Here is a 288,358-nt window from a genome sequence, read left to right on the forward strand (position 1 = left end):
TCAACATCAACAAACACAGATTTAAAAAAAATGATTTAATCCGTCAAATTATTTATTTAGCTAAAAAGGAGAATTAAAACATGGCGGTAACAACCCGAAATATTAAATTGCACACTTCTGATGAGATATTTGGCAGAACTGTAAGAGATAAAAGTCATGGAAAACCCACTCACCTATTAGGCTTATCAACCTTTTCTTAAACATGGAATAAAAAGGATCCAAATTTAAAATGTGATGTTTACAGACTCTGGTTTTCCATCTTAAACTCTTGTGTTTTGGCTTATTTCTAAAGGCTTTCTCTGGTTAAGAGGTTAAGATGATTTGTTCCAATTTTTTTTAGGGTTCATAACTTTGAATCAAGGCATTATAGAGAGAGGCAATCTTGTTTTTCTGGGTTTTACACTCAGAAAAATTAAAAAATCACTTCTACTAACGTCAATGTGTTTATTCAGCCAATGACTAACCAATAACTGCGAACAAAAACAAACAGTTCCTGACTTCCTGTCTGGGGATTTATAAAGAAAATAGATTATTGATATCTGACATTTTAAAAACTGTTTTTTTTAAATCTTAAAATCTGAAAGTTCTAGCTTATTATTTTATTATTTGTAATGGCTTTTATGTTTCATATTTTTTGTACCAAAAAAATCAAAAAAAAATCTGACATTATTATTTTATTCAAGGCATTATTTTGAGAGAAGCAATCTTGTTTTCCTGGCTTTTGAATGAAGAAAAAGACTTTAAAAATACCTCTACCAACGTCAAAATGTTCATTCAGTCAGCAAAAGGAAATCTTTTGATCCGTCTTTGTAATCTGTTCCTTGAATGCAGCATGATCACACCATAGGATCACACACGTTATATTGAATCAATCTGCATAAAAGAGTCTGGCACGTCTCACCTCTGCCTGTTGACACTGTGGCAAATACTTGAGTGTCCGTCTCAGTCTGGTCTTGAGGGCTGGGAATAATGACAGTTGGTGGGCACGGATGTGAAAGTGGCCTTAATGCAAAGTTTGAAATGTGCATTTTTAGTCTTAAGATTTTGCAGTTTTTGCTCATATTAAATATATTTCTCTAGTAAACATGGTTTATACCAAAAAGTAGAAATATGAGCTTTTGGATTTGGGCAGCGAGCTTGATTTCTTTGATCTTTTTGTTGTAGAGATGAAAATGATCTGAACAAAGAGCTCCATAACATCTTAAAAGTGTAAAAAAAAAGGCCTGAATTCAAATAAGTCCCTTAATCTACTACAATTGGAGCCATTGTCTCTGAATCAACAGTATAAATGAGCGGTTCTCTCCGCACAAAGTTCAGAATAAGAGTGAAACCTGACAGTTATCAGCCGCTCCACCTGTGGGAGCTAAACAAGCTCTGCTTCACGAGTCCTGCTTTGATTTAACCCGTGCAGACTTTCCCTTCAGCTAAATGGTGTTTCTGGGATTTGCAAACCAATCCAGCTCAGCTTTTTTTCCGTCTCTCAGCACCTCTGAGTGTTCCAGAGCTGTTAAAAAAAGAGAAGAAGTCAGGATGCATGCAAGGACTCGAGGGATTGGGGGGTAAAATGGTGCAGAGCCGGGCAGCAGATGGCTCGTCTCCAAGCTTTCAGCATCCCGGCCGGCTCTGCCAAACAGGAACAGGTGCTGCAGAAAGTAGGAAGTGAGCTGAGGGCCCGAGCGGCAGCAGGAGACCCCTGACCAGCTGGCGAGGAGAAAATGGAAAGAGTTGGCAGCAGAAAAAAGAGAGAACCTGTATAATGTAGAGGGAAGAGGCCGGCCAGCAAGAGAGGCAGAGAGAGGCCTGAAACATCACTCTGAGTGAGAGGAGCTGGAAACAAATCCAGAGTTTCATTTCATCATATTTCAACAATTTCATGCTTTAGTCCCAAAACAAGGAAGCAAGGGCGATATTACCAACACAGTTCAGAGTGAGAGGAGTTATCTTCATGTCTACAGGGATAAAGAGGTCTGTGTTCATCCACCATTTCATTCTCAACAACTACAGCTCAAGTCGTCATGAATTTTAACAGATATTCATGTTCCCAAGAGGATTAATCAGAGGCTGATTCACACATGCGCAGAATTCCTGAAAACTTCCCCAAATTTTTGGTTGGGCTGCATCTCCACGTTCTCAACGCTGCCACAGCCAGACTCCAGACAGACCAGAGTGCCCTCTTCCTGATCTCTGGGGACTTTAACCATGTATTTTCTACGTAGCTTATTTGGTCTTCTACATACTTTTATCATTATTTTCATTGTATTTGTATTTATATCTTATTAATTAGGTTCTTCTATTAATATTATTTGATATTCTTACTTATTGTGTATAGGAGCAACTTTAAGGACTGAATTTCCCCCCAGGGTAAATAAAGTATTTCTGAGTTTCTGATGTGTGAACGCAAAGAGCTGACATTTTCACCCCAACTTCTCCCAGACTTTCTACCACAAGCCCCCCTAGGAAAATTCCCACAACAAGTCAGGGTGAGGAGCCAGGGTCAAGAAAATGTACTGCCAGTGAACTACTGGGGGTGGTGACAAAAAGCGACATGTATCAAGTTAATTAAACATCAGTGGTTGCAAAAGGAGAATCATTTACAAGACAAGAACAGTGAAGAAGTCTGCAAATAAACACGGGGGGTCCCATTCACCTTCATAAGCCTCTAAAAAACCTGAAATGAAAGAAAGGGGCGCTGTTGGCCTAGCGGTTTAAGAGCGTGCCCCATGTACAGAGGCCTTGTCGCAGTGGTTGCAGGTTTGACTCCCGGCCTCTACCATTTGCTGCACGTCTTCCCGCTCTCTCTACTCCCCACATTTCCTATCTCTCTCCAGCTTTCCTATCCAATAATGGTAAAAATGCCCCAAACCAAAACTTAAAAAAAGAAGAAGATATGATGGAGAAACTTTAGCAGACTCATTTGCACAGAGAGGGAGACAGCTCAGCTAATATGTGGGGTGGGAGGGACAGAGGAGCGGTTTTCAGTGTGATGTAAACCGTTGTTTGATGATGAAGCCTGATGTCCCTCTACAGTTCTGTGGACTACCAGTGAAAACGTTACGATTAGACTGGAGTCTCTGCTGCTCTCCTGTCAATCAAAGCATGTAGAGGTGAGTATAGTGGGGGAAGACCAAGCGGCAACCTCCGGCTGTGAGAATTGAAGCCAATGCGGACGTGTTAAAAACTGCAGTTCATGGAGTGTCTGCTTCTGGGTTGGCTCCAGAAGAACCGGAAACCACATACACACAAATTCAAAAAAGCTGATCTTTACAGCAGAAATAAACATGTCTACAGCCTGGTTTCAAAAAACAAGTGTAGTCTTGATAGCTAATTTCTTGATCGGGTGGTGAATTTTTTCATAACGCAGCAGCTTCAAAGATATTAAGATTATTTTCTATTATGAGAGGCACAGCTGACTTGATTGACAGGCGGGAACACTGTACATGTTGGCAAGGAGGCTCAAAGTCCGCCTCTTTACCTCCCACTAGCTTGACAGCAGTTGTGTTGAGTTCAGCATTTCCAATATGGCTCCCGCCGAGGATTGGCTTTAAAACAGCGCTTCAGAAACAGATGGGTGACGTCACGGATACAACGTCCATTATTTATAGAGTCTATGGGGAAGACATGCAGCACAGGGCCATGGCCGGGAGTTAAACCAGCAACAGTTACAATTACGTCTGTGGCCTTTGAACAAGCGGCGAATGCTCAAACCGATTGGCTGTGTTCTTATAAACTCTGATAAACCGCTCCTTGATCACATCCATGACTCACTGTCTCAGCATCTTCCCTTGCCATGGATGTTTGGATGTACTGTATATCTGAGGTTGCCAGATTTTAACCATATTCCCTGAACACAGAGCTGAATATCTGGAGGAATCAACAAAAGTTTGACTCCACAGTCTTAATGACGTTTGTTTAAGTGGCCAGTTTAAATTCATTTTGTAGCTCCACTGTGAGGTTAATTTCTTTCTGTTTGGATCAGTTTGAAGGCAGCTACTATTATTCTAATCCGACATCTTATGCACTTGTGATGAATGGATCGGCTTCAAAGTGAGTCCATCTGTATGTATGAATGTAAATATATGTCCACCACCAGCAGATTACACGTCTCCTTTTCACCGTGCACAGAGTTAGCAGAGCATCGAGCTGCAGGTTTTCTCCTCCCTGCTGTGCAGAGCGTATCGCAGCGTGTTGATTAGATGACGGGGCCCCTCGGCTCAGTGTGGGGGCCCCTCTCTCGGCGGGGGGTCCACTGATCTTGGAGCAGCTGCCGGGGCTCTGATCGAGTCTCTCCTGGTCCTCCGAGCTGGTTTTCCTGGGACAGACTTCAGAGTGAGAGCAGGATTAAAGCTTTGCCCCCCTCTGAGAGACGATCAGGTATTGATGGGCAGACATGAAGGATGTTTGACATCAGTGGTTATTGATTATCAGGTGAGGCAGTGACCTACAAACAACAACAACAACAACAAGGCCAGTTTCTTTTTAAAGTTTCTTTTTGTTCAGCATTTCGATGTAGGACAACGAGAGAGAGAAAGAGAGGAAACATGGGGAGAGAGAGAGGGATGATGAATCATGTCGAGACCAGGAATCAATCCTATGACCAGTATTAATCCCTCCATGTATCCATTCATGGTTTTTGCATACTGTTAACAAGGCTTTGTGACTGTCCTTACTCATATGCTACATGAAAGCATTATATTTTATACTTTTGAACCCAGAGACTTTGTTTTTCTCCCACAATGGCGACCGGTGAACTCTCTTTACATGAGTGGATGACATGGCCTTGGTAGCCTGTCTGACAGATGAGCGCTCTCTGTCCACATACAGGCAGGATGTGAACACAAAGCCCCTCTGGTTCAAGAACAGATCATCTTGGCCGCACATACTGGAGGGACAGCTGGTAGAACAGGTCGATGTCTTTAGGTACCTGGGTGCTGAGATCGACCACCAGCTGTCCTTCACACAACATGCAGAAGGCCCAACGCTGCATGTTTCTCCTGAGGAGGCTGAGGCTGGACATCTTAACAACAGTATACCTGTCACTCATTGAATCCGATTCAGAATCAGTCCTCGTATTTAACATTGGTAAGACTTTGTCACCGACAAAGGTGAGAAAAAAGTCACTGGAATCATCAAACATGCAGCTAGAGTCACCACCACCCAGATCTAGCTCTCAGGACTTTAAAGCTGTGTATCAGAAAGGAAAGCAGTCTGTATGACCCCCACTCCTCTTCACTACTTGTTTCAGCTGCTCCTCTCTTGGCCTAACAGAGAACTTATGAGAACTCTTTTATTCCCACTGCAGTGTGCACTTTAAACAAGGCCAGACTGGCACTACTTTTAAGTGTGCTTCAAACACTTGTGCTTGTATGAATTTATAGAAAAAAGGGCAAAAAAAATAAAAAATTGAAGGTGTTATTTTTCTTAAACCAAAGCTTTTTTTTTTTTTTTTAACCTTTATTTAACCAGGTAAAAACCCATTGAGATCAGGATCTCTTTCACGAGGGTGACCTAGCCAAGAGGTCAGCAGCACATGTCACAAAACGGTCACACGAAAATGACAGCACAAATTAAAACGTACAATTTATAAATACATAGTGTTTTACAGCATGAATAAGAGGAGTGGAAGCTGTAACAAAACAACAAACAATAATTTAAGGTTTAAAACACAGGCACTGTTCAGTGCTCTCACGCTGTCTGTCCCTCAGGATAGAACGGAAGGCTCCAAGAGTCATAAGTTCAGAGAGTTTCAATGTAGTCTGTAGAGCGTTCCATGCCATAGGGGCAGCAAAGCTGAAAGCTCTTTTTCCGAATTCAGTCCTTACCCGAGGAACAGATAAAACAAGAGTAGTGTTGGAACGCAGGGTATAGGCACTGATTTTTCTCTGCACTAAAGCGCACAAATATTGAGGAATCAAGCCTAAAAGAGCCTTATAGATTAGGGTCAGCCAGTGTTTATACCTACGTGCACTCAGAGAAGGCAAATTGGATTTCACATACAAATCACAATGGTGGGTGAGCTTGATCCGTAAAGCAACCGGACTGGTAGAAATTCTTGAGAATCTTTCTTGAAAAGTTGCCTTATAGATTAAGCTTTGGATTACCATAACCTGGATGACTGAGAACCTTCACATACAATTTATCTTAAAATTAAATTGACTAAAAAAATAACAAAAAATCTGAATCAGAAATACTTTATTTGTCCTGGGGAGCGAAATTTGGTCATTACAGAGCTCTTATAAACAGTATGTAAGAAAGTAAGAAAGGGCTAAAATAAGATATAAATACAAGCAAAATAAAATAAAATAAGGATTTAAAATAGAATGAAATAAAATAATAATAAAGTATATACAGAAAATGAAGTACATATTAAATAAAAGATATTACACCTTAAAAACTTCTTTTTTTTGTTCTCCCTCTACTTTTTTTTTCAGTGGCCCTGAACCTCCTTGGAGGCTGGGCAAGCAAAAAAAAATGTTTTAAAGTGTAATATTTATTTTTTATTTCTGAGATTAAAGTCGGTATTCTGACTTTAATCTAAGAATTCTGACTTTAATCTTAAAAGTCAGAATTCTGATTTAACCTCAGAATAAAAAAATATATAAATTAACCTAAATTCAATTATTTAACTTGCCCTCCTTCCAAAAAAAAAAAGTTTTCAGTGGCCCTAATCCTTTTCCATACGTGTGTTATGTGAGTCTAACAAGTGTGAATGATGTTTTCAAAGTTTTCTTGATTCTTGACAAAACAAGACTATATGACAAACCTAATCACCTCCTTTGATAATGTCTTGAATCATCAGTTTTCTGTATGGAGTTTGGTGTGCCTGTTTATTTTCTACATGTACAGAAGTGACTACAAATAAGACCCTTTCTTAATAATCAAATTTTCTACTTTCAGATTCCTGAATTAATGAATTCATATATTTGATTGAGTCGTTAATATCTCACCATCATTTTATTTCATGCGTCTCGTCTCTAATTGGCCGTTCAGCAGACAGATCTATGTGTCAATTAGGCTTCTGCAAATGGAGCTCTAATTAGGTTGAATTAATTGCCAGGCTATGTGGACATCAATTAGCAGAGTGACAAATTAAAAGGAAGCAGAACTGATGTACTTAATGATCCAAAATGCTGTGTCATTAATAAAAAAAAAAGGTTGGAGGATGGTTTGAAGAATACAACACGAGGAGTGAGAAGAAAAAGAGGAAGTTCTGAGTGGAGTCTGTTTTTGTGATGAGAGGGAAAACAACACAATGCCTTCTAGTGGCTGACAGAGGTACTAAAGAGAAAACAGTGGTGGAAGAAGAGAAGGATTTCAGGCTTTGTGGAGGTAAAATCTTACACTTGATGTACAGCAGTGTTCTCAGGTCAAGTATTTAAACTATCACAGATATAGTGCACTATTTTTCATGCAAGTAGAGTAAAAATACAGGAGTATTCTCACATTCCTTCATAAATATACAAGTTTTTCCAAATATACTTGTTGTTATTTTGATCACAGATTTTATGTAGTGTCACTTTAAAGCATGCAAGTATTCCCCCTTTAGTTTAACACTGTAAGTACAGCAGTAATCCAGGTTTCATGACCTTAAAGTATGATTGGTACAAAAAGAGAGCAGTAGTTTTTTCATCTTCATTCGTTTCTGTATAAAAGTGCTGTAAAGTAAAGAACTGTTTTAAGCTTGCATCACAGTTCAAGTCCAGAAAGATCCCCCTTCATGCAGCTTGGGTATTGGAATAAAAGTACACCATTATTTTCAGCTTTCAGAGTAAAAGATCTGTCATGTACATAAACGAACACAGTAAAAGTATATATGTTTTCACACCCTCCTAATGAGGCTAGAGAAACCTGCAGGTTGGATGGAAAGCCTGTATTTCTGTCTGTAGTATTTAATCATTACTCTGTATTTCAGAAGCGGTAGGTTTGTGTACCCTGTGTTTGATTCCTCTCTGCAGGACGCGGTATTACCCGCTCTCTGTCTGCTGTTTTTTAGGACTCCTTCCTCCCTGCTGCTCCGGATCACAGCTCATAACAGGCCGTGAAGCTGATCCTCCACCTGGGGAAATATCCATCTGATAAATGAAAGCGCCCGTCAGACTCTTTAAAGCGGCCTGATTACAGACTGTCTGTTTGGGTTAATATGAAGTGGCTTGGCAAACACTGAAGGGAGTTCAGAACAATCAGACTGAGATGATTGAATTATGCTGATTAATAATTCATAACTGTTAAACCCTCAAACTTTGAACAAGTGAGGGAATGCTGCTGAAGAGCTGCGTCACCACCGGATTATGGATTCAGGAAACAGGTGTTTGATGACTTATTGACCTGTTTTGAATTGTTAGCTTATGTTAGTGTCATGTCATGTTAGCTGATGCCCATAGCAAGTAACTTAGTCAAGCTAACACAGATATTACTTCCTATGATTGCACTTGAGTGTAGCTGGTGTTTAATGTTATATACACCAGCATCAGGGGCGTATCCAGGCGGTAGCCATGGGTGGCCATGCCCCCCCCTTAAAACCTTAAACAATGATTGGATATTTGCTGCTACACTTCAATGTAACATATTTTCTTTTTGTTTGTCCTTTAAATATTGACTTTGAACAAGCACCTTTAGTCCTTAGAGATTCAAGCTGAGACGATTTAGGTTTCATATCAAACATTCAAAACCAAGGTCAACACTTAAGTTGGAGAAAGACAAAACCCTTTCACTCCAAACAGGAAGGCCCTGGCTTTCCCTTTCACTATTACCTCTTTTCGACTGAGGCAGTTTCAGGGCCGGTTAAGAGCCGGCGCTCAATTGAGAACAGGTTCTTCATGCTATCTAGCAAAGTTTACTTACACCTCGCAGTCAAAATTGACAAAAGTCAATGACATAGAAAGGGTTATTTAAATACTATTCATGTGTGAGTGAGCACACAGTGTCTTCATGCAACCCCTACAAAAGTCTGTACCCCAGCTTGGCCACCCTAGCCACAGAAATCTGGCTCCACTGCTGACTGGCATCACCCCCTGCTAGCTTATTAACATCACCTCCTGTGTATTAGCATCATCCCTTGTTAGCTTTTTCCCATCAGCAGTGGCAAAAAGGTTAGGCAGAGGTCCTAGCTAACATCTATGCCGGAACAACTTGTTAACTAAATATGACACGCCCCTCATTATGCATAACTCTTAGCCTTAAAGATGCAGTGTGTAGTATTTAGCAACATTTAGCAGAACAACGTTGATAGACTGTCATATTTCTACAATAGCACTGATGAACTAGTAACACACACTTTTGAATTAAGTGAGTGGCTGTGCAAAAGCTAAGTTAGAACTGTGATTACCTCTAATAGTAGAGCTTTAGCTTAGCTTAGACCCATGTAAAACTGGCAGAATGTTTTGTCCACATACCGCCAGTCTTAGATTTTTGGTAGGTTAGCTAGAGTAACTTGTATCTTCTCCAGGCATATGTTAACTAATAACCTGTGATTGAATTTTATATAACAAATAGCTTATTATTGCAAGTGTTTCCTCCTTGAGCTGTAATGATTGTGAATTACCCCGCTAATTCAATGTTATTGGGCCTTTGGTATGTTTGTGATTTGTTAGCTCATGCTAAACTAAAAGTTCTGATAACTGACGTTAAAACAAAAGCTGAATAAGAATGATTTATTCTAAGCCTGTAACCAAAGATTATTCTCGTTCTTCATTGCTCAGATGGTTATTTTAAAAATGATATATGAATAGATGAAAAAAGGAGGCAAATTATCCAGCAAGTTTCTCCGGGCTCTGCAGACGCATCCAAATGTTGTTGTTTTTCAATTTGCCATAATTCGGGTTAAGCTTAACGTTGCTTTGCATCCAAGTCTGATCAGATAACAACCCTGTTTGTTGCTGAAGTGCTTGTGAACTCTATATTTCCTCATGACATGTTGATGATAACACACAGAAACTCAAACCTAATTGTTAAATGCTAGCTTGTGGAGCTGATGATGATAATTATTGCTTTGCAGCTTGTAGAAATGTAATCACATGCTGCTTGATGTTCATTTACATAGAGGAGAGTTTTCTCTTTGTGACTCTCTGCAGATACTTCCAAGAAAAGTACACTACAAAGACAGCAGACACAGGATCCATCCTTCAACAGAGGCTGCTACACTGCACGCTTCTGACACACAAAAACACAGTGAATCATTATTATGTCAGCACATTATCTCCACATGACAATTTCCTGCTGAACAATACGTTTTCCTCCCATTCAGAAACAGCAGAATAGGACCTCAGCTGCCTTATTTTTGTCCAGATACAGCTTGTTCAATAGCAGCCCTGTTTCTTTGTGTTGCAGAATTGCTCGGTGATGTTCTCGGCTGGTCGCCAGAGCTGAGCAGAGACCACTCAGAGAAAAAAAACAAACTTGTGTTTATTTATTGTTGAAGTGAAAGAAGCTCTGACTGAGAGAACTGGGTCACCGCCTCAGCATGGAGACAATTAACTCAGAGAGGGAGGTGTTGTTTGGAGAGAGTCGACTGTAAGTTAGTGCATCTGCCATTACTCTGAATGGCATGACACATAATACAGGTAGCACTTTAAAGCTCACTTTAACACCACTCTGTCACCACAGATGCAGAAGTTTACTTCCTAAAAAGGCTTCTGTTTGAATGTGTTTTCATCCTGTCAGCCGCCCACTGATCCTCATTCATGTCAGCTCAAAACAAACATGTTTACTATTCATTTTCTCCTGTGCAAATTTGTCAAATTAAACTGCCGTTACAGCGCGCTCTGCTTACAAAGCTTTGACATAAATAATAATACTCAACTGCTGTGCTTAACTAAAGCTTGATCTACATGTACTTGGACTAAATCAAATGTCAGGTCAAAATGCACCTCAAATAAATGTTTCTCAAACATAATTTCTGTCTTTGTTGGTAGCTCCCTCCATGCTGTGTCAGCTTCATCAGGCAAAATGCACTGATGACACGAGTTACGGTATGTGCATGTCACTGCCGGGACTATATAGATCAGAAATAAATCAACAAATCAGCCCGTCGTCTCAATCAAGCTTTTTGAGTTGGTATCAGACCGATATATGATAACAAACATATTCAGAGAAAAGACAATGTACTGTAGAATATAACATAAAAGAGAAAATAAATCAACTGCAAACTAAGACTGTTTTCTCCTTAACTTCTATAGAATAGGACTGCTTTTAACTGGAGAGCAATGGAGTCGCTGGACATGGAAAAGAATGCAATCCAATGACCCAGGGTACTACATCAAATTCTTTGTCTTGAGCCTGGTTTGATGAATGTTTGCAGAAATGATTTGGATCATACAATATACAATATATGATACGATACAATATGATACAATACGATACAATATAATACGATATGATACGATACAATATGATACAATACGATATGATGTGATACTATGTGATACGATAAAATTCAATAGGATACAATACAATACGATACAATACGATACAATACCATACCATACAATACGATACGATACAATTCAATACGATACAATTCAATATGATACAATACGATACAATACAATTCAATTCGATACAATTCAATATGATACAATACGATACAATACAATTCAATTTGATACAATTCAATATGATACAATACGATATGATACAATATGATACGATGTGATACGATAAAATTCAATACGATACGATCCGATATAATACGATACAATACGATATGATACGATACGATACAATACAATACGATACAATATGATACAATTCAATACGATACAATTCAATACGATACAATTCAATACGATACAATTCAATACGATACGATACGATACAATACGATACGATATAATACGATATAATACGATACAATTCAATACGATACGATATAATACGATATAATACGATACAATTCAATACGATATGATACGATTGGATACGATACAATACGATATGATATAATACGATACGATATGATACAATTCAATACAATACAATAGGATACAATACAATATGATACAATACGATACGATACAATTCAATACGATACAATTCAATACGATACAATTCAATACGATACGATACATTACAATACAATATGATACAATTTGATACAATTTGATAAGATACAATACGATATAACATGATAAAATGAAATGAAACAATGTGCTCTAACACACAACGATATGATACATCTGGATAGGGTTTGGTCCAATATGATACGATACAACACTATGCAACCAATGAGAAGCTTTATGACACAATATTATTCAATGGTATAATATATGATATGATATGAAATGATACTATATGATAGGATATGAAACAATCATATATAATACTGTACCATACCATATGATACAATTAGGATACAATACCTGATACATGGCCCACACAATACTGACATATGACACTACAACGATTCTGCAAAAGACAATCATATAAATAAACAACATGATGTCTAATTAATTGAAGATTTCAAAATGCTTTTTAAAGGTATAGTGCAGGATCAATGCCATTAGTGCCAATGAGAGGAGTCATTGAGTGGTATGATGGTGAGCCAAAATGGAAGGTATATTTTGTAGAGGGCTGTCTTATTTTTTTTCATTGAAATATGGATATTTGGCACCAGTGGGATGATAACTGCATGAGTCAGGATGAGGACTGCCATATAGATATTATGTCTTACCTCTGTACTGTATAGTTTTACTATTCTTTGTTCGTGCACCTATAAATCTAATAACACACTGTTGTGTGCTCCTGTGACTGTGTTGACCTCTTGTCTGGCACATTTAAGTTCAAAATAACACTGATTTGATACAGCTGTGGATATTTTTAAGATCCCTGCACAGGCAGATATCAGGCCTATGTTTTTGTAGGTAGAGGAATGCTGTATGTTTATTCCCCCGCTCTGATGTCTGCTGCCAGCTCTCTGACTGCACTTGGCTGACATTTATGTCAACCTCTCATAAGCCCAAAGACACAACCCTTACAAATGTCAGAGTATCTTTTCATCAGCAGTGAAGGATATGTTCTTGGCTTCTGCTCCGTCTGTGTGGTGTGTCGCTGTTTGCCAACCGTCCATTTGGAAGACCAAATAAAAATGTCAGGGAGGCACTATAGTGATGGAGTGTCTGTGCTGATATTAGACCACCTTTAACTGTCATCCTGCTGCTGCTGCTGTTTGTACCACACACCTTCATATGAATGCTGGAACACGCTGTGTGAGGCCGGCAGGTGAATGAAGCTCTATAGTGAAATAATGAGAAGGTTAATGGCTGAAATTAAAGATTACCACACTCTCTTTTCCCCTCTCATATTAATTCATCTTTCAGGCTATGTGCTTTTCTATCCGCTCTTAATTATACTGCAGCGTATAACAGAAGATATTCAGTACAAATAATGAAAAACCGTCTAATCTCTCACCCTGCGGCTTATCATCGCTCACTGAGAGCTCGTCAATAAGGACAACCAGGGCTCTGCTTTCTCCTTTCCACCTTTCAGAATACTTTAGCAGGGGCTGCAGTTTTACTGAAAAGGACTTCTGCAATAAAAAAAGAGCAAAAATCACATTTTAAAAAGTTTAAAGTGCTCAACATGGGACAAAGACGTGATTGAAAGCTACAAAAAAGTTTCTTGATTTAAAGTTTATGAACTATGATTCTTTATTGAAATGACACCAGGAATACTTTGATGTGTTTATTATAATAAATGTAATCTATGAAGCTGCTAATGATGCTGTAGCCTAGCTAAAAGCTATATTTAAGCCGATAAATACTCAATAAAAAATCAATAAATATTTGCCACTAATTTTTTTAAAAGTTGTATATGTTATTTAGCTTGTGTTAAAGTTGTATAACTTTATAACCTTTTTTTGTGTAAATGTATTTAATTTTATGCTAATTTTATGGCCTTTTACAGTAAAAATGTTGGAAAGCAAACGCTTAAACAATAATATCCTAATGACGCTGATGTTGCTAGTAGCTTAGCATCAATTATGTTATGTTCAGTCAACTGTTTTGATTGGACGATAGCTCGACCCAAACAATTTTATGTTATCTTAATGCTCTGTTAACTGATCTTCAATAACTCAAAGTTAAGCTTGCTGGAGTTCTGCTTGCTTCATGAATAGCTCACTTTATTAAAGGCACTGTGAGGAGTTTTCACTATGTGTTGAGTTTGGTGACCCCTGTGGATGAAATCGGTAGTGTTTTTTTCCTGGATGAAGACTACATTTCCCATAAGCACCATTTACCCATTGTAGTAAAGATTCGCCCTCTTGCCAAAGCCATACATTTCCTTCTGAGCTGATAACTACTCAATAATAAAACAATAAATAAATATTTGTCACATATTCTTTAGTTTAATATGCTAGCTAGCTCATGTTAAAGTTTTATAACTTTATAACCTGTTTTTCTAGTTTTAATGTCTTGAATTTTATGCTAATTTTATGGCTTTTTACAGTAGAAAATGTTGGAAAACAACAGGCTTAATTAATGATATCCTGATGATGATATTGCTCCTAGCTTAGCATCAATTATGTTATGTTTAGCCAACTGACTCAATATTTTCATCACAATCTGACCTTCATTTTGGTTGGAAGATAGCTCGGCCAAACCGATTTTTGTTAGTTTCATGGATAGCTCACTTTAATTAAAGGCTCTGTGAGGAGTTTTCATGTTGTGTTGATTTTGGTGACCCCTGTGGATGAAATCGGTAGTGTTTTTTCCTGGATGAAGACTACATTTCCCATAAGCACCATTTACCCATTGTATTAAAGATGCGCCTCTTGCCAAAGCCATACGTTTTCTTCTGAGCTGTTATTCAGTGGCAGAATTCATGAAGTATTTGTAATAAAAAATGGTGTTCTGTTCCTTTAATACTTAATCTAACAAGAACAAAACAAAAGAACTGGCCTCTGGTTTTCTATCAGGTCCTTAAAGACATAATTGTGTTAAGATTAGCATTAAGTAATCAAAATAATGCTTGTACATAGTTGACTCCATTTCATGCTGCTGCTGCATTCAGTGATATTTGTGATTCTGAGTCTTCTGTTCCAGTCATATCACGCCTCCCTCATAAACCACCAAAATAAAAGCCCTGCAGCCGGAGGAGCAGCCTGCTGTAGGTTATTTGTTTTCCAAATATTCCTCGTTAAACATTTGCTGTGAGTGTAGACCCAGGCCTGGTCCAGGCTTCGCTCCGTTTTGCCAGTATTGACAGATGGCCGGTCCAGGCCTGGCCCGAGGTGGACTATAAGATAAAACGAACGTCCAGCTGATAGCAAATCTGTCCGAGTTTCAGCGTGTGTTTCTCCGACTGTACTTAATTTTAGAACATAATTGAAAAGAATCTAATCGATTTACAGAAAACTGACTTACAAAAAAGTGACATAATTGTTCATTTGTTTATGCTCATATGTCAATCTTTTGATCATTGTACTGGGTTATGTTCGCTTTAAAAAAGTAATTATGTTATTGTGAAACCTACATCCTAAGAACAGCTACTCAATGTCCTGCTACTGAAGTGGTGAAAAGTAACAGTATTATTCAAGAGTTAGCCTTAACTATAATATTAACATTTACATTACTTAACCGCCTCATACTTCTACTCCAGCAGATTTCTCAGCCAAATAATATCCCTTTTATTTCACTTTATACAATTACTTCATTACTTCCAAGTTTGTGACTAAACATAAAGAGTATAATAAAACATTAAGTTATGTTGTACAATGATGTATATTTATGGCCTTGGATAGAATTTTACTCATCTTTATGGATGAGATTTGCCAAATAAGCCATTTAAATGAACGAAAGTGATAAACACAATAAGGCAGGGTGTATATGAAGTCAAGAACCAAGAATCAAAATCAAGAAAGCTTTATTGCCAAGTGAGGTACATGACAACAAGACAGTAAGGACAATAAATATAGAAACCTAAAATCTACTGTAAAAATTCCAAATGAAAATACTATCTGTACAAAGAAAAGTATAGAAGTTATTTTAAAGACATAAATAAGTTATATAAGCCTAAGCTAGAGTGCATATTTTAGCAGATGAATATAATAATAATTTATGTTATGGATTAAATTACCATATTTTGCATGGTTATTGATGTATTGACCATGTATGTAGGAGTCTTTAGTGATTAATCAGTTAGATGACTGCATACACTTTTACTTTACCTTTCTTGTACTATCTATTTTGTTTTTTAATAGCTGCTCTTTTAAATTATTATAATTATTTTTTAACTATTTGTTTTTATTGATTGTGTTTTTAAGCTTGTATAGCACTTTGGTTGTTTTAGAATGTGCTTGACTTTAAGTTTTGGTAGGCCAACGTTTAATAAGTTTTATTGATAGCCTACTTTTCTTATATTTAAATAATTTAAAATACAGGACTTCAACTTGTGATGGACTTTCCAAAATAAATTCTGCATGAATATTTGGATGGAAACACACAAATTGTTGTCAAATAAACTGACAGATGATATGATTGAACAAAGCATTTAATCCAAATAATTAGAAAAATAAGCTGCAGGGGGTGAGGGTGGTGGGGGCATTGTGGGGACCTGAATTGACCTCTGTGTGTGTGTGTTGTTGTTTTTTTTAATCCTGGCTACAGCTCTGCAGACATAGAACCTGAAAAATAAATAAAAGAACTCATGAACACAAACAGAAGAAACGCAGTAGCTATACAGTAAATCTGAAGTCTGTGTCCTTTCAGGGCGAGCACAGCTTAAAAAACCGGGAGCAGCTTGGAATCGAAAGCCACCACAGAGAAGACTTCAAGAGTTTCACCGCTGAGCCGTGAAATGAAAAGTAGCAGCTGATGTAGCAGCAGACCTGGCCGGGGTGGGGGAGGGTTACAGCGGGCAGGCAGCGGAGGAAGGGAGGGAGGGAGGAGGGGGGACTACTTTCTGTCAACGCTGCAAGCTGACTACAAACTACAACTTTACTCTAGGCTTTTATGCAGACCAGCGGCCTGTATTTATGGATGTTGGCCTGAGGGATGTCTCCTCGGATGTTAGTGTTGCATTAATAAACACAGTGGAGTGTAGCTCAGGGCTGATGAGGCCGCCGACATGAATAAAAAGCTCCATCGAAAGAATAGTAATGTCCGTTTGTGAGTGCTGCCTCTGTCCATGGTGCTACTTTCTGTTCCCCACCGTCCAAAATACAGGCTATTACACAAACTTATGTCGTTAAAGTCACAATTACACCCTCGTTTTGTGTTATAACAGTGAAAATATGTGCTTAATACTGTGTTGAAGTTCATCGCTGTCGAGTTAACAATAAATTCAAACACTAACTGCCATCTCTGCTCTTCATCAACTCTCACATCACATACTCCAACGTGCAGTCCCCGCCCCCTCCTTCTGATTGGTCCGTTCTCCCGTCCTTCCGCGTTCGCAACTCCTGATTGGCCAGTACTTCCGCCCTTGTCGACTGAACCAGCAGCTTCGACCAATAGGCTGTCGGCATGTGTGAAAAGGGGCGGGAGGAGGAGGAGGAGGAGGCAGAGGGGGGGGTTAGACTGACAGAAATGGGGGAAAAGAGGCAGGATTTCTGAGAACAACCTGCCACATTTGGCCTCTTTGTGTTTGAAGAAGCAAAAAAAAACTACACTTGGACACATTTGGTTGGAAGCTTTTTTATATATCGAGATGTTTTATGTAGTTTGATCCCCCACCTTGTAAGTCTTCTTCAGTTTAGTTCTGGTTGTTGCTGTAGATGCTGCTGCTGCTGCTGCTGCTGCCATTTTTGTTCTCCTTGTTTAAGGAGGTATCCATCATGCTATCTCAAGACACAATCTCTAAGGTTCTTCTCACATTTAAAACTTAGTCAAAATTAATCTGAACTTGTGTAAGAAGTTTGTAACCCTAATGCAAAGTATAAATGGACAAAGTGTGGTTCATGATAGTCATAAGACATCACATATAAATTGCCAGTTTGAACTATTTTTTAGACATATATAATCTTAAACTAAGTCAAGACAATTAATTAAAACTGAGAAGTTTTATAAATTTTATCAATAGACGCCACAATGTGTTTGTTTGGTTTGGATTTGAGAATGACAAAGTTGTAATAAAACAAAATGAAGTGCAAGGAATACATTACATGATAATTCACATAGCTAATTATAACTATTCTGTGCTTCTGTAAATACTTTCTTCTTATTATTATTATATTTTATTTTATCTTGTTTTATTTGTATTCATATATTATTTTATTCCTTCTTTCTATTAATATTTTGACTTTCTTACATACAGTGTATAAGTGCATACTGTAATGACTGAATCCCCCCCAAGATAAATAAAGTATTCTTGATTCTGATTCTGATTCTGATTCTGAAGGAAAACGGTATAATCTTAGATTATAATGTCCCTGACCTCTGGAAACAACTCCACAGACCCTCTGGTCTTCATGTAAGATCTTAAATATGTATAGTTTGTCCAGGAATAAGTGGAGAGGAGTAACAATGGGCCTGTATCTGGACATAACAGCAACATTTGACTGCGAGGACCACGATTTCTAATGTATCAGCAAGTCAAAGTTTGACACTAAGAGAGAGATCAAATCAGATTTCACTTCAGAACGAGCCGAAGTCAGCCTGACATGGGTACGGTATATATGCCAGAATGATTTGGTTTGAAGGGCAGGATTTGAGGAAATGTGAAGAAAAGGTACTCAGGAAATAAGACAAAGATATATCACTACACAAAACTCAACTCAAGGGTGAAATGGTACAAAACAAACTCCAAGATAAGTTGTTTGACCCCTGAGGATTTAACTCTAGTGCAGGGTAAAGAAAGTGCACCTGTTGTTAGTCATACTTTTAAGCTGCATCAGTATCTTTGTTATCTCACTGAAATTGTTTATGATTATCGCTTGTGTTAACATCAAATAAATCCTTTTTATATCATACATGAAATAAAATGTATAAAGGTAAAGGGCCTCATAAGATAGGGACAACACATTTTAATAACATAAGTAGAGTAGTCAAATGATAGGTATGTCAGTATAACTAGTAGCATACAAATGTAACGGACACATTATGGAAAAATTATGTTTGTCATAAAAAAGTATTTAGACTCAAAATGTACTTTTAAATTCTCACAGAGGTCCTACATTTTCTAAGCCAAATGTGTCGACATGATTTTATCAGAATGGTGTAAAATGTTTTAACTTTATTTATCATGTTACATTTTTTGTTGATGATATGTTCTATTTTTATATTTCTGCAAAGAATTATCAATTAGTGAAAGTGGTGTAAAAAGTATGTAAATCCTGGTGATTTCAAGTGTAGTGTATCAGAAAAATATCATACACATGTTTAGTAAGAGTACCTGAAAAGTGCTCTTTATTACAGATCTTATATATTGCTAAAAGTTATTTTACATCACTAAAAGAAGCATCCTCAATACATGTATGTGTATGTTCTCATTACATTTCAACTAAATTATTTTCTTCAAATTGAATAACAGTGAATACTTTTGTTTCTAAATATTACTATGTTGTTTTTTTGTTTCAGAAATATGATAAAGTACTGTATTTGTTGGTTTGTTTTGCATTTTTGCTCTTGATACCCTAAATGAGAAGAAAAAGAAGACAGAAGTGTAGTTTTGATGACAACTGTGGTTCTATAATTCCTCCATTGTTGTGTATTTTAATTATGGAGTCATTTATACTGTTAGAATAATAGTTTTTGTCAGAAATAAGATGAGGCATATATGATTTATGTTTTGCATTTTTGCTCCTGATACTCTAAATGAAAGAAAAAGAAGATAAGTGTAGTTTTGATGATAACTGTGGTTCTATAATCCCTCCATCGTTGTGTATCTTTATGATATAGTCATTTATACTGTTAGAATAATACTTTTTGTCAGAAATAAGATTAAGTATATATGATTTTTGTTTTGCATCTTTTCTCCTGATACTCTGAATGAAAGGAAAATATGATGTTAACTATGGTTCTATAATTCTTCCATCGATGTGCATTTTAATTATGGAGTCATTTTTAATGTTACAATAATAGTTTTTGTCAGAAATAAGATGAGGTATATATGATTTTTGTTTGGCATCTTTGCTCCTGATACTTTAAATTGAAAGAAAAGAAGACAGAAGTGTAGTTTTCATGATGACTGTGGTTCTATAATTCATCCATCGTTGTGAATTTTGATTATGGAGTCAATTATACTGTTAGAATAATAGTTTTTGTCAGAGATACTCTTCACTGTGTTGAAGCAGTTGTGCTCCCCCCACCACCACCTTGCTCACAGCGCATGCGTGGTGTGTGTAACGGGGGGGGCTCAGCTCTCTCTGCTCCATCCGGGAACTTCAGAATTACCATTGACAGCCGAAGCGCAACTTTTCCCCAGGCAAAGTGAAATCAAGCCGCGGACTCGGACAACATATAGTCCCCATTTTTCAACTTAAATTTATCGAAAGAAAAGCGAACCCGCTTCCCCCTTGGACCTGTCGACGTTCGGCCGAAATCCGGGGAGGACTCGACCGGGGCTGGAGCTCTTTGTGCCGGGTTTGGAGCACTTTTGAAGACGGGCGGAAAGTGGGTGATGAGTCCTAGCCTGTAAAAAAAGAAGAAGCGAGAACTTGCTTTGCAGCCTGAGTAGTTCTTCTTTCAATTGTTATTGTCGCTTTAAAAAATCTTTAATTCACTTAAACTTCGTCTCGGCCGCGTCGAAAGTGGGAGAAAAGTGCTTTTCTGGTCGGAACATGGAACTACAAGGCCTGCAAGAGGCGTTGAAAGTAGAAATCCAATGTCATCAGGTAAATGAAACATCGTGTTATTCTACCCTTATTGGTGTTGTGAGAGAGTGAGAGCAGGAGGGGAGAGATGTGAAGGGATGAGAGGTGAACACTGCGAGAGAGAGGAGAGAACTATGCGACATGTCTGCTGCCTTACACAGCTCACACTAAGTCTTAATAAGTGCACTTTTTTCACACTTACTTTGCCTTATTGTGGTGGCTCTTTAAACCCAGCGAGCAACAAGAATAGTGAGTGATAATAATGCAGTGCTGTGTTGGTGGTGCTGCTGTGTGGCGATCAGGACGCGACCTGCATATTTATGAGGTTGCAAGAGAAGACTCTGTGGCTATCATCCCCTTGCTTTGTTCCTCCCTTACATACTAACTTTGTAATTCCCCTCAATTTCACTCTTCACTCCTCCATCCTTTTTTACAAACTAGTTGCACAAGATGAAGCAGCACCCACAGGCAAACCTCACGGATATCTCCTCTCAAGCTTCCTCGGAGGGGGAATTGGGGAGTGTGTGAAACTTTATCAGGATAAATCTCTCAGCACAAAGCCCCTCTTCTTCTTATTTGATATGTTAACTGCTTTAATTTGCTGTAAATTCCACATCACATGTATGGTGAAGTTGTGTAGTGATTCCTCCTGGAGAGCTGTACGACAGTCAAAGAAGAGGAAAAAAACAGCCCTAAGCGATTCTTTTTGACATTTCTATCCCCATTGTGGACGCTTCCCCCCCCGGTATGACACACCACAACAGCCCGGTGCATGTTAAGTGTTAAAGCCCTGTTGTTATTGTCTCCTATCGGGTCTCACTGCACTCAAAGTTGTGTAATGTTGAAAAATTTTAGCGTCCATTTTGAGTAGGTCGACATGTTTCTGGAGAGTAACGGTGGATGCTCATAAAGGAGCCGCTAAGCTAACTATCCGGCTCACTCTTCGGGGGGAAGTTGAAGTTCTGGAGGTTAAATGAGGATTTAATATCACAGAATAGTCGCTTTTTAATGTCTTTCACTCGGTTTAACATGTCGGGTTTGTTACTTTATAGTTAGTCTGGTGTAGTGATGTGCTGTTCGTGAACGAGCTGGCTCTTTGAACCGACTCTTTTGAGTGAGTGAGGTGGACACTTCATTTGTCCTTTTTGGGTTATCTCAACAAAACTGGAGACACAACTCAATCTTAAAACAAAAACAGATTCATGTGTTATAATCCAAAGTTGTCTGACTTTCATTGTAACTTGAGGAACCAAACTTTGAAAGACTTATGTAGTGTTGTAATTAAGACCACATTAACAGAGACCAAGACAAGACCGAGACATTTAGGCATCCAGGGCAAGACCAAGACCTTATATATCAATGAAAAATCCTCATGAGAGTAAACAAAATGAAAGACTTCTGACTTTGAAAACTATTGACAGAAACAAACAAGGTCTGGTTTTGTCTTTGTTGCTTTTCTTTTGACTCCTTAAGTTTCATTTTGTCTCTTATCACAGTAATGACAGGGACACAGAGTGCATCAGTGGTGGTCTCGACCGGTCTTGATATAAAATATGGAGTCCACCCAGTCTGAGACCAAGACAAGACCAAGATATTTAGGGATCCAGACCGAGACCAAGGCAGGGCAAGACCAAGACCATATATATCAATGAAAATTCATCACGAGAGTAAACAAAATGAAAGACTTCTGACTTTGAAAACTATTGACAGCAACAAACAAGGTCTGGTTTTGTCTTTGTTGCCTTTATTTTGATTCCTTAAGTTTCATTTTGTCTCTTATCACAGTAATGACAGGAACACAGAGTGCATCAGTGGTGGTCTGGACCGGTCTTGATACAAAATACAGAGTCTGTCCAGTCTGAGACCAAGACAAGACCGAGACATTTAGGGGATCCAGGGCAAGACCAAGACCATATATATCAAATATATCAATGAAAAATCATCATGAGAGTAAACAAAATGAAAGACTTCTGACTTTGAAAACTATTGACAGAAACAAACAAGGTCTGCTTTTGTCTTTGTTGCTTTTCTTTTGACTCCTTAAGTTTCCTTTTGTCTCTTATCCCAGTAATGACAGGGACACAGAGTGCATCAGTGGTGGTCTGGACCGGTCTTGATATAAAATATGGAGTCTGTCCAGTCTGAGACCCAGACAAGACCGAGACATTTAGGGATCCAGGGCAAGACCAAGACCATATATATCAATGAAAAATCATCATGAGAGTAAACAAAATGAAAGACTTCTGACTTTGAAAACTATTGACAGAAACAAACAAGGTCTGGTTTTGTCTTTGTTGCCTTTATTTTAATTCCTTAAGTTTCATTTTGTCTCTTATCACAGTAATGACAGGAACACAGAGTGCATCAGTGGTGGTCTGGACTGGCCTTGATATAAAATATGGAGTCCGCCCAGTCTGAGACCAAGACATTTAGAGATCCAGGGCAAGACCCAGACCTTATAAATCAATGAAAAATCCTCATGAGAGAAACAAAATAAAAGACTTCTGTTTCTTTTATTTAAGTTTGATTTGAAAACTATTGACAGCAAGAAACAAGGTCTGGTTTTGTCTTTGTTGCCTTTATTTTGATTCCTTAAGTTTCATTTTGTCTCTTATCACAGTAATGACAGGAACACAGAGTGCATCAGTGGTGGTCTGGACTGGCCTTGATATAAAATATGGAGTCCGCCCAGTCTGAGACCAAGACATTTAGAGATCCAGGGCAAGACCCAGACCTTATAAATCAATGAAAAATCCTCATGAGAGAAACAAAATAAAAGACTTCTGTTTCTTTTTTTTAAGTTTGATTTGAAAACTATTGACAGCAACAAACAAGGTCTGGTTTTGACTTTGTTGCCTTTCTTTTGACTCCTTAAGTTTCCTTTTGTCTCTTATCACAGTAATGACAGGGACACAGAGTGCATCAGTGGTGGTCTGGACCAGTCTTGATAGAAAATACGGAGTCTGCCCCGTCCGAGACTGAGACAAGACCGAGACCTGAAATAAGCGGCCTCGAGACCAAGACCGATCTCGAGTACTACAACACTACACTTATGACTATAGCACTGTTCAATTTCTAGAAAATAAGTACCTAACTTAAACAAATGAACATATACAACATTAAATAACATTGTTTTCTTCTATTTCAGTCACACAAAGAAGGCAAGGCAAGTTTATTTATAAAGCAGCATTCATACAAAGAGCAATTCAAAGTGCTTTACAGAGTTATAAACAAAAAAACAGAACATTTACAATCAACAATAACATGAACATTTTATATGCGGCCAGTTATGTTTGATCTACTCTCTCTCTCTGTATACTTCTGTAACTTAACATACATAGTAAATAGTGTTGGGTCTTATTATTTATTTAAATTAGGAGGGATTATTATGAATAATGAGCCCCTCTTCACTGCTCTAAAGTCCGTAACTTGCACAGTCTTACTGTCCCGCCAGACACAGAATCACAAATGATCTTGTCTTAACCAAAATGAACCTTTAATCATTCGATTCATCTCAGAACTTCCCAAGAATTAAGACAAGTTCACACATTGAATCTTTTCTGTGTCGAGTCGCAGCCAGAAGCTGAAAGTTAGATGTGTTTGCATTAAGTTGTAGATATGTAGTTGTCTTTAATATTAGAAGCATATTAATGTCTAATAACAAACAAATTAGTGACTATAGCTCAGGGGCCGCAAACCCATACAGCCCAAGTTGATCTGAAGTGAGCCGGTAAAAATCATAACATAATAACCTATAAATAAGGACAACTCTGGATTTTTTAAAACTTTGTTTTAGTGCAAAAAAGTACAAGTACATTCTGAAAATGTTCACATTTAATGAACCATCTGTCTACAAAAGCAGCTGTTGGATTATGCAAACAGCAAGTGATCTATTTTCTCACTTTGAGAAAAAAAGTCCCAGAAAATATGATTTTAAACTATGATTTTATGTGACCCCCCAGAGGACAAATATGAAATAGTAGTTACTTTTATTGAAAAAATGCAGTTAATGTCTTCTGCGGTTTTGGCCCGCGGGCCGCATGTTTGACCCCCCCTGCTATATAGCTGGTAATATTTGATATATTTATATTTAATGTATTGTATGATCATCATATTTGACTTTTAATCAAGTTTTTTTAAACCATCAATAGTGTATAACTCTCTTATTTTAAAATTATTTGTCTCAGTATAATAATAGTGAATATTTTAAGTGATGTATGTGCACACAAACCTATAATAGGTGAAAAAATGTTAAATTTGTCATAATAATCATATCAGAAAATGTTATTTCTGACATGAGCTGAAAGATCTGATCCCTAAAAGGAGCCCACATTCCCATCACTATGTCTGGTGGTGTTATTTCTTGTCGGTCACATGACCACAGCGCTGCGTTTGATTGGCCCGCTCTTACACTTTCACTTTTTTACTCTCTATAAGGCCAGCAAACAGTGTCCTACATTAACTTCTTCAAGCAAAGTAGTGAGCCTGTTCGTATTCTCAGCAGCAGCCGGTCTGATGGATGCTGAGAGCGAGGCAGCAGTGTGTTCAGCACCTCGGCCAGCTCCTCCTGCTCCTCTAGCTCCTCTGTCTGCTGCTGCTGCTGCTGCTGCTGCTGCACCGCCCCGCTGCTCGGTCCCAGCCCGGCAGCACACACACACACAACTTCCCCACATCAGTGAGGGGAGAATTCAAGTAGAAAGACGTAGATGTTTTATTCTGCTGCTGTTTCTATAATGTTTTATTCCACTGTTAGAGGCCTGTGTCCCCTCCTCCTTACTTGAATCGATCCATTCCCAGTTTGTAGCCACTTGATTTGTTGCAGTTAAACCCATTAAACTTCCTCTAAAGCCACATAAAAAAGACAAAAGCTCCATGCAGCTGTTGTTCCACTTTCTGCTTAGTGCTCTGGCGTGAATCCTGCATCTAAATCCTTGTTGTGTTGTAGTGTGTGTGTGTGTGTGTTTTCTTTCCTCTTCTTCTTCTCTTTTCAGTTTGGTAGTGGAAGCTTCCATTTTGAGAGAGAAAAGGGGGGTGGTTTCCTCCCCCCTCTAACATGGAGAGGAGAAAAGTCTGCAGAGTTTCGTGCAGGAGGAGGAGGAGGAGGAAGAGGAGGGGGGGATGGGCCCCATTCATGCCTAACATTACCATTTTGATTGCTTTGATGCTGTTTTTGGTTTGGAGGGGGGGGGAGGGGCGGCAGGGAAAAGAGAGACAGAAAGCCCAGTCAGCAGAGCACGGCGATGTTTTTAATCACAACCCACTACACTCGTTCTTTTTTCTTCTTCTTCTTCTTTAGCTGCAAAATGTGACCTTTACTTTTTCCCTGCGTGCACACGTGAACCGCTGCTTTTCTCTTAAACCAAACGAGGCTTAGATTAAACATCCGCCGCAGAGATTTAATGATGATCCTGGCTAAAAAAGTGAGCACACTTTGAGGCTGTGTCAACATTAGCCGTGGCGAGGAATCAACTCGCCTTGAACTTTAAGCAGCTCACAGAGCGAGGGAGGGAGCGAGCGTTCATGGGTTTGGAGGCAGGAATAATTAGACGGCTGCACAAGTTGTTTATTAGCAGGATTGAGAATTTGTCTGCTGACCGCAGGAAAGGTTGTTTCATGGTCACGGTTTGAGACAAGTGGATGCAAGTTTGAATTATTTTTGAGGGAGGAGATGTGGAGGCTTCTTTTTTTGTTTTAGGCGTCCATGTTTGGAATAAAGATGTGTTTTAATAAGATGCTGCAAAACAAAAACAAGGGATTATCTGAGAGCAAAATCAAGTTGGATTTCTGATCACTCACCTCTCTCCCTGCTAGCTGTGTCCCTGGAACATGAATACAATTATTGTAATCATTAAGTTAAGCTAAGTAGCTGCCTAACACAATATTGAAAGGTGAAGTTTGACTGTTAGACTGACTGATAATGGCATCGTGGAGCTGCTTTAGAAACACTCAGGAGATGAGGGATGGATACAAAACAAAAGTATCTTGCATTTCTGAATTTTCCTGCAGTTTTTCCCTCCTCATATTCAGCATTTAGACTATTTTTGCAGCGTAACAACTACTTAATTTCATCCATCTTTCTTCTTACTAGCTGTTATTTCTCTCCCTGTAACAAAAAAACTGCTTTATTGCTACCTTTAATTTTGTAGATTATCCTCTTTCTCCTGGTTTAATCAACAACTTTTACCCAGGAACATGAATAGATCTTAGTTATCAAAATTATGACATTATTTTTGACACTTTTTGTATGGTGTTTTTATTGTCTCCTGTTGGAAAAATGTCACCTAATTTTGAGTTTGTTGAGAAGATGCTAGCCCCTCTTGTTTGCCTCTTTATCCCGGTTTAATCAGCAACTTTTACCCTGGAACATGAATAGATTTTAGTTTTTGAAGTTTTGCTCCAATTTTTGAAGCTTATTCTTGGTGCAGCTAATCAGAACATCACACTGGATGTAAGGTTACTGTCTCCTGTTGGAAAAATGTCACCTCATTTTGAGTTGGTTGGTAAGACGCTAATAAAGGAGTAGTAGTAAGCTAACCGGCTAACACTGGATAGAAAGCTGGGGTATAGATGGTTAAAGTCACCATTAGTAGCCTCCTGGTGTTGCCTTCAATGGCTAAAACCACGCAGGGGATGTAAATTCACCAGAGGAATAACTAAATAGCAAAACTAAGTTGCCCTTCTGAATCCTCCAGCTGTATTCCTCTCCTCAGATTGAGTTTGAAGAGTTTCTCACCACTGTAACATCTGTATCATCCATCTCTGTCCCTGCTAGCTGGAGTTTTGGCCCTGGAACATGAATATAACTATTGTAATCATTAAGCTAAGCTAAGTGTCAGGCTTAAATATAAATGAGGGATGGATACAAAACGAAAGTATCTTACATTTCTGAATTTTCTTGCAGTTTTTCCCTCCTCAGATTCAGGATTTAGACTATTTTTGCACCCAAACAACTGCTTCCAATCCAATCCACTTTATTTAGAAAGCACATTTAAAAAAAATGTTTAAGTTTAGCTGCACAGTGAGGTAAAATAAGTTAAAACTCACAGAACATAAAAAGCTGTCAGAGAATAAAATAGAATCAAATAAAAGAATCACAAGAAAACAAACTACATTTAATTTTATAGATTAGCCTCAGTTATTCGCCCTGTTCTCCCTGTTTAAGCCCCCACTTTGACCCCGGAACATGAATAGATTTTGAGCGATTGTATTTCAAATTTTACCCCAATTGTTGACGCTTTTTCTTAGTACAGCTAACCAGAAAACACACTGGATGGGGAATAACTAAATTGCATTTAATTATGTTGCCTCTCTGAATCCTCCAGCTGTATTCCTCTCCTCAGATTGAGTTTGAAGAGTTTCTCAGCTCTGTAACATCTGTATCATCCAACTCTCTCCTTGTGTTTCAGCCTCAGATGAAGAATAGATTCATTGATTCACTGGTTAAGGGTCTAAAAATGCAAGAATATATATATGAATCAGGCGTGTTTCATTAGAAATGACGTTTTTCTGTAGGTTTCCCTCGTCTAATCCTGTAAAAAGTTGTTTTTTAATGAACCCGGTGACTGAATCGACTGTTAACATCCTGGTGTTGCCTTCAGTGGCTGAAATGATACAGAGGATGTAAATGCAGGCGAGGAATAACTAAAGAGCAAAGCGCTGTATTCCTCAGGTTGAGATTGAGGAGTTTCTCAGCACTGTAACATCTGTATCATCCACCTCTCTGCCTGTTTTTCAGCCTCAGATGAAGAATAGATTCATTGATTCTCTTTCACTCCGCTCCACTTGCTCTCCGTTGCATCATGGCGTCAGATTTTTACCAACTTGTCAGGTGGAGAGAAGTTGTTTTTCTTCTTTTTTTAAAAACCCGGTTCAGCTCCGTTTGCTCCGGCGATGTCATCCTTCTTCTTTTTCTTCTTCTTCATCCCTTTAAAGCAGATCACATCGATCCGAGTGTTTTCAGCTGAAACTCTTTGTGGAGTCAAGCGTTTAATTCTCATATTTTGTTCCTTCTCCGGTCGCACCGTTAAGTGGAAACAAAGGCCGCAGCTACTTGACTTGAAAGATTTCCAATGACAGAAGTAAAGGCAGCATCTGTAACCATGGAGACTCCTGCTTCTTACACATTCACAGCGTGTGAAGCTCATTAAGGTGCTTTTTAAAGTTGCACATAAGGACGTCTATATAGAGAGTGTGTTTTAATATACATAAAGTATACGTGTGTGTTTAAAGAGCAGTGAAGCAGAGAGAAAGTTCAAAGTGGAGGAGTAATGGAGAGGTTCTGAAGCGGCTTTTATTTCGTCTGAACTGAGATTCTTTATCTAATAAAGGCAGGCATCTGATTGGTCTGAGTGGACTGTGACGGGTCCTGTGATTGGACGATTTGAAGGAAAGGAGGAGTTAAGAGTCTGAAAATGCAAGAATGTAGATTTTAATCAGCTTTCTTTAATGAGAAATGATGTTTTCTGGATGTTTTTCTTGTTTTATCCCCATTTTTTTGTGATCAGTTTTTTACTGTTTGTTTTTCAGTATTACAAAACATAGCAGAAGTTATGATCCACCCTTATCATTAACTCCTCCCTGCAGGAATGAGTTCTTTAATGACCGTGGTGACTGAAATCCCTCTTAACCGTTGAAAACTTGTTTTTGTTTTTATTTTTTATGTTATATTTTAGGGCTTTTCTCCTTTTATTAATAGGACAGCTGAGGAGAGACAGGAAATGTGGGGAGTAGAGAGCGGGGGAAGACATGCAGTACATGGTCGACCTGCCAGGAGTCAAACTGGCGACCTCTGCAACAAGGACTATAGCCTCTATACATGGGGCGCTCAGACCGCTAGGCCACCAGCGCCCCAACCGTCAAAAAATTTAAGTGAAACTTTCCTTAAATGCATCAAACACACCTGAATGGTGCGTTCAGGTGCTCCTCTGATGTTTCAAAATGTGGGAAGTTATTCCTCTGAATGCATTGTGTCCTTAAGCATGCAAACATCTTCAGCTCTGCAGTGAATTAAATCAACAAAAGATAGATTCAACAGTTAAAAAAACAACAACTGTGCACAGTGTTTTTTATTTTATTTTAAGTTATATTTTTGGAGCTTTTACACCTTTCATTTATCGAGGAGAGGACAGTGGACAGTGTAGGGAACTGGGAGACAGTGAGGGGGAATGACATTCACACGCAACTTAACCATTAGGCCAAGTCCACGCCCGTGTGCAGTGTTTTTAACTTCATTTTGTTGTTTTCTCACTTTAACTGAACATTTTGGACTCAAAAAACGTCAAAAGTAGTATTTGTGTTGGAGTTTTTCATATTTATTTAAACTGAAACTGTGAATTAATGTTATTTTTTTAAACAGCTGTGATGGAAACCCAAACAGTGAATCATTTGACCTTTTTCTTTTTTAAAGTTATATTCTTGGGCTTTTTTTTGCCTTTTATTAATAGGACAGCTGAAGAGAGAAAAGGAAATGTGGGGAGTAGAGAGCGGGGGAAGACATGCAGTAAATGGTCGACCTGCCGGGAATCGAACTGGCGACCTCTGCGACGAGGACTATAGCCTCTATAAGCGCCCCAACCACCAAAACATTTGAGTTAAACTATCCTCAAACGTACCAAACACACCTGAATGGTGCGTTCAGGTGCTCCTCTGATGTTTCAAAAGCTGGGATGTTGTTCCTCTGAATGCATTGTGTCCCAAACTATGCAAACATCTGCAGCCGTGCATGCTTCAGATTCATTAAATCAACAAAAGATAGAGTCAACAAGTAAAAACAATAACTGTTTTTTATCTTATTTTAAGTTATACTTTTTGGGGCTTTTACACCTTTTATTAATCAAGGAGAGGACAGTGGATAGTGTAGGAAACTGGGAGACAGTGGGGGAATGAAATGCAAGAAGGGTTGCCTGCTTTTTTTGTTATTTTTCGCTTTAACTATCAATATTTTTTGGCTCAAAACAAATCAAAAGTATTATTTTTGGTTGTTTTTTAATATTTAATTAAACTGAAACAGTGAATTAATGTGTTGGTTTTTTAAACAGCTGTGTTGAAAACCTCCAACAGTCAATAATTTGGCCTTTTCTTCTTTTTTAAAAGTTTTTTAAAAGTAATATTTTGCCTTTATTTGACAGGACAGCTGAAGAGAGACAGGAAATGTGGGGAGTGGAGGGTGGGGGAGGACCTCATTTTCAATTATCCAAACACTACAAAAAGTCCTTATTTTGTTTACATACTGACTTAATGTGACCTCAATTGTGTGTTATAGTTGGCAGGACCTCGTTGTTCATAGTTTTTGTGAACATGTGACCCATATTTGATGTATTGTTCATTTAAAGCCAGCAGTAATCTCTATTGTGAGTCACCAACTGTCCTTAAACACAGTTCATTGACTTAAGTCTGTTTCTTTAGGAGGAAAAGAGTCCTAGCTCTCTTTTTTACAGCTTGTTGGATGTAACATAGAATAGACATAAAGGACAATAAGTTGCAGTTTTGTCTGTAGTATTTACTTAACGTCTTCCAGCTGCGTGTTTCTCCTGCATACGTTAATTATGTATACTTATATTTTATTCATAAAGTCATTTCTCTGTTTTGCGCCTCTTTGTGTTTCCACACTCGACTTATCTCCAGTTCACCTGATCTGAACTCAGAGGTGTTCAACTCAAGTATGTTCCTCAGATGGTTTCTTCCTTTGTGTTTAAGAGCTGCATGCTGCTTCATTCTTCTTCTCTGTTTTCCAGCTGTGAGTCTGCTTCTGTCTGTGCAGTGCATTGTGGGACGGAAGTCACATTTACATGCACTTAAGAAACCCGGTTAGCATGAGGAATAAGTGCACGTATGCAGGCTCCTGAACCTCAGTGTTTATGCTTCATTGTGAGGTTTAGTGATGCAACACGCTGCTGCTTGTTCGGCCGGGGAAACTGACTCATTCTGATTTTTGGAGGATGTTCAGTGTCAATTTTCTTCTCTGTTACTTTGAAAGCCAAGAAGCATCACTATGAGCAATGATCTCCAAGTGAAAGTCTGTCCTGCACACGCTTAGTTTTTAAAGTTGATTCAGAAACCTTTTTCCTCATGAACAAGGAACAGACGAGCTAAAGTTTCTCCTTTTAAATCCTGCTGAAACCGGTTTATTTTCATGGACGTAGCTACTTAAATGCATGTAAACAATCCAAAAAGTCTTTCTCCATCTGGAATTTTAAACTTTCTTTTTTTCTTGAATGCACCACACCTGAAAGCTGCATTCACCTGCTCTCAGATGGTCCTATTTCCAAAGTTGTGAAATAACTTCTCTGAATTCTGTCGGAGCATTCACAAGCTTTTAAAATTAATGTGGGAATCATACTAAAAATACAAGTCTAACTTTATTTATATAGCATATTTTAAAACAACCGCAGTTGTCCCAAGTGCTGTACAAGCTTAAATCCCAGTATCAATAAAAACAAATGTATATTATATAGAACAGATACGAAAAATACAATAGATAACACAAAAAAGCCACAATAAAAAAGGTAGACATAGAAGGGACAATTTTTTTCATTTTCTAAAACTAAACTTTGTCGCTCTACATGCACAGCAACTCCAGGTAACACCCTTTATATATGATATTACAGCTGACAAAAGCGGCAAAAATGTATGTAAACATGTGAATTCATACTTTTTAAAATTATATTTCATTTCTGAAATAATTCATAATTTTTTGATACTTTTTTATGATTTTTTAAATTTGGCAATAAGTCATGAAAATAATCGACAAGATACTAAAAAATCAGTGTATTTAAAAGATTTCGCAAGTTGGGTTACAAAGTTTTCCCTGCTGGACTCTGAATTTTTTGATTATTTTGATAGCACTTGAATGCCCCATAAGCGGTCATATTAGAGCTATAAAGTGTGCAACCCAAGCGGCAAACTCCGGTCTCAAATGATGAAGCCAATGCGGAAGTGCTATAAAATGCAATACATCGAAAATCCGCTTGAGGCTGGCTGCAGAAACACCGGAAACCACATAGATATGAATGGGAAAAAGACGATCTTTGCAGCATTAATACATATGTTTACAGCCTGTTTCAAAAAACGTCTTGGCCCTACAAAGCTAATCTCTCTAATGGCACACACTGTATGGGGATGAATTTTTTTCTAACGTGACGGTTAAGAAGATATTAAGATTACGAGTTTTGCCCAAATAAGGACATGACTGACGTGACTCCCGGTCGGGAACACACAGCCATTGGCTAAGAGGCTCACACTACGTCACACTCTGCCTAGTTGAGTTCTGCATTACCAATATGGCTGCTGCTGTCGATTTGCTTCAAAACAGCTCTCAGGAACAGATGGGTGACATCACAGATACTACGTCCATATTTTATACAGTCTATGGTGCAACCCCTTAATAGGACCTGAATACCCTTGTTTAATTTCCATGCACAATGCTACTTTAATGCATGCAAACGCTCAAAAAAGTCTTCCTACATGTTGAATTTTAAACTTTTATTTTTCTTCTTAAATGCACCACACCTGAATGCTGCTTACCTGTGCTCTCAGATGGTCCTATTTCCAAAGTTGAGAAATAATTTATCTGAATTCTATCTGAGCATTCAAAATTTTTCAGAATAAATGAGGGAATGATGAGATCTAATATAAATACGACAGTAAATAATTTTTTCAGTGTCTAACACTAAACTAAGTCACTCAACATGCACTGACACTACAGGTAACACCCTTCATACAATATTACTGCTAAAATTTGCCTAAAATTATTATTAAAATATGTAAATTCATACCTTTTTTTAATGATAATTTATTTCTGAAATAATTTATAATTTCTAAATATTTTTTCTATTTTTTTCTTGAAGTTAATAAGTCATAAAAATAACCAATAACATATTTAAAAATGTGTTTAAACAAAAGATTCTGCAAGTTGGGTTACAAAGTTTTCCCTGCTGGACGCTGAATGTTTGGATTATTTTGATAGCACTTGAATGCCCCATAAACGGCCATATTAGAGCTATAAAGTGTGTAAACAGTGCAGTTCAGCCCTTTAATAGGACCCGATTACCCTTGTATATTAGCATGCATTAAGTATAAAAAGGGAGCTGTAGAGTTTAAAGTTAGTAATATTTCTGTATCATCTGTACATGATGGATGAAATTGAATCTTAAAGCTGTTTTCGGTCTCTTTAACTCGTCTCTGCATCCTTGAAATGTTTCATAATCAGATTCTTTCTCTTTCATGAGCTCCTGGATAGTAATCGTTGTATAATCAGAGATCTCTGCTCTGAATTCATTGAGCTGCTTATAAAAGAGGAGGAGGAGGAGGAGTGTTTCATAAAGGTAGACGAAGCTGCAGTTTGACCTCTGATCTCTTTATTTACATCCACCAAGGTTTGAGGTTTTGGAAGTTGGGAGTTGAATTGTGTGGATCCTCTGTGGATCTGGGCGGATGTGAGATTTCTTGCAGGGAAAAGTGGATGTGCGTTGGATTTTTGCGATGAAGCGAAAGAGATGAAAATGTAAATAAGAAGTGTTGCAAGGTGTCAGTCATAAATCAGCGAGCGTTTTACCTCCACTTTGGTCGTGTTGTAACTCTCCTGTCTCAACCTTCCTTCGCTCTCAGAGACAGGAGGAGACAGACAGGCGGCGAGTTCAGACAGAGAGTTGTTTAAACCTAACGATCGACCCGTCTGCAGGGAAAACGCCGGTCCTTTACACCAATCTGCTCTCCAGTTAGTCCAGCATGAATCCCTAAACCTACCCCTGGATTATCAGCCCTGCAGGAGGCCGTAATGAGCCCGCCTGGGATTAGACAACATTTGCTTTCTGTTGGTGGGAAAGTTTGCAGCTTGACGGCGACTAAATCCTGTCCTCTGCACGCCTGGATCTGACTACTGCGGCTCCCTGACGAATTCACTGCGGCCTGCGGGAGGAGGACCGAGGACATGTCTCATTACGGAGCAGAGCTGGATTTCCAACGGTCTCTGGAGGTTATTTTTTGGGGGTTGTCAGAACAGTTTTGGGCTGAGAATTAAACATTTTCTTTTTCTGCTACCTATGTAGTAAAACTAAAGATGCCTCAGATCAGATTAAGGCTGAACCATATAGCATTTGACAATTGGGATGTGCACAAGCGCAGTAGTCACGTTGCAAGAAGTGCAATGTCAGTCATATGACCTGAAACAGCACATCCTCATTCTTCAGGATTCAATCAATCTTTATTTATATAGTGCCAAATAACAACAAATGTTATCTCAAGACACTTTTACAAACATTGCATGTTACTGTATGTTAAATTATGAACAGAGACCCAAACCAAGACAGGGTAAGACTCAGTCGATCTCACCTTGATCCACCATGAGCATTGCACCTTGCAGTATTTAGCTAGTAACAGCGGCGAGGAAAAGCGTCCCTTTAACAGGCAGAAACCTCGAGCAGGACCAGACTCATGTTAGACAGCTATCAGCCTCGACTGAGTTGGGGATGGAAAGAGGGATAGAGGAGTAAAAGAGAGAGAGAGCGATGGTAGTTATGAGACGAGTAGTAGTAGTAGTAGTAGTCTGTCTACAGCAGCGTATCAGAGGAACCCATGAGACAAGGGAGCTCAGGGACTCCACAAAGGTCTATGGTTTGTAACTTTCAATGGGACAGGAAGAGTTAAAGTGGGTTATAGGGGGGTCGGGGGGTGAGATAGGATCCTAGTGTGTAAAGGTGCATTTCGACCAAGAGTTCCGGGGTCTTTTAACCCCAAGAACTACTTTACCCGGAACTAAAAGGTTCCTGTGCCCCCATTGTTGTCTGCGTTTCGACCGCAGGCTGAAGTCTCGGGTGACGTATGGAGGAAAAAAAAATCTACTAAATAATATTTTGAAATCTAAATAAAAAACTAAACTAGTATGCATTCCCAGGAACTCCCTCTGTGTTTCAAGAACTGTGTAAACTCCACAAACACTGTTACGTTCAACCGAAAGTCCCAGGACCTTTGAAAAGTACTACCCCCAAAGCAGGGGCTTTTCAGGGGGGAGATTGTCTACCCCTGGACTATATTTAGACCCTGGTTCCTCTGGTCGAAACGCATGTAGTTCAGGGGTGAAGTCCCTAGTTCCAGGGTAAAGTTCCTGAGGTGGAAAAGCGCCTTAAGTGCGCCAGCTCCCCTGGCAGTCTAAGCCTATAGCAGCATAACTAAGGGCTGATCCAAGCCTGAGCCAGCTCTAACTATAAGCTTCATCAAAAAGGAAAGTTTTAAGCCTAATCTTAAAAGTAGAGAGGGTGTCTGCCTCCTGGATCCTGACTGGTAGATGCTTACAAAGAAGAGGGGCCTGATAACTGAAGGTTCTACCTCCCATACTACTTTTAGATTCCCCAGGATTAATCTAAGATGAACATCTGATATCACTTTAATGCAGCTTTCACCTGAACACAGAGAACTGAGCGCTGTGTGTGCAGAGACTGCATGACTGTAAAATGTAAACATGACACACTGCTGCCGTCACAGATCCCCCGGCTAATGTGCAATTAAGCGAGACAGATTTAAAGCCGGTGTATTCCCGCTCATCCCAGTGCTCTTTAATATTATGGACACATATTTTTGACGATCTCTGACAGGTGTATAAATAAAACCTTAAACCCCTCCGCCCGGGTAGCGTCGTATTCTTTTAGTTTGTGTACTGAATCAGAGCCGCAGAGTCTCGGCTTCATCTCCCGCATCCCTCGGAGGAGTTTTCTCTCTCTCACTAACACGGCCTTCAGGATGAACCCGAGCGCTCGCCCGTCTCTGACCAACAGGGTGCCCCAGTGCATGCTGGGATACGCCCCAGTCCAATCATCACCCTGCACACACGGAGAAGACCTTGTGTGGACAGTTTCTGCACCTCTCTGATTAGCCCGACTTGTTTCTGGAGTTGTTCAGATGTGTGTGTCTTTGAAGGTTTAGATCCTCACAGTGAAATCAGACAGACAGTGAGTGTGTGTGTGTGTGTGTGTGTGTTTGGATGTTTGGGGCCGTCTAAAGGGCGTCTCCTGCGCCTCCTGGAAGCAGCAGATTCCTAGTTCAGTCTCAGAGGACATAAATCTGTCCTCTTTTGTCCTGGTGCTCTTCAGGCTGCAGAGACTCATCCTCTTCTTTTGTGTTTGCTCGTTTTAATCACGGCGTTCGCTTTAATTAAGAGACACGTCGCTGGAAACCCTGTGATGACTCGTCCTGAGGGAGGACGGTGTCTCTGTCTGTCCAACAGCTCCTCTCTGTTACTAAACCTCTGACGTTTTTCTCTTTTGTACTGCAGAGTACTTTGTATCAGGAGTGGGGAAAAGTCTTTTTCGCTCCTGATGTGGTTAAAAATGTCAGACCTCGAGGTGTTTGAGGAGGTCATGAGTGTTTAAATCTGTGATATCTCTCCAGGTGACTTGTTATGGTTCCCAGGAGTTAGTTTTCTTTGGGGGAAGGATTGGAGTGAGGTCATTTCTAAAGCTTTGAAGAAATATTCGGATATTAAAGGTGACATATCATGTAAAAACGACTTTTTAATGGTTCTCTACCTGAAATATGTTTCCCTGGCATGTCTACAAACCCCCCTGAGAATGAAAAAAATCCATTCTGCCCCTGTTCTGATTTCTCCACCTTTCTGTAAATGTGTGCTGAAACGAGCCGTTTCAGTTTTCAGTGTTTTTATTACGTCACAACAATATCCGGTCTTTCACGGAGTCAGAGCTCGGAGCTTGTTCAGCCCATAGACTGTATAAAATAATACTGAACTCCTCCTCCGTTTTTCATTCCCTGCACACGTGTGTGCTAACAAGGAGCTTAGGAGGGAGGCATGCTAGTTGTAGGCTGTCTTAATAAACACAAAGGTCGGTTTTACTCCCCACGTCTGCAGATTTGAAGATCTAGTGGATGATTTTTATTTTCCATGGAAAAGTGCTAGCGCTTGTTAGCATAGCTACATAGCTACATGCTGTAGCTGTAGCTGTAGCTGTAGCTGTAGCTGTAGCTGTAGCTGTAGCTGTGTACCAAGACATACGTCTACATACTGACAAATAAAACAACAAGAAACACTAAATCTGTGACCAATCCTTCAGAAAGGTCCTGCTGCAGGCACCTCTCCGTCAGGATCAGATTCTGGATCAAATTCAGAGGGTTGAAGTAACGCGTAAGTTATGTATTGTTTGTTCAGGGTCGAGAGCTTTGTGCCACTGACTTATCATTGTGTTTTTTTGAGGTGGTCAGTTTTGCTGTATTCTGCAATATGAGTTTGAATTAAAACTAGTTCTTAGTTGAATGAATAGATGTTGATTGGACTCTATATAGTGGAAAAAACCCAAACCTGTCTGGTGTCAATCCTGCTTTCCATCCTGGACTAAACTGAAGTAAGAAAAGGTTCAACAAAGGCCGCCCCCTGGACAGTAGAAGCCACCACCAACTTTTAAAATACAAACAAATATATGCCAAGTAACAGCACCAAAACATCCACTTCTTTTGAGAAGTTGTAGTCAACTCTTCATGAGAAAAAAGAAGATTTTTAGTCGCTTTATGAAGATTTTATGAAACCAGCTACCTTTTTAGGGCCGAGTTAAGGCCTTAGAATCACTGAGAGTTCATTTAACCTGTGATGTTGAGTAAAACTGTTGGCTTCTTCATCTCTTTACATCCCTCCAGCTGTGTCTGTAGTTAGACATCCTCTGTGTGTGTATATGTGTGTGTGTGTGAGTGTGTAGTAAACAGGTTTCAGATCAGCTGCAGACTCTCAGCTCTGTTTCATCCTGCAGCCGCTGCTCCGTCTGACGGCTCCTTATTACCCAACAGCAAACAGTCATTTCCAGAGTCGCAGAAAAGTGCTGATGTAGCTGAGCTGGCAAGCGGAGCGCAGGGATGAATTAACCTGCGCTGACGGCCATGCTGCTGCTGCTGCTGAGAAACACTCTGTCATCTCTGCAACACTCTGCAACAGGGCAAACCTGCAGCTCCAAACTCACTTTCTGCACGAAACGTAAAAAAACAGAACGTAAACAACATGTTTTCCAAACGCTTACAGAACCAGAACATCTCCTCTCTTACACAATCAGTCCTTCCAGTTGTTTTGGACATCCTAGAAACCCAGTATCCTGTCCCCATGTGTTTTATTTTCCTTTTTTATTGAAGTTTATTATTCTTTCCCCTCAAACCGTCTCTGTTCTGCTTAATATTTAATCTGCAGCCTATTAAAACGTTCTCCTGCAGTTACTCAGTTTTATGGGTCACAGTTCGGGAAGCATGAGATGGAAAGTGAGTCACATTTTTTATGTATTATCCGATGATATAAGAGTGTTGGGGATTTTCTTCAAACATCCCCAAAAAGAAAGTAAGGTGGAGTCTTCAGTGAAGCTGCAACGATTAATCGATTAGTCAAATTTGATCATCTTTTAACTCTTTGAAACATTTTAAGGAGAAGAATCATCAGATTGTTTTCCTCCAGCTCGATTAAGCTGAATATTTCATGGTTTCTTTCCTCTATGATGATAAACTGATTATCTTTGACCAAAAAATACAATATTAGAACGTTATGTTAGGCTTTTAAAAAATCTGATTTATACGTTTTGCAATTTTCTGACATCACATAACCAAAAAAAATATGGATATCTGTGAAGATTATCTAAAATGTAATATCTCAGATTTATTATTTAGTCTGGAAATCATATATAATTACTTCACAATAACTAGACTAAAAAAGTAGGTCTTGAGTTTGCCTTTAAAAATATTTATGCTCTGGGCAGCCCTTAGATCCTCAGGCAGGGTGTACCACAGGTGTGGCCCCCCCCCCCCCCCACACACACATGCACGAGCGCCGCTGATTCTCGACCATATGATGGTGACTGATTCAAAACCGGTCCTCACCAAAACATTATCATAGTGAAAGTTAAAAACACAAACAAACATGGCTGCTGTTAGTACTCACAACTGTCATGCTAGCGTTATCCAGTTGTACCAGTGACATGATATCAGGAGAAAAGTTATAACACATATATAATACTGTAACAGCTCTACTGTTTGTTAAACCTGTTCAGTGTAGATGCTCTTAATTCCTACAGTGTTGACAGTCAGTGAAGGCATCAGGAGAGGTGTAGAGTGTGCGGGAGAGAGGAGAGACAAGAGGAGAAGTTCTTCATTCATTCAAACATTGATTGTTGTTTTGTTGGTTGGCGTGATCACGGCCGACAGTGACCGGTTATTAAAGATCAACGTGTTCACGAATCAGCTCGTCATCCCTACAGGGTCCGGACGGACGCTACAGTACATATACATTTCTGTAGGACTTAGTAAATGTCATTCATTCTTCTGCTTGTCAGAGCCCCCGTGGTGAGAGCTTTTTAGACTCTGATCCGGACTACAGTCCTGAGCAAAGCACCTCATCGGGTCAGAGGGGACAGGCCCGAGGTCGAGCGAGAGGGGCAGTCAGTAGAGTCAGGGGAAGCAGAGGCAGGAGACGGGGACGGGGAGTGAACGCCGGGGAAATGTACGCGCAGGAGGCGGGCAGAACAGCAGGACGGGATTTGAATGGTTTAAAATTTTGGGACCCAAAAAAGGCTGATTGGTTGGTGTTTTCCCAGGTTTACTCCGGCTGTAGATAGCAGCTTTTCTTCGCTCTTTTTTAAGAACACATTATGTATTGAATTCCATTATGGCATAAAGATCATTTTAACCAGTATAACAAAAAGTGTATCTAAATCTGATTACCAACCCCAGCTTTAATGAGCAGGAAATGAATGTAGCTTTTGGTTTCCAAAAGTATGTCTTCATGAATCTTTGAGTCACATTCTTGTTGCTGACGTCTCAGTCGCTTTAGAGATTTTGATTGGTATTGAGTATTTTGGGCCTCTGCGGTTATATGGATATATATTCATGTCTATAAATTCCACCCAAAAATTCTTCTTCAAATCTCTTTCCATCATAATAGTTTTTTTATTCTAAAGTTTAAGTCCCTAACACATCCGTATATCCCATCAGGCTTTGATGCCGTGTCAGTTCCCCCGCTCTAATGTGAGCATCAGATATTCGACAGTGATGAAGAAATCACAGTGATGAAGGTGTGTGTGTGTGTAATCAGTGTGTTCCTCAGGATGATGCTCCCTCAGGCTCGTGTTCACAGAGAGAGGAGAGAAAGTCATTACGTTTCATCACTTCTTCTTCTTCTCCTCTTTATTTGTTGTGTTTGGAGCGACTCCTCGGGGAAATCATAAATAATGAGGCAGAGTTTCACTTTTAGAGAGAAGAATGAAAGACGTAAGTCAGTGAAATCGATAAAGACGTGGAGAGAATGAGGCAAGTCGTCCTCACTTTACTGTAACTCCGTTCACACACAGGGAGCAGATCTGTGTTCTTTAGTTTGTCCCTCTCAGGCTCCTGTACTCTTACTCACTGTTCAAACAGGAGGCTCTTTTTTTGTACTATATGTTCTGTATTTTGTCCCACTTGGGCTCTTGTACTTTCTCTCAGCCCACTCAAATGAGAATAGATTCAGTCACATCCTGTGCAATATTCACCTCCAGTTTAACATGAGACCATGAACAGAGGCCTTAATGTTTATTAGCTCTGCTGAGATCCAGATTTTTATTATTTTTCCATCTTTTAGTTCCTGATTAAAAAACAACAACTTTCCAGTATATTTAAGAATCAGATCCAAAATATTGTATTTATCCCAGGAGGCAAATTTGGCCATTACAGAGCTCTTATAAACAGTATGTAAGAAAGTCAAAATATCAATAGAAGTACGTAGCTTTACCACTTTATTTACTTACTCTTCTGCCCCCCCCCCCCCTTCTTTTTTTTTTTTTCAATCTTTATTTTTCCATTTATTGAAAAACATAATTAATCGGTGTCACTCTTATGTCTTTGCACTCTGCCTCTGCCTCTGAATATTGGAGTGACTTCCACAACGCACTAGCTTGTTTTCAAGTAGTAATCAACTATTTCTGTGTGAGCTTGCTCTCCCTAATGTATTTAAATGATATTGCTCTTTTGTATTTGTTTTGTCTGTTTACCCCTTGTTAAAGGTGACATATCATGCAAAATGGACTTTTTAATGTTTCTCTACCTGAAATATGTTTCCCTGGCATGTCTACAAACCCCCCGAGAATGAAAAAAATCCATTCTGCCCCTGTTCTGATTTCACACACCTTTCTGTAAATGTGTGTGAAACGAGCCGTTTCAGACTTCAGTGTTTTTGTTACGAAACAACAATATCCGGTCTGTCACGGAGTCAGAGCTCGGAGCTTGTTCAGCCCATAGACTGTATAAACTAATACTGAATCCCCTCCTCCGTTTTTCATTACCTGCACAAATGTGTGCTAACAAGGAGCTTAGGAGGGAGGCATGCTAGTTGTAGGCTGTCTTAATAAACACAAAGGTCGGTTTTACTCCCCACGTCTGCAGATTTGAAGATCTAGTGGATGATTTTTATTTACCATGGATAAGTGCTAGCGCTAGTTAGCATAGCTACATAGCTACATGTCATAGCTGTAGCTGTGTACCAAGACACACGTCGACATACTGACAAATAAAACAACAAGAAACACTAAATCTGTGACCAATCCTTCAGAAAGGTCCTGCTACAGGCGCCTCTCCGTCAGGATCAGATTCTGGATCAGATTCAGAGGGTTGAAGTAACAGCAGCCGTGTATATTCAGCCAACATGTAAACATTAGATCAACGTGCTGGAGAGCAGAGGCACATCCACTCCTTCCGTTTTTCAGGCATGCCAAAATCTGATTTCAAAGTGTTTTTTGAGCATAAACTTTAAAGACATGTTTTGGGGACCTCTGAGACCAATATATATTGATGAAAAAAGCGTGATATGTCACCTTTAATGTCGGTATGGATGTGAGGTGTGTGTGAAGTGATCAATGTTATGGGCCGGGTGGGATCTTAAGGGTGTTTTTGTTATTGTGTTTTATAACATCATCCACAGAACTCTGTTCCAACTACTACATGTCACTAAACATACTGTGTGTTTGTCTGTGTATAAAATAACAATAAAGAAACTTTGGAATAAAATATTAATAGAAGAAGGATTAAAATAAGATATAAATATGAATAAAATAAAATAGAATGAAAATAAAATAATAATAAAGTATATACAGAATATTTTCATTATAAAAAAAGTGCTCTTGTGCATTCAGGAAAGCTAATTTATGTATCATTAACTTTGAATAGTGAAATTAAATCTTGATTTTATTTTGTAGTCAACTTTACCTATTCAACAGTTTTGTTTTTAAATTTAGGTTATTTTTAACTTTTCTTTTAAATTTTTTTCAAATCTTTTTTCCCCCTTGAATTATTTATTTAACCTTGATTTAACCAGGTGAGTTAATTGAGAACCAATTCTCATTTGCAATAACGACCCGGGCGAGAAGGCAACACAGGTGGCATGACAATATTGTACCTTTTACTACAGTTTACAACTTTTCTCACCAAATAATAATTTAATCATGATATTTCATCTTGTCTTTAAAAAAAATCCAGGTTTTATTTTACATATTGATTCATCTTTCCCCCAAATTGCATCTTTTTTCTTGCATATGAGAACTTCCTCCTAAAATTGCGACTGTTTTCATGAAAGAACATTTCCTTTAATGTGGTGATTTTATCCTTAAAGTTGTGAAAACATTATTTTTGTAGGAGCATTTAAAGAGTAATTACGGTAAAGATTGCTCTGTAAAATTATGAGTAATCTTGTGTGCACCACGGCTATTTCCTTAATTGCGTTGAAGAAGAAATGAACCGATTCTGATGAAGTAGCCACTATTATCCCCTTAATATAGTCATGTTGTGGTCAGTTCATTCTGTCACGGCTCGGAGGACTTAAATGCTGACTCAAAAACTGATTTAATAAACAAAACACAAGGGATAAAACAAAACTTACTTTAAGATTTAGTTTAAGTAAGTTTTGTTTATTAAATCAGTTCTTGAGTCTGAATCTTAGGTCCTCCTCGTTTTTCTGAGCTGTGACAGAATGAATGACCAAAACATGACAAACGTGTCTTATCTTATGTTTTCTAACATTTAATGTAAGGTATAATGCATAGTGAGTGTTTGGTTATGCAAATAAGATTCCCATCAGCATGATCAGGACCCTTGCTCACCCTGAATGGTACTATTTTGCTCATGGTTGTAGTTTCTTTGTAGAGATCAGCAACATGAAGATACTCCACTTTCCCCTACCAGAGATGGTTGGGGTCCAGTAGCCCCTCAGGTTGTTCTCACATCTGTGCCCGCTAACTGTCATTACTTCCCCACTCTCAAGACCAGCCTGATCAAGACACAATGGCGTAGACTTGTGTATGGACCGTGTGGACGTGTCCTCTGGCTGAAATGTCCCCACCAATATCAAGGTTTAAGGGGAAAAAAATGCGCTTCATGCAGCACACAAAAGGTAAAATCCTTTCCCACGGCCTCCCAAATACTTTTTGATTGGCTTAGCTCCCTGTAGGCTGTTTGGCTTGCAGGTTTCCCCAGTGTTGACGGTGCACTCGGAAAAGAAAAATGGACATTAGAAGCTATTTCAACAAACAAAGTGGAAGTCACCAGAGGAAAATAGTCCGCCCTTATAGGCAACTGATAATGAATGCAAAACATCCTTTCTGTTGCAGCCGGTGGAGGGGCTTTGTCCCCACCAATGTCAAAATCAAACCTACGCCCGTCACGGACACGAACGTTTTTGCCACAGTGTCAACAGGTAGAGGTGAAATGTCTTGGAATCCTTTCTGCAGATTAATTTGATATGACGTGTGATCAGGTTGTCCTTGAGTTGTTTTTGCTGTGTAGATTAAATCACTGTTGTTATGGGGTCTCAACCAATCAGAATGAACTAAACACAGCAGGGTCATAATGCTCTCTTTAGTTCACAGGAAGTCTAAGTTAGCATGTTGTCAGCAGGTGCAGCGTGACATCAGGTTAATGAGTGAAGCTGATCTCCTGTAAAACATGTGACCTCATTAGTAAAAACAACATTTTCTTCTTCTTCTGTGGTGTCTTTAGAAGGTGTCAGGTGGAAGCTGTGTCTTCCTCCCCTCAGGGAGCGACAGAGTCATGTACCGTAGTAGCTGCACAGCTCGGATTATCCTCCCCAGAAAAGCGTGAAAATTGCTGTAATAATTCAGAAATTGCCTTCCGTGCATCATGAGCTGAGCCTCTTCTTTTTTCTGAAGGTTTGTGTTTGTGTGAAGGAGACAAAGTGCCACAGTGGCTGCTGGGTAATCTGCATGTTTTTGTTTATGAGAGCTCTTTGTGGCGTCGGTGTTTTTCTGCAGAAGTCCGTATCATCGCTCAATTTCACGCAGACCTGAAGTTAATTGTCGCAGCTTCACGGACATCGGAGAACAGAGACAGTGCGGAGGAGCTGCACAAATACTGTCAGTGATATCGACAGGTTTGGTATTTACAAAGTTCAGACGGATCACGGTCCAAAGGAGGGACTCTGACAACTTACAAGGAGTACAGTTCAAAGATATTACAGAGAACATGAAGACTTCTAAATGAGGAGGAAGAAAAGAAGCACTATTTTAATCTGACCCAAGAGGCAAAATGTTGTTTCAGATTATATAACTGACTGTATGGGATGGATGACATGTCTCAACCTCCACTTGTACAAAAGTGAAGCCAAAATACCCAAGCTACTGGCCCTTAAATACTTCTCATTAGTAGTCTGTGCAGCAGAGATCAGCTGATGGAGCCGTGGTGTTGACGTCACGCCTCTTCTGATGACCAAATCCCACATTTAACTCAAGCTCCCTCAGGTGGGAACAGTCCACAGGAGAACAGATTCTAGTGTACACTCCATATGATATGTACGATGACCATCGGAGGTAATCGAGCTAACTAGGGAAGTTAACAATCAATCAAGTATTGATTCATTGATTGTTAAGAACCTACTGGAACACCATCCTGTCGTCTCATATTTCATTTAGCTACTATATGATCCGTAGCTATTCAATACCGTCATATATATATATACATTGTGTTGCTTTGGAAAATATGATTTAGGGAAAAAGATATATTATATATATAAAAGGTATATTTTTTGTCATAGGAAACATATGTATATATTTGTTGAAATAATAAATCAATAATTGATCATTGTAATTTCCAAAGATTGGTCATCGTGAATTTTTTTTGCATTTTTAGAGGTAACGGTCCAAACTATTTCCATTTGGAGAAACGGCTAACAAGTTGAAAGCACATGCAAAAGTCCAAAATAAATGCAACAAAGGAAAAGTGTTTGCAAATAATAAAAATGTGCTTCTAAAAATGTAAACTGCATCAACCCTGCAAAAAAATAGATTAAAAGTTCAAAACAAGTGCACACTAACTGAGGAAAGACATGCAAAAAGGAGCTGCAAATCCAGATGTCATACTAGAAAGGCTCCAGGCCTGCAGGGGGCGCTCAGGTGCAACACTTGTTAGTACACTTGTATTGGACTTTTCCATGCACTTTCAATTTTGTAGTGTTCATTGTATTTGCAGCATGTTTGCTGTCAGCAGAAACGTGTTCGCCATGTTTGCATGCATTTCTGACTAATTAATTTGATTAGAACAATACCATAGACTGTATAAATAATGGACGTAGTATCCCTGACGTCACCATCTGTTTCTGAAGCGCTGTTTTTGAAGCCAATTGTCGGCGGGAGCCATATTGGATATACTGAACTCAACCAAGCTTAGTGTGAGGTAAAGAGGCGGGGTTTGAGCCTCCTAGCCAACAGCTACAGTGTTCCTGCCTGTCAGTCAAGTCAGTCATGTCCTTAAATGGGCAAAATTCGTAATCTTAATATCTTCTGAACTGTCGCGTTAAAAAAAACGTTATATTAGCTACTCAGACCTAAACAGTTTTTTGTACCAGGCTGTAAACATGTTTATTACTGCTGCAAGATCGTGTTGTACGAATGGGTGTGTATGTGGTTTCCTGTGTTTCTGCAGAAAGCCTCAAGTGGACGCTTGATGAACTGCAGTTTATAAAACTTCCGCATTGGCTTCATATTTTGAGACCGGAGGTTGCCGCTTGGCCTTGACGTAAATTGCTGGAATTAGCTCAATAGCTACATTTCATCTGTAGTCCTGAGGCAGGTACTTAAAGGAAAAGACTTACAAACAAATTTACATATAAAATAGACACTTTTTGACATTACAAAAACAGATCCACTAACAGTGAACTCAGTAGAATGAAAAGTGAGCCCTGGACTTGCAGCCTGTTTCTCCTAATAGAGATCATTTGGGTTGTTGCAGAGTGATTGGTCTCATTGTGGAAAGTCAAACTGGATGATAGATGCTTTGAAAGTCCTGCACAAGTAGATCCTACTGGTGTTATATCTGAATTACCTAACAGAGGGTTGACCCGGTGTGTGTGTGTGTTCAGACTGTACAGTGTGTGGAGCTCGTACAGCTCAGTGTATCTGTGATGAGTGCGTCCAGTCTGTCTTCACTCTGCAGGACAAAAGCTTCTCGTTTATATCTCCCTCTTTCACTCCCTCTTAATGAACTTCCTCTCTTTTACTCACCCCCTCTGTATCGTAGCAACATGTTTTATCTCTGACGGGTCACCTGGGCCGAGGCCGCGTGTACAAGAATAACAGCACTTAGACCTTCAGAAAGACCTGCACATTTGTAGTTGATGGTTCAGAGAGGTTGTGAAGGTAAAATGTGAGGATGCACGTTTCTGTTTGTTGTCCTCCTCCTTCTCCTCCTCCTCGTCTCAGAGATGACACACGAGCAGATTCCCCGACATGAAGCTGGTCGTATTCGTGAGCTCATTCGTGCAGAACAGATTAGAGTTCAGCTCAGGTTTGAGTCATCACTTATCTGTCAATCAGAGAGAGACACAGAGCTCATTAATATTAAACACTGAAGAGGAAACATCATGTTGCTTTTTATTAGCTCAGATTTTCTCATTCATTTCCTCCTTAAGTAGAGCTTAAGAAACATATATTTATATGCTGCATGTTATTCAATCTATTTACTGCTGCCGTGCCTCATCTGTGATTTTACATTCAATGAAATATTCAAACCATGAAGTCAGAAATATTCCTCTTGTCGTCTGCACATGTTTCTGAAAAACTCAGGCTGACAGATCGGCCTCCAGAAATCTTAAAAAAGTTGTGACTAAATATTTTTGCTCTGATAAAGTTTCTAAAGACGTCTTAAGTGAAAGTTGGATTGAGTTGTGCACAAATAAATTAACATGTGGCTAGAGCTGGGCGATAATTCAATAACGATGATTATCATGGTATAATTTTTCTCAATATAAAGATAACAAATGTTCAATAAAATTAAATATATTTAAACCTATAATGATAAATGTACTTGTAGTTATATAGCGCTTTCGAGTCTTTCTGACCTTTCAAAGCTCTTTACATTCCTCGTCACATTCACCCATTCACTCACTGATGGTAGAGGCTGCTATGTTGTGAGGGACCATCAGTGTTAGCTAATTTCATTCGTTCACATTCACACACCTCTGAACAACAGGGGGAGCAATTTGGGGTTCAGTGTCTTGCTCAAGGACACTTCGGCATGCGACTGCCGGAGCTGGGATCGAACCGCTAACCTTCTGATTGATAGATGACCGACTCACTGAGCCACAGCTGTAATGACACCCTCTAACTGGAAATGGAGGTTGCGCTAATGTGCCTTCAATGCTAGTTGCCACCTAATGTTAGATGGAAGAAGAAGACGGCATTAAACAGCCAATCATGTCGCAGAGTGAGAGGTAGGCGGGGCTTAAAGACGTTTGGAGCAGAATGTAAACACAGCTGAAAGGAGTGACAGCGGAACAGAAGAAGACTCAAAACCTAGCAGCTCAAAGCAGAGTCGTTAGTCTGACACCGTGTCGACTCTGCAGTAACTTTTAAATTAATACACTTCATTAAATGTTCTTTCAGGATGTGGGTAAAGGAAGAGCACAGAGACAGCTGTGCATTTTGAACACGTTTAATGTCCAATGCGACCGTAGGACAACTGAACAGCGAATGACCGTGACCATGATGTGTTCACTGCACTGTGGGAAACAACATCACTCTGCCAGTAATCCTTAGTAACCTTAAAGAGGAGTGCACTACTAAAAAAAAAACCCTCTATAAACTGATGCACCGTACAAAATTTGATATATTTTTGTTGTAAATTTAAATCAGATTGTGCAAATTAAGTCAACCTGAGAAAAATAAGAATCAACAAACTAAAACTTCACAAAAATCTCATCTTACTCAAAAGACCTGCTTCCTGTTAGCACCGTCACAAATGATAGATTCAAGAAGCTTATCACAGAACCAAATCCAGATACAAGCAAATATCAAGCAAACAAACTGTCTTCAACTTTCACTCAGGACCAAAAATCTAACTTTAAATTTAAAAGGAATAATGATTCAATATTTATCGTGATAACATCATTTTCAATATCGCCCAGCTCTATATACAAGTGTCAACATACTCTTGTTGCCTCAGATATTTGTGTGAATTTAAAGTCCATGAAGTCTTCTTCTATATCGTGATAATTATTATGGATAATTATTATATCTACTGATATGAAAAAATGTTATTGTGATAACATCTTTTTCAATATCGCCCAGCTCTACATGTGACCCTTTAACCTTGGATCAAACAGTCGGACCCCACCTCCTCCAGACTCCATGAACTCACCCTGAACTCACCTTAAACTCACCTTGAACTCACCTTGAACTCACCTGTACTTTAGAGGACAGGTGTGAGCTTTCTCTCAGATTAGGATCGAGTCGTTGTTGAAGCGTTTCTCTCTCCTGTAAAGGGCGCAGCGTTCAGAGCGGGCAGACTATTGACTTTTTTCTTGATAAGGTTTTCCAGCTCCACTCTGTTGATAACCGAGCATGTGTGTTCGTGTGTGTGTGTGTGTGTGTGTGTGTGTGTGTGTGTGTGTGTGCGTGTGCGTGTGTGCGGGCTCCTCGGTCAGCAGCTTAGCGGCTGATCACACCGCTGTGCTCAGTCAGCAGCCGGACCGACCAGAAAGAGCCGCTTTATCATCAAACGCTGAGCCGCCGCTTCTCAACCTGATTTATCAAAGATTATTCTGACAGTTACCATGACAACCACACCTGAAACGTCTCCACGGGACATTTCAAAAAGGAGACGTCCTAAAAACTTCACCGGTGACCAAACTTTTCTGCCTTTTGTGTGTAAAAAGAAAAAAAAAACCCAACCTAATCTGACTGAAGTGGAAAAGTGGAGACGTCACAGAAAACAAGCTCTCTGTTTTTTTGGACAGTGAAGGATCTGTTTTTGTTGCTGGATGAAGGAAAAACATGCTGGATCACAGCTTTTTGAGGGAATTAAAAATAAATATGAGAGTTTTGCATAATTTAATCATTTTATTAAGTATTTGAGGTTGAGGAAAAAGCCATTTAATACAGTTTTAATGCTATTCGTCCTTTTTTTTTGTGCTTTTTTCAAATGTTGTAACTAACTCTTTGTTAAATCTCCAAATCACACTTACTATGTATCAAATTTCCAGTGAAGTGTTTTCTAATTTATTAAAAACTAAACAGAAAAAAGTCAGCACACTATGTGTCCTTATCAACTATTTAATCCAGGCATATCAAGTGCCTATAACATCAAGGGGCGCGTTTCAACCATGCAGCCACCTCAGGCTTTGAGAATTAAAGCCAATATGGAAGTGTTACAAACTGCAGTTCATCGAGCGTCCACTTGAGGCTGGCTGCAGAAACACCAGAGACCACATACGATCTTCACAGCAATAATAAACATGTTTACAGCATGGTTAAAAAAAAATGGATACTAGTGTTGCAGTCAAGACCACATTAACAGAGACCAAGACATGTCCAAGACCAGAGTGCACCGAGACCAAGACAAGACCGAGACATTTAGGGATCGAGACCGAGTCAAAACCAAGACCAAGGCAGGGCAAGACCGAGACAAGACCAAGACTAAGACCATATATTTAAATGAAAGATCATTATGAGAGTTAACAAAATGAAAGACTTCTGTTTATTTTATTTGAGTTTGCTTTAAATACAATTAACAGCAACAAACAAGGTTTGGTTTTGTCTTTGTTGCCATTCTTTTGACTCCTTAAGTTTTGTTTTAGTTTTTTCTCTTATCGCAGTAATGAAAGGGACACAGAGTGCATCAGTGGAACCGACTGGTCTTCATTTAAAATACAGAGTTTGCCCAGTCCGAGAGTGAGTAAAAATGCTTTCGGTTTCTAGACGAGACTGAGACGATCTGAAGTACTACAGCACTAACAGATACTATATCCTTTATTATATAGTCTATGATTTCAGCACAAAACCCTCCTCAGCGTTGCAGGTAATAGCCGGACCTGCCCTTTAATTTCAGGAAGTGATTCTCACATTTACAAAATAGAACACAACCCAAACAGACCATACAAGGACTTCAAATATAACCACAAGGAAACAGTGGAAGAATTTATGGTCCCAAAGGATAACCCGGACCCAAGACAGTTACAATTGCAACAAGTTTCATAGAAAAAGGTGTACTAACATTCAAAATACTATATTTCAAGGCGTTAGCAATCATGCATGACTAACCACGGGCGTAGAGGAAGCATACCTGTGCTCCCTATCACTCACTCTCAGAGCCCTAGAACAAGATAGACCCAGACCTGACATATAAGTCGCCTAAACCACAGCCCCATAGAGCAAAAAAGAGAAGCCCCCTCTTCATAGTAATAAAAACAACATGTAACTTTGAATTTCAGTCAGTCTTAGAGAGTTCTGTTGGTGAGGAGGTTAAACAGCCCTTATGTTGTCATGTCGGTCTCACTTCTCTGTCCCCCAAAGCCTGATGGACCCTGAACTTGAAGCGATCCTCTGCTAGTGGACTTTGTTGGATAAAGAGAGAGACATGTATGGACAGGTTTGGTGGGTCACACCCGTCTCACATGTGATTGAACCCCCCCCTCGCTCCCTGCTTTCAGACTGACAGGCTGACGGGCTGCAGCCTCCCGCTGCTCCTCTAACCCCCCTCACCTCCGTCTGTCAGAGTGAGGAAGAGGAGCGGCTCTGCTTCATCCTGACACTGTTACTCTGAATCTTCATCACGCTGAGAGTCTGCAGCTGCTCCTTCAAACACCAGTGAAGAATCTGATTCAAGGTGTTAGATGCACATCTCAGCTGTGGCTGCTGGTTATTCCCCGAGTTCATTTCCTGCAGTATTTTTCAAATGTACTGTCAGAAGTGATGTTCTTAAAGCCGCAGTGCCGACTCCAGGGTCCACACAGCTGTCTGTAGAACCAGGACCAGAGAGACTGTCTGATTTGACCTGCACTTTATGCAGGTCACACACATGTATCAGGGTCTACAAATACTTACAGGACAATAAAAGTCTAATCATGCAGGTCAGAACTTGAAACACATTCAACTCACTCTCAAAGGTCCAATAATAACGAGCTGAAAGGAGGCAAATCGCCATCTACAGTAATGGAGGCGGACATACTTTTGTCACTTCATCAATTTTCACTCTGTACTTGTAAACTGAGACAAGGACAGAAGTCAAATTAAACTGCCTGATAAATATATAACTGTAGCTCGACTTAATTTGCATGTAAACCAAGCAGCAACCTCCGGCGGTGAGAATTGAAGCCAATGCTGAAATGTTAAAATCTGCAGTTTCTCGAGTGTCCACTTGAGGCTGGCTGCAGAAACACCGGAAACCACATACACACCAATTCAAAGAGCCGATCTTTACAGCAGAAATAAACATGTTTATAGCCTGGTACAAAAAATGAGTGTAGTCTGGATAGCTCATTTCTTGATCGGTGAGTGAATTTTTTCATAACGCTGCAAATTTCAAAGATATTGAGATTATGAGTTTTCCATTATGAGAGGCACAGCTGACTTGATTGACAGGCGGGAACACTAGCTGTTGGGGAGGAGGCTCAAAGCCCGCCTCTTTACCTCACACTAAATTAGGTTGACTTGATGACTCCGTCTAACCCCTCCCCTCCTCCCTCAGAGCTCCTTCAAAACGACCCCCCCCCCGCTCACATGCATGAGCGCCGCTGACTTGCGACCATATGATGGTGACTGATTCAAAACCGGTCCTCACCAAAACATTATCATAGTGAAAGTTAAAAACACAAACAAACATGGCTGCTGTTAGTACTTACAACTGTCATTCTAGCATTATTTAGTTGTACTGGTGACACAATATCAGTAGAAAAGTTCTAACACATATATAATACTGTAACAACTCTGCTGTTTGTTAAACGTGTTCAGTGTGGATGCTCTTAATTCCTACAGTGTTGACAGTCAGTGAAGGCATCAGGAGAGGTGTAGGGTGTGCGAGCGGGAGAGAGGAGAGACAAGAGGAGAAGTTTTTCATTCATTCAAACATTGATTGTTGCTTTGTTGGTTGGCGTGATCACGGCCGACAGTGACCGGTTAGTAAAGCTCAACATGTTCACGAATCGGCTCGTCATCCCTACAGCGTCAGGAGGGACGCTACAGTACATCTACATTTTCTGTAGGACTTACTGAATGTCATTAATCAGAGCCCCGGTGGTGAGAGCTTTTTAGACTCTGATCCGGACTACAGTCCTGAGCAAAGCACCTCATCAGGTCAGAGGGGACAGGCCCGAGGTAGAGCGAGAGGGGCAGTTAGTAGACTCAGGGGAAGCAGAGGCCGGAGACGTGGACTCGGAGTACACGCCGGGAAATGAACGCGCAGGAGGCGGGCAGAACGACAGGACAGGATTTGAATGGTTTAAAATTTTGGCACCCAAAAAAACGTGATTGGTTAGTGTTTTCCCAGGTTTACTCCGGCTGTAGATAGCAGCTTTTCTTCGCTCTTTTTTAATAACACATTATGTAATGATTGCCATCAGGACATAAAGATCATTTTAACCAGTATAACTAAAAGTGTATCTAAATCTGATTACCAACCCCAGCTTTAACTTGGACGATGCAGCTCTAAAAAGGTCCACGTTTTTATGCTTCCGTCCATCAACCCTTTTATAATATCCATTTCTTCTAAGGCTCCTATGAAATAAATAGTCTCGGCTCGAGTCCAACGCTTGCTTCGGGCGGCCATCCTGGAATATGTGCCAGCCAGCGCGGAGTATGTGCGTCATCGCGACAGGACAAGGGAACGAGCATGCACAGAACGACCGGAATTAATTTAAAGCAGAATGAACGTATACACGATCGAGGAATTATTCAATTTGGATTTAAAATCAGAATAACAGGCCACTTACATCGGATTTAAGTTTACTTCGGAATCATCATTTTCATTTGGAATTAAGTGTTTACATGATCATTTTTTATCTTTTTAAAGAGGATTTAATTTTTATTCTGAATTAAAGAGGAATTAAAAGTCTCATGTAAATGTAGCCACTGATGTTTTTTTTTTTTTTAGGTCTGACCTTCTTCAAGGAATGTTCCATTCGTTCTCAGAATTGTGACATCAAAGACAGAATTTCATGAATTCTGGCACCTTGCTCCCTTTGTGACCCGTGCCCTTGTTTGTGGGTTAAATCTGAATACTTTCACAGACTGTACTTTTTATAGACTTTCTCAGTCTGCATATCTTGATTTGCATTCATGTGGATGTTTTTATTGATGTGTGCAGACGCAGAAAAGCAGGATTTTCCGTCTCTTTGTCTCCGAGCAGAGAAAGGAGAGGAATGTTTTTGTCTTTCCTCAGCAGCTGGTTCCTTCTCAGCCGGCTGTCCGGCCTCATTCACCGCGCGCTGATTAGCTTTTTGTTGCCTCTCCCTCTGTCTCCCGCCTGTGTGTGTATGTGTGTATATGTGTGTGTGTATGTGTGTATATGTGTGTGTGCATGCACTGAGTGTGTGGGTGAGGAAGTGGTCGGGCTTTTTTTAGGAACAAACAATAGACTCACTCAGCCAGCTAAACAGACAGCACCAGAAAGAGGTCAATTATGGAAAAGGACTAACAAAGAGCAAAAAAAAAAAAGTAGTGTGATTAGTCTTTGTTATGGAAACCATCTCATACTCTCAGGCTGCAGAGATTGGTCTCCTGCTGTCTGCATCAGGCTGATTGTACTTCAGACATCCATGGAAATGTAGAAACTCTCCTGCAGCTCATTTCCTCCTTCAGGAGCTGCATCAAAACACGAACAGTACTCCTCAAAACCTGCAGAAAAATCCTCTTTTTATGCTCTTGATTTGTGTGGGAGGAGCCAGGGGGTTCATTTGCATACTTCTTCTACGCCTGCATCCCACAATGCTCTGTGTTTTATGCATTATTGAGTCTCCTAGTGGCTTCCTTTAAAGGGGGGGAAGAGGCCTCGCCGTAAAAGGAAGTAGGACTCTGAATTGAACAAGAGTGACTTCAAAGACCCTTTGAAAAATTGATCAGGTGGGGTTGTAGCTAAAGTAGATCTCAGGCTGAGGCCTTTTTCTTCAGGTTAACATCACATATCACAAGAAAAACACTCATTTACGTGCCTTAGAAGAAAAAAAACACCTCCTCACACACACTGCTAACACACTTCTTTCTTTAAGTGTTCATCTTTCCTCCCGAGTCTTACAGAATCATTAAATAGAGTAAACTTTCCATGGTATTGGCATTTCAGCTCGGGTTAATCATCAGATCTTGATTGCATCTCATCCCAGTGTTGTTTCCTTTCCTTTTTCCTTTTTTTTTTCTTTCTTACAGTGCATTCATTAAAAATCAGACAAAGAGAAAAGAGAGAAAAGAGCAGCCAGCAGCACCGCGGAGGATTGAAGCCGTGTTATTAGATGAACCTGACAAAAAGCAAACAGATGCTGGAAAGTGGAAAAATATGATCTGAAAGCTGTTTTCAATCGGCGGCTGCGAGTGTGGAGAGAAATAATTGAGGGTGGGTTTTTGTACACGGTTTGATGACTAAAGGGGTCTCTGAGGGAGGGATTCAGGGGCCAGTGGGAGCTGGCGGTCTGGAGGCAGAGGACACCTTGGCTTAATGTTGTTTGAAAGAACTAAAAAGAGAGGCATGAATCATGTTTAATTTTTAATCTCTCCTTCTCCTTCAACCATCATAAATCAGTGTATATTTTATACATACCTCCAGCAGTATTGTTTCTTTAAGCCTATACTGATTCCACATCTGACACCACCAAATACTCTCCAAAGTCCTCTTCAGTGTATGCTGAGTCTAATGGCTCTACAAGTAGGGTTGGTTGATAATTCAATAACAATATTTATTCTGATATAATTTTTTTCTAATGTTCGATATGTACGCTAGTTGCCACCCAACATTAAACAGAAGAAGAAGACGGCATTGAACAGCCAATCATGTCCCAGGGTGAGAGGTAGGCGGGGCTTAAAGACGTTAGGAGCGGAATGTAAACACAGCTGAGACAAGCGACAGCGACACTGAAGAAAACTCAAAACCCACCAGCTCAAAGCAGAGTTGTTAGTCTGACACTGTGCTGACTCGGCGTTAACTATGAACGTAATACACTTAATTTAATCTACTTTCAGGATGTGGGTAAAGGAAGAGTATGGAGACAACTCTAAAACTTTAACTTTAAAAAAAATATTGATAGAAAACGTGTCAGAGCATCAGCAGTCGCTCTAAACCAGGAAATTATATCTCCATAAAACGAGTGCGATGACTTTTCTCCTCCGCACAGACCTCCGCCATTGTGTTGACAAAGTTGATTGCAGAAGTCCCGCCCCTTCTTGATTCTGATTGGTCGGTGATCAAGAAGTGACATTGATGAGTGCGGCGGGGTTCCAAAAGTTGAACTATTTTCAACTGAGAGCGCTCAGACATGGCGACAAAAATCAGCTGATGCTGAGAGCGTTTTTGCGCCGAGGGTGCTGAGCGCTGAAAATGCTGAATCACATTGAGTTTGAATAAAAACCGGCGATGCCAGCGCCAAAAAACGCCGGCAGTGGACACACCCCCTAAATGTTCACCATGACCGTAGTACAACGGAACACTGAATCACTGCACTGTGGGAAACAACATCACTTTGCCCCGTAACCCCTTAGTAATCTTAAAGAGAAGTGAACTAATCAAAACAATAGTCTACTAAACTGATACACAGAATACAATTTGATATTACTTTGTTGTAAATTTAAATCAAATTAGGCAAATAACCTCAACCTGCGAAAAATAAGAATCTACAAACTAAAACTTCACAAAAGTCTCATCTTACACAAAAGACCTGCTTCCTGTTAGCACCTTCAGAAATGAGGAATTCAAGAAGTTCATCAGAGAACTAAATCCATATACAAGCTAACAAACTGTCTGGTTCCTTCAACTTTCACTCAGGACCAAAGTCATAAAAGTGAATAGGGCTCCACAGCACTCTTCACAATGAAGTCTTCTTTTAATATAATATCTAAGGACCGGGTTGTATCCCCTCTTTTCGTCTTCAGGGAGCTGGTATGATAAATATTTAGTTCATGTCTTTTAAAGAGCAGCTTCACACCCTCTTCACACATTCAGACGTGTATTCAAACAGACACGTCGGCGTCTTCTTTGGTTCAATGAGTTCAAGGTTTTTCTCACAGGTTTTTGTAGATCTTACATGCAGTGAAATTTGTTTTTCTCTCCGGAAGAAATTATCTTACAAAACCATGAAGGACTGAATCTAGGATCAGTAGATTGTACAATGCTTTGAACACGGTGTGACATGATGTAGAGTTCAGTTATAGAAGAGAGAATCAAAGAAAAGTTATTTAGCTTGTAACGAAACATCACCCTCCAGCTAGAAACTGCAGTTCATTGAGTGTCCACTAGAGGCTGTGTCCAAAAGTGAGTCAGTCTCCATAGAGCCCCATGTTAACACGTCCAACTTAAGAAATGGACATATTTAAAGCCAAGGGGTAAATTTTTTATATAACTTACCAATTTAAATTATATTAAGGCTTTAAATATGCATAATGAGGGACGTGGCCTCTGTGAGTGACAGGCGGGGGCTGCTAGCTATCTGCTAGGTGTCACCTCAGCTAATTCAAATACTGAACTGAACCTTTGGGCCGTGTTGAACTATGCTCATCATACCTGGTGTGTTTGTTTGTGTGATCTGTGTATTGGACATTAATTTGTCTGTGGGCCAGAGTCAGGATTGTTGTCTTCTTCTTCTTTCCGTCCTCTGCTTTAATTTTTACTTCTGCATGTTTTTTGTAAGCTTATTATTCTAAAATGTTGCAGTACCCTGAGAAAACATTGGGGGCAGTGTCGAGCAACGTAGCCAACAGTTCAACCTGGATAACCAAAACACGATGTAGAAGTATAGTTCGGAATATGGCGGGACTTTTTGAGGAAAGCCGGTGTGAGTTGGTCACTGGAAATCGGAAGTCGGTTGGATGGCAGAGAAGGAGAAGTGGAGGCCTTTGATGCCCCTTTAAGACCTGGTTCTAGTTCCGGGCTGGTGCTTGCGCTGGTTCGTAGCTAGTTCAACTTGCGAACCAACTCGGCACCAGTTTGTTTTTCCACCTGCTCAAGCCCGTGGAAGAGCCGTGTCATGAAGTCACTTCTACGTGACCGCTTTTCCCAGCAGCGCTCGCGCGAGCTTCCCGTCACAATTACCATGATGACGGACAACGAAGCATGCTTTCTGGTGTTGCTCCTGGCTTTTCGTAATCACATGAGGTCACGAAGAGAACTTAATCAACTTTACCAAAATTTCTGTGCTACTTGTCGTGCTTAACATGGACGGGGACTTCATACGAGGAGGAAGTTTTGTGTTTTTGGTCACGGAAAACCCGGCCCCTCACCCCTGACATAAACGGTTCGCGGTTCTAGACCAACAAAGAGTTGGTGCTGCTCTGGGACCTGTTTGAATGGCCGGGGACCTGTTCTCTCGCAGTCGAAAGTTGAGTCCGTCCCTGAAACTGCTTCGGTGGAAAAGGGGTATCACCGTTTGTTTGAGCGCCCTCTAGTGGATGCACTGTTTAATGTCTACCCCAATGTAAAGGACGTGTGTGGAGGTTATTTTCATACACAAAGTAAGCATAGATAATACTTTACTCTGAGAGATGACGACAGATTGTAGTCATGAGAAGTCCGGTTCAAAAAAGGTCCTAGTCACATTCTGCTTTTTAACCAGAGAATTTGGAGAGTCCAATATATCCCACAAGCTCCGTTCACCTCTGTAGTCTGATAAATAAATAACTCTGCTCATCTTGTCTCCATCTAATTGGCTGTCGGTTATTTAGCTTTAATAACTTGGCACTTGCAAATCCTTCTTTCTTCCCCAGCTCCACCCTCTTCTCCTCTTATGAACTCAAAGCCTCATTTACACCGGCGAGAGACCAATGGGTGAAGTCTATTATTTACACAGTCTACTCCACCATCCTGACTCACAAGTGCATGTGACCTTTGACCTTATGTCCACTCCTAGCTTCAGTTGTTGTGTCTTCAGTCCCATCAGCTCGCTGTCCTCGTCCTTAGCAGCCGTTTGCCTGAGTGACCCCCCTCTCCCCGACAACCCTCAGGGCCTCTCTGCGTCTCTCCTCCTCCCCCTCTCCTTCTACTCCTCCTTTTCTCTGTGAAGGTCTCGGGGTCGAACATCACATTACATCACCCGGATGATAATAAAAAGCGCACTAAATGTCACGCTGCACTGACGATAAATAACCGAGGGACTTCAGACTGCAGGTGTTGGTGTTCATCGCTGTTGGTCAGGAGGAAGAGTTTCAAACCTGTAAATATGTTTAATGATAGAAAGAGTGAAGTTTTCTGAGTTACACACAACCTTTCAGATCCATAACGAACAGATCTGACTCTGAAGCATGAAATAAATTCTGAATATGGTAAAAAACAACAACAACATTGCCTCAAATATTCCAGTTTGAGTGACGAACTTCTACATCTTCTTCTCCTCCCTCGTGGTGAATGTATGTGTTCCTGTTTTCCGTCAGTGGAACAAGTCGATCTTCACTTTTTATCCCTCATGAGTTAGTCATATATTTTTCTTCAATAGATCGCGCATGTATATTTTAAAGTCGTAAAAAGCTAACTGAGCTCGTCCCCTGCAGAAAGGTCTCGTTAGCATTTTATGACTTCCATCTAATTAAACCTTAATGATCATTCAGTCGTTAAACAGCCATTAAACACCTGAGGGCAAACATTCACCTTAAACTCTACTTGTTCTGTGAGTTATGAGAACAAAGCAAAGGTAAACGCTCGACCGCAGGTGTTGTAGTCTGAGGTGGATGTGACTCACCTGTAACAGTAACAGACCTTCAGATGGAAGGGATGCTCCTGTGTGTGTGTGTGTGTCTCGGCCTGGGAGGAGTTGCCCTGATTTACTGAACATCTCTCTGTTGTCCCATGATGCAACACCTGAGGAAGAGGAGGAGGAAGAGGAGGAGGGGGGTGGGGATTGTAGAGAGGAAGAAGATGAATGTGGCACATGATGCAGCGCCCTCGCAGTTGTCATGATGTGTATTCAGAAAGTCTAAATGGAGAATATAACCAAGGAGAAGTCTTGTTTTGAGTGTTTTCTTTCCTACATCACCAGAAAACACAACCAAACACACAGCAGTGATTCATGCAATGCTATCATTAGAACAAACTCTCCTTTTCACCAATACTTCAGGGCTTGTTCACACTTGTTCAGTCGTGCTACTTCATGATTTAATTTCAACATGCATGTCACCTAACATCTCGAGCAGGAGTGTCAAACCAATTTCAGTTCAGGGGCCACATATAGCCGGATTTAATCCCAAGTGATCTGGACCTGTAAAATCCCAGTATAACCTATAGATAACAAAAACTATTTTTTCCCCCCTTTGTTTTAGTGCAAAAAAGTACATTCTGAAAATGTTCACATTTAATGAACTGTCTTTTTACAAAAACAGCTGTTGAATGTTTCACCATAATGCTTCTCAAAGTGGGGCCAAATATTATATTCTTTAAAGATGACATATCACACTTTTTTCATCAATATATATTGGTCTAAGAGGTCCCCAAAACATGTCTTTAAAGTTTATGCTCAAAAAAGCACTTTGAAATCCGATTTTGGTCTGCCTGAAAAACCCTCTTCTTCAGTCCTCCTCAGAACACTCTGTTTTCTCTCTGACCACGCCCCCTCAGGAAGTGGATGTGCCTCGGCTCTCCAGCACGTTGATCTAATGTTTACATGTTGGCTGAATATACACGGCTGCTCAGAGATCACGTTACTTGCCAGAGAGGCAGCGGGACCTTTTCTGAAGGATTGGTCACAGATTCTGTGTTTCTTGTTGTTTTATTTGTCAGTATGTCGACGTGTGTCTTGGTACACAGCTACAGCTACGACATGTAGCTATGTAGCTATGCTAACTAGCGCTAGCACTTATCCATGATAAATAAAAATCATCCACTAGATCTTCAAATCTGCCGACGTGGGGAGTAAAACTGACCTTTGTGTTTATTAAGACAGCCTACAACTAGCATGCCTCCCTCCTTAGCTCCTTGTTAGCACACATGTGTGCAGGTAATGAAAAACGGAGGAGGGATTCAGTATTATTTTATACAGTCTATGGGCTGAACAAGCTCCCAGCTCTGACTCCGTGACCGACCGGATATTGTTGTTACGTAACAAAAACACGGAAGTCTGAAACGGCTCGTTTCACACACATTTATAACAGGGGCAGAATGGATTTTTTTCATTCTCGGGGGGATTGTAGACATGCCAGGGAAACATATTTCAGGTAAAGAACCATTAAAAAGTCGATTTTGCATGATATGTCACCTTTAAGCCCTGAAACCTGCTGCGAACACACCAAACACACAGGTTTCCCATTCACCTGACAAAAGAACAGATAGATTATAATAGTGAAGAAGGTAAAGTTGACTATTATGGACCCCTCAGCCCTGTATCCAAAAGTCCAAAAAGTCTATGAAATTCCACCGGATTATGCAAACTGCAAAAATCATTTTTCCTCACTTAGAGAAAAAACAGTCCTGGAGTTTGATTGTAGGACGAATTTGAAATAGCAGATACTTTTATTGAAAAATTTCAGTTAATGTCTTCTCTGTAATTATTTCACTCTGCAAAGGGCCGGATCGGAACCTCTGGCGGACGGCTTTGTCCGTATGTTTGACACCCCTGATCTAGAGGATACCAGGCTAGCTTATTTGCACCACCAGTGGCTGAAATTAAATGTGGACAGAGGATGAATACGTTTCTCTTTGGCCTCTCCAATCCACTCATTAGATGTGTATTCGGGTTGCAAAGGGGTGGAACATTTCTGGAAAGTTTCCGGTAAATTTCCATGGGAAGTTAGGCTGGGGATTTTTGGAAATATTCCAAATAGGAAACTTTCCATGGGAATTATGGGAATTGAGGGTAATTCAATGGTAAGGTATCATATCCAAGGATACATATTTGTTTTGTTATAAGCAGACATCCATCCAAATTAATACAATTAAAACAGATTTATTTGTAAGTAGAACTTTATCAAGTGTTAAATATTGTATTGAACAATCAATTCTTTCATTGCAGAACAAAACGATGAATGCTAAGTTAAATATTACTCATCCCCCCCTGACCAAACCCATTCAAAAATTAACAAAAATGCAATCCCATTCAAAATGTTAGATGAAAAGAGCCCCTCTCCCTCCTAAATAAGTCCCATTCAACATGCAAATAAAAAAGCATCTTCTTGCATGAAATCTTGTTTTGTTTTAGTCAGGATTATGCTAAAATATATTTTCCCCAACTATATTTAAGTTCCCTTTTAAGAGCCAACCTTCAATGAAGTAAATTCCTGGTTTATTCCTGTTAATTCCCATGGAAAGTTTCCAACTTTGAAAATTCCCAGAATTTTACAACCCTAATTTGTATATATCTTTGAGCCCTAAAAATGGATCTTTGAAGATCTGGCAAACCAGCAGGATAGTTCATGGCTCGCTGTGGAGCAGTATTTGAGTTATCTTGTTGTTGAGAGGCTGTTTGCCACATCTCCTCAGGTGTAAACATCGACACCTGGCCTGATTTGATTTGGCATCAACAAATCAAACCTGCATCCTGTTGTGTTTTTCCCCCTCTAAGAGATACTTCAAACATTTACAGAGAAGTTTATCACTCAGATAAATATTTAAAGGTGCTGCAAAAGTTTCTACCCCCCTCACAAACTCCGGGAACAAATTGAACCCTAATGTGTGTTTCTTAAGATGTTCAAACGTCTTTAAGGAAACATGGACTCTGAAGTCTTTCCTCAAAAGTGCAGCCTCACCCTGAGCCCTCCTCCCGTCCTCTAAAGCAGTTTGTATTTGTTCCCTGGTCCAAACATCCAGCAGACGTTAGGACATTTTGGTGTTGTGGGGATGGAGCCCGTGTTAATCTGTGATGAGCTGTCAGGTCGACGCCTCCATGCGTCTAATCCTGCCGTCCCTCTCAGATCTGATCTCATCCGCAGATCTGCAGAACCGCTCCAGGCAGCGCTGCTTTAATGCTGATAATGCCTTCTAGTTTGTGTGGAATATAATCTGTGGAAATCCCTTTAATCAAAGCGGCAGTGACACAAACATTGGCCGGGTAAAGACTTAATACGGCTAAATGCTACAGAGAGAAACTCCCACTGCTTTTTCTGCTGCTGAATTTAACCTCTGACTGAACCAGCAGCAACGAAACACACTTCATTCCTGTCTTTAAACACAACGTCGGTAAATTCAGGTATCCAGGAGATCCTTCAAAGAGGAGTGTGGGCTTCAGATTTAAATGTAACTTTGTGCTTAACAGAATGATAATATTTACATATCAGAAAGAACGAATAAAGCTATCCGTACAGCACACATCCATAAAGAGTTTGGGGATAATTATTGTAGCTTGGAGCAAATTTGAATTCAGAATGAATCTACAAGAGTGAAAGTCAAAGCTTTAAAACTCAGTGTGTCTGTTATGTAATTGTTCAGTAAATGCTATAATATCTCGGAGCAGGATCTGGGTTGTGTTGACAGTTTTAATTTTCTGCAGTTATTTTTGAGGCTTTGTTGCATTTAATGAAAGAACAGCAGGAGAGAGAGACGGGAAATGTGGAGAGTAGAGAGTGGGGGATGATATGCAGCAAAGGCCGGGACTAAAGTCTCTGTACATGGGGAGCATGCCTAAACCTCTGAGGTAAACCAGCCCCTCATGTTAGCCAAGAAATCCTCCTTTCAAGGACTACAACTAACAACTACTTTGATTGTTGATTGTCGGTACATCCTGTATCTTGTTTGAGTATGTTATCATGGTTTACAGGATTGTATCTATTGTAATCTTGTCCAAACAAGAATATATATATTGTTCAAAAGAAAAGTTGTTTGAACTTGATATAAAAGCACACAAGATATTAAATGTACAACATGAAGATCAAACAGCTTTAGCTTTTGCTTGTCCTCAGAAGATCCGGCTCAAATATCTTGCGTGCCTATTGTTACTTTATGTGCAAACAGAGACGCACACGTTTAAGCAGTACTTTAAGTGTCAAGATTTGTTCCTGGCATTTGAAGTAGTATCTTGTCCGAACAAGATTTAATATATTGTGAAAAAGAAAAGTTGTTTAAACAAGATATAAAAGCCAAAACTTGTGCAGAGATTGCACAAGAGTTTCAGCAGAGATAGTAAGTATGGGGGATGTCTCACTCCTCGGCAATTCAACAATGGAAATCAGTCTGCGCATAGCATGAAAACAGGCAATGACATCACATCACAGATACATTTATCGTCAACTAATTTTGTTGTATATTTTTTTATTTATTTATATTTTTTGGGGCATTTTGGCCTTTATGGATAGGACAGCTGAAGAGAGACAGGAAATGTGGACAGTAGAGAGTGGGGGATGATATGCAGCAAAGGCCGGAAGTCGAACCAGCCACTGCTGTGATGAGGACTTAAGTCTCTGTACATGGGGAGCATGCTTAAACTTCTGAGGTGAACCTAGCAACATTCTCAACTTTTTTTTAGCAGAAATTGAGCCTAGGAATCTTCCTTCGTAGGACTACAACTAACTACAAATTTCATTCTCAATGAGTTGTTGATTATTGAAACATAGCCACGTATTTCTACTTTTTATTTACCTATCAGGGTTCTCACGCGTCCTGGAAAACCTGGAAAACCTGAAAAAATTGACCAGTTTTAGACTGCTAATCTTTCAATGCAGACCTCCACTGAGAGGAACATATTAGATGTTCCTTATTTTGAGAAAAAAAAAAAAAATCCTTATTTATTTTTGTGCATTGCCTTTACACTGTTTTGCAGTACCTGCACCCAAATTGACTTGAAGCACTTTGTTACTGATCTTGTTTCCTCTTGTCTAGATCTTTGCTTGTGTTGTTCTTGTTCTCGTATGTACGTCGCTGTGGATAAAAGCGTCTGCTAAATGACATTGTAACATTGTAACACTGTAACATTGTAACATTAGACTATTTAGTAACTAAATTTAGACTGTCATACCAGCTTGATCATCACTAAAAATGTCCTGGAAAATGATCTCTGGAAAAGAGTGGGAACCCTGCCTATGTCTCAGCAGAGATAGTAAATTTGCATGATGTCTCACTCCCCAGCAATTCAACTAAGGAGATCAGTGTAATGTCAGCGCACAGCATGAAAACAGGAAGTGACATCACTTACTAATTATCGATAGTTGAACGCATCAGCGACTCATTTTGTCATTCATTTCTGTTGACAACGTTGTGATCTGATGCACTGAAGTTTATTTTTGGCCTCTGAAAAAGATGTTAAGTGAAACTCAAGATCTACTGACTACCATCATCTCAGTTCCATCACATTAGGAGCTTTAGCTGTTACTTATACCATGGGTCCCCAAACTTTCAGGCTGCGACCCCTAAAATAAAGGTGCCAAAGACCCATGACCCCCACTGTCCCTGGATGTAATTAAAATGTTGCTTCATACTTCATTTAGCTGGTCTGCAGCAAATGAGCCTAGCTTCATGCGCATGTGGCTGTGTTTCCTGTGCTGTTATGATTTAACTTGATGCTTCTGACGTTATATTTACAACAATGGGTCAAATTTGCAATTTTAGAATACTAAAAAAAACAATAAAAAAAAAAAAAAAACATCTGGAAGACTTCTTGCGATCCCTCACTTTGGGAACCCCTGACTTATACGACCAAAATGTGAGGCTGATTACTTCCTATATTTGACCTTAGACTGCAGTTTTGTCATTTCAGATGATTTGTGTCGTCCCCTGTCTAACGTTATTGTAAAGAGGTATTTATAGTTCTATCTGAAATGGACCAAATCAGACCAAACAGAACATCTGATCCAGAAAACAGTGCTCGCTCTGTGCTGGATGTTTTAATCGCCGTCTCTGGCTGCTGTTTGCTCAGCTGTCTTGGAAATGGATCCCTTGAAGTAAACACAACAGCAGTTATTATTCCATCCACAGCACTTTCAGAAGCTTCAGCCTTTGACTTCAGTTTAAAGTTTATGTTTGACCTTTCTGCTCAAAACTGGAATAACATACAGTAGTCACTCAAGATGAACTCTTCTTAAATGGTTTTTAAGGCTGTCAAGAAATACTTACAGGTGCAGGGGTTGGATATTTAAGAGAAAATGTGTCCTTGATTTTACTCGGAGCATCCTGTAATGGGAAATTGAGCATCTTGTATCTGTATCATATCTGAAGGCTTAAAATATGTGTTTAGAAAAGTCTCTTTAAAACAGTTTATAATAAAAAATAACAACCTAGATACTCCAGGATTAAGATCCCTAACTTGTGATTGATGGCATAAACTAGAATTAAGATATAATTGAAAGTTAAAGGCATGTTGTTTAGGTCTCTGGTTGACTTAAACTACATAATCAATCCAGGTGAGTCTTGATAGTGATCATTTTTTGGCTGGTAGTTGGACTTAAAGTCAAGAGGAGGCTAAAACCCTCCAAACTTCTCCTCTGATGACATGAATATCCTGTTTTTATTGAAATCTGGACAGTACTTGCGAATATGTTCTGCTTTAGATGTTCTATTTTTTACCCAGCATCCTCCTCTTATATTTTAGTCAAGTCGTCGTCTTGTCTACAAACGGTACTGCTAAAAGGTTGAATCTCTCCCCTCACTGAATCGTCTCTTAAAGCTCAGATGGCTTCACGCTGTCGTCTCAGGCAGCCGAGGAGGTGAAGATATGGAGTCGCCTCCTCGGAGGAGCGTCGCTTCTTTGAAGTGGGAGTCTGTTTTCTCTCCTTCAGTCATGGAGGATCCTCTGGGGACACTCTGAGCCCTTTTCGCAGACCCCTCCCACCGTCAGACTCCCCGATCAGCTTCAAAGTTTGGGACATTTGTGTCTCCAAAGTCTCGCGGCTTTGAAGTGAGGAAGGTTCAGGCACAAAGGTGCGTTCATGGACCTGTAAAACACAGTCGCGCGGCTAATTCAGCTCTGATAACAGGTTTGTTATTACCGCTGGGTGCTGGAAGGTTCGGCAGCAGATGAACTGGCGATGACTCTGTGTCCTCCTGACGAAGAAAAACACTTGGATTAAAAGAAAAGTGACTCTCTGTTGACTCTGCAGGCTGAGAAAGCGTCCTTGCTTAGAGTAGAACTGTAAAGATATATACAGCTGAGAGTTTTCTATGTGCTGCTACAGCAGTCTTTGTATCTTTGTACCTCTTTCATGCTATAAAGATCTGCATGTAAAGTCAGAACTTCCATGAATGACATCTTGGAAATTGCGTGCATATCTTCCTCAGAAATAATCATAACACCTCCCAGCATCCACAGAATATCTCAGTTTTCATCCATGTCCCTTCATTCTGTTTAAAACCACATCATTTTTTTGCTACGTTAACACCTAGCACTCGTACTTCCTATACTTCCAGAGCATTTTAGAGCGTCTCAGACGGAGATAAAAATCTAGTAGAGGTGATGTGGGCTAAAATGTTTTACTGCTAGAGTAAAATATGTCTGTTAAACAAAAGGCACACGAAAGTCTGCCCCTAAATCTACCTCTAGTGTATTTGATATAGAGTTTGAGAACAAAACAGACCAAAAACACACAATTTGTACAAACACAAGATACAGTGGTGGAAAAAAGTTTTCGGACACCCTTAAAATTTTACACAATCTCAAATACTGTCATGGAATATTTGTGGAAAAATATTTTTTGTGTTTCAAGCATTAGACAGACACAAACAAATACACATTATATTTTTTTCACCCCGGAACTAGGTACTTAACCCCTGAACTATGTGCGTTTCGACCGGAGGAACCAGACTCTAAATTTAGTTCAGGGGTAGTTAATCTCCCCCCTGAAAAGCCCCTGCTTGGGGGGGTAGTACTTTGTAAAGGTCCAGGGACTTTCGGTTGACTGTAACGGTGTGTGGAGTTTACACAGTTGTTGAAACAGAGGTAGTTCCTAGGAATGCATACTTGTTTAGTTTTTTATTAAGATTTCAAAATATGATTTAATATATATTTTTTTCTACATACGGCATTGGTCTGATTTTCACAATCTACCCGGGACTTCAGCCAATGGCGGGCACAGGAACATTTTAGTTCCGGGTAAAGTGATTCTGGGAGCTAAAAGACCCTGGAACTCTTGGTCGAAATGCACCTTTTGTTAGACCAAACAAGTTGTTTTTGGTCTCTGTGGCCCCATAAACTACATAAAAATGGACCAGTCCATCATGATGTCACCAGTTGGTTCCTTCACTGCCTAAATGACGCCTTATGTGGTGCATTCAGTTGCCGCCATGTTGGATTTTGGAGCCAATGGTCACCATATTTAGTGTCGAAAAAATGCCCCTTTGTATTGATTTTTATCAGTCTGTTTATTTATTCTGCAAAGTCTGACATTTAACATGGGACTCTATGGGGATTACCTCACTTTAGGAGTCAGCCTCTAGTGGACACTTGAGGAACTGCAATTTTTGGCACTTCAGCACTGGATTCCCTTTACAACACCAGATGTTGCTGTACTGTGTGACTTCGTGTTCACACCTTTATTTAAAGTCAGTGTGAAAATGAACCACACTAAGATATAACACATAGATGGATGCTTTTCTTCCTCATACAGATCATGTGTAGAGACTTTAAAGTGACCTAAAAACCTTGGTCTCTTTTCTGAACCTCGTTGTTTCATGTCGGACGTACAACTTGTAAAACTGGCACATTTTCACACATTTTTCAAAGTGTTCAGACCTCTCAGTGTGTGTTATGTAACTGCATGGGGAGCACAGGAGGATAAAGTGAACCTGAAGCCTCATTGTTGCAGCTTTATGTGTCGTTCAGGACGAAGGAACATATTATTTTGAAACAACAATAAAAACTCTGGCTCCTTCTCTGGAATATCTCCCTCTAAAGACCTAGATTTGGCGTTGGAGGAGCTAGACGGGGTAAAGTCTGATTTCAACCTTCATTTCTGTGCAGCTATTTTCAGCCGTGTGGTGAGAACATGAGGCCCGGTTGTGTTTCAGATAATGAAAACGCACCATCCAGCGGTGAGCGGCTCCTTTCATCCTCCCTGCGTTAGCTCGTTATTGCTCGAGCGCTCCGTTAAGACATTAAGTCGAGAAGTGAGAGCGCCGAGAAAAGAGAGAGTGAGAGAGAGAGATGTGTCTGTGTGAGTCACTCACCTAAAAATATCAGCCATATTCCTCCCGTTCTTCTCTGCCGGGTCGCTCTGACCCGTGAGTCACAGCTTCACATGGAAAGGTGCAGAAGCAGCCAGCGTTCAGAGAAAACCTGGTGATCTGACCGCAGGAGAGGATGTTCATCAGGGGAGAGAGGAGAGCAGACTGAGGGCAGGCGACAGACTCGACAGGACAAGACAGGTGGAGGAGACTAAAAAAAGGACTGCAAAAGACTGGAAAAGGTTCAGAACAACAAACATGGAGCAGGAGAGTTACAGCAACTTCACAGGCCCCAAAACAAAATGGCTGCTCTCTGCTTGCCCTGTTTTAAGAGGGAATGAGAGCAGGAAGTTGTTGCTACTCAGTGTACATGCTGAGTTGCTAAGTTAGACTTCTACAGAGCCCTGGAAGTCCTCAATAAGTATATATCTTTAAATCTTCAACAGATTTTACTCTCATAGTTTCGTCATATACATTTTGATATCTTGCGCAAAAAAAAACAACCTCTATTGGCACATCACATTACTTATTATATCCTAAGAAGTATCTTGCAAGCAACATATAATAACTTAAAGGATCCAGATATGATTTTTATATCTTGCTCTTAATACTCACTATTTTATTTTTAACAGGATTATTACTTAACCCTTACATAAAGATCTTGCACATGGTTCAAACATTCTCAAATTTGAAAAAAAATATCTTAAGTCTTACTGTCACTTTCCATCACCTTATTATTTTAATCAAATATCTTGAACAAAGTTATGTTCTCAAGACTGATTTAAATCACTTCTCACAAAATACAGTCAATATCTTACCCAGCTGTGACAAATGTCAAGTATCTTGCGGGCAGAGGTCAATTTGTTTTTACATAAACTACTTTTTCAACTTATAGTAGTCTTGGGAAAACATGATTTAACTTACTTTAACAAGGCATAGTTATAAGATGTTGCACACAAGACAATTATGCCATTTCTAAGCAAGATACTTCTAAAAATATCTTGCGTGCATCTTTTTAAAAATCTTGTATGGAATAGAAAAGTAGTACAGACATGAGTTTGATGTGTGCAGTATTTTAAGAGTTGCATCTTGTTTTAGTATGTTATCATGCTTTGCAGGATTGGATTTACTGTAATCTTGTCCAAACAAGATTATTGTTCACAAGGAAAGTTGTTTAAACAAGATATAAAATACAAAGCTTGTGCACACAAGATATTAAATATACAACATGCAGAACAAACAGCTTTAGCTTCTGCTTATGTTCACACAAGATATATATCTTGTCCTCAGAAGATCCAGCTCAAATATCTTGCGTGGCTATTGTTACTTTATGTGCAAACAGAGACGCACACGTTTAAGCAGTATACTTTGAGCACCAAGATTTGTGCCTGGCATTTCAAGTAGTATCTTGTCTGAACAAGATTTAATATATTGTGAAAGAGAAAAGTTGTTTAAACAAGATATAAAAGCCCAAAGCTTGTGCACACAAGATATTAAATATGCAACATTCAGATCAAACAGCTTTAGCTTCAGCCTATGTTCACACAAGATATGTATCTTGTCCTCAGAAGAGCTATCGTCCTCTAGCTCATATATCTTGCACGATATAGTTATTTTATGTGCAAACAGAGACGCACATGTTTAAGCAGTATTCTTTAAGCGTCAAGATTTGTTCCTGGCATTTCAAGTAGTATCTTGTCTGAACAAGATTTAATATATTGTTCACAAGGAAAGTTGTTTAAACAAGATATAAAAGCCAAAGCTTGTGCACACAAGATATTAAATATGCAACATTCAGATCAAACAGCTTTAGCTTCTGCTTATGTTCACACAAGATATGTATCTTGTTCTCAGACGATCCGGCTCAAATATCTTGAGCGCCTATAGTTATTTTGTGTGAAAACAGAGACGCACACGTTTAAGTTGTATACTTTAAGCGTCAAGATTTGTTCCTGGCATTTCAAGTAGTATCTTGTCCGAACAAGATTTATTATTTTGTGAAAAAGAAAAGTTGTTTGAACTTGATATAAAAGCACACAAGATATTAAATGTGCAACATGCAGATCAAACAGCTTTAGCTTCTGCTTATGTTCACACAAGATATGTATCTTGTTCTCAGACGATCCGGCTCAAATATCTTGCGCGCCTATAGTTATTTTGTGTGAAAACAGAGACACACACGTTTAAGTAGTATACTTTGAGCACCAAAATTTGTTTCTGGCATTTAATTCACTGATACTAGTATCTTGCCCGAACAAGATACTCAATTATTAGCTCACATTATAGTTTACTGAACTAACATTTTAGAAAGCCATGTGAGATCATGTCTTTTCATGTGTTTATGGGACAAAACAAGCTTCCAAACACCGGCAGCTACACAAGATCTGTCTCTTAATAAGAACAAGGATGAAGAGGAGGAACGTGTGAGCAGGATTACAGATCGGAGCAGACATCTGATACAGTTGGTGACAGTTTGTCTTGTCAGTACTACAGACACATTTTGTTTGTTACCTAAAGACTGCTGAGGTTCAATCCCCTGCTCTGATAATTTATTCATACTTTTGGCCTCGGACCAAGAGAAAAACACGCCTGATAAATCTCAGAGAAGTGACATCCACATGAGTCATTTGTTTTGTTTATTTTCTCAGATTTTGGCCTGAATTGGCACCACGGCTCCGGCTTAAAGGGACAGGAGTGGTTTAAGAGTGTCTCAGTGTTGTTTCTTGATAGAGACATATAAGGTCTCGCTCTTTTATTCTGCAGTTTGAGCCCACATTGTTGTATTTTAGTGTGCTCTATTTGTCTCAGGTAGTGTTCAGGAGTCCATGATGTTAAATAAGATGCTTTTGGACACAGCACCTGGAGTCAGTGACACATTTCCTCACTGTGTCTCTGGTTTCTTATCGTTAGCGAGCAGCAGCATCTCTGTTTCCAGCCTCCCGACAGTGATTTGTTGTTCTCCTCGGCGCGTTCGGCCTCTTTTCTCTCTGCTGCAGCCAGAAGATGGCATGGTTCGTATGCAGTCTCCTCTCACACTCCACACTCCAGATCACGGCTGCCACGCTATTATTAGCCCTTCCAATGCTTTAAAAATGTGTGTGTAAATAAACTGCTGCTGCACAAGCTGGGCCTCGTTGTGGAATAAACAGCACAAAATGCAAACATGCAGCACGTAAAGCAACATGACAGTTTATTGCTGTGTAAGTGGCTGATGATCGTGATCCAAACTGAAAAGGGATTTCCTGGTTTAAGCTGAGATTTAGGCCTGCGAATGCGTCACCTTCCCTCTGCCAAGAAGATTTTTTTTGACACATTTCCTTGCCTGCAGGGCGCTGTCGACAAACACTCAGGTTTTTTATCGCTCCCCGGTCTTCAGGACGGCAGCGCCAGCCACAATTTTTGCAAAGGCAATGACACGCTGTGGCTGGATAAAGAGCTACATGTGAGGAATTAAAAGCAGGGAGGAGAGAGGCCTGAATGGAAATGTGTTTCATCGGGTCTTCAGAGGAGAGAATATGTTTGCTTAATCACGTCTCACTTCAAAAAAAAACCTGCAGCCAAGTTGCCTGGTAACTAAAGTGCAGCGGAAATCTTTGACTTGAGAATGATAATTTAACAGAAGCAGCCAGAGAAAGTCTTTGAATATCCAAATTCAAGGCCTTAAAATGTCCTTGAATGCCGTTCCCAGTAGGAGTCCAGGTTTCTGTTTTGATCCATTTACATATTAAAATCCGGCTTTAACACACACACGCCACACTCTTTGAACAGTTTGAAGATTAAGTGTAGAATATGTTAATTATTTTAATTCAAGTCCCCAAAAAGTGCTTTAATTAACTTACATGCACGACTTAGATTATGGAAACAGCTTCTGTGTCCTGTTTAATGTGATTTTTATGGATTTGCAGACACATTTACATGTTGAAATCCAACTTTAGTGAAATGCTAGACTTCCTATCCTATCAAACCAAATGTGTGGGAAGTTCAAGATCTCATATATTCAGTGTTTTTTAATTTTTGGATCAATAAACGTATCAATTTGTTGTTGTTTCAACTAGAGGCAGCGGCTGTAACACTCATCAAAGCCACCAGACTTCATTAAAAACAGCTATTTAAACTGTTAGGACAGAGGAGTTGTTGGTCTTCCTCTGTCTAGATCAGTTTCTATGTTTGTTATTATGCAGCAATAGTATGGTGTTGGTTCAATAATCATTATTTAAACAGGAAAGTCACATCCCAACTTAAATAAACCAACAGACTGATGCAGAGGTAGACTAACAAGGACATTTTGAGGCCCTACTTGTTGTTAAGGTCTTAGAAAGTGTTTCATGATGAGCTATATTTAAACTGTTAGGACAAAGGAGTTGCTGCTCTACCTCTGCCTTGATCTATGTTTGTTAATGTGCAGCAATAGTATGGTGTTGGTGCCATAATCAGAATTCAAACAGGAAAGTCACATCACAACACAAATCAACCAACTGACTGCTGCAGAGGAAGATTAACAACTTCTTGTTGTTTGACGTTTAAGTTCTGTTTTTTCCAAAATGCTGCATTCAAGGACATTTTGAAGCCCCACTTGTGGTTTATTAGGTCTTAGAAAGTGTTGCATGATGCTGAAGTTGGATATCAGAATATAAATGAGTCTGAAAACCTTTAAAAACTACATTCTTTAAACTTGAACAGGACACATAAGCTGAATCCACAGTTTAAATGCTGGATGTAAGTTATTTAAAGTGTTATTTTCAGGACTCTGAGTCTTCAGACTTCTTTTGGTCTTTATTTAAAATCTGATTTCAATATGTAAATGGATCAAAATAGAGAAACCTGGACTCCTCCAGGGAACAGCATTCAAGGACATTATAAACAAACATAACTGTTTATTCACGCTCTCCAAAACAACCAGACTCCATTTATAAAAATAGCAATTTTACATCCCTGTACTCAGGAGTCGTCCATCCACTGCTGGTTCCATTGCTCAGTTTGTCTTTGTGACTTTGGTGTTTTAAATATATAAGTCAGGTTTTTGCAACATACAAAAACACTAACAATGTAAGGCAGAGTAGATCAGCAACTCCAATATTCTGTGAGATAAATTTACTCTTTTTTTGAATGAGGACTGGTTGTTGTGCTAAAACCAGCTGTTACTGGTTAAAAATAATCTTTCTCTGTAGGGATTATTTCTCTAATGTTTTCAGACACTTAGACTATCAATCTGAGACTATTAGGGACAAAAACGGGAACTTAAGGCTGATTTATACTTCTGCATTGAATCAACGGCGTACCCTACGCCGGGGGTCCGCGTAGCTCCCGTACCTACGCCGAGGCCTACGCACGTAGCTGACTTGTACCTCCTCCAAAATGTAACTCCCCGTAGAGCCGACGCGGACCGCAAGCTCTGTGATTGGTCCGCTCGGCGGCTTTGTCTTTCCCGCATTTACAGCACTTCCGGGATCCCGGACATCGGCCGCACATCGGCCGTGTATTTCATCTCCTCCTCTCTATTCTTCATGTAATCATGTCTGTATGATAAACAGCAACATGTATCAGCTGTAGATTAACAGAACACGCTCTGAAACTCTGTGGAAAAGTAAACAGAGATCGTAGCAGGACCGGAAGCAGGCGGCCGGCTATCAGAGAGACCACACTGCCCTCAGGCGTTTCGGCGGAGAATTGCTGCGCGACACGGACACATCAACGCAAAAGTATGTGGTGCTCATGTCTGCGTCAGCCCCTGCTGCGTAGGGGAGACGCAGAAGTATAAATCAGCCTTTAGAGTGGACACACTTTGATCTAATAAGTGTAATGTTACAGCCATTACAGCTAGAGCTGGGCAATATTGAAAAAGATGTTATCACGATAACATTTTTCATATCAGATGATATTGATGATTTTTTTACAATAGATATCAAATCATTCTTTCATATCATTTTGAAGGCATAATTTTTTTTTCCTGAGTGAAAGTGGAAGAAACCAGACGGCTTGTTGGCTTTTTCTGGTATTTAGTAGTCCAGTAAATAGCCAAAATATCTTCTTTTTTCAAATTATTAGTATTATTATTTTATAAAATTATATTTTGGGGTATTTTTCCCTTTATTGATAGGAGAGCTGTAGAGAGACAGGGAGTGTTGGGAGTAGAGAGTGGGGGAGGACATGCAGGAAATGGTTGCGGCCAAGAATCGAACCGGCGACCTCTACTACGAGGACTGTAGCCTCTGTATGTGGGGCACATAGACCGCTAGGCCACCAGGGCCCCAGCCAAAATATCTTAACTAATAAAGTTTAGTGGCCTTTCTTTTCAGTTGTCTTCAGTGTTGCTGTCGCTCGTTTCTGTTGTTTACATTCCGCCCCAAACGTCTTTAAGCCTCGCCTACCTCTTACCCTGCAACACGATTGGCTGTTCCTTGCCGACTTCTTCGTCTGTTTAATGTTGGGTGGGAACTAGCGTTTAAGAAACACTCCCTTTCCAGTGGTTGCGGGGGTGTAATTAAAGATTTAAATATATCAACGTTTTACCATACATTTGTTATATTTATATTGAGAAAAATAATATCACGATAATTATCGTTATCGTTTTATCGCCCAGCCCTAATTACAGCCTGTTATGCCATCAAAACCCCAAAATATGTAAAAACAGGGCCAAGATGACATAATCTGATTCTCCCTTTTAAGGAAATACTTGATAGTAGTGGTTGATGTCAGAGCCAGAATATATAAAAGACTAGTTTCTACACTCAAGGCCTCAAAATGTCCTTCTCCTCCTTTGAGTTGTAGGTTTCTGTATTCATTGCCGCACCTGTTTACACGTACAGATCAAACTTTAACAATAAGAACCATGTAACCTCTCATTAGAACTTGAGGAGAATACAATAATGTCTTAGAATAAATGAGTTCCTACAAAGGAATGTAGTCCCAGTAGCTGTGAATAATAAAGTTATTTTCCATATAACTCATGTTAAATCACAGCACTGTAAGAGTTCTTTATTTGCATTTTCACATCCATTAACAAACAAAAGTCAGAGTTAATGCAATCCACAGGTCACAGCTAACCAACTGCAGCTCTGCATAAAATTAGCAAAGCAATTTAGTGCTTCTGCAGCTGAATACAATGTGTTGCTTATTATTTGTATGACTTAATAGACGGTAGACTTCCCTGCAAAATGTCACTGAATTAGACTTTGAGTGACGACTCTTTCTGTAGGAGTAAAACTGGAATACTTTCAGGTTTAACCTTAAGCAGCAAGAGATAAATGTAAAGATTTCATGAGGTTTGTATTTTGTTAAACAGCCAACCTTGAGATGAAGTCTAACATGTGGTTAAAAGTGCTCTTAAAGAACATCCGCTCAGCTCCAGAGTGAAAAATAGCTCCTGTGATTTATTCCTCTGTTTGTGTGAGTGACGTCTGTTCCTGGGAGACAAACTCTCCAGATAAAAGAACGATAAGTTGATCAAACCCTGCTTTAAAGATTCTGAGTCATTCGTTTGAGGTTTGGTTTTTTTAGTGGTGCTGTGGTTCGGGGTTAAATTTAGCCGTTGAAGGAGGTCCGTCCTTGTGCTGCCAGTCAGGCGCTAACAAAGAGCGCCGAGTAATAAATGGGACTTTAATTTGTTTTTCTCTCCGACAAGGTCGCCGTGAGTGATGGGTGAAAGGCGGCGGTGGTGGGATGGAGTGTTGGGAGTGAAGAGGGGGTTAGAAAACGTGAGGATGGGGCGCTTAAAAGCCTCAATTTACATGAATGTGTTTGTAGCTTTAACGGTGATGTACTTCAGTCATTTCTCCCGTTTATTTCTGACGGGACATGAATGCATCACATTGTAAAGGAAGGGGAGGATTGATGTGAAGGTGGAGGAGAGGAAGGAGCTGTAAGTGAGATGTTTGCTGTCTCCATGGCAACAGGCTGACAAGGATTATGGGTTGTGTAGTATTAGGAGAAATCTGACAATCCAAACCTCAGCAAAAAATAAAGAAGGATTTAGCAGAAATGAGTATTTCTGGAGAGATTTGTGCAGTTTGCTAAATACCGAGTTGTGTTTAAGCAACTCGCTCCACAGTGATAATACAAGTAACCTAAAATACTATGTGGCCTCACGCATCTCGACCCTTTAAGCAGACTTTTCAATGAATTAACTTGATCTGTTGACCTTGTTTTACCCTGTAGTTTCAATTAAGTAAAATCTTAACATTACAACATTTAGTTATACATAACACAAGTGGTTCCAGACTCGTCAGGGACCTGCACCCCTCCAATAACACACAAAATACTCTTTTTCTTTTATTTTTAGCATATTTATTAGAAAATAAACTGTGTATTTTTGCATTTCAAGGTGACTCTTGGAGTTTTTTTCCAAGTCACGGACATAAAAAACCTTAGACAAGGGGTCACTAGTGCACAAGTTTTGTTTAACAGTGCAACAAAATGTTGTAAAAAACATATTTTGGGGTATTTTCGCCATTAATAGATCGGACGGCTAAAGAGAGACAGGAAATGTGGGGAGCAGAGAGAAGGGAAGATATGCAGTAAATGGTCTGGACTGGGAGTCAAACCTGCAACCACTGTGACAAGGACTATAGCCTCCATATGTGGGGCACACGCTTGGACCACTAAACCAGGGGTTCCCAAACTTTTCAGCCCACGACCCCCAAAATATAGGTCCCAAAGACTCGTGACCCCCACTGTCCCTCAAAGTGATTTCATGTGGCTTCATTTGGCTAGTCTGCAGAAAATTAGCTCACGTATGAGCTACTATTTTTGTTGATACTTTTAACCATAATGGTTCAAATGTACTATTTTCAGATAACTTTAAAAAAAAAAAAAACAATCGGGAAGACATATCACGACCCCCCAATTTGTGCCTCGCGATCCCCCAGGGGGTCCCTACCAAGGGAGAAGTTCCCTCGGCTGGGGGTGAAGCTTTCAGCAGAGTGTCTGCCCCCTGGTGGCTGGCTGCAGTATATGTAAAAAAATCCAGTCAAACTTTGCTGTAATAAAAATACAATAAATAAAAACACGTCGTACGAATGTTTCTCACATCCGTATGCTGTGGTGATATGTAGTTAGTATTTGACTGTTTTGTGTTCAAGGCCTCTTTTTCCTGAAAAATTTATTTTTCGTTAGTTATTAGAGTTTAAAAAACGGGGTTTTACTTCCTGTTTCCTTTGATTCACAGCCGCCATAGAGGGAAACTTCAAAGGACACACAGCGTCTTGTGACGCTACGCTGTAGGGCGGAGCTTGTTACCGTGGCTTCACAGGCTCTGGCTGCACAATGGCGGCGCCCACGAGCGGGATTTTTTGGCTTCAGAACCGTACAACGGGAAGAGGCGGAGCAACGCTGTCCATTTTTATTTACAGTCTATGGTCCCTACCCACACTTTGGGAACCCCTGCACTAAACCAATGGCGCCCCAGAAAACAAAAGTGTATATCTGACCGCTATCTGTGTTTAATTTACATTTCACATAATGCATTTAAGACTGCTTTTCACTTGGTAGCCATTAAGATATTTTCAATCCACATTTTCACGCTTTAATTCTCTTTAGTCAAGTCTTCACAAGCTACAAGACATTTTTTAGCGAGTTTTAATGCACCTTTATTAAAACTGACATCCCAAATGTCCAAGCTAGAACCCTTCCAGCCCTTTTGAAAACTTCTCAAGCATGTTATCTGGAACTTTGAGACCTCAGATTGGTCCAAACCAAGCGGCAACCTCTGATGTTGAAAACTAAAGCTAAAAACTGCAGTTCCTAGAGTGTCCACTTGAGGCTGGCTCTAAAAGCCAAAGAAGCCCCATTGACACCCTCATTAAAGTGCCCATTATCGAATATTTTCATCATCTATCCTTTTTGATTATATTAAGGCTAAGTCTTAAGCATAAGTAGAGCTGTGGTTGAGTTGACTGGCAGGTGAGTTGGGGATGTTGTAGCTGTTTTCTTGGAGGCTAAAGGTCCGCCTGAACTCCACCTTTTTGCCTTCGCTAGGTTTACTAAAAGTTGTACTGACTGAGTCAACTTTTCCAATATGGCCGCCTCCATTGTTTGGCTCTATGTCCCTTCTTAAGAAACCAATGTTTTGGTTATAACTGATGCAATCTTCATGCCTTTGGTCCCTGTAGTATTTAGGCCTATCTGTTAGCATCTTTGATAGCACAACTGTTGCTTTTCTGAGACGATGGCGACGTGCGACTTGATTCAGCAAAGGTTCAGCCTGCAAGTCCAGAGGGGAACTTCTGCTTATCTACCTCAGAGCACGCTCCAGCTTTCTTCAATTACTGATAAGCACTCGTCTGTGTTGCAGCCCGAGTCGAGTGTGAGACCTCTCTGCAGCCTCCGTGTGACCGGCTGGTTGTGCTGTGTCTCCTCTGCCCTCTGACCTTACACTGTGTTTACATGTAGCCTGTCAGGTAACCAGCTGCTCTATTAGCACGCGTGCTGAAAGTTGAACGCTGGGTTCAAACGCACGGCGCAGCTGCAGGAAGAGAAGAAGAAGAAGAAGAAGAATGAGAAGAAGAGGAATCACTTTTTCCGTGCAGCTGAGTTTTATTTTACCGCCTGACATTTCAGCTACCTCTGTAAATGTATTCAAATTAATTTCCCATTATTGCGTGCTTATCGTGGGCCGCAGAGACGTAAACAAAGATGCGGACAAAAGCAATTAAAAATAAATGGGGTTTGGACAGAGGAGCCCGAGAGGAAGAGATAAAGGCGGAAACAGTGAGGAGCTGTTGCTGCTGCCGCTGAGCTTTTATTTTGTATTTCTCTCAAACTGTTGTGGACTTTTCGGTTCCCGTCCTGCGGCGTCATCACGCTAAACGGCCAAATTAACCCAATTATTTGAAGCGAGCTGAAGTGGCGCTGCTGCCTGCAGGCGCCTAGTTCTCTCTGTACGTCCATGTCGTCTCTACAGCTCCCAGCTATACGTGTATGTGTGTGTGTGTGTGTTTCCCGGTGTGTGTGTGTGTTGAGCAGACATTATTCATCGGTCAGCTGAATCCGTGCCTGCAGAGGAGGAGTGATTACTGCGCGGCTTTGCTTAATGAAAAATAATGACTCGCTCTGTGCTGAGTTTTTTCTTTTTGTGTGTCCGTGCTCTTTTTTTTTTTTAGCGTGACGTTTAACTCGACTGTACCTGAGCTCCGTGTCAGAGGGAGACTTCAGATGTGAAAAGAAGAAAAAAAAAACCTCGGCACAGTTTGTTCAGCCTTCACAACAATAGTTCTTAAATGAAGGCTGGTTTCCACAGCAACATGCCAAATATAACAAGGCTGCTGCTCACATAAAATAAAGACACACACACACACGCAGATGCAGACAGACTGCAGGCCTTAAATCAGCCTCTGTTGTGCTGTTCAGTCTTTAAACGTCAGATTCAAATAGACACTCACACCTGCAGGTCTTCAACAAACTGACTTTTCAGCATCCAAACATGATGAGGAGTTTTTGTTTTTGACATCCTGGTGATCTCTGCTGTTTGACTCCTCCCACCCTCTCCTGATGACGGTGAATCAGAGGGCAAAACTCAACATCAGAGGCTGCTGTGTGGAAGTTTAACTGATAGACAACTCTTTTGATGTTTAACTTGGATACAGATCTTGAGAGACAAACAGAACCAACAATTTAAAGCTTCTTTTACACAAGGTTTCCTGAACATTTCAGGAACACTGCCCCTGAAATAAAAAAGAGTTCCCCGTTCACAAGTGTCCTTCACAGTGTGGAGTCTCTCCCGTTGGTATGCAAGGTGGGAGACGAGGCTCAGGAGGCAGGACATGGCGTAAATTCTGTGAATGTCAGAGTGTCATGTTTACAACATGATGCCAGACAAAGCAACAGACACCTACGCTATGATGACAGCCTTTGCATTTATATCAAAGCTATATGCGTAAACAGGGATGTGTGGATTCTCCTCCTTCAACTTCTGATGTCTTTTATTCGCACCGGTCGCTTAATATAAACATCATCAGGCGTGGGTGTTTCCCTTCTCCAAAACCCGCCCTTTCCTACAGGCACATGTTCGGGTGATTTTCACCCTTTTTTTGTTTCTCTCTCCTGCTGCTGTTTGTTTGTCAAGAAAACTGTGCCTTCACCAGGGAAGTCTCAAATGTCCCAGGAATGGGTGGACCGAACACCAAGTTTCCAGTTTCATAATTTTTTGTTCTGAATTTGGTCCTGAATTCCAGATTTTCAGGAATTTTGGAACATTTTTTATTATTTATAGACATTTAACGAAAGAGTCCCAAGGATTGAGCCTTGGGGAACTCCATTTTAACACTCAAATGTGTTTACATTAAATTGTAAGTTATCACTTTAACGCCTTAATTTTGATAGGGTCCTGCCATGATACATTTTTTTCATTTTGTTAGACATGGCACAGTTCAAAATAAAAGAGCACTACTCTAATTTGTCATGTATTGTCATGTATTGTCATATTTTGATAAGTACTTTTTATGGGGTATATTATATCGGGTAAAAAACACCCTGCGTTAGTGATGGTGTTACTAATTTTAGCAATAGTGTTCTAGGGTTAAGCAACAGAGGTGAATACCTTTACTTTTTTTTAATCTCTCTTATTAGTCATGCTTCAAGTTTATATGGTCCTACATTTCCCATAATGCAACTTAAAAGTATGTACTCTTCAGACAACCTCTCATCCTAGTTAACTGCAGTGAGACTTGAACCCAAATACATATACAGATCCCCAGTAGGATCTTGGGTTTGAACTCTTCCACTCGACTGACATGTTTTCGTTGTGACAAGATATTCAAACTACCCAAGTGCTAAATTTACATGAAATCTTCTGTAGCCATTCATGTTACCCAGAAGATGAATCTTAGTAGTTTAATTTTCCTCTATAGCACCACAATCCAGTCAAAATGTCTGCTTCTTTGCTTCTTTCCTAAACTTAGAACAACAAACACGTAAAGGGCCAGGTTGCCAAAATTTAACTGAATCATTCACAGTCCCAGGAGGATGATACCTATTGAATTCCTTACTCCCTGGCTCCACACTTAGTCCACACTTAAACTTAGAAAGTGTATATGTTTAACTAATTTTCCCACTATTCAAACACATTCATGTTCCCCAGAGGATGAACCCTTTCCTTTGACTGTATTAAAGATGCTCAAACTTCGTTATCCAAAAGAGTTGTAAACCCTTTGGACAAGATATCACAAATTCTGACAAACCTAAATGTCATACTTTTGATGCTGATATCCCTAGAGGATAAACCGTGCCCTTCTGTCAAGATAACCTCATTTGCCGTTGCCTAGTGTGAACTCATTCTGTATTTATTAGCGGCGTATTTTCAAGATTTCTATGAAACGAAACACCATTTTACCTGAAAGCACAAAGCAACAAATATATTCATAAACACTGAAATAGCTTCAGATCTAAAGAAGTAATTTCAAATAAATAATGCTCTGACTAGACTCAGTGATTTGTGATGGTGTAGTAACAGTATTTAGGGTGGTTTATTTCCTGGTCAGCAGGGTTTCCGTCCTCAGTATGTCGTATGATTCTCCCCGTCAGCACTGTAATGGATTCAGCGTCCACACTCCAACGACTTCCTCCCCACACGTGCAGAAGCAGAGACAAAAGACAATTTCATTTACCTGCGTCTAATGAAAAGGCAATTTGTCGTGTGATAGGATGGAGATGGAGTGAGTTGATGACGTGCAGACACACACCTGCTTGCTCTACTCGTCCTGCCTGCGGCTTCAGAGCTGAAATGAATGACGCTGAGAAAACTGAGAGACCACCCAGCGTCTGCAGCTCCACAGACTCAATCATCCTCTGCATGCTGACCTGTCAGAGAACTGATATCAACACGCTCACTCAATATTAGCCTCCAAAGATCAGGGTTTGATGCAAGATGGTGAAAACTAGGAGCTGAACCGGGCCTCAATATTTCTCTCCTTTTTCCTAGGAACCATTTTTGCGACTCAAAATTTAAATGAAGGTGGATTACAGCATTTATTTGACCTCTTTGAAACATAAAATTTAAGCACAAACTGGTGTTTGAACAGGCAAATTTTATAGATTTTTTCATTTTCTGGAGAGCCATAAAAAACAAGAAAGTAGCTTGTTTTTCTGTCCAATGAGGTCATCTGAATTAGCCAAATTAACATTTAAAGGCAACGCATTTCTTGAAGATAAATGCTGGAAATGTTGATGTTTTTATGACGGAAGTCTGCAGACCTGGTTTTTGAGTCAATATTGACGTAAAGGTTCAACTGTGTGTCAGTTCTGCCCTAAAATGTCTAATTTGGCTTTTCATTACTGGTCCCATGAGGATCAACCTATGTCATTTAGAACCCCATTAGCTCTCCCTGGGAGCCGTAATCAGGATCAACTACAAACCATTGCAGTTATCCCAAATTAGTAAGAAGCTGATTATATTAAGTGTATTTCTTCAAAAATACTAGTTTTGTTGTCTTTAATGCGAAAGAATGTAGACTTTAATTTGACGTCTTAGATAGATAGATAAGTAGATAGATCTTTATTTGTCCCTAATAAGGAAATTTGTAGTCATGGTCTGTACAAGAATAAATAAACAATAAATACCCACCCAGCCTCCCAACAATGCTGCACATCATCCCACATATACACACCGGACACATATATATACACACATGACACATTACTGGGGCATTTTGTTCAGAAGTGCTATGGCAGACGGGACAAAGCTCCTGCCAAACCGGGCTCGTCCGCAGCACAGGGATCTATATCTGAGTTACTGTTGATCTGTTTGTCAAATCTACAACAAAGTTCTTGACTTGGTTTTTAGTTTTCAAAAAGCTCAAAAGAGTTGCTGACTGTCGTCTTAGTGACTTAGAAAAGTACCTCTGGGTGTCATCTGCGTAAATGTTGAGTTTGACTTTATTTGTTTGGTTAAATGTTTCTAAGTGAAGCATGAAGACATTAAATGAAAGAGTCCCAAGGTTTGAGCCTTGGGGGACTCCATCTAACATTTAAATGTGTTTACATTTAGGTACTAGTAATCACTTTAATGCCTTCATTTTCTAACTTTTACAAGAGCTTCAGTGTTTTTCGCTGCATCGTTTTAAGAATGAGTTATTAGATTTTGTTCTATACTTTAATAACATAGCTAACACTATATAATAATAATAATAATAATAATAATAATAATAATAATAATAATAATAATAAATTGTATTTATAAAGCACTTTTCTGAATACTCAATCATATGAAATACAGATTAATAAAAACATGAATGAAAAGCATTAAATACACTTTAAAGCAATCATACATTAAAAGCATAAATAGATGGGTTTTAGTGAGTGTTTGGAAAGTGGACAGGTTGGGGCAGTTTTGAATGTTTAGTGGTAAGGCGTTCCAGAGGTTTGGTGCTTGGTGTCAGGCGGTATGGAGAGGAGGTTGGCGTTGGAGGATCGGAGGTTACGGGAGGGGTAACACACACTCTATAAAGGTGTCCCATTGAAACCGTACATAAAATCGAACAGGCTGCTGTTTGAGAACCCTGCTTGGTTAAAAACCAACACTGCTGCTAAGAAAAATGTTTCTCCCCACCAAAAATTGTCAGAGCAGCTGCTAAATCGAGCTTCCAGGAGCTTCGTTTAATTAACATGTAGAAACAGTATCCACAGGCGTCCTGAATGATGCTCCAACAGTCATTTTCGCTGTAACTAAGTGGCTGTTTCTCCTGCTGGAGCTGTGAATATGTGAGAGCCACACCTCTAATTGAACACAAGCATGTCAGAGCATGTTTCAAGCCTCATGCTGCCGTCAGCTGCTGACACACGGGGGACCGGGCCTTCTTTTTATCCAGACCTCCTCACACCTCCTCCTGCTCTTACACTCATCAGACAGGTCCCTTCAATCTCCTGTGATTTCTACAACTGAGAGTCAAAGTCCAGATGTCAGGTTGTAGTGTCTCCTTGTAAACATACAACTATACAGCACCTGGAAGATTAATTTGTTTGGTGCCAATACAAACATACTTTGATCAGAAACTTCAGGTACAAGTAAAATATTCTTAAAACTTCCTGCAGTCTTAAATCCAGTTTGAGGTTTCAGGAGGAAGATCCTCAAATCTCCCTTCTTTTATTGCATCAAGGGACCACGAGTCCACTTGATCAACATTTTTATCTATGACACAATATTCAAAAACAAATTTAATAACTTTCTTGTAATCTTTTGCATACATTCAGAGTCCCCAGAGGGTGTTTTTTTATTTTTTATTTTGCTAACCTTTCCTGCAACACCACCACAACTACCAAACCCTTACTCAGTTAATTCATAGAAATCAAAACTTTAATAAATCAAAAAATTGAAGAATTACTTAAAAACAAATTTGACCAGGCATATTCATAGTTCCCAGAGGATTAACTCTTTACACTATAAACTAAGGATGTCCTCGTTTGATTGACAAAGATTAAACGTCATCAACCTTTTCTATTCAACATACATACTACTCTGTCAAAATAACTGTAGAGGTTAAGTAAGTAAACTGTAGCTCGGGTTGATAACAGATGGCTGTTGTCTGTCTAACATGAGTCTCAGATCAGATTTTGGCATGCCTGAAAAACCCTCTTCTTCAGTCCTCCTCAGAACAGGCTGTTTTCTCTCTGACCACGCCCCCTCAGGAAGTGGATGTGCCTCGGCTGTCCAGCACGTTGATCTAATGTTTACATGTTGGCTGAATATACACGGCTGCTCAGAGATCACGTTACTTCAACCCTCTGAATCTGATCCAGAATCTGATCCTGACGGAGAGGCGCCTGTAGCAGGATCTTTCTGAAGGATTGGTCACAGATTTAGTGTTTCTTGTTGTTTTATTTATCAGTATGTCGACGTGTGTCTTGGTACACAGCTACAGCTACAGCTATGAACATGTAGCTATGTGGCTATGCTAATTAGTGCTAGCACTTATCCATGACAAATAAAAATCATCCACTAGATCTTCAAATCTGCAGACGTGGGGAGTAAAACTGACCTTTGTGTTTATTAAGACAGCCTAGAACTAGCATGCCTCCCTCCTAAGCTCCTTGTTAGCACACGTGTGCAGGGAATGAAAAACGGAGGGGGGATTCAGTATCATTTTATACAGTCTATGGGCTGAACAAGCTCCGAGCTCTGACTCCGTGACAGACCGGATATTGTTGTTACGTAACAAAAACACTGGATTGGTTGGTGTTTCCTAGGTTTACTCTGGCTGTAGAGCGGCTTTTTTCACTCTTTTTAGGAACACATTATGTATTGATTGCCATCGGGACAGAAAGATCATTTTACCCAGTATAACAAAAAGTGTATCTAAATCTGACTACCAACCTCAGCTTTAATCCCACATTATGGAAAAACTGAAAGTCAAGGAATTATTGACTTTTGAGCTCCTGAGGGGACACACTTTGTCATTTTGGAACTGATACAAATGATAATCAAGGTGACCTTGTTGCAGTCACTTCAGTGGAATTCATAGTTTTGAATTGTGATGGATTTTGAATACATTTCCTCAGACCTTCGACTGTGACCTTCAAACATCTTGGCTCAAACCACCAAAGACACTTATTCCAGACGTTTTCCAGTCAAACTTTGGGGGCTCGGTCTGCATTGGACACCGCAGTTTTGGTGAGGAAGGAGACTGAGGCAGCTGGGCAGGTGGCCGACGTTTCCCACGAGGCTCCACACTCGCAGCTTTGAGAGATGAAGCCCGTCAGAGTTAGCCAAACAGCGCTAATGCTCTCCCCAGAAATCCTCCCCGTCCAAATGCTAACAAGGAAAGCAGAAGCCGGCTGTGTTTGTGTGCATTTTGAACAGATGCTCTGGCTGTAAATACGGGGGGGAAATGCCATTTGTTTTCATTTTGTTGCATTCAGGGGAAGGGGGAGGATTATGTGGTGAGAGAAAACAGTCATTGAGATGCAGCGAGCAGCAAATTCAGTCTGTGCATCCTCTGACTGAGCTGATCTTTATCCTTTGCACTGAAAAACAAACATTGGGAGTGAAGGACAGGTACAAACATACGCCTGCTTTTAATCCAGAGACAGGTTTAATGATGTCAAACGAACGACCTTCGCTGTCTTTTAAAGCATTTCTGCAACTCTCAGATTATTTGAATATATTTTATCCTGAATATTTGTTCCAAAAAAAATCGTATTTAGGTCGTAGTCTGACAAAACAGCAGCATCCACTGTGTTCTTATTTGTCTTTCTTTTGAAATCCTAACAGAAACTTGAAGGAGATATTTTTGGATGTAGTCTGTTTTATTTTGGGCACTACTCGTGGAAGTTGTTGTTTACAGAGGGACTCTTCTGTTGGTGTGCGGTCTGTAAACTACACAGGCGAATTAATCAAACAACAAACAGCAGACATGAAGCTCTGTGGCTCGCCGTCTCTTGAAGTAGAGCTCTGAATAATTCCTCTTTCTCCTCCTCTTTGTGCCGTTAATTCTTTAGAGGTCATCGTCTTTATCTCTGACGACTGAAGTAACCTCACACTGAATCTGTCTGCACACACACACTGGGTGATCTCTGCAGACACACACGGAGCAGAAACAGAGTCAAACACACTTATTGTGAACCCGTTTTTGTCTCTTTCGGTGCATTCATCTCCCTGACGTCACACCACCACTCAGCTCCAGAGTTTGAATTTCCCCTGTGCGTGAAAACAATGCATAGAGAATGAATCAGTCTGTGTTTATCCGTCTGACCGTCCTGACCCTCCACGATCCTCCAGACTGCAGCTCCTCAGCGGGTTTCTGTGTCCCGCTCTGCTCCCCTGAAAAGGATCCGCATGCATTCTCTGGATTTCAGATGACAAACAAGTTGCAGATCTCCTCAGAGCGGCCCGGCTGTGACATCACGGCGGCGTCTGAACCCCCTGGAGGACTCGCTGCTGTTTGTTAGTGTTTGTTAAAGAGCAGGAGGGGCGAGGACGAGGAGTCACTGCAGCGTGAAGTCGATCAGACAGAAGAGAGTGGAGACTAAAAAAAGAAGCTGCTACTGATGAAACCAAATCCAGCATCAGCTCAGAAATCTTAATGTTTATGGAACGGTTTTTCAAATCACCTGCAGTCTGAAACCAGGACCACATGCTTCAGTGTGATCTGATCCAGAATATTTATCATATATGGATGTTTTCCTGCCAGAATCTTGCCTGTATCTCTCTTGTTTACATCCATAAAAACATTTGACTGACATTACCGTGGAGCAGAGAACATGCCAAACAAACGTAGGGCTGTGACTCAGAATTACTTTCACTATCAACCCTGTCATGGGAACTGCATAAGAGTTGATCAGTGCCATCATCAATTCTGCTCATTGACCCATTCTTTATTGATTCCCTCATCACTTCCATGTTTCATTCTTATGCTAACATGCTAACATATGATAAAACGAACATACCTTCACTGCTCTGCTGAGACAGGAAAGCACTCATTGACTGGTGTTATGGTTTTAAGTGTGACCCTGTTAACTGGTCTTGAAATCCATCGTATCGCTCTGTTTTTCAAGCTGAAGAGAGACAGGAAATGTGGGGAGTGGAGAGTAGGGGAGGACATGCAGGACCAGTGATTGCTGCAATGAGGACTATACCCTCTGTACATGGGGCGCACTTAGCTGCAAGGCCAACGACGCACCATCTTATTTGACTCCAACGAATACTCACTTTGAAGCAACTGGAACTGAATAATAATTCGATTTTTCACAACTTGAATTTCAGTCAGACACCTCACATTATTCTCAACTAAAAGTTTATTAATGCAGCAGTAACAGTGTTTGTGTTTGGCCGTCACTCCTCCACAGATGAGCTTATATGCAGGAATTGAGGAGTAATGAGATCGGACTGACGGCCAAATTCCACCAGATCCGTGTCCGGTCTGTCTCTGATCCGTCATGGCACCGGAGCCTAAAGGTTTCTATTCTAGTCAATGTGTTAACTTCCACTGGATCCGCTCTGTTGTGTTCCAGCTGCGTCTCTGATCCAGCAGGTTGCAGCCCTCTGGATCAGATACGCAAACTTCTATTTTTGATGGATGCACCTGGAGCGGGACAGGAAGTCAGGCACCAAAAAAAACCCCAAAACATTTGATGAATTTTCAGAATAAAACACGGTGTTATCGCTAGATCGTGTTTTAACTTAACTTTGAGCGGAGCCAGGCTTTGAGTCATCAGGTCAGAGGTTTTCAGAGGACCATAAAGACAGCAGGGCTAAAGAGAGGAGTCGGATCATCGTTGATTCAGTACTTCTCGCGGGAAAACCTCGGTCACATGACTCCAGCTGTCAGGCGATCTGGCTCGGTGCTGCGTTCTGAAAAAGCAACGGGACACAGATCTGGGGGAAGTCCCGTGTAACCCCCATTGGAACCTACAGGTGGATGCTGGGTTGAAGTTTGTACTCAGCACAGGAGCAGGGCAGAGGCAGAGACAGGATGTCTTGCAGCTCTTATAAACCGCCAAATGAGAGGATGTTGAAATCAGCTGATTGAGAGGATGACGTGTCAGAATGAATCAAGTTGCCTGCCTGACTAGCTTGCAGTCTTTGCTTGATTATCAATCAATTATCAAAGAAGTTTTCATATTATTTCCTTTCAATCGTTGCTTTAGTCCTGCTCTCACCTCACGATCATGCTTCTTTCACTGCTTGTAAAGGTTTGAACGCTCAGATATGTGTATTACAAACTGAATATGAGTCCACAGAAGTTCATCTCTGCATCAACAACGCCGCACCTTGAACATTGAACCTCATCAAATTTTCTTTCTCTGTTGCAGAATCAGACATTGTGCAAAGGCCTCGAACTTCAGAATGGACAGGTGAGAAGCCGTGAGGTAAATGATGAAATCACAATGTTCATGTTCGGTCTGAATGGTTCAGATTCCCTCCTTACTCTGTGAGACAAAGAAGTGGAGTTGTTTGTTATAACAGGATTATTGTGCGTGCACCGATCGACCCATGGTGACCAGCATCAGCTGATTTCATCCTGTTCATGTGATCTGTGACCGGTCCTCTCAGATATGGCAGACCCCATGCTGATATCAGATTTCCACACTCCAGTCACATGTTTCATGCCATGTTCACACTGACAAACACTAACACGACACACACACACACACACACACACACACACACACACACACACACACACACACACACACACACACACACACACACACACACACACACACACACACACACACACACACAAGCTCACACATCGGGAGTGTGAGCGTAAGGTGCCAGCTAGGAGAAAAAACATTGACCTAGTAGAAGAGTGAGTGTTTTATTGTTGTTACATGTGGGATCAGTTCTGATCATAAAGCTGAGATTCAAACGGAGGATTTATTTTATTGCTTGTGCCGTCAGTTATCTTTAGTTTTAAAGAAAGAAAATCAGATTCAGCAGGTTTGACCTTGGCAAAATTCTGCAATTGGAATCAGCCGAAAAAAACCTCATCTATCATATATTTTTCATTTGAACTCTTGATTTGAAAAGTTGCTCCAAGCTTTAGAAAAATAAAGGGCAGTTCAAGTTTTTGCCTCCCAGACATGGTGGAGTAAAGGACGCATGAATGGATTATACTGGAGCAAAGTTATTTAGTTTTATTTACATCTTTTGTGTTGTTTTCCACATCTTTGAAGGTGTTTCATTCTCTCTTTAAACCCTCTTTATAGCCTCTTTTTTTGTGTTCTTCTGTGTTTTATGTCTATACAGTACTTAAATATATAGACTGAGCTATAGATGGCACTATATAAGATTTTATTGATACCAATCTCATCATCAATTCTATTCATTGACCCATTCTTTATCACTTCCTATGGATTTTCCACAGCCTGCAGGTTTTGATCTAATGCTAACATGTGACAAAACTCACATACCCTCACTGCTCTGCTGAGACAGCAAAGCACTCATTGACCGGTGTTTCAGTGTAAAGTGTGACCTTGTTAACTGGCAACTTTCATCCGAATGCATCTTTAGTTATTTCAATTCAACAGTTATTGAGACTCTCTCTCATGAATGCCTTTAGGAAAGCTGAGACTCGCAAAGCACTTGTTGACCGGTGTTATGGTTTAAAATGTGACCTTGTTAACTAGCTACTTAAACCCAAATGCATCTTTAGTTATTTAGATTCAACAGTTATTGAGACTCTCTGTCATGAATGCCTTTAGGAAAGCTGAGACAGCAAAGCACTTGTTGACCGGTGTTATGGTTTAAAATGTGACCTTGTTAACTAGCTACTTAAACCCAAATGCATCTTTAGTTATTTAGATTCAACAGTTATTGAGACTCTGTCATGAATGCCTTTAGGAAAGCTAAGACAGGAATCACTCATTGACCGGTGTTTTGGTATAAAATGTTACCCTGCTAACTGGTGACTTTCAACCAAATGCATATTTGGTTATTTAGAGTCAACAGTTATTGATACTCTCTCTCAGGAATGCCGATAGGAAAGCACTTGTTGACAGGTGTTATGGTTTTAAGAGTGACCCTGTAGTCTGGCGACTTTCACCTGATTGCATCTTTGGTTATTGAGACTCTCTCTCATGAATGCCTTTAGGAAAGCTGAGACAGCAAAGCACTCGTTGACCGGTGTTTCAGTGTAAAGTGTGACCTTGTTAACTGGCGACTTTCATCCGAATGCTTCTTTAGTTATTTAGATTCAACAGTTCTAGAGACTCTCTCTCATGAATGCCTTTGAGAAAGCTGAAACAGGAAGCATTCATTGACCGGTGTTATGGTTTAAAATATGACTTTATTAACTGATTCTCTCATGAATGCCTTTAGGAAAGCTGAGACAGGAAGCACTCATTTACCGGTGTTATGGTTTGAAATATGACTTTATTAATTGAATCTCTCATGAATGCCTTTAGGAAAACTGAGACAGTAAAGCACTCATTGACCGGTGTTTCAGTGTAAAGTGTGACCTTGTTAACTGGCGACTTTCATCCCAATGCATCTTTAGTTATTTAGATTCAACAGTTATTTAGACTCTCTCTCATGAAAACCTTTAGGGAAGCTGAGACAGGAAAGCACGCATTGACGAGTGTTTCAGTGTAAAATGTGACCTTGACTTTCACCGAATGCGTCTTTATTTGCTGTCGTTTAAAACTCTCTTTAAGTTTTCACTTAAGAGTAATTTAAAGACTTTATTTTGTCATCACACTGAAAAAACAAACACACATTAATTCATGAAGACTCTGTTTCTACCAGCAGCTGTTATAAATTGACGACCACCGATGCATTCAGCTGAATGCCGCCAGATAACAGGGTCACTCTACACTGGCGGCGCAGAGCGTCGAACACATGGCGTTCCTGATACTTAATGCTGGGCTGCGTGGAGGAATGTTTCAGTATGTCGCTGGTGTTTCCTGCGTTGCTTGAAATCACACGTCTGCACTGTTGACGTCATTTTGAATGAATGTGAGCCCCACGTTGAACCGCTGCTGAGTCCTGTCGGCCATGATTACTGCCTCCACTTTGTTGATGTTGGACTGCCTCTTGTGACGTCAAGACATGCAGAACTAAGACATTGGTGAGCATACAGGTAAATGATGTAGATTGCCTGAAGTAGCTGGAACCGGTTCTAATCCCTATACCTTTCTACTTTTTGCTCCATTTCCGACTTTGATTATCTTCTTTAAACTCTCAAACACACATTTTGTAACTTTGAACAAGGCAAAGAAACTATTGTGCAATAAATCTTATGATGTAATCCACAAAATGAAACATTTTTCAACACTTAAGATGATAAAATTGACTCATCTTGGTGATATTTAGCCACAGAAGTTTCAGAAGTTCATGCGTATTCTGCATGTGACAAATCTGTAGATCAAGAAGGAGAAAAACTGCCTCTCCTCCTCCTCCTCTTCCTTTCTCCTCTGTTTGGAGATTTACTAAAACTAAGCATTGCAGTTTCCACAGTGTCTCCTCAGTTCATCTCTGTCCTCTCTGTAAGTGACAGTGAGCGTTTGTGGCTGCAGGGAAACTCTGCAGAATGTAAATGACTCCCTCGGCTGCTTCAGAGACAAAGAGAGGCGCGTAAAGAGCAGAAAGATGGAGATTCATTACCCGTCAGTTTAATTTCAGAGCTGCGATTCATTACATGCTGGAGTCGATTTGGCCTCTCGGTGCTGCAGCTCGTCTGTCTGCAGGCCGGAGCACAGACAGAGAGAGAGAGAGGGAGGGAGGGAGGGAGGGAGAGAGAGAGAGCATGCACAGAGCTCTGCAGGAGGAAAAAAAAAAGCTCATTAAAATGAAGTTTGCTCTCTGTGATGGAGGATAATTGTTGCAGAGCATCAGTGTGTGTAATTGAGGCTGAATTTGTTCTACAGGTTTACCTTGTAAACAGGCAGATTTGCATTTTTCCTCCTGAGCTGGGAGGGAACAGGAGGATGGATTTATGTGCTATCAGGATATGTTGAGCTTTAAGTTTTCAGAGACATGAAGCTGCCTCTGTTGGCTCGATCACTACGGTAACTGATGCTGCACACCTGACTTTCTCTGGATGAAGAACGTACGGTGTCATGTCTGATTTAGCTGTGAGGTGCTGTTCTTTCACTTATACAACTACATCTGCAACTTCATCAACAGAAGTGTTTCCCTGCAGAGTGTGTGTGTGTGTGTGTGTGACTATCAGAACAAGTTGAGAGGGGAGGAGAACAGAGATCACATTCTCCATGAATTAAAACATCAAGTAAGATTTCAAGAATTAAGTCCAAATATTTACGAGAATAAAGTCATAATGTTAAAAGAATAGAGTTGTTATTTTATGAGTATAAAGCTGCAAGAAAAAGTCGCTATATATATATATATATATATAAGTTATTTTTGGAGCATTTTTGTCTTTAATGGACAGGACAGCTGAAGAGGGACATGAAATGTAGGGAGTAGAGAGTCGGGGAGGACATGCAGTAAATGATCAAGGCTGGAATCGATCCTGCGACCTCTGCGACGAGGGCTATAGCCTCTGTATATGGGATGCGCGCTTAGACAGCTAGGCCAACGGTGCCCCAAAAGTCGCACATTTACAAGAAAAAGTCACAAGTTTACACAAATAAAATCGTAAATTTACAAAATTAAAATAATACATTTTGAGAATAATACATTGAGAGTTGTCATGATAGGCAAACCTGAGGAAACAAATGACTAAACCTCTTTTTCCCTCACTATTAAGTCAGAGTAAAGTCATCTCAGGGTCCAAACCGTCCTGCAACCGATCGGCACCTAAGTATGTAAGTTGGCTGTGCATGGAGGGCAAAACTTACAACGTTATTTAAATAACGTTGTTATTTTAATGAGAAAGAAGCCATAATAACAGGCTATGGTAAATATCCTCTCAAACAACATATGAAGAAATCAGAAGAGCACATCTGCCCCCTGCACTAACATGAAGTACCTGGATCACCTTGTGAAGTTGAACTCAACAGCTGAAGACACAGCGGTTGCAATAGCTGACTATCAGCCCGCTCTCCATCGCAATTCTTTCATTCAGAATCTTGATACTTCAGAAAATGTGCCGCTGATGTGCTAAAATATTAGGTATTCAGTTGTTTATGAGACTTGTATTAAAGTATAGCTTCAAAATAACTCAGTTTTATGCATTTATCATTCAAATTTAATATCTGTGATTCTTTCAAACAAGCCTTGATCGTAATTCCCTGCTCTGCATCTCTCTATCATCTTTGATGGATGGCAATAAAAGGAATCTTCAATCTTGAAGATGCCCCATGTTCCTCATTATAGTTCTGGTGGCTGGCTGCTCTTCTGAGCGTATCCTAAAGTCATGACTTTGTACTCATAAAATGATGACCCTTTCTTCTTGTAAATGTCTGATTTTATTCTCTTATATTTCCAACTTTATTCTTGAAATCCCACTTCTTTCTTTCCTATAGGTCGTGCCTAATACTCTGTCATAGTTTTGGACCTTTGCTTATATTTTCTGCATAGAGTCTGACAGTCCAGCCTGTTTCTCCTAATGGAAATCTAATGGACCACTGCAGCACAATTGTCCCTGCAGGCCACCATACCAGGGACTAATGGATGATGTTTCAAGGCCTCAGGTGTGGGCAGCAGTTTGTTAGGACAAGTGATGAAAGAATTCCTGTGCAGTCTTCTTTTTCTGTGCACTTGTCATCCTTTATTGTCCAAGAAGAAGATATGTAAGACATGGAGTTGAAAGATGTCGTCAGTACTTCATTGTTAGCTGCATGTTTCAGTTTTGCAGCCTTCAAAAACACTTCCAGCACCTACATTTTGTCCCTTGCTTTCAGATTCTGTATTCATATTACATATTACAGCAGTAGTTTTTAAATCTAATGTTGTTTCATACTCTTCATGTTTGTACGTTAAGATAACAGAGCCTGACACAGAAAGCCTGAGTTAAAAAGACAAAGTTTAAACAACCTTTGTGAAACACTCTGTCTCTACTTCAAAGTTTTTGTTGAGCCAGTGAACTCAAATAAAGACAACTTATGTTGAATTTGCTTCTTACTACCAGCCTCAGGTTTTCTAAGTGTCTGCTCACTTTAAACACTGCATGTCGGCCATGTTTTGGAGGCTCTGTGTGCTTTTATTCCTGCTGCTGCTAACAGAGGAGCTAATTAAAACTGCTCCTTCAGACTCCAACGTTTGATTCCGACTAAAGAGATTCCTGCAGAACAGAAACTCCCTAAAGGGGAAAAATCGTCTTTAAGACAACAGATAAACAAACCTCCGCGTTTCTCTTTGTGTTTTTGTGGCTGAAGCTTCAGTGAGTCTCTGCCAAAGTTCCTCCTCAGGCCTGTTAATGAAGAGAGCGCAGAGGAACAGCTCGTGTGTTTCCTCCCTGAGGTGTAATTAAAGAGAGACGAGCAGGAGATCAATCCTGAACATCAGAACGTGACACACTGGATCATCCTCAGGAGAGTCTGAATGTTTAACAGAGAGGCGGCGTGACAGGAGGCAGACTTCACCTTAAACACAACTCTGACCCTCGTTCAGACCCAAACCACATATCCCAGCATGCACCAGGACACAAAGGACTCCTCATCACGCAGACAGAGTATCACATTAAGGATAATTAAGAGACTGATTGTTCCTTAAGGAGGGATTTAATGTGTTTTCTTTGGAGATTAAAGAAATCAGATACTTCATTTGAAGCAGAAAGGGATCTTTAGGAGTCAAAGTCTGAGGTTGTCCTGATGCATCGACCTGATGCAAACAATAGGGCAAAAGTCAAAGAAAAGAGGACCATGATCCCGGTTCACTGTCTTTTAGAAGAAGATGGAAGCTGACAGCAAAACAACTGACAACTTTCTGATCATCTTAATGTTAATTTTCCAGCAAAAGTTGTAGAAAACAATGTTTTTAGCCTTTTAAAGATAAAGATTTCCTACATTTCTCTGTCAAACAGCCTGAAACTCAAAGACATTCAGTGTAAGTAGATATCTAAGTAACAAATCCTGCATTTCAAGACACATAGCTGAACTGTGATGGGTTTCTACCCTTATATTCTGACACTTTATAGAGCAAAAATTCACTAATGAATTAAGGAATCTATAGGTAGATTACTCAATGCATCGCCTGATACTAAAATTTTCATCTTATTAGTTTTCAAAAAGTTTAACTTGTTGATTTTAAAAAAACAAACAAGTTTTATATTTACATTTTAGGAGCATACATTTAACTTCTGTTTTCACTTCTGCAACCACAGAATACAAGGATATTTGTTGTTCTCACAGGATACATCTTTGGAGGTTATTTGTCTATTTTTGTAGGATGTAGTTCCACATGTTTGGATTACAGTCATTTTAGTAAAGGTTAGCTTTAAAAGTCAATGTAGCTATATTTTTTAGCTCTTAAAAACATATCCTTGTTGATTTAAGTGGGAAGGGATGCTATGATAAGACGGGCTGTGCTGATTGGCTGCTTGAATATTGCCTGAGGAGGGAGGGTGCAGACACATTCAGAGGTGGAAAACCCCCAAAACAAATTTGGCAAGCGCACCAGAAGAACCTGCACCAGTACACTACACATATGATCCAGAATCTGACCCCAAACAGGAACAGGCAACTGTTGAAGTTTTAAAGCTGTGGTTACAACAGCACATTTCTGAGTGGTATGTTAGAAATGTAGTGTTATTCCTACTTTTATATATGTAACTTCATGTGGTCAGCCCTGGTTGTAGAAGCTGTGTGAGGTGAAATCAAACAAAAATATTAGCAGCAGGGGCCAATGGCGTAGGAGGAAGCTTGCTGCATGCATGCTTAGGCAAATCCCTCCTGTTGTGACATCACCACAGGAGCAAATTCAAATCGCCTTGTAGAAAGTATGTTTTCTGTTGTAGGTGGGTCACAGGAACATTGTAGAGGCTTTGTTACTTCCACATTCTCAGAGCTAACTAGGCTGGAGGATGACTAAAGTATGTATGTGTAGGCTAGGAAACAGGTTGTTGATTAAAAGTCCCATTTATACATCTAAATCAACAACATAGCTTTACACTCTTTTAGAGACTGACTGTAACCATTCATTAAAAACCCAAAGCTTCCCACTGACATTTTCAAAACACTTTACAAATAAGAAGTTTCATGTTTATTTTCTAAAAACAGACGCTCACCGAAAGAGGAAGAACGAGGACAATGTTGTACTTGTTTGGGATTATTTTAGTGGTGGATGGATCCAGCCAAAAATAAAAGTGTGTGTTCATAGTTTTATAAAAAACTACTTTTTACATGTAGACAATTTCCTCCTGGGACTTGTTAGAATTTCTGGAAGCTTTCAGCATTTCAAGACTCTCTTGAAAGTCAGACTTTGAGCAAACAAAGCACCTTAATGAAGTTGTAATTTTTACTTCCTGCCTCATGGTAATGACCTTTTTATCACTCTGTCTCCATGCTTCATGTCCTCTCTGTCTCTCTAGTGTTTCATATGAAGGACACACACTCCATGATTCCAGAGATCCAGCATGTCTCTGACTAAATCACCACCTGCTGTGAGCAAATTAAATATTGACTCCTCGTATTGACTTGTAGATCTAATTTGAAGTGATTGCGGACGAGAAATAATGGTGCAGAAAAAAGAGTGAAGGGGGGGCGGCGGCTTTGATGGTGAGCAGTCGGTTGTTAACGGGTGGCGTAATTGGCTGTAAGGAGCGAATCATCCAGTGGAAGAAGGAACTAGTTTGTGCAGAAGTCAGGGTCAGTTTGTGGATTGAATCAAAGAAGAGGAAGCGGTTTGAACGGGTTTGTATTGTAAGAATTGATGCTGCACATCCAGCTGAGATGATAGCAGCAGTCAGTGGGACGGCTGCAGATGGAGGAAATAAATGACGTCGGATGGTTTGACGGTTGGTGTTGATGGAGGCCCCCGCTCTGCAGACTGAGTATCTTCCTCCTTCGAGCCCCGCCGCGGCGCAGGAAAAACTCATCTCAGACGCAGCGCTGCAGAAACGGAGCGTCTTTCATTCAGATCCACTCTGTCAATATTTGCCCGCTGGCCTCAAACCAAATACTCTGATATTGAAAGTCGTCACACTCGGCGAGGCACAAAGAAGAAGAAGGAGGGAGGAGAGGGCTGCAGAGAGAAATGAAGCTCCACTCCTCCTTCATAAAGTATGAAAGGAAAACACAACAGGAGGAGCACCTAAAGGGTAATTAATTTACTGTGTCACCTGGACAGAATTCTGACATATTTTTACATTTCATTGATTTACACTAGTAGATATCCTCAGACTGCAACAGTGACACACATTGTGGATGCAATGTGATCCTTGGGGGGGTAAAGCCTGTCCTTTGAAAGTTAATCTGACGGGCTCAGATTGTTATGAAAATGTCCGACAACATATCGAATGAATCCCTACAACGATAGAAACAGCTTTAACATCGCTCTCTTCAATGCCACCAAGCTCCATTGACTGAAAGTGTTGATTTACCTTAAAGAAGATGGTAGCTGCTTGTTTACCGTGCAGAATCACACAAACAACTTAAGCGTGATTGTGTGATTTGGTGTTTAAACAGCCCGTCATCACCTCTCTTCAAAGCCACCATTACTAATAACAGATAGTTTACCTCACAGGGAGTTGCTTTGAAAGTGTAGAGTGGGATATCTTTATTATCTTAAATGAAGTCCCCAAAACTTACTTATGTACTTTTAGGCAACACTTAAATTATGAACACAGCCCCTGTGCCCTGTTCAATGTGATTGTGAAGCTTTCCAGTCACAGCTACATGTTGAAATCCAACTGCAGCATCATGCAACACTTTCAAAGGCTTCAGATTACCATGAGTCCTACCCCATGAGGGAATTGGAGGCCTTGAAATGACCTTGAATTCAGTATTTTCAAAATATTCGGTTTGTTTTTTCAGATCAGTAAATTTATCCATCTGCTTATTATGCAGGTTTAGCCATTACATCACTTTCTACAAGGCTGTGGCAGTAGGGTTGCAAATGGTGGAAAATTTCCTGTAAATATCTGGGAAGTTTCCGTGGGAAGTTAAGCTGAGGAATTTTGGAAATATTCCAAATAGGATTACAATTCTATGGGAATTAATGGGAGTTAACTGGGAATTGAGGGTAATTTAATGGAAAGGTATCATATCCAAGCATAAATATTTGTTTGTTATAAGCAGACATCCATCCAAAATAATACAATTAAAACAGATTTATTTGTAAGTAGAACTTTATCAAGTGTTAAATATTTAATTGAACAATCAATTCTTTCACTGAAGAATAAAAACACGAGTGTTGAGTTAAATATTACTCATCCACTCGACCCAACCCATTCAAAAATTTACAAAAATGCAATCCCAACAAAGTCCCATTCAAAATGTTAAATAAAAAAGAACTGCTCTCCCTCTAAAAAAGTCCAATTAAACATGAAAATAAGAAAGCATCTTCCCTCAAGCTTCTCAAGCCTAGCCTCTGTGTTTCTGCTAAACCCTTTCAGGCAATGGTCTCTTAAGTTCCCTATTCATTTTGAAATCTTTTTATTGGAATTTTTCCCCTTTTTTGCATACATTAATTCACACATCACAACATGTATCAACCAACAAAAAAAAAAAAGACATTAAAAAACAGCAAAAACAACTTAACAAGGCAATCCATGCCTAACACACGTAGAAAAAAAATCCAACCTTCAATTTAGTAAATTCTTGATTTATTCCCGTTAATTCCCATGAAAAGTTTCCAACTTTGAAAATTCCCAGAATTTTGCAACCCTATGTGAGACTCATACAAAACTGTGATTTAACCTACAAAAACAAAAACAAATTTTCCTTGTTTTCACCGGTGTCTGGTTGTCATAAGGTATTCCTACCACATGGTGGCAGTAGAGCGTCTTAAAGGTGTTTGCTAACAAAATTTAGTAACAGAAGAAGAAGAATGCTGAATTAACTGAATTAAAAAGCAAAAGAAGAAGAAAACATTAGCAACAGTAGCTGGAAATACGTCTATAGCGGTGTGAGATTTAAAAATGGAGAGAGTTACAGAGACTGAACATGGCTGTGAAGTGTAAACTTACACACCACGATGCTGCGTCACAGAAACACCGGCATAAAGGTCGAGACAGACGTTACTAGCAGCACCTCATCCCGGTGCTTGGTAACACAAGGAGATCTAGTCTGCATGTTTCTTCTTTAAGGGAGGGGGGGCTCAAGTACCAATAATTGCTGAATAGTTGCCAGTGACCTATCGAATAGCATTTTGGCTTGAAATGCCCACCCCTAATTCCAAGTCACACCATTACATAAACAAACAATATGGCCAAGGCAGACATAGACCAACAACTCCCATGTGCTGTGGTGTAACATTACTACTAACAGCTGTTTCTGGTTAAAGAATAATCTTCATCTGAACATGAAGCTGTCAGATACTTAGAATAACAATCTGAGTCTGTCAAGGACAAAAACAAGATATTTTATTGGACACACTTTAATCCATCAAGGATTATGTTGCAGCCATTACAGCCTGTTTCACTGCTGCAGGATCAACTCAACTACTGGAGATATTCAGAAACTATAAGACACACTTGTAAATTTGACCATATACGTAAAAAAAAGAGTCAAGGTTTAAAAAATCTGGAAACTCTCTTGAACAGAAGCTTTACTTTTGGTCTCATAGTTCACCTTTTCCACAGAAGTGAACAACAGAAAGGTAATACAGGAAACAGACACAGCTCTTTAAGCTATAGGAGCAGACAGTAAAGGTGTGCTCCCGTCTCAGCAGGCTGCAGGTCTTCAGGTTCACTTCGAGTCCGGTTCTCATCTCCTCTCTGACACACACTTTAATTACACACCATATGTCGAGTCTGCCTCCAACATGTGGTGAACCGCAGCCTCTCTGTTTGGACAAAACGCTTCATTTACATCCAGTGCTCAGTTTCTACCTCCTGGCATCAGCTTGGGTATCTGTCCTCTGCACAGAGCTGGCACTGAGCGCGCTCAGTTGGGCTTCAGCGGGCAGAGGTTGTTGCGAGACGTGGATGAGTAAACAGGAAACAAAAACCAGGTCAGGCTGTGTAAATCGCTTTGAAAACATGGAAACGGTGGATCTGGAGGTCAGGATTACATGTTAGAGGTATTAAAAAAAAAAAAAGTTGATCCATAATGTGTTACTATCCAGAAAAACAATCAAATGTAATGAAATTAATATTTATCAGCAGAACTTTGAATTGTTTAGACCCACAAATGTCACCAGATCTTGATTTTAGAGCTTTTTTCTTCAACATAAAGTGACAAAAGGACAAAAGTAAAACCTTGGGATCTGATGGTGCAGAACCTTCAAGTCACCTCTGACATAAACAAACAAACAAACAAACAAACAAACAAACAAGCAAACAAACAATTGTGGTTTGGTTGGTATATTATCAGCCCATAAATGCAGCCACCCACTCCCTCCTTTTTGTCTCTAAACCCCCATGCTCCATCATGTAGACCCCCCCCTCTGTACAGCAGTTAGACCCCTCCTCTGCACAGATGAGTGTGTTGGGATGTTTCCTCTCTGCCTCGGGCTGTGTCACCTCTCGGTAGAGGGAGAGAGAGAGAGAGAGAGAGAGAGAGAGAGAGAGAGAGAGAGAGAGAGAGAGAGAGAGAGAGAGAGAGAGAGAGAGAGAGAGAGAGAGAGAGAGAGAGAGAGAGAGAGAGAGAGAGAGAGAGAGAGAGAGAGAGAGAGAGAGAGAGAGAGAGAGAGAGAGAGAGAGAGAGAGAGACGGGGGGAGGGTTGGGAGGGACTAAAAAAAAAAAAGAAAAAATACATCCCCTTTGTCCCCTCTGGGCGTCTGCAGGAAGTTCTCAAATATCTCAATCTGAAGAGGAGGAGAGTGTTTCTGTTCACAGCAGATGTTCAGATAGTACATCCATGTAACTGCTTATTTATTTAAACAAGAAATACACATCATTGTACTTTTGTTTCAGAGAGTTAAAATATCAACATTTTACTTGCCTCTGATGTTTTAGGGGATTAAAAAGAAGGATTGCTGAGCTCATTGGACAAACATGACCTAAAGCCTTAAATGGTGAATGTAGTTTGAAGTTTGAAGTTTTCATTTTATCATTGTGTCATGCATACAATCATATGCCCTGTCCAAATGGGCTTACAAGACACAATTAATTCATGCAGTCTGGGGTCAGAGCGCCCAGCATGTTCAATCAATGTCAAGAAACAGAGGAAGAACATTCAAACAAAATAAATTAAGAATACAAATACACACTACTTTAAGGGAATATCTTGTCTTCTCTACAAGGCTTTTTGGACAAAATTAGCAAGCTTAAACATTTCAAATTAAACAACTATTGCAGTGTTTGATCATCTGTCCAACACAATAATTCAGGCTGTTTACAAGCAATAACTCTCTGAGGTCATTATAGTGTGTACATTACAAAAAATGGGACTTCAGTTCCACTACATTCAAAATACACAACTCTCAAAGCCTGTTTAGAAGCCTGGAAGAATACCAGATCTTAACTGTGCAAACAAAGATTTTTGGCTTTTAGATAAATGAGACATTACATATAATTCAGAGATTAATTTATGTTTGATCGGCACATATGTCCTTAGATTTGGTTTGGTTATTTAGACATTTTAAATATGCATTAAAGGACATCTAAGTGACTTTTTTCATAGCTTACAACATGACAGCAGTGGTCAGTTTTTTTTTTGGATAACTCGCCAGATCTACTCTTCAGACTTCTTGTGTTAAAGCAGCCAAGTTAAGACTTTCTGTCTTCCAGCACTAATTTATGGCTTGTTTTCAGGTCAATCAATAGTTGCCCTCTTGAGATCCCCTAGAGACATTGTACTTAGTAGAAGTTTGGAAACGTTGGTCAAGAGATGTATATAATATGATATATTAAATGTGAATTTATACATTATTTTTCCAAAGATCACAAGCGCTTGAACACATGTACTGTCTGGATTTTTGAAGGAGCACTTCCTATGTTTCCTTTGTAAATGGGAGGAGGAGATGACCAACCTGTCAAGTATTATGCTAATATATTTAAAAAGAAAAAATTGCTGTAGACATTTTTGAAAGCATTCATGACAACAGATTATGTTTATGAAACAATAACCTGACTTTGAATATTCAGAGAGAAGTTTGAGCCCCTAGTGACCGTCAGAAGAACTGCAGCCTCAGTGTGCATATATGAAAGTCTCTTGATGATTGTGCGTTGAAGTTTGTGTGTGTGTGTGTGTGTGTGTGTTGAGTGTGTGGTCGCTGCTCTTTGTGGCTGCATCTGTCTGCCTCTATTGTTTGCAGGAGTCCATCTGCTGGCCTCCAACTCTGCCCCTCCTCCCCTTGCTCAGCAACAAACACCCCCATCCTCACTACTTCCCCTCCTCCTCTTTGCGTCCTCTCTCACCGAGTCCCCCTGCCTCTCTCTGGGGGGAACCAGCTGTCCCCCTCCTCCTCTCCCCCGTCCCTCCACCACTGACGTTTAGTTTTGAGTAACTGATCAGAGTTGAGGAGGCCTTTAGTCCAGTTCAGACAAACTTCTCAAACCTTTAACATTGGAGGAAACTTCATCGATCTTTACGCGTGACTATCTGCACAAAGAGAGCTGTAAGTTTACCCTGTTTCTTTGTTTTACATGTAATCCAATTCAACATGGAAATGGCTTAATTATATATGTGCATTTATCAACGGGAGGGAGCAGAAAGTAATTTCAGACTTAAATGAAATGACAGATGTTTATTGAATGAGGCTTTTTCATCACAACCAGACGAGTCTAAGCTAACATTAGAAGATGACTGACAGGGAAAGTGTCATTCTTCATCTCCTGTGATGTTGATTTATGTAATTTAACGACAAAATCGGCAAATATTCTTCAGTATCTGCATCTAGTTTGAGTGAAGTGACTGTTTTTTTCTGTGGTTTTCAGTAGTAAACGGATATTTTTCAGACATTTGATTATTTTAATGAAAGTTTCTACTCATGTTTTACAAAAATGACTGATTGATTCATTTAAAAGATCACTTTGTGATTCAAATAGCTGTTAAGTTTTGGCGCAGTGGATTTGCTGATTTCTGTTTATTATTTGATAGTTATCTTTTTCAAACTTTTGTACAGTTTGGCAATTTTATCTTGCAAAAGTTCAGACATTTTTGGCCAGAACTTTCAGTTTATTTCTGACATTTTCCCTTCCTAACAACTTCAGGAAAATGAGATAATGTGTTATGATATATGAATCAGCATTGACAGTTGTCTATTAGTCTAGTTTAAAAGGCTCTGCTGTTAGTTTCCTGCTTTTCTCTTATTTAACTTTAAGTTAATGTAGATTTTTTTAGGTTAAAAGCTGTTTGACATCACCATCCTGGTCTTTAGTGAGTTGTTTTCCACATTTTAATGATATCATACCAAACAACCTACTGCTTGATTCTGAAATACACGTCATTATTAGTTTAGTTTAAGTCAGGTAACGGTATTCTTTGTGTGGTAGCAGCATTCAGTGCTGTTGGTGATGACAAACTTCTAAAGGTTGTGATTCTGGTCGATAAATACCTTTTGTTTGGCATTGATTTGGTTTGACTCAGCGTGTGGATCAATAGTTCAAAAGTGCACATTGATCTTTGAGCTGAATAAAGTCATTGATACCACAGTGAAAATGCTGTAATGATAAGGTGCATTTCGACCAAGAGTTCTGGGGTCTTTAAGCCCCCAGAATTACTCTACCCTGAACTAAAAGGTTGCTGTGCCTCCATTATAGTCTGCGTTTTGACCACGGGCTGAAGTCCCGGGTAGATTGTGCAAATCAGGCCAGAGACGTATGGAAAAAAAAAGAATATTTTGAAATCTTAATTAAAAACTAAACTAGGATGCATTCCCAGGAACTCCCTCTGTGTTTCAACAACTGTGTAAACTCCACAAACACTGTTACGTTCAGCCGAAAGTCCCAGGACCTTTGAAAAGTACTACCCCCCCAAAGCAGGGGCTTTTCAGGGGGGAGATTAACTACCCCTGAACTAAATTTAGACCCTGGTTCCTCCGGTCAAAACGCACGTAGTTCAGGGGTAAAGTCCCTAGTTCCGGGGTAAAGTTCCTGCAGTCAAAAATCGCTATAGTTAACTTGCTTTATTTACTCTATGGTGATCCTGAAGTAACATATGGAGTATGTGTGGGATTTGACTGTGGCATTTTCTTGGTGTGTTGAGATTGTGGCATTGTTGGTTTTTTGTGTTCTATTGCAAGAATTTCATGTTTTTGAAAATACTTCAGAATTCACAAGTTGTCTCTGCCTTTCAAGAAGTCAAAAGAAGTAATCTTGTCTACAGAAAAACTCCCTTAAAAGTCTGATTATCAATCCATTTCTAACACCCCTTTTTTGTCTCATAAATATGAAATAACATTTTCAAGCTGATAAAATGAATACACCCATGAAACAGTTCAGCAAACAAGTTCTTGAAAACACAAAAAAGATTGAAATTTCACCCTGAAAACTTGAACAAAGTTGAAAACATCACATGGGTCTTTTTATGTAGAGTATAAAAGACAACGTACAAAGATTGAAAGAGCTTGTGTAGCAGGAGAAAAAATTCCCCTGAAAGTCAGATTCAGGATCAGACTTTAAACATCTCATTTTGTATTTTTCGTCTTTAAGGTTGTTTTTTTTTTTTAAAAAGACACAATGGAGTGAAGAAAACTCTTTTTAAATACTCAGATGAATAGAGTCAGGATACAAGTTCTTGCAAAACAGAGATTTCAAGTGTACACAGAAAAGTTAAACTAAGTGGAAAAGGTTACAGGGTTAATGTTGGGGAACCTGAATGAACTATAGAGTATCATCAGCATACAGTTGCATCTGAAATGTGTGTCCTCCATTTAAAAGGCTTTATCATACTAATTTTTGAACTGAAAACAACTTTTATTCTATTGTCAGCAAGTTTCAGTAAAGAATAGTTGTAACCAGATTCAAAATTAAACAACCTCAATCCAAAAATGTTGATCATTCCTGTGTGAAATGAGTCTAGTAGATGTATAAACGAGCCATCATGTCCCAGAACTATTGCCAGAGAATTCAAATCTCCTTCTGATGACTTTTAATTTCTCATTCCTCGTGGTTTGTTCTCTTCAGTGGTGTGAGATAAAACCAAACTAACAGAATCATCTCATTAAGCTCAACAGATGTCATTAATCCCGTCTAATCCAACATGTTAAACGGTTGTTTTCTCTGCTGCAAGCGAGAGGCCGCCGACCCCCAAAACTGAGGCTCCCCACAGGCCAGTTGGACTCCCTCAGACTCCCTCTGGTCCTGGTCTAGTGCTTTTGGCTCCCTGCAATGCTGCCAAGTTGAGACTGAATTAATAAAGTGTCTGTTCAGGCTGTATGTGAGGCTATTTATGACAGCGATGAGGAGAAAATGCAAGAAAAACTTCACTTTTTGAACCTTTCCATCGGCCTCCATCAGATGAACTCTCTAAATCTGCAAATTTCCCTGAACACAGGAATCAAACTCCTCTTCCTATTGGTCTCATTTTATGTTCAATACCCCAATCCATCTCTTAGTTGTTGTAATGACTACACCAATGAACATACAAGCTTTGATTGCTGCACAGAAATGACCGTCTAATGTTTACAGCCGTCAATAAAAGCACTGTTTAACTTCTGCCGTTGCCTCACAACTGAGGCCGTAAATCGTTCCTTTTGACACTAATTTTCCCTCTCACATTTCAAATTCTTCCGTTAAATAACTCTTTATTCCCTCGATTTACTTCTACATCCCCTGTAATGACTCAATGTGTTCACTCAAAGTAATCATTTGTGCTCTGGAATGACGGAATCATGGTCTGAAATGACTTCGCTCACCCCTCTTTTCTTGTTGCTTGTACATCCAGAACCTTGAAGATACGTTTTTATGAACTGAAAATCGTCTACAGTGTCATCAGTTTCTGCAGTTAAACCATCTGTTACCCGTTAAAGGAATGTCAGATATTTAACTTGGTGTAAAAATGAATTAAACTGAAGTGAATCCTTGTATCTCAGTTCAAAATCTGAATCAAATGGTGATCCATGGTGGAGGGTGATAAAGGGGACAAAGATAAATGGACTGAAAGTGATTACCCTGAGCTTTTAATTTGAAAGGATTAATTACAGTTTGATGGTAGCAATTATTTAAAGAGTATGAATTTAGTGTAAAGGTGTGGAGTCCAAACCTAAGAGATTACACTAGGGTCATTTGTCAGTAGACTGATTTTGGCAGTGTCATTTCTCAAATTGTTCCCATTATGGGTTTAACTGAGCCACAGTCATTTCACCAATCTGTGTGCTGACTACACTTTGAAAGACTGGAGTTTGGCCTTTTTTGTGGAGCCATTGGACGATAGTGTGAAGCCGAATAGGAGTGAGAAGTTAGTGAAGTTGTCAGCTAGAGCTATCACAAGATACCAAGAATGGTTAATTCATAGTTGTGTGATTACTACGGCTCGGCTTATGGGGAGAGAGTAAAAACAAAAGTGGAATGGGCTCCACCCTTGAAATCTGATTAGCCGCCCCAGGTGCCACTTTAAAATCCTAAGCTGTGATTGGCTATTTGCCCTGTCAGAGGAGGAACTTATAATACAATCAACTACTTTGACTGGGGATGCTCCAAAGTGACTTGTTTCCTTTTCTCCATTTTCTAGATGTATGCCATCTGCCTTCTGTGCTTCTTTAAATCCGGGTAGTAGATCATTTTGGCATTATGGCAGTAGATATTGACAAGAGCTACAGCTGAGACTAGTGCTATGTTGCTACACTACATATTTGACACAATATGTGATGGCATTTCAATCAGGAGAGACACAGTTTGAAGATTAAAGGTTATTTATTACAACTGAATGAATAATGAAACTTGACAGAAATCTTTGGTGTAAGGACTCTATGGGGATAATTTTGTGAGCGTAGGATGTGTGAACTTGACAGCAGAAGAAATCGCTCTAGAGTCCAGAAACTGGTGGTGGTGGTTGATGAATTCTAGGAATTGAAGACCTGCAGAGACCAGGTGGCGATGGGAAGGTGGAGGTGCGCACCATCAATGCAAGAAGGAACTAGCAGGAGAGAGAGACACATTTAAAAAGACAGCAGAAAGTTGATAGGCTGGCGATAAGGGCATGTACCTGAGCTATTGGATGACAGGCGCCGCTGATTAACCAATGACAGCTCCGGAGCATGCAGCTGGAAGCGGGTGAGCTATTGAACGAGGAAGAGGAGAGTTAAACAACTGCTGTGATCGCTTTTATAGTCTTCCTGTCTGAACTTTCGCTAGAGTTACATTTCAAGCCTACAATAATAAGAACATTCATAATTTGTTTAACCAACTAGTAACTCTGGTGCTGACTAGTGAGGGTGACAACATATTTGAACCTTTAGTTGACCAAATTTGTACATCTGGAATTTGTAATGTGTTGCAACAGGCTGCCAGAAGCTATCTTTGGTTCTTCACACAAGTGTTTCATAAGAAAGGTGTCGTAGAGGACTCACAGCATCGCAAAAGGCAAGCGACTTGCTCCTGCACTCTGTCTTGGTGTCAAAAACATTCATTGGCAGCGTTCCAGGACCAATCAGCTGACAGCACAGGGAGATCGAATATCCCTCCCAGCCACACACCATCATACACATTCAAAGAGCTGACTCTAATGAGCACATCTTTGTTCAATCAGATGATATGAATTCGCATTTTTCTGAAATATGATGTAGGGGTAACACTTATCTGACTGTTTGAAAGAACTACAGTCCCCAGTGTTGTACTGCTGGTAATCAAGAGCTAGCCCAGTATTCCTCTTGCTCTAGAATAATTATCTTGTCTTTCAGACCAGCTGACTTTTGGTAGATTCGTTGGTGGTGATATCTGCACTGGTCGAGGATTTAAGATTCTGCAGACTATGCTTCTGTTTGCATGAATTCACACTTGATCCGTATAAATCTGGTCTTGAACCTCTGATTGAGACGTTTAAACAACAGGTGTGAATGGCTACCCCGTGTTAAAGCTTGCCCTGACAGAGTTTGTGCAGCCTGAGCTCGCCCTGCACACAGAGACACCAACCGTCCATTTAATCAGCCCCACTAACGTCTCCCGCTGCCCCTCCTGCCATCTTTCATCCTCCGATTATCTGCGATTAGGAGCAGAGAGTCCACATGATCAGTGGACGCAGCGCTGGCTCTATAATTTCTCCACTTAATATAGAGTTTGACCTTTCAGCGCTCTGCGAATGGTCGCCGCCGCCAGTCAATATTCTCCCTGTCGCTGAAGGTGTGAGCGCTCGGTCGGCAAATAAATGTGTTCATTAGAGTGTCGGGCCCGGAGCCACATTCCTCTCCGTGATGCTCGCATCAGCTCTGCTTCAGGAGGTCGTTTGGTTCGGCCTCCTTGGGTAAACGCATAGGGAGGGCGGCCATGTTTCTCAGTCCAGCAGAGATTAAAGTCATCACAGGTGAGTGAGTCTTGGGGTCAGTGAGGTGAACTAAACTGAAACTTCACCAAATATAACGACCACATGACGCCATTTTGAAGATTCTATCATATAAAGATTTATTTATTTGTGATGGAATGAAACCCGCCCTTCATCTTTCCATATTTGCTTAATTTCCTTTTACTTCTTCTCCATCCTTGTCTTGTTTTCTTCCCCTTCTTCTCTGCAAACACGTCATCAGTCAGAGATCACAGAGACAGAACAAGCAGCCTGATATGATATTTGACTCGTAATAAAAGCAGAGAGGAGGTGCTTTAGATTTCATCATTTATTTTTATTGAGTGTTTCAGCGGAGTGGAAACAGCAGGCAGCGTCAGCGTGAAGCTACACCCTCCATTACATCTCACTCTCTCCACAAATCAACACGTCGTCTCTGCTGCACGGACACAGATTTCCTTTAAATCTCTTCCATCCTCACTCTTATTCTTTATCAGCTCCCATTCATCTAAACACACAGCAGCTCCGTCACTTCTAAAAAACCCAATTAGCAGAGATTTGTGATTGAAATCTCAGCGATGAAGACGATGATGACGGTAGCTGGAAAGTCTCAGCAGGCAGTGATCAGAAACACTTTTTGTTTCTGTTTGTTGTCGATGGAATATCTTCTGGCACTGTGCTGAAAGTTAATTGATGATAAACAAAGCCGAGTTTGATTCGATGCTGCTGTGATTCCTCTCTGTGTTATTCTCTCCGCTCAAAAACCGAGAGAAATCAAAGGCAGCAGGCCGCCAGACAAACAGAGTGATTAGAGTATTGATCGATTGAAGAAGCAGTGTCACTAATTCTGTTTCAGTAATTAAAGTTTTTCTCTTTGAGTCTATTTACAAAGTCAGCACTGCTTTTTTGTTTTTATCTTTCATCCCTATAAACAGCTACTAATCCTCCAAAAGATGTTACTAATGATTTATGTTCTTTTAGGAGGGATAGACTTGACTCACAGTCAAAATGTAAAAGTTAACAGGCTCTGATAACAAAACAGGATTAACTTTCCCTTAAATATGAAATAATCATTTAGAAATCATCATGAGGAACAGGGACGGGAGTTTTGAGCTTTTTCAGCTTGCAGGTCTAAAAACAGATTAAAACGCGTGGCAATCTAATACTCACTGGTTAAAATACATCCACTAAAAGTTCTTGTTTTTGTCCACATCCTGCTGCAATACTCGTTGCTGCAATAATCGCTGCAAATGCTTACTGCAATATTTGCTGCAATACTTGCTGCAATGTTCACTGCAATACTTGCTGCAATGTTCACTGCAATACTTACTGCAATAGTCGCTGCAATACTTACTGCAATAGTCGCTGCAATACTTGCTGCAATAGTCGCTGCAATACTTGCTGCAATGTTCACTGCAATACTTACTGCAATAGTCGCTGCAATACTTACTGCAATAGTCGCTGCAATACTTACTGCAATAGTTGCTGCAATACTTGCTGCAATAGTCACTGCAATACTTGCTGCAATAGTCGCTGCAATACTTACTGCAATAGTTGCTGCAATACTTACTGCAATAGATGCTGAAATACTTACTGCAATAGTCGCTGCAATACTTGCTGCAATGTTCACTGCAATACTTACTGCAATAGTCGCTGCAATAGTCGCTGCAATACTTGCTGCAATAGTCGCTGCAATACTTACTGCAATAGTCACTGCAATAGCTGCTGCAATACTTGCTGCAGTGTTCACTGCAATACTTACTGCAATAGTCGCTGCAATACTTACTGCAATAGTCGCTGCAACACTTACTGCAATAGTTGTTGGTCAACGTTTGGCCAAATCAGGTAGTTTGTTTGAGTAATGGTGGGTTTATTTCGTTTATCAAAACTTTAGATCAAACACAAGGTTACCATAACACACAATAACACAAAAAATTGATCTAGACAGAGGTAGACCAACAACTAAAAACTTTGTTCTGAAGGTTAAGTCCCCTTTCTGTCAATGGAATTTATTTTTATACTAGAAACATCTGTTACAAAACTCTCTCCATATCAGCTCCATTGGAAAAAACAGGGATTTTACCTTTTACCTCGCAAAGCAGGAATTGCTGATCTACCTCTGCCCCAAATTGTTATCTTTTTGTTTGTGTGCTTGTTTGTTTGTTATATTATTTTGTGATGTGGTCTTTGGCCCTTGAAATGATCAGTTTAGACCAAAAGCAAAATGATTGCAAGCACGATGACACAAGAAACTAATTGTTGGAGGCAGCGGCAGAGTAGCAACCTCTGTATCCTGCAAGGTGAAACTACCTTTCTGTATCAGTGGTGTCTGGGAACCTTCTGGTTTCTGGTTCAAAAATCCTCTTCCTCTTTAACCAAAAGCTCAATTTCTGTAGAGACCATCTCTGTAATGTTGTCAGACCCTTTAAAAACTTTTAACACACAAACTTTAGTAGCTGAAATTTGAAATCACCACCATTACAGCCTCTTTTTACTGCTACAGGCTGCGGAAGTCTGCAAAAGCAATTCCAAAACTTTTTATCTCTATTATTCATTCAGACCTCTAAAATGTTGTTTGTGAAATTAAACTGCCATGAGAAATATTTACATTGAGAATCTGTGTCCATCGACAGTCTCTGGTTAAACATCTGCTAAATGTAGAATTACCCGTCAGAGCTGTCATTGATCCGTTAATCAATAAATGGATTGATCTCCTCGGTGCTGTTCATGAACATTTCCTGCAGCTGATACTTCGTGTCACATTCCGCTGAACTCTGTTTCTCATGAACAAAATGAGACTCGGGGCGTGTTTGATTTGCATTTAAATGGATTTATTGTCCGCCGAGGGTGTGACAGGCGGAGACTGACCACATGATCTCATTGTTGTCTCTGTTTTTTTTTCTATGAGAGGAAATTAGAAGTTGAAATTAGAAATCCAGTGGCTGTCTGAATGTAAGGCTGAGAGGCTGCGTTATGAACATTTTAATGTGATTTTTATCTGCTGTCAGACAAAAGCTGAGCTGCGGTAGTTCTGAGAATCAACTCGTAATGTAGAGACTGAATACCTGAAACACAACAATGATGGTCTAACGGCAGCACTGATTCAAGACTCTCTTTCTGTATTCTTATGAAACAATGAGGAACCAGTGCAAGGTGAACTCTTCAAGATTACTGAGTTCATTTAGGCTGCTCTCACTTTGACATACAAAAACTAATGCATTAGAATTACATTAAACTCATAATCACGGGCCAATTTGAAGCAAAGTGAGGAAACCTCCCAGAAGGCCAAGAAAATTTCTGGCGTATCCTGAAATCAGCTGAAGCAGAAACAGAACAAAACATGAATTCAAGGTTGAAACTTTCAAAGATGTAGGGGCGCCATTGGCCTTACAATTTGGGCGTGCGCCCCATGTACAGAGGCTATAGTCCTTGTTGCAGCAGTCACAGGCTTGACTCCTGACCTTTACCATTTCCTGCATGTCTTCCCCCTACTCTCTTCTCCCTCAGTTCCTGTTTATCTTCAGCTGTCGTATGAAATGAGGGCAAACATGCCCAAAAAATATAACTAAAAATAAAATAAAATAAAATTGAAAGATGTAGGGGCGCTGTTGGACTAGCAGTTTAGGCGTGCGCCCAATGTACAGAGGCTATAGTCCTTGTTGCAGCGGTCACAGGCTTGACTCCTGACCTTTACCATTTCCTGCATGTCTTCTCCCTCTCTCTGCTCCCTCAGTTCCTGTCTCTTATCAGCTGTCCTATCAAATAAAGGCAAAAATGCTCAAAAATATAACTTAAAATAGAATAAGATAACTTTCAAAGATGTAGGGGTGCCGTTGGCCTTGCGGTTTGGGCGTGCACCCCATGTACAGAGGCTATAGTCCTTTTGCAGCGGTCGCAGGCTTGACTCCCGACCTCTACCATATGCTGCATGTCTTCCCCCACTCTCTACTCCCCCAGTTCCTGTCTCTCCTCAGCTTGCCTATCAAATGAGGGCAAACATGCCCAAAAAATATAACTTAAAATAAAATAAAATTGAAAGATGTAGGGGCGCTGTTGGACTAGCAGTTTAGGCGTGCGCCCAATGTACAGAGGCTATAGTCCTTGTTGCAGCGGTCGCAGGCTTGACTCCTGACCTTTACCATTTCCTGCATGTCTTCCCCCACTCTCTACTCCCTCAGTTCCTGTTTATCTTCAGCTATCGTATCAAATAAAGGCAAACATGCCCACAAATATAACTTCAATTCAAAGATGTAGATTTTTCAGTCAAAATTACAGATCTTTAGTAATGTCAGATAGTATGTAAATCATAATGAAAGGAGTTGAAGCATCCTTTGATGTTGTAGCTCCTTGTAAGGGATGCAAGGATTAACTGTTGGACGAGTCCTTACTTTCTTAATAATTTAATGTAGATTTTGACATTTAATTGTGATGTTGAGACTCTGAAATAAGTTGAAGTGAACTTATGAAATTGAAGTTTCAAGCATCAAAAGCCAGATGGAAGCACTCCACTAGGACTACATAGAGACAGAGCTGAACTGTCTCTTCTCAACGTCTGGGCTGACAGAGTTCAGTTTCCTGATTGGCTCAAAACAAAAAATTGAAACCTTAAATGACTTAATAAGTCAAGCAGAAGCTCATTTAAATCTAAAACCCCTTCAGTTTTGGAGTAATTACCCACTCAGCACTTTTCATAGTTTTTTCGAACGGCTTAAATCTTTTGGCGGTGTCTCTGAAACATCCCAGACATGAGCTCAGGATCTGACAGCACCAGAATCTGACTTTTCGCTGGACTTTGTGAGCTTATTTCCATCCCTGGAAACTCAGATTCCTGCAGAGTTGATTCAAACCTGCTCTGAATCCCAATCAGACCCTCCATGCTCTGATGTGGAGGGTAGGTTATGCCTCAGTGATGCATACATGAGTCGTCCCAGGAGCCAGAATCACCTCTGGACGGTTTCCCTGCTCGGTCAGTTCCGCCGCTCTCATCGCAGCTGGAACAAACATCGTGTTTCCTGTCGTGTTTGCTGGCTGAACTTCCACCGCCACATGCGGAGCAGCCGGGGCCTCGGTCCCTGATGCCCCCTTGAGCCAAAGTGTGGGCGAGGGGCCAGGCTCTGTCCTGTGTGCCCCCGTTGATAAGCTGTCCCTCTGCCAGAGGAAAAGGCTTTTGCTCCTGCGGGGAATTGTTTTCCCACTACAGCAGAGTCCTTTTACCCAAACCCCAAACCTCAGAGCAGCACAGCAGCTCTGTTTAGCAAATATTTAAATGTTTTTGAGACTATTTTGAGCTTTTTAGTTTTGAAAATTCAGATTCTGTACTCATCGTTCTTTGATTTAGATCTTGGGAGCTTGAGTTGACAGAAAAGTTGCACCACTTCCTTGCCCAGTCTTCCTCTGAAGAAGCAGTTCATGCAGTGGTCTTGGGATTGGAGACAACCGCTGAAAAAAATAGCACGATAACAGAGCAGAACATGTGATGATGAAGCTCCTGGATGTGTTCAAAAGCTGATGGGATTTAGTCAGCTTAAGAGGAGAGTCTCTCGCTGTATTTTCACCTTGAATACTTGAGTACACTTCACAGCTTTTCTCTTTTACTGACATAAAACCATGAATGCTGGATCTATTTTAAGGTAGTATTTTTCTTTTGTTGAATTACTACAATAAAGGATTTCAGTTTTCTTCCATCACTGCGAGTAAAAAGGCCAAACTGCAGCCGTCCGTCTCCTCAGCACCTTTCAGGACTGAAGGGCCTCGTCTGTAAATGGAGCGTAAACAAAGAAAACGTCTGGCAGCTGCACTGATGGAAATCTGAACAGCTACTAATGCGTTTTTCAGCAGCCCCGTTATCTCAAAGGCACACTATCAAAACAGAGTACATAATGAGTGCGGATAATCCTGTCCGCTCTGCAGTAAACAGCGCTGGGCCAACAGATGACCTTAACCACGGCTGTCAAGCGGTGGCGGCGCTCTCAATTAAATTCTGCCAGACGAGTGAAAGAGCAGCAGGCTCCGAGATACTCTGATATCTGCTGGACTCAAACTGAAGGAGAGTTTAGAGAGCGGGACATTTATAAAGTCAACACAGAAGGAGTTTAAAGATTTTGCTTTGCACTTAACCTCTCAAACCCCGAATTATCCTGTCAAATATCCCCATAAGAATGCCTTCAAGTGGCACCGTATCGCCCGCTTTCCTAAAGCTGAAGGCAGGAGAAATAAAGTTGGTGAAAAGAATTGAAAGGTGGGAGATAAAGTTTAAGCTGCAAAAGAGTTACATAAGCTGCATTGAATGTGCAAAGCTAGATAAACTGCATAGACTATTTAATAAGAAGTAAACTCGGCCACTGGAAAGACTTCCACCGTGGGGAAAAAGTTGAGTTGGGAAATTTGGCTGTTGCTAAATTCTTATTTTAGGACCAAGAAATTAAAACGTTTGGAAGAGAGGGAGAAGCTAGGAAAGGTACCCAAATGTCTGGCTTGGTGGTTTGGACATGCGCCCTATGTACAGAGGCTATAGTCCTCCTCTCAGCGGTCGAGGGTAGACTCCCAACCTCGACCATTTGCTGCATGTCTTCCCCATCAACTGTATAAATAATGGCCGTAGTATCTGTGACATCACCCATCTGTTTCTGAAGTGCTGTTTTGAGGCCAATCGTTGGCGGGGAGCCATATTGCTGCTGTCAAGCAATTGTGACGTAAAGAGGCAGGCTTTGAGCCTCCTAGCCAACAGCTACAGTGTTCCCACCTGTCAATCAAGTCAGCTGTGCCTCTCATTGGAAGACTCGTAATCCTAATATCTTCGAAATTGCTGCGTTAGAGAAAAATTCACCCCCGTACGGTGTTTGCCGATCGAGAAATTAGCTATCCATACTACACTTGTTTTTTGTAGCAGGCTGTAAACATGTTTATTTCTGCTGTACAGATCGGCTTTTTCGAATTGGTGTGTATGTGGTTTCCGGTACTTCCAGAGCCAGCCTCAAGTGGATCCTCGATGAACTGCAGTTTTTAGCACTTCCGCATTGGACTCATATTTTTAGACCAGAGGTTGCCGCTTGGTCTTCCCCCACTCTCTACTCCCCACATTTCATGTCTCTCTTCAGCTTTCCTATCAAATAAAGGAAAAAAATGCCCCCAAAATTTGACTTAAAATGTTTATAGATAGATAGATAGATAGATAGATAGATAGATAGATAGATAGATCTTTATATGTCCTTAATAAGGAGATTTGTTGCCACCGTCTGTACAGGAATACATGTATGAACACAATAACCATAAACATCCACCCAGCCTCACGGCAATGGTGCCCCGCATCCCACAAATATACACACCAGACACATATGCACACACTGGACACATATAAACACACTGGACACATATATGCACACCGGACACATTACAGTGACATTCTGTTTAGCAGTGCTATGGCCGATGGGACGAAGCTTCTGCCAAACCGGGCTCGCCTACAGTAAAGGGATCTGTATCTGCGACCGGAGGGGAGTAGTGTGAAGACCGAGTAGAGGGGGTGTTGGGGGTCCAGTGTTATAGTGCGTGCTCTGCGTATGATGGCTCTGTTGTTGAGGTCAGACAGGTTGGGTGTGGGGAGGCGGATGATTTTGGTGGCAGTGTTTGTGGTGCGTATGAGTTTGTTTTTGTTGGAGACAGTTAGTATGTTGTAGTAGCAGGGGGAACAGTAGAGGAGAATGGGTTGGATGATGCTTTGGTACAGTAACAGTAGAAGGTGGGGGGCGACAGAAAGTGCTTTGAGTTTGCGGATGGCAGAGAGTCTTTGTTGGCAGCGTTTGTGAATGTCAGTGGTGTGTTGATCAAAGTTGAGTTTATTGTCCAGGGTGAGTCCGAGATATTTGAAGTGATCCACTATTTCGACTGCTTGATTGTTGATGTGGATGGGGTTGTGAGCCGGGCTGTGAGTGCTGGAGGAGTGAATGACCAGTTCTTTTGTTTTTGAAATGTTCAGCTGAAGGTGATTGTCCGTGCACCATAGTGTGAAGTGGGAGATGGAATCCTGGTAATGTAGAACAGAGTTATAAGATAACTTAAGATGATATAAGATAAGATACTCCTTTATTCATCTCACAACGGGGAAATTCATGGAGTTACAGCAGCAAACAAGAAGGTGTACAGTACAAGAATATATATAGAAAAAAAATGTCCATCAGAGACGACAGCTTGACCATAATTCTCCTGTCAGCCACCACCTCCACAGGGTCTAGGACTGAGCTGGCCTTCTTCCCCTGTTAGTTCAGTCTTGCTCTTCTGTATCCTGTCCGCCCACAGCAGGTGAAATCCTTCCAATGTGGCGTTCATGTCCGGTGTTAGCTCTGTTAGCATGATGCTACTCTGCCAGTATTCCCTCTGGTGCTGGGTTAGCTCGTCCACCTTATCGTAGATAGATCTTACATTCCCCATAACGGTGGGTGGAAGGACAGGTTGGTGTCCATGGCCAACAAATGAGTCATTAAAAGTCATATTAGCAAGGGGCTTCTATGATTCTTGGTTGTTGGTAATAATTGGGATGTCAGTTTCTGCTTTGAGCAACTTAAATGATGAATATTTCACTTTTCAGAGTGTCTTCGATTACAACTAACACTGAACGAGGCATCTTCAGATCACTGTCGTAGCTAGCAGGTAGCCCCGCCCTAAAGGATGCTTTACAAAACGAACGACTTGAAACTAGAGACTGAGACCATAAACGCATCAGGGAAATGTTTACTGAAGGAATGAATCAACTGAGAAGTAGAAGAATTTCACCGTATACTTCTACACAGTCAAACTGTAGAGTCGCCTCCTACTGGATGTTAGTAGGACGTTAGAGGACACCATTTTCCTGTTTCTTTGCTTTCATCTCAATTTTCTAGTCTATTGGTGGAGCTGTATTTCTGAAGGAAGTGTTATATCTGTTTCCAGCTTTCACCCGAGATAATGTAAAGAGAAGGAAAAAAGAGAGAGAAACAAATGTTCTGGTTCCTACAGTACAGAGTCTCTGTACCCTGTTACCTCTTGATATCAGCGCTGTCACATGAACCCACTCTCCTCCTCCTATCAGCAGCTGTTTCTCAGCTCTGCCAGCTCTCGGTGCTTGAGCAGAGATGACCGGCTCTGCAGTTCCAGATGACTTCTCTATCTCAGACACTTTTAAAACCGGGGGAAGAGTTCCCAAAGTTTCAATTAACTTTCTCCCTGTGCCGTGTGGAGAGGAGCAGAGCAGGGAGTATGTGCTATCTGTGAACACCAAACCCTGCAAGATAGACTGACTCCTACTGCACCGTCACAGCAATAAGGAAGACAAGAAAGGACCCAAAATATTCCTTCACAAGAAGACTGCGTGACAGAGGCAGTTTTTAAGTGATGTGGATTTTCAGCTTGTCTTGTTCTTGGTGGTTTAGCAGTCAGTAAACTTAATTTTGGACGAATATCACTGATACCAAAACTGGTCCCACATGTATGGATTCCTCTTTCAAACCCAAGTGCACACAGTTGGTGGTGATTTGCGCCGCTTTGATGTGCACCAGTTTGAAGCTGCACAATGTGCCAAAGTGAGCCATCAGCTCTCAGAGGCAACTTTAACGGGTATAGCTGCAGAAAATTGGGCATGCATCAGAAAGCCCATTTCCTCTCATCATGGCGTCCGGCCGCCATTAGGGCGTCTCTTGCGAGGATGAAAGGTGAGTGGTGAGTGGACGCTGATGAAAGCTGCTGCCTGCATCTGATTTAACTCTGCTAGATGTATGGAGAAGATGAGTCGTTAAGACGCGTCCCCTGACAATAATTATAATAACCATTTCTCATATGAATGGTGTCCCCTCGGTTGGAAATGTCTGTTCTGGGGTCAGCGTGTCACCGAAAGTCCTCAGTTTAGCTCCATTCTAAATATGGATTTGGCATTTCAAACCAAAATACTGTTTGATAGTCACTGGGAAACATTATTTGAAGACACCCAAACACCATCTACAACCCTGCACACAAACACATGCAGACGAAGGCTGAGCAATTTGAATAAAACCGATATTTAAATTTTTGTGTTCTTTTTGCAATTTCTGTAGCACTTTGAAGAAAAACATAAATCTTCGGGTGCCGTTAATGGTCCAGCTGTGTGACTTAATCGCTAACTAGCACTGGGGCAGTGTGCCAGCATAATTGGCCGTTTGTCTCGGGCTTCAATGGCACTATTTCTGTGACACGCCGCATGCCGTGTATGTTTACATTTTACAGTTATGTAGACCTCACAGGACTACACTCATTAACTGGCTCTAATGCTTTCTTCTTCTTTAGTTTTTAATGCTGTCAGAACAAATGGCTTCAAATGCGCTACCACCGCCCCCTTATCAAAAACATCACACTTACCAAACAGGAACATCCTGCTCTCCTCTTTATTAGTGAGGATTGTTTAGTCCCTTTTGAAACTTTCTGAGTCAGATTCAAGGTCGAATACATAAAGCCACATTTCATAACTTGTCATTTCAAACAGATAAACAGCATTTACCCATGCTGATAACTTTATAGCATTGCATCAGAAGTCAAGGCAGAAGTTAGCATGATGGTAGGGGTGTAACGATTCTTTTTAAGAACGATACGATCTGAAACGTATCAGTAACTTGAAATCGATTCAGTAACTTTTCAGCCAAAAATTCAACCAGTGTGACTGTGAAATAAATACCTTGATACTGGACAGTCCTAGATTCCTGTTGTTGCTGTGATGTTTTTCACCCAAGCTGAGTTTTGTCCTAGTCTCTGACTAAACATGCTGGCGAGGCCTGAGGCTTCAGGCTTCTGCAGAGCTGATGTTACCTTGGGGAACGCTTTAAGAGGTGCCTGGACGGTCGGCGTTGTGTGAAATTCCATGGCACCTTAGTAGGTAGTTAGATAGATTTGTCGTGTTGTGGTGGTACTTTACTTGACCTTTACGTATCCTACAAACAGCGAGCGACTTATTTAGAACATCTCCTTCTTTGCAAAAGCCAAAGTGTTTCCACACGCTGGACCACAATGGTGGGTTGATCATTTCTCGTTCGCCGGCTTCTCCTCTGCCATCGGCCATGCTATGTTTTTTTGTCTGCTGGTGTGTGGCGAAGACGTCACAGACAGGCAGCCTGAATTCGGCAACGTTTAACGTCTTCATCATTAAAAGTGAAACAAAACCACAGCCATATAAAGTCTGCCGTGCCTAAATCTAATGTGTTATTTCCTAGTATCGATACAATCGATGTATTACCTTTTAAAACGATTTTAGATCGATATATGTCGTGCGGAAGGCCAACTTGCCGAGCACAGATTGATGTAGTCGGATCATAGGAATATAAGTCGATACATCGATGTAGTGGATGAATCGTTACACCCCTATATGATGGCGTCATCAGCATAAGCAGTGACATTTTCCATTAAAGATTTCGCAAAGTAAGCTCTATGTTTTAATCATGAATAAATAAAGGCCAAGTATGGACCCTTGCGTTATGCCCTTTTCAATAATTAAGAAGCTAGAATATAACCCTGCTACTTTCACATTGTTCATTCAACCACCCAGGTAGCTTTTGAACCATTTAGCAGATTCTTAAGACATCCTTATGTCAGCCAGCCCTCTGCAACAGAACTCTGACTGACTGAGTCAATGCACAAAAAACCCTAAAATCAATTTTTATTCGTCAGGCAAGAAGAAAACCTTTCAACCGCATTTTTTTGCTCAGTGTTAGAGAACAAAAAGATGCACTCTTTGAGTCTCTGTGGCGTTTTCTCTTGCACCCTGCACCTCCTCATATCTGAAAATCCATATCTGAGAGGCTGTAATGGTGCCACATGTGCAATCAACTCCTCCCTCAGAGACACTCGTGTGAACCTCGAGGTGACGAGGACGACACAGTTAGGCAGCCGGTCTGAATGTCAATAAAAAAAGAAACTGCAGAAAAAAAGCAGCAGTTCTTGTAAAGATGAAGTTTGTCTCAGCAGTTCAGCCTCACAGAAAAAAAAAGCTCTGGCTCAGAATCTGATTTCTTCTTCTGGGGATTGAGCAGGTTTTGAATTGGCAGGGCAAGTTCAGTGGGTATTCTCTGACATTTGTGGAAATTGTCCCATAAGAGGCAGATTCAGGTGAGACGGAGATAAAGATGGAGTATCAGGCGTGTCATTACATTCCAGTCACAGAGCGTTTTTCTATAAGATAAATCCCTGACTGTCTTTGAAAAATCCCAGAAGGTCATTTTACAACATTTGGGGCTGGTTTGAAGATATTTTCAGGATCCTCAAAGACTGGATCAAAAAAAATGCTTGAGCAGCTGCGGGATAGAAAAGACTTTCAGGCTTCTTTTCAAGTTGAGATAGGTTACCAACTGATTCTAGATTATTAATGCCAATATATTTTGGATTGATCAGAGATAGGACTATGAACAGTTAGAAACAGGGAAGAGAGAGTGGAGGGATTACGACAAAGGGATGAGGGTGGAAGTTGAACCCACAGCACATCACTTCGAGGACTTGTAGCCTCTGTTAATGAGGCCGGCGATCGAACCACTGAGGTGAACTGGTGCTTCAATTATTCAACATCATGTCAGTTTTAACTTTAGAGCACCAGGATTGATCCAGGATGAACTTAGCTTAGCACAAAGACTGGAAGCAGAGGGAAACTGCTAGCATAACTCTACTGACAGAGTAAAACCAGAAATCAATCAGAAATACTTTATTTAACCTAGGAGGGGAAATTCAAACATTACAGTTGCTCTATACACAATAAGTTATACAATGGGACCTGAATTGGACTTTGATTGACCGTAATTAATCATGGCACCAAATGGAACCATTCCCCATTTAAGTCCCTTGTCTCAAGGCCCAGGTTGACCCTTGAAGGCCTCTAATTCCAACACCTCTTAACCTAAAGATGCCTCCCTTACTTTTCTTTTTCTAGACTGGGCTTTAACTTGTCAACTTGTAAACAAAGTGCAACACATTCAGGGTTTTGGATGCTTGAGTTAAGGTTGTTTTTTGGGGTAGAAATAACTCCTCTATTGCTGAATTGCCGTGAAAAGCACCTCTGTGTTTGCCCCTTTAATTAATGTTTTTAATTAAGGGGCTAATTAATAAGCTGCTCATTTGCTCGAGGTTAAACCTCCATGCAGGGTTAATTATTTATAAGGCAAAAGATTCAGATTCTTTTTTTTGCATGAATAAAGAGAGCTATATGAGGTAAAACATCCACAAGGTTTCACTGAAGCAAACCTTGAATTGACACAAAGCTCCTTAAAGGTTACACCTCCAGTGGTTTAACGTGTAAATTCAGCGCTAACTGTTGCTTCTTCATTTCCTTCAGCGTCCATCATGTAAATAAAACAGACTGTGAGCTGCTGGAAAGTCGATTGTCTTCAATTTTTCAGCAGCGCCTGCAGATTTTTATGAGCTGGATTCATTCAGGCTGCGTTTTGTTGACTTATTCAAGCCCGTTAATGTTTCAAGATGTTGTTTTTTTCATCTCCATATTTGCTGCTGACGTTTCTGCACCAAACCTGAAGCTTTAGACGTTTGATTTGACAATATGATCAGTTTTTTTGGGACAAATGTGGATGTAAGTTGAATTTTTGGACCCTTGATTGTTGCTTTTTTTTAAGTCTTACTGCTCAGGATCACTTAACTTCATCATGTATTTTCATTTCTCAGTAAGACCTGCTCCTGGTGCAGCGTGTCTCTCCTTGAATCTAATTCCAGGTGGTTTTAAAAAAGGTCTTGGAGCATCTTAAACGTGGCTCTCTGATTCCTGCTGTTATCACATTCAGGACCCCCCTCTCCTCGTCATTCACTTTCTCCCTGCAGGGGGGCCGGGTCTCTGCTCTCAGACTGAAGGGGTTTTAAATGAGTGACCTTTGAGACAATCAGAGGTGCCCCGGCTCTGAATGGCGAGCGGCGGCCCCGGGGTCCTGATGCAGGCGGCTGCTTGTGGATTACATTGATCCCCTGAAACAAAGGGGCCCGCCACGCTCATTGTGCAGGAGGAATTAATAAATAACAACATGTGAATAAGTGCAGGAGGGGACTTTAATACTCTACACCGCAGAGAATTAGCTGGGAAATCATTTGCACTGTTATTTTGTCACTGAAGTCTCCACAGTGAGTCTGGCCCTCTTCTTCTGTCAGTCTACAGGTTTATAGAGAGAAATGTACGTATAAACCACTATGTGATAGGGGTTAGTGTGTCTTGACTGTTGTCTTATTAAGGTAGATCTTACTTCTAGATATAGATTCTTCATCAGGGTCTGGATTTTAGTTTGAGAAGTTCTCTGTTTATGGTTTGAAGTACATTTGAAGTCTGAGTACTTTTGGCCAATCAGGTATCAGCAGGCTTTGGTGTAGGCAAGAAAATCTGTCTTTATGGAGAGCAAAAACAGGCAGAGCACAATCCATCATAACAACCTTGCAGCTCCCATTAACAATAATCTGACAATGTTTTTTTTTTTGTCTCATAAACAGATATCCGCGTGAAAGTACAGCTAACAGTCTGATCTAGATCACACAAAACAATGAGTTAGTTTTTAACATTGATACTGCAGAAGTAAGCCAGAGTGAAGCCTCTGTGTAACTTACTATTTACAGTGAAACTGAGACTCACCAGAAACAGATGAACGGGGGGTCCTCTAAGGGATGTAATTATCCAAGAACTTACAGTGCTTATTTTGCTGAAATATTTGAAGGAGTAAAATTTTCTTCACTCAATATCTAAGATGTTAAATGGATAGTAAAAAATGCAACACACACCAAAAAAGTGAATTGCTAATCAAAAAGTTCACCATCACAAGTGGACTCTTTTTACATTTTGTACAGGGTCCTGCTTTTTGTTTTTATGGTTTTATGTTCTTTTAATAGTTCTGACACTTGCACTAACTGTATGGTCTTTTAAAATGCTCTTTATTTTGGTCCTTTGAGGCATTGTAAAGCACTTTGTAACATTTTTCAAAAGTGCTCTATAAATAAAGATTATTATTATATTATTGTGATTATTTTACACATAAAATGATCACAGTAAATGACACGTTTGAACATCAAAGTCAGCAGGATAAGATTATTTTTTGTCAGCAGACAATACAAAGGCAATTGAGATGGACAAAAGTTCCTTACTGGAGCTTTAACGGCATAAATGTGTGATTTATTCATACTAAGACACTTAATAGAGTTTATATTTGGTTCGTTCTGATACATGTGGTCATGTTTTAACTTTATGAAGGATTTTAAATAAGATTTAAATAATGAGATTCAAAGAATACAGATTTTTGTAACTCCTTTGTTTTAAAAATCAGATTTTCATGAGAACATTGTCCAGGATCTCCGAACCAAATCTTTAATGGTTCCATTAGACTAATTTAGCTTTAAAAAAAATGTAATGTTACTTTGTTAAAGATAACAATGATACTGTTTATTTATACAGCACTTTTCAAAACAGGGTTACAAAGTACTTTACAAATAAGAGAGAAGCTAAAAGACAATAAAAGAGGAATGTGAGGAAGACAAACCAAAGGAAATAAAACAATGATGGATGGATTAATAAAAAGAACAAAATAATAGATTAAAACATTAAAAAAAAACTATGTTTATTGGATTAATTTGTTGATATTTCTGTCTGAAAATGTTTTTAAAAAATAATTCAAAATGTAGTTACACTTATTGATCTGTTATCAAATAGTTTGGGCTTTATTCTAAAATATATTTGATTATTAGTTGAATATTTGACACTAAATGATGAATTTCTAATGGTTATTTACCTCTGATGAGGCAAAACTAGAGAACACATTAGAATAAAGATATAACTTGTAAAGATAGAGGGAAAAAAAAGTGCAAATAAAGCCGCTTCAATGTGCAGATTTGACACAAAAGAGACCCCTGAAACCCCCCACCCACTCCTTTTACATCTTACACTTCTTTCAGTCCACCTTAAGTCAGCAGCCTCTGTTTTAAGGAGGAACACCTGATTAGAAATGCAGCATGGGGCCCTGAATGAATGAGTAACCCCCCCTGTTTTCTTCCTGCCTCCCCCCCTGTCCCCCTCGCTGCTCTCTGGGAGGATAATAGAGAGCTCTAATGGAGAGTTTTTGAAAGGAGGAGGGGCTCACACTCAGGGAAACAAAGTCAAATCAGCTTGTTTTAGATTTATTCCTTACAGAGAAACTTTTATTGTGAAAGGTGAAACTAAAAATAAATGTAACATGATAATTCTTCTATGCTTTTATCAGAGCGTCTTGTTTCTGCTGATGTATTTACAATGACTCCTGCAGCCTGTATGAACTCAAAAACACGCCGCCTGTGCAGAAAGCCTTCTTTATTTTATGTTCTTCTTCAGTGGATTCACAAACTGCCACAGAAGAAGAAACCCCCTTTCCCTCCCCCCCTCTCCTCCTCACCCACAGACCCTCTGTAGTCCATAGAAAAGCATAAACAGGCAGTGTTGGGCTGAAGAAGAGGGGCAGTGGGATGGAATATAAAATATTTAGAGCCTCTTGGTTTCAGCAGTGTGAGGGTGAAGCGGAGGGGAAACAGACTCACTTATCTCTGCTTTGGAAAATGTATTTTTGTTTTCCTCGCTTGGAGAAGAGGAGGAGGAGGAGGTGGAGAAGGATGGGGGAGGGGTATGAGTGTGTGTGATGAGGACAGTCTGGCAGGGATGGAGGACAGCAGCAGGGTCTCAGACTGCTTCACATCAGAGAGTCAAAGAAAGAAAGAGGAGGGCAGAGTCTGTTGACTTAAAAGGGTTAAAGTTAAAGTGCAGACGGTTAAATCAGCGGTGTAAGTCTGTACGGGCCTCAAAGGTGAAAACTCAAAAGGTAAATGTGTTGTTTTTGTTACATATCTTTATTTTCACGAAGAAATCGTTGGTGATATTTCTGGAAAAATGTTCTTCTTTTGATTTTCAACCTCAAGAAGTTTGTTGTTTTCCCATTTAGAGAGCGTTCAGTTAAGTTGGCATTTAAAGTATGACTTCACAAAAGAAGCACACAGTTGAATCAGTAGTTTATCCCTCTAGCAGGGCTTCCTGTCTCTCCCTCCAGCCCTCTCTCTCCATCCCCCCTGTCTGCCTCTCTCACACCTGTTTGTTTCTCTCTCCGTCTCCTCCCCCCCCTCTCTGCAGAAGCTGGCGGTCAGGAGTTGTCCTGTGGGGACGACTAAGCCGCTGTCCCTCATCAAACCTCCCGGTCAGAGCATCGCCATCTCCGTGGTGCCGGCGAAGGCTCCCGTTTCCATGGTAACCGCACACATTAACGGGCAGAAGGCGGCGAGCTCGGAGCCTCTTCAGACGTCACCCATCAACCTGCAGACGGGCGGCAGGGTGGGGACGGCCGGAGTCCACGCGTTCAGCAGCAGCAGGAGAGCCGCAGAGCTGCCCCCCTCTCAGGTAAAAAAAAAAAAGACACGCTTCTAATCACACACCTGGGACACCTGCAGGAAGGGGGAGGGGCTTACTGAGTACAAATAAAGCTTTCTGTAAAAAACAGGGATTATTTTAACCAGAAACCTTCTTCAGCTCACTTTAAGTTGAGTACATGATCTGCTGCTCTGTAAGAGTAAGTAAAAGTTTGTTCTCATAAATGTTCGTGGACAGTGAGCTCACAGCTGCAGACACATTCTGTTTTATGTCTTGATTTTTCCACCGAGGTTCTTCATGCATAAACTGGAAATATGAATAAAATCAGGTTTATGGAAATGCTGCTAATGAGACTGCTGAGTTGGAGCAGAGCGCTGCAGCTCCTGCTGTGAGGGAGAACAAACTTCTGTACAGCTCCTCTCTGAAGAAACAGATTTCCTGGTTTGTTTTTCATCATTTACATCTACCCACATGCAGAAGAGACTCTCGCTCCTTCTCTCTCTCTTGTCCCATTGAGCGTCCAATGTGCGCTCTGATTTATACGTTTCCACACAGTTTTTTCCGTCTTGCCTTAAACCACAAAGAAAGTCAACTTGTTTCTGTCAGTTTCCAATTTCCCTCTCATATCGAGTGCCCTCTTACTGATTTACACCGACTTGAGGTTTTGATTGTTTCTCAAGAGTCACTTGAGCCTGTACTTAATCTTGTTTTAGCCTTCAGCTATAGTATTAGCTTTGCCAGGATTTAAGGATAGCTAACAGCAATATAACTACAAACTATGACATCACACCTTCTTAGACGACACGCTGCCCTTCTGAAACTGGTCTCTTGGCAAACACTGTCCCAAATAACTTTAGAAGTTAGTCGTTGGATGTAGCTCATAACTGTTGATCCATATCACAAAGTCAGGCTATTTGGTCCTTGTTGAGTGGACTGATTTAAAAAGTCTGAACACGTCAGTACATAAAGATAGACCATGTGTGTCCACCACCTCCTGTTGTACAAAAGTGAAGCCATAACATCCGCCATATTTGACACTGGCATCTTGTAGTGGTAGTGTCATTTGGAGTCTGTGTAATAGAGATCAGTTGGTAGAGTCACTGTGATGATGTCCCGCCTCCTACTCTAATCAATCCAAGCGGCAACCTCCGGTCTAAAAATATGAGTCCAATGCGGAAGTGTTAAAAACTGCAGTTCATCAAGGATCCGCTTGAGACCGGCTTTAGTCCTTTAGTCCTTTAGTTTCTAAAGGACCCAGGTTCCTAGTACATCAAACTAGGCCTTAGACCAAGCGGGTACCTCCTGACTGACTAACTCTTTCCGTCACACTACGTCGCAGTTATGTTGAGTTCAACATTTTCAATATGGCCGCCGCGCCGATTGGCCTCACAACAGCGCTTCAGAAACAGATGTGTGACGTCACGGATACTACATCCATTATTTATACAGTCTATGATCTGTATGTAAAGATACACCATGTGTGTCCACCTCCTGTTGTACAAAAGTGAAGCCATAACTGACACTGGTTTCTTGTAGTTGTGACATAATTTGAAGCACAATAGAGGTGAGCTTGTAGAGCCACTGTGATGATGTCCCGCCCCTTCCTCTAATCAAACACGTTCTTAGTTGTTGTAAAGTATCAAAGCTCAAGTGAACACTCAGACATAACTCAGCATGATACAAACTAACTATAATGATTGGAACCATCTTTGCGAAACATTTATTTGACCTGTACTCTGATTTTGAAGTTTGACCCATGTCCCATCTGTTGACATGGAGAAGGCGGGGTTTATGAGCTGTACTGTAGCGACACAGCAGGAGCCTCTACATGATTTGGTGTCACTTTCAGGTAGTTTTTAGAGAGTCTATGATCTCTGTGCTTCCTCTTTTGAAGCAGTCGGTCGTGATGTTTGTTTGGTTTTGGTTTGAGATTATTAAACCTGATGGAGTGGATTGTGGAGTAGTGGAGGAGTAATTAGTGTGTTTGCATTAACTTGAACCTTCTCCAACTCCCCCACATCACACCCTGGAAGAGTTAGCGTGTTGTTTGAGCTTCAGATTATCTCGCAGCCTCTCCACTGTTTTTAAATCCATACGTGTGAATTCATTTTCGTCTGATGTTTGGAGGCAGAGAGGCGGCACCGCTCAGAAATCTGCAGCTTTGATTACGTCTTGCTTTTATTCCCACTGAAGTCTTCAGTTAGAGATGAGTCTTTTCTGATTCCAGGAGGAGAATAACCAATTTGTTCGTCTTCTTTCTGACATGTACCACACATGTTATGATTTAGGAAACATCACGTCATATTTTCTGTATCTGAGATGTGTTTGTCCTCTAAGTGTGTGTTAGGATTCAGGTCTCCTCCACACTCTGTATTCAGCACCATCACCTCTATCAGCACACAGGCAGGGATCACAGCTCCACACTGCAGCCTGTGCAGTATTACTGTAATTGCATGGTTCCATACAGGGAGGGGGGCCCAGCTCAGGGCCCTCAGGCTCCTGCCTTTTGATTCCTCTGTCAGTCGAGGAGATCAGAGTCCCTGTCCATCAACACGGCTTATATAAGATGGAACATGTCTGTTAACAGACACCTTCAGATGGACTGTCAGAAAACACACATCAGCTTTAATTTGTTCCTTAGGTTTGTGTGTTGTCACATACACACGTATGAATTTATTTATGCTAATCATAGGTTTGGTAGTATGAATATTGTTGAAAAGTGCAAATATATGTATGTATGTATAAATGTTTGTATGAATGTATATGTACGTATGAATGCATAAATACACTTATGTACATACGTATGTATGAATGCATGTATGTACTTGTGAATGAATGTCTGTCTGTATGTATGTATGTATATGTATACGTATACATATGTACGCATGTACGCATGTACGTATGTATGCATGTATGTATGTATGCATGTATGTATGTACGCATGTACGTATGTACGCATGTATGTATGTACGCATGTATGTATGCATGTATGTATGCATGTATGTATGTATGTATGCATGTATGTATGTACGCATGTACGTATGTATGTATGTACGTATGTATGTATGTACGCATGTATGTATGTACGCATGTATGTATGTACGTATGTATGCATGTACGTATGTACGCATGTACGTATGTACGCATGTACGTATGTATGCACGTACGTACATATGTATGTATGTATGTACGCATGTATGTATGTATGCATGTACGTATGTACGCATGTACGTATGTATGCACGTACGTACATATGTATGTATGTATGCACTTGCGTACGTACTTATGTATGTACATAACTATATATGTATGCATGCACATACGTACTTATGTATTTATGTATGCACTTACGTACGTACTAATGTATGTATGTATCCACATAAGTACGTACTTATGTATGTATGTACGTATGTAGGTATGCCTGTATGTTTTTACGTACGCATGCACGTATGTACGTATATATGTATGTATACGTACGTATGTATGTATAATTTATGTTTACCTATATATGGATGTGGTTTTATGTGTTGTTTTATGTGTTGCTTTGTGTTTGTTTTCTTTTGGTGCACACAGAAATAATAACTAGAACCCTTTTATTGGCCAACATCTTTTAAATTAGAAGTTATAGAATACTTTTTATTCATGTTTCGTTGCACTGATATGAGCACAGTCTAACATACATTTCTATGTATCCTTAATCATACTTACATACAGACATACAGACATACATACATACATGCAATCATGCAATCATAGAAACTTTTTTTTTTTAACAGACGCAACATTAACTTCACTGATATAAAGACCAAAGTTAAAACAGAAGACCAGAAAAAACTTACGTAGAGGATCCAAGAGAGGACAAAGAAACAGTTATTCTGTCTTTTCAGTGTTTGTCAAACAAACCATTGTGTGTGTGCGTTTGTGTCTGGGTAGTCGATGAAGGTCAGGGAGTTCAGGAGTCACGTCAGGATCCAAACGCTGCTCTCTGATTGGCTGATTCCCTGTGCGCGTGACGTTTCTCTCTGAGTCTGGGGTTATGATTCAGAGCAGGTCTGATTCTCCGACACACACAGACAGACGTTTGCTGCGATAAAGCTGCTTCATTTCATCAACGTGTCACTTTGGAGACTCCCCCCTACCCTCCCCCCTCATTCTCACTCGTCATCTGGACTGACTCTCTCCGTCTCTCCTCCCTCCAACCCTGCCAAGCCGGGGAGGTGAGCAGGTCAGGCTGCAGGATTGTTTTAGGCTCTTTACAGCTGTATTGTTTAGAGAAAGTGGGCACTCTTCACCCAGCTGCCTGCCTGTGAGTGTGGCAATAAAGAGAACCCCCCTCCCAGGCCTCCAGCTTTTCTTACCTCCATCAATCTAGAGTCATAAAGGCTCAGCCAATCAGAGGCCAGGATGTGGAGTGAGCAAAAGAAGTACAGGGGGGAGGCAGCAGGTCCCTCAGACCACCTGGCCACTAATTCAGAGATCAATAATGAGGTGTAATGGGGTTGCCGCTCCGCATGAGTGCACACATTATCGCTGCATTGTTTCAGCTCCTCGGTAAACACTCACACATGTTTCTGTGTGAGGGCACGAGATGCTCCTGCTCATTTCAATTCAGGACTCGTAACTTCTCTGATGCTCATTTATCCTCTTTTATTACCTTTACTTAAAACACTTTATCTCCTTATGTCTCTGCAGAAACTTCAAGTTTTAGATGTTTGTTACAAAAAGTCATCTTCAGTGGAGTTTGGACATTGATTGTACTCTTGTAGTAGGTGGTTTTGTAGTGGATTTTTAAATATAGGACATTAAAGTTTAGAAGTATTTCTCACTAAAAAGAAGTGGTGATATAAGTGATGATGTTTTAAGTAAAGTTGAGATGAATTTCCAGGTTTTTTTTGTCATTTTGCAAATTAACAACACAGTGAAGCATCTCTGGGTTGCGTAGAGCAGAACAAGATTAAAGCAGGAAAAATGGGAGGATATTTGGAACATAAAATATATTCAAATTAACTATTTTAACCGCTTTTAAAATAAATATAAATGAAAATTCACAGCTTCCAAAAAAAGCTTTAAAGATATTTTAATTTTAATCTAAAGGTTTAATATTAATACAAGTTTCAACAAAAATAACACCAAAACATTTGTATCTGTTTTACCTGAATATTCAAAATAAAAGAGAAGAATATACATTTATTTACTAATTTAATATTAAAACTATTTAAAGGTACATTTCCATTATTTTTATGATGCATCTTCCACTAGTTGTTTATGTTTTAAATGTTCAGGGTTCAGGAAATGCACAAAAACATATTTACAAATCACTAAAAAACCATATCATGTGGTCAAATACATAAATAAAAGAGAATAATAATCGATCATTAACTTATCTAAAGCAATTTATCTTTCTTTTGATCAATACATTTAAAAACCCTGCAGTGTGCAAAGTTTTACGTCCTTTGTTTAGGAGGATTATCAATAAGATTTTATGTACAATGCAAAAAAGGACAAATAAAATATACTTTTATCTTTAAAAAAAAAGCATTATCAATCACCTAAAAGGCATACAATTGTGATTTTTTTTGAAAAATGATCGCATGAAACCACTGAGCTGATAACAGACTTATAGGGCTGCAACAAACTACCACCTTTATAATCAATTTCTGTATCTTTTCTACAGGATGTAAGACAGTCAACAAAAATGTTTAACATAATTTCTAAGAAACATAAAATCATTCTCTCCTGACAATTAAAACTAAAACTCAAAACTCCTTACTGACAAGTGATAAAAATCAGCATTTTGCTTCACCTCTGAGACGCTTGAATCAGCAGATTTCTGCCCCAGAAGTCATAAGAACTCTATAATGACTAGTTTGGAATAAACTGGCTTCGATCAGTTAATCTGAAAATGTTGAAGCTTGCAGTTTCACATCGTTTTTAAAAAGAGGATCATCTGCAGGGTTTTAATGAAAGTGGAAATAAAGCTAAAGAGGAAAGTGTGTGTTTCTAAAAGGCATCATAAATCACCTGAAACATGGATTTAACTGTGACTGTTTCTAAAACCACGCAGCACTGGAAACCTCTGAGCTGGGAGGAGCCGTTTGTTGTGTGATTGTACTTTGAGTTGTGTTTAGCGCCTGTTAGCTTGCAGCAGAGGAACAAAGACGAGCTGAGACGAGTGTTTGAAAGTGTGCAGCTCTAACGCTGATCCGGCCTCTCTTTCATTCCTCTCCATCCCTCCTCCTCCTCCTCCCAAAGAATCTTCATCCTCTTTAAACAGCAGCCAAGGTCATCTCCTCCATCCTCCATCCGCCTCCGAGTCTCGACAGAGCCGGAGGAAGGTGGTCGACCCCCTTCAAGGGTCCGCTCCTCAGAGTCTGAATGACAAACAGAGAACACATTCAGGGAGGATGAATACGCTCGGTATAGAACATGGTGTGGTGAGGCACAATGAGGACTATTTTATCAGAGAGAGAGAGGAAGCAGAGCACAAACTGTACACATGAGTGTTTACACTGTTATCTGTGAAGCTGCCCAGAGTTCAGGGAGGAAAAATGAAAAGCAGACTTTGAAGACCAGAAGAGGATTTATCCTGAGATGGTTTCCTACAATATATCTGAGGAGTTAAAACGGAAGGTAGTTACACAAACAAAACATCCTAAAACTGAATTCATCTAGCATGTTTAGAGGATGAAGAACTAAATGGGTGGATATTTGTAGTGAGAACAGGGAAACTCAGTTCAGCAGCTCAGACTAAACACAGAAATATTTAGACAAACACTCCAAAAAAGAAAGAACCAGTAGAAGGGGCTGGAAGTTTTAAAAAAGAAAAAAAGTGGCACGTCTAACCGTGCTGCCGTTAAATAAAAAAAAAAAAATTAAATCAATCCACATAAAGGATCCAACATTTTTCAGCTCTGCCTGTTGACACTGTGGCAAAAATGTTAACTTCTGTTAGCATTTCAAATAAGCAAAAAAAATGGAGGGTATTTCTGATATCACTTTAAGAGCACAAAACTTTAGATTGGTGTTTAACGGCTGATCAGTCACCAGCAGAGAGAAGAAGACGAGAGGAAGTAGACAGTGCAGAAACAGGAAGTGAGGTTTAAAGACACAAGGAGCTGAGTGAAAGAAACATCGAGCGAACTGAAGAGGAGAGACAGGAAGCAAAAAGTTACAGAGGACACAATCTTAATCAGGTTCATGCATTAGTTCAAAACACCAACAGAAAAAACCCTAATATTAAGACTTCAACCCACATTTAGGCTGATGAATAGAACAGCCTTTATTTGTCATTGTCAGGTGTACAATGAAACTAGAAGCGCTGCTCCTGAAGGTGCGTGTTATAAATACAAATAAAACAAATACAGTTAAAGAATATGTATAAAAGACAATATAAATATAGAATAATATAAAACAAATGTCAAATATATACAGTCAGATGATGAGAATACAAGTGCTACCGACTGTGGAGTTGGAGTCTTTTTTTAGCTGCATAAATAATCATCTTTAAATCAATGTGTCAACATGTTTATGTATTTCTTTGGTAGCCAGGTAGCCGGAGGTTATAACGGAGGAATCCAGAACAAGACAATACCACCACCCCCCTCCATTCAGGTCTTGCTCTCCCTGTTGGGTTCCAATCCGCTACATATTGTCTCAACAAAGGTCCAGCACTGAATTGCAGTGGCTATTTGAAGCATGATGTACAACAAGCTAGTTGTAGCAGATGTTATGATAGCAGAGCTGCAATCATAGTAACAGTATGATGTCAGGAAATAACAGACCATTGCTATGGAGTGTTGGCCAATAAGAATCAAGCATTTAATAAAGTTGAGTAGCCTATTTTAAGCATTTCTTCAAACTTAGATTTGATTTGATGTTCTTATTTGCATGCTACACTATCTATTATAGTTCCAACCTGTGGGAATTTTAAACCACGCCTTAGTAAATGTTATTTTTTTTCACTATTTAAATTGATTTTTCACAGCTTGACACAGTTTCTACATTATCTACCATCTATATAAATAAATAAAGAAAAGAAAAGAAAAAAAGCAAATAAATAAAATAAACATTTATATGTAAATTAAATATATATATAAAGATTATTAAATAATAGAAATACTAATAAAAATAAATGGTAAAAATAAGAATAAAACACAACCTAAGACAGGCGTTTCGGGCAGGGCAAGTACCGGTAGCATTGAAGATGAGCTGACCTGGAGGATGAGGAGGAGGAATTACTGAGGAAAAGGTCCTATTATTATCTAACAAAGCAATATCAAAGTTATAACACCATGGAGTTTGATGTTGAGTAAGCTGAATGGGGTTCAGGCTTCGTTTACCTGGACTCCTTGACACATGTCAGTGGTCCTGGAGAAGGTTCTAGTGGCCCTTAAAGAGAATCCTGGGCTTCTTCTGTGGGGATTATTACACCTACTTGAGTAATCCCAGAAAGTCCTGAAGGAGATTCCAGGGGTCCTGGAGAATGTTCCAGGTGTTGTCGAGGAGGTTTGAAAGAGCTTGAAGAAGACTGTGATGAAAGAAGATGCTGTTGCTGTGGTAACGGTGTAGCACTATTGCTGGTCTGAAGTCAGTGAAGCTGAAATGAAATGATGATTTATTGATTATTAATTATTGATTTTACACTTTCTCTTTTATTTTAACATTTGATGTTTTTCTTTTTCTGTTTTTAATTTTTATTTTTTACAAGATGAGGTTTTGAGTTTCTCAGTGAACTGCTTTAATTTAATTATTTTAATCTAAAAGAGGAATAATTTATTTCAGAATTCAAGAACACAATGTTAAATTAATTATTTGAGTTAGCTAAAATATTTAAATTAATAATTAAAAATGATCAAAGTAAAAGAACATCTCAAAGCTGAACTCAAACAACTATCTGTATTTTTATTATTTCATTTTCTGCAGGATTTAATATTATTACAAGATATACAACAACAGTTTTATCCTCAGGTTTGACTTAAAGTAGTTTATAATCATACAGTTCTGCTCTGAAATTTAACATTTACTGTAATTTAACTTATTAAGAGAGGCGTTTTTGAACAGGGGAAAATCCCCCGTAACATCAGCTCATAAAATTGAGATTATTTAAATATAATAGATAAAGATAGGGACTCTAAAAGGATTCAAAAAACATAATTTATACAATATTTGTGATTTTTTTTTCTCTGCACAGTGAATAGTAAAAACACACACACAATCTTATTCATCTAACATGTCTCATATTTTAACTTTGGTGTCAGGCTTTCATTTTTTTCATACTTTCTAACATGTTAGTTTGAAGCTGCTTCACTTTATTCCATCTGTAAATGTTAAAAAGGCTATTTTCAAAGTCAACAGTTTAAAAGCAAAGGATTATAAATCAAACTCTTTGTGATGAAACTTCTTTTCAGTGTACATCTTTGGAGTCTTGCAGCATGACGTCGCCTCATCATTCATTCTGACTGTGTGAAGGAGCTCAGGTGTAATTGTAGAAACACTCAATGGAAGCAATAAGAGAATATTAACTGTTGTTGTTTACCAGCTGCTGCTTGTGAACGCAGCCTGCGTCTCCTCCCAGCAGCAGCAGGGTTCATCTCTCTGAGCTCAGAACATGAATGAAATGAGAATCTTCTTCAGGATGGAGATAGAGCTGACGTGGCCTCGGGCAGCGCCCTCTGCTGGCTGCTTTGGAGAGTGTGCTGATGTCTCTGCAGGGCTCTCTGATCTGAAACAAGAAGTGTGACAGACATTTAAAGTACTACACTTATATTTAATCTTGTAAACATTGAATGATTAGGAACAGATGCACAAAATATCACTGCAGTCTTTCATAGTGTGAGAAAAGAAAGAGAAGGGAGCAGGTCTGTTGTTTATGGCTCCTTCCTTGCAATACATGTAGTTTGGTTTAATTTGAGGGAGGAGAGATGCATATTAATAAATCCATACTCATCAAATGTTAAAATGTATGTGTCAAATGAAAGAACAGGCTTTAGCTTCTCTCTATCTTGTCCCTGGCAAAGATGTATAAAGGCTTTCTGAAATATAAAAAGTATTAAATACAAATATAAGAGATGCTTTATGTGTCAAATACTAATGCAAAATAGAAAGTAATAATAAAGGGAGAAGTGTATTTGGGATCTTGAAACCATTTCAGATGTTGACAGACATTAATTGTTTCTGTTTATGACGATGTAAAATCCCCTTTACATATATGTGAAAACAAAGTTTACCAAAGTCCAGACAAAGTTTAAGTAATGTTTAAATAAGTTGTGTTATATTAAGAAAAATATGATTTAAATATAAAAAATTAACATTTTTTCTCATATCTAAAACCTGTAAACACTCTTATCTGGACCTCTTGCTTTTTAGTTAACAATGAGTTCGAACATTTGAAAGATGGATCAGATTGAAAAGGTTTGTACTGACATTTATAATCTAAAAATTAAATCATAGTGGTAGTATTCTGCTAGTTTTCAGGCGTTTATCTTCCTTCTTTTAGCTTTGTATCGGCTTGATTTACAACTCAAACAACTCTTCTCTTATATCAACTGGTCTTTGAAAACTTTAATTCCAGCCTCTGTTTGAAATTAATCATTTAATCTACTGTCTCTTGAACCCCCTCGCCCAAAAGCACTCTAGAAGCCTCTTCCACTGTTGCCACGCTACAACGTCATCGTCACAAGTTAATTCAAAATTGGGAAATATGGCCAAATGATTTGGACCCCAGATCTGACTTTCAACATTTTGACTTGATAAAAGTTTGTAAAATATGAACAAGCGTAATACTACCTCCTTAAAGTTATCATGAAAGTGAAAATAGAATAAGACAAGATAGACACCAGACTAACCCCAAACAGAAACACAAACTTATCCTGTTTTAAAACTCTCCTGTTTGTGTTTAATACTCATCAATTAATTAATTCTAAGATATTTTGTGATTATTCAAATAAAATTATCCCCAATAATCTAACTTTCCCCCTTGTAATTTCTAAAAGTGAAAAAGAAATCCAGTCATGAGACGAAAACAGTGACATATTGTCATCAAGAATTTAAAATATTGGTCTACAGTTGCAGTGATTGTTCTGTCTCTGTTTCTGATCGTGATCTCTGATCGACTTGATCCTGAGTTGAACTTTTTGTCCTGATCCTGAGTCACAGATCTTAACTCTGCCGCCGAGTTCACACGTCTGACGAGACGTTCTCAAATCTGCAGAGAGAAAAAAAGATGAAACCTGTCGTCTCTGCTCTGTTTTCGTTTTGGCTGCTGCCTGTGCTCTTCCTCCTCCTCGTCTTCCTCCTGCGTCTGTGCTGACAGACTGATGGCAGACTCAGAGCCTCAGCCCACCTTCAGCTGACGAGTTTTTATCCACTTTTCTCTGTAATCCCTCCGTCTCCTCCCTCGCTCTGTCAACACCTTCACTGGCTGCTTCCTCTCATCCTCTTAGAGTAAACCTGCAAAATAATATTCTCCTATAAACATCCAACTTTTAAAGCACTGTTCTCTGGGAGGGTTGGCACTGGATATTTTGGTACACAGTTGACTCTATATCCAATATTTGGTTTGTTTGTTCCAGAGCAGTTTCCTCTGCTTCATCTCACTTTGTAATCTATCTTCAGAGATTACTTTGAGTCTTCTACTTATCTGATATTTCCTTCTTTCTGTCCTTAAGTTGGAGATACAGGAAAGCACCATATGGTAGTTTGAAAATCCTCCAGTTATATATGAAAATGATTGATCCTAGAGAAAACTAGCTTCAATTTTATGAATGGAATCAAAGTTGATAGCAAGACTAAGAACCCTAACAGATCTGATCACTTGAAGTAGTTCATAAAGGATCCATCTTTACCCCAGAACTACGTGTGTTTCGACCGCTGGACCCAGGGTCTACATTTAGTTCATTGGTAGATTATCTCCATGCAAAAGATCCCTGCTAGGGGGTGTAGTACTTTTCAAAGGTCCTGGGACTTTCAGGGGGCAGGGCCTGCAATGCTGAACGTGTCTGATTGGTAGATTAAGCCCACCACAAATGCGTCTCTACCGGTGTTACAGTTTTAAAAGTTTAACAGGAGAACTGGCCTGATTTGCACAATCTATTTGCGGTCAAAACGCAGACAACAACGGGGGCACAGGAACCTTTTAGTTCAGGGTGAAGTAGTTCTGGGGGCTAAAAGCATGAAATGCACCTTTAGACACAAGCAGAAGTATAATGGATGGACTAGACTTCCTGAGCTGTACTTTCATTGGAAGAACCCCCCACCTGAGGTTTCTTTGAAAGTTTAAAACCACCTTAAAATCTTTCCTCCATGTGTCCATTTTCTAGCTCTAAACTGGGTCCAGGTCCAAATGTTTTTAGGCTCTGAAAGGTGGGCAAGATGTCCCTCTCTGAAACCATGTCCTCAAACTCCCTCTATAGGTGTTTTTTTGACTGCAGGAACTTTACCCTGGAACTAGGGACTTTAACCCTGAACTACATGCATTTTGACCGGGGGAACCAGGGTCTAAATTTAGTTCAGGGGTAGATAATCTCCCCCCTGAAAAGACCCTGCTTTGGGAGTAGTACTTTTCAAAGGTCCTGGGACTTTCGGCTGAACGTAACAGTGTTTGTGGAGTTTACACAGTTGTTGAAACACAGAGGGAGTTCCTAGGAATGCATAGTAGTTAAGTTATTTATTAAGATTTCAAAATATTATTTAATATAATTTGTTTTCCCTTATGTCACTGGTCTGATTTGCACAATCTACCAGGGACTTCAGCCCACGGGCCAAACACAGACAACAGGGGCACAGGAACCTTTTAGTTCCGGGGAAAGTAGTTCTGGGGGCTAAAAGACCCCGGAACTCTTGGTCGAAATGCACCTTATGATTTCTAAACGTCTCTTCTTTGTTCCTTTGTTGTATTCTTAACCAAGTCTAGACATCCAGACCACCTAAAGCATGGGTCCTCAACCTGGGGTCTCGTGATCTAGAGCTTCTCTGATACAGATTTCTTATTATAGAGATCAATAAATTGTTCTTAGATCGCCGCTAGTAGGAGCTGGGATATCATTGCGGTGGACTGTGTTCTTCCTGCTTTTGCTCTCCATACAGACTGTTTTTTGGCAAACTTTTCGTGGACGTTTCAGTCTTGTTAGTTTGGAGAAGTTTAAGAGTTCAGGGTTGAAACAAAAATCAACTTTCCTTCATCATAAGCATACTTTTAATGTTTTCCCCCCTCATCTATTGAGTCAACTCCATAATTTAAGACAAGCTTAGAAGTTATTAATTACGTAGCAGCTCAGTTTGAATTTCCAACAATGTTTATTCAAAGATGCTGTCCAGATGACATCATGCAGAATCAGGCCTAGTAAAGGGTGTGTTTAGCTTTAGCTTAGCACAAAGACTGGGAGCGGAGGGAAACTGTTAGCCTTGTCTTGTCAAAGGAGGGAAAACTCCATCTTTCAGCCTTTTCTTAGTTCCTTAGTCGTCCATATGTTTTCACTCTCTAACTGTGAGGTGTTAAAAACAACATGTTTATCACAGCAGGTATTTTAGATTTGAGGAAAGAAGAAGAGGAGGAGGAAGGCTGTCAGTGTTTGCTGCAGAGACGTCATCCGTCTCAGGGATGATTTTGATTTTGGAGTAAAAGAAACAGAAATTCATTCAAAGAATCCGAAGTGACTAAACAAGGTTGTGTTCAAACTGGAGAGGAAGAATCAAGGGAGGAAGAGTTAGGAGGAGGAGGAGGAGGCCCCCCTAAAGAGAAGGTGCTTAGGTTTGGAGAAAAAGAGGAAGCAATTACGAAAATGAAAGCCCTTGCACTGCAAGAATTTTCATCTCTGCAGTTGCCATGGAAACAGGCCCAGGCCGGGGCCGCCTCCTCCCTCCCCTCCCCTCCCCTCCCCTCCTCTCCTCGCTCTGCAGCACAATACGACGGAACGAAGGGATTTTCACAGAAGAAGAAAAGAGGGGAGGAGGAGAGCTGAGATCAGGAGGGGGGAGGAGAAAACTTTCCTGTTTTTTTTTTCTTCTGAGATGAAAACATGGAGGAGATGAAAAAAAAGAGAAACAGGTCATTCAAACAGAGCAGCTCCAGCTCCGTGTGATCTCCACTTACACATTCACACTCATCTGTAGTTCTGGTTTCATGACTAGAACTGAGATAAATCTGCAGCTCTCTGTGATTCAACTCCAGAACAAAAAGCAGAATGAAAATAAAGAGAAGCAGACGGACGGTAAACTCTGCAGAGAGACGCAAACAACTGGAGGCGTCAGAGGAAGCAGGTTCTTCAGTCTGACAGCTGCAGGATGACAGAGATATGAAGCAGGAGGAAATCAAGTCCTCAGTGTTAGAGGAGCGTTTCATACCGCTGTGATTCAATACTCTTTAACTTTATTTAGACCTGTAGCTTCACAGACTCAGAGACACAACAGAAGAGTGTTTACAATAACATAAGAGGTGAAACATTTAATAAACACAGCGCTGAGGAAATAAAGTCAGAGAGTTTAGTGGGATTTTTCTTCTTTGAGAATTAGATTTCAACCCTAAGTTCGTCCTCGCGCATTTTCATTTTCCCCTCTAAATACCAAATAATATTTTATCCCAGTTCTACTTTCAGTTTATGTGTGTGAACATAAAGTGTGTTCACTTCACTTCCTAAAATCTTCACTGAAATACTCTAAAGATTGAAGAAAAGGAAGTTTACTTCAAAGTCACTTTATAAGGTACATTTTTGAAGAAGTATATTTTGAAGATGAATCTGATTTCATCCTTGAAGTTTGTTTGTTTTATGTGAATCTTGAATTAATTAAATCCTGTAAGGTTTATTGATTAATTATTACTTTTAATTCTGGTTTGAGTTCAGCGGCAGAAAAGTTAATGTCATTATTGACAGCTCTAGGCTTCCGGAGCAGCGTCAGATTTAAAGTTTAATTCAGTAAAACCTGCAGCAGATGGTTTTATTCTGAAAGAAGGAGAAGAGTGTAAGACGAGGAGGAGGCTGTGAGAAGGAGAAGGAGGATGAAAAAGAGGAGGTGAAGGAGGAAAAGAAGGAAGACAGAAGGTTAGGAAGATTAGAAGGGAAAGATTAGGAAGAGGGAGGAAGAGAGAAAGAGGAGAGAGGAGAAAGAAAGGAAGGCAGAGAAGGAGAGAGAGGAAAACGAGCCAAGGAAGGAGAAGCAGAGAGAGAGAGAGGAAAGAAGGCAAAGAGGAAGCAGAGAGAGGAAAGGAGGCAAGGAAGTGAAAGAGGAAAATGAGGCAAGGAAGTTAATGAGAGAGAGGAAAATGAGTCAAGAAAAAGTGGAGAGAGAGGAAAGGAGAAAAAGGAAGCAGAGAAGAAGAGGAAAAGGAAGTAAGGAAGTGAAGGAGAGGAAAAAGAAGCACGGAGTGAAGGAGAGAGAGAGGAAAAGGGGGCAAGGAAGTGAAGCACAGATAGGAAAAGGAGGTAAGGAACAAGAGGAGAGAGATGGAGGCAAGGAAGAAGAGGCAAGAGAGAGGAAAATGACAATAGGAAGTCAAAAAGAGAGAAGGGAAAGGAGGCAAATAAGAAGAGGAGAGAGAGTAAAAGGAGGCAAGGAAGAAGAGGAGAGAGGAAAAAGAAGCAAGGAAATGCAGGAGAGAGGAAAAAGGCAAGGAAGAAAAGGAGTGAGAGAATAGGAGGCAAGGCAGAAGAGGCAAGAGAGAAAACGGAGTGAAGGAAGAATAGGAGAGGAAGGAAAGGATGCAATGAAGGGAAGTAGAGAGAGGAAAATAAGTCAAGAAGGAAAAAGTAGCAGGCCAGTTAGACGAAGAGGAGATAGTTGACAGAGGAGGAGGAGTAGGAAGAATAGGAGAAAAAGCGAGAGGAAGAAGGGATTAGAAAGGGGAGGAGAAGAAAGAGGGGGAGAGAGGGAGGAGGAGGTTTGTCCTAAAAAACGAGCTGTTGGTGACAGATTTACAGAAACACTCCTCGCTAGTTTTTGAGGCCGCGGCCGCTTCTTTCATTTTTAATGTTCAGAAACAAACGAGAGAAAGTTCTCTGACTAACGAGGAACACTTCCTGTTTAATTCAGAAGAGGGGGAGGAGAGCAGTCTGAGGAGGAGGAGGAGGAGGAGGAGGGAGGTTTCATGAGTGAGGATCAGCTGATGGAAATAAACAGGACAAGCTGGAACTATAGAGGAAAAACTACACTGAAAAAAATCAATTTCATCAAATAGTTTAACATTTAAGACTTCTTATTCTACTGAAACAATCTGAAGACAGATTTTCTGTACGTTTGAATCAGAAACAAAAACAGAAATCTAAAGTAAATCAAACTTTCTTCGTATTTTCTTTGATTCATGTTTGACTTCTCCTCTTGGCTGTCCTCCATGATAAGTCAAGGTTTCCCAGCATGCAGTTGGTGTCAGGTGCAGTGTGAGGTGTAGTGGGGGCTCCCCTTGTGGTCAGGAGTGGTAACTACAACAACAGATGAGATTAAAAAATACTGATACACACATGTACTGGGATTAGTGGTTATGATGACCCTGATGGTTTCTGATTCATCTGATGTATTTAAAAACACAAAGTTAAATGTGTGTGTGCCGGTCCTAAGTGTTGCGTTCATGTGTGTTTCAGATGCTGGGAACTCTCACTGCTGTGCCCATCAAGGTGCCTCAAGTCAGCTCCCTGCACCGGCTGGCAGGACAAGCAGCCACTCTGCTACCTCAGGTAAATACACCTGATTGAGGCTATAACAGACCTTATCACACACTTACTCCGATTTAATACACAACTGATTTATTATCAGACTTCCAGTAAGGATTAAAAACAGACACATGCTCCCTCAGAGTTTGTAAAGATCGAATGTGTCCTGATGGTTATGCCACAAAAATCACAAAGGAAACCGGTAGTTAGAAATAAGTGGGATTTTTTGAAGACATTTTTGTTACCACTATTGATCAAATTGAAGGCAGAACATGAGATGGAAAAATACACCAGAGTTGTTCAAATTCATACCCAACACCAGAGTTTTAAAGACAAAGACCTGCAGCCCCTCTGACAGCGAGGATCAGAGCTGAAAACCAAACAAGTAGAAACAGCAGATGTCTCTGAGTGAAGTGTCTGAATGTGCCCAGCAGGTGGCAGCACACACCACTTTGACTCAGTGAATTAAAAAGGCAGAGATTAACTAATCTGAGAGAAAGAGAGGTTCAGAATAAGAAGACAGAGGTTTCCTGGAAAAAGTCAGCGCTGTGTCATCCTCAGTCTTCTTCTGACTCCCTCTGCTCTAACGGGAACAACAGCTCACACTTAAGTCTCAGGCTGAGAGCTCCTGATTGATTAGAATGTTGACTTCAATCCAGATAAAGATCTTTGAAGAGGGTTTGTATTTGCTGTGTAAAAGTAAAACCAGTACCTGTATATTTCAGTTTGTTGCTCCTCATCTTTGAGTCTTTCTTTCTTGACTCATAAACGGTCTAAAAGAGGTGAAAATACCCCAAAATATACGTAGGTGCCAAAGACATGTGACCCCCACTGTCCCTCGAAGAGGTTAAATGTTGCTTCATACTTCAAAATGTGTTTACCTACATGCACAGGTAGCTGTTTAACTCTTAGCTAACCCTAACCTTTAACCCTTGGGGGTTCCTTTAACCCCCATCCTTGTTAGTTCCCTTGGTCAAAACGTGACACTTTCCCAGAAACTGCTCTAAAAAATTTGTATATTCATATTTTTTTCCACTTTAAACGACTCAATCTTATAATTCCACTTCAGCCGGAGATTTTCATAACAAATATGAATCATGTTTTGGTGATTTTAACTCTTTAACTGCCAGTATGTTCACAAAGTTCCTCTTTTTTTTACTTAAAAAAACAAACAATAACTAAAATATTGTCCATAAAATACATTTTAACCAGTATTTGATTATAATTATTATTAGGCCCTTAGATGTGTCAATGATTAGCAGCGACATTGATTTTGATGCATTGTTAGTTTTTTTTGCAGTGTCAGGTTTTCCAACAAACTATCTGATGAGTTCCTTCAGTTAAAACGTGACACCTTCCCAGAAACTGCTCTAAAAATATCATTTATTCATATTTTTTTCCACTTTAACTTTAGGAGTCATCTGGCAACAAAGAAAAGCAGAAAACTAATTAAATGTACTTATTTGGAGGGTTTTATTTCAATTTTAACTACTATTTTTGTCTATATTTCAAAAATAATTGGTAAAATAAGCAAATTTAGAGTACTTAAAAAAATAATAACAATCTGGATGAAATATTGCGACCCCTTGTCTGGCGAGCCCCCCGGGGTCCCGACCCACACTTTGGGGACCCCTGCTTTACATGACCCATGTGAAATACATGTTAAACATCAGCATTCAGAAGTTGTTGACATGTTATTAAAGTTTCGTCTAACAGTTCTCCACCTTGTCCTCCCTCAGGTCAGGCCAAAGACCCAGATCCCCGACAGCCTCCCCCACAGTCCCTGTCAGGAGCTGCAGCCGCTCAGCCTGCAGAGAGCCACCGCCGTGGTCAGCCCCAAGAGCGGGGGCCCCACCCTGCCCACCGCCAACAGCACCTTCAGCCCCGACCACCAGCCCAACGGCCAGAGCGACGCCTCGCCGCCCTCGGGCCCACCACACAGCGCGTCGGGGGGCCCTGAGTCCGGCGGTCCCGTCCAGCACGCCACGGCAGGGCCCGGCGTGGCGTACGCTATCATCGCCGCCTCCCCCGCCACCGGGAACGGAGTGTCTGCCGTCAGCGAGGCCGTCAAGGTGCAGCCACTGCTCTTCAGCGCTAACAAGGCTGGTGTCTCCTAAACTTTAAAACGACACCAACGACTGACACAGAGCAGATTACACATCAACACAGATTATTTACACTTCTTTGTTTACATAAACAAGAAGACAAAGAGTTTCTGTCCTGATTTAATCCCTCAGAGTGAAACATCATTTCATTTTACATCTTTAAATATTCTTCACACATCTGACACGAGTTTTCTGGAGCCTTAGTAAAGTGCTAAATGTCTGTAATCCAGACTTGTTTCATCGATAATCTGGATTATGTATTAGCGGTGTTTCATCCTAACATGATGTCCATGTCTCTGTGTGTTATCAGGTGATTATAATCCAGCCACAGGCCCCCAGCAGCACTGAGGGCTCCCCGGGGGCTCAGGCGGACCTCCCCTCACAAGAAGCTCCGCCCACTCCAAAATCCACATCCCCTAAAAAAGATGAGGACCCCGAGGTGAGCCAGATTATCACTTAACGAACAGCCGCAGACATACAATCATGGCATTATTCAACATGTCAGCCGTACCTCCTACCGTCTTTAAAACCAGAGAAGAAGAATTCGAGGTGTGAAGTGAATGTTGTGTTAAAGCAGGGCCCCTCTTGTATTTTAATCGGATCTCAAACCAGTGAAGCGTCCGTCCAAAAGACTCTTGTTAAGATTTTCTCTCTTCACTGAGGAGCTCTTGAATCAGACGCCGAGAGTCCTCCCACACTTCACCTCCTCCTCCTCATCAGTAACATCTTCATCTCTCCCTCTCACAGAAAATCGCCTTCATGGTCGCCCTCGGCCTCGTCACCACGGAACACCTGGAAGGTGAGTCAACGGGATACACTTCACGATGAAACGCACGCTCTCAGAGGGATCAGAGAGGAACTCTGTCCATTAGAGTTTTTAAGAGGAGGTTGAGTTCTGAGTATTTTTAAAGGGCCAGTACACCAATTTCACAGACTGAGTGAGACTTCTAAGAGGAGAATTCAACATGTAAAGGATTATAAAAAGAAGCTGAATTGTTGCAGCTTGTTTTCCCTGTCATGATGGATATGTGTTAAAGATAATGTTTGTTGTTTTGTGATCAGAAATCCAGACAAAGCGACAGGAGAGGAAGAGACGAAGCACAGCAAACCCAGCCTACAGCGGCATGTTCGAACCAGAGGTCAGAATCACTCCAGCATTCTCCATCAGACTTGTTATATTAATTTAACTTGTTATATTAAATTACAGAGATAAAACAGATGTACTTTATATTAAGTATAGATGTATCACTCCACACACTCTCCTGGTGTCTCACTTTCTTCCTTCTCTTCCGTCTCTGCAGCGCAAACGTCTGGCGTCACATTACCTGAACAGCTCGCTCTTCCTGTCAGCACGAGGTAGACATAAAAAAAACACACACTGATGTTTTCTCAACCTTAATATGAATCTGATGTCTACAATACAAAAAAATCACAGCTGAATTAAAGGGACATTTCATCACACGTCCTGAAATGTTGAAATGTCCCTTTAATAATAATAATAATACTACATTGTGAATCTGTGTCTGCACGTCTTCACCTCTCACCTCTGTGTGTGTGTGTGTGTGTGTTTGCTGCCACTAACCTCTGCTCTGCTTCATTCACATGCTTAGACTCTGAGGATTTCTGCTGGAAGGTAGGTCACATGACTGATGATGTCACGCTTCTGTTTTATGTGCTTTTCTAACACGTGTCCAAATCTTATGGGGGGGTTAAAATGCTGAATTTGAAGCTTAAAGAAAGGAAAAAATCATTTTAAACAGATAGTTGGAAATATAAACAGTGCTCTAAAAATCATATTTATCTTTTTTTGTGCTTTTTTTTTTTTTAAATGAGTCTTTGAAACTGAAGTTAATCCGACTCTGTGATGAAAGCCTGACCGTCTGTGTTTTGTTTCTGCGTCAGGAGGACTTGGAGCACGACGAGCACTGTTCTGTCTGCAAGGAGGACGGAGAGCTGCAGCCCTGCCACAACTGCCCCAGAGCCTTCCACCCAAACTGCCTCCACCCGCCGCTTAAAACCCCGCCCAGAGGACCCTGGTACTGCCCCAAGTGCCAGAAGAAGGTGAGGACTGAGGCGCTGATCCGTCCAAAAATTAATAGTGGAATTTAACCCTCCTGTTATGTTCGTTTCTCTGGAACAGCAATAATGTTCCTCGGTCAATTTGACCCGGGGCATATTTAATGATCCAAAAGTTTCAGAACCCAAAAAAATCCCGATACACATTTTTATTAAATCTAATTTTAAGCTCCATTACTAACCATTTAAATCAAGATTTAGTCAATTGGTGTTCTTTAATTCTCACAGATCATGGTTCAATGAGGATAACTCACTCGTGTTTTATTAAAATTAATGTTAAAGCTTTTCTAATGAACATTGGAAAGCCCTAAATATAAGTACAATAGTTTTACATGACATAGATTTTTGTTTATTTTGTATTTTACATTTTGATTTTCTTTTCTTATGAAGTGATGTTGATAAATTCACTTTGTGTGAATTTATCAACATCACTTCAGAAGAAAAAAAAAATGCTGCCAAGATTTTTATGCTGCGTTTAGCTGGGTTGGAAGGCATATATTGCTTAAAATAGACTTTTAAAAGGGTCAATTTGATCTGCAACATAACATATAACTTTAAGATATTTACGTCTGCTTTCACCGCTTTTTCGTTAGATGTTAGCTTGGACCTTTTTTCTTTTAGACAAAATGAAGCTAACTGTTTCAACGTGTTAAAAGTCTTTAATTTTGTAAATATCAGATATTCTATGTTTGATACAGAGTGCACAGATTAGGTCAAAATACGGTCTGCCTAGCTTAGTTTCAAACATTCATTTGAAGTATCTGAATAAAAACCGTCTGTGTCTGCTCCTCAGGTGCTGAACAAAGAGAACATGTCGTGGCCACAGAACTTCGTCCAGTCCTACGTCACACACAAGACAGGTGAGAACCAGCTGACCTCTTCATGAGAGTGTGTTTTCTGTCGTTCGGACATGCTAATGAAGTGTGTATGTGTGTGTTTGTGCGTGTTCAGTGAGGCAGGAGGAGAAGCGACGGCTGCTGAGACGAAACAACGAGCTGAAGAACGAGCACTCTCATCTGGAGGAGCAAGACAACAAGCTCAACGACACGCTCCAAGTAAGAACGACAGACTCTCCAGAATATAAAGTGTTAACAGTTCTGTGACTGAAAATAAGGACTTTGTTTGTCGACCTGATAAATCCTAATAGTCTACATCCTGATATGTTCCAGCCTGTTCACTGTCATTAAATCACAGTAACATCTGTTCATGTTGGCTTCATGACGCTGTGGTCAGACAGAAAAACTATTTAGTGAGACTTACAGTGAAACTGAGACTCAGTGGAGACAGATGACGAATGGCGGTAGGGAAATCAGGTCCCCGAACCGGGTGCAGGTCAGCCTCAAGTTGCTGGAGGCAGAAGATTGGATCAACACCATTCTTCATTTGTGCGCTAAATATGAAGCTACAGGGTCTTTTAGCCCCCAGAACTACTTAACCCTGAACTAAAAGGTTCCTGTGCCCCCATTGTTGTCTGCATTTCGCCCGCGGGCTGAAGTCCCGGGTAGATTGTTCAAATCAGGCCAGTGACGAATGGAGAAAAAAAAAAGTAAATGCACTACACCACCAGACCAGTAGAGGGCAGTAAAACAAAGACGAATGCCAGTCATCACAGATGACACCATAGAAGCAGACGGACAGGCAGGTATCATTATGAGCAACACAACAGTTAGCCTGTTAGCATGAAGAGACTCAGCTGGCGCTGTTTTAGATGGTGCTATATTTAATCACAGATGGATTCACTGAATCAACACGTGAGAGGAGATAAGTGCGAGTAGCAAAGACGTTTCAACACGGCTTTAAAATCCTTTTAACTCAAAAAGCCGTGGCAGAGATCAACGGGTGTTTTGCTTTAAACAGCGACCCTGTTAACTGGAGACTTTCAGCCAGATGCATCACTCATGAACGTCTTTAGGGTCCTGGGTTCACCGGTCAAAACGCACCTAGTTCTGGGGTAAAGTTCCTCTGGTCGAAAAACGCCTCTGATGTCTGACTCTCTTGTGTTTCCTGTCTCTGCAGCAATGTATGGACCTGAGGGAGCGGCTGCTGGGGCAGCAGAGAGACACTCAGGCGTCGCTCGAACGCGTCAAAGCTCTGATCCGCCTGATCCAACGCGACCAGCTCATCCAGGTCACCATGACCACCACCGCCACCATCCCCACCTCCCTGCTCTCCCAGTCCTGGATCAAACAACCCACCAGCATTAACGTTGTCGCCGCCGCCGTCCCCGGCCCCTCGGCCATCGCCCTGCAGACGAGCCACGCCCACAGCCAGGATGATGCCAACAACTAGCCCCGCCCCCCTGGCTCTGACCATTATCTTTTTATCAGAATAATATCCATCTTTTTCTCCAAGAAGCTGAAAAAAGCGACACAAACTGAGAAAGAAGAGCCTCTATCCTCCACGATTCAAGTATTTTTTAAAACCCAACACCTACAGTGCTTACGAGATTTCTTTGTTTAAGTTATTTTCTATTTATTGACGTTCTTGGCCTTAATGTATTTATTACAAAAAGTTAGAAGACAGTGGCGCCGCAGGAACACAACGGGAGCTTCTGCGCGCGGTCCAAAAGATATTTCCCTTTTTTAAACACAGGTCTAATAATTGTTCTGCATATAGTGAGAGAGAACAGTAGAGTTAGTCGTAGTTGAAGAAAACAAAGCATTGTGGGAAGTGAACGGACTGTACATTGATATATCTGAGTAGATGTTTGTTCTCATTCTCCTATGAACAATGTTTTTGCCATAAGAATTCAGGAAATGTTTCATCGTGTATGTAAACGCATACGAGCCTTCAAACAAAAACAGAGAATAACTTTTTTTCAGTATTAATAGAGTTAAAGTCAAAGAAAAAAGTATTTAAGATTAAACTACAGAAATTAGCATTTCTAGTGGAGATTTTAGTATTTTCATGCTGATGCCTGTTGATAAATGTACGTTTGGAGTATTCAAGGGGATCACTGTACATATGTTGTATTATTATCATCATCATCATCTTCATCATCACAGGTTCTTTCTGGTTTTCTAAACTTTACTCCAGTCACACGTCAGAGACGAAGGTGAGTCCCTGAAACTTTAACCCTTTGTTTTCTGTCGGACGGCAACACGGACTAAAATAACACGCAGGTGTTTGTTTTCACGAAGCTGCAGAGACAAAAATATTCAATTTATCACAGGAAAGGTTAAAAAATCAGTCGACTGAAGGGACGATGAATTGATTAAGAAGTATGAGATTTTTTCTCAGACTATAATCAGACTGATTGCAACTAGTGGAGTCGCCCCCTGGTGGACATTAGAAGGATTGCAGGTCTAATGCATTTTTCTTATAGATATTCAAAAAAAAATTTAATTAAGGATTTTTTTATTTAAACAATTAACTAAGTGACATCTGAGCAACAAAAGTTAATTCGTTAAAAAAAATTATATATATATCAAATTAACTTTCCAGTATGAAACACCCCACATTTTTGCTCCTAAAATTGTTAAAAATAATTTTGGCGTCAAATTCAAAATATTTTAACATGACAGAAGGGTCAAAAATCTGTCCACTGCAAGGACGGTTTACATCAGAGAGATGAAAAATTAACATTAATACCCTCACTGTGAAGCAGGACCACTTTCTCATAGACCTCTATACAATCAGACTGAATTTTACAACCATAGGAGTCGCCCCCTGCTGGACATTAGAAAGAATGCAGGTTTAGTGCACTTCTGTATTGGCCCAAATTTCACAACTGGGGGTGACATCTTCTTGAAGACACACTTAATAATGATACAAAAAATTATAATTAAGGAGTTTATTTTTTTTAAACAGTAAGTTAAGTGATTTATCGGACAGTAATTTGTCGAAAAAGAATTTTTTAAAAATGTACCTTTCCAGTCTGAAACACCCAAAAGTTTTGCTTCTAAAATTGTTTAAAACAATTAAAATAATTTTGTTGTATTTTGAGATCATAAAATAAACAAATACAGGGATGTTTTTGTTTCTGCATCTTTAAAGAAAATCTAAAAAGTCACCATGTTTCTGTTTTTGTTGCATTTTTCTCCAAACAGCAAACGAAGGGTTAAACAGTGAAAGGGACCAAAGTTTTTTGTTCACAGCTGCACTCAAACACGAAACACGTCGAGGAGTCGAGTCGACGTGCGATGCATCCATTCAGTCCCTTCTCCCCTTTAAACCAGTATAGAAAATATGCCAAAAACTCCTTTCTTTGTTTTTGTACTGGGATCGCTCATTTATCAATAATGTCTATAGTGCTTTTTTTCTCCCTGCCTCTTTTATATTTTCGCTTTGGAGCTTTTTTTACTCTCCGTGTTTTATGAACGTGTTAACAGTGACGAGCCTGTTAATCTGACAGATGAACACTGCCTCAAGTACAAATCGTTTTTTAAATCCAGGGTTTTTTCCGTCTTTGTTGCGTCATTTTATAAAACACCAGTCAATCAGAAGTGGGACAAATGTGTCAAACTGCAACAACACTTTTTGACTGTAGGAGGAGCCCGAGGGGAGAGACGGCGACGTCCTGGTTTAAAACTCCCATAACAAACAAAAAACAACAAAAGAACCAGGGCGCCGCCATCCTGTCCTACGAGCTCCACTCGTCTCGCTAGTCTTCCTGCTGGTCCAGAAAGGTTCAGTTTAAGTGTTCAAACTTAGATTTAGTCCATTTTTATGTATTTATTTATCAAACTGTACTCACCACACAGTCGAGGTGCAGCTCTCTGCGACCTGTTAATGCACAAACATGAACAAATGGTTTAAAGACGTCCGAGAGAAAATGCCTTTATCACAAGAAACGAGAAGGGATTTTTCTGGAGTCAGACGTGAAAGGAGGTGGAATTTATTTCGTTCGATTCATATCAAAAAATCACCTGTGTGTGTTCTCTGATGCATCCAAGACGCTGATGAGATCGCTGCATCATGTGTACGGCACAAAACTTTCAAAAATATCATCGCAGACGTGAATTCAGCGGCAGCGAACAAAAGGAGATAAAAAAAAAAAGAACAAAGGAGGTTGAAAGACGAGCAATATCACGTTTAAAGTGTTCATAACCTGAATATCCCCCCCGGTACTGACAGAGTCCTCAGTGTGCTTCAAATAATTCATCCACTTATTCTGTGCATCTTAATGCTGTGAATCTCACTTACAATAACAGACTGTCACATCGTCTGACTTGTACGAAACTAGCCACGAAAACTTGTCTTCAAAAGAATCCCAAAATCAGTTTGTTTGAAGCAGACTGAGGCGGCGAGTGTGAGTCTGTGAACCTTTGCATTCAGTGACTTCTTCATTAAGAGTCAAAGAACAAGAAAGTCTGAAAACATAGGCTGTTGATCATCAATCGATGGGTTTGGCAAATGATGTTGAAAATTGTGAAGGAGCTAGAACAAAAAATTACTCATTGTATCTTTAAATCTGTCACACTTCTGTCCAATTAAGTCAAAAATGTTCTGTTTACTACAACAGACATAAAGCAAATACTCAGATCAGACTTCAGCTCTTCACGACAGAATGAGTTCAAATAGTTTGAATGAAAAAGTTCGCCTTTATTTGAAGTTAAAATGCTGAATGTTTTGGATGCAAAGGTGCACAGACCTCGTTCAGACGACAGAAATCTGACAACAGTTCTCATACAGTGAGCAAACAAAGCACCAGTTAGCTCGCTGCATGAAGACACAGAACACCCCCCACCCGCTGTAACTCTCCACTCTGAGCCAAATGCACACTTTATGTTTATAAATCATCTTTATCAAACGCGCTTTATCAGAACACAGAGCCTGGAGGTCACAGGAAACTATTTGAGATTATTAGTCCCATGAAAGTGCTCATTACTAAACCATGATAAGTGTTTAACATTTCATTTAACATAGATGTGCTACCTCACCTGAAATAAAGACCACACTTTAATATATATATATAAAAAAAAAATCACTCCTTAAATTCAGCCATGTTACGATTTTTAAAGTCTCAGTAAGAAACTTTTGATTTGTTGGTTTTGGCGCCCCCTGTGGACAAAGATGTACATCTCACATCTTTGCTGATATTTTTTAAAGTTATATTTTGTGGCTTTTTTACACCTTTATTGATAGAGGGAGAGGACAGGGGATAGTGTAGGAAACTGGGAGAGAGTGGGGGAATGACATGGGCGTGCAACTTAACCAGTAATTCAAGTCCGCGCCCAACTTTGCTGATTTTGTCCAAAACATCCCGAGGGAATATTTTCAGTCAAAAAAAAAAAAAAAGGCAAATGTATCTTTAATTGATTCTTTAATTTGATCTGTTTTACAGCCACATAACATTTTGCACAGTAGCTTTAATTTACTCCATTTTTTTTAAGCATCTACTTCTTGGAAGTTTAACATATGAACACAACCTGATATTAAAGGGAATATACCAATATTCTCTCTGAAAATTAAAGCAACTGTGATATCCTAAAGAACTATAATCTAGCACTTTCATCCAGTACTTTTTTAGACATTAAATTAACTCAACCAAATTAAAGAGTTCAGATTCTGACACCTTACATCAAGAGGTCTTAGAAATAGAAGGAATGATTTAGTTTGCTACATTAAACAGCACTTCTGTTATTTCCTTCCCTCACCATGGTTTAATTTAATGTCATTATAATGTTGAAATCTTGCATAACGTTAGCACAAGTGGTCTTCATTTCAAGGAAGGTGGTAAGTCAAAAATAATCAGCTGATTAAAGCTTCCTGATTTACACAACTTTGAAAGCAATCCGGGCCGAGCAATGTAACAAAGTTTATCAATCCAGCAGATTTCATCCAGTTCACTAGAATTGATCAGTGAAGTAATGGATTTGAAATGAGAATATTAAACTGAGCACGTTGATGATGTTTCATAAGCAGAGAAAGACCTCTCCGACTCCTCCCAGGCTCTGTTTCTGTCAGACAAACATCAGATATGCAGAAACATTGAACCTAACTTGCCTTCTTAAAGAATCAAATCATGATCAGAGTCTGCAGAATGTACCATGTGATACATATCCACTCCTCACCCAAGAGAGACCATATCAGTGCTCCACCTCTCAAAACCTCCACCTTATTTCTACATAAATGAATAAAAAAAACAACAACCCTCCACCCGTCCCCCTTTCACCCCCAACCTCCTCCTCATCCGTTTCTAGAAATCTTCTCCGGGAGAAACTGTGCAGTGCTTAAACAGATCTATTTTAATACACGACACAACATTTGAACAAATAAGAAAAAAAAAGTTAGAACATTTTTATATTCTTTTATCAAGGAGCAAAAAAAAAAAGAGAAACTGAACATCGGGGTTTTTTATCGTTTGCCAGTTCTGCATTCTGAATTCTAGCTTGCGACGTTCGATGTGTTACTTTTGCCATGAGGGGGCGACACTGAGGAGACGTTTAGATGGGAATAAAATGTCTGTTGGCTGTTGAAGTAGAAGTTTTTTTTTGTCATTAATAAGGGGACTGTCCAGTGGATAGTGTGTATAGGAAAGTGTTTGTCTTAAATATGCCAATGTAGTTTTTTTCTTCTTTATGATGCATTAAAAAGTGGATCGATGGAAGTTGGTAAATGATTCAAAAGTAGTCTCACTTTTTTGTACCAAGTTCTTACGAAAAATGGAATCATTAATAAACAAAATTCAACGACAAAGAGTCGGACTCCAGTGTCTGCTTTCAGAATAAATCTATTTATGAAAAGACGGTGTTGTACAGGACTCCCACCAGATCTGTGTCCATGTCCGCTGCAGGACAGCTGCAGTCATGTGACCGAGGTTTTCCCGCTGTAACTACTGAATCAAGGATTCTCCTCCTCCTCTCCTCATCCATGTTGTCTTTCTGGTCCTCTGAAAACCTCTGACCTGTTGACTCCAGGTTTGGCTCCGCTCATCGTGACTGTTTGTTGTTGTAGTTAAGTGAAAGACGATCTGGTGATAACACAGAGTGTTTTATTCTGAAAATTAACCGGATGTTTTCATTTTGTTTTGGTGCCTGACTTCCTGTCCCGCTCCATCTGCTCTGTGCTGAATTGATGCGTCGTGCTCCGGCATCCCACAAAAACAGAAGTCCTGCGGATCTGATCTGAAGGGCTCTGACTTCCTGGATCAGAGATGCAGCCGAAAACCCAACGGAGCAGATCCAGTGGAAGTTAACACATTGACTAGAATAGAAACCTATCAGATCCTGTGCCGTGACAGATCGAAGACAGACCGGACACAGATCCGATGGAATTTGGCCGTTAGGACGATAGTGTTTTGGCGGGGATGCATCAAAACTGAAGCTCCTCTGTAGCATCTTTAGAAAATCAATGTAACACACAAATCAGCAACAATCTCACAAACGTATATCAGAACTGATCGGCTTGTTTAACTTACATTTTCCTGCTCAATCATACCTGGAGGTTTCACGATTGTTAATTTTAAAAGTGGTCAAGTTTTCAAAACAGTCGTCGGCTAATCGTTGTGTAAGAAAAGACGCAGAGAGAAGGGTTCTAGTGCACAATGAAAGTTGTGTTCAGCTTAAGCGTTCCCAAGCAGGAGTCAGAATCACATTTAAACAACATACAGACAGAAATGAAATAGAAGAGTGTAGCTTTCGTATATAAAACAAGCCTTAAAGCTGCAAGTCAGGGCCAAGGTCAGCTTCCTCGCCTGTGGTATTCATTATTTGACTAGTTGACTATGTTATTATTTTTGTATTATTATTTTATAATTTATTTTATTTATTAAATCTGTATTTTTGTAGTTTTTTTTAAATATAGAGGCAAACTAGTGCAGAAAAAAACAGTAGATGCATGAATTAGGAGTTTCACCAACTAGTTCAATGAAATTAAATCCTGAAAACATGAAATCAGGATAAAAGTAATAAAGTATTTCTGATTCTGATTTCAGGCAGCGCTCACCAGTAGTTAAAGAAGGTAACTAGTTGGTGACACCCCTGATTCATATGTATATCTACAGTGTTTGTTTTTTGCACTAATTTGGCTCTCTATTTTTAAAAAACTGATGTTCATTTTAGTGTTATGATGCATCTATATTTACATTTACAATTGATTGAAACGCATGTGATTATTCCCTCTCATGCAACAGTGACAGAAAGAAAATATACAACATATAAAGATCACAAAGCTGATCTGATTTAGTCCTAAACATCTTACAAAAGAAGGATAACAACAGGATTTTAGCACCTTAGATGAAGATTTTTTTCAAAGTTAAAAATACTTGATTGGATAAAAACACATGACCTAACAAAGTCTCTGAGAGCTCATAAAATATCATTCCTATGTGGTTATTTGTGCTATGGGAAGTAAGAATGCATCATATTGGTGTCATTCATGGTAATCCATGTGTAGAGATTGAGATTGTGTCAGGAGGGTAGTGAGTAAGAAACATGAGAGTGTTTAAAGTCTTTAGGGTGGTGACAAAGATCCACATCAGTCTGGTTTGAAGGTGTCAAGGCCCCAGATGAAGTCCCAGAAAGTCCAAAAGTGTTTTAAAAGTGAAGAGAAACTCCACAGGGGGTGTGACTACCAGGTGATGTGTTGATCTGCAGGTTCAAGGTGTTACCTGTGCAGGTTCAGGGTGTCACCTGTGCAGGCAGACAGCGGGAGCCGAACACGGTTTGGTAATGCTCAATGAGGATCTCGGCGAAGATGTTGATGGGGGTCAGAGCGCTGAGAGAGAGCGAGCCGTGACGAGGCCAGACCAGGTTCACCCCGAACACACAGGCCAGGTTAGACGCACTCATCTTGTTCACGATGCTCTCCTGAGACACCTGAAGACCGATGAGAGAAAAGAACATTTAGGAAATATCTTAAAAACTGAATTTTAATTAAACAATTTAAGTGGTTTTGTTTGAAATTGAGTAAAATAAAATAAAACATGCTTCCCTTCTTATTTAGATTTATCCAACTAATAAAACATTTGATTTCACTCTAATGTATTGGTGGTATTTAAAGAGTGTTGGCACTTAAAATGTGTTTATTCAGCTGTTTGAGATTTGTTTTATGAGTGGATTTAAAGAAAAACTTTTAGCCGCATTTAAAGTCAAGAGACTGTTACAATATCAGGACGATTTATGTTAAAGTGTCACATAAATTAACATCTAAACCAGGGGTGTCCAAAGTACGGCCCGGGGGCCAATCGCGGCCCAAGGTCCATTTATTTATGGCCCCAAGCTTCCATCTTAAATTGTGTTATTTATAGCACAGATATTAATCCCATTCTGTATCATCTGTACATTTGCAGTTTCTTTCAAGCGCACACACAAAACTAAAGTCAATCCAGAAACATCTCAAAAAGCTTCATGGACTACTTTTATAAAAGCCAAAGCTCTTGGAATTCTGCAAGACGACAATAAAGAAGAAACACAAGAACTCTTAAAGCTGACAGGTTTAGTGTTCTTGATGAACACTAAAAGTTCAGAAGACACAAAAGAGGACACAAGAAAAAAATCAAAATTATGAAATTGTGCAGAAAAGGCCAAATTTGGTGCATAAAAATAGTTTAGAATGCAGGACAAGAATTATTTAGTTCTTAAAATGTTGTCTGCTGGTCAGAAAAGCCTTAAAAACAACATGAAAAAGAAGTGTGATGAAATCCAGATCATGATCCTGCCATAGAAAAATAATGAGACAATATTTTTCCTACATTGCCCGACCCCTGATCCTCCAGAAGAAGATAAAGTTTGCTAATGTTTACATGGCTTGTGGAGAACTGAGGTCTTCCTAGTAACTGATTTATTGAGTTAAAATGTAAAATAATTATTAAATAGATAGTTCATATATAACTTTTATGATTACTTAGTCTCAGTAGGAGCCACTGGCCCTGAGGTATTCTGACAACATCAAATGTGGCCATCTTTGAAAAAAGTTTGGACACCCCTGATCTAAACAAAACAGAGCAGGAATAACCAAAAAACAATGAGCAATGAAATAGGAAAATAATTAAACTAAATAAATATATAATAATAATAATAATATTGAAACAGGTAAGGCTGAATTGACAGTTTGTATAACTTTTAATTTCCGGGGGGGTTCTTAATAAATTAAAAAAATATATAAAAAATATACATACATATAAAAATAGCAATACAAAATAAAATGATAAATAAATAAATGAATGAATGAATGAATGAATGAATGAATGAATGTGTGTCTTGTGATGGTAAATGTGTGTGGGGGTATAAACGTTAGTGTATATCTTGTGATGGTTTCAAAAAATAAGAAATCTAAAGTAAAAAGATGTATAACATTATAAGGAAGAAAGAATTATCATCATTATTATTATTATTATCTCTCATTCCTTTTTATCTATTTATTTTTTTCATCTTTTTATCGTGTCACATAATCTAACCCATTAACAAAACAACAAACTAGACGGAGAAGCCAAACAAGAGAAGAGAGATCCATCCTAGTGAGCGTTATGGTCGTGGTTGTAGGACTCAGAGTATTTCTGTGATGTCATGACGTACCATGTGGAGGAAACAGAGCAGGTACTTTGTCACGATGAAGTTCTGTTCAGGAAGACCCTCTACGATCTGTTTGCACCTGCTGATCCTCAGACTGCTCTCCACGCCTGGAACACACACAGACAAACAGGCTCTCATTGATCATGAACACATCTGTTCAGTGTTTTCTTACTTTTCTAAAGGAGCCGCAGTATTCTCTCTCTCTCTCTCTGCTGATGATTACCTTCATCATCTTACTCCTGTTTCCCTCTCTCCCTCCCCTTAACCTTCACCCCCACCTCCCCCTTCGAATAATCCCATTACCTCTTTCACCTTCCCCTTTTTATCTCCCCCTCCCCCTCCTCCTCCTCTGCATTCTCACCTTCACTCACCTCCTCTTCCTGCTTCCTTATCCTTCCTTTCCACCTCTCTCCTGACATTATAATCATCCCTACTCTCCTCCTCCTCCTCCTCCTCTTTCTCTTCCTCCCTCTTGGCCCCCCACCCTCCCTCCTTTCCTGTGTACTCACTGAGGAGCTCCTGGACCTGGTTGTAGACTCTGAAGGTGAGCAGCGGTTCTGGAAGTTCTCGGAGGAACGTTTTCAGGATCACAGCTGGAACGTGGACGTCCAAGAACTCATCGAAGTTCACCGGTTTCCCTGAAGACGGTCAAATATGAAATAAACTTTATTGACAAACCGACTGTGGACAAACAAGGATATGTTAAATTTACCCTATAACTTACAATTTTAATTTTAAACAAAAGAGCTCAGTCTGAAAATATATTTCCCACCTGATTATTTCTTATAATAAAACTCAGCATCACATTTTAATGTTTGTAATTTGTTTCATACGAGCCTCGTATCCATTCAGCATGATTTGAATGGATGAACTCTAAAGAAAAACTTGCTTTTTAGAAACGCTTGATTAAAAAATGATTGATCTGACAACAAAAAATGAATCAACTATGATATAAATACACTATTATTAATATTATTGATGCTTTAATAAATCATATTTTAGCATGAAAGCTGTACGAAATATTCACCTCTGTGGCCTTACGAGTGTTTCTGAGTTCAAAGTGAGACTAAAGTCGACTGAAACACAATCAGTCAGCAGTGTGTGTGTGTGTGTGTGTGTGTGTGTGTGTGTGTGTGTGTGTGTGTGTGTGTGTGTGTGTGTGTGTGTGTGTGTGTGTGTGTGTGTGTGTGTTGTGCTGTAGGTCAGATACCATCACACACACTCTGATCTCCTCTTCCTGGCACTGAGAGATAAAAAAAAAAGCCCCTGCCGCCTGGACAAGGAGACCCCACTCACCCAGGTTGTAGAGTTTCTGAACGTCCTTGATGATCTGAACCCGAGCCGAGCGTCTGAAGATTCCCTCCGTCTTCAGACCTGCACACACACACACACACACACACACACAGAAACACACTCACACAGTTAGTGTGGACTTCAGTTTGAGTTTGAGTTTATTCAAGGTTGAATTTTTCGAATGTCCACACTCACCTTTCTCCTTCAGGTAGGAGACGGTCTGAGAGATAACAGGAGGGATTACAGCGTCCCGGTTTTTCTCTCTGATGCTGCAGATTAAAAGAAGTTTTATTGATCAGTCAGAAGCTGATTGATTCTGTAACAAGATGAATGTGCTGCAGGTTTGATTCAGCAGTAAACACAAACTCACTACTGCAGGCTGACACCAAACTGCTGCGTGGGGAGGGGGGGTCGAGGCGGAGGGGTCTTCACTGAGGGAGGGGGTCCACCTTTCTGGGCAGCTCGAAGCTTCTCATCGTGTCTGACAGGAAGAAAGAGACAAACACAAACACTGATGAATATAAATGTCGGTTTTAAGTCTTAAACTACTGAGTCTGAGATCAGATGAGAACCTGAGGACGTCGGTCGGGATGATGAGCTGCTCGAAGTTCAGGTGTTCCCTCAGCTCGGCCAGGTAGTTCACGTACGACAGCTTCTTTCCAAACTTGTGACTGAGAAGAAACACGAAGGAGAAGACATCAGGAGTGAGAGGAACTTTCAGACTGAATGAGCTCGAGCAGGCGAGTCTGTTTTTACCTGATCAGAGGTTTGAAAATGTTCCAGACAATTCTGATGAAGTTTGTTGGATGAACAACGTACAGAGTCTTCAGGTTCTTTTTGTATCTGGAAGAAAAAATACACAGACTCAATTATTTCCTTAAATTATGCCTGATTATTCTGACTCAGATTTTGATGCATCTTAAAGGAAAGCAGAACAGAAAACAAACATTTATTGTTGATAAAAACACATTTTTCACACTCAACAGCTGAAGACAAGGCTGCACAACGTGAGGACAAAATCATATTCACTTCATTTAGACGGATACACAATTTCTAAATTGGTAGGACAAATCTGTTTTGCATTATTTGCAGAAATAACAATAAAAAATGTAAAATATTGGGAGATTTGGGGATTATTTTTTACCATCTGAAGGACTTAATTTTTAAAACAGGGTCTCTGTAGAATTTAACTTTAATGCTTTATTATAAAAAAAAATTCACCACACAAAATTTTAAAAGTATATTTTTCAAAACCTTTTCTTTAATATCTTTTTATACATTGATTGATTGTGCTATTTATATTCAATTCTATTCTATTGAAAAGTTATTTTTTAAAAAATGTTAAAATGTGGGAATTAAAAAATTTAAATAAAATGAATGATGTTGATATGTTTACTAAAATGTCTCTTTTATTTAAAAGTGTTTGGAGCTATATAATTTTTGTTTTAAAATGTGGCCACTTTTTCCTAAAATCTACATTTGCAGCGATGAGTGAAACTAAAGGTAACCCTCAGTCGACGTACTTCCTGTCAAACTCGCTGTAAGCCTCTCGTAGCCACTTCAGAGACGGCTTGTTGCCGCTCCGGAGACCGTGATGGAAGTAAACCAGGATGTAGTCCATCTCCACGTACTGGTCCAACGTGAACTTCAGATACCTGCAGATTAAAACAAAGTCACAGTCGGAGGTTAGACACATTAACGCTCTGTGATTTAACTTTTAAGATCTGATGTTTGAATTAAGAACAACTTTTATTCTACTTTCTTAAAAACTGTTAAACTGTTGTTTCTAATGGTACAAGCCTTGCAGCCAATCAGGTTGAAGCTCTGCGGGGATCAACGCAAGGTCACTGCAGACTTACAAAAATGATCAATAACATGAGAGCGATTTTAACCTCTGTGAGTAAACACTGCACTCTAACTTCTATTTTAAACTCTCTTATATTTTTACTAATCCGTCACTCGTCTGTATCTATCCTCTCTTCACCTCTTCATGGATTATTCTCATGAGTCTTAAATGTCCTCTTTTTCTTCTGACCCTTGTGATGATGCTTTTGATGCCTTTTCATGTTTTGTGAAGCACTTTGAATCCACTGTCACTGATGTGTGATACAAACAAACTCTCCTTGCATGCATTGTTTATATTGTGTAAGACTGGAACATCAGATATTCTGACTGACCTTGAAGCACTCTTAAGGAGCCTCTTTAGAGACAGAGAGCACTTTTATTGCTTTTAGTGAATTTCAATGGTAAACCTTTCGTGCTTAAAGTCAACAAGAATGTCTCACAAAGAACATTCACTTACAGTAAAACATATTTTGAAGGTCTGAGTTCTTTCTTTGCTTCTGGTTATCTTAATGCACATTTCATACAAGCCAATCAGCTCTATTCATACACAGAAAACATCTCTTTTACATTTATATGCGATATTTGTTCATGTTTGATCTCTTTTATTTAGCCGTTAGACTCACTGTAACGCATCGATAAAACTAGGACAGATTTCTGTAACGTGTGAACCTGCTGGGAAATAAACCGGACTATGATTCCGACAACTGAACACCAAATCTATAAAGTTTCTGACTGCATGTCTCGGGTTTTTCAAGTCTTTAACATGATTTTTTTAATGTGCTGTGTCGCTTAAAAAAGGAAGATTTAGTGTAAACGTACTCGAGCAGGCGTCGGTGGTCCAGCTGGTGAGATGGAGGCAAACAGCAGCTGCTGAAGACGATCAACTTTCTGCCGTAGTTATCGTCACCTGGAGAGAAAACAGAATGTTTTTTCTTCTTTTCGACTCTCTTCTTTAACAATCATTCTCTTTTGTGAACAATGAAAATGTCCCCTTCATGGAATCAATAAAGTTTGATCTTAACTTCTTCCTCTGGTTGACTGATGACGAAGTTTCTCTATGTAAAAAAATATTTGAACAGTTCAGAGGACTCTGAAGACTGCTGCATGATTCTGTTAAACTCAACTCAACTCAAACTTTATTTATAAAGAACGTTTAAAACAACCGGAGTTGACCAAAGTGCTGTACAGATCAAAAGCAGCACAAATGACAAAAATAACCCCCAAAAATGCCAAAGATACAACACTAAGATACATAAACACAGTGCAAATATATAATAAAATAAAATAAAATAAACATGCATTAAGCTAAGATCAGATGCAAAGCTTTGTGGTCAAGCTTTAATGTTTAGGTCTCCAACGAACGAGTCATTTGAAGTCAATAATTTTCGTAGTTAACGAAAACTTTAAGGTCAATAAAATGTAAGAAAATGTGGGAAAATGTGGATGAATGTTTACCAAAACCCCCAAATGACACCCTTAAACTTTGTCCTTTGTTGACAGTTATTCAGTTTTATGTCATAAAGAAAATAAAAAAAGATGTCTTTATAAAATATTTGCATTAAAGAAGCTGCAGTCAGGTCATTTAGAGGTTTCTAATCATTCAACAGGACTGACTGATTATAAAAATAGTTGTTTATTTACTCAAAAGTTACGACTAACTGCTTAAAACGCTGCAGCTCTACAAGTGTGCGATTTATGTAGAGTAGAGTTTATATTTTTGGCCACTAGGGGCAGCAGAACAAGCTGTAACTACAACATCAGACATATAATCTGCTGATTGAGCAGTCATGTTTGCAAACGGTGTCTAAGCCTGTGTAAGACAAAGAGTGTGCTATGATAAATCACAACTCTGAGCTTCAGATTTATGAATGAAGGAGATGGATCCTCACTGACCGCAGACTTGGATGATGCCGTGTCGAGCCACGTCATAATACGGGTGAGAGAGGTCGGGGCTGATGGTGGTGCTAGGAGGTGCTGACGGAGCGTCTGTGAAGTCCTCCCCATCCTCCTCTTCCTCCTTCTTCAGCTCTGACATGAAAAAGAGAAGAATGTAAAACTGAATGATGTTATTTCGGTGAGTATGAGGTCATTGGTTTTGTTCGGGAGTTTCCACAGTGAGTCCACTATGAACAGAGTTTAAAGGGAAAAATAAACACAGACTGCACAGAAGCTTGAGGTTAGTCACTTCTGAACCACCCAACATTTTCTAAATGTTTTCCTTATCTGCTCAGTGTCACAGTTCCTAAAAATACTGACTATCAGAGAGGAAAGTCCTGGAGCAGAGCCAGAGGGCTGGGTGGAACTGATTCATGCTCCGTTTTCTGCTCTGGATGTTTATTCTGCTGCACCGAGGGAAGTTTGTGATAAACACAAAGTGGGGCTGATAACAGAGAGGAAATGATCTGCACAGGGCGGCCTGATGGACTGCTCCGGCTGGTTCAGTGAAACTATCTGAGGTAGCGAAATGTAGCCAGTGAGTCACTCAATTTATGTCAGATACATGTGTATACATGGGGAAAATGTCATTTTCTTCACAGTGACAGCAAAAAAAACATCAGATAGAAAACAAATTACTCAAACTGTCACCAAGTTACAAGGTTCTGATTAAATTCAATGAAACAAACAGCAGAATAGGATCTGACTATGCAGTAAACAAGTGTGTTCACACTTTATTTACTCACTGCATGTTTAATCTCTGCACATGTTGCTTTCCAGCAGGAAAGGTTTTAAGAAGAAGAAAAACCCTGAAAAAAATACAGATTATCTGAGACGAAGTAGGTGGATCGGGTTTATTGCCCTTGATTTAGTTTTTTGTATTCATTGGAATAAAAATGTGTCCATGTTGTTCTTTTTGAGTCACTAACTCACCTACTTCTTTTTTTTTTTTTTTTAATTAAACACTTTTAAACAATACAATGACAAACACTATGGACTTGTGCTCAGACAAATCCAAATACTCTAATAAATAAAAGAGACAAGGAGAAAAAATAAAACAAAAACATGAATGGGACATATAATGCTCTCTTTGAAGTCATTGCTTGAAACGTTCTTTTATTGGAGAGCATTTCCTGATTTTATTTGATTAAGGCGTCTTGCACAGGGTCCTGCTTTTATTTTGTTTTTACTTTGCATTTATGATTTCATGTTCTTTCAATGGTTATGACATCTGCACTTACTGTATGGCCTTTAAAATGCTCTTTATTTTGCACATGTCATTTGAGGCACTGTAAAGCACTTTGTAACAGTTTTTGAAAAGTGCTCTATAAATAAAGAGTATTATTATAATGACTCAAGTTAACATAAATAAAAAAATATGCAATATATCAGATGCTAAGATGAAAATCCTCTCCAAGAAACTCATTAAAAAGGTCTACTGTTTTATTATTTATTTACTTTTTGCTATCAAGAGTTTTAAAGTATACTTTTAGTTCTTGTAAATATCTTACCTATTTCTGCAAGCTGCTCTAGATCAGATGTTGACGTCATCTTGGCAGGATTTTTAATCTGAAAAAAAGGAGGATGAACACAAATAAATCAGTATTGATCCCCTGATGACATTTATAAACTAAGCAGATGAGATACAGATATTAAAATGAATGATATCAGGCTTTTTCTCTCATGTCGTCAGATTGTCCAGATTTGTTTACTTTCTGTTTCTGATGTTTAAACAGTAATAAACTTATCAACCAGCAGCACGAACAGGCACTGATTCAAAGTTTACAGGAGAGCTGAACATCAGTGAGCTAGCACACAGACTCTCACAGTGAGAGGGAACTCACTAGCTAAAAGGTAAAGAGCTAACTATTATTAGCACCTTCTGAACACCTGAGCTGATTCATTGGCTCATTAAACCCACGTTCTTACCCACACAGGAGCGAGACACACGGTTAAACTTCACCTTTTTATCTTTCCAAGCTTCAAATAAGAGTCATAAAGTTTATAAAAGTACATGAATCGACATTAAGGGCTGTGTCACTCACCTGTGACTGCAGAGCTAGCTTTAATGAATCCACATCATCGGCAGGTAGAAAGTTGATCCAAACTTCCTCAAACAACCGCCGGGCAGACGCGCATGCGCAGATCAGACTCATGTAGAGAGGCCCCAAAAGGCAACAGTCCCATTTCTACACGTCAGAATATTATCAGTAAAAAAAAGAAACAAAACTAAATATTCATACTATGTATTAAAAATACATGTGAAATTTTGTTATTTTAACTTTATTTTAAATTGAATTATTTTGAAATCAAATCCCTGCAATTAAGGTTAATGTCGTAAAATATCAAGAGTTTGGTTAAATCTGGAATTTATTATATGTATGCTTGTCAAAAAATAATAAAGCTATGATGGCTGCTAAGATTTCAATTACATTTTTTTAAGCCATGAAAAATATGTAAAAAAAACTAACTTTTTTAGTTAAAGATTTAAAGAAACAGAATCACATTTTTTGCAATTTGTTAAATCTATTTAAATCTATTTAATATATATATTTAATATATTATAGTCCCATACAAACACTGAGTAAATGCACTGAACAAATCAATGACTGGACGAGCCAGAACTTTCTTCAGCTAAACAAAGAAAAAACTGAAATGATTGTTTTTGGAGCCAAGGAAGAAAGGTTAAAGGTTACTGCTCAGCTCCAATGTGCAATGATGAAATGTTCAAACCAAGCCAGAAACCTTGGTGTAGTCATAGACTCAGACCTTAATTTCAGCAGCCACATTAAGACAATTACAAAGTCCGCCTACTATCACCTTAAGAATATATCAAGGATTAAAGGACTTATGTCTCAGCAGGATGCAGAAAAACTCGTCCATGCATTTATCTTTAGCAGACTAGACTACTGTAACGGGGTCTTTACAGGACTCCCAAAAAAGTCCATCAGACGGCTGCAGCTCATACAGAATGCTGCTGCTCGAGTCCTAACAAGGACCAAAAAAGTAGACCACATCACTCCAGTTCTTAGATCTCTACACTGGCTTCCTGTCTGTCAGAGAATAGACTTTAAAATCCTGCTGATGGTTTATAAAGCACTGAATGGTTTAGGCCCAAAATACATTGCTGATCTGCTACTACTTTATGAACCACCTCGACCTCTGAGGTCATCAGGTACTGGTCTGCTTTCAGTTCCTAGAGTCAGAACGAAACATGGTGAAGCAGCGTTTAGTCATTATGCACCACATATCTGGAACACACTCCCTGAAAGCTGTAGGTCTGCTCCAACTCTCACCTCTTTTAAATCAAAGACTAAGACTTTTTTATTTGCCACTGCCTTCCTATCTTAGATTATTTTAACCCACTTTAAATTAAAATTTTAATGTAATTTTTAATATATTTCTAATTTTCCTTTTCTTTTCTGTTTTATCATATTTGTCATTTTAATTGTGTTCTTTTATGCCTGTCTGAATGTCTCCAATGCTTTTAATGTGTTAATGTAAAGCACATTGAGTTGCCCTCGTGTATGAAATGCGCTATACAAATAAAGCTGCCTTGCCTTGCCTTGCCTTGCCTATTTCAACACTCAAAGGACAATTAATCTATTAATCTGGAATGAAATCAATGGCACAGCCCCGATTAATCCATATCCAATGTTTATCAGCCATCCACAGCATCACAGTGCTCTCCAAGCTTATATATTATCAGTAAAAAGAAAAGAAACAAAACAAAGTATTCATACTTTGTAATAAAAATAATGTAATAAAAGTGCAACATGTGAAATGTTGTACTTTTAACTTTATTTTGAATTGAATTATTTTGAAATGAAATCCCTGCGATTAAGGTTAATGTCGTACAATATCAAGAGTTTGGTTAAATCCTGAAATTATTACATTTATGCCTGTCAAAAAATATTGAAGCTATATTTCAATTAAAAAAATTTTAAGCATGAAAAATATTTCATAAAATGCTCTTTATTCAATTAAAGATAAATTTAATTAAGAATATTTTTTGCAAACGCTGCCTGGCATCATTACAAAATGTGCTTCACTAGGATAAAGACTGCTTTTTCTAATTTTATGAAGTTTTTTAAAGCTTATAAATTTGTTAAATATCAACAGTTTGGTTATATTTATAAAAATAAATGTATTGTCAAAAAAAAAAAAAATTCTCTGAAGGCTGTTAAGATTTCAATTTGAGTTTTTTTGGGTGCAAAATAACCATAAAGAATATTGCACAAAATGCTCTTTATTACATTAAAGATTATTTAAATTAATAATGTTTTTGCGTACGCTGCTTGGAATGATTATGAAGTATGCTTGGTTCAGAATAATAATGACTGTTTGTTGTTTTATTTTATTTCATTTTTAAAGCTAGTAAATTAAATAGAAAAATACTTGCAGCTTTGCAGATTTAGGTTGGAAGGAATATCAAGTGGTACATGATGTGTTTTATACGGATTAAGCTCTTATAGAGTAGCTAAGATTACCACTTTAAGTCTACAGCAGTGAACTGCAAAAAAAAAACATGACTGCAGCTGAAATATTTATGCAAGATAACTCTTTAGAGTCAAGTTCATGCCTTGAGGGTTTTCAGCAGGGTTGTACTTGTGCTGTAGTGAAGGATCTAAATACTTCTTACACCGCTGCAGGCGAGGTAGACAGACCATGACACAGGTATTTAATTATTCCTGTGGTGACTTACGCTACTAAAAAAATGTTTGCCATCTTTGTGGAACCAGTTTAGTTGTTTTATTTGCACACCAGTCACCTACGCCTGAGTCCAGCTGTTGTTATTCTGACAGCGTCTCACCTGCAGTGACTGTTAAACCTGCAGGTGACACAGACTGAGTGGCAGCTCTGTGGAGCGAAGAGTTCACCAGAAAATACCAGTGTGTCAGCAGCAGCAGGGCTCGGGCTTCATGGTGGCTTTAACATGGAGGGGAAAAGGTGGATTTTCTTTCCAAGCGAAGGCTTACCTGAACCTGCTGAGGGTCAGGGAGGAGGAGAAACATGAGGGACAGAATTTGTATTATTGTCCAAAGAAACATATATCAAAGGATAGAGTAAGTTATGACTGGCTTTAGGATTATTGGACATTTCTGAATGTTAAGGTGTGTATCTTGATTTAAAAATGTTCCTTTTAGTTGCTTTTGTGTAATTATACTCAAAAAATTAAGAAGTTCTGATGTCTTTTTCTACATTTGTTGTCTTAATTGTAAAATTGACCAGTACAGTACATCTTATTGGCTGATTTAAAGACATAAACATTTAATAATGCTTTTAAAATGAAGGAAAAAACACAACAAAACCAGCCATGACATCTCCAAATATGTTGTATATTGTACATTAGTATCTCAGTGTTTTAATTATGTAATGTCACATTAATCTATTGATAGAAATACATGCAGTATGTTCTTTAATTTTATCTTGAGTATTTTCATATCTGGCATTCCTCCTGTTCCTTAAAAAGTCCCATCTCTCTGAAACGCAGGGATTTAAGAACTATCAGATGCAAGAGTCGCTTTTCCATTCCCAGACCACAGAAATAAAACAAATGTAATCTGACAGTCTGATAACAGTTCCTGCCACCAACCTGTGAGCTGTTCTATTTACTTCACAGTCAGGAGGAGATAAGGGTGAGAAAATCAGAAGTCACAAGTTCACTCTCTGTTACTTTCCCATATCAGCTTTTGACTCAAGGCAGGAAATAAATCTAGTTTCCTGAAATCAGAAAAATCCTGTTATTGATCAGAAAACGGTCAGTGTACATTATCAGGTTTGTTCAGCAGAGTTTGTGAGTAAAGTTGTGAAAGCCTGACATCTGCTGGATGGAGTTCCAACACTGCAGGAGCTCTGAACACAGGTTTCTGACTCCACCTGTTTGACACCTTTAGAAACCAAACTGCTGCAGCTACTTAGAATAAATACAACGTCCGAAACTGAGTCTAACAACATCACTTTACTTTGTTAATAACATCAAACTTTCATAAAGTGAATTAACTCCATTATGATCCAATTACTGAAACATTAAATTTACTTTGTAAAACTGATCCAGAGTGTTTAAGAGTACTGAGTAATTAATTACCACAGGTTTTAAAGTGTGTGTGCTTAGATATAAATCCTGATTTTTAATCTTAAACAGTAGGCACAGACGTGGATCATAGATTGTTCTTACTCTTTTTTGTTTTGTCTATGTATTTTGCTTATTGTTTATTATTTCTTGACTTTATAATGTCAAAATAAAGGGAAAGAACATGTTTTTGACCGCACACATCTAGGCTTTTGTTTCTGTCTTTCACAATTTTCTGATATGAATTTTGGAAATGACTTCACCAACATTTTCCTTCTTATCTTTTATTTTCTCAGTGCGAGACTGTAAACAATCAGTCTCAGGCTACTTTTGTTCTCCAAAAATCTATGTTCAGTCTTTTATTCCAAGTGAAATCACACATTTCAACAAAAATCTTGCTCCACAGTGTTTAATTTTTTACTTAGTCAAGTAAAACTTTCTCATTAGTGTTGTTTATATGAAAAAGGGTTCTGAACAATGGTTATGGTTTATTTCCAAACTTGATTTCATACCTGTCTCTTTTATATTTGGTTGAGCCAAATGTAATTTTAAGCTTCAGTTGACAATAAAGTTTGATCCGTCTGGAGCCTTTGTTCTTAATATCTCTGACTGTCAGGTGAATCTCTTAGACAGACAGTGGGGGTTTATTGGAGGACAAAATAGGACTTTGATTTTAACACTCAGCTCTGTCAAACTTAAGTCTGAAGTCTCTCCTGTTTCTCGCTCTGTGATGGCTCCTGCTGAGGCGTCCGACTCGGAAAGAAGACCTGGAGGGGAGGCTTTACTCACAAACAAATTGATATGCAAAGCTGGCACAAAACTCTGCGGGGAGAAATTTCAGAGAAAGAGTCTTTGTCTTTTGGCCGGGAGCTGTCGGCGTTATAGAGGCGACCAAACAAAGACGGAGTTACATGAGACAGAAGGGACCAGAAGAAAGACATCAAAAACACTGAAATCAGAGCAGAGTCGAACAATGTAATGTCAGAGGGGTTTTCATTGTTAATAAAGGAGGCAATTAAGTGGCAATTAAGCTGTCTTCAAAGCTGATCAGGCTGTAACTGGGTTTCTAAAACTTTGTCAGGCAGCTGCAGCTTCCTCTGCTTCTTTTGGGTCTTTTATCTTTACACCCTCTATTATTTTGTTTCATTACTTGTCCTCACAACTCATCCTGCTATCCTGAGAGAACAAGCAGAGCTAATTTTAATGGTCTTTTGGGGGGGGTTCTTTCAATGTGATCTTCAGATGTCAGATAGCACGTTGTCTTTGGAGTGCCTCAGGGTTTGACCCCGGGCCCGCTGTTAATTCTCATTAACATGTCATCAGCATCACTCAGGTGGAGGCTTAACGATGAGCACGTCCTTTATCCCAAAATACAACAACATCAAGGTTTATGTGACTTGAAATGATACTTCTCAAGTACATTTTTAACCTCACCTTGATTGTTTCTTTAACTTCTCAGTAGTTTTTCCCCTTGTCCTAATCAAACACACAGTTTCACTTTAACCAGAAGAAAACAGATCTTAGCACTGGCATTAGAGAGTTTCTTGGAACAAATCCTGGTGGGTATCTCAGTCTAGGTTTGTCTATCATTATCATTGCAGCTGTGCATTTATTGTGTAATGCTTTTATGTATATTTATCTATATAAGGATCACAGTTAACAATCTTATGTACAATATTAAAAGGTAAGACTGATTTAACTTTATGAATTTAGACCTTGTCATCAAGAAACAGCTACACCAAACTTTCCATTCACAGGGAAGACGTTTGTCTACATGTTTATGACTTGTAGGCGCTTGTTGACTTGTTGATAATGTAACAGTTTGGTTTAATTACGGCTTGTTCATAACACAGACAGGGGCCAAATTGTAATGACTTCTTTCTTGGACTATGCTTCACTCTTTTATCAAATGTCATTGGAATCAGACTTGTAGTTTTTTAGTTATCCTACTAACAAACTCTAAACAGACCTTCTTGACGGAGGTAGTTAGCTCCAACTCAAGGTACAGGTAAGGCTGAGGAGAGTTGTTAGAATTAATCCTGTTTGGAAAACAAATGGCTGTACCAAATTTTATAGCAATCCATCCAATATTTGTTGAGATATTTAATTAAAAAGATCCCAACAGTTTCCCAAAGCGATTCAGATTTACAGTGAAGTTTGTGCATATTTCATGAAAGTCCATCCTAAAGTTGATTTCAGTCCAGAGCAAGATGGTGACCTGACAAACAAACAGAATCACATTTTCTGGCAACCCTCTGCGACCCAAGCTTCAGTAATGATTGTGGACACTAAAGGTTGCTTAATCATTAGTATCACCGCACAGAGTTTTTTTTGGCGTCATGGTGAGATGGTCCCTCTCCATCTTAGTGTCTTAGGTCTCTCTCTCCTTCTCTTTCCCTGTCCCTTTGTATATCCTTATGTAATCTTTCTTTTACTTTCTCTTACTTTTTTTTGGTCCACCGAGGTGTGCACGCCCTCTTTTACAGAACATGATATTAGCTGTCAATAAAAGATAGGCCAGAGTTCTAAGAGGGATGGTGATGGTTGCATGCACACAGTCACAAGCACAGAAGAAAAATGTTTTCTTTCTTTTCTTTTGCTGCAAGAATAAATTGCATTAATATTGACAGTTTGTGACAAACATGACACAAACCAGAAATATATATGCAGACAAGAGAAAAAAAGAAAAAAAAAAGAATCACATTTTCTGCAGTCTGTTAAATCTATTTCACCACTCGAAGGACAATTAATCTATTATTTTGGAATGAAATCGATGGCACAGCCCCGATTAATCCACATCCAACGTTTATCAGCCCTCCACAGCATCACAGTGCTCTCTCACTGTAATGTGTGCATGATGATAACCCTGCACAATAATGGTTTTAACTTCAAATCTGCTCTTATCTGTTCCACAAAAACACACAAGTACACACCAGCAAAGTGTGTCTGTGTGCGACAGAGGAAAAAAACCCCACCAAAAAATAGGGTTTGATATGGTATTTTGTGATTATGCAAATGAAGAGTGTACATAGGGAGTACGTGACCCAAATATGAGGAGAATACTGATGAGCTTAATCACTGGCAGCAGATACTTGACACCTCCACATGCTCTATGACTGAGAAAATAACTGGAAGATAGATTATAAATACTCACTAATCTAAATATAGTCAGAGGAAATGAGAGATTAACAGAATAAACTGACTGTAAGCGCAGCCCCAGGGAAGACCGAAAGTTTAAATGTCCAAATATTAGACTGTAAATTGAATAAACCTTTACTTCAACATGTCTAACTTAATGTATTTGTATTTAAAAATGTCATAACTTCAAAATACAGAAAGAGGAAGACCAAATGAGAACTTAATTAGTCAGTTTTTACAGCAACAATCAAAAAATTACATATTTTTGCCTTTTTTTGGTTTACCTAACAACCCTCATGTTTGTAGTCCCAAACAATGATTGGACTACAAAGACCTTGAGTCCAATGTCACTGACTTGGTGCACACAAATGTTGAAGAGTAGGCTCCACTTTGTTTTTCTTTAATTAAACGTCAGTATTTAAATCAAATAAGCAACTTTGTATTAGTCTAACTGAAGAGCGCACATTCAGGGATTTCTTTTTTCTTTGATACATTGTTTGTTTTGTTTGGATCAGAGAGCTGTTGGAAAGGACAACAGGGAGTGAGTGAGAGAGAGAGGGAGGGAGGGAGCTGGGAATCCTGTTCCTTACAATGTGTTTCCACGAGTCTCTATAAATAGAGACTCAGTGGAGGAGAGGGAGATGTTGGGGAGGAAGAGAGGGAGGGAGGGAGGGAGGGATGGGGGGTCTGTTGGGGGTTGGGAGGAGAAACAAAACTGGATCAAGCTGAGAGAATCGTTTTGAGACACTGCAGGCGACATTCAGACAGACAGATGGAGATGTTCGCTCCGTCTCACACCATCGAGCACTACGGCAAGGAGCCATGAGCAGGCTGAGAGACAGGCAACCATTCATCCATCCATCCATATAACCATCCATCTACCCTTTAATCCATCCATCAGTCCAACAGCTGAGCAAGAAGAAGCACCAAAAAATGATGCAATGTTGTGAAATATAAGGAGGGATTCTATTCCTTTTTTTAAGTCCATATTTTCTTTGACTCAAACCGACATTTGTTCACCAATGGTATGAATGGAAGCATGGACATGTTCATGCATTCATTAACCCATCTAAACATACATTTATTAAAGCATTTGTCCAAGGAAGGAGTCCATCCATCCATCCATCCATCCATCCATCCATCCATCAATCCATCCATTAGTCCATCCATCCATCTACCCGTTAATCCATCCATCAGTCCAACGGCAGAGCTACAAGAAGCACATAAAAATGATGCAATGTTATGAAATGAAAGGAGGGATTCAATTCCTTTTTTTAGTCCATATTTTCATTGATCATACTAACATTTGTTCACCATTGGTATTAATGGAAGAATGGAAGTTTTCATGCATTCATTAACCCATCTAAAAATACATTTATTAATGCATCTGTCCAAGGAAGAAGTCATCCATCCATCCATCAATCCATCCATCCATCCATCCATGGTTGAAATGATCCCTCAATCAACTTTAGAATCAGTTTTATCTGTCCATCCAAAGATGACCGTGTTAGTATCTCAGGACTCCTGAGATAAAGAGCAGAACTAAACAGTACTCTTTTAAATAATTCTTGAAACCCATCTATTAATAAATCCATCTGTACCCTCAAAACTATCCTTTTTTCCATCCTATCATTGGACTCTCCAGGCCTCTATTTATTCATCTGTTCAGTCATGCGTTCATCCATCTACAGGCAGAACCATAAATGTGTTTCACCATTGGACCTTTCAGTTATCTAGGAAAAATCTACCCATGTCCAACTGATCATTTATGGAATTGTATATTTATCATTCCATCAAAAAGTCAAGCAGCCATCCATCCATGTAACCATTTCTATATAAATGCATCCATAAATAGAGACACCAATTTACATTTTTCCAAATGTAAATTGAAAACATCCATCCATTTATTAAAAATCCATCTTTTTGTTCATTTAATTTAATTTATTTTTTAACTATTTATTATTGGACCATCCTTTGAGTCATCCATCCATGACTTCATCCATCCACCATCCATATATTGAAGTTTTCTTCCATCTTGCTTTCAATCTTTTACCAATATACAATAACAACACAACATATACATTGGTTTACTCTGTTTAAAAGTCGTATCATGATCACATGAAACATTTATATATTCATACCCCAAGACATAACACACGCACGACAGCAAGATCCAGAGTGGAAAGCATGAAAAATGATAGCCATAATTCTATGAAATAATATTTTGCCAATGCTGTCTGTTAAACCTGTTAAACAAACTGTGTTTTCTCAGAGGTTCATTACACACATTAAAATATTGTAAGAGAACAGTTAATGCTGCATACAGCTGCTGAGCTCTGTTGTACGTCATCACCCTTGGGGTGATACAGCTCCCCTTTGCTCTGTGTCGGGGTCCTGCATGGGGCTTAGTTCCGCTACAGTGGCTAAATGGATGTACATTATCCTTTACACGAGTGTTCCCAAATGTTCCTCCACATTAAAAAAGTGAAGTACAAATATTTTTTCTTTAATTCATTATTTTTAACCCTTATTAATTAAATGATCTGACCAAATTTGAATCCACAGTGCTTGTGAGAATAATCAGTGATTAATTAGTCCACCCAATTTTTAAAAATAATTGTTTAAATTGTTTCCTCATTCGATTTTATCTGCTTTCTGTGAAATCTCTTGTCCCAGTACCCTACTCCCATGAGTCTATTGTTGTGTTTTGGATACTACTATAAACCAGCAGGTTCCTGGTCTCATGTTGTCCTGTGCTGCAGCTCTGCAGCCAGCAGATGTCAACATTGCAGCAGAGGGTTCTCCTTGTTTCAGGACCGAGAGCTGCAGGCAGCGGCTCCTGCTGAGGTTGTTAAATCTGAGCCCGAGGCCTCTGAGTGCCGTGATAATCAGCGTGCAGAGCTGTTTGGACGACTGAGGGACGTTTTATCTGTCTTCATCCAGAGCACCAACACAGAGTCCACATCTGAACACTTAGCAGCACAGTGAGGAGACATGACTGCTCACATGAAGAGTTACCCTGGAGGACTGATGTGGGTGTCCAAATGTCACCAGCAGTGCATTTTTAAAGGAGCAGACTGCTGATTTGCATGTTTATGTGGATATTTTTTTCATTTGGAGATTCAGGACCTTTCTTCATCGACTTCAGCCAATTTCTGAGCAGGAAGAAAAACAACTTTTAGAAAACTTAAACATGTTTACAGGTTTCATCTATTATTTTGACATTTGATATTTAATTATGCACAGCAGGCTTCACAACAGCTTCATTTACATCTTGTCTGTGATTAAAGAGAATGACTGAAAGAAGAAAATCAACAAATACAGTTGTTATGGCAAAACCACGTAGAGCACATCAAATGTGATATATCTAGTTATCAAACCTTTATTAAGGAATCAATCAATTCACATTTTTTATTTAAAACTACTGAGAATGTTTTCACTTTTTGCAAACAAACTTTTTTATGATTCATGATACACTACGACACACTATGATATGATAGGACACGATACAATGTGACACAGAAAGCTGGGATACGATAAGACATGATATGATTCAATATGATACAATACGACACAACACAACATACGATATGATACAGTATGCCAGGATAGGATAAGATAATAATGAAAAGTAATAATAATACATTTTATTCATATAGCACCTTTTAAAGATATGTTTACAAAGTGCTTTACAGAGTGCAAGATATAGCGAGTGAAAACACTAAAGCACATGACAAAGGTAAGGAGAGCTAAAATGAGTTAAGTAAAAACAATAATAAAAAACATGCAGAAATTAAAAAGTCAGTGATGAGTTAAGAAATAAAAACACATTTAAAAAAGTGTGTTTTTAAAAGTGATTTAAAAGAGGACAAGGATGTGGCTTACCTGATATCCTCCTGATATGTTATGTAAAGTTACGTTACCTTACATATCCTAACTTTACGCAACATAACTTTACGTAACATAACTTTACGTAAAATAACTTTTCGTAACATAACTTTATGTAACAACTTTACGTAACATAACTTTACGTAACATGACTTTACGCAATATAACTTAACGTAACATAACTTTACCTAACAACTTTACGTAACATAACTTTACGTAACATAACTTTACGTAACATAACTTTACGTAACATGACTTTACACAACATAACTTTACGTAACATAACTTTACCTAACAATTTTACGTAACATAACTTTACCTAACAACTTTACGTAACATAACTTTACGTAACATAACTTTACGTAACATAACTTTACCTAACAATTTTACGTAACATAACTTTACGTAACATAACTTTACGTAACATAACTTTACCTAACAACTTTACGTAACATAACTTTACGTAACATAACTTTACGTAACATAACTTTATGTAACAACTTTACGTAACATAACTTTACCTAACATGACTTTACGCAATATAACTTTACGTAACATAACTTTACCCAACAACTTTACATAACATAACTTTACGTAACATAACTTTACGTAACATGACTTTACGCAACATAACTTTACGTAACATAACTTTACCTAACAATTTTACGTAACATAACTTTACGTAACATAACTTTACGTAACATAACTTAACGTAACATAACTTTACGTAACATGACTTTACGCAACATAACTTTACGTAACATAACTTTACCTAACAACTTTACGTAACATAACTTTACCTAACATAACTTTATCTAACATAACTTTACCTAACATAACTTTACCTAACGTATCTTAACGTAACATAACTAAAGGTAACATAATGTTACGTAATGTCACTCAACTTAACGAAATGTAACTTAATATAGCGTAATGTAAGTTTATGATAGGCATGGCATGACAAATTCAGAAACCATAACATGGTGTATGATTTTAACTTTGCCTTAGTGGCAAAACTTGTATTGGACTTAAGTGCCTCATACATCCACTCAGGTACTAATGATGAAAGATGACAAAAAAAACAATGGAAAATGTGATGGAGAAGCTAACACCTAAAACAACCACAAACATCTCATTAAAAAACAAGAAATTATCACAAAGCATCATCAGGAAGGCTTGTTTTGTTTCCTGTTCTTTCAGTAATGATGATTTCTTTTACTTTCTTCAAACTCATTTTCTTGTCCTTACAACATTAGAAGTTGTGTACACTGTATGCTTGAAGTTCAAGCATTAGTTAAGAGTTGAGTTGGTGGCTTACAGGCTACATGGGCACCAAAAGGCTAGCTAGTGATTGACACAAGGCAGGTAATTTAAATGCTTATGGAGACAAAAGAGATGTCTGTTTCTTTCTTTTTCTGCCTGGTTAAAATGTGATTGAAATAATTGTTTGGGTTCCCAGTTTCAAGGCAGCCTTTCAAAATCGTACTGTACAGACAGAGCAACAGAACTAGGAGACGATAAGTGGTAATCTAGCGGGTAAAACAAAGTGACAATGACTGAAAACTTTCCACTGAATCACCTCAGTTATTTACAGTTAACCAGCTCAGTATCAGATTGTTGGTGTATCAAAGGTCAGCTCAGCCCGTGTGATCTCTGATAATCTGAGATGGTGTTTGGTGCTAAATGTTCGCAGAGCTCCTGTGACCTCTGTCAGGGACAATCAGCTGAAGAGCCGAGCGTCCGGCCCCTCGGCTCCTGCAGCCAATTTGAAGCTGTGAGCGGCATCGGCTCCCGGCCCGCCGCACCGCATTACAGAGCTTAATTGATTTTCCATTGTAATCTCAAGGTCCTGATGACATTCTGGACGCAGCAGCTCGCCATGGACACGCTCGCTCTCCCGACGCCAATTAATGCGTGTTTCTCTGCAGCGCCTCTGTCTGCACCCTCGGGCAGGATCAGGAGGGTAAGATTCACCTCACAGCATTTAGAATGGATGTTAAGTCTCCTTTTTTTTAACCAAAATATGACCCAGTTATGTTTGTGGGGTAAAACTTCAGTTTATTGTTGTTTGGGGGGTTTGATTTTAAAGGAAACAACACCAGCTTGAATCCAACTATCATACGACAATTCTGAGTCAGACAAAGGGATATTAAAACCGTCTCAGATGATGATTGGGTGATGACGCCTTTTATGGTTACTGCTAAACAGATTAAATCTGGAAGGGGTAGTTGTGTCATAATGACTCCCCGAGTGAGGCCCAATAACCACGTCACTAATCCGTCATTTTGCACCATTTCCTGCAGGGCTTCTCCCTCTCGGCTCCATCTTTTCTCCTCCTTTTGTTCTCTCTTTCTCCTGCACTGTACATTTTTCCTCCTCACATGTAGCCATGCACAGTCTACCGAGGTTGAAGTCAACAAATGTTTTACTATGATGCTGAGGAAAGAAAATGTACATCATTCAAATCCAAGGTTGTGTTCTTGTGGACCAATCATTAGTCAGTTAAACAACAGAGGGAGAACAGCTGATCTCACATCCTGACTGGTTATAACGACAGAAAAATCACAGCTTGAATTTGTCAGATTTGAGTCATCCTTGATTAAATTCATGAACTCTGCTCTGAATGTGTCATAAGGATTGGCAATGGCTCCTAAAGAAGGTCCAAATCACTCTGTGTTTGTGTGTCTGAGTGTTTACAAACAGCTGTGATCTCCACATCCTCTCTGACTCACACCTTCACACACACACCAACAGCATCCAGGACATCTATCGCCGTGGAAACAGGCGATTCACCGCCTCATTAGCATTCAGACGGTCACACCAGGAGAACAAACGTCACCTGTGAACGCATTCACAGCACACAGATGCGAACTGATGTCAGGGCAGTATTGTGGTTAATCTGGTGGATAATCCCGAAGAGGATGTGGACAGAGAGGGGTGAAACGATCAATACAGCAGGAGGAGGTGTTGGGCTTCAGTCCGGTCAGATGATTGGTTTTTAAAATGTTGAATGTTGAGGCTGAGGGGAAGCTGCAGGACAAAGATAAGCAGGAATGGCTGCCGTCCTTTTAAAGACAAAAGGCTGTGGATTTCTATTAATCAAGGACAGCCAGAGAACTAATGGTGAGAGTGTGACGCAGGAAACATACATGTGGTTTCAACCTGCAAAGACAGAGTTTACAGCATATACAGGAGACACAGCAACCAGCACATACAGGACCACTCAATCCTACACAAAATATAGGTTAATGGGTGGTTAGTCATGAGGTCCTTAAGACCAATACTGTTGACTTCTAGTAGCTTATCAAAGGGGCAAAAGAGGAGGTCAAGTGACTAAGATAACAACCAAGTCCAACATATAGAGGAGGGTTGTCTTTCCCCCATGAGACCAATGCAGAGAAGCTAAAAGCAAACATTGATTTAGAACAAAGACTCACAAAATCATGTCTTTTGTAGGACTGTAGTGTAGTCAGGCTCAAGTGTCGAGGAAGGTTGTAGGAAGGCAACACTGCAGACGTCTCTTTTCCCAGTAGTGAGTATTTATTTACAGTGTTTTTAAGGACATGTGTCAACTCATCAAAATCAACAAAATATAAAGAAAAGTAAGGCAAATTAACTCATAATTACATTTATATTATGCACATGCTTGAGGCAGCACAGCCTCCTCTTCCCCTGCAGAGCACACTTCTGCCAGCTTTATAGCCTGCCCAATTAGCCGATTGGCTGCAGCTGAGAGCAGCTGAGTGGGACACAGCATACAAGAGAACAAAACATCAATACTCTTAACCACAGAAGTCTAAATAAACTTCTCAACTAACCTTAACTCATCACTATAACTAAATGAGTTTCAAACAGACAAATATGTTTTCCAAAATCAATATAAAACAAGGAAATAGAAATCTTCAGAAATTAAACACCCCCCACTTGGTATGACCCAGTGATGTCAGTGATGACATCACCAATCCAATAAATACCAATGAAGTGCTGGACCAGCTCCTTTAAAAGGATGGGGTTAAAGACTGGGTGGAGGGATGAGGTGGTCCTAACAGGCTTAAACTGGGGCACTGTGGGCTGGCCCAGTACCTTAAAACCATAGGGAAACATCCAGATTGGTTATGTCAGTGTGGGACGCCCGAAACAGTTCAGCATGTACTCTTCTCTTGTATAAGGTATGGGCATGAAAGGCAGATTCTGTACAAAGAATTGTCAGACCTGGAGGTCTCTCCCTTTTCCTGTAGAACCATGTTTGCCGCTGGTGCACAGTCTCCGCTAATTTGTCGGGCGGTGCTACAGTTCTTAAAATCCACTGGGCTGTATGCCAGACTGTAAGTAGGTGCTAAACCTAGCCTGTGGAGGGCAGCATTACACTCCCCAGTGTACAGCCTGCCAGAATCCCATTAGAAGAAGAAGAAGACCAGCTCTTTTAAGCTGTTGGGCACCGCATGGTACAAGTATTGGCAGAGAAACATTTCAAGATAATATGTGAACCTATAACTAAGTAAAGTACCAATAACAACTCAAGACTGAGTGTGTGCTTTAAATTACTTTGTACTCTGATGTGAACTGTAACTTACTGCTAACACAAACAAACCCGGGATAGTAAGTGCTGCAATGTTACAAAAGCAAAAGTAAATTATAGCAAAGCAAATGATTGTAAAGAGTATTGTGATGTAATGAACAGTTCAAGTGACAAGTGGTTTAAGGAGACAGCCAGGGCTCAATCACTTTGTCACAAGGACCAACCAATGAATTTTTGTGCTTTATCCTAACCAGACTGAACGGTACTGGATACAAAGATATGGATTAGTTTGTACTTTAAAACAGACACTAAATGGTACCATCACAAACAGATTATAATGAGTGGACCAAAACAGACCAAAGAATGCCTTAAACCAGATGCTAAATAGTGCCTCCCAATATGAGCTTAGAAGGCACTTTAAAACAGATGTGGAAGTTTGCCTAAAGCAAAAAATAATGCTCCTCGAAATGAAAGCCAAATAAGGCCAAACGGTTGGTCTTCAAAAATCCCTTTGAGCATTACAACAAATCCTCAATAATACCATTGAGTAAACACTTCCTAAAGTGTCCTACACTTCCTCACAGTTCCTTTAAAACAGTCACTGTATGGTACTTCTGCACTGACCCTGAAAGTTGCCCTAAAACATAGTCAAAAAGGGTACCTTGAAATGGACAAAAACTTGCACCTTAAATTTCATGAAAAGGTACCTTGTCCTAGTCCCTGTGGTGTCTATTTACACTCAAGGGAGCCTTGAAAAAACAGCTAAAAGGGTACCTTAAACAGACTTCAAATGTATCTAATAGTCTCTAATGGCTATCTTAAAACACGAGTCAAAGGGTACCTTGAAACAGATGCTAATAAATGGTGCCTAAAGTCAGACCAAACTGTGTTCTTTTAACTCGGAAGGGCATTTTAAAACAGTTAAGTTGTGCATTGAACTTTTGTTTCAAGGTGAATTTAAAGAGATGCTTCAAGGTACCCTAAAACAGGTGCTTAAGTTTGTCAGTACAGATATTGAATAGATACCAATGGGAACCAGGTTACATAACTGAAGCATATCAAGACAAGGGTATGAGAGAGATTTCAAGAGACACTTTAGGGTACTTAAAAATGGATACCTTTAGGGTACCTCAAAATTACATTAAGAGATCCCTTAAAACTGATTCTGGGGCTCCCTTTACTTGGTACCTTGGAAGAGGCGTTGAAGTTTTAAAGTATACCCATAGAACAGCCAGGGATTTCCCTTTAATAGGCATACATGGGTACAATGAAATATACTTTAGGGTACATTATTACAACCCCAAACTGCTGCTTTAAAAGAAGTGCTTACATTTACCGAAAAATATAGCTGCATTGAAACTTAATGGTAAAAAAAGAGAGAATGATATTAAAAACATGTACTGTATAATAAACAAGAAAGGGTACCTTGAAAGACTCATTAGAACTGATTAAAATACCTTAAAAAATGCTAATGGTTACCTTCAAACTGGAACTTAAGGGTTGCCTAAGACAGATGTTTCAATGTACCCAAAAGTTTACATTACAGTATTCACTGAAACAGGCAGGCTTTGTTAATAAAAAGACATTAAAGGGTACCTCCAAGAAAGTGCTTCAGGGAACACTGGAACAGTTGATTAAAGGTACCTTAGGACCAACACTAAAGAGTACCTGAAACACATCGCCCTGCAGCTACATGTGCATGAGATTCATGGGGGTCCATTCCTTTTTTGATCTGCAGTATATCATGTGAACCTTAGTGAAGCTGGGTTGATGGTACTCAAGCCACAGCAGATCAATGAGAAGCCTTCCAGAATAAAATGAAATTAAATTGCCTGGTAGATGCTGAAGGCAACGTAGTGATGCGAATTATCATGCATATCATGAACCAATCGAGTCTGAAATTGAAGCTCTTCATGAATGCAGTGTCAGACTGAATGATAAACTCTAAAGAAGCAGTATTTCAGCTCCATACAGTACTTACCTCTTTCTGTGACATACTCATAAATCTCTCATCCTGTATAAGGCCTTGAAAATGTAAAGCACCTTTGAAAATGTGACATATTTTCCTGTAAATGGTGAAGAATGGAGCAGAATCCCCCCCGGATGAGCTCGAATTCCACAAAGGGTAAAATAAAACACGAGTAAAGAGAGAATCAATCAGCCCCGCAGGCATCCAATGTCACCACAGACATTTAACCAAACCTCCATCTGCATTCACACAGGAATGAATCAAAATGAATCAAACGACATGTCACACACACTCACATACACACACACACACACATGTGCACACACACGCGCTTACTCCGATTCATCATGGCCGTCCCTGCAGGGTCTGCGGTTGAAGAGAAAACCCTCTACATTTGTTTTATCAAGATAATGGCTCTCACCCATTTAAAGATGTCGTTGTGATTTATGGAAATTGTTCTCCCAGCATGCCTCTGGATTATCATCACTTTTCCCCAAAGAAGAATGACCATATGCACGCTGCAGATAACAGAAAACACATACTTCTGTTATTCTCCATGCTTTCTTTAAACTCTAATTTTCTTTCCTTGCTCTCTGCGTCACCATCAAAGATATACTCTGATTTATTAAGAGGCCCTGCAAGGGTTTTTTGCTTTGTGCTTTTCAGCAATGAAACAAACTGTTGACTGTAGTGTCTTATTCTTGCATTCTCTCTAATGTCCAGCAGGGGGCGACTTCACTAGTTGTAAATAGTAGTCTATGAGAAAATAGTCCTACTTCTTTGTTGATTTATTCCCTTAGTAAACTTTTTCATAATGAGTTTATGGTCTCATTGTCTAGTTTCAAGTCTTCTTTGACATAACATGATGTTCCTTTTTTCAGTCGTGGTCCCATTTAGAGTTGAATAGACCAGAAAGCAGGGGAGGATTTGGGACGGGGCTACTGTTGATTGTCAATTTGATGTCACAGAAAACAATTAAGGCTGATTTATACTTCTGCGTCTCCCCTACGCAGCAGGGGCTGACGCGGACTTGAGCACCACATACTTGTGCGTCGGTGTGTCCGTGTCGCGCAGCAATTCTCTGCCGAAACGCCTGAGGGCAGTGCGGTCTCTCTGATAGCCGGCCACCTGCTTCCGGTCCCGCTACGATCTCTGTTTACTTTTCCACAGAGTTTCAGAGCGTGTTATGTTCATCTACAGCTGATACATGTTGCTGTTTATCATACAGACATGATTACATGAAGAATAGAGAGGAGGAGATGAAATACACGGCCGATGTGCGGCCGATGTCCGGGATCCCGGAAGTGTTGTAAATGCGGGAAAGACAAAGCCGCAGAGCGGACCAATCACAGAGCTTGCGGTCCGCATCGGCTCTACGGGGAGTTACATTTTGGAGGAGGTGCACGTCAGCTACGTGCGTAGGCCTCGGCGTAGGTACGGGAGCTACGCTGACCCCCGGCGTAGGGTACGCCGTTGATTCAACGCAGAAGTATAAATCAGCCTTTAGTCTTGAGTCAGGCTTTGTTTTAATACATTTTGCTCAAAGCCTTGTTTTTGTTAGCCAATATTCAAATGAATAAGTGATGCACTTTGTAAAGCTAGCCAGCATAGTTTTTCTTAGCTTATAAGGGCCTGTGTCCACTAGCAGCATATTTTTGCACAGGCAGCAACAATATTTAGTCCTAAATGCAAAAAACACCTTGGTGTCAGCTGTCAGTTTATAGGTGTAGCAATGCATGTTTACCTTCCTGGCTCACTACAGTCCAACTGAGGTGTTAAATTTGTAGTCTATATAGAAATCAGTGATGTCACAATGACCACGCCCACTTCTTCTTTAGAGTCAGTGTATTTGCTTTTGGTTAGACTCCCAAAGTAAGCTTGCTGAGGGACATTTAACATTTTGACATGCAGGAAATGACGGAGCTACATGACCACTGTCATATTGTAATGAATGAATTGTTGACAAGATTTGACATCGTAAAAAACTAGCAGTTTTATAGATCTCTAAAAACATAAATCTTGATGCAAGTGCACAATCTGTAGCAGCGAGTAAAGATAATAGTGCAGTTTCCTTTGATGGTCGGAGTAGTTCTGACCAGTTAGGTTTCAGTAAATGGTTTTCATCCATTAAGTAGAGCAGTTTGTGAGGAAAGTAAGAGACAGAATGCATTGTTGACGGTCTGAAAGCATTTCAGCTTTTATCGATCAAATGATTGCAAATAACAAAGAAGTCACAAATGTCTTCTTCTGATTGTTATTGTTGACCTGTCAGTGGACAGAGGAATGTGTCCTGACCTGGATATCACGTATCAGGAAAGAAGATCAGGGAATTCCCAAAATCATGCCTCCAAGTCAGGAACGCCATCAAAACCCTCTCTGGAGCTGTTAGTCTGCAGGCGGGAAGGCAACAATCAGGAAGTCATTTACCACGATATCAGAACTGAGTAAACAAACTTTGTCTGTTGATGTGTGAACAGTTTACAGCTGGCTGCTGGAACCACAGAGCACTTTATGAACCAGACTTTAACTCTTGCTGAACAGTACATGTTTGAGATTTGAAGTAAAAAGACCTTTACCAGGAAAGAAAATGAAACAGACCAAAAGAAAAATGCACAAAAGTGAGATATCCTACTCAAATATAGAGTTTGGAATTAGTAAGGGGAAATTAGAGAGGTTTTTGGTGCTAATTGAATAATTTTCTGTATTTAAATGAACAGGAAAGGGCTGTTAAAGTCCATAAATCACTCAAAACATTTAATTCAAGGCTTAGGTTATTCCATTTTTTCCATTTTTTATGATGACAATAAAAATGGCTCATATCAAGGGGACCCAGCCGATAGTCTGGGAATTTTTTCGACAGCGAATCAATATTTTCTGGCGATTTTAAAGACACTGAGCTGGCTTTTCAAATAGCCTCAGGTGGTCTGGATGTGAAAGTGTTCTTTCTGAGTGGATTTAGCTGCTGCTACCCTGCACCCTGGCTGGCTGACTGACTCAGATCTGGGAGGTGCAGGTGTCGACTTGTCAGCTGTTGTTTCTATCAATTTCTCTCTTGGGCTCATGGCTCGCTCAGAGGCATTTTTTTTTTTGTCATAAAGAAGTCAACTATAGGCTTTTGTGACATTGCCTGAAGCTGCTTGCTTTGACTTTACCAGGTCGATGTTGGCACGCAACAAAGGTTCTGATGTTTGTCTGTAAAAGCAAATATTCTGGATGAAAGATAGATAAAACACTGACATGAAAGTGAGAGAAATTTAGTGACTGCTGTGTTGGTGTTAAATAAAACTTTGGTGCTGTGAAGGGAAAACTGAAATCAGTCATTAAACGACTCGATTTCCAAATACAGAAGCATGTTTCTCATCAATCCTCCTCCTCTTCCTCTTCCTCCTCCTCCTGGACACAACCCAACCACAACTACTACATTTCAGACACTGACTGAAGAAGTCTCGAATAAACGCTCTTTGAGGAAAAGTTCTCTCTGTCATCCGAGCACCTGTTGAGTTTAGATAAACCTGCTGCTGCTCATGAGAATAAGAAAGTATCAGACCCAATCTTGTCCCTGCTGAAAGCTGTGCAGAGCTGAAATGATGCCGCAGACTCTGGTTTTATTTATAGTGAACTGTGATTGACAGCTGAAGATCTTACATAAAATATAAATTCCACCTTTTTTTTTTTAAAGTGGATGAATCTGTTGCACACTGATAGCAGTAAAATACTGCTTTAACCTCTCCCAGTGTTGCAGATCATTTCTCACAGATGGAGATCCATATAAGGACTTTACTTTTTTACATATAGCTAAATCCAAAGGCATGAAGGATAATGATTTAAATGCATACATTAAATTCAAGCTGACACTCCATGCCGTTATAGAATGGGAAGAAAAATCTAATATTTTTTCATGTTTTCTGAGACGTTCACAGGAAAGTGAATCCACTCTGTTTGATAGATGGCCGTGATGTGATGGGGGCTTTAGTTCTGTCTTGGCATGGCCATCCAGAGACATGCTGGGAGTTATTTCTACCCAGTGGGATTCCCTGCAGCTTTCAGAAGAGCCACATATCCCTGAGAAGAGTGTAAGTGGACATTTATTTAGTTTCTGACGTGGATGCATGAAAACTATCAGAGCTGTAATGTCCATTCATCTCATTAAAAACTTTAAACTTTCATATTTATAAAAGAAATCATAATTTAAAGTTAACGTGAACACTTAGATCTAGTTGGCTGCAAGGTGTCAGTTAATTCCTGACAGTACATACAATATGACTCAATATATAAAGTTATAGTACAGTAGAATGTTACAATCCCTAATGATGCAATATGTTATATCTCAATGCAATATAAGAAAACACAATACAATGAAATATGACTTAAAACAATATGATACCAAATGTAAAGATATGTTACATTACAATACAACAGGTTACAATACAATCTGAAAATACTATACAATGACATGTCATATAACATGGCTATGTGATAACATACATTACAATAAGATACAACTATATGATATCATATCTCCTTTTTTTTTTTCCTCTTGTCTGCATATATATTTCTGGTTTGTGTCATGTTTGTCACAAACTGTCAAATATTAATGCAATTTATTCTTGCAGCAAAAGAAAAGAAAGAAAACATTTTTCTTCTGTGCTTGTGACTGTGTGCATGCGACCATCACCATCCCTCTTAGAACTCTGGCCTATCTTTTATTGACAGCTAATATCATGTTCTGTAAAAGAGGGTGTGCACACCTAGGTGGGCCAAAAAAAATTTGAGAAAGTAAAAGAAAGATTACATAAGGATATACAAAGGGACAGGGAAAGAGAAGGAGAGAGAGACCTAAGACACTTAGATGGAGAGGGACCATCTCACCATGACGCCAAAAAAAACTCTGTGCGGTGATACTAATGATTAAGCAACCCTTAGTGTCCACAATCATTACTGAAGCTTGGGTCGCAGAGGGTTTCCGCCGTGCTGTGTTTTATTTGTTTAACAAGACCACCACTGGTGCAGATGATACCACTTGGGTCAGATCAGCCGAGCGGTTCAGGCCCGCACCCGGGCCGCGAGAGCAGTCAGGCCGAAGGACCCAACGCGCCGCTTGAGACCCAGGCCAGGGGACAAGCCAAGGACCCAGACCGGAAGCAAACAGGTACCGCCGGGGCACCCAGGGCGACCCCCAGGTCACCCAGCAGGAGGAAAGGGGAGCGAGGGGGGAGAGATCCCGCAGCCCCCCCAAGGAACACCTCCACAACACCGCCCCCACAGCCCCCCAAGACAGAGCCAAAGGAGCCACCAGGGCCGAGGGGGCCCAGCACCAGGAGCAGACAGCCAGGCAGCCGGGCAGGACCAGGACCAGAGCCCGCCAACCGGCGCGCCGGAGAGAAACCTTGTATCTCCAATCCTCCTACATTAGGAGGATTAAAAAAAACAAACAATGTTTTTACATGAGATTCAAACACAAGCTTTTTAAATTACTTTTTATCTGTTAAGTTTAAGAAAGCCTACTAACACACATAAAAGGACATCAATACCTCTGATTAATGCAAAAATTGAATGAATAGATTAAATATGGAGGTAAGAGTTTTCTACCTGACAGCGACAATATGTCACATATGATACAGCAGGGTAGGATATGAAAGGGTGGCATACTTATGATATGATACCTAATGATACAATATGTTACAATACAAGTGATACAATAAGAAATGAGATAATACATCACAATATGAGATGACAAAGACAGAACAGTGTGATTGGATATGATAATACAATACCATTTTATATGATACAACATGATACTGTCATATAAAATAAACACAAAACTATACAAAATAATTAATACAATATAATGCCATACTATATGATACAGTAAAACACAATTAAATAAGAATGTGAGAACACAGTCATGTCTAAGACAGTACAATATGATATGATGTAAGAATACAATACCATTTTATATGATACAACATAATACTGTATTATAAAATAAACAAAACTATAGGTAATAGTAGGAAATGATGGATGCAATATAATGCCATACTATATGTTACAGTGGAAAATAATTCAATAAGCCTGTGAGAACAAAAACACGTCTAAGACAGTACAATGTGACACGCCATAATTGGCTAAGATTTAATATTGATCAATATGAGATAATTCAACATGAGCCTTAGGATCATATGTGATGATACGTCACAATATGTTAAGATGAAATGACGATGTGAAATGATACAATATGGCATAATAAAATACCATACCATGCAATGTGAAATTTTATACTATAAATTACAACACAATACAGTAGGATGCAATATGTTCCCATGCTGCACATATTTAGGTGAAACTGTAGCAACAGGGAGACACTCATTCACCTCTGTAATTTTACACTTGAGTAAATCTACATTGTGTTCAGATTGACATGAATGGGGTTTCAAAAATGTAATAAATAACTGATAAAATGCAAATATTGTAAAATCAGACGGACAAATAAATGCCCACATTTTCATTAACGTTCCAAACCGCGGCGAGCAATCTGGCTGCTTTGACAAGAATTAAGTAGGCCAACACGAGCCCGTCCTGGATTTTGTGTTTGAAAAGCATGAAGGAGAAAAATAAAAGGAATAAAAAGCCCCCGGAGGATTCCTGCCGGCGGGTTTTTCTCCCACACTCACACCAAACCTCACCCAGAAAGGAGACTTCATCTGTCAGTCTGAAATACCCTCACCCTCATGTTCCACTTTCCTTCCACATCTTTTGTTTGACGGCTCTCAGAAAACTGTCACGCTTTGTTTGGGGGATCGTTACTTCTCAGTTTATGTCACTTTAACAATGGAGCCTGGACCTGCACGCTCATCAGGCAGGAGAGAAGAGAAACATGGAGGCTGACGCTCGAAAAGATGGTGACAGAAGAAATATGACTTTATCACGTTTTCTTTCCTCCAGTGATTTGTCTTTTAACTTTCTTAGACATTTAAAATTCATGTATTACATTATAAATAAAGGCTGTGCTGTTAAAATCCTTCTGAAGCAGCTGTATTCTCAGCTTCATCTTTTAAAGTTTAAGCAGTACAAGTACAGCAAAATATCTCCTTGGATGTCAAATTCTGTGTTGCATTAGTTGTAATACTAATGCATCAGTATTAGAGATGCATCTTACAGTTGTGCTAATTTGAAATACTTTATATGCTGTCACCTAGTTTAGTCCAGTGGTTCCAAAAGTAGGGGTCAGGCTCTCCCAAGGGTCACCAGGTAAATCTGAGGGGCAGTGAGATGATTGTTGGATGAAGGAAAAAAAAAAAAAAGAAGAAATCTGTTTCAAGTTTTTAGATTTTTCTCTCCTCTTTCCTTATTTGGGTCTTGAAGGGTTAAGCCACCTTGGTTGTTGAGGCTTTTTGTAAACAACCAAGATGGCTTCTGCTGATGTGTGATGGAAAATGATGCCAATGTGGAAGTGCCAAAAAACTGCAGTTCCCTGAGTGACCACCGGAGGCTGGCTCCAAAAGTGAGTCAATCCCCATTGAGCCCCATGTTAAAATGCCCAGCTTTACAGCAGAAATAAACCTGTTTACAGCCTGGTACAAACAATGGTTTTGGTCTGAATAGTCCATGTCTCTACTCGGACACACTGTACAGAAATTTGTTGTTACTCATTTGTTTCAGAGATATTAAGGTTGCCAGTTTTTGCATAATAAAGCATCATTTGGAGCACAGCTAACTTGACTGAAAAGTTGGACACATGGTTGACAAAAAGTTAGACTGAGTCAGCATTTCCAATATAGCAACCATCATCTTTGGTCAGAAACCAGAGAACACTAAATCACAGAGGCCACATTTATGTTTTCTACAGTCTTTGATAACAATCAGATAAAATGTTCACAAAAGTAAGTATCCGTTACTAAATCATGTAAAAGCAGAATGACTGTATGTGTGGAGTGCGGCCATGTTTAAAAGATATTATGACTAGCTACCTAGCCTAGCAGGCTAATGCTACATCACATGTTTGGTTAATCTGCTGGTGGTTACATTTGTGAAATGGTCTGACAATTAGAGTTGCCAATCGACCGTTTTTCCCAGAACTGTTCTCTTTTTTCACCAGCTGTCCCGAAAAATAAAAATCTCTCCCGGGTCACAATTTGTCCCATTTTATTGGGTAAATGCAAGAAACTCATTTGATTTCTTTCGTTATTTAGTCTAGAAAGGTCCCTGTGCTTCTTCGCCTATTTAAAATTGTCCCTGTTTTCTTACCGTCTATGCGTATGTCACACGGCGCACCCCCCAAACAATTGGTCAAGTTCCCTTTTTTTTTCACAAATCCAAGGTGGCAACCCTATGACTTCAATATTTTAGTTAAATACTGAAAATGTAAACAGTTACTGGAACAAAACCAAGTAAGAAGTTTAGAGGGAAGATGTCCTTTGAATTCTAAAAATGTGATGCATTCAGACTTAGCTTTCTTTTCCTGTGTAAAAGGTTAGGAGTAACTTGTGCTGACTGACGAGTGCAGTGGACCTGGATATTCCCCACATAGATGTTAAAGCATAGAAGTATAAGTAGCATAAAATGAAAATGATTGAGGTAAGTTCAGTACAAGTACCTTGAGATTGACCTCACATTTGTGTTTAAAGCTTCCAGCAATAAGTCAAAGTCAGAAATTAGAAGAAGGAATAAAACAAGCTTGATTCTGAGGCACAAACTTTATGACCTTTCAGTATTTTTAGTGCTCCAGGACAGGATTTTCCTTGCAGGCAGGATTGATCTGAAATCTCACCTCATCAGTTACTTTAGTAAAAGGTCACTCTGGTATTCTGAGCAGAAGTATCCAAACCCACATACACACACACTTTCTTGCCAAATTTCCTCTGGTTTCGTTTGCATCCTTGCTGAGCTGGAAACTTTTGTTCACTTTGGAGAAACTCTTGACGAGAGGTGAAAGGGACAGATCGGCCCTCGGGGACCAGATCTGTTTCTCCAGATTCCTTCATCTGAACCTGCAACAAACAGTGACGGAGAGCTGACAGTGCAGCCTCTCTGTCTGTGTGTGTGTGTGTGTGTGTGTGTGTGTCTTCTCATGTCACATTGTGTTGTTCATTTTGAACAGACTCAGCTGGAACATACATTTCTCTGCTTTGAAACTGAAAATCCTCCGACTACAGAGCTGAACATTTTTCTCAGCTGCACACCTTGGACGCAGTCATGACTATTTTGTTCAGGGTTTTTATTTTAGGAGCTAATTTTTGCAAGTAAGAACAAGTATTTTCATTATTGGTTATGTCCGAACGCATCAGAAAGAAGTGGTTCAAATCACTTTGCAGCAACTTCATTTTAAACTCCAGGATTCAAAATGTCATGTTACATTTTCCCATTTGAGTGTCTTTCGAGCTTGAACCGAGTAGAGACAGAGGTTGAATTCACACCCCAAATATGTTTCAGAGTGTAGGCTTTGCAGCTTGTGGAACCTGCTTTTTCACATGGGTTTCATGTTTGGATATTTTCCCGAGCTTTGTGAAACACGTCCAACTGTTCGTCATCCAAACACGCAGCGCCGTGCCAGAAACGGACCTCGACAAGCCCAGATAAACAAACTGAAACAGAAAATCAACGTTTTTTTTTTAACACATCTTCTCTTGCCAGTGAGGGAAAATATGGCTGTACTTCCTGCTCTCTCTTCTTCTCTGGTGCTTTTATTTGCTGCTAAGCTGTTACAGTTAGATGACATCAAAGCAGAGCAGCATCCTTCAGAGCAGCGCTGACTCTAATCTGTCTCTTTACACTCTCTCAGGACTCTGTGGGGAATCCTCCTGCAGGAGAATGAGCTGCTGCCACAGAGAGACTCCCTCATTGTCTCCTCTTATACAACTCTCCAACATTTGTGATATAAGCATGAGCTGTGTAGTGCTGAATTAGATTAATACGATTAAAACCCTTAACACATGATTAAAGTAAGACTATTAAAACTGGAGCATTCGGTGTCAAAGATAAGAAAGGGATAATGTACAGTGAGTGGGTGGTTATGGATAATGGAACCCTGATGGGGTGAGCATGACTAGATCTAAAGTGGAGAGGTCTTCTCTCACCCTGAAGGAGTTCCAATCTACTTTATGTCTTTATTTGGTAGCTGGCAAATAATTGGATAAACAAGTTGACTCAAAATGTTGATTTAAAGGTGATTCATTTATACAGTTAAAAAAATAGTCCCTCAAATTTCATGATGAGCAGCACTTATGGCAGTGGCATATTCTAATAAACCTGCAAACATCAGTGTTTTTCTGTAAGCATTTTGAACTTGTGCACAAAATAAACGTAGCACCTGATTAAGATCTTCTGCCCTGAAGCTTTTAAATCTGTTGCCAGTGTTATTTGATTTGGTGAGTGGAAAGAAATTGTGTTCTGTTTTGTGTTTGCTTTGTGTCTGAAAGAGACATTGAACCAGACTGAAGAAGAGACTCAGCTTCTTGAGTTCTTGCTGTTTTCCTCCTCTCTTTTTCTTTCCTTTGCTAGTGACTGCTCTCAGCCAATAACAACCCAAAGTTGTATGCTCTCCAAAGAGATTAAAAGTAATTTTAAAAATATCTTTCATGCATTTTCCATGTTGTTCACTAATTTGGAATGCTAACAGGAATGTTTTTGCCACAGGGTCAACAGGCAGAGCTGAAATGTGCCGGACTCTTCCGTGGGGACTGATTTGATTTGACCTGTGGTCTGTCCCTGTAGTTGCTTTTGCTGCTGATTGATCCCCATAGTTATGTGATTTTGACCAATCAGAATCAAGTATTTAACTCAGCCTGATAGGGAAATTAAGTTTTTATTTTTTAAAGTCATATTTTTGGCTATTTTTGCCTTTATTGATAAGACAGCTGAAGAGAGACAGGAAATGTGGGGAGTAGAGAGTGGGGGAGGTCATGGCTAAAGTGGCTGGGAGTCAAACCAGAGATTGCTGCAGGTACAGGGCACGCACTTGAACCATTAAGCTAATGGCGTCCTGGAAATTACGTTTTTAAATTGTTGCAAAACATGTTAAACACATATTGGCAATACATATAAACATGATCCTGTGAACATACACGTCAGAATGAGGAGGCTGCACATGGACAGGTTCCTTAAGCAGTTGGGAGTTCTGTGCCTTGCTCAGGGGTAGTGCCCAGGAAGTAAACTGGCTCTTTTCCAACAACTAGCAACCAGTCCCAATTTCCAGACTTCAGTCTAAACTAGGACTTGAACTAGTGACCCTCCAGTTCCCAAGAAAAGTCCTTACCGCCTGGTGTCTGACCATGAAGAGCTTTTTGGGTCAGAAGAAGAATTTTAAATGATTTCAGACTTTCTGTTTTGAGTTCTCTTTTCCTCACAAAAACTTCTCCTTCCTCAGAGTCTCAGAGCAGCTCAGCTCCCAGCGTGGTTGAGCTGTTTGGTTATCTCTCAGCTGAAGCCTCTGAAGGATCCTAGAGAGATGGAGGAGGTCTGGAGTCGGCCTCTCCTTGATGCTGAAGACCTTCAACTGCTGTGTGGGTGAACCTGCCTGTGTCAGAGTATCAATCAGCCCACCACGAGGAGCTCTGAGATCAGTAACAAACAAAAAACTGTTACTTGATATAAAATCAGTGTGCTTCATTCATGCATCTCCTTCTTGTAACACCCAGTCCTACAAATCAATACAAACTGTGAGGGCATTTCAGAGCTTGATCTTAATGAAGTAAACTGTACGACCAGAATACAAGCATGTGTCGTTCTACCTGAGTGAAAGAGAGTGTTTGTACTTTGCTGCCTCAGCTCACGTGTTTGAATCTTCATTCATTCAGCAGAACAACAAAAGACCTGAAGGCTCAGAGGCAGATGACTCACAAGAGCGCCAGAATATTACCTCAGTGTTTAGGGAACATAAACGCACCTCAGAGGAAATTTGCTCAACATCCTCCTCTGTGATCCTTCTTACTCTGCAGCCCGTCACATATTCTTATTCATCTGATTTTAAACAGGGCACTTTAACATCACAGGCTGACACGTGAGGAGTGACAGGGCCACTTAATTTAGAGATGCATTACCCTGAGCAGCGCAGGTTAATGCACCTCCTGAGGATTGGAAGTTCAGTCCACAGCTTCACCTTATTGATCAGGGACAGTTAACATCCATCCTGCTACATTCTCGTCCCAGGCTCAATAAAGCTCCTCTACTAATCTCATTGGTGACAACACATGATACCTCAGTGAATGACGGTCGGCCGTGATGGATTGTATGTCCGAGTCCTGACATGGAGGCGCTGGCTGCGGTGTGTGCTGCATGATTCTCTGTGAAGGACGGTCGGCTGTACAGCCTCTGGAGGTCGTTTGACAGATGATTTATCAAAGTCACGGTGGGACTTTCCCCGCTCGCTGATGGATCAGTGAAATATGTCGCTCTCTCTGAGAGGCTGCCACTCAGCAGAAGAGGATTTATTTCGTCTCGTCAAAATCAATTTTAACGTTAAAATGGAAACGTATGGTCTTTGATGAGAAACAGTGATACTGGAAGAAAAAAGTGCAGAAAAAAAACTACATGTAGGTTGATAAAACTGCGGTATGAGGAAAAATGTGCATTAAGATAAATGCTAACCTGTTTGCATAAGCTCTTAAAGCTGCTGTTGGTAGGAATGGTGTAAAAAACGTTACTTTTTTACTGCTGGGTTTGGAGAAAAGGTCATAATGCCGATCGGTACTCATCGGTAAGTGAAGTAATTTGAGACTATTGTGAAATCTCTTATGAGTCCGGCACTATCATGACTGCACACGGCGATCTGTGTTAGGGGGCTAAGAGGAAATCTGGTTGGGAGGGATAGTGTTGACATTCAAAGTCCCTCTCTCTAAACAGATGTTTACTCTGTGACTACCAGCAGCAGCTTTAAGATGCTTTTTGGAAGAATTGTTAAAGAGAGATGATGACTTTAAGTACGCAGAGATAATGTTTGGTACATCTGAGTACGACACTGAAGTGATATCATTCTAGCAAGCTCACAGTGACAAATTTAGCTTGTAAATTTACGTTTAAAAGAGATGCAGGAACCCTCTTCGGACTTAAAATGCTGTAAAAGTAAAAGATTGAACTGGCCCTGATTCCCTGTTTCACTGTTCCTGACCATAGAGGAGCCACTTCATCCAAACACCCAGGGCTTGATTTTAAATCACAGCCAGATCCACAACCTGTAAGTAAGGAAGGACTGCACAGACTGATGTAAGGTATGTTGTTGAAGACATGCTTAACATACATACATGCTGATATTGCGTCCATTTTATTAAACACCATGTACAGCTGAGGCAGATTGGACTGTCAGGAGTTCTGCAGGTGTTTTGGACTCAATGATGGAGCTACATGAAATGTCAGAGACTCACCAAAGTTACTACATTTCATCCTGTTGGTTGCATGAATGTTGGAACCAATGATATGCAGCTCAACCAACCAAACACAGATAAAACCATAGGCTGAATGAGGCTACTGTTTTGCCATCCCAATCTTGGTGGTTTGGAGCCAGAAGTGACAAAAGTTAGGAGTTGGAGATATTTTTCTGATGAATTTTGGATATTCAAGGTAAAAAAAAATCCCAATAACTATGTTGTTGTCTGGCTTCAAGTCACAAATTTAAAGCTGGAACCTCTTGGATAATTTTTTAACTCCACCAGTTGTTACTAAACAGAGCAGAGAGCTTGTTACGACACAACCAGCCTGAGAGGCAAAAGCTGGACCATGTGGTGGCAGAAAGTAAACACAAACACAGACACTTCAGAGCATCTTGTCTGACAGATTCTGCAACATGTTCCAGGAAGGACACGAGAAGGAAGGCGTCTTGCCAACCCTCTTGGACCCTACCAAAGGCCCATCCTTGACTTTGAGTAACACCCTCTGTGTTGATCTCATCAGATTATCTGATCATGAAGACCAAACCTGATTATAAAATCCCTCAGTATATCTGTCTGATGAGAACATGCACTCGCTCTCTCACTCTGAGGTTAAAAATAACCTCATGTTTAATCCATCAGAGCTGAAATCAATCAGGAGTAATTTGAGACAGAAAACAGGAGTTCAGGTGGAGGCAGCTGGAGTCTAATTAAATCAGCCCGTTTGATGAGGCGTTTTAACGACAGGACGAGCTGGAAATCAGTACGATTAGAGCCTGAAAACACGACTGAAGAGAGCCTGAATACACAGAGCCGTCCTCCTGTCCATCGATCCTCTCTGTCCAACACTAACCTCCCTCTGTTCCTCCGCTCGAAGCTCAGGTGTTCTTACAAAATGCCACATAGAGATCACGGAGGTCATGTCAGGCCTCGAGGCCTCTCTGGTGTGCTGCCTCCTGGCCCCTGGACCCCTTGGCGATCCTCGACCCCTGACAGGGAGGACGACAGATGGCCGACTCCCCACAACAACACGCAGACTGCAGCTAAATGCCAAACCTCCTCCTGCACAGACGCTATCAGAGCTTCAGACGGAGCGAGGAGAGTCCCGAGGCGCTCTGATATTCAGGTTAATGCTCGGGAAGAGAGCAGTGAGGATGCAGACAGAGCGGTCAGAAGGTTATTGGACGAATTAAAAAGGACTTGTTAGCTTTTGTTTGAAGCAGCAAAGGTAAAAAATACTACTCTGAATGATTTAAGGAGGACAAACTGCCGTAGTTGACGTAGTCTATTTTAGAATTTAAAGATTTCTCAGTTAGCATAGGTTCTCTGCAGTGTTCATTTTGGCGTCTATTTTAGATTTAGTCTTAGTCTTAGTCTTAAGATGAAAATGCCTGTTAGTTTTAGTCACATTTTAGTCTTTTCAGCCCTTTATAGTTTTAGTCGACGAAAACTCAAAACATTTTAGTCTTTGATTTTTGCCAAAACATCTTCACTCTTTAAATAATTCATGTAGGCAAGGCAAGGCAAGGCAGCTTTATTTGTATAGCGCATTTCATACACGAGGGCAACTCAATGTGCTTTACATTAAAACATTAAAAGCATTGGAGACATTCAGACAAGCATAAAAGAACACAATTAAAATGACAAATATGATAAAACAGAAAAGAAAAGGAAAATTAGAAATATATTAAAGATTACATTAAAATTTGAATTCAAAGTGAGTTAAAATGAGCTAAGATAGGAAGGCAGAGGTAAATAAAAAAGTCTTAATCTTTGATTTAAAAGAGGTGAGAGTTGGAGCAGACCTACAGCTTTCAGGGAGTGTGTTCCAGATATGTGGTGCATAATGACTAAACGCTGCTTCACCATGTTTCGTTCTGACTCTAGGAACTGAAAGCAGACCAGTACCTGATGACCTCAGAGGTCGAGGTGGTTCATACAGTAGTAGCAGATCAGCAATGTATTTTGGGCCTAAACCATTCAGTGCTTTACAAACCATCAGCAGGATTTTAAAGTCTATCTCTGACAGACAGGAAGTAGTCGATCAGATATCGGTATCAGGGTTGTACCAAGTGTTAAAATCGTCAACATTTCACCCCTGTAACACTTTTAATTGTGTAATATCTTAAGTTAAATAATTCAGCCTGTCCCTGGTAAAAAAGTAAAAAGAAAACATTCTTGGTGTGACCGCTGTGACTGTATTTTGATTCTCTTGACTCACAGAAAAATGCCATGAAAGGACTGTATTGCACATTTACGATGGTACTTGAGTGCACCTGCAGTGACAGGCGCACTTGACAGACAGTTCACGGCACTCTGAAATGCATCTGCATCTTTCATGACAAGGAGTTGCTCAAAACTTACTAAATGTGTCTGATGTCTCACCAAACTGGAATAAATCAAGCTAAAGACGTGGAGCTTTTTACGGTAATGGCGGCAAAAACGTCAAACATCAAATATTAAACAGACGTCCCCCGGTTGTGTCTTTGTCACTAACACACACCGGGGGTAAAAACATCAATGAAGATGAGACAGATGCATGGAGATGGGAGAGCTGGTTCATAAAGCACACCTGCTGCAGGTAGAGAGCAAGGTATCACTGCGCCCCTCAAATAATACCTCAGCCTGTCACAGGAATGCATCACTTTTATTTCTAAAGATTAGACGCACAGCGGGGGAAACATTGATTTTGAATGTCCGACAGTCGGCCACTGATGTTTTCGTCTTGTCATCGTCTCGTCAACAAAATCAAAACATATTTTCGTCAGAGTTTTTATTATCAGTGATGCACTTTAGCTCGTCATAATCTTGTTTTCGTCATGACAAAATGAGAGGTTGCTGAACATTTATCGTCATAATTTCAAACGAAATTAACACTTGTTCTCTGTTGGGAACAAAAAGTCTAGAGTCTTATCTCATAGCCCTGCATTTCATTAATGTGAATTTACAGATTTTACAAAAGAATATATAATGTCTGACAAAGCTAGCATTCTACTTTTTACTAATCTGCATCACAGTGCTATCATTTTAGCAAACTTAAGACCTGAGAATGATGAGGAAATCACAAAAGAAAATTGGTTTAATTTCCATGTTCATATTGATGGAGTAAGCCAGAATGAAGCCTCTTTGTAACTCACCATTACAGTGAAGCTGAGACTTACCAGAACCAGATGAATGGGCGCCAAGCTGGGGGATGTAATGAGTCAAGAACTGACTGTTTATATTTGCAGACATATCTGGAGGGGAGACTTCCACTCCTTTGGCAGACATTTGCAGCTAGAATTAATAGAAGTCCCAGTTTTATGTGCAGGGCAGTTTCACTCTATATGACTTAGTGACAAAAATATCTGGTCAAAGGCTGTAACAATTCTGCAAAGATTATTGTTGCCTTCAGTGCTCTGCTGTTTTCCAGAGCATAGTGCCAAACCTTCACACTGACACACACCAGAGAGACAACGAGCCTGAAAACAGCGAAAAGTCAGCGTGTTTCCGTTCATTAATTCAGGCAGCAGATCTGCCAGACTCGGTCGTTTCTGGCAAAAACATCGGTGTGTGAAAGTCTAAAAATTTCAGCTGGCTCTCATAAAAATAGAACATCTCCCACTTACACACACAAACATATACACACACATGCATGCACACAATCTCATTCACTATAGATGGAGATTATGCTCATGAATCCTCAGAGGAGTCGGACTGTAGCTGAGCAGAGAGGCTTAATTCTGAGACGAGGAAACACAAACACAGAACAGACACAGTGACTGCTGCCATAGCAGAGAGAGAGAGAGAGAGACACACACACACTACAAGTTATTGTTTTTGCAGATAGACATGACAGACAATACAGATCTAAAAATCTAAGTTTGAATCCGTTAAATGTCATATCTCTATGTTTGATTTCATTTACCGTCATATAATGTCGTAGTTGTTTCCCGACAGTTCCTTTTTTTTATTGGTGATGGGGATTTTCACCATGTTCTAACCTGATACATCACAAAAACTCAACATTTTGCAAGTGTTTTGTCTTATTTCTAGTACAAAGTGTCTCAATAGACTTTATATTAACCACACTCACATGATAAGTCCAGATAAATGTCTTATTTCCAGATAGTACAAGCCTAATGCAAGATCTAAATCATTTAAACTGAATACAGATAATCTGCTAACAGGATTAGTAAAGCTTACTTGTCAAGTTACTTGTAATAAGATGACATGAAAACTGCATATTGTGTCCACAGGGGGCGCCAAAATCCACACAAACTGAAAGCTACAGCTGCTTTGAATTAAGTATTTTGTGTGTGATGGTATGTGGAGAAGCATTTTATGAAAATAGCGCCCCTTATGTGTATTTCCTGCAACCCTTAAGTCTTCCTTATCTACCAGACATCCAGCAATCGAAGCGCAACATATAGAAAAACCTCTAACTATCAAAATGATTGTATAATTGTTGTTTTGTTTGACCCATTTTAAAGTTTTATTCATGCCCATAATCCAGCCTGTAATCCGGCCCCTCTGCTGGAATCAGGATAATCCTGATTTTTTTGGATCAAAGTTATCCCAATCCTTCTCAAAAGTTTTAACAACACAAGCTGGAAGTTTAAAAATGAGACTGGATGAGACCTGCTTTTGTAATCTTTTATTTCTTCTTCCAAACGACCCATTTTAAAGATCTGGTCTCCAGACTCAATTCCATTCAGATTGCCGTTGAATGACTGGGTCCAGGGATTAACCCTAATTTATTACTACCTGCAGGTTTGATAGAGGTTCCTTTAAATGAATGAATGACTTTACACATTCTCAATACCCCTGACATGACTTTAAAGCAGTAAAACAAATAAATCCTGGCAGCAGAGCCAACATTGCCTTAAACACTGGATGCATAATTCATATTTACTTTATACATAAACATATTGAGCTGACCTCCCATGTGGAAAATACATTTCCATTTTAATACTCTGAAATACTGAAACATATTTCAGATATTGGACTTGCAACCTGAATAATTCTCTATTTTTCAGCCGTTTTAGCTTCACATTCATACATAATAATGCAACAAAACACTGGATTCACTTTTACATATATTCCAGATGTGTAAAAAAGTCTCCTCCAGACAGAAACAGGGTGATGAAAATATGAACTCAAGTCAAATCTGTGCAGGAAAACATCAAAGACACACGTTTTGAGCTTCAAAGAGGAGCAGCATTTGCATATATCCACACTGGAGTCTCTTATTAATGTGTGAGCGTCTGTGACACACTGACTGTGGACCATCTGATGCTGATGAAGGAGTCAGAGGAGGGAAACTTATTGACTAACAGCTGCCAATGTTCAAACAGCTGGATCAACTTCTCCTGCTGCTACAGATTCTGGTTCAAATAAAAGTGCTGCCGACGGCTCTCAGAGTAAATGGAACCAAATCCGCTCTGCTGTCAGGGAGCCTGCTTTATGTGTAGTTTTAATCCTTTGAGCAAAAGTGACAGCTTTACTTTAAGATAATGGGATTCAAAGAAATGTTACAACCATCTAAAGAGGCCTAAGGAACTTTATACCTTATCAAATCTTCTTAACACCTTATTTAATAAAACCAATATCAAGTTATCATCCAGTGAAGCTGAGGGACTGATTCAAACTTGATTCATGTAAGATATTATTTTTCTTCTGCTGTTTTCAGGGGAGTTACTGCAGACATTAGATAAGATGTTTTGTATTTTGGTCACCAGCTTTGTGTTTTTGATCCAGAATGATGAACTTATACTCTTCTCTTTCTCTCACTCAAAGTCTTTTTATGCCACTCGTACCTTCACCTATTGACACCACATTCATACATTAATGGCAGAGGATGCTCAAAGGGACCATCAGTATTAGCTAATTCCATTCATACACATTCACTAAGTGCTGACTGCATCATTCAGGCCTATGTAGGGTTTTAGGGCCAATCTGATGCAGTGAGCATTGAAACAGACATAAAGATTGTGTAGTCTGGCCGTCTCATAAGTTGACCGGCCACCACCTAAGCAGTCTCAGAACCCATCAGCTATCACCTGATGACATCAATCCACTGAAAGTGACCACTTACTTTTGGATAACGTGATAAAGGACCTGTGGCCATGACTTCCTTATTCTGTGCATCAGTCTCAGTATTAACTTAAGAAGTGTAAAGGCTACATCAGAAAGCAGTGCATCAAGTGCACTTGTATGCATAGATTGGTTTCTGGAGATTTTTTTTTATAGCTATGGTAAATCTATTGGATTATGGCTGATGCATTCTGCTTGATTTGCTCACCACATATAGTGAACGATGTCACTAGGGCTGCAAACAGAAATCTGCACCAAACAATGAAGATTACCCCTAACTTAAGGTATCCCCTGTTGAACCCCTCTCCTGCTTTCCCATCTCTGTGATACTAAATGGGAGCATAATTGACCAAATGAACATCACTCTGTATTGACGAAGACTTTGGACCAGAGATTGAGACCATAAATTCATGAGGAAATTGTTTACTTGCTGAAGTAGGGCCAATTTCTTGTAGACTTCTACACTATCAAACCAGTTGAGTTGTTCCCTGCTGGACAATAGAAGGGGCTGCATAATTTTTTGGTGGTGGAGACCAAAAACGGAGCTAAAAGACAGAACACTGTAAGTACTGTATATCCACTACTTTGATACAAACATTAAACCATATAAAAGAAATGCTTCTGAAACGGCTGGGATTTCACTAAATCCACTTGTAAAAATGCTTACTTTGAGAACAAAACATGTTCCTGCTGCCATCAAGTGGCCAATAAATCAATTCAGGCAGACAACTCACGTTTACTTAAGATAAAGTTTATTGCAGCATACAGTATTGTGTTTGGCGTATGGGCTCCGAACCTCATTACTCCTTGTAGATTATTTAAATGCAGACATTGGGGAGTAATGAGATAGAACTATCCCCCCTCTGAGCCCGCAGGTGGATGCTGGGGAGGAGGTGGGTACGAAGTTTGCACAAAGCACTGAGCAGGACAGCAGGAGCACTGGCAAAGAAGAGGCAGAGACAGGGAGACTTGCAGCTTAAATAGAATGCCAATGAGAGGCTATTGAGATCAGCTGATAGGGAGGATGATGACGTGTCAGTATGAATCAGCGCAGCTCGAGTTGTCTGCCTGAACTAGCTTGTAGGCGGCGCTCCATTTATTGAAGTTCAATTACATCTGGATTTAATCCAGATACATGAAAATCTGCGATACTGATTAAGTGATCTTCTTTCTCGCACTGATTTTGGGTCCAGAACCTGTCGGACCCTCTGCTTAAAGTAACCAGGTGTTTGCATGTAGAGAGCTTGTGTTGTCTGTCGAGCGTTAGCTTTAGCTCTGTCATGTTGAAGCCTTGAGTTTCACTTAATTTACCAGCAGCTCACACTTCAAAAGCGAGCTCGTCATCACATCCAGTAAAACCTAATCCTCCACACAAACAGCTGTCTGTCAGAGCATACAGCCCACATTCATTCACACTGACATGGAGGCAATAAAAACTGGCTGCATCAGAAACCTCAGCAGCAGCTCGGTCAGCTCATTTCACAGAAGAAGATGATGTGTGAATGTAACAGGAGATGCGGAAGCTTCTTGACCTTGTTCTGGGTTTTCGGGTTACAGTTTATCTATAAAGTGAACGTCTTAGGTATGACATCAAAAATAGATCCAAGATGTGACAGACCTTCCTCCTGTAACACAACACTGACCTTTTCTTTTCTATCTATGCATGTCAGTTTTTCCTACAGAATGATGCTGACCTGTAACAGGGGTTGAGGTGTGTTGGAGAAAAAACACCCTCTTTGTTATGTCATAGATCTTGTTTGTCCAGTGATGTTAGCATCATCTTTAAAAAGAGGAAATGGTTGCATAAAGGGTTAAACCCCACAAAATAAAGTTTGTATAATCCACCTAAAATGTCAGGAACATTCCCAAGGACGTGACCCATGTGTCCTTAGTGGCCCTGGACACGGAGCTGCATATTTGAAATGTCTTGAGTTCATTTTTAGTTTTAGCTAATTACCCCTAATTTAAACTCACCTAATTGAGGGGAAACAAACTTCTGGGTGTGTCCTGTTTTCTCAGGAAAGGACACTTCTGAGAAACAGCCCCTCTCCTGCTTGTTTAAGGAAATAACACGCGGCCATGTCCGCCCTCTGTGTCTGCGTACATGGAGCTTATTTATGCTCATTATGTTTTTTCCATCGCGGTCTGACGGAGGCTGTAGAGCTGCTGACCGCCTGCCAAATGTGTGCCCTAGTTGCAGTTGGCAGCACTTCTCAGGCCGCAGTCCAATGTACACAGTGCACCTGTCAGCTCTGACAGCACAGTGCAGCCTTGTTTCATACCTGTGAGGAGACAAATGCAAATTTACACAAAGATCCTCGTGTGTAAACTATCAGCTGAGTTCTGTTTGGTGACGGGAGGAAGCTGGAACAAGATAAAGTATGTAACTGAACGTGCAGAGTCTGCTATGACTCACAAAGTGTTGGCGCTGAAAAGATGGTAGTGTGGACATCAGAGCAGAAAGTTTGCATTGGACCCTGGGAACATACGACAGGACTCCAAAACATTAGCTGAGAGGGAAGATATGCCATATATACTGCAGTAAATGCACAAAAAATGACATTAATCATTTTTAAAGGATCTGTTTTCCCGGAAACATAATATAAAGATAAAGATGGCTCATTCTGCACCCTGGCATATAATAATCTGGCATCCAGTGATACACTTTCTACAAATGTTTATGTCCCCAGGAAGCTTGGGGGCTACAAAGTAACTAGCGGTCATTAGCTACCATTATAACTGTTATTACTTGCAGCAAAGCAATCCTACATAGAATATTTATAAAGTTATATTTTTGGGCTTTTTTGCCTTTTATTGATAGGACAGCTGAAGAGAGACAGGAAATGTGGGGAGTAGAGAGCGGGGGAAGACATGCAACAAATGGTCGACTGGCCGGGAGTCAAACAGGCGACCTCTGTGACAGGGACTATAGCCTCTACATGGGGCGCTTAGACCGCTAGGCCACCAGCGCCCCTACATAGAATATTTTGATAGCAAGATTCACTTAAGGTGCTTGTGTCCTTAGAAGTCTGGCGATCTGTTCGATCAATAGGGTGAACAGCAAGACAGATTATTTGTGATGTCATGAAAATACCTCCAAAAGGCTCCAATACCTCAAACATGGCTCAGACGTGACGTCCAGTGACTGAATTCGCTGAGGGGACACCTAGCAGCTCTCATCTGTCATTTAAAGAGGCCATGCCCCCACTGATGCATAACTTTAATCCTTACTTTAATGGAAACAGGTGAGTAATTTAAAAATGTGGCTATGTGTCGTTGTCATGAATTGAGAAATGACCTACAGAGACCATAAATGTTTTTGTAGCAGGCTGTAAACATGTTTATTTCTGCTCTTAAGTTTTAATATGTCACCATATAAAGATTGACTCACTTTGGGAACCAGCCTCTAGTGGATATTTGAGGAACTGCACTTTTTGGGACTTCCATAGCGACTTATTTCTCAGCCCCTGAGATTGCAGCTATAAAAACCTCACTGTCACATGTCTGTTTTCTTGTCGTTACCTGCTGCTGTCATGTTTCAAACCTCATGAGCTCTGAACTGGTTTCAAATCCTTTCATCCACTTCACAATACATTCATGATCCTGTGTGCCATGAAAGTACATTACCACATCAAAGAGCTACAGTACAGTGTTTCTGATGACCTGAGCTGCAACATGAATTTACATATCACAACAAACAGCTTCCTTTATGAGCTGCTAATTCTAATTTGCAAATTTCCCCTTTGAATAAAGAACGCACGGGTAAACTCAGTGTCTAAAACTGCACATACATTGATGTATATAATTGTATAGATTCAGAATATTTTTGAATAAGTCTGTCAAGTATCTTCATCACTAAAGCCTTGTTTCTTCAGGTTGTTGTTGAGTCATTCCCTCCTGAACGCGCTCTGGAAAACTCTACAGAACAGGTAGTTTTATTTTCCATCTGCTCTCTGGCTGAACTATATTTACCCCAAACCTCCACCTGGTAATTTGAAAGGGCACAACCTCAGTGACCACTCATCTGTTATTACATCATGCTCCTCAGCAGGAGAAAACACAGACATTTAAGGGTTTTTTAAGGGTAGTATTCCAGCCCTCAGCACTGTAAAAGGCCCATATACTGGAAATACACACACTGTTACAGTATATGGGCACGTTTACACTGTTTGGCATCGTGTTGCATCACCTCTTCTTTCAACAACACTTGGTGAATGTTTGGGAACCAAAGAGATCCGTTTCTGGAGTTTTTAAAGTTTTTGACATGTTGTCCAATTATTGCTTTGTTTATGATCTCAGCTGCTCAACAGTTCAGTGACTTATTTTTCATTTAGCATGTGTCCCCTTCTACTACAGGGCCATGCTGTTGTAATTCATGCAGAAAGTGGTTTGGGCATTGTCTTGCTGAAATATGTGAGGTCTTCCCTGAAAAGGCATCCTCTGGATGGCAGCATATGTTGCTCCTAAACCTGTATATATTGTTCAGAATGTGCCTACCCAGATGTGTAAGCTACCCATGGCTTGGACACTTATGCATCATCATACCATCATGGATGCTGGCTTTTGAACTGATAAGAAGCTGAGTGGTCCCTCTCCTCTTTAGAGTGGAGGATACAGCATCCATGATTTCCAAAAAGAATGTCAGATTGGGACAGTTTTCTGCTTTGCCTCAGTCCATCTTAAATAACCCAGAGGAGCTACTTGCATTTCTGGATCATGTTTATGTATGGTTTCTTCTTTGCATGGAACAGTTTTAACTTGCATTTATAGATGCAGCCAATTTTGAGCCCATGCAGTGATTACCACTACAGAGTCACGTCTGTTTTTTAATGCAGTGCTGCCAGAGGACTGAAGATCTCAACCATCCAGTATTGGTTTTGGGCCTTGTCCCTTCAGCATAATTTTTGTGCTATCAATGTCTACTTTGTATAAAAAAACAGATAAACATGTTGGTTTCTGCTGTAACAAAACTGAATCAGGAGGAGACCCAGGGGGAGAGAAGGGCAAGTCAGGTGGTGATCCAGGGTCAGAATCTGGAGGGGAGCCTGGTCCAGAATCCACCGGCAACCCGGGCGGAGAACCCGCTGCCTTATCCTCCTCTCCAATGACGATATTAGTGGCTGAAGGCAAGAGCGATGGGACCTGGTGAGATTTCACAGACCTTTGCAGCCAGCCTGAAACACACTGAGGGAACTGCAGTTCTTTTGCACGTCCACATTGGCTTCATTTTTTAACAGCTTGGCTTCTCCTAAATAGCCAATTCCTCCTTCCAAGTTTCAGACAACAGCGCAGGTTTCCCTTGTTGGGATACACCCTGGTGTTACAAAAGAGGCAGCACCAGCTTTCATAAGGCCAGAGTGTATTTTTATTTTAGATGTTTGTTCTCCAGCTGTCAGCGTGTCAATCCTCACACATTATCACATTCACACACGGCATAGTCGTCCATAACAGGCTGTTCTGCCCTCTGAAACACACTGAAGCCTTCCAGCACCGGGTCAACTTCAACAACAGGCTCAGTCGTCACCAGGGGGGGAACTTTTTTCAGGACATATTTTCTTCACGGGATGGGCACGGAGATAAAAATAGCCTCACTGACCGATGAAAGCCATGTTTGTGCCAACCGTCGCCTGCCACCCACCAGCAGAAGTCCTCAGCACCTGCTCGTCCCTCCAGTTTGTGAGTGTGTCGCATGGTAACCAGCATTCCCATTGTCAGGCAGGGCGGGGTGAAGCTTTAATATGATGACAGGGAGAAAGGATTGTCTCGTTTACCCTGTTTCCTAAGCGCCAACAAGACTTCTACGACACCTGATCAGTGGTGTTCTACAAATGTTTTCCAATGCCGACTACAAAACAAGACCAAATGACATTTAGAGGGAAACTTGGCAGCTGTCTGGATCACAATCACTGTTTTTTGTTCTCCAGGAACTGTTTGGATCTTGTGTTACACTACGAGTTGTGTTTCGGTGGATTGTTTGGGTATTGCATCCCACATGTGGTTTTGTGTAGGCTACAGCAAAGTTTAGTCTAAGTATAGGGAGAAACTGAAGATTTGTATACACAGAGGAGTCAATATTTATATTTCAAGCAGCAATTACCAGAGTTTCTCACAAACTGTGGGTGTTAGTGGATTAAATGTCGTAACGAGACAGAGAAAAGAGGAGGAGGACGGAGAGAAGCAAACACTTCCTGAGTTTTCATGAGCTAAAAACAAGAAGTTGTGCTGCTTTCATAGATTTTTGGTGATAGTTGTCAGACCATCGTGGTGAAGAGGGAGCTGAGCCGGAAGGCAAAGCTCTCAATTTACCAGTCGGTCTACGTTCCAACCAACCCTCACCTATGGTCATGAGCTGTGGGTCATGACCGAAAAGATAAGATCTTGGATACAAGCGGCTGAAATGAGTTTCCTCTAAAGGGTGTCTGGGCTCAGCCTTAGAGATAGGGTCAGGAGCTTGGACATCCCGAGGGAACTCAGAGTAGAGCCGCTGCTCCTCCACGTCGAAAGGAGTCAGCTGAGGTGATTCGGGCATCTGATAAGGATGCCTCCCGGATCCCTCCCTTTAGAGGTGTTCCGGGCACGTCCAACTGGGAGAAGGCCCCGGGGTAGACCCAGAACTCGGTGGAGGGATTATATCTCCCACCTGGTCTGGGATCGCCTTGGGATTCCGAATAATAAGTTGGATTATATATAATGAGTGGGTTGGTAAAGGAGAAGTAGGTGATACTTGGGTCTTGCTCACCCTGTCAGGATTCCAAGGAAGGGATAATGTATGATTAGCAGGTAGTTATGTGAAATAGAATCTTGACAGGGTAAGACAAGAGGGGTCTTGTCCACCTTGAAGGGTTGACACACCTTTAAAAATAAACAAGGGAAATGTCCCAACTTTTTAAGACTGCTAGTATCCTCACCACTGCTCACCAGTCGTAAAGTTTCTCTCACCTTGCATGGTTCGCTGGACAGGATCCAATACGAAAATGTCTGTAGTGTCTGTAGGTTTTACCTCACCTTACGGTCTAGAAAAGAAAAGAAAGGTACTTTATTGATCCCCAGGGGGGAAATTCAATTTTTTCACTCATGCTATTTTTTTGGACATGCTACACATACAGTTTTTTTGGTATATACATACAAATGCACACACATGCAGTGAACATGCTTAGGGAGAGATGTCAGAGTGAGGATACTGCCGTCAACCAGCGCAACCAGAGCAGTTGGGGGTTCGGTACCTTGCTCAAGGGCACCTCTGCAGTGCCCAGGCAAGTGAACCAGCACCTCTCCAGCCATCAGTCCACTTGCCAAACTTTGTCCATACTGAGACTCTAACCGGCGACCCTTCGGTTCCCAAGCCAAGTCCCTATGGACTGCCGCCCCTATGGTGTCAACAAGCAGAAGCTAAATGTGACAGAACTCTTTTCTGCAGATTGATTTGACATGACGTTGCTTGTGCTAGTGAAAGTTAATAACCGCTGTCAAGGGGTTTTGACCAATCAGAATCAAGCAGCTTACACAACAGGAAGATCAGTAAGAGAGACGGGTAATAAATTGCCATACCCACCCACTGACTAAACATTATCCCTAACTTGACTTCTAATCACATCAAACAAACATCAACCTTCACTCAAACTTGTACATTGAACTTGTAAAGTCTACGTTTCTTTCCTCTCTTTCTAAGAAAGAATACAACTTTTTCTTGAGTTCACTTAAAATACCACAGTATGTTTTACAAGCGTGTCTGCAAACTATTGGCCATGTTGTGTCTTCTACCTGCAGGTCAGTAATCTATGAAAAATGGTGAGCTGTGCTTCTGAAAGGGAAAGTCTGAGTGTTTTCATGTGGAATCAGGTTGACAATCATGCAGATGACTGATATTTTCCACTTGTTTTAAACTAAATATCTGGTGAAGATGGAGAACTGTGTGTTTCTGCCTTGTGGACATTTCTCAGCGGACCATCAGATCCTAATCAACATTGTCTAAGCACAAACACAGAGAAAATATGCATGTTCGCCGGATATTAGACACAAGTATTAGTCATCTTAGAAGGGTCGCAGTTTGGCGCTAATTACTTCCAGATGTATTTCCTCCTGTACAGCTCGAGTGGGCCTCTAGAATTACCTCGAGAGCTCCAGTCTCTCCTCTCCAAAACCTCAAAGAAGAGAAGTGTAACAGGAAAGACAGTCGCTTTCCCGTGCAGACAAGCTTTTCTCTCTCTCTCTCTCTGCTTTGATGAGGATCCAAAAAACTGAGGAGGATTTCTCGACTGTAAGACAGAAAATTTGCCCGAGTCAGACGCGTTTCTCTCTGGTGTACCAACAAGATCAGAAGCAGCAGTGACACAGAAACATCTGATACAGATACAACAAAGCAGGGAAGGAAAGGATCAGTGTGTATGTGAGTTTTTTGGAAACCTTTATTTAACCCTGCTGTGTCTAATAGGATGTTTCCATGCTTTGTTTGTGCAGCAGGCTCCCAGTGGTGGGGGTTTCTCACAGGGGGGCCAAAAAGGGCAAACATGGACATGTCTTCTTAAAGGGTAATTCTTGTAATTTAAATCCATGGCCCAATTTCTTACATACTAGGGGGTCAAATGACTAATGAGTACAAAAATATTTGTGTTTCAGTGAATTTCTTCAGCCTGCAGCAGTGGAACAGGCTGTAATGGCTTCTACGCGATCTAAAGTCAAAATACGTCCACTAAAAGTCCTTGTTTTCGTCACTGATAGGCTCAGACTGTTGTTTCAAGTGTGTGACAACATTACAGAAATGATCCCTACAGAGACAGACCTTTATGTTAAATAGAAAGGTGTTTTTTTTAAATAGAAATAATGGTTACATCACTCTCTCTTGAGACACCAAACTCCAAAAACAGCAGTTTAACCTCCAAGAACATGGATGTTGAATATTTAACATGGCCCGCTTGGTTTTAAAATACTGTAAATCCCCTTCCAAAGATTGAATGTGGTCATGCACTATGAAAGAAGATGGCTAGAGATTAATATAATTGGAGCTAAGGAACCCACAACATGGTGGCTGTGAGGAGAAAGAAACAGAGCACCTGACTGAAAGCAGCTTTTATAGACGAGCAGCAAATTAGAGCAGGTGAGCTGGACTCTACCTGATTACCTTCAACTCATACCAGGTGAGAAAAAAGAAGATTAAGCTCCCATGTTCATACAATCCAACAGATAGGAAGTCAAAGTGCATCTCCCACCTTCAAGGTATCGGCTACACTACATGCTGAAGATGTCTAAGATTGTGCTCTTCTTATTCTCCAAAATACTGCTGCGATTTACCGCTTGTGCTGCTGACGCTTCCTCTAACTAAACACACAATTAACTTGTAGATAAATAATCTAAGATCCCTCAAGTGGGTACACTCATGCTTATGGAAAGATCACTGACTCTTATGTTAGTGCTTGTTAAGATTCCTCTCACTGTTCCTCCTCTACTCTGATAATCTGGAGCACACAGTGTTACAGATTCTTCATTTGACAACAGGGCTGTCGGTCATGATGTAACAGCTCCTCTTTTTGACATCAGATAACTCATTAAAACTGAACTTGACAGAAAAATGAACCCTTGGACATAAATCAGCATGATGAGAACTGACTTTAATAAAATGAAACCATGTTTGGGGAAAAAATGAGAAAGTAAAGACAAAGGCATTCACTTCAACAACCTGTGTTTATTAGTACAATGTAATCCATTAGGGGAAGCTACTAATTCAGCATTTTATTAGCTGTATAGCTGCTCCATCACGTGGTGAGAGCAAAAGCACAATTCACCTTAACCCTCCTATTATCCTTGGGGTCAATTGGACCCCATTCAATGTTCAACGTCTCTAAATTAATGACTAACATCATTTTTTTGGCTTCACAATTCATGACTTTCCCTAATTTAATGGGGACAACTGGGAAAACATAAAATTAAAATGTTGATATGTTCCAATTTCCTGAAATCGATGTTCCTTGGGGTCAATTTGACCCCAGGCTGTTTTAGCTGTATATAACATAAGAAATATCAACATTTTATACACATTTGTTTTGGTTGTTTTGGATAATATTGAGGTCACTATAACCAAGGACACTTCCGCATGTGACTGCAGGAGCTGGGATCAAACCGCCAACCTTCAGATTGAGATATAATATTTCCAGCCACCATGTCTCTAAAGACATTCAATGATGAGTCCAGTGTCACACGTTTTGATAACATGAAACAAGGCAGGGCCGACGAGAGCATGACAAACTTGCAGCAGTTTGATGTTCTGTTTTACAAATAAAGTCCTTCTAAATGCTTTAAATTGTGTTTATGCTTGACATATATTTTATTTCAAGGCTATTTAGATAGTCAACAAAGAAATATAAACCTGGACAACAATCAGTTTCTAGAGGTTTGAATTGCTGGGGTCAAATTGACCCCAAGAATAAAAGATGTTAGTAAAATTGAGGGTAACAGGAGGGTTAAAGACATCCCGGCTCCCATCAATGTTAATCTGGTGATGATTTGTTTCTATCTATAAACAGATATCTATATTATATATATGCTATATATGCAAGAGCAGCTAACAGTCTGTACTAGATCAGACATTGTCACGTGTCACTAAAGAAAGCATTTAGATTTCCTCACTCACTCACTCCTGAATGCATCAGAAATGATGGCTCCAGCCTCCTTTCAACAAACAAACGTTTTCTTCTCCTCTTAAGGACAGACCTGACAAAGCTTGACTTTCACTTTTGACTTATCTGCATCATGATGTTGTTATTTCAACAAACTTAAAACCCTTTAATTACAAGAAAATCACAAAAGTTTCTTTTAAGGTTGGCCGAGTGAAGCCTCTGTATGACTTAACAGCTACAGTGAAACTGAGACTCACCAGAAACAGATGAATGGGAGCGCATCTAGGGATGTTATTAGCCAAGAAATTACAGCATTTATTGAACAAACATATCTGCAGGGTCGCTTCTCAAATTGTTAATTGGACTGTAAACAATACAGCAGATGGAAAAGGAAGTCTTGGCTGGAAGGCATTTATTACCAACAACCCACTACTGCAGAAAGCCATGAAGGTTCATTCCCAGTTCTTCCCAGAGGCATATATACAGTAACTGTCAGATGTTAGCTGATGGACTCTGAGATTGCTGCCCATGTGATGAGGGGTGGTTTCCTTAAGTAATGTTTGACCCAGGCGGACGAGCGATCGCAGTGTTTAGGGGCTAAAACTCTAGGAACCTTCTTTATCTATTATTACTAAAAATCCCAGAGGTTGTGAATAACAGCAGCCTATTTGTGTTTTTTTTTTTACCTCACCGTATAATGTGCTTTGTATCTCGGTGTGTTATTATTGATCTGACAGCCTCTGAGGGAGAAACCGCAGTAACCAGGCAGCGAAATGCTTCAGAGTGATGCTGCTATCCCTGACATGATTAACGACCATTTAGATTGAAAGTGAGACTGTGAACTGCTCCCCCTGCTCGCTCTGAGCACATACATGTTCATGAGCACACACATGAACACTCACAGGGGGAGTGTGATTGCGAATATGCAGTGAAGCATTGAGGAGGGGTCGCCCTGGTTTTCCGCAGCCTTTCACTTCATGATCTCAGTCTAAGGGAGGGAGGAGTGAAACAACACACAACAGCTCTACACAGCTCTGCAGCAGTCAGAGTCAATTTAACACAAGATCTCACAACAAATTGTGCAAATCTAAAAAAAATCGGCCTCATTCTGGATGACGTTTTCAATGCATCGATGCCTGCAGACGTTCACGCTCCTTGAATGCTGATTATGTGGAGTGTAGGGATGTTTATGAATGAAAATACAATCTTTAATACAAACAGGCCTGTTTGCTCTCACCGTATTTGTTCGGTGTTGTAACCTCTGCTAGACGGCTGGTTCACAGTCCTGTTTGTTTGTTAGCTTGTGTTTATTTATGGAGTATCCAAACCGTTGCTGGCTTTTAATAAAATAAATTGAAAAGTTTGACCATGCACAGAATGAAGAGTAAATATCCTGCCCCCTCCTTTAACTAAGTCTTTTACTGAAGTGCTTCATTTCTGTTTTGGGAGTTATTTTAATGTTCTTCCTCCTATAAACTTTACAGGTTTGGTCACCATTATTGGTTGAGTACAGAAAAAGATTCATATTGATTTCACTAGTTGCAGAATGTCAGAACTTTCTGGCATTGTATTGTTTTTTGTTAATTTTTTCACACCGCTAAAGCTGAGATTTTAATCAAAGTGACGAAATCTACCTATATAGTTTCAAACACACACAGGGAGGCAGTTAAATCTTTGTAGTTTGATCTCAGAGCTTGGATTCATCAAGGTTTTTATGTCATGTTTTACGTTGGTGTTCCTCAGGGTTCTATTCTCGGTCCTCTTACAAACTAATCTAAAAACACGGTGTTATGAGGCTGATATTCAAATGTATTTTCCTCAGTCTTCTGTTGCTTTGGACACACTTCGGTGAAGCTGTTACAAATGTTTTAGCATGTTTGATGTGTCTGCAGAGACACAACAAACTTTGCTTGAGAAATGTAGATCTCAGTTCCTGTGTTCTAGTGATGGGAAGTTCGGCTCTTTTCAGAGAGCCGGCTCTTTTGACTCGACTCCCAAAGAAGAGCCGGCTCTTTCGACTCCCGAACAGCTCCTAATTTAGGATCTTTTGTAGCCGTATATTTTACCTCAACTTTGAAAAAAAACTAATGGTTTGTCTGTTGAAAACCCTTACATACACTGTTTTTATGAGAAGCCTTATAATTGCCTAGTTTTGTGCATTTATTCTGTTACAAAAGCATTCTTACTTTTGTTTAGTATTTTAATCAAACTTTTTTATTGCACAAATTAACTAAAAATTGCAAACATATCCACAGAACAGAACCAGAACCAAACTCAAGCAAACAGAACCAGAGGTAAGGGTAAGGGTTTTGATTGGGGTTAGGATTAGTGTTAGGGTTAGGGTTAGGGTTAGGGTTAGGGTTAGGTTAGTGTTAGTGTTAGGGTTAGGATTAGGGTTAGGATTAGGATTAGGATTAGGGTTAGGGTTAGGGTTAGGATTAGGGTTAGGGTTAGGGTTAGGATTAGGATTAGGGTTAGGATTAGGGTTAGGGTTAGGGTTAGGGTTAGGATTAGGATTAGGAATAGGGTTAGGGTTAGGATTAGGATTAGGGTTAGGGTTAGGGCTAGTGTTAGGGTTAGGATTAGGATTAGGATTAGGGTTAGGGTTAGGTTTAGGGTTAGTGTTAGGGTTAGGGTTAGGGTTAGGATTAGGGTTAGGATTAGGATTAGGGTTAGTGTTAGGGTTAGGATTAGGGTTAGGGTTAGGGTTAGTGTTAGGATTAGGGTTAGTGTTATGGTTAGGATTAGGGTTAGAGTTAGGGTTAGTGTTAGGATTAGGGTTAGGGTTAGAATTAGGGTTAGGGTTAGGGTTAGTGTTAGGGTTAGGGTTAGGGTTAGTGTTAAGATTAGGGTTAGGGTAAGGATTAGGATAAGGGTTAGGGTTAGGGTTAGGATTAGGTTTAGGATTAGGGTTAGGATTAGGATTAGGGTTAGGGTTAGGATTAGGGTTAGGGTTAGGGTTAGGGTTAGGGTTAGGGTTAGGATTAGGGTTAGGGTTAGGGTTAGGGTTAGGTTTAGGGTTAGGATTAGGGTTAGGGTTAGGATTAGGGTTAGGGTTAGGGTTAGGGTTAGGATTAGGGTTAGGGTTAGGGTTAGGGTTAGGGTTAGGATTAGGGTTAGGGTTAGGATTAGGGTTAGGGTTAGGGTTAGGATTAGGGTTAGGGTTAGGATTAGGGTTAGGGTTAGGATTAGGGTTAGGGTTAGTGTTAGGGTTAGGGGTTAGGGTTAGGGTTAGGATTAGGGTTAGGATTAGCGTTAGGATTAGGGTTTGGGTTTGGGTTAGGATTAGGATTTGGGTTAGGGTTAGGATTAGGGTTAGGGTTAGGGTTAGGATTAGGGTTAGGATTAGGATTTGGGTTAGGGTTAGAATTAGGGTTAGGGTTAGTGTTAGTGTTAGGATTAGGGTTAGGGTTAGAATTAGTGTTAGGATTAGGGTTAGGGTTAGGGTTAGTGTTAGGGTTAGGGTTAGGATTAGGGTTAGGGTTAGGGTTAGGATTAGGGTTAGGGTTAGCGTTAGGGTTAGGGTTAGGATTAGGGTTAGGGTTAGGGTAAGGGTTGGGGTTAGGATTAGGGTTAGGGTTAGCGTTAGGGTTAGGGTTAGGATTAGGGTTAGGATTAGGGTTAGGGTTAGCGTTAGGGTTAGGGTTAGGGTTAGGGTTAGGATTAGGGTTAGGGTTAGCGTTAGGGTTAGGGTTAGGATTAGGGTTAGGGTTAGGGTTAGGATTAGGGTTAGGGTTAGGGTTAGGGTTAGGGTTAGTGTTAGGGTTAGGGTTAGGGTTAGTGTTAGGATTAGGGTTAGGGTTAGGGTTAGTGTTAGGGTTAGGGTTAGGGTTAGGGTTAGGATTAGGGTTAGGGTTAGCGTTAGGGTTAGGGTTAGGATTAGGGTTAGGGTTAGGGTTAGGATTAGGGTTAGGGTTAGGGTTAGGGTTAGGGTTAGGATAAGGGGTTAGGGTTAGGGTTAGGATTAGGGTTAGGGTTAGGATAAGGATTTGGGTTAGGGTTAGGGTTAGTGTTAGTGTTAGGGTTAGGGTTAGGGTTAGGATTAGGGTTAGGGTTAGGGTTAGGATTAGGGTTAGGGTTAGGATTAGGGTTAGGGTTAGGGTTAGGATTAGGATTAGGGTTAGGGTTAGGGTTAGGATTAGGGTTAGGGTTAGGGTTAGGGTTAGGGTTAGGATTAGGGTTAGGGTTAGGGTTAGGATTAGGGTTAGGGTTAGGGTTAGGGTTAGGATTAGGGTTAGGGTTTGGGCTAGAACCAGAACCAAACTCAAGCGAACAGAGGCAGAACCAAACTCAAGCAAACAGAACCAGAACCGAACCAGAACCAAACTCAAGGAAACAGATCCAGAACCAAACTCAAGCAAACAGAACCAGAACCAAACTCAAGCAAACAGAACTCATGCAAACTGAACCAGAACCGAACCAGAACCGAACCAGAACCGAACCAGAACCGAACCTGACCGAACCTGACTGAACCTGACTGAACCAGAACCGAACCAGAACCGAACCAGAACCGAACCAGAACCGAACCAGAACCGAACCTGACCCAACCTGACTGAACCAGAACCGAACCAGAACCGAACCAGAACCGAACCAGACCGAACCAGAACCAAACCTAAACCGAGCCAGAACCAAACCAGAACCGAACCAGAACCGAACCAGAATCGAAATCAAGCAAACAGAACCAGAACCAACCTCAAGCAAACAGAACCAGAACCGAACCTGAACCGAACCAGAACCGAACCATACCGAACCATACCGAACCAGACCCGAACCAGAACTGAACTCAAGCAAACTGAACCAGAACCGAACCTGAACCGAACCAGAACCGAACCATACCGAACCAGACCCGAACCAGAACCGAACCTAAACCGAACCAGTACCGAACCAGTACCGAACCAGAACCGAACCTGAACCGAACCAGAAACAAACTCAAGCAAACAGAACCAGAACCAAGTCAAGTAAACAGAACCAGAATCAAACTCAAGCAAACAGAACCAGAGGTTAGGGTAAGGGTTTTGATTGGGGTTAGGGTTTGGATTAGGGTTAGGGTTTGGATTAGGTTTAGGGTTTTGATTAGGGTTAGGATTAGGGTTAGGGTTAGGGTTAGGATTAGGGTTAGGGTTAGGGTTAGAGTTTGGATTAGGTTTAGGGTTTTGATTAGGGTTAGGATAAGGGTTAGGGCTAGAACCAGAACCAAACTCAAGCAAACAGAACCAGAACTAAACTCAAGCAAACAGAAGCAGAACCGAACCAGAACCGAACCAGAAATTAGCCAGAACCAAACTCAAGGAAACAGAACCAGAACCAAACTCAAGGAAACAGAACCAGAACCAAACTCAATCAAACCGAACCAGAACCGAACCAGAACCGAACCAGTATCGATCCAGAACCGAACCAGAACCAAACACAAGCAAACAGAACCAGAACCAACTCAAGGAAACAAAACCAGAACCAAACACAAGCAAACAGAACCAGAACCAAACTCAAGCAAACATCATGAATGTCCTCAGGTTGGTATTGAGAAAAATCCGATGCCTCAGCTTGGATGGGCTGATCTGATTTCTCCTCTCAGTGAGTATTTGCCCGGTCTTTGAGAAGACTCTCTCAGAAGGAACAGATGAAGCCATGATACACAGCCCTCCATCACCTGTATCCTATATCCTCACATGTGATTGGCCGCATGGCCCGCCATGCTGACCAATCAAAACAAAGTTCTGCTGTGAGCAGAGCTGGGGCTGAGCACTGAGAGAGCTAAGCAGAGAAAGGAAAAAACTGGGAGCCGGCTCTCTCTCGATGCGAGCCGGCTCTTCTGATTCACTATCAAGCATTGGCTGTCAGAGCCGCAGCTTGATCATGACACATCACTACATGTGTTCCTGTCTTTTACAACAAAAGTGCAGGGCTTTTTCACTGATTATTATAAACTAAATTAAATCTAGTCTGTTAAATAATTAAATTAACTTGTTAATAATAATAAGACAATCAAAACATTTTCGTCAAGAAAGAGACACAATTTTAAATACTGGTTTGTTAAATGTACAGGTAAAATGATGAACATGTCATTGCCAAGAAGAAAAATATTTGCTACTTCATGAAGTGTTGCCATTTGCAAAAAGAATTCCCTCGTTATACTTTGAAAATAAAAGCAAGTCTGTTTAACTGACATATTAGGGCCAATTTGAATGTTGCAGCGGGGATAGAAGCATCACAGCCGGTCGCCTTTTCTTACAAAGTGTAAGACAGCAAAGGAGCCAAAGCCCCTGAAAACTGAGGTACCCCTACATGAAAGAGAATAAAGAAAAACATGTTTCATAACTTTAACATGTCTAGTTAATGTAATGGATGATTGTATGTAAAAAAGATAGTCCAAAATTATTTTCGGTTGGGGAAAATTGGGGGTTTCTCTAGAAGGGACAGTTTCTGTTTTATCACATGTATCTCTGAAAATCAAGATCAGAGTGTCACCAATTTTGAACTGGACATTCAGAGACAGTTATCAATACAAATGGCAGTCGCTTACATGAAAACACTTAAACATACTATATATAATGTGGCCAAACACTGAAAAGAGTAACAAGATTAAAACATGCATATATGAGGCCAAAAGTCAAAATAAGAAAATATAATACCACAGAAGAAACACCAAGTCAACATGAACTACTTGCGACTGAAATATAAAACAGCCCCATGTTGCTGTATAAAACAAAACTAGGATACATTTTAGATGACTGTATATACCATGTTGGATCAGCTGTTATCATGAAGTCTGTTTTCGCACATGCTGTTCTCTATCTTATCTGTTCGACAAACCGCCTCCTTAGGGCAACATTGAGGCCTGCTCACACACCCACACACACTTTTTTTTCGGGAAATACAGCCCAGGCGTGTTGTTTTTTTTTAGGACCGTTATCTGGAGGTCTTTACACAAATGAGCCAGGGTGAGGCAGCCAATAAAAGACTCTAACAGAAGCCTGATAGGTATGTGTAATGTATTATATCAGTAATGTCCTTAAGTTTCATCAACGGGTTATAAAAGAATTTGCAGAACAAACAGAGAGCAGGAAGTCAAACACTGCTCAGACGTTTATCATTTACATGTTTGGCACATCATTGTGGCTCTAGCATGTAACGGTGATCAGATAATTTGGTCAATAATTAACCTTTATTGATCATCCAACAGTCACACTGCTGCATATTGTGTCAACAGCTCACGTGGAGGCGTATCGTTGATGTATCAATGAACTTCAGAGAACAGAGTGCGACTTCTTCATCGCAGGGGTATTTTAGTGCAACAAAGAGGAAGCGGAGATACCTCATCCATCTTTGTGTACAGTTAATATAACTACTTAATAATAATGAAGAAACAGAGATGGGTTTACAGTAAGTGGGAACTGTAAGGTGGAGTCAGTCTCCTGGATCAGATCTGCTGGTGCACACCATCAGTCAGGGTAATTGGCTGCTGTGGTTTCCTAACAGCTCTTAGACCTGCAGAGGTTAACACCTGGTTTAACTTCTGATTGGACCTGTGCTCCCATCTGAAGACTTTTTAGAACAAGAAGAAAACCCCTTAAGTGCAAACAAAGGCTGCAACCCAAGACCACAACACTCCTCACAGATTCATCTCTGAGAAATAAGTGATGCTATCAAGTTTGTGATCTCGGCCCAATTTAAAGGGATATTTCAGTTTTTTTTAAGTGTGGTCGTATGAGTTTTATGTCACTATAAGTGTACTAGCCACAACGGATGCGGGTCAGCTTGGTCCATTTAATGAGAAACTGCAGGGAGAAACAGCACGCAAGCTAAGTTACAGTTTTTTAGCAGACAGGGTCAGTCCGGCCGCGTAATTTAGCCAATTCCTAAAGACTCCGACCGGAGCACTCATCTCAGTTTAGGTGTTCGCTCTACTGGGGATTTTTTCAGCACCACACTGAGCCACCAGGAAGCCTGTTTCTTTTTGCACTATTTGCAGACACAACACAGACGTGCTCTTCTGCCTGCAGCGCACTGATCAGCTGTTCAGGTCTGGAGGCTCCAAAGTGACAAAAATACAAATAAACTTAATAATGAGTGATTCTGACAGCGCCAATGTCATGTCATGCCGTTTAGTGCCGACACACATGGACACCTTTCTGAGTTGGAGTTTACAGAGGAAAAGGCAGCTGAATGAACCAGAGGAAAAACAGAGAAACTTCTGTGCTTTACTGGAGAGCAAAGAGATTCCCACTTACCTGGTGGTGCAGGTGTGGGTCAGAGTCTTTCAAAATTGGCTTAATTACTTGGCAGGACTGACCCTGTGCGGTTTCTCATTAAAGGGCCGAGCTGAGTGGCATCCATTGTGGCGAGCACAAGAACTAGTGACATAAAACCAAGCGGCAACCTCCAGTGTCAAAATACGAAGCCCATGCGGAAGTGTTATGAAATGCAATTCATCAAGCATCCACTTGAGGCTGGCTGCAGAAACACCGGAAACCACATACACACCAATTCAAAAAAGACAATCTTTGCAGCAGAAATAAACATGTTTACAGACTGGTTCAAAAAGCGGCTCTGGTCTATGTAGCTAATGTCTCTATTGGCACACACTGTACGGGGGTGAATTTTTTTCTAACACAACAGTTCGGAAGATATTCAGACAACTGACAGGCGGGAACACATAGCTGTTGGCTAGGAGGCTCAAACTCTGCCTCTTTATGTCACACTCTGATTGGTTGAGTTCCGCATTACCAATATGGCTGCCACCGCCGCCTGGCTTCAAAACAGCGCTCAGCAACAGATGGGTGACGTCACAGATACTGCGTCCATTATTTATACAGTCTATGCATAAAACTCATTCAACCTCACTTCCAAAATACTGAAATATCCCTTTAAGGCCCGGCAGTGCCAGAATCTGAAAGGTGAAAACTACACAGAGGAATATATAATCAAAGCAGGCTGGTGTATTTTATTCTGTGTCAAGAGAAACTTTGATTGGAATGTTTCATTGATGCTGCCTGGCATACAAAAAAAAGAAAAAAAGTAGCTTTTCATATGATATGTTTTTAGAAGATTTGAAGCCTGGCATTGTGACTTTATCATTAAAAATCACCACATTGTTTTTTTTCTCTCCCTGAAATAATAAAAATCTTATCCTTTTGGTTGAGATTTTACTTAGTTTTTGTGGTTGCTCTGGGCTTGTGGGCGTTGTATGTCAGAAGCAGGTGTGCTACAGTAACAGAGGGTGTTTTGTATGCAGGCAGAGTTCAGGTCTGTCGGTTTAAATCACACAGCGTCCTGAGATGTGATGAGCAGCTCAGATAAAAGAAGATGAAGTGACACGCTCGCTCTTTAGATAAAATCATGTCTGAGAGCAGCGGAGGAGCGACAGTTCTCTCCTGCAGATAATCAGCCGGGACTGAACGAGTCTGATCACACGCGGAGATCAGTTTGTTATGATGAATGATTTAATGCTCTGTCTGATGCTCGGCTCGTGCTACTGTTGGTTTAATCGTTAATAAAGAAAATGCTAGTTGACAACGGTGTTTAAGTAGCTCTTATCTACTGATTGGTACAATGAATCAACTGAGCAACTCCGACTCAAATCACTGTCACAAACATGTGATCATCTTAAGTCATCAAACAAGCTGCTTTGTGATACACATTTTGGGTTACAAAAAGACACAACAGTACCTCAATGTGTGTTTTAAAGAACCCTTTCAGTGTCAAGTTAAAGGCTTCTGTTTGAGGTCTTATTTCATGCTTTTATTTAAGTACAATTTGTTGTTGTTTTCTTATCATCTGTTTTGATGTGCCCACGCATTTGTGTCTGTTGTGAAGGATCTGTTTTCACGGTATCATTTTCTGTGTATACGGTTGTTCTTTGTTTGTGTTTTACAAGCTCTGCTGACATCTACCCAGAGGAAAATTGTACTGCTCAAGGCTTTCTCTTCTTAGTCTCGGGAGACAAAATTGAGATTCTCACTTCAGCCTCATTCAAGTTTCAAATTGTTCTCATTAGTTTCTCATTAGTTTCTCCTAAAATTCACTAGGAGAAATAGTTGAGACCATGACATGAGTCTTATTTGAGAGATCTCATTAATGGCTAATTTTCTTCTCTTTTTTAAAATATAATTTTGGCCTTTTTGCCAGGACAGCTGAAGAGAGACAGGATGTGTGGGGAGTAGTGAGCGGGGGACGACATGCAGGAAATGGTTGACCGGTTGGGAATCGAACCACCGACCCCTGCGACAAGGACTGTGGCCTCTGTATGTGGGGCGCTTAGACCGCAAGGCCACCAGCGCCCAACAGAATCCACCCCTTTAATTGTAGTAATCTGGCTAAATCTGGTCAGCCCTTTAGTGGCCCATATTTTAAATAAATGGTCGGAAATCTCCATCTTTTGCAATTTCTCTCAAATCCACTAAATCTTTGTGAAGTTGTTTTGTTCTCAAACAGACTTGTAAAGGACTGACCATACTGTGAAGTCAAAGAAGAGATCATAAATAGCTGATCTTGCAAGTGGTTCAAATGTTTTAATGAGAATTGTAAGGTTGTAGACAATTACATTGAAATCTTAATTTTGCAGGGCACTATAAATGTTCATGAAAAGATGAGCTCAGGCTCTTTCTTTGCTCCATCTGAGCTCAACTTGAGACACAAAAACTGAGTCCGACAAAAACAAATGGATGAGGTTAGATTGAGACAATTTAGAGAGCTCCCTGATTTCTCCACTTGAGCTCAAAAGGAGTCACAACACTTGAGAAATAGAATCATTTCAGATTTTGACGAGATCTCCTTTTGAACTGAAAGGGAGACTAAGCTGAGACATTTTGCTATTTTTTTTTCTGGAGGCAAGAATGAGAAACAGGAGACATAAGCTATAGTCTCATTTAGCTTTCAAACAGATCTCATTGTTGTCTAGGAGACATAAATGAAACACTTTTGAGATCTCTCTAAAATTATTTTCCTATGAGTATTTTTGGAGGTACCCATTGAGGTCTTGTTAAGGTACCCTATAGATCTATGTTATCTTGTGCAACTCCTTCATTGTACCTTTAAGCATCTATTTAAAGGTTATTAAAACATATTTTGAAATTTTGCCTCTGCTGTAAGACACCGCACAACATCTGCTTAAGTTACCATTGAGCATCACTTTTAGGGTACCCTTTTGCATATGATTGAGGGTACATGACTGTTTGAAGGTACCCTTTCACACATCTCCTTTGTGGAAGCCTTCACAGCTTGTTTTAAGTATATTTTTAAGCATAGCTTTTAGGGTTATCTTAAAACAGTTCAGTAAACACTTAAGTGAAGGTTTTAAGGTACCCCTGGACGTTTGGCTTAATCTTATTTTAAAGGTCTAATTAAAGGAACCTATAAGTACTTATTTAAAGCTAGATTTATGAGTTTATTTAAAAGGTACCCTCAAGTGACTTTAAAAAAGTCTGTTTTAAGACACCTTTAGGAATCACCTTTAATGATACCCTTAATCATGTTTCAGTGCTCCTTTTGTCCACAGTTTCAAAGAACCAGTACAAGTCTGTTTTATGGTTACCTTTAAGGCTTCCTTAAATTTCTTTTTCATGCAGATTTACCGTTTCAAAGTACCCATAGGCATGTCTTTTTAATGGAAGCCTGGGCATACTGCTGTAAGGTACCCTTTGGTTTAACTTGAATGTGCCTCACTGAATCATTCATTGATGCTTTAATTAATTAAATGAATCAATCAATCTTTATTTGTCTGGCGCCAAATCACAACAAACTTTATCTCAAGATGCTTTTACAAACATAGCAGGTGTAGACCACACTCTATGTTAGTTTATTAACAAAGACCCAACATCAACACAGGATATGACTCAGTCATATATCATCTTAATCCACCATGAGCAGAGACCTTTGCAGTATTTAGCAAGTTACAGCCACAAGGACAAACTTCCTTAAACAGGCGGAAACCTCGAGTAGAACCAGACTTGTGTTAGACGGCCATCTGCCTCAATCTGCCTTATCTTACACCCTCAATGTTTGATTTAATGTACCCTCATAAGTTTGATTAAAGGTTTTTGAAAAGCCCCTAAAGTATGTGTCAGGGTACCCTTAGGTATAGATTTAAGGGTACATTTGAACATGTCTTAATGTGCCATTTTTTGACAGTTTCGAGGGACCCTTTAATTCAGTTTTAGTTGCCTTTAGCCTCTTTTTATGGTAGATTTAACAGTTGTTCATAAGGAAACCTTTTTTATTTTACCTATTTCACTGAAGCTTTCAAATTCTGTTTTAAGGTACCCTCGACCCGTTTCTTTTGATCCCACTTTAATCACCTGTTTCGATCCCTCCAAGTGTCGGAGACTGAGCTTTGGAGTTCAGCTGAGGAGTGATGTTGTCTTCACTGGTTGTATTTGTTTGTATAGTGGTGGCAGTGACAGTGTGTGAAGTTTGTTTAGGCGAGGGGGTCACATGGTGCAGGAGAGTGAGAGATGGCGAGTTTTTGGTGGCGTGACAGCGGGAGGCTTTTCAGCGCCTGTTATCTGAGCTGCTGTATTGTTGTCTCTGCAGAGAGAAGAGCGACAGGAATGATCGGCTGCTGATGGTGGTTATGGGAGGTGGAGGGGTGAGGGGGGGGTCTATACTTAGAGGACTAACTGTAGCTGCACCTGTCCCCCACCCATTAGCCCCACACGGACTACACACCCTGGAACCCTCTGGAAGGAAAAACTGCTGAAGCTGGAACCACAAATCCTGTCTTGAAGTGGTGCGGACATGGCTGCTGACACGGCTGCAGTCATCGTAAAAAATGTGATGCCTGTCTGTTTATCGACAGCTACACTCCTGAATTATATTTACTATATCACAACAAGCATGTTCAGCTGGAAATTCACATTTTGCTCAGTGTAACACTCAGGAACATGTGGATACAATCTTACACAGTGCAAAATATCGACATTATTAATGCAAAGCTTGATCTGTAAGGCAACTGGACTGGTAGAAATTCTTGAATTTTTAATATTAAATAAAAGGTATTTTTTCCACACCTGGACCACACCTCCATACACTGAGCTCATAGATCATATTCCATAATATCATTCCATTTATAATGCACAACCTTCTCGACTTGCTACATGTACCAGATTTCCAATTATTTTTCTGTGTGCATTTACAGCTTTAAACCTTAAATAAGCATCTCAGGCTTAATTTTAATAATCCTAATAATAATATTAATAATAATAATAATAATAATAATAATATAATTTCTTATTTGATCTTTCTTTAACAAGGAAATAAAAACTCATTGAGATTAACTATCTCTTTTTCAAGAGTGCCCTGTCCAAGATAGGCAGCCTTACAATTTACAGAGTCTCTGACAGAGTAGCCACTTATACAAGCATCATAAAAGCCATTTTGAAGACATTTAAATACATGTCATAACAGGATAAAACAATAAGATGAGTGTCCAAATAAACCATCATAGTGCAGGTGCAGCAACAAGTCCGCTTTTATATAATATATTGTATATGTATGTAATATAATATGTCAAATACAACCTTGAAACATCCTCAACAGATTATCAATGTCTCAAGTATAAAAATTAAAATTAAAAAAGGAAAAAAAATTGTTTCAGTTAATTTTGAGAAAGCTGTCCCATCAGCTTCTATACAGTGGAACCAAAGTTAAACTTTTTCAAACTGTACTATTTGTCCTTTTTTTTTTAGAAAACCTGCATGTTTGTGTTTTTATTAACCTTAGTTTTTAGGTTAACAGCCTTTTTGTTCCTTCTTTTTCAGGCTGATAGTTGCTGACTTTTAACACTGAGCATTTATGAGCTGCAAATCTAAGGTCTAAAAATCAAACAAGATGAAAACTGTACCAAATTGATTTGCAAATTTCCATCATTAATAATCATATAGAGAATAACCTAAAGTACATGTTTGCTTTAAAATTTGTGGTAAAAACAGACACAAAATGTATGTATTCGACTTTAGAATATAAACGTAGTCTCAGAAACGTCACCTATTGGTTTCTAAAAAGGTGTTAAGAATCCCAACGATGGCTGTTGCCATATTGGGAATGCTGACTCTATTGAACTTTGGCCAGATCTGGAAAAGTGGTGGAGTTAAGGCCATAGCCTAAGCCAAGAAACTACAACACACCCACCTGTAAGTCAAATTAGCCACAACCCTATCGTATCCTATCATATCGTATAGTATAGTACCGTATCATATCATGTTGTATCTGTGGCCCTGCATCTGAATATCTGACAGGATTTCTTCCTCTGTTGGGTGGATGGAAGGAGCAAAGAGCATGCTAATGTTTGTTTATCCCATATTTATTTACCCACTGAAAGGTTTTCTTATTGATCAGTGATCAATCCACAGTGATTATTTGGCTTTCTATCCGTCAGAGGATCAATGAGGTTGAGTCTTCTCGCTCTAATAATCAATGCTGTGATATAAAGGATGATTCCTCACAGTCCTGAGGGGTAATAACTGACAGCGAAGGTCTCTGCGCGGAGATAAAATTAGAAGATAATTGTTGTGCTAAAAGGCTCCCATTAGCGGTGTCATACATCTGCTGTTAGTTACCCCCCTGAGTGTGTGATGGGTCCTCTTCAACACGTCATACTGCTGGGAATAACTGCGGAGCGGCTGGGTCTTTGAACTCAGCTGACACCTTAAGGGCTGCGGGTACATGGGTAATAACCTGCTCCATACCTGCACATGGGAAGAAATACGACTGCCTGAACATACTTTGTAAGTCGGAAAACTGAGCTTTGTTTTGCAAAAAAATGACACCATGTTAAATAGGATGATGCAAAAAACAGAAAAGGTGAATGTTATTGTGAAATAAGGTCTAAACTGGCCCGGGGTCTGTCCGGTTTCAAATCATCATTTCAGAAATGAATCAAAGAGCTAGCAGTGAGCTGTCACACTGAATCAGTTCAGGAACTAAGAATATGAGGTCTCTGTGTTATCCCTCCCTCCTCCCATCTCCTGCTGCAGGTAATTAGGTCTTTGACAAGGACATGGAGTCCCCCCCACCCCTCCTCCACCTCCCCTCTCCACCATGACACCAGGCTTTCCTACGTGACATTAAACGCCTGAACACATCAGCGGCGTCTCCTCCTCCGTCTCAGCTCTGAGGCTGTTTATTGGAAGGAGAAAGCTTCTGTGTTTGTCAGGAAACAGTTTATTATGAACCATCGATCACAGCTGTCACATTCGTCAGCTCCGTCCTGCACGACTACAGAAGGGGGGCGGAACCGGCTGCCAATCATCAGCAGCTAATTTAAAAGCAAAATCCATTCTGTACATCATCTGACACACTTAGAGCTCAGCAGTTAATGTGAGGAGCTCTGATAAACTGCTTTGCTTTAACACCGACCTCTTTCCATCAAGCCTGATGAATACTTCAGGTTTTACTTCATTAACCTGAATATATTTCAGAATGCAGGAGGTCACAACTCTTAATAACAACATGATGCAACCTGACAAATGTCTTTTTCAGCATTTGAGCTGGTGAGGAAATCGACTGAAACCGGTGCATTTTTAGGGTCGGATCAAAACTGAGCAGTATCCTTGGGTGTTGAAACATGAAGCCAATGATGCAAAATAACTGCAGTTCCTCAAGTGTCCACTTGAGGCTGCCTCCAAAAGTGAGTCAATCCCCATAGAAACCCATGTTAAAATGTCCAACTGTACAGCAGAAATAAACATGTTTACACCCCTGTTTAAAAAAAGAAAAAAATTACAGACTGATTCATGAATTTTATATTTGTCTTATTAGCATCACGGCTCAATTAACTGATATGTACACATTTTCTACTTGTTTGCCAGGATGCTAAAAGCTCGCCTCAACTGTCTGTTTTTCCTTCAAAGAAAGTTAGTGTTGTAACATGGAACAATATATTAGTATGTTAAACCTGCCCCATGGTGTTACACCCACTAGGTGGAGCTGTTGTTCCAAAGTATAGTTCAGAAGTGTAAGGTTTCCCATTTTCCTGTTGAGTACCTGAATGTATCGCCGCAATGTTTCCGTTCAACAAATGCAGCACGATGCTACAGCCTGTATGACTTTCTGCCGTTCACGGATAAAGAGTCTATATAACAACAAGAAGTTGTTGCATGGTTCCTTCCTTCATATAAGTTACCACATTTAGATTAAGTCAGCTTTTCCAATATGGTGACCACCATCTTTGGGTTTCATAACACCTCTTCAGAAACCAATGGGTGTTGCACAGAGACTGCCTCCATGTCTCATAGAGTCTATGATAAAAATTCATGGATCACATTTCCATTTGTGGGAAGCGTCAACTGCTCCATGCAAATTAAAACTGTGTGGTCACAAGTCTGCAAACATGAGCATCCTGATAATAGTTTGTTATGTGCTGATCTTCCTTGAGTTTATTTTAGGAAGCATTCAAAAGTATCTTGACAGGTTTTTCTATGACTATGGCTGCATTAACTACAACATGGTGCCCCTTTTGATACTCCACGCTGCCAGGAATAAATACTTTTAACAGTAATGAGAAAACATTGCTCAAATGCACTTTCTCTGACTTTTAATGTAGAACGACTTGCATACTTAGCAAACTGTACTTTTTACAAACTGCTTCTATTTACAACCATTTTTGCCATGATGTATGACATGCATTCTTAAAGTCTCCATTAATGTGTGTGAATATGTGACGCATCTCATGATGGAAACCGAGCACAACCCCTACCATCATGAAAACACAGCAACTGGTTGATTGCAGCAACCAGAGCTATAGGGTGGAAACCAGTAGGACAACAACACCTGCACCATGGGAACATTAACAAAACAAAGAGTAACAGGAAGAGTAGAAACTCTAGACACAAATGAAGGTTATTTATATTAAAGTACATATAAATACTGGTGGTGAAAAGTTGGTCTCAGAGGTGAAAACTGAGAACACTTGGAACCCCAAGGGTCTCAAGGGTGAGGGTCTTGTGTTTATGTGAGCCGTCCAATGGCCTGAACAGCTATCACTGATTTCCACAGACAACGTTTTTATGGCGAAGACACAGTTTTAACACAACATTCAGTGTAACAAACAAACAATCTTGATCATCCTAAGAACCTTTGTTTGACCACACCAAAAGGTCACAATGGACGAACAGATGCCCGGATTCTCCCTGATTTTAACATAATAACTTTGATGTGAGTAGATATTTGAGATCCTTACCTAATCAGATTATCTAAATGTATACATTTTCTTTATTATTTATTATTTAAAAGGACCATGCATATTAATTAACACTTCTGTAAATATGCCAGAGTTAGCCAAAAAGCTAGTTTACATCCGTAGTCCCTTGCCAGATGTTAAAAAGGCTCCCTAAAAAGATCAAGATTAAACAAAGATAAAATAGGGTAAAATAAGATCAAAATAAGAAGGTAGAGGAGAAATCAATACACAAACAAACAAAAAAGACAAGAAAAGAAAAGTACAAATAGCACCATACGACTAAAAATGACTAAAAGCTACATAAGGACATGATATGATAGTCTTTCAGAAAGTGTCCATGGACATAAAATACATGGAGCAAGCCAATCAGGAAACAGAAATAAGGAAATGTTAATGAATACACATGCAGACACAACAGGACAACATTTAACAGTGCTGTACACATTTGCATCAGACAGTGACTATCAATCATTAAACGAGCTGCATGCAATTCAAATGAGGCAACGTATAGACTGAGCAACAGATGAGCACAACAAATAGACAACGCAAGCAGGCAACAGTAAGTTAAAAAACACATTTCTTGCAGAAACAAAGACCCTAACTTCATAGTCTTCCCCTCATATTGAATATGTTTATCCCTGGAGGTTGCTAACATTGTTCCTAAAGCTCCTCTGTAATGATTTGCTGCAGCAGAATGGAGAATCCTCGTGAGGGGTGTCCTCACATGTTTGTGCTATTTTCAGACGAGGGAAACCCAAACCTCACTCTGACTCCTCTTACCCAACAATCTGAGCTCTAAAGATGGGGGTCTGCAGGGTCAAGTGCTGACAGACGGGGTTTCACCTCCGACACGTTCACTGGCAGCTCCTGACATCCAGTAAATTACATAACTCTGCAAAAGGAGAGCAAGCATAGACGCTAAGAGACGCTAACATCCCCACCTTCATGACAACCCTGACCTATCCTCTGTCTGCTTCAATTCTCTCATTCCCTTTCAGCCTCTTCTTTTTCTCCAGTGTTCCCTCAGCTCTGCTCTCCCTTTCTTTGTAATGACACCGGGCAGCTGATCAGTTGCTCAGTGTTGCTCTGCCTCCAATAATTATCATCCTGTGGACAGGGAGATCCAGCCCAGGCTGATAATTGTTGGCTTCAGCTCGTTCTCTGCTTCTCCTCCTCCCTGCAGCCTGCACACAAGAGACAAACAGAGAAATTCAGATTTAAGGAGGGTGAGCAGTAAATGAAGGGTCACTGATTCAACCTCTGCACTGGCAGTTCAACATGAGCTAGAACAGCATGAAAATCTGTGTTCCCTCAATGCAACATTTAATTACTGATCTCATATTTGAGGGTGAACTTATTTGGGTTGCAACAAAAGTGGGAACTTAACGGAAGGAAAGATTCAAACTGCAAATTTCCTAAGCTTCATGCAAATCCCATGACCTAGTCTGGCTTGTTTAGCTGTTGTTTTGTTGCTCTGTTTTGTTCGTGATCACTAATTAGAGATATAGCTTGACATATCTTCCACAATTCCCAGTTTAGCAAGCTGCATTTCCACAATTTCTCTCCACATACTTCTTCTTTGGAGCATTTTTGTGTAAGTCCAGTTTCTCAAAGACACTTTGACATTTAGTCCTCAGTGGTGGAGATTTTTTTTGCATGGGGAGAGAGTATCTTTGGGTTGAAAAGTTTATGTTTAGTTTAAATTTGCAGAAACTTTCAGAACATCTCCAGTAGAGTGCAGTCTGCAGCAGTGAAACCAGCTGCTATGGCTGCAACACAATCCTTGGGGTAAATCCAACCAAATCAAAATATGTCCATGAAAAGTTCTTGTTTTTGTCACTGATCGGCTCAGATTGTTATTCTAAATGTCCAACAATATTACAGAAATTATCTCTACAGAGATAGACTTGATTGGTATACTGTAAGATGCATTTTTAAACCAGTAACTGCTCTTATGTTGTTCTCTTCAAAGTCACCAGAATCCTTTGACACAAACACAAATTCAAGCTGCTGATCACAGGGGTTGCTGGTCTACCTTTGCCATTATCTGCTGGGGCGACTAATTCCAAGTCTCTCTTTAACAACCTCCTCTTATAAGTTTTAAGATATTGCAATGGATGTGAACCGTTTAGACACATAAGGTCAGATCAGAAAGGTCAATGCAGAGATCTTATGATGCTTCCTTCAGAGCAAAGATGGTTTCATATAATGTCTCCTGGTCCGTCAGACTAAAGATGAAGAGGGTCAGTTTCAGTTTGTTTCCTGCTGCCGACCACAGCGAGGACAGAAGAGAGGAGGTGAAAGACAAACCTGCGACTGAGGACGGGATGGAGGAGAGGAAAAAAGACAGGAGCAGGTTTAGATGTGTTCTCTCCGCTTGGTGACCTCTGAGGGCGACCACTTGATGCAGAGTGATCCGTTCAATACGTTATCTTCGAGCCGCTCGATAAACTGTAATCAGGATATGGAGGATATTTCTGGCACAGTCAGCAGTTGTTCTGCTCTGAGCGTCTCCCTCCTTAAAGACCTTGGACTCAATGCACAGAATCTGTTTAATGTACTGAGTCACCACGAACAGAAGCACGGTTAGGATGAGTTATTTTAAACTTGGGAATAACTCACTGGAAACGGCAGCTCTGCAGAGACTCATGTGGCTCCTTGTTAAAGTTAGTGAAATATTTTCTGATGATACACAGACCCAACTAGAGAGTACAGAGGGAATTCAGTGGAAGATTTCGCAGCTAAAGAACCAGATGTTTTCCTGGAGGTGGAGACCAAAAACAGAGCAATTTCTTTCTGGATAGTTTTGAAACAGAGTAAACCTTCTGAACAACCAGGACCAGGTTTTAAGACTCATAGGTCTTTGACCCCCTCTATTGCCAGGCCTTGCAGACTTTCAAGCTCTTTGTTCTACATCACCTGACGTCAACCAAACAAAATACAATAAAATGTTCAAAGTAAATACTAAGATAAGTTAAGATAAGATAAGATAAGATATTACTTTATTGATCCCCCGGGGGGGAAATTCAGTTGTTACAGCAACCCAGACATAAGTACAATCAAGAAAGAAGTTTCAAAAGTACAAAAAAGTACAAAATAAGTTAAAAATAAGTTAAAAACAAATAAATAAATAAAATAACATAAAATAAAATAAAAATAAGTCAAATAAAATAGATAAATAAAGCTAGAGTACAAGTTAGATATATACAATGTTACAAATGGAGTTTAAATTAAATAGAAGTAATTACTGGCAGTATTAAAAAATGTTTCAGTAGTGACAGGTTGACATGGTGTGATTATGGTTGGTAATGACAAATGGTATCCAATGATTTTAGCCAAACCTTTCTATAGAAAAGTCAGTTGCTGGTACTCTTTAAAGGCAATGCATTTTGATTTTAGAATCACTGACAATGGATCTGTAAAACACCAGTTGTCTTTGTTGCTGGCACACTGACACACTGGGATCCTAGTTCACCCCCTTCCCCCCAACCCCCTCATCACTTACTTAACTCTGCCTGTCCCATTAAAGTTACTAACCATAGACCTTTCTGGAGTCCCTGAGCTCCATTGTCTCGTAGGTTCCTCTGAGCTGCTGTAGACGTCCTCCTGCTGCGGACGATCTGGACTCCAGCTGATACGGACGTGCTGGACTCCAGCGGCAACAGCTTCTACGACTCGTCTCATCACTATCACCTCTCTCTCTTACTCCCCTCTATCTGTCTTTCCAGACCCAACTCGGTCGAGGCATGATGGCTGTCTAACATGAGTCTGGTTCTTCTTGAGGTTTCTGCCTGTTAAAGGGAAGTTTTTCCTCGCCACTGTAACTAGCTAAATACTGCGATGTGCAATGCTCATGATGGATTAAGGTGGGGTCAGACTGAGTCTTACCCTGTCTTGAAGTTGGGTCTCTGTTCATAATTTGACATAGAGTGGTCTAGACCTCCTATGTTTGTAAAAGCATCTTGAGATAACGTTTGTTGTGATTTGGCGCTATACAAATAAAGATTGATTGATTGCTTCTAATGTCGCGTTCACACCACATGCGAACAATCGCTCATGTCGTACGTATGGGAATGCCAGAATGTTTGCGTCACGACAGGCTAACCAGAGGAAGCAGCTGGCAAAATGCTCACATTAAAGTCTTAGTAGAGTCATTTCAGTGTGTGGTGGTCATTTTTTGGTTTTCTATATGTATGTTCCTCTAACAAACTGGCACCTGATAACGTAAGTTGGCTGTGAAAGGAGAGCCCTGTTTATTGCCAGAATGTGTCGCGTTTACGTGCGCATTTAACTCAATCCATTCGTGTGTCAAAGCTGCATGTACGTGAGTGCTCAACTTAAAAATCTTGTGAAAGTGGAGGGTTTCCTTTCAAATGCCCCTCCAGTCTCTTATCAATGAAAATGTTGTGCTTGACTACATTGAATGCTGAAGCTGGTTATGCTAAAGGATGCAGTGCTAACTTGCTAGTACAACCAGTAGATGGAATCAAGTGGCAGAGAAAAGTTTTCACATCTTCCCAGATTATCCAACCTCCTTACTCACTCTCCTCAAAGTGAGCTCCTGTTTATTCCTGTTCACATAAAAAGCAGGTAGTTCAGAGAAGCAACACAGAGGTATAATCAATGTGTCCTATATAATCCAGATGAATGAATCTCTACCATTCCGTACATCACATCATACGTCACCAGAAGATCTGCACTCAGATTTGCTATTGTGGTGCGAATGATTCACTTACGTTTAGATATTTCAACTCTCATGAATAAGCGAATGAAGCGAGTGGAGCATTGGCTGAGCTTGCGTCTTTACATCAACTTTACATGTAAGTCACTTGTGCACATGATTTTATTCCCGTTTGGTGTGAATGCAACATAGTCCCCAACACACCAGTACATACAATAAAGTATATCTTCAGGCCACACATATATACTGTATGTCTGACAGAGTTTTCTCCTGCAGACAAACAACATCATTAGCAGCTCCATCTCTGTTTCTCGGCAGGCCGCTCTGACAGCTGTGAGGCTTCATGATGGATGATAACTTTCAGACTTCTTTCTGGAACTTTTGTGATTCCTCTTCCTTCTCATCTTCATCCTGCCCCCCCCCTTCACACTGCACACACATTTATATCAGTGATTCCAGTTCACACAGACAGTTCTGTGTCACTTTGAGGAGCTATAATTCACAGGTTTTGGAATCCAGCTGTTTGATTCATGTCTCCATCCGTCACAGGCAGACTCAAAGACAAACCGGGGATGAGGTTTGTGCTTTCGTCTCTTTTTTGAATATGTCAGTGAGGGTTTTTTCAATCACAGAAAGTCTCTATGGGGAGCATCAAGAACAAAAATCACTTAATTTAAAGATTGCTGGATTGCTCATTCTTTGAGTCTGTTTTTTTTAACAGTTAATTGTTTCATGAATCATCTGTTTTCTCAGATTTGCAGTCACGTTCAAAGCTTACTTTTGGTTCCCATGTGTCCATCACCATTGGGGAGGCTTTGACTTTAACTAGATTCATTACTGACTCTTAACCCCTGACCTCACCTCACGTCCCCTCTCTCTCTGTGACCTCCACCCAATAGCCAAAGTGTGCCTTTGTTTCGTCACACGGGACGAGGTTACGGCCGCAGTAACTGCTTGTTTCAGACAGATGATATGATGTGGTGATGAACCTGCTGTGTGATGGGTAATTGAGGCTATAACAGCCTGCCAGCAGCGACCTCCTGTGATTGATGTGGCTCTGGTGGGTACAAACAGGCTGATCCCAGTGCTATGATACCCCTGGAACACTGACAGGAGGGTCAGAAATTGAAGTCAAAGGTTGATGGTCCATCGGCGGAGTGAATAGAGGCGGGTGTGATAGAATTTACAGGCTTCAAATGAGGGCAAGAAGCCTTATTTTGAAGGTGTGACTGCTGTAATGCTACAGATGAAAATGCTCTTAGTCTCTTCAGCTCACTCTTCCTCGATGGCTGACACAGGAAGCTTAGCTGCAAACGGTCTTCATTAGGCTAGACGTGCTGCTGATTGACAAACACATGCAAAAGCCTAGAACAAATGCAAGGATGGAAAGGTGCTGCACATGAAAAAGGGGCTGAAAAAGACAAATCAAATGAACTGACTGCAAACTTGCACGGTGCGAATCCCAAAACCATCCATCCATCTTTCATTTAAACGATCCCGTTCAGGGTCGCTGGAGGCTGGAAGCTATCCCAGATGTCATGTGGGGAAGGGCAGGGTTCTGGACAGGCCATTAGTCTATCACAGGGCTGACAAACAGAGACACAAATGAACCTAACAAGCATGTTTTGGACTGTGGAACAACAGACCCCATGCATGCACGGGGGAGAACGTGCAAAATCCACCACTGAGCGATCATGCAGCCACAAACAGAAAGCATACAAGAGTGAAATGCTGCAAATATAGACTAACATATGAGCTCCAGGCCTGTAGGGGGCGCTCAGAGGAACAGTTAATTGCACTGCACAGACTCTTCAAAAGTGCAACATGTCAAATGGGAGTTTTTGGCTTCTTCTTTGTTCAGTGGGGAGGAGGTGGAGGAGGTGGAGATGTGTCGTCTATCTTAATCCACAGTCAGAGCTGTCTGTTTGATTTAATATTATGATAGAAACTCCCAAAGTACATCACAGTTCACACAGGGACAGTCTCTTTGAATCTCTTGCATCATTCTTTCCATGCTGTGTTTGTTTTGTTTGGTTGCCATGAGCCGAGGGAATCCTGACCTTTAACCCTAAGACCCTGAGAACTGTTAACAAGGCCGGAGAAAGTAACGACTTCATCAGCGAGAGACATCTGACACTGCTGACGGAGCAGGTGGAGGGAGAGAAGTGACAGCCAATCACATGTCAGCACAGCAGTAAAACCACTCCAAGATTAGACATTCAGTAAAGAAAGAATTTAGTCCTGAATCAAGATATCTGAAAAACTACTGCTGTGATTCTGATGAAACCTGCTCCAGACATTCTTTGAATTTGTGTTTTGTTCAGTGTCCACGTGAGCCTCGTGTGTCATTCATTATTTTCTAAGAACCAAATAGAAGAACCATCTTAAGAAGTGAGGTAAAAGTTTAAATGTGGGAAAGGTGACATTGAGTTTGTTGAAGTAGGAGCTCTAAAATCTTTTGACCTTTTTCAACTTCAATCAGCGAGGTAGCATTTCGGGTTAATTTCATTATCTGCTCATTAATTAACTTTACATTAAGTCGTCTCCAGAGAATGGAGATTAAAAGGTGAAGTTCATCACACTCTGAAGACGTGTCCCGTCTGCTGTCCGCTGCAGAATCCTGAGAGGAACGTCGGAGACAAAGTACGATAACTCTCAACAAAAGATGGGGTTGAAAGGATCTTAGGAATCAAATCACCTGAGGAAAGAAGGATGTTTAAGGAGAGCTTTACAATATAGAAAGACACCTACATAATGGAGCCAATGTGCACAAAAAAGTAACAGTTTAATCACATACATTAAGCAGTTAACAGAAAAAGTAATTTTTTTGGGGGGGGAGTTTGATATTAAAATTGTACACAGCCAGCAATGCATGACATCCAATTTCAAGGACAGATGATAAAAATAAAACAAATGCTTGGGCATCTTAACACATTTATTGCTCCTTAATTGTCACTTGCAAAAAATGATTACCTGCAAGATCCTTTGAGAAAACAACAGGAATTACAAGTAGTAGAGGATCCAAGGCCCCAAAAATTTGGTGTACCCCTACTTTTATGTTTGATTTTTGCATCTTACCAAAACATGAAAATTCAAGGAAAAAAGGTTGGAAAGCTATAAAAGGTAAAGGTAGTAAAGTAAGTAAAGGTATTCCTGAGCTGCATGACACTTTTGACCTTTTGTCAACCATCTTCCATCCATCTGTCCATCCATCCATCCATCCATCCATCCATCCATCCATCCATCCATCCATCCATCCATCCATCCATCCATTGGGTCGCGGAGGTAACAGTCCAAGCAAATTGACCCAGACATCCCTCAACCCAGCAACACTTTCCAGCTCCTCCTGGGGAATCCCAAGGCGATCCCAGACCAGGTGGGACATATAATCCCTCCACCGAGTTCTGGGTCTTCCCCCTTTCTTTGAGAAAATTGGTACCATTACAAGAAGTGTCCAGTGGGCAGAAGTGGGCACAGTAAATCCAAAGTTTAACTCCATCAGCTGTTAATCCACTAACAAAGATGGGAACTTTGATAACAGGTCATCCATTGATTCTGTTCAAAACCAATGCAAATTAACATGAACCTTACTTAGGGTTTGGATCCTTCTTCTGTCTCAGGTTAACAACCTCACTGTAGTTATATGCTTCTAGTGATGTAAATAAAAACTCTTTTTAGTGATTCAGATCATTTGGCTCAATAAGAACCGGCTATTTCAGCACTCAAAAGGCTCTTCATAGTATTGTTTGTGTACCATAGCTGGCTTTTGGAGCCAAGTCATTTGAAACCGACACATCACCAGGCTCCCCAGCTCCCTGTAGATGTCTGAACCACAGTGCTGTGTTCCTGTGATGAAGTCAGGTCACATGAAAGGCTACGTTAAAGAAAATTGAATTTAATGGAAGTAAATGGTTTGGATAATGGTTTTTTATTAACTTTTAATGAAGACGTTAATTTAAAAAACAAACGCTGATAATTAAAGATTGACAGATTAACAGATGTGTGCCCAGTTCTGCCAGAGGTTGTCATTAAATAGGAAACGGCTTCTGAATATGTGAACACTGAAGTGACTTCTTCAGTATGCGTGAAAGGGTTAAATGGAAAGAGAAGCACAACCACACCGCGCTGTGTAGATATATTTAAATACTTCGCTGCAGCTGAATTTGATCTGACAGATTTTTATATGTTAGTTCTCGGTCTAATTTAGAACAGCATGTATTTCCTCAGCAGCTCGGCTCCACCAGGTTTGGTCTGCTTAGTATTCAGGTGATGTCTCCTGAAGGTGACTTTGTGTATTATTTATTTGTGGGGCCACCCCTCCCCCCAACCCCCAATTACTGAACACCAGCATCGCACCAATCAGAAAGGATTAGACTAATAGTTGTATACCAGGAATAAGATACACAGGCACTGCTGCTATTTTTACCCTGTTACTTCTGTGGCTGTTTGTTTGACCTATATATGATGTTATATGACAGATATAGCATCATGAAATGTTAAGTTTGTACAGGAAGTCTGCCCTTCCTTTAAAAATTACTTGTCTAAAATATTCCAAAGGCAACCAAAGGGCAAGTGGCACCAATGGTGAAACAAATTTAAGGCTGATTTTCACTCCATCCACGTACTGCCCCTTTTTTTTTTATATCATATAAGTGAGTAAGGTTCTCCAGTCGACCCTCTGCCCCTCCATGTCTGCTGGCTCTTCCTGATCCTGGGATGTTTTCAATTTTGAGGAGACATACAGGACAAAAGCACATCATGGAGACAATATCCAAGTGTTTGGTGGTGCTTGTCAAGAATGAGTGATGCTCTGTTAGAGTGTTAAAGGAACAGGCTGTTAAAAACATGGATGTAGTCTTAGTGATGTCCCTGCTTACATAAGAGACGTTTTGAAGCCCAAAGATGGCAAATCACTGACTCAACCTGACCCTATTATGAAAATGTACGTACACCTCTGACCCTTTCTATTATCTTAATGGATGTGTTATCAAACAAATCACCTTGTGTAGGAGTAAAGAAAAAAGTCATATAGACCAAAACCTTTTCTGTACAAGGTTGTGAACGTGTTAATTTGGCTGTAAAGTTGGACATTTTAACATGGGGCTTAATGGGGATTCCTTGGGCTTTGCATGCAGCCTCTAGTGGACACTTCAGGAACTGCAGTTTTAATGCATTTCCATATTAGCTTCATTTTTCAACACTAGACGTTGATTCTTGGTTATTGGAAGGTGGAGTCATCATATTTAGCAAATGTGTATGCAGCACTCTGCCCATGATGGACCAGCATTCAACTTTGGACAGTTGGTGAGTGACTTTGGCCGTGGTTACGGAGCTGTGAGTAACTTTCTGGCTAATTAAGTAGACTAAATCTGGGCGAATATCAACAATATGATATTCTTCAAGTATCATTGCAATTTTAAACATTTTATCATGTATTTCCTCCACAAGAAGAGGCTCCAGGTGTTCAAACCCATTGTTTGTGTGTTCATAGTAGTTCAATCAGGAAAGACATAATTTGAAGATTGAAGGTTATTTATTACAACTGAATGAATAATGAAACTTGACAGAAATCTTAGGCGTAAGGACTCTATGGGGATAATGTTGTGAGCGTAGGATGTGTAAATTTGGCAACAGAAGAAATCCCCCTAGAGTCCAGACACTGGTGGTGGTGGTTGATGAATTCTAGGAATTGAAGACTTGCAGAGACCAGGTGGAGATGGGGAGGTGGAGGGGTGCGCGCCATCAGTGCAAGAAGGAACTAGCAGGAGAGAGAGAGACATAGGCTGTGGGCCACTGAGCTATTGGATGACAGGCGCCGCTGATTAACCAATGACAGCTCCTGAGCATGCAGCTGGAAGCTATTGAATGAGGGAGAGGAGAGTTAAACAACTGCTGTGATTGCTTAATAGTCTTCCTGTCTGAACTTTCGCTAGAGCTACATTAAGTCTTTTAGTTTCTTTGTTTTAAACTGCAAATACCAACTAGCACCTCCTGCTGGTACAGGAAGTTATCTCCTCTCACACATGTACTGAAGACGCATGCTAGTTTGTCGTAGTCTGATGTCTTTGCTGTGTCACAGCTCCCTGTCAGTCTGGTGTGTCTGCTGCTTGAGATCGGAAAACAACAGAAGTGCCTCCGTCTGGCTGCACAGTGTTGGAGAAATGGGAACAAAACCATGATGCTAACAAAACCTGCATCCAGCTGAGCCTGACAGTAAAGACATTTGTTTTGCAGGTATTTGTTGTGTTTATGGACAAAAGGGAAAGGTTAGTAAGAGTTAGAAAGGTCAAATTCGACCACAGGTTTCAGCAGACATCCTTTCACGGGTGCACTCTTTAAACCACAGATTATTTTTTTAAAGGCGGCTTCTTCCTCTGCCTTATTGTTATAAATGTCAGATATCAGTGATTGACCGTTAGCCGTCTATCGCTGTTGTGTCTGGTTGCTATTTATAACTCTTAAACTGGAATGGGTTTTTGAGTTATCAGAGGTTGTTGGTGTGACGTCCTCGGCTGTAGAGAAGCTGAATCAAACTCCGTCTGGAACAAAATGTTCTGGTTTATGAGCTCGGGACATTTCTGAAGACGACTGTACTCAATTTATGTTTGATTAACCGGCCCTCACTCCCATCATCCAACATTACAACTCCTCACTTTAGGTATTTTCAGGTGTTCAATAGGAAGATAAATGACTGCAAGTGAAATCCTAATTCTGGCTTTTCTTTCTTCTCACCTCTCCGTCATGGTGCAGCCTCTCTGCTTTGCATAATGAGCTGGGGGAGAATACAATTATTGCAATTACCCAGAGTAAGATGACCCCAATCAAGCCATTCAACAGAGGCAATTAAAAATGAGGTGCCAGCCACATGAAGCTGGGATTCAATACCAACCACGTTTTTCTGTGTGACAGAGAGGAGAGAGTTTGAGGCGCCTTCTGTGTCTCTTTATTATGTGGTTAAGCAGGAAAGGTTTGAGGTTCAAATCTTCCAAATTCTTAATAAAAAAATAAATTGGATAGAAAACCATTGACTGTTTAATTAACAGCATTGATTTGTATCATTGCAAAAACTTTGCTTGCAGAATATTGCCTTTGTTCTTGATTCAAAGGCTGTTTTTCTATTAAAATGTTCAGTGTAAAACTTTTAATGCAAATTCAAAAGTGTTTGTTGGATGTTTCCATGGAGCCATTGGCGCCACTCAAACTGTATAAATAATGAACGTAGTATCCGTGACGTCACCCATCTGTTTCTTATTTTCTTTCTTTCTTTCTTTCTTTTTTTGTTGATTCAGGCAACTTTATCAGAGAAGATGAGATAATTTTCCTAAACACATTTGCGCACAACAAAATCTCTCATTCAAAGCTCATGTCTGAGACAAATACAGCAGAAGATGTTTTGGCAAACAGCAGGTTTTATATGCAGTGACAGAAAACCTCTAATACAGACCGTTACTACTTTCATTCAACCACTGGATTTAGAGATTGACCGCCTCCCGTTGTTGAATCATCAGCTAGTAGACTGACCTGTGTGCTCTAGATTCCCTAACATCATTTACTCTGCTTATATGAGCATTTTTTGACCCATCTGTTTCTGAAGCGCAGTTTTGAGGCCAAACGTCGGTGGGAGCCATATTGAAAATGTTGAACTCAACCTGACAAATGTTGAGCGATTGTGAAGTAAAGAGGCGGCTTTGAGCCTCCTCGCCAACAGCTACAGTGTTCCCGTCTGTCAATCAAGTCAGCTGTGCTCTCATAATGGAAAACTCGTAATCTTAATATCTTCGAAATTACCGTGTTATGAAATAATTCACCCCCTGTACAGTGTGTGCCGATAGAGAAATGAGCTATCCAGACTACACTCGTTTTTTGTACCAGGCTGTAAACATGTTTATTTCTGCTGTAAAGATCGTCTTTTTTGAATTGGTGTGTATGTGGTTTCTGGTACTTCAGGAGCCAGCCTCAAGTGGACACTAGATGAACTGCAGTTTTCAACACTTCCGCATTGGCTTCAATTCTCATGCTGCTTGGCGTCACTCCTATCAAGATAGAGTGAAACAGATGAATCTTAGATTATATTCATTTTCCCAGAAGTGTTAAAAGATTTGCTGTCAAACAAAGGCTATATTATCAGAAAAAGACCAAACTAACCTTACAAGAGAGTTAAGGAGTTTAAAAAACATCCTGGTATATTTTTTCAGTAGTTTTTTGACAATTTGTTTAGCAACTTGGTGCATTTTTCTTTGGGGATTACATATGAATAAAGCTGAATCGTCTGCATAGAGAGATACATCACAATCAGCTGCAGATGACCTGTCACATCTATCCAAACAACACCTGCAGTTTGCACCTGTGTGTGTCATTTTTCTAATATCATGTTTGTGTGAATGAAGCAGCTGGATCAGAAACAAGTCTGGCCTGCGAGCTGTGCATCGATGTATTTGGCGTGTGATGGGATGTGACAGGTCAGTTTCTGCTGCTCTGCTTCCTGCTGCTGGGAGGCAAAGACGACCGTCCCAGGTTGCCACGGCTACCAACCGTCTGGCATGGCAGGTGAGAGGCTGTGCATTAATTCTGCTTTAGACCATTTATTCCTCTTCTCTATCCTCCATGGTGGCTGGAGATGGAGGTGATAATGCGGCTACAGTTACCACTCAGACAAGGCTGGATTTACATCTCAAGCCTGCTGGGACTCTGCAGGATGCACAGGGTCGGTGTCAGGGACGTTTAACAGCTCTGTTCATGTGAAAGTTATAGATTCCTGTAGGATTATTCTGTGGTTTATGAGGCGGTGCAGACAACGGCATCCGTTCACCTCCATGTGTGACCGCTGAGACGAATAATAGCTGAACACATCATCAGCAGAGCTTCGTTTATAGACGTGGCTTTATTTCAGGAGTGGATGAGCACAGATAAAACAGCTCGATTGTGCTCATCAAGGACAGATCTGATAACTAATATCATCCAGCAGTAGTCACTCGCCTGCAGCATCAATTTAACCTTAAAAACTCTGCAATAAAAATGAGTCCACCAGTGCTTAAGTTGGTATTTTACCATCTGGCTGAGTTCTGTAATGCCAACTGAACCATTTTGAAATCCCAATTGAGCTGATACGTCTGTGGCTGTCGATTTTGTACAATAGTTTCAGTGTATTCTTCAGTTTTCACTTATTTTGGGTCTAATGCAGAACAGGTACAATGGCCCTTATTTGTAGTACGACCAAAAACTGGGTGTACGATCATTTCCACACAAAGATCGGCATTTATCAACCTTGAAGATACGCTCAAATCCCATGATAGGTCTCAGCTTATGTACGCAAGTAGATATTACACCAAAAATCTGTTCTACATTTCAGTCTACCTCCATCAACCCCTGTAAAATACATTGGTTTTGAAACTACAGTATGTTGAACAGCGTGAACTGTCAGCTGATTCCAATTCTGTGGACGATCCAAGCTGAACCATGAATATTTTAGGGACTTGATATTTAAATGACGATTGTTTTCAGTCGCCACATTTATCAACACTTGACCAGGCATACGCCGTGATTGACCCAGATATGCATGTTTCATAAATCACACGCTGACTTTGTCGTACAGCAATTTCTGCATCCAAATCTGCACCGGTTTGTACACCAGATTGCTAAATGAGGACCGATATGTTGATTGTGGTTGTGGTTGCAGTGTTGAGCCCAAGACACATTTTGTAATTGGTAATATAAAGTATACCGTCATATTTTAATGCATTTTACAAATCTGTATCACATAGCATTGTATCATAACATATCAGACTGCATCATATTGCATCATACCATGCCACGAATCCTCATATGTACGTGCAGAATGCAAAAACACTGATACAGTTTAATCCCCAGAAATACCTCACATAGTTATTTCTTGTAGTATTTTTTTTAATGCTTTACAATCCTTAATTTCTGACTGCTCAGAGTTAATGAAAGTTTTCTATCTTACAGTAATCTCTGTCCAATGTAGCGTTTATTTGGGATGATTTTGAGCACACTATTTGAAGCTAAATTGAACATAAAGACATTATCAGCAAACATACATCCTGACCCAGGAGGCTTAAGCTTTCTGCTGCAAGAAGTGAAAAGGTTCCAGCTATGATACATCCTAAATTTGATCAATTTGAATAAGATCATGCACCAACAATGATCTCCTGCATCCCAGATCGTGACCGCTCATGCATTTTCACCACTTCTTAAGACAACGTGATGAACATGTAGCTCCAAAGACAAAAGTTGTATCTTTTTGCTGCATAAAGCATGAATGCTCAAGGTACTATTTTTTGTTCAAGATCAGTTTAAACAGGATTATGCAAGTGGTGAGCTCCTGCACCCAGCTTGTTGTCGGCCTCTGACTGTTGCTAAGTTTCCCACCGATGAAAAGGAATGAAAAGATGTCGTCAATGAAAGTGAAGGCATTTAAGTCCAAGGTCTTGGCTTTCTGTTGCAGAAAGAATGGATGTTCTAGCTTACATAATATCATTTGTTATAACCATTCGTCACAGGATCATACAAAGACGTCTATTACCAAGCATAAAATAAGCGACCTGCAGGAAAGAAGAGAAACAGATTTCAAGTTTCTGGGATAGAGAGCTTTAAGATATACCCAAAAAGGATATTCAAGGAGGTAAAGATGAAGATATACTTCAACCCTTATGTTTTATGCTGATAAATGTTGTCATATATCCAGATATGTTCCAGTAAAGTGTCTCTGTGTCTTGTGTTTTCTGCCCTGTTTTTCCTGAGTCATGCTGGATCTAAATCTGAGTCAGCCCTGAATCAGCAGAGTCACCGTCCTCTCGTCGAGTCCCCTCCTGTTCAGACCAGCCCGTCCCCGCCGTATGGCCCCGGGCTGGCACAGGTCTGAGGCCGCCGCCCTGCACCCTGTGTTCGTCCAGCCGTTATGTAACCCCACCTCCTTCACACGGCCTGAGCTTTCACTGCAACAATCTGCCACCTCTCAGGGTATCACACTGAACAGACGCTGAGAATATCAACACTGATGTACAAGAGTCGTCTATGCTGCTTTTGCATCTTAGACTTACAAGAAAAGCTGAGGTCTTGAGAAAATTCTGCAGTGGTCATCTGTTGCAGATTTTATTTAACAATCCCAGTTACAAACATTTCAACTACAGTCCGTCTCTAGCTTCTTCTTTCTCTGTGGAGCAACAGTTTACATCCAAAAAAGAAAAAGAGTAAAAGATGACAATCCTGAAATTATGTCAGATTTTCACTTCCTGATATTTGCTTATGAATTTACTGTTTATAATTTTGAACATCAGAGAAAGTTTTCTGTGCCTGGGCTGAGACATAATGTAGTAACGGTTTTTAGATTTGATTTCACAGCACTTAAGTCAACATTTGTCAGTTTTTAATGTGCTTTAAAATAAGTTTGGCTGGATAAGATGGTCTTTGCCCCAAGTGAGGGAGTTGAAGTATCTCAGTGTCTTGTTTGCGAGTGAGGGTAAATTGGATTGTGAGATTGTGAGGTGGATTTGTGGCAGGTGTTGTAACGAACTGTTGTGCTGAAGAGGGAGCAGAGGGAGCTATCAATTACCAGACGGTCTATGTTCCAACCCTCACCTTTGGACATGAGCAACGGGTTCTTACCCGAAGAATGAAGTCACAGATATAAGTGGCTGACACAAGCTTCCTCCGTCTCCGATTCGCTGCAATCCCGCTTTTGGCTCTCTCATCTGTCAACAACCACAGGCTGCATTTTCAGAATGGAGCATGGAGCAGGACCACCGGACAGCTGGAGTGACCAAGGTTTTCCCGCAGTAATCACTGAATCAACAAATATCTGACTCCTCTCCTCATCCATGTTGTCTTTATCGTCCTCGTTTATCGTCTGAAAACCTCTGACCTGTTGACTCCAGGCCTGGCTACGCTCATCATGACGGTTTGTTGTTGTAGTTAAGTGAAATACGATCTGGTGATAACACAGTGTTTTTCTTTAATTTTGTTTTGGTGCCTGACTTCCTGACCCACTCGATCTCCTCAGTTAAGAGATTGATGTGTCGTGCTCCGGCATCTGGCAAAAATAGAAGTCTTGCGTGTTTGGTAATGCAATGGAGTGGATCCAGTGGAAGTTAACACATTGACTGGAATAGAAACCTATGAGATCCGGTGCTGTAATGGATTGGACACGGATCTTGTGGAATTTGGCGGTAAGACAGAGGGTTAGGAACTTTGACATCCAGAGAGAGCTTGGAGTCAGTTGCAGTGGTTCAGGTTCTTGATAAAGATGCCTCCTTGAGGCCTCCCTTTAGAGGTGCTCTAGGCACGTTCAGACTGGAAGGTCTCAGGGTTAGACCCAGAACTGGTTGGAGGGATTATATATTCCACCTGGTCTTGAAACGCCTCTGAATTCCCAAGGAGGAGCTCGGAAATGTTGCTGGGGAGAGGGATGTGTGGGTCGATCTGCTTGGACTGCTGCCTCTGCGACCTGACCCAAGATAAGCAGAAAAATATGGATGGATGGATTAGTAGCTCATACCTTCAAACTGCAGATAATAAAAAGTCCACGAAAGAACCAACAGACAAATGAACTTGATAGAAACTCCTCAGAACAATCAGTCTCATAACATGTAAGCTCTTCAGTGAAAATAAAGAGCGACCTGCAGAGCAGCTAATCGCTCTGGAGGTGAAAATGAACCCAGACCTCTCTAACAACTCACATTGGAAAATCAATAGACTCTCAGTGTTTGTGGGTCTGTGACCAAGGAGGAAGAGGAGGAAGAGGAGGAGGGGGATGGAAATGTGGCCTGAACTCAGACTCTAGAGCCAAGAGAGACTCTGAGGACGAGACGGAGCCACCGGCCTCCAGCCAGGAAGGAGAAATCCCCTCCAAAATAAAAGTGCAACAGGAATACCACAACGGAAAAATAATCAGTGACATAAATAAACGTCCTGAGTTAAGTTAAAAAGAATCAACAGTGAAGCTTGTCAGGGATCCAAAGTAAAGCATACGCAGTGAGGTTTCCTGTGTAGTCCCAGATTCAGGGGTTTGTATGTGTTAAGTTAGAGAAGGACATTTAGTGTTTGGAAGAAGGGAAATAAAGAGATCAAGCAAGTATGAAAAGAAAATCAGAGACATGAAAGGAAGAAAGAAATGTCTACAATAAGAACAGCTTAAGGGAAGGAAGGAAACAGGAACAGGAAGGAGTTCTGGATTGCTGCCTTTGTGAGTCCTGTCCCCAAGTGAAGGAGTTCAAAGATCTCTGAGTCTTGTTTGTAGTGAGGGTAACGTGGATGGTGTGACTAACATGTTGGTGCAGCTTCAGCAACCATCATGACGTTCAAACTCTCACCTTTGGACATGAACTTTAGGTAGTGACTGAAATAATAAGATCACGAAGACAAGCAGAGTTTCTCCCAAAAGCTGTTCAGGCTTAGCCTTCGAGACGGGGTCCGCAGCTTGGAGACAAGTTGTTACTCTTTAGATGCCTGAACCACAACAGCTGGCTCCTTTAAATATCCCTAGGATGCCTCTTTGATGCCTTCTTTTGGAGATCTCCCGGGATCATCCAGCTGAGAGATATAGACCCAGAGCTCACTGGAAGGATGATATACTCCATCTGACCCGGGGACTCCTCGGGATCTCCCAGGAGGAGCTTGGGAGAAGGATGTCTGGGTCACATTGTTTGGACTGCTGCCACTGTGACTCCACTGTGGATGAGCGGAGGAAAACGGATGGACAGATGGATGAGAGTGGACATGCTTCAAGGCACGTTCATTCACAGAATAAACAATGAAACAAGTACAACATTTAGAGTTTGTCCCACGTAAATGAATGCTGCTCTTGAACGCAGCTTCTCAAGTAATTTTGCAACAGCAATATTTAATCATTTATTTATTTATTTTAAATACATAACTAGTAAATGTGTGTGTGAATATGGAGACACTACAAATCAAATCAACTTTATTTATATAGCACTTTACACACAACACAGTTGATCCAAAGTGCTTTACAACAGAAAATGAGGAACACAAAGAGAAGAGAGAGAGAGAGAGGGAGAGAGAGAGAGAGAGAGAGAGAGAGAGAGAGAGAGAGAGAGAGAGAGAGAGAGAGAGGGAGAGAGAGAGAGAGAGAGAGAGAGAGAGAGAGGGAGAGAGAGAGAGAGAGAGAGAGAGAGAGAGAGAAAGAAAGAAGAGCAATATAATAAAAAATGAAATTAACAGTAATAATAACAACAGTAATGACAAGAAATACAATTAACAGTGCAGTGAGTATCTGAGTGTGGTTAGGTGCAGTTAAAAGCTAATGAATAAAAGTGCGTTTATCATATTATTTTAGCCTGTACATATTAGTCAAGCCTATTTGTTGTTTCTTTGTATTTATAGCTAAGGTTATTGTTATTATATTTTTATTTTATTTTTTATTGTAGTTCTTATTCTTATTCCTATTCTGCCTTGTACAAAGAGAGCACAGTTTACTGAAGTCAAATTCCTTGTGTGTTCAAGCATACTTGGCGAATAAAGCTGATTCTGATTCTGATTACAAAATTGCATCTTCAGTCCACTTATTTCATATCATCGTGTGGAGGGATGATGACATTGAACTTTGGATGTAAAATGTTGACGAAACTACAGCTCAGTTAATCTCAGTGAGTTTGAGCTAACATCCAATCCAATCCACTTTTTTTATATAGCAAATTTAAATATAAAAAAGTTTACCAAACTGCATGATGAGGATTTGATGATCATTGCCCGTGTTGATTCGTTATTGATAGCGAGGGAGAGTGGGTAATGTCTGGCAGCGATCACATGTTGCTAATTCTAGAAATGAGGATCCTAAAACGAATGTGATGCCAAACATGATGTTCTTTCAGGTCAATGTGGAGGAGGATGAAGAGGACTGTCTGGTGGTCGTCGTTACTGGAAAATAAGCTGCTTCTGTCTCTTTTTTTGTGGTGACTATGATATGAACTGGACTTGTTTTTCTGTTAGTTATTGTTGTCACAGATCAGAAGCACAAAACCCACCATAGCTCCCCCAAACATGAGTCATTTGTGCTATGACTGAGAGCACCTACATCTGTCTGTCAGGTGTTGTTGGGCTGAAATCAAGACGTTGATTTGTGGTTTAGATAAATTCTGAGCATGAAGAGATCAGAGATGAAGCGTGGAGAAAAAGAGGATGTTTTAATAAAGATGATGCAGAAGTAACAGTTTGAGAAGTGTTCTCTTTCTGAACAGAAGCAGGGTTCAAGATAAAACAGAAGTTGATGTTCTGTTTCTAATTCTTCGCTTATCTTGTTTCCTTTATGTGTTTCTGAAATAGGAGGTGCAAAAAGCAGAAGACTGAAAGCAGCAGTCAACTTGAAGGCTAGAGAGGGGGATTTTTTTTTCTTCATTTGGGAGATATAAGACTTTTATCAGAGAGCATGATGGATGTCACGTCTGGATCTGCGAAATCTGCATACTTCAGCTGTTACATAAAAATTGAGGAGTAAAACATTACTCTGGAGGAATGTCAAAAGTCTGCAGAATCTGAAATCCTCACACAGAGTAAAGGAGCAGAAACATAACTGCAGTATAAGTAGTTGTCCTCTGGTCTCTGTGCTTACTGAGCTGGTTTCTGGACAGCTGGAGTGGAACTGTGGTCTTGGCGGGCCGGCCTCTCTGGCGCAGCGAGCTGTTTTCTGATCCCAGCGTTCCCAGAACGTTTGGACAGTGCTGCTGCAGTGATTGATGGAGCTATTCTTATTTCTGTGACCCGTTATGTAAAAACACAGTCAGACCCTAAAAATAAGACCCGGCTTTTCAAGACCACCATTGTTTGCTTTAGTACAGGAGCAGGAATCTGGATTCATCAGTCACCGCCCACTAAATTAGTCACATTATAGCGTGGCGGCGTGCAGCTGTGGGTGAAAGTTATTGATGTGACTCTGCTAAACTGAGCCCACGAGGGGAGGGAACAGAAGAATACAAAGTGTGTGAATTATATGAACAAGAATAGAAATAGATGAGGGAGCTTTCCAAGAAAACAAAAAGTCACGTGGTCTACTGGAAGTGGCCCAGATCTGGATTTTCTCCAACATGTTGCTGCTGAAGCGGATTCAGGAGGTTGCTCGGTTGTAGCCGATCTGCTGACAGAGTGTAGGTGGAAGAGGAACTTACTTCACCTCATCATGGAGTTATTAAAAACTTTACATGTGCCTGAATTTATCCTGTTGTAGAAGATGTTTTTACACAGAGGAGGAGGAGGAGCACTTTGTGGACTTCTGGTCCATGTGTGTATAAATAGTGTTGATGATTTCAAAATTACTGCTCTCTGAAATCAAAAAACTGTCCTCTGAAAACTTTCCTGATTGGTTGACCGTTCAAGCAGTGACCATGGGAACAATGGCGGCCTTAGAAGGAAGTCAAATGTTACCAAAAAAACCCCAGAAACTCCCACAGGAGACAACCGCTTCAAACTTCAGACTCAGTCACTCAAACTTTATTTTGCACTTTTCATACAGAAAAAAATAAAGCACTAAGTGCATTATAGAGAGGAAACTACGGTGGCCCTGAAGTGCAAAACACAACAATAAATCAGAAAGCAAAACATCATTAACTTCTAAAAGGTACATATCACTTGTGACAGGATTGTTGCTGATTGGATGAACGTTCTGTCCGGAAGCTAATGCCATTATGTTTTCTTTTTTGATGTTGCGTTCTGTGATTTTTCGTTGTGCTTTGCGGTTCAGGGCCACTTCAGAAATTGGTAAAACAATAAGCACACCAATCCTCTAATTCATGTACAAGGTTAAAAAAGTTTTAAAACTAAAGTGTTATTTACAAGGAACTCAGTAGAACAAGAATTGACGCACTGCAGAAACACTATCTGTCACAATTGGGAAAACTTTGAGGACCAATGTGCAGAGAAAATAAAGATTTTAATTATAAAAGAACAAAAAGGTACAAACAAAACTTACTAAAATATCTGAGAAACTAATAAGAAAACACTGGAGACACAAGGAAACAGGATGAAGAAACACAGAGAACACAAGGAAGACGTACAATGATCTAACAGAGGACAGGGGAAACAGAGGAACTTTATACAGAGAGTAATCAACAGGTGTGGAACACAGGACACAGGTGAAACTAATGAGTGCAATCAAAAAAGGAGGGATCAAGAACTACAAAATAAAACAGGAAATACATTTGACCAGACTTAAACACAAGAAAATATGTAAAGGACTACAACATGAGACATGGATCATAAACACAAGGAAGACAAACGATAACTATACAGAACACAGACAAGGAGGAAACAAAACTCAACTCACAACACTATCATGAATTTGTAAGGAGGAAACACAGGAGGTGAGATTAAGATGTTAGACTCAAGTTGGCAAAATAAAACACCAATAAAAAGTCAATTTAAATAAAAATGTTTATTATTGGTTATAAAAGCGCCCCCTACAGGCTGGGGGAACATCAGAATCAGAAATACTCTATTTATCCCAGGGAGGGAAATTTGGTCATTACAAAGCTATTATAAACAGTATGTCAGAAAGTCAAAATATTAATAGAAGAAGGAATACAATAAAATATAAATATGAATAAAATAAAATAATTACTTTGTCATGTTTTGATTGACAGACACTTCTGTTTGTGTGTTTCTGTATTCCCATCATTTTAAAGCAGCTTTTTAAACTTTTGTTTTCTTCTGCAGCGTGGTCCTGTAGTTGCACTTGTTTGGACTTTTGCATTGTTCATAATTGTGCATCTTTTCTGAATTTACACCCTGTGCCTCCTAAGATCATGTGGACTGTTGCAGATGTCATCAGCCACCATATATTCAAATAATAAAAAGACTGTGTGTATGAAGGATGTAACATTTGATTTTCAGCATCTAACTCAGGTTTCTGTTTCTAGGTGACTCTCCACCTTGTTGAAATGAATGAGGATAACACAATAATAAAATGATTGATCATTAAACCAGTAATTCTAAGGTGCAGTTGCAGAACAAAGAGACACCAGTTTGCAGTAAAATGATAAAAGAGTTGTAAAAAGGAACATGACTAAAATAATACAAGGAAGCAAGTTAATAATAAAGTGACAAAACATCAGTTAACCCGGAGGAACCTTTCAGTTCTCTTCCCCAACATGAAGAAGTGTTTTTATTACACCTCTAAAACACTAACATGACTCAGATTTTATGTGCAGTGATAAACTGAGCTAGTTCAAACTGACCTTTCACAATTTGTGATTCAGAAAAAAAGTTCAATCATTTCTGAGAGAGGTGATTTAATTAAACACAGACTTGTTTCTTCATCTACTTAAATCCTTTCAGACTTATAAGTGATATTTTCATTTTGTGTGCGTAGTAACTCTTCAAAAAGCGTTCCTCCTTCAGTGACATTTTCGGAGCTGCACAGACTCAGTTTGAGCTGCACTGTTCAGGTTATGGACGTTCAGATTGTTGATTGTTTGGAGCTCCTGAATCATCGCAGCTTTATGGTTTAACATCTGGAGCTATCTATCAGGGCGGAGTGGAAATCCTCCCCTCTGTATCCTGCTGACATCCTGCTGCTCCTGGACCATCTGACCTGAATATTTAACTCCACTCACTGTAAATATTAGCACAAAGCAGATAGTTAGTGTATGAATATGATAACTTATCAATGTCTTCAGCTGCAGGTGGGATTGTTCAGTATAATGTTCCAGCAGGAACTCCAAGAAACTCTCACTTCTTTTAAATCCAGGCCGAAGACTCAGCTATCTACAGCTTCCTCTTATTATTTAAATACTTATTTGTATGTTTGATACAAAACTGCCCTGTAACCTGTATGCTTAGATTCTTAAACCATCATTATTTATTTAAACCTTCTGTTTCAGCTGTTTTTCTACCACTCTTTGTCGGCATGTTTCCACGTCTTGCATAAAGCACTTTGAATTACCACGTTCCTCAAATGTCCCATATAAGTAAACCCGCCTTGCTTTAAAGTCTTCATCAACAGAGTGCATCGGGCTCCACGTTGTTGCAGCAGGAGGTGAACTGATCCCTCCATGCGCTGAGACTCTGGTAGTGAAACATGTAATCTCCTAATGCGTCCGTATAGGTGACGAGATTCTGACAGTAGACAGATCTGAGGACAGGCGTGTCCTCCACAGGTCGCAAGATTCACCTTGACCCAGCATGCATCTGTGCAAAGATGACCATGAAAACAGCTAGCTGGAGGGAGTGTACATGGTTTCTGGATGATGCGTTTAGTTGATATGCTGACGGTAACAGTAACAGGCTCAATTTAAAGTAACCCTGGCACCAATGTTGGAATTTTATTCGTCATTTTGAAATCAAAACTTAATAAAATCTTCCTCCTTTCATTTCTCCTCCTCTACCCCAAGATGTTTTTCTATGCCGAAGACATTTCCAGACTGACACATCCTCCTCATGTCAACACTTTCTGTTCCTCAAACCTTTGCTCCTAAAAACTGATAAGAAGAAACATTTCCCTTCCTCCCTGCACGCCTTAGTTTTGTTTTTGCTATGTAGGTAATAATTACCGTGATGTCTAAAGGTCTTTAACGGATCAGACTGTCTATTAAAGATGAATGTCAGCAGCAGAGATAACAGGATCCTCCTGATTCACTGAGCCAATTACTCTCCACAGAGATACCAGCGTCTTTAAACTAAAGCTTCTATATCACACTGAAGCCTTTTAAAGATCCCTTTAGGATCTTTAAAATGAGTACTGAGGCAGTGAAATCACTGAAACATGGTCAGAGTTTCATTTCAGTTTAACTCAACATTAAACTCATCAGTTTGCCCGTCTTGTGAATTCCCTTCATGACGGCAATCCCGCGGAGATTCCCATCAGCTCCCTCAAACATTAACCCAGATTCTTCTGATTTCCCGCCAGGACGTGGAACTAACATGACCTTCAATATTCAATCATTCAGTCCTTGTTCAGTTTCATTATGAGGTTTGAGTCTGTCACAGGTTTCAAACTGGCTGGAAGCGGATTTTAAAGAGAAGTTTCGTCGTTGTTTAGCCATAAAATCGAAGAGCACGTCTGTGTTGCATCCACAAATATTGCAAAAACAAACAGACTTTCTGGTGGCAAAGTTAAAGTACTGAAAAAAATCCCAGTAGGGTGTACACCTAAATCAAGATGAGTGCACGGGTCGGAGTCTTTCAAAATTGGCTAAATTACGTGGCAAAACCGACCCCATCTGCAGAGAGCAGTAGCCTAGCTTGCGTGCTGTTTCTCCCTGCAGTTTCTCATTACAGGGGCTGAGGTGAGCAACATCCATTGTGGCTAGTACAATTACTAGTGACATAAACCTCATACAAAACCCACTTCAAAACGACTGAATCATCCCTTTAACATGTGGCTCTATGGGATCTGACTCACTTTTAGGGCTAACCTCTTGTGGTCGCTCAAGGAACTGTAATTTTTTTGGACTTCAAATTTGGCTTCAGTTTCCAGCTCCATTGTTGACCTTTGACCCCTAACTGCTCAAGCAGTATTTTTTACTGTGAAACAAAACTATATTTTGCTAATAATCAGACATATTTTGACTGAGCTGAGGCTCTGTATATATTTAAAAAAGGTGTAAATGTTCACTTCAAGGAAAACATCTTCACTATGGTGAGGTGCTTTGGGGCCAGCCTCAAGTGGACACTTGAGGGACTGCAGTTTTTTGGACTCCAAATTTGGCTCAGGTTTTCAGCCATGGAGCTGACTCTTGACCCTTCTACTGATCAATCTTTTCATTTATTATTAACCCTCCTGTAATGTTGATTTCTTAGGGACAGCAATAATGTTCCTAGGTCAACTTGACACAGGGCATATTTAATGATTCAAAAGTGTCAGAACCCCCCAAAAAATCCCAATTTACATTTTTTAAATCTCATTATTAACTCCATTACTAACCATTTAAATCAATATTTAGGACATTGGTATTCTTTGATTCTCACAGATCTAAATAATAATAATAATAACTGATATTTATATAACGTCTTTCAAGAAACCCAAGGTCGCATGGTTTAATGAGGATAATTCACTCGTTTTTTATGAAAATTCATGTTAAAACTTTTTTAATGTACATTGGAAAGGTATTGGGGTGAAATATGTAACACATTTGCAAAGAAAAAAATTGCATTGGAAATTCTGACCCAAGCAGAAGAAGTTTCATAGCAAAAAAATACTTACATTTTTTTAATTTTGATTTTGAACTTTAAAATGGGTCAATTTGACCCGCAACATAACAGGAGGGTTAAACAAAGCTATATTTTGCTTGGAATATAGATTTTTACATGTTTAATTTTATCAAAATATTTCCTTTTATTAAAAAAACAAAACAAAACAAAACAAAAAATCAAATTTGACAATAATCATACATATTTTCACTGAGCTGAGGCTCTGTATATATATTTGAAAATGTATAAACTAATGCTTCTTCCACCTCAATACGAGTTCTGATCTGCAGCCATATTTTTTAAATTGTAGGAGTTATAATTTATCAAACAACAGAATCATTACAAACCATTAAATCATGAATGAATTTTCTGCTGAAGCATCACTCAGTGTGTAACTTTGTATCCCTGCTCCTCTCACGGCTCACGTCCTGGTTAAACTCGTTGATTCATTGATGAAGGTGTTGATGAGTCTGAGCCAGCTGTCTCTAACAGCTCTCTCTGTCAGCTGTCACATCACACTGTAATTTCATCTAACTACTGTACATTCATTTAATTACACAGGACGGGTGCTGTTAAAGACATCCGGCTCCCTGCAGTGAGGAGTCGAGTCGCTGATCCTGGACCAGCGTGCAGACACACAGCAGATAATTTAATGAGACAAACCAGGTTAAATTCAATCACAGCTGCTGCAGAGTCCGACACGTCCACACACGCAAAAAAACATTTGGATTAAAGCCTCGACCGCTGACGCCTCTGGATCAGAAACTGATTTAAATTTCAATATTACATTTCTAATCACTGTTGGGATGAGTCCTACATTATTGGCGCTTGTCACATGTTCAATGCAGGCCTGAAGTAATGACACTCATGTTTTAATTTCACACTAGTTTAAAGCAGGTTTGGAGTGCATGCACGTATGTAACATGTTCACGCTTTAGAGGGGACCAAATTAAGTTGATTCTGATCAATCGGCATGCACATTAAATGGGCTTTATTTTAAAAATCTTTCAACAGACACTCCTCCGCACAAAGGACATAAAAGAGAAGGAGGAAAGAAAATATAATTAGAGCTGATGATGAGCAAATCCCCCACCCCCCCAAAAACAATAAACAATTATATTATGACCACTGACAAGTGAAATGAATAACACAGATCTTTACCACCTCTGTTGGTGGGAGGGATTTGTTTGGCACAGGGCTGTAAGTGGTGGTCCACTCCAATACACAATACCACCACTGCTTAATTTAACTCCTTGACTTACCTTAATTTTTTTCATCTTTCCTGTCCTCTTCATACAACAGTTTTTCTTGGCGTTTCATAATAGCACCTAAAACAATCATTACCCATGTCAAACTACATGATACTAGCATCCTATTGAGGGCGTTGCATGAGGCTCACTTACAGTGCTGGATAAACAAGGACCATCTAAGACAACAGCAATGTTGTGCCTGGCTCCAAAAGGGCACAAAGAGGACAGAGCTGGATGAGGACAAAGGTCTTCGACAGTCCATTACAACAAAACACTAATGATTTAATGATATTGGCCTCATGATACACACACACTGGCAAGTGAATAAAGGGAGGACCGGCACTTATTCTTTTCCACTTTAAGGAAGTGAACATTTTGTCCTTGAGGTTAATGTGTTGGAAGCAAATGGGCGAGTGTAAGGATGAGAGCGACCGTGGCAAGGACCAAGGACTGGGTCAGAGCATCTCTTAAACTGCAGCTGTTGTGAGGTGTTCTCGATCTGCAGGGGTCAGTGCCTACCTAAAGTATCTAAACTATGGAAGAAAACCCAGATAGGGTCATGGTCTGATCCCACAGAGGAGCTACTGGAGCTCAAACTGGATATGGGGCTGTGTCAGGGTGCTTATGCTAACCCCTGTCCACCACTCAAAGCTCCTACAATGAACATTTGAGCGTCAGAACTGGACCACAGAGCGATGGTGGAAGATGGCCTGGAGAAACACAGGAATGACCTACAGAATCCTCTGATCTTAATCCAATCTAGCCTCTGTGGGATGTGCTGGACAGCCAAGTCCACTCCATGGAGGCCTCACCTCACAGCGTCCAGGACTTAAAGGATCTGCTGCTCACGTATTGGTGCTACAGTCCATGTCCCATCAGGTCAGCACTGTTTTGGCCCCGTTGGAATTTGAGAACTAGAAAAAATTAGTATCATCCCACTCTTTGCAGCTAACGGGAGTGAACATGCTGAAGATGACAACTACACATTTTTTAAACTATCCTTATCAGCAGATGAAGGTTCATCCAGAGTGAAAATTACGCTCCATATGAGCCAACAAGCAGCTGGTGTTCTTCAGACTCTCTGATATTTGTTTTTACTGTGATGATTCTGCTGACCTCAGCATGTTGGTCATTTTTCCAGTCAGACTCTGATATTATCCAGAACTGTACAGATGAAAAAACATTGCTAACATTTATTACAATGACAGCAGGAAGCCTCAGAGGGTGGGAAAAATGCCCCATACCCCGTACACATGTTGTGTATGTTTAAAGAGGATGATGGAGCGTACTGGTTGGTGGTTAATGGGAGTCCCTTGGAGAATTCCAGTGCTGATAGCATGTCAGCTCCCAGTGAACCGTTCATAACCAACAAACAGGGATGTCCAAAGACAACTCCAGGAGCAGGCCATGTGTGGTTTGATGTAGTAACAGTTCATGTTCTCACAGTCAGTGTGTCATGTCTCCACCAGAACAATGGACAAGAAACTGTATCTGAAAACAGGCATGTAGTAGGAAAGACATCAACTCCAACTCCAACAATGCATTTCAACAGGAGCCAATCACAGAAGTTCTAAATCCTAGAGGTGCAAAAAACGTTCAGTTGAAGAGTTAGATTGCAAAAACCACTCAACAGTTAAGGAACAAACTCTGACCGTTGCAAAAGCAGTGAAGACTTATGGGTAATGAAGTGTATAAACATGTCCTTAAATCTGACAGAAAAAAACATGAATGGTCAATGGTGTAGTTTAAGCCATGTTCAAGAACCAAGTGAAAACAAAACCGCAGTTCCTTAAGTGTCCACTAGAGGCAGGCCCCAAAAGTGAGTCAATCCCTGTAGAGCCCCATGTTAAAATGTCCAACTTTACAACACAAATAAACATGTTTTACAAAAAGCTGTTTTATGACCCATTTTTTAAAAAGACACCTCTGATAAAAGGACTAATATGACACTGTTTAGACACCAGTGGTTGAAATCAGTAAAATTATGCAAGCGTTATCAGCAAAAAGTGGTTTAGTGTATCAGCAAGAGTATTGCTTGTTTGGGAAAATCGAGGGTCAACTAGGGTGAGTTGAAAACTGAAGCCAAAATTGCAGTCCCAAACCTGCAGTTCCACAAGTGTCCACTAGAGGCTGGCCCCAAAAGTGAGTCAATCATCATAGAGCCCCATGTTAAAACGTCCAACTTTAACGACAGAAATAAACATGTTTAAAGTCTTGTACAAAAACAGATTTGGTCTCTATAGCTAATATCTCTAGTCATGACATCTGTACAGGCAAAGTTATTACATAACTCATCTGTTTACATCTAATTAAGAATAAGGTTATTAGGCCAGATAAGGGGTGTGGCCTCTTTCAGTGACAGGTGTGTGCTGCTAGCTGTCTGCTAGGTGTCACCTCAGCTATTTCAGTCACTATCTCTTTGTGGTCACAGCCCTGACAAATGATCTGTCTTGCTGAGTGAAGTGTTATTCTTGAGCTTCTCTTGTTCGACCCATGTTGTCCAAATAAAGTAACTTCTAGCCCCTAAAACTGAAACAAACAGTGAGATATGTTCAATTATTTTCTGCCTACAGAGCTTTTTGGAAAAACCAGAAATAGAGCAGGACTCTGAACTTGCTCTTTAACTGATGATCTTTTAAAAACAGATCTTTCTCAGATTAATGTGACATTTAAGGTTTTACTGCAACATGTGACCGTGCGAGGTGACCTCATCACAGACGGTATGCAGTGTTCCCGTGCTCGAGGCCTCGCAGACGTCCTGCAGTCCAACAGGAAACAGAAACCTGGACTGAAACAGAGACGACAAGCTGCCAAGGAATCCACCAGAGAACCACAGAGACATTTAAAAATGCTCACAGCAACTGATATGTTTGTGTGTGTATGTGCGTGAGATTGTGTGTGAGATTGTGTGTGTGTGTGTGTGTGTGTGTGTGTGTGTGTGTGTGTGTGCCATACAGGAAATGAGGTAGTGGCAGACTGCAGAGGTCATGCAGGCAGCTGAAGTGAGGATTTCAGAGTGAGTCAGACGATCAGAGGCTGATGAGTCAAACAGAGTTTAAATTAGAGATGTTAAAAAAGAAGTTTAGAAATGTTGCATCATTAAATATTAAAGCTGTGCTGTCCTTTCACTGCCCCGCAGGCCTCTGGGGACTCCTCTGACTAGAGAGAGACCCTTCAGAGCTAAACACTGAACTTTAACTGCACAGTACTTCATGTTTTAATGTGACAGAAGAGACGATGCAACAGGTTTAAAGAGGCGATGATTAATCTGATATGGGAGGCTGAACTCGGACTTTTCTCTCAGCTCGTGTTACAAAAAATGTCTCTAGCTCTGAAATCAGGATCAAACTGTCTTAGTGTCCAGCTGGAGTATAAAGTTATGTCACATGGGATGAAGAATGGGATGATTGCCAAAACATTAAACATGACAGCTGGAGAGGATCCAGCAAAAGACAGAACAGAAAACATGAACATATGTAGAAAAAGATCTTGGTTTGGATCCAAATGAGTATTTTAGTTTCACGAGCTATCCTGGCTGAAAGTTTTACTAATGACTGTGTGCATATAAAGATGTATGACTCACTTCTACCTCCTCCTGTCGTACAAAAATGAAGCCAACATCATCCATGTATTGACATCCTGACACTTCCTTTAACCAAAACATGCTTTAAACTTGCTGATAGAATAATTTGAGAAACATTTTCAACTTATATTTTGATTCTTAAGTTTGACCCATGTCCAATCTGTTGATATGGAGGAGGCAGGCTTCATAATCATACTACAGCCAGTCAGTAAGAGGAGTTCTGAATGAATTGGATTCCATTTTGTGGAGCTATTATGCCAATCATCTTTGAATGGTTTACAGGTTTGACTCATCTATCCACCTGGGTTTTAAATACATCTTCCGATGCACCTGAACTGTCTGTGATCTTTGGATCCAGAGCCACCTCGAGGCCTTCTCAGCTGCTTCGGTGGTGTTCTTGATCGCTCTGCTCCTTGCTGCTCCCGTAATGCCCAGTGCACTTAGGGCTTTGTGGAGTGAACGCCCCACAAATACTCTGGAGCTCAAAATGTGCTCCAGAGTACCTCTTTCTGAACACAGCTGGCAGTCTGGGGTCTCCACTTTCCCCCAGGTGAAGAGGTTTGCTGGGCTAGGTAGAACATAATACACTGCTTGAATCAGGAAGGTGATGTGGTGTGGCTCAGCCTGCCAGAGATCCGTCCAGGTGACTCGACGCTCCATGGCGTGCGCCCATCTAGTCCAAGCTCCTTGCTGCCTCAGACCAGCCACTCTGCTTGTCCTTCCTTTCTCCACTGCAGTCCTGACCACCTGAACTTGTTCCCGCAGTTCGAGGACTTCTTGCTCTTTAAGAGACGTCACATGACTTCCTGTTTTGCTTCAGTCCCAGTCACCACAGACGCCAGTTTTCAACCAAACGGATAATACTTAATTCAAGTGTTATGTTTATGAACCAAAACTACATCACCAAGTTCAGAGAAATATTCCATGGTTTGGCTTTACACAAGCACACCACTGAGGTTACAGACTTGTTATTAAGTGGCATTCAAATGCAGCTTCGTAGAATTCAGTGTTAGCTCTGGCCTGTGGTCAAAGTCCTCTTTGTTTGAGTCAATTAATCGTCCTCTCCAGCCACCTCCAAAAATGGACATCCTTGCACTTCATACCACATCACCAGACTTTCACCTTTTCTGCAATCACCTACAAAAAATAATATTTCTAAGATAAAACACCGCTCTGATTTTTATGAAACATGATGACAGTGTGTAGTTTGGCCACAGAAATTAATTTTCCACCCTCAGGTTCCAGTGCATATTGAGAATATTTCTTCACTCTCTTGCTTTGGACTGCTCTCAGATTTTCCCAATGTGTTCATATTTTTATCATGAGGGGGTGTCGAGATGAAAAAGTTGACAGAACAATATGTCTTAAAAATTACACTTTAATCCCATGTCTTATAAAAAACAGAAAACACTCCGTATCCATTTATTAACAGCAGCAGATTCAAAAACTTCAGGTAACAGAGAAGTTGAGAGGAATCAGGATCACATTTTAATGTTTACTTGCTTGTAACTGTGTGCTTGTTTCACATGAATTAACATGTCTTTCTTTAGTGACCAGTTCACCTTCCTGTTAAACAGCAGTAATAATTTCTGAATGACTCCCACATACACACACACTTTTTCTCTGCTGGCTGTGCTGTGATGCAAATCTGTTTTTTCCTTTTCATGTCATCTCATTTATTTATTTTTCATTTTCCACTTGCCATTCCATGGGAAAAGAAACTTTCCTGCAGCCCAGAGAAGAATCCAGCTATTTTAGGAGAAGACGTCATTGCTTTGAGCTGTAGCCCAGAAACTCTCCTTCTTTCCATCATCCACGACTCTTTTTTTCTCTCTCTATACTTGTTGCACAGCGCGGCAGTGTTTACCTTTCATTCAGAGACACGTTGCTCCGAAATACCTTGTTTTAAAACCCGGAAAAGAAGATTAAAGCTCTTGCTTTGCACACACAGAAGCTCACATGCATGCAGCAGGCACAGCACAGACATGACGGATTCAGCAAGTCGTGCACAACTTGTGGAGCAGCTCAGCAGCGTGCAGGCTGGTGTGGAAACGTCAGCAGGGTTTTGTGTTGAAGCGGCTGCAGCGTGACATTGCAAGGAATCTGTGTCTCCGTGTGTGTGTGTGTCATCTGTGAAGGGAAGGATATGTGGGAGGAGGACAAAGCTCTGAGCTACAGGTATTCATTCAAAGCATGAATGAAAATGTTAATTTGTTTTTGTTTTTTGCATGAAACTCGCATGTTTTTGTGCGGCATTCTCGAACTGTCCACGTTTCCAGACGGTTCCATTCATAAATGCATGCTGATGTTTGCAAACATCGAGTCATATTTCATCATAAACAACAACTCCAGTCATAACCTTGAGCCTGTGCCACGCTGGAGACAACAGGTTTATTACGCACGACTCTCTCTGTGCACTCAAAGCTTGAAAACCCTCAAATCTCCTCCTGAAATCGATGATGTTTGGAGCATGTGTGTTCAAAATTACCTGGATCACGTTCATTACGAGCATATGTGCGTGCATGTGTGTGTGTTTTTGTTTCCCTCACAGTGAGTGAGCGTGCACACACACGTCAGCTCGGGGAGGGCAAAAGCCTGCTTAAGATGCAGTGAATGTGACAGCCGAGACCAGACTACAGCAGACAGCGCGTGGACGGGGAAAAGGTGAGCGTGGAGTTGGTGGGGGGGCACGAAAATGCCAGAGGAACCAGCTCACCCGCAGACGTGACGAAGACACACCGAGAAACAAAGGAGGAGGGCACGCGGAGACGCTCAGCTGGTTTCCAAAAAATACGCGCGGGGGAGGCTGAGGGGGAGAAGAGAGGACTGAGGAGCGGGACGCGGCGCCCTTGTCTGGGGGGGAAAGATGACAGTGGTGCCAGCAGAGAACCTGGATGAGACTGTGGCACTGGCCGCGCTGTCAGCCCAGGATGTCTACGACCCGGAGCGCGTGGAGAACCAGGACTGCTGCGAGCGCGTGGTCATCAACATCTCCGGGCTGCGCTTCGAGACGCAGCTGAAGACGCTGGCCCAGTTCCCCTGCACGCTACTGGGGGACCCGAGGAAGAGGATGCGCTTCTTCGACCCTCTACGGAACGAGTACTTCTTCGACAGAAACAGACCCAGCTTCGATGCCATCCTCTACTACTACCAGTCAGGGGGGAGGCTCCGGAGACCCGTCAACGTGCCCTTGGACATCTTCATGGAGGAGATCAAATTCTATGAACTGGGGGAGGAGGTGATTGAGAATTTCAAGGATGATGAGGGGTTCATTAAGGAGGAGGAGCGGCCGCTGCCTGAGAACGAGTTCCAGCGGCAGGTCTGGCTCCTGTTCGAGTACCCGGAGAGCTCTGGACCCGCCAGGGGGATCGCCATCGTCTCTGTTCTGGTCATCCTCATCTCCATCGTGATTTTCTGCTTAGAGACTTTACCTGAGTTCAGAGAAGAACCCAGATCGTATGGCGACCAGCTCGCGCTGAATGGAACCACGCGCGCAAAGAAGCCAAACCCGTTCACAGACCCGTTCTTCATCGTGGAGACGCTCTGCATCATCTGGTTCTCCTTCGAGCTGCTGGTCCGGTTCCTGGCCTCCCCCAGTAAGCCTGCGTTCTTTAAGAACATCATGAACACTATTGACATCGTGGCCATCATGCCCTACTTCATCACCCTGGGTCTGGAGCTCGCGGAGCACCAGGGGAACGGACAGCCGGCCATGTCTCTGGCCATCCTCAGGGTCATCCGCCTGGTTCGGGTGTTCCGGATCTTTAAGCTCTCCAGACACTCAAAGGGTCTGCAGATCCTTGGGAAGACCCTGCAGGCCAGCATGAGGGAGCTGGGACTGCTCATCTTCTTCCTCTTCATCGGGGTCATCCTCTTCTCCAGCGCGGTGTACTTTGCGGAGACGGACGACCCGGAGTCAACCTTCAGTAGCATCCCGGACGCGTTCTGGTGGGCCGTGGTTTCCATGACAACGGTGGGTTACGGGGACATGTGTCCGGTCACCATCGGCGGTAAGATTGTGGGCTCTCTGTGCGCCATCGCCGGGGTGTTAACCATCGCGCTCCCGGTGCCCGTCATTGTCTCCAACTTTAACTACTTCTACCACCGAGAGACCGAGCACGAGGAGCAGTTCCAGTATACGCACGTCACCTGCGGCCAGCAGCAGCCGTCGTTTGGGGAGTTCAAGAACAGCGACAGCAAACTAAGTCTGTCCAAGTCTGAGTACCTGGGCAGCGAGGACGCGGACTCGATCAAGTACACCAACTGCAGCCCGCACAAAGCCTACACCGGGAAGCTCACCGATGTCTGATTGAACCATGAATTACGCGTCAGTGGCGCGCGCTGAAGGGATCTCTCAGTGCCACATCTCGCGCTCTTGCTTTGAGCTCCTTATTTCTGCCATAAAAGGGATTCATTTCAGTCACCATTGAGGATGGATTATCAGACAAATCACCTTTTATTGACCTGAAACTGTCTTCCATTACGCGCGCGTCATGAGCAGGGGAGAGCTTCGGAATGATCAGCCTGTAGCCAGCTGTAGCACTTTAATATTATAATTATTAATGCTTCTCTTAGTAAATGCGTAATTTATTGCCCTAATAATGCAGGTTCAAAGTTTACATTTGCTTTTTCTGAGACACAACACAGGACCAATTACATCTAAATTTACACTCTGAGGCAGGAGGCACATGGAGGCTGTTTTTGTTATGGTCCCACACACTCTCTCTCTCTCTCTCTCTCTCCCCCTCACAAATACACACATAAACACACACACACACACACACACACACACACACACACACACACACACACACACACACACACACACACACACACACACACACACACACACACACACACACACCTGTTATTTCCCTCATGTACTTTCCACTCAGGCTCAGAGGATGTGCAGCAGGCTGGATGGATCTTAAATGAAACCGCTTTGATGCCAGGTTTCATTTTAACCCCTCAGGCTGCTGCACACACACAGCCTGCAAGACACAAATCAGGGGCACGTTCTCCCCGTTTCTGACGTGCGGATTTAAACGTTCAGACTCCAGGAGGTTAAATTATTCACACCAGCCTGCCTGTAGAAATATTATGAAAACAGAGGCAGCGTTTCCCAAACCAAGAGCGCCCCCGTGTGGATGAACCGAGGCCCTGCATCTCAATCCATGTGATGCAGTTTCTATAGCAACCTTCCAGACTTTTCTGTATTGTCTGCCACAGGAGGGGAAAAAAGGAAGCTGGAGCTAGAGAAGAGGCCAGAAAACCACCATGTTGTGGGAGCCTCCATGTTGTTTGATTCAGTCTGACGCATCGTCTCTGTCTGTAAACAAAAAATCTGATCAGAAATATCAAATGTGATGAATTTACAGGCAGGTGTTTGACCTGTTGTCCATGCACCTTAGTCCCACAGAGAAGATCATGCATTTGAATGCTCCAAACTTGACTGCCGCTAATTATGCTCTAATTATCTTTCACTTTTGTCTCACAGTGTTTCTGAAAAATAAGAAAATGCTCATTTTTAAGTTCTTAGAGACCAAACTGTGGGGTTGAAATTGTAGATTATACCAATCAGGAAAACTCCTGAAATGACTCAGTTAAAGAAAGAAAGGAAATCCTGCCAGTATGTAGTGGAACAAATATATTGTGGATGTTCTGGAGCTCATATGAAAACTGATACAGACTACTATTTGAGGAAAAAAGGCAAAACATATCAGCTGATATTCAGTTATGCATTGACACATATTTCAGTCATGAAATTTATTATTTTGCCATGTTATTGTTGTCATCTGAATGATATTGACAGCTCTGCAATGATCTGAAAAATAGTAAATGATTGAAAAAGAACTAAACTTAGTACATCAGAGGCATGATGGGTTTTTATACAACAACAAAAAACAGATTGATATTTTAGAACATACCCAGATATCTAAAAATCCTAATCAGCTGTTTTGTCAGGGTGTATCTGCACAGTGAAAGCAGGTGAGCTGTTGTGTTTGAAGTCGCAATGATTAGTCATTAAAAGCACCTAACTCATCCAGAGTCCAGGGACGAGTCATCCAACCAAACCTCGTGGAAAAAAAGAAAGGAGGATTTAAGAAACTGAAGGAATAAAAGACAGTGAAGGCCTCACATTCATCATCCTGTTTGCTGGATTATAAACTGACAGACTGATGGAGTTAAACTGCTGAATCATCGACACAGACGGATGGATGCATGATGACAAATGGATTCACACCACTGCAGGCCTGAACACACAGAGAGGTGAGTTCAACCTGTCCATCAACATTCTTATCAATGTTCACACGAACTGTGTCGAGGTTTCTGTAGATTAGTGAGTGTTGTTCTCCTTTCAACCAAACAATCTTTATGCAAAACTGTTTCTAGGTTATTTTCTCTTCAGAAGCATCTTTTGTTTCTTCTTGTTGCTTGATTTCTAGGCCACACAGAGCTTCATTAACAAGTTGTTCCGAGTAGAAGTTATATACCTCAATGAATCCAGGTGCCATTGTGCATTTGGTACTTGTATTTCATGTTTGGACACATTTATCTTACTCTATACAGCATCACTTTGCAATATTTGATTGCAACTCAGTCATATAACACACATCATGTGTAAAGTGTTCTTTGTAATATTTTCTGTGCAACGAAGTAATCCAAAGGAAACATTCACAAGGAAAAGAACTGTACATTTTGTGCACATTATATAATAACAGTTATTATTTAAACTGTAATTTTCTTTTATCCATTTTTCCCCTTGCGTTTTTTCTCTTCTTATGAATCACTTATTATAGGATATACTCTTCTCTTTTTGTGAGCTGCAGTGTCGTTGAATTTCTTACCTGGGAGATCAATAAAGCTGACATCTTTTAATGAATTTCTCCAGAAATGGAAGAAATAGTTTGAGCCAAAGCTGCATTGAAGGATTAATGTCCACAAGGGGGCGGTAAAACAAGCTGAAGACAGAACATTTGCAGTGTTTCAGAGTTCATAAATCAAGTATCAAGTGTCTTTAAGCTCTGTTATTGGTCTCCATCTCCTCCTGAGTCAAATATCCTCCCTTCAGCTGCTCCGTGCTCCTCTTGATCATCGACTTCATTCTTCTCTTACGTTTACTGTTGCTTTTGGAGGATGATGAAATATTCTTAAATCTTCCCTGCAATGCAAAACATGTTTAATCTTTTTTTATTTAGTGTAATTGAACCAGTTTAAGACTCACTCTGCATCAATAAGACCATTAGTGTGTCAGTGGGAGGTTATTTTTAGACTCATGCTCATGTTATGTCTTGATAACCCCTTCTGAATACAATGACTTTAGAGCTGTTTCAATGTGAATGCATTGTGTTTTAATAATAAGGCCAGTACTTAGTGCAGCATTTTATGAAAAAAGCTAACATGCAAGGTAGCATCAAAACTACATCTAGACACAGGAAGTTGGTGAGCAACAGAGGGACAAGGGCAAATTAAGCTGCAGAGGTCACCTTTAGGTTCTCAACATTTCTGTGTTTATGATATAACAGATGAAATCACCTCTAAATAATTGCTCTACACTGTGGTCTTGAGGCTTTTTAGGCCTGGTGGTCTGCAGGCGTGACACAGTTTCCTGCTTATTCTGCTCAGTCATCCAGGAGTGCAGAAGAACTGAACCGGCTCTGTGGAAGACTGTTGTCTCAACAAGAACTTTATAAATAGTGAGGCCAAAATCATGTCAAAGGAGTGGAATTTACAAACCACCTCTCTCATCTTTAAATGAGAGCATATTTTAGCATTTTTGAATTCTGTTTATTAGTGATGCTTTGCTAAAAATAAAGAAAAGTGGATTTTATAAAAGCAGAAAGGGACTAAAACTGGGATAATACTTCATAATTTCAGCATGTTCCCAAATCGCTGCTCTCACTCTGTAAAACACGCTTTGTTAAACTTCATTTACAACATGAGATCTGCATTATATCCTTCTGCTGTTGTCTGAAGTGCATTGTTTCAACCTGTTAATGCTGCTGACAGGTTTGTTGTCCTGGTGTGTGTTTGTGCAGCAGTACAGCTGTGGGCCTGCAGGTGGCAGCAGCTGCTGCAGAAACTCTGCTCTGTGAGGAGACACTACAGCTGGATCACAGTTCAGTCTGCTGCTTCAGACACACAGGAAATGCATGCACAGTTTGAGGTTGCATTTGTGGTCTGCATTTCTTTCAGGAGCTGATTTCTTGTATTTCCTTGTGATTCAGTGGATTCTTATGAGTATATGTTTTGGTCCGGCTTGTTAAGATTGATGTGAAAGCGGTCTGTTGAACTCTGGTTTGAACTCTCTTGGACTTGTTTCAAACAGGCTCTGTTTGTGGTTTGGAAACATGCAGAGAATCTTATTTGACTCAAGAGATTTGGTTTGAGCTGTAACAGTGGGATAATGAACTTTTGATTCTTGGGTACAGTAAAGATGTTTCTGTATGAGGGATCTTAGTGGCCAACATGATGGTCACAAAGATCTGCACGTGAGATGATCAGAAAGTGAAAGGGTGCTCAGACTCATTCTCTTTAGTTTCCCCATGGATATGCAATTTAAAAAAAAGTCTTCATCCAGATTGCAATCTTATCTTTATTAGAATACAGTTCTGATTTCAGGAAACCTAAAGTGAGACTAAGACAGCACGTTAAACTGCACTTCTTCATTTTGGTTTGCTTGGATTTTGGTTTGCTTGGATGTGTCTGTAAATAAACCCAAATTTATGGATTGGATCAACTCCAGGACTAAATAAAGAGGTGACCGTTTTATGACGTCTCTCTGTGGAGTCATGTGACTTTCAGAGAACAGGAAAAGTAATTTTCTGAAATGCATAACCCAAAAAGAAAGATAATCTGCCATTCACATTCACACCTTCTCTCTCTCAGAGTTCTGCGCTCCAGCGTCATGCTTCAGCTTTTATAACTTCCCTCACAGCAGCTGCTCAGAGTCTCACTAACGACGACTGACACAGGTGATTACATTTACCTCGTTAAGCTTCTCTCAGGGCACCACTTTGTATCTCACTGTATTCACCTACCTGTGTACACTCAGGTACCAGTTTAAGAGTCCTGTGATAAATCCTTCCCTCTCATGGAGGCTGTTGTTTAAAGCGTTTAGATACCGGGACTCAAGAGATTATTCTGGAGGATGTAGCTCCTATAAACTCTGGAAAAATCCAAAGGTAGCCATGAATGTAAATGGTTCATGCAGATAAGAAGGTTTTTGAAGTAGTTCACCTGTTGGTGCTGTTCAACCAGTAGTAGGGACAAAATGATACACTCATCTCACGATCCCAAACGATACGATATGATGTGATACATTGTGATACGACACGACACAATACATTACAATGCGATACAAAACGATACGATAAGATGTGATACAATACAACACGACACGAAACATTACTATACCATACAGTACAATACAATATGACAAGACATGACACGATATGATGTGATAGGACGATACGAAGTGACACGACACAACACAACACAATACGGCATGACACAATAGGATACGACATGACACGATACAACACGACATAATACGATACGACACAATAAGATACGACACGACATGACATATGATACGATAGGATGTGACACAACACAACACATCACGACACAATAGGATACGACACAACATGACATAATACAACACGACACAATAAGATACGACACAACACGATCCAACATGTTATGGTACAGAACAGTATCACTCACAATAATGGTTTCACAATATGCTTTAAAGCCGCTGTGAGGAACTTTTGTTTTGTATCGATTCTGGCGCCCCCTTGTGGACAAAGTGATACCTCTTATCTCTTGTCCTATACATGCAAAAGTAGTGTTTTCAACAAAGACCCCGTCCTGTTGTCTTTTAACTTTATCAACTGTTGTCAACTTTATCAGGCAATGTGATTATTTTTCATGAAACATTAAAATAAAGGCTGTTTCTGAAGCGAGATGTCCATCATCTGGTCTGGCACCTACCCCCTCAGGGCGGTTTCAGGCATTAAAAATGACAACAGAGAAGGTGTCAGTGTTGTTGCTGATGGTCTTGTTTGCTATTGAAGGTCATAAAGAGGCATCGGTATCATTTTCAGACTGTTTCTCAGCCAGTTCAAAACTCCTCACAGGGCCTTTAATCAAGATTTCTTTACACTGTTTTAGTTACAAAGTTTATTTTCAAGCCTTAGGCTGTTTTCGAAACCGCCTACTATACTAGCAGTACGTACTGATTTGGCCAAAATTCAGTATGTAGTAAGTAGTATGGAAAAAAAAAAATCTGCAGTATACCAAAACTCCCCGGATGTCTACTGATTTTGGAAAATTTCACAGTATGCATCGAACCAGTCTGCCTCGCATACTGTTTCCCACAATGCACAGCGCTCGTTCTGCTTTTTCTTTTTCCATCTTTTTTGACAGGAGGAAATCCGTTTTTTGGGTTCTGTGAAAGTTATCAAATTACATATAAACCACTTCTTAACTTTCTAAATCATAAGTGGATGCTAAAGAAGCAGTTTCTCTATCAGCTTCACCGTTGTTTACTTCCGCTTTTAAAAAATTGAAATCCAGTGACGTCTGACCCAGCGTACTGCAACACAGATCGAACAGAACAGTCATACTACATACTAAATTCAAACGCAGTATGTAGTAGGCAGTACTTACTGCCTGCTACAGTAGTAAGTAGCATGTAGCAGGCCATTTCGAAAACAGCCTTAGAGAAGAGATTGCATCTAACAGGAGAAGTCAAAGGCAGATAGCTCCCTCTGCTGTTTGAAAATGGTACCTATATGATTATTTAATCCTCACCAATTTCCAACATATCTTATTTGTACTGATTTTTAACTGTTTAGCCCCTCCTGTCTAGTATAGGTAACAATAGAGGTTTAAGTATCTATCATCCAATGTAATATTAGTTGGATTTCTGTCTGTCTAATGTTGGCATTTTCACAGCTGGAGTGCTTGACCTCTGATCCAATATGACTGTTTCAAATACAAAGAAATGAAGAACTTGACACCCAATGATGGATTTTTTTCTCAGACTTGAGGCCATGGTAATTCTAAGTGCCACGTTTCAAGTCTTCTGGTAAAAACACCTTTAATGAATATCAAGGTAATCTGATGATGTTACTCCCAAAGCTTTCCAACTCATCCTCCTGGTCTTTGTATATCTAACCATCCAACTGGACCTCCTCCTCTCAGAACATGAGGGCAGGGTGTATCCGGAGGCCGGTTGGTTTAACTGGAAGACGATTGGTGTGGCTGGTGGCGGGTTGGCATAGCTGAAGGTTGGCTTGGCAGAGCTGGAGGCTGGTTGGTGTAGGACGGCTGGTGTAGCTGGGGGCCGGCTGGTGTAGCTGGAAGACGATTGTTGTAGCCGGCAGACAGCTGGTGTAGCTTGAGGCTGGTTGGTGCAGCCGCAGGATGGTCGGTGTCAGTCGAGGACCCAGAGAGTCAGCTGTTCTGTTAGTTAGTTAGTTTTTGTCCCCGCCTTCAGCACAATGTGAAGGTGATGTAGAGGAAACTAAAATCATGTTCGCATGGAGCACAGGCCTCTCCTCTTCCTCCTCCACCTCACATCCACCACGTTCAGTTACATAACACGGCAGCTCATGTCAGCCTGAGAGAGGAGGCATGACAGCTCCAACAGCATCATGCTAACTGACCGCGTCCCCTTGGGAGGCTTTTTGGTCCAAATCTCTTCCCGTGAAGTCACCCCGCCTCCCCCCTCCTCTCCTCCTGTCCTGCGTGTCCTCTCTGAACATATGCGGGCGGTGCAGGCAGAGGTAAACAGGTTTCCCCTTGGATGACACTGCTGCTGTTGACGGGGCAGAGTTACACTCTGACAGCTATTGTTAGCGTCTTTGTCAGCGCTGAGGGAATCTGTCCTGAAGCCTGGAGTGGCCTGCAGTGAGTTACACCAACCCCCCACCTAACATCCACCCAACCCACTCCTTTTTTCCACTTCATGGAAGACAAACAGGCAACGACCAGAACAGCAGAGTGGAGGTAAAGATGGAGGACTCTGCAGAGAGAGAAAGCGGCGTTGGCTGACGATATATTAGGTTGAAATCCTTGAATTTAGAGGAAGTCTGGAAATCAAAAATGGACTTCAAGTCTGCTGATGAGCTTTTAGCTGTGGTAAATCATTTTGGGTGTTTTCTCATCCTTTGATTGGTCGGTCAGTCAGAATGAAAATGGCCATTTAAACCAATGAGGAAATTAGTCATATTAGGACAACCCTAATGTCTAAAGCCTGAATCTAAACTGGGTTGCTTGAGCTCTTGGCCTCATGAATCCTTATTATCATAACCTCCATAAGACACATTCATTTTTGTTAATTCTGCAGTTTGCACTAAATAAGATCTGTCGATATTTACAGTATTGAAGTGTATTGTTTTCTTTGTGTTGTCCAGTTGTTTGTATCTGTCCATGTACGATGCCTCATTCATAAATAGTGGAGAAGGAGCTCTTATTGATTTACAGTTCAGTTCTATGAGATCAATAATCATTTTTAACCCCCTGTTCAAATCACAGCCTGTCGGTTCAGCTCCATGTGAGCGGCCCCCGTCGAGGTCAAAGGTCAGCGTTATTTAAAGACTCTGATGTCACTCTCACTGGATGAATTACAGTCACGAGACCTCGACCAACAACAACAGCTAACTGTCAGTGACAGCAGCTGCTGGGCTGCAGTCTCCATGGTGACAGGATCACAACAGCCAGACACTTACACATCTACACACTCTGAATCCGCTGAAGTAGTAGTAGTAGAAGAAGAAGAAGAAGCTGTGTGTGTGTGTGCTAACACAGTTATTGTGATTCAGGAACACGAGTTTACTCTTTAGGTTATCAAAGTTTAATGCAGTGAGGATGGGAAATGGCCGAGTTCTATTTTTTAGCACACATACGCCGTTTATTAAATATGTATTAAGACCCTTTCATAGGGAGAGAGAATACTTCGATGTGATTGGCTGAAAAGTTGGGATCAGAGTGAGATATCAGGGAATTGTATCTCATTGTGGACCTTATTGTTGTGATAGTAGGATGAGGTTCAGGCAGCAATTAGACCTGTCCCACTTTTATTATTGATAGAGGATTACTTTGTTTTTTTACACTCAAAAATGAAACTAAATAGGAGTTAAAAAATATTTATCATTGAAATCATCCAATCCAATCCGTTTTATTTATTTAAAGCACATTTAAAAAAACAATTAATTTTACCAAAGTGCTGCACAGTAAAGTAAAATAAGTTAAAACACTTTGAAAATAAAACACTGTAAAAAATGATAAAATAATACTAATTATTATAATTAAAAAAATACAACACTTTAGAAAATAATTAAAAACACAAAGCACTTTAAAAAAATAGTAAGTAGTAATAATAATGAACACAAAACACACAAGGCACTTAAAAAATAATTAAAAACACTGTAAAAAAATAAAATATAATAACAATAAAACACATAAGACACTATAAAAAATAACACTGTAAAAATTATAATAATAATTGAAGGGTTCATTTGCAAAAACAGTTAATTCACTTTTGAAAAATTAAAAAAATGTTTCAAAAACATATTTTTTCTAATACTAGCTTTAGGTATGACCAATCAACTGAGGTTGTGTGGCTTTGACTAAGTCAAAATGACTTTACTAATCAGAGATATCTTGAAAATGTAACTTCATTAAGAATCTATATCAGACAATTGACAATTTATAATTTTTTTTTGCAAATGAACTGTTCAATTAAGAATGCTGCACACCATCCACTTCATCATGCTATGCCTCAAACTATCAAAATGAGCCATATTCGAAAGACACCAGACACATTTTGATTCCTTGTGTTTGAAAGATAGGGTATTTAAATATTCAAACCCAGTGCTCACTGCTCACAGCAATCCTTAAAAGAAGGTCATTCAGATTAACAACACTTTGTTGAAACAGCTAAATGTAAGAAGACTGCCCTGAGACAAAGATCGTGATCAGGCTGATGGTGTAAACCTTTAATTATCCATTCAGTAAAGAACAGCAGGTGGTGTGAACAAGTGACTGGGAGGGATAGAAACATGGCAGCAGCAAAACAAAAGTATAGTCTCTGCCTGAAACCAAACTTAGAGATTTTAAAATCGCCTTTAGTCCTAAAGAAATGACTGTCATTATTTTGAATTACTTCACAGCTGGTTGTGGATCCATATATCAAGTAGTTGGTGTAGAGTACAGCAGTCAGTTTGAAATATCTTATAAGTTTAACACAGAAGTAAATAAAAATGAATCCCCCCTTTTTCTTTACTTTCTTTCCTCTCTCCTCTTACTTCCTCTTCCTGGAGATCTGTCTATTTTAAGCGGATACTACTCCGTAAATGTTCAGCCATGCTTTAAAAAGCCAGCTGATAGTACCTGGATCGGCTGCAGTGAAGTGAAGCTCGACAAACAGCAGAGAGCACTTTTTCTCTGGAATATTTTACAAACCGCCGTGCAGCTCACAGCCGCTCTGACGGCTCCTGCTTCTGGTCCAGATCACCGTCTGCTCACCTGTCTGGATGCAGCTCGTCTCCTGTTGTCTGGAGGTTTTTTGTTATGCAGTCTGTGTCTGCAGAAGGCTTCCCACCAGTGTTTCAAAAACAGGAATTAAAGTGGGTCAGTGAAGAGAATGAACCTCCTGAGGACCCTGGGGGTTTCATCTCAGCGGGCCTCAGCTGGTAGCAGCACAGAGTGTCACAGGTAAACAGGGATTACTAGTGTTTTGGTACTTTCTTACGTTATATAATACCTTCTTCTAGGATATTAATACACAAAGGGATCTAACAAAGGACTTCTTGTTCAGTTGACAGGCTGTACAATGATTTCTGCCTCCAAACACAGCGAAAATCAACCATTGTTTTAGTTTATTGATGGTGTTACGTGTTGGTTTGTCTGCAGGATTCAAAGTAAAAGCAAGATAACGTCATTTCCAATTAAATACTAACTTGTTCTTACCACCATATTTAGTATTTTAAGGGTAATAACATACAACATTTGCCAACTGAATGCATAAATGACAAATTCAAAGATACATTTTTTAATAAATGTCTCCACATGACATTTCCCGAGGTCTGCAGGATAGATTGGAGCCCCTTTCAGGATTTCATATTTTCAGACACAAATGCAAGACTCTTTTTTTTATTCTCTATATTCCTCCAGGTCGAACTGCCCCCCCTCTCATGTGGTCGATGTTGTCTGTCAGTGTCATTAGCTCAGTCTCTGTGCATACCAACAGCTCGCTGCTCTCTGTTCACTCAGTCAGGACAGAGTGAACAGGAGGTGATGGCTGCTGGTTTGTCCCGTCCTTGGCTCTGCTTCCTCAGCATGTGACTGTAGTGATGGAGATGGCCCGGAGTGTGTGTGTATGTGTGTGTGTGTGTGTGTGTGTGTGTGTGTGTGTGTGTGTGTGTGTGTGTGTGTGTGTGTGTGTGTGTGGAGTAGTACTGCGAGTGCATGTGTGTGGGCGAGGGAGAGAGTGGGATAGGAAAAAAGAAGAATATATAGATGTGAGTGTGCAGTCCTTCACGATGACATGTTCTCAGTTCGTGCTCGTGTGTAACCTGCTGCCACAATTTCCAGATTGCAGAGTCTCAGAGTCCTTCACTTTATCATGCAGGAATAATGATGCAAGAGAGTTGAAGTTGGATCATGTGACCTGTAAGGGTCTTACATATTGCAGGTTCAAGGTGGGATATAAATACTCTGTAACACACTGGGGTATAATAATGGGGCAGAGTCGTACTTGAGCTGATTCGCTTTTGGAGGTAGTAACAGAGGAGTAACAGGAGGAAGACGATGACAGTGTTTAGAGTGAGGGCCTGCAGGGCTGGAAAGCACTGTGTGTGAGTGTGCATGTCTGAGTGTATACAGAGTTACTTCTGTGTGTATACATCATAGACAGTATAAATAATGGACGTAGTATCCGTGATGTCACCCATCTCTGAAGTGCTGTTTTTGAAGCCAGTCGGCGGCGGCAGCCATGTTGGAAATGCTGAAGTCAACCTAACATCTGTTGGGCGGGCTTTGAGCCTCCTAGCCAACAGCTACAGTGTCCCACCTGTCAATCAAGTCAGCTGTGCCTCTCATAATTTAAAACTCATAATTTTAATATCTTTGAAATTGCTGAGTTATAAAAAAATTCACCCCTGTACAGTGTGTGCCGATCAAGAAATGAGCGATCCAGGCTACACTTGTTTTTTGAACCAGGCTGTGAACATGTTTATTTCTGCTGTAAAGATCAGCTCTTTAGAATTTGCGTGGTTTCTTCAGCCTCAAGCGGACACTCAATGAACTGCAGTGTTTAACACTTCCGCATTGGCTTCAATTCTTGCGATGCCGCTTGGTATGCATGCCATGCCTCTTGGACTTCTGCAACACCATAACACAATGTGAAATCACACACTGACATGGAAACTACACCACTGCTGAATTCAATATATACAAAGGTGTAGTTATGGTGGTCAATATAAGGATTCATTCGGTAAAGAAAAACACATTTTTAACAAAAGCTTTTCATAATGACCACAAACAGAAGGGCGTTAAGTTTCATATCTTCACTAAAATGTGAAGGACAGTTGAAGACTGAATGAATAGATTGAACCAGCAGCTTTTGAAAAAATGAATATACTTTTTGGACTTTTACACCTTTATTAGAGAGGAGAGGAAAGTGGATAGAGCTGGAAACCAGGAGGAGGAGTGGTAGACTGACATGCTTGAAAGGGGCTGCAGGCTGGAATCAAACCTGGGCTGCCCACTACCTTTTAATATTTAGTGAGTGACCTGTTTAGGCTTCAAGTATTCATGCTGAGAGAAAATAAAGAATTCATGTGATGTTCTATTGAGACAGGGTTGGGCTAGATGGATTACTTGAACAAAATATTTTCCTAGAAGATTGCACTTCAGTGTGTACATTAAAAAACATTCACATATTACATCTTCCATTCACATTATGCTACTTACATAACCACTCATTTTCACCCGTAAAGTTATGTTTCCTAAAGTCAAAGACTTAACTCTGGTTGTTCCAATAAAAGGTTTTTCTGTTACACTAGTACTCTCCGATAGTCATAGAACTCATCTTAAGAGACCACAGTCCAACTAATTCTTTAGTTCTGGTATTATTTTGTGCAACTTCTCTGACAGTAGAAGTCTGTCTGTTAACTCACTTCTAATGTTTTAAAATGTAATTCTGTGTTCATTGTTTTTGCAACAAACAATTGAACACATTGTTTCTGATTGATTCATAGACCCTAAGTGAAGCTGTCTTTAATTGCTCACCTTAATCTTGACCAGTTTTCTCTAAATTACCTTTGAGTTTGTCACATTTTCTCTTGGACTCTCAAAATCAGGAGCCTGGATTTTCTCTGTAAATGTAAAGAAATTATTCTGCTGCCATAGACTTTCTTTTTTAATTAATTCTTTCCTTTTTGTTTTCCAGGTGATGAACCATGAGCCACACCTCCACCTCCCCACTTTCCGCCAAACCAAAAGAGTCCATCACTGCTTCCTCCACCCCTCCTCTACTTCTTCTTCTCCACCCTTCCACTGATGAAGGTGAAAAAACAGAAAAACTCTGACACTCATAGGAAATCACGCAGCTATGAGACGCCTTTCCATTAAAGAGGACATCCCGACTGATTTTTTTGCACAGTGCAAAGCTCCAGTCGGACTCTGAGGTACGACAAACGTTACTTGAATCATCTGTTAAACATATTTGCAACACGTCTGCTGGCTAACGGAGTCCTCCATGTACTCATGAGTAGATGTTTTTTGGGAGATTCCTCCTCGTGCTGTAGAGAAAAGATCCTGTGAGTCCTGTCTGTACGTTGCATATCATATTCAAACCAAAACATATTACTGCATGCTTGGAAAGTAGAGCATGTAAACAGAAGATATTGACTTTTATGTTGACGGCTCAAACCCAGCAACGCTAATCTGCAACATGGGAACAATAACAACAACAACAGCTCATCCATTCTGAGTTTATCACAGTAATTCTGTTAATCTGGTGGTGTTGGTTTCTGAATCTCTATTTTTTAAAGTCATACTGTATATGTTTTATATGGAGAGGATTTAATTCACCTCTTGAATTATTTTGTAGATTTTTAACATTTTTTGCTAATGTGTTTGATTTTTTTCCAATGTTCTTTTGTTTTGTTTTTTTATTTTCTGCCTTGGTAAAAACAAAGCAGCTCCAGCGGGCAGCTCTGATGAAAATGTCTGCCTGCCAAAAAACACTTTGAAGAAGAGAGAACCCGCCCTTCTGAGGAGAATGTCTGAGTGGAGGATTTACAGTTGAATTGCATTTATCGCAGACATTTTCACATCTGACTTTTTTTTTTTTTTTTTTCTGATGATTTTGAATGTTTCTGATTGTGTTATGGTTTTGATCAAAATGCTGTATATCTGTTGAAACATCTACCTCAGTGTCCGCTCATTTTACGACAGAAGCTTTAACACCTGAATGGCGTCGGTGTCACTCCATTACCTGAACACTGTCATCACACCTGGGTGGAAAAGTCTCGAATTATCTGGTGCAATCTAAGAAACCCAAACATTTAAACTGCCATAAAATAAATGAGAGAAGACTGAAAACATGCTTTAGAGTACAGAAAACCATACAAATTATAGATGTATATTTATGAAGCCAATATTGGCTTTCTAATAATAATAATAATAATCCAACTGATAACAGCACATAACGTCGAGCCTGACATAATTAATTTGCACATTTTAATAATTTATGTACGAAATTGTAAAAAGGTGATTGTGGTTGAGTGACTGTCTATGAGTATTTGTTTATTTAAGGGCAATAATGTGCTACAGAGATTTTCAACTATTTAATAAAGGGAGCCTGTCTTAAAGATGAACTGCTAAATCCAATGCCGAGGTCAGACTACAAAGTCTTTCAGTCTGTTGGGTGGGTCACTGACAGATTGGATGATCACAGCGCCATTAATTCATGCCGTGACTTGACCTTCAGACATAACAGATAACATGGTGGTACCTGATGGATTAATACGACTGATTAGATCGGTTGTGGTCGTTCCAGCACCAACTTTATCATTCTTCTTTCAATTTGCCATTTTGTTTGTTTACGCTCATGACTTTGAGGGCTCTGAGCTCTCATTGGTCAATGTCACAGACATGACAATTACATCACAGATGGCAGAAAGAAAAATCAAACAAGTGGGTCAAGAAATCAGATATCTTTCACCTTGGGCTGTGGTCCTCCTTATAATATGTAGTCTGACCTCGGCATAAGAATATTTATAATTTCCTGAGGTTATAATTCTGAATTTTTGTATCACCCATCGGTCTAAAATTCAGTCTTTGGAGAGAAGTTTGATACCTGGACTAGTCTGACATTGGAAGAATCTGAAAACTATTAAAAATGAAGGATATTTCTCTGTGTGAACAGTACAAGTTTAAGTCCTAGATGTGTTTAGCCTAGCTGAGCACAAAGGCTGGAAAAAGAGAAGAAGTGTTAGACTAACAATGACTTCCAACAACTCCAAGCTCGCTTAACTAGCATCATATTAAGATCAACTAGTGCTGTAGCTAACTGATTATGAAAAGAGCAGCTTTAGCCCTCCAAGACCTAGACAGCCAGCGGCTGCAACTTGTTCTTAAATGATTGATAACTTTTGAACCACTAATCCTATCAACAAGCTTTAAAAACTCAGTTACAGCAGACATTCTCAGCTTCACATTGATACCACATTGTCTCATTCAGCATATTCAAAATAAATTCAGGATAGTCTGGCGTCCCCAGAAATGGTCTAGGTCTTTAAGGGATACGAATGATAGTCAAAATAAATACTCCAAACTTTAGATGTTTGAAAACAGCCCTGACGTGACCAGCATCACAAAGATGAAAGGGCCTGTTCATTGCTGTTTGTGGTTTTAATATTATGGTAGTTGTTTTAAGCTAACCAGCATTAAGACAACTTTAGCTTAGATTAGCTAAAGGATTGTTAGCATGGATAGACTGATAGCCTATCTAGAATAATTATCAATCTTTTGATCATGTTAAGCTATCTGATTAAGTCTTACTGGTGGTACTATTTTTCAATAGTTAGCCGCCTAACTTCATGATGTGGCTGCCTGTTTTTAGCCCCGTCTCAATGCTAGCCACAAGCGCCTTGGCTTTATGATTCCTACAACTTCTAGAGTAAGAAAGCACATTTGGAGTTGTTGGATTTTGGATGGAGCTCAACCAGCAGACTCTCTGATAGGCTAAACACATCCTGGACTGATCTTTGTGGAGATGTTTGAAATTATTCAATATCTTTGTCCTCATCTAAGTCTAAACATGACAGATAAAAATGTGTCCCCAACTGTTCCCAAAATGTTTAACTAACTTATTATCCTCATCATCACTAAACATCGGGACTAGACTGTGAAACTTCCTCTTCGTCAAACCTCTAACATCAGCTCTGCAGTCTGGTCTCGTTGTATTTCTGCTTGGCTTAGACATAAAAACAGCCGGGGGTGATTTCTGTCTGACAGAGTTACTGATGAGCTGTGACGAGGCATTAAGTTGTGATGATTAATGTATTCTGCAAACTGTGCAACAATAATAATACAGTGAATCGCTTGTGAGTGCAGCAATGTCGTATGACTATGACTACAGTCAGCCTGGTCAGATTTCCACTCAGTTAAGCATCACTTCAAATTCACCACATGTAACGTCCATCGGAGGACATTTTCATGCTTCATTATCGACTGCAGAGTTCAGTTCAGGTTCGTCCCTAAATTGTCTCATTTCATGCAAAATAAGAGAAAGCAATAGTGTGAGTGATTTCTGTTCTCTGGGAACTTCAGTGTGGAGGCATTTTGATTTCATTTTCTTATTTCCAATTATTGTTGCCATGATTATTTTGACAATCTTCAATTGTGATCTATTTTTGATAAAATAAATCTTTGATTCTGATCAGTTTGAATCTCCATGTGTTCAATGACTGCACATGCAGATGTGTCATTTTCTATTTTCGTGTTTTATACGTGCCATGGACATTTCAACAGGATGGTGAGGCTGGATTCAAACCATGCGTCTGTTGTGTGTGTAAGTGTGTTGTTGGGATAGACTGCCATCATCAACATGTTATCACATTCATTCCCCCTTTGGTGCATCTGGAAATGGACAGGAACAGACACATCTTTAAAGTCCCATTGGATTTAATTTCTTGACTGGTTCTGGAAATTGCAACATCTGCTTGGTTCTCCATCATATTATCATTGTTTGAATTTAAGCAACATAAAAACTTACCTCTACCAAAGGCTTTGCATATTCTGAAATCTATTGGTCACTTCCAGATACTTAATATCATCAGACTGTAGATGATGGATTTGGAAAATGACAAAAAAAAAAAAAATGGATAGAAGTCATTTATTGCTAAGTGTCTACATAAAAAGTTGGTTGTTGCTCCAACAGGTGATGGCCTATTGATTCATAGATTTACAAACCCATAACTACTGCAGATCTCATTCATTCTATTTAGAAATGGTGTTGCCCTATCTGTCAACCACAATGTCGACATAGATAAGTTGGTCAGGACCCTGGAGATGTAACATTTTTGGAACATTATCATCATCTTTATCCCCTGTATAACCATGACTTGTTGAATTGTTCTGATATAGATCCCCATGTGACAACTCGTGACCACAAATACTTCTGAAAAGTCATTTAAGCAAGATCTATTCCATGTTCAGACCAAAAGGGAAGCAAATGTTTGCCTTTGGGTTCCACCTTGTTGGTCGAAATCACAAATGGATGTTTCAAACTGGCTTACAACCACTTAAAGTAAAACAAAATGTAGTGACAAGTCTGTCTGCAAGACTTTTTTTCCTCCAAAATTGAGTGTTGATTGGACAGGAAATTTGAGCCTTACTTTTGGTCTGAATATCCCAAAGCCAAAACTAGAACAATATCTGGTACTTAGGTCTCCATTGTGAATTCCACCTTCTGAAACCAAATCAAAAGCTTTGAATTCCTCTGTCAAACAAAAACACATTATCAATCATATCCATAAAAACATCAAGAAGACAAGAAGAAGTTGGGAGGTAAATGCTAAGTAGTGATGTGAAATTCTTTGTAGGTTAAGCTGTGTTTGAACTGTAGATAGAGAAAAAGCAGAGTCCCTTAGTAACATTCAGTCACCACAGTGAATCACCAATGAGCAATAATGCATGAGTAGTAGAGTATCATCAGCGGAGGTGAGTTGTCAGGTTGTTCCTATCTGTGCAGAAGAAGTTAATAGTGCCTTAATCATAACGTCATTCTGTTAATACTCTGTCAAATGCATCTGAAGTACCATAGAAGAAGAAAATGTGTATTTATATTAGCTCTGTAGGGATGCAATTGACTGGTTGCACATAGAAATAATGTATTGTTAAAAATGTATTGAATGTACAGTAAGTAGTCTTCCTGGTTGGTGTTTTGAGAGGAGCTAACATTTTTGAAAAGTGTCATCTTAATTTATTTTCATGTAATTTTCCTCTGTTTTTCTTTGGCAGCTCAGGAGAGTAAAATTAAAGACTGTGATCCTTCACTTCATGATATATAGTTTTTATTACATTTTGGTGGTGGTCCAGGTGTTTCTAATTACCCATAAAATGTTGGGAACAAAAAAATTAACTAAGCAAGATTTAATTTGAATGAAAATCTTGTAGATATACTGAAATCAGATGAGGTGTAACTGATTTATGTGCAATTATATATAAAAGAGAATACATGCAAGTGTCTTATTTTTTTACAGACACATTTATTTTAAGCGCCTGGAAAAAAATACAAACACAAAAGTTGCAAGTGGCTTTCAATGTAACATTTTGTGTTTAAAATACTGTACTTAGTATAAAACTATGTGTTTTTAATTAACTGATGATTTATCAGTATTTAGAGAAACAAAAAACTAAAAATAAGGATAGGCCCATAAAAAAAACCTTGAGGAGAAAAAAAATAATTATGTGCAATATTTCTATTTTAAAATGTTAAACACAAAACCTTGATCAAAACATTTAACATTTTTATTATTGTGCCAAATTAAAAAATAATACTTACAGAATAAGTATAATGAAATAAGATTCTGCTTAAAAATAATGTTCAAAATAAAAAATGAAATATGTTCCATTCCAAATTTGAACATTCTTGAACGAATTAAATGTTGTGAGATTTTTAACATTTAATTTGATGGTGTGAAAGGCTGTGATTGTTTGCTTACATAACTGCTTTTCTATCAAACAAACTGTTAAAAATCGCCAATATAAAAAAGGAAGGAATAATTTCTTCTAATTAATATTTTGTTCAATCTTTTTCATCTGCGTTTGAGACACATCGTAAACATCAGGTAAAAACAGAAACAGCCATCTCTTTACTTTTCACAGAGCTGTTTAAATTCAGAGGAGAGAAACAAAACTGAGATAAATGATAGGAAGGAAAAAATAACCATCACAGGCTCTTACCGGCATGGGTGTATTAACTGCAATCTGTCTCCATGTATTTGAGGTCAGTCGTGTTTCCATTCACTGAACTGTGTGTTTGTCTCACTGTGATTTCCTGCTTCTGCACTGAGTCCTGCAAACAGCTGATACAACCGAAACAAAAGAGGCTTCTCTGCAAAACCTCGACCTGTGTCCTCAGTGTTTTAAAAATCTCAAATGATATTTTATTTTTGTTAACTTGAGTGTCCGTGTATTTCACTGTCTGACAGGTATAAAGTCAAAGAACAGAAAAAAAGAGAACAAGTCTTTCATAATGTAATATATATGTATGGCTTGGGATCGTACATACTGTATATGCACAACAGAGTCATTCTGATAGTTGTGACTGAGTTAAATGTGGCCTTTAATTTCTCTTAATGTACTGCAATGTTGTAAATTATTTGTATAATATTACATAATGTATATTAAAGTTGACAAGGCTTTATGTTTCTACAAGTTATGTTTAATAAAATAAATGAACTGTGCTGAACTGTGTAACATGTCTCACTTTTTATACGTTGTTAAGGGGTTATTTTTAAACAACTTTTTTTTGTACAAACAATTTGGAATTGCTACACTAAGATTAGACCATAAGCGTTAATTTTTTTTTTTAACTATGCTTTAAAAATTGACATTTTATCATGAGTGTTATTAGGGATGTCTGGGCTTTTGGAGACAGCCTCTAGTGGACACTTGAGGAACTGCAGTTTTAAGCACTTCTACATTGGCTTTATTTTTCAACACTGAAGGCAGCTGCTTGATTTTAAATAAGTTGCAGCCTTTTACAACAGACAGCTTTTGTCTCTATATCACATTTCTTGATATGTTATAACTCTAGGAGAATGATTTTCTTAACATATTCTGATTATATTGACCAACAAAATCAGGCATATTTAGGGGTGCAGAATGGACTGACAAGTGGGTGTATTGTAGCTGTTAGACAGGACAGGTTATGAGCCTTTTTATGCCTTCCCAGATCATGGAAACCCCCTGTTCTGTGTATTACACCAACACATTTTCTCAATGGAGTTTGGCAGTTTTGACGAGACCAATGTATCTTTGGTTTCTGGTTTCTGGAGCACTTCCAAAACTTTTCCTTCTTACATTTAGAGCCCAAATGTAAAAAGAAAATAATGCTCAAGTTTAAAATGACAGGTTTTCCACTCTACAAGTCCATTAAAGCAAGGGTTCTCACCTGTAAGGAGTCCCTGGCTCCAAAAGGTTTGAGAAAATTGTCCAAGGACCCCCTCATAATTGTAACACAGATTAGGCACATGCTTACTACCATTTGCACTCTTAGGTGCCCTTGGAATTTGTATTGTAAAACTTATCAATGTTAGTACTTCTACTTAAAACAGAGGGTCATTTCATTCCTTGTGGACTCAACATGACAGCATTTATACTTTTTAAGTAATTGATTTTAAAAACTTTCAGAAAATTAACAGTAGCAAGACTGACATATCCCTTTGAGCCACTAAATGGTATCATAACAATGGTGTATATGCTGTTTTGTAATGACACAGCACAATTGTATAATTTATTAGAAATGTATTCTAATTATTTCACAGACCCCCACGCTATGGTTTGCGGACCCCCAGGGGTCCTAGGACCCCACTTTGAGAACCACTGCATTAAAGTATTTTCCTCTAGTGTTTTGTGTTGTGTTGTAATGGGGGATTAGACGTGCCAGAAGTCCAAGTTAAGTTTCCTTGTGGGAACAAAGAGGCCGTATCATTTTCTGACTTCTTGACTCCTGTTTGCAGAGTCATGTAGATTGGACGATAAGCCTGCTTTGCTGCCACTCCAGCCGTCCCAGACCTCATTCAAAAGTAATGACTCTGAGCTGCAGGGAAACAGATCCATTACATAAGAAAGCTGCTCTGAGGGACTTAGCCGAGACAGCAAATGGAAAAACCACAACAGAAGTACTGAGACTGCTGAATCAGCAGTCAGGATGTTCTCTTCTGTCAGTCTGCCTTTCTTTCAAGCACAGCTGCTTGAGAGTTCAGGTAATGGAGGAAGTGGAATAAGTTTCGGTTGCCTGGATATCCCTCTTTAAAGCTACACCCTGCTGCTATTTCTTGGGGCCTGGTGAGCTCAAGGCTAGATATAATCCTTTCAACTTGAGCTGATTTATCCACCTACCTTGAAGTGCTGTTCCAAGTCAAACCACCTGTCCTGTTTTGACATAAATGAGCCATATTTTTATTCCAAACTTCCTGTGGATGTCTGCAAAGTCACTAAAAGAAACCAAAAGTAGCTGCTTGTATTCATAAATCTTATAACTTTAGGTCAGGGTTGGAACATACATCTAAAGATAGTTTTTATGTTTGTTGATGTCATTTTTAGCGTACCTGTCATATGATACAGCAGCCACATAGAACTTCCTGGCACCTTGCAACACTAATGATAACCTTCAAACCTAAAGATACTGCCACCTTGGATTACCATCAACCACTTCAATGACTAACAAGCAAACTGTCAATCATTTAGCAACACCATAGAAGCTACTTTATTAGATACCGCTTGCTAGTGACCACACAACCACTTAGGACATAAATGAGGCTCCAGAACTCAGTACTCAGGAATATAGTTGGATATTTTGATAACCACATCAGGAGTTAAGTATCGCAGTCATATTTGTCCAAAAATTTGAGGC

At 40.1% G+C, this 288,358-nt stretch overlaps 3 protein-coding genes and 2 long non-coding RNA genes across 21 annotated transcripts; 2 read left to right on the top strand and 3 right to left on the bottom strand.

The window, feature by feature from the left end:
• Positions 1-20,358: 20,358 nt before the first annotated feature.
• phf21b (PHD finger protein 21B) lies at positions 20,359-151,150 on the top strand. Of its 2 annotated transcripts, none has more exons than XM_034673401.1 (14): positions 20,359-20,764; positions 89,954-90,010; positions 127,138-127,401; positions 143,940-144,032; positions 145,748-146,080; positions 146,424-146,552; positions 146,861-146,912; positions 147,176-147,252; positions 147,415-147,469; positions 147,724-147,746; positions 148,016-148,174; positions 148,983-149,049; positions 149,141-149,244; positions 150,206-151,150. In XM_034673401.1, the coding sequence occupies exons 1-14, from the start codon at positions 20,711-20,713 to the stop codon at positions 150,476-150,478; spliced, it is 1,740 nt and encodes a 579-aa protein (XP_034529292.1). In that variant the 5' UTR covers positions 20,359-20,710; the 3' UTR covers positions 150,479-151,150. The 2 variants fall into 2 exon arrangements, with proteins under 2 accessions (XP_034529292.1, XP_034529293.1); XM_034673402.1 differs by having other exon boundaries at positions 20,360-20,764; positions 89,954-89,995.
• Positions 135,601-166,864, bottom strand: LOC117804944 (rho GTPase-activating protein 8-like). 16 transcript variants are annotated; one of them, XM_034673403.1, is made up of 17 exons: positions 166,764-166,864; positions 166,230-166,287; positions 164,677-164,811; positions 163,603-163,690; positions 162,462-162,593; positions 161,695-161,781; positions 161,511-161,609; positions 161,309-161,419; positions 161,134-161,207; positions 160,942-161,019; positions 160,155-160,283; positions 159,649-159,752; positions 157,765-157,950; positions 153,058-153,123; positions 152,886-152,914; positions 146,625-146,905; positions 146,226-146,529 (listed from the first exon to the last, which is right to left on the bottom strand). In XM_034673403.1, the coding sequence occupies exons 2-16, from the start codon at positions 166,267-166,269 to the stop codon at positions 146,842-146,844; spliced, it is 1,422 nt and encodes a 473-aa protein (XP_034529294.1). In that variant the 5' UTR covers positions 166,270-166,287; positions 166,764-166,864; the 3' UTR covers positions 146,226-146,529; positions 146,625-146,841. The 16 variants fall into 16 exon arrangements, with proteins under 16 accessions (XP_034529295.1, XP_034529309.1, XP_034529303.1 ...); XM_034673408.1 differs by lacking the exons at positions 146,226-146,529; positions 146,625-146,905 and adding an exon at positions 138,786-138,819; XM_034673409.1 differs by lacking the exon at positions 153,058-153,123 and having other exon boundaries at positions 146,228-146,529.
• Positions 166,865-176,007: 9,143 nt separating this feature from the next.
• Positions 176,008-181,569, bottom strand: LOC117805138. Its single transcript, XR_004629351.1, has 2 exons — positions 181,255-181,569; positions 176,008-177,084 (listed from the first exon to the last, which is right to left on the bottom strand). It is a non-coding gene; the product is annotated as an uncharacterized LOC117805138 (long non-coding RNA).
• Positions 181,570-209,124: 27,555 nt separating this feature from the next.
• LOC117805302 lies at positions 209,125-212,760 on the bottom strand. Its single transcript, XR_004629399.1, has 4 exons — positions 212,567-212,760; positions 211,849-211,993; positions 210,678-210,751; positions 209,125-209,469 (listed from the first exon to the last, which is right to left on the bottom strand). It is a non-coding gene; the product is annotated as an uncharacterized LOC117805302 (long non-coding RNA).
• Positions 212,761-264,756: 51,996 nt separating this feature from the next.
• LOC117804735 (shaker-related potassium channel tsha2-like) lies at positions 264,757-283,156 on the top strand. Its single transcript, XM_034673068.1, has 2 exons — positions 264,757-268,461; positions 279,656-283,156. Exon 1 carries the CDS (start codon positions 265,058-265,060, stop codon positions 266,498-266,500), a length of 1,443 nt encoding a protein of 480 aa, XP_034528959.1. The 5' UTR covers positions 264,757-265,057; the 3' UTR covers positions 266,501-268,461; positions 279,656-283,156.
• Positions 283,157-288,358: the final 5,202 nt, after the last annotated feature.

Source organism: Notolabrus celidotus, chromosome 21 (assembly GCF_009762535.1).
Source record: "Notolabrus celidotus isolate fNotCel1 chromosome 21, fNotCel1.pri, whole genome shotgun sequence".
NCBI classification, from domain to species: domain Eukaryota; kingdom Metazoa; phylum Chordata; class Actinopteri; order Labriformes; family Labridae; genus Notolabrus; species Notolabrus celidotus.

What these genes read in the sequence shown, in the direction of transcription:
- phf21b (XM_034673401.1), top strand. Translation starts at nt 20,711, where the DNA reads ATGGAACTACAAGGCCTGCAAGAGGCGTTGAAAGTAGAAATCCAATGT. An exon ending in CTGAGGATTTCTGCTGGAAG is followed by an intron (nt 147,747 to 148,015) that starts GTAGGTCACATG and finishes TTTCTGCGTCAG; the next exon opens with GAGGACTTGGAGCACGACGA. An exon ending in GCCCCAAGTGCCAGAAGAAG is followed by an intron (nt 148,175 to 148,982) that starts GTGAGGACTGAG and finishes TCTGCTCCTCAG; the next exon opens with GTGCTGAACAAAGAGAACAT.
- LOC117804735 (XM_034673068.1), top strand. Translation starts at nt 265,058, where the DNA reads ATGACAGTGGTGCCAGCAGAGAACCTGGATGAGACTGTGGCACTGGCC.
- LOC117804944 (XM_034673403.1), bottom strand. Translation starts at nt 166,269, where the DNA reads ATGACGTCAACATCTGATCTAGAGCAGCTTGCAGAAATAG. An exon ending in TCAGAAACTCTACAACCTGG is followed by an intron (nt 160,284 to 160,941) that starts GTGAGTGGGGTC and finishes GACCGTCTTCAG; the next exon opens with GGAAACCGGTGAACTTCGAT. An exon ending in GCATCAGAGAACACACACAG is followed by an intron (nt 152,915 to 153,057) that starts GTGATTTTTTGA and finishes GTGCATTAACAG; the next exon opens with GTCGCAGAGAGCTGCACCTC.